Genomic DNA, 240,382 nt, shown 5'->3' on the forward strand with positions numbered 1-240,382 from the left:
AGCAACTGGAGGATCACTGAGTGTTCACAGGACACTGCTCAGAGGACACTTTGGCTGGCTCTTCCCCGAGTAAACCACACAGGTTCAAGTCCCTTACTTGCTGAAATACAGCGTTTCTTTCTACAGAGAGGAAAAACAGAGTCTGTTGGGGAAAGTAGCAAGAAGTAAGTAGGGAAAAATGGGATTTCAGGGATTATTTTTTAGGAGTTTTAGAAATGGGATTTTTAGGATTTTTTTCAAGGGAAAAAGAGGATTTTGGTTTGTTTCATTTCATTTTGTATTTTACCATTGAACTTTATTTCATTCTGAACTAAAACATGGACCTTTTTTCTGGTAAGTAAGCATGATGGAGAGTCTTAGTGCAGGCCTCAGTGTTACAAAACCTACACATATACGTGCACAAATATATATTCCTACACTTTGAACCCAGTAAGTACATCTGACAATGCCTCTCAACATTAACGGACTGTCTCTGGAGCAGAGGAACAATATTGTGTTTGTGGGGTTAGTTTCTGCAGTGTGCAACACAGCAGCAGTTGAGCTTTTAACGTGAGAAAAATTACACCACTGTCCAGTTATATTCTCCCCATTAAATTTAATCTCATATATTTTTATGGTTGTCACAAATAGATAGGATTATTACTGGGATCCTTCCACAAGTGGGAATCAGATGTGTTATTATGTCTTAAATATGAATTGGTCTGCCATTAATGTCCTAAACCATTCTGCAGAATGCAATGCCCAACTACTTCCCTACCATCTCGCAGCTGCTGCGCTCCCATGGCAGAAAACTGTAATACTAATGATCATTTTTAGATTCACAAGCACGAGAGCATACTAAATAATCTCCAGTCAGATGCTGTAGCACAGTCAGGCTGAACTGGTCTTAGGGAGCCCAGGCAAGGACCAAGCACAAGGGTGATCCACTCCCTGGCCCAGCTTTGCAGTCCGTGCTGTTGTCTGGGTCTCACAGGATGTTACCACAAAAGCAGATGCAGGACGAAGGAAGGCAACTAGCACAAGCAGAGGTGGCTAGGGTACTGCAGACCCAGCTTCCCCCTCTGGTGAACCCTAAATATAACCTGTACCCTGCATGCAGGCTCGTTCCTGAGAGTTGAAGCACTGCCCATGGGTCATCAAGTAATGCCCAATTATTAGCTTGCTCCCTGGCTCTGTTTCGGACTGCTCCAGCTGTAGCAGTCTCTCAGGAGCAGATTTGTAACAGCTCGTGTCAAGGAGCTGGCACTTACACCGCATGCATTTTACAAGGGGTTTATTTCAAACGAGCTCCTTGAGCCAGTCCATGCCACTGGGCCTCTGGGCCAGAGATCACTCTCTGGCTCTCTTTTACTTAGATACATACACAGAGCTCCTGTGCTCCCTCTGCACTGAATTTTGGGCCTATAAGCAAAGCACAATATAAATATAGCCACAAAGTCAGCTTATAGATTTAGCATCACGTGTCCACCGCTTCATACCGTAGAGTCCTGCTCCTTGCAGCATCCCACAGCTGGGTTTGCTTCCTCCAGGGCTAGGAGAAGGGAGTTGGAGGAACTCCAACATCTCCAACTCCTCTCTCCAACATCTAATATAGTGTCAGGCCACACCTAGAGCCCTTTGATTTGATAAAGCCAGAACGGTCCCTCCCAGGAGAGTCCTCTTCACAGTGCTCCAAGCCATTGACCTGCTTGCTCACACGTGGGAGATGGTAGAGACATGCTTACAGTCTTCATAAGGCAATGCTGGCTGCCATTATATGCTGGAAAAAGAAGCAACTAGTATATAGTATTCAACCCTCCGGCACAGCAGCTCATTTCAAGTATTTTTCCCTATAAATTTACAGGTCGAAGCTCTGCCAACACCTATCACTTAAATAAAGCAGGTTATTTGCTTTGAATTTTATGGGGACACTAACATAAGAAAATCTTCACTTCTCACCCGCTTGTGCGCTCATTGCACCACAAAGTGCTCACAGTTCTGACAGGCCTGAGAAGGGTCCTCATTCGAGCGTTTCCTGACCTTACTTTTGGAATTAAATTAGCTAAGTGTTTGCTGCCAGTTGATAAATGACAACTGAAAACAGTGGTTGGTTCCTGAACTTATTGCTCTCGGACAGCAGCTTCAGGTGTTAGGTCTCCAGATCAGTTCCCTGAAGATATGAAGATGATGCAGTGTTTTTAATGCATTTTATATCTATGTCACCTATGGTTGCATTGAATTGTCAGAGCTATTGTCTGCAGGTGTAGGGATGAATCTAGTCTTTGCATAGTAAGGGATGGTTGAGCTACAAATACTGACTTCTTCAAGCGAGTTGGATGCTAATTTAGCATGTATCCAATCTGTCTGCCCACTGCTGATAGTCATAAGACTCACGGGAGATTTGTACCCTTCCAGAGAGGCAGCTGGAGACCAGACCCTAGTACCCTAGTATTCAAAGTGATTAAATTATTGTGCTTAATCAGCTGAATCCACGTAACCTCTTGTCATGCTGGCCCACGGTTCCCCATGCCCTGGAAACCCCTGGGTGACACAAAGCCCTGCCGCAGCCTCACCAGCAACCACAAAACTCCCTGGAGCCAGCAGAGGATGCTGCCTGTGAAGAGCCACGCCAGCATCAGCGAATCCCTAGAAATCAGGGTAAATTGGTCCCAGAGTATTTTATTTACAAGGCGCAGAGCAGCACCAGACTTAGAAGAGCGCAAAGACTGCTGCTAAGAATTGTTCACGTGGTAACAGATAAGCTAAAGGAGTAGCCCCAGTTACGTAGGGAAATGCCTCTGTGTTTTAAAAATATGAATAGCTTTTAACAGAAAAGGTGTGCTTAATAAGCAGGCTACTTACAATGAAAGATTAATTAAACCTTCTAATTATGACATACGTGAAAGGGAAAAAATGAATGGCTTCTTTGGCGAAAAAATGAGTTCTATCTTCAAATTTTCAACCAGTTCAAATTTTCAGTTCAAAAGAACAAAGCATTTACACAAATGTTTGACTCAGTCATATCCTGAAGTTTCCAAAATAGTTGGAATCAAAAATCAATGGGGTTTCAGAGTGGTTTTTGAAATCAGTCACATTCTTAATTTCCCTGTCAGATCCTAGCCAAAAAAACATTTCCTGTTTCATTTATCTTTCACCATAAAATGTGGAGGTCATGGGTGGAGTTTTTAACTGCATTTGAAATTTCTGAAATCAGACATTTTGAAAAAAATAGATTTGCAGGATTCCTTAACCTGAGAGCTCAGTAAAAGTCACAAGCCCTCCGGCATAAAATCACAATTCAGCCAGGTGGCAAATTCCAGGTGCAGCTTTTGGAGTAGAACAGTATTACTTGTTTGTCTTAAGGCTTTTTCTAATGGTTTATCTGAGCTAAGAGATGGTCTTTTTCTTTACTTAATTTAGCAAATCTGCATAGCTAACTGTAGCAGAAGGGCACAAAAGACAAAATCTATCTTCTGTAAACCTGGAGCTGAACAGATACATGTAAATTGCAAACAGATTATATCACTATCTTAATTTTCCAGAATTTAAGGTTGCTGAACATGCCAGTACTTGCCTTGTAGTGAGTGAATAGCTAGTATTACAGTAGAATGAATAATAATTCATTTTGAGTAAACCATTTTTAGTTAAATGTCATGTCATTAAAGTATAACTCAGAAGTATTTAGAGTCATTTTACATGTGAAAATGCCATGCCTGAAGAAACAATCCTGTTACATACGTCATCCATTTGTTAAATGTTCAGAACCAGGAGATGTGGGCAGGAACTCAAATCACAGAGCTCCACTATCACATTATAAAAATGATTGATATTCCACAAGTTGCACTGTGAACAGCGTGTGCAAAGATAGCCTCAGAAATTCAAAGGTTAGACAAGAGTCATCTTGTGTTGATTGATGGCCCTTTGTCACTCCGGTTTATGGGTTATGACCACTGGAGACTTCAAAATGAACTAAGCCAAACATAACAGCATCCTTTGCTCACTGAAGCAAGGATGCAGGACTGAGAAAACAAACTATTGTGTCAAAAAATAAAATACTTAGCTTGAAAAAATCTGTCAGACTTTCAACACTTTTGACAGCTTCCATATTCAGAGCATACCAAAGTGAGTCTGATGAATGCAGACAAAGCATCCAGAATGTTTCTTTGACATTAAAAAAAAATAGTCTGGTACGTCACCCTTAAATAATTCACGTGTCTCTTTTACGTAGGTCTCTGTCTTCTGGATGTTCTATAGAAGAAACAGCTATCCTTCCATTACAGCAACTAAAAATAAATTACTCTTCAAATATTGGGCAGTATTGGAAATTGTCCTCACACAAAATGCAAAAGGATGCTAATATTTTAATGACACTGATGAACAGCATATATTAAATGAAAAATAGCTTTTTTAAGTACTACAAATATCAAATACGCTCCTCCTATATGAGGACTAGCATTTATTGTGAGTGGAAGAATTTTCTCAGCATGTTAAATGCTGAGAAATGCTGAGAAAGTATTATATGAACAGTTGCAATTGCCCAACCCTTAAAATCCAGCCAGAATTGTTATATGCTTTTTTAATTCACTTTTAATTTGCTATCTCATTTTCTTTAATTTCATTACGCATTCTTAATTTGTCATGTGATTCCTGTTTAAAAAGAAAAATTATAAAAATTTGGATGAATAATATTTTGCTGAGCTTTTCCCAATTTGGAAAGCTTCAGTCAGCTTCTAGTTTATGAACTCAAATCAAATTCAGAGGAAGACTTAGATCAGACATGAGCAATCTAAGAAAAGGTACATATCCAAAATGCTAAAAGAATGAGTGGCCTCAATTTTCTTACTTTTGTCCTGCAGGTGCAAAAATGAAAGATTTTAAATGCAATTTAATGATCACTAGTGACTTTCCAAGAGACTTCTGTCTGAAGATTAGAAGAATAAAGAAGGAACTTTCTCAAAGGATAAGAAACTTCTAACAACTCAGAAAATATGCTCTCAAACTTTTGTCATTCATATAATTTAGGCTAAAGCGCAAGCATTCTGTTAGTCCTTTGTTTTGTTCCTATGGATTTCTCATTTCATATCTGTTCTCTACTTCTCTTGTTAGGGAAAATTGATTGACAGCAAGATCTTGTCCTTCTGTCTTGCAGGTGACACATACAATCACGTACTTCAGCATCCCAGGGAGCAAGGAGGGAGCTACAGGAAGAGAAAATATGACACAAAGTACACAAAGAACAAGAACAACCTCCTTTATAATCTCTGGACAAAAGATTCTCCCCTACCATATAAGATGTTCAATATATTGTAACAGTATCTGTATAGTGCAGAATTTTCAAATGCTTATAAGATTTTTAAATGACTGACACATCACAATATTCTTGAATACTCCACCATCACAGCCTAGTACTTCTATTAAATTAATAGATATGTTGCCCTAGCTTTCCAAGGCAGCAGGATTAGCCACGTACTTTATGAATGAGGCTATTTTTGGTGTTTTTCTTTCAAACCTTCTACTCAACGTTGGGTTAGCCAACAAAAATTAGATTAAAAAATTTTCTTGGTTTCTGCATACATATATTACATATATCCATATATCCATATATCCATATATCCATATATCCATATATCCATATCCATATATATATATATATATATATATATATATATATATATATATATATATATATATATATATATATATATGTTTCTTTACATTCAGATCACTATTTCTTATATATGGACTAATGAGGGGCATTACTTAAAATGTACAGTTCTGAACCTGTTGTATTGACAAGCACGTTAGATCTACCTTGCCTAACTTCAGGAACTTGTAAAGGTGCCTACATTAGGAGTTTAATTGCTTCAGTCACCTCAGTTGTCAATGAAGAGAGGCAGAAATCTACCAACGCAACCCAGCTGCATCTAAAAATGCCGATATCACGCATATGTAGTTTTAACGATGTAAAGGGAGACTGACATCTGGTAAAGCAACTAGTTGCTACTAAAACACAGAGAAAGTGCTATGGAACATACCTTGACCGTTTAATTCAAGCTTTGACTGAATAATAATGGATTATATTAGACCCTAATAGGTGTCTCATTGAAGTGTTTAAAAAGACATGGGCTGAATCTTACTTTCCTAACCTTGTCAGTACTTCTAATGTAACCATTCATATGAATAAGAATCTGAAGAAGACAACTAATTTTAATCACTTTACTCGAATTATTACACTTTGCAGCTGGTATGGAGATGAATGACTGCATATATAGTATCCAGCTGCGGTACGCTGCTGTGAGGAAACAACTTGTCGGACTTGACCCATAAAAATGAACCGTTCAGAAAAGGTTTTTCTAATACACTTTCCACTCTACAAGAGATACACAAGAACGGAAGAACTGTACCAACAGGTTGGGCGATGTGAACGCTCTGGAGGCCCTTCTGGCTTATATAAATACAGCCTTTGACACGTCAGAATTAATTTTTGTTGCTGTTGTATCTAAAGGGAAAAGGTAATAGACATTTTAAGCCTAAAAGCGATGTCTTAAAGCGTGAGAGCTTCTTCCTATTGAAAGTTCCCACAACAAACAGCATAGTCCTAAGTCTGCCACATAACACTGCAATACAGATCGTTCATTTCAGAATGGTGCTAATTCTTCAGAAACGGGAACGCTGCTATCTGGTTTTATTTCAGCTGCCTGAAGGAAACAAATTGACTCATTCATTACCCTGTGAGAAGAAATATCTATGGCACCATCAACCCTATGAACCCTACGCCAGTGTCTCTCCTCCTAGTTATATACGGGTGCAGTTCTGTTGATGAGAATGGAATAGTCTCTGAAAGAGTGCCCGTAAGAGGGGAGAAGCAGATATACAACACTGAGTAGATTTTATCAAAAAGATGAGAAAATCTAAAAGAATATTTTAGAAAAAATAAGAGTGCAAATTTTTCACTTCAATATTTCAGCCTATATGAGTTCCATCTATGTCACAACAGGCAAGCTCTGACAGACAGTAAGGCACCTAGACTAGTCAAAATTTTTTGTGATTGAAAATGTTAACAGACTTTTCAAAATAAATAAATAAAATGCTTTCAAACTGTGTACCATTAAGACACCGCTGTTGTAAGCTAAAGCTTCCTTCCTGTATCAGAATATGCAGGTAAGAGAAAACACCGCTTGTTTACTTACAGAGAGTATAAGATTTTAATCTGCTAATGAATGTTCCTGATAAAATGTTGTTGGTAATAGTTTAATTTTTATACTCACAAGAAAATCCACTAAAAAATTTTCCAGCCTTGCTTTCCCTCACTGCATTGTGTTTAACTGAATAAGGTCTTTTTACAACCATATATAAAGATAGTCATTGCCAAGAGGGAACTTTTTATAACCCTTATTAGTAAGGGTTTCTTACTGCTCAGATATTTCACATATAATGTTCTTTCTGTTACCTAACAAGTATTGTGATACATGGACCTATTGTTATGAAAAAATGACAGCGTATATGCTTGAATTTTTGCTTGTTTGTAGTATCTGGATTCCTCTAATTAAGTTATGAAATACTCATATAAGGATTTCTCAGAACCAAGCAGCACTAGAATGAAGAAATACTGTCATTGGGCTTGCAGAATTTCAGAGAGGAATTTGGCTAATGATGACAAGTTTGACACTCCCTGAAAGTTTCTGAAGCTGCTTTCCGATGTTTCACTTCCAGAGAGATTTCATCGCCTCCAAGCAGATGTTTGTAAAAAGGAAACTAGAGTTACAGTTTGGTTGGATAAGCAAATGTCTTTTGATCTGGGAACGGCAGTCTTCATGCAACAAAGTCCCAGCTTGAACAGCAGATGTGCCACTTAAGCAGAACTCCATTTAATTGTTCCAGATGAAAGGTCAAGATGTTTTAGTGCCTCAAGTAGCACAGGATAGCACTTGAGCATTCTCGTACACTGCCAGAGCAGCCAAGAATTAAATTCTCAATCTCCACTCTTCAGCAGTAATGAAGAGGTGTGTATTTCTTCTCAGGAAATAATTGTAAAAATGATCACCTTTGCACACATCTTATTCAGTTTTGCTCTGATCCAGTTTCCCAGTTTCACATGGCCTCTGAGGAGGTCTAACTCACTGGGAGTGCCAGCAGTCCCAAGGGACCCTTATGATAGTAGTGAATCCAAAGTAGTGAAGCTATTTTTCCTCATTCACATGCTGTGTAAAGGGGTATGGGAGATATATAGGTATCTATGTATAGAAGACATATAGATATATAGGAGTTTAAGAGCAAATACTTTTTCCCTGGCTTTCACGCTGTTTTGTTCTGACTCTGTGATACAAATACTCAATACATTATCAAATTGGAGCTTCAGAAAGAAATGCTGGTTGAAAGAGGACAGATACGTCAGTTCACAAAATCCCTCCAAAGAGGGTTTGCTTACATCTGTAAAGAAGGCTTAATAAACTGAATCATGCAACTGGCCTGTTGAATATCTTCACCTAATACCAGCATAGACAGTCACAGGTAGCTAAACCACAGAGCAGATGTTTGGCTCCGACAGAAATATTTCCACATCAGTTCATCAAGAGAGCTGATAAAAGAAACCCCACTACTACTGTGGCATGAAGCATATATTTGGATCTGTAAATACAGCATTTAACACCTTATTCTGTTTAGAAACAGAATTAAAATCCTGGAATTAACTTTAAGACTGAGATTCATACGTTGGTACAAATGAATCAACAGAGTCCTATGGACAACTTGCATTTTTAGAGTGCATATTTAAGAAAGCGTTTCTTTCCTAATATAGTTTGGCAGTTGCAGGATAGGCTGACAGGCAGGGCTGGAGGAAATAAATGACTTTTCCATTTAGCACTGCTCTGAGGAGAAGGAACCTATCTGCTCAGTTAGCATTTGCTCATCGAGCCATGTGTGCCGGCTACCTGGAAGCTTGGCCACATACACCTAGCCTGTGCTCCTTAGGCTCTTAGGTCGCATTTGCTCTTAGGCTGCGTCTGTCTTTACCTCTGGATGGTCACAGCACGAGCTGGGGTCTTGGCACACCAGTCCTCCATAGCGTTAGGCATGTGATATAGTCTTGAGGGTTCCTTCAAGTGGGAACAAGGACACAGCTGTATCATGCACCTAAATCCAAGCTATGCTCCCAAGTCCTCTGATGCAGATTTTTGCTTGAAGAAACATCTAACTTTAAGCTTAGGTCTGATCCCGGATTCATCACAATCAACCTGAGACAAATGAACTGCTTTTATCCTATCTATATCAAGCAATGCCGGCTGTGTTACCGTTGTCCAAACTGAGCTTGCTAGCAAAGTGAAGTCTGTATACAACTGGGAATCATGTATTAATGTGCTAAGTAATGCTTGTAAGTAAGTAAATTCCATCATTTCACATATAAAGGGCACCAAACTCTGTAACTGTTTATTATAAGCTTCTGTTTTTCCCTCGTGGCTCTAAACCAAATCTCATTTACAAGTGGGAATGTGTTATCCTGCCTAGTGAATACCTGACCTTTTGTTTCTACAAAGCAATTTCCAGAAACAATGCCAAAAGCATGTATTGCTGCTGACAGGGTGACACTGCAGCATTTCATACGCATATTTTTTGAGAAAAATATATGGAAAAAGCTGTAGGAGTCCAATTAAACTCTATCACCTGACTATTCATGCTCACAATAACAAGGTTGTAAAAAATGTGACTGTGATCCCAGCACATGCAGAGCTTGGTCAGAATTATACAAACTGTGGACTCCATCAGCTCCTTTAACAGGAAACTCTGTGGGAGAAAAGATACTTAAAGCAAAGAAATTTCTACAGTGTGATGGTAATGGAACATAAGTGCCTTGCTGATAGGAGATGTATTTAAGTATTGTGCTTATATTTTTTGCTGAATCAAAGCCTTACGACTTATCATTCCATGTTTAACACTCACTGTTTCCAGTAGTATTTATTTTGCTATTACATAAACATATCTAGGATGATTATCTCTGCAGCATACAGCTGCGACCTAGACTTTCATTAATTAACCATCAGGATATAGCTTGTGAAGACTGGTAATAATGTTCTCCTTTTACAGATATCAGCAGGAATGCCCTTGGTAAAATATGGGTTGTGACAGCCAGAGTCCATTACAGGACATATTTGTGATTAACTCTAGCTATGTCCCGCAATACCTAAAGCTCTCATTGCCTCAGGTTGCCCCCTCTGACTGATATGCCTTTTTATTTAGTTACGGACAAGTGAATGGGGCACCCAGCTTTAAAACTCAGAAAGTCTGAAAGTGAAACCTTGGCCTATTCTGCATGTTCATCTATTTCTTCAGAGTATGCATATTTGTGGATGGCAAATACAGGTAAGTATCTAAGAATTTCAAGATTTTTCAAGTACACTGTTAAGTTAAAATGATTTTGTTAACATCTTTTGGATTAACGGTTGCATTTTGTCCAGCAGAGGGAGACTGGAGTTTTATATAAATGTAATATAAACACCAAGCATAATAAGGAAAAAATATTTTTAAAGCTCAAATACCTCAGCTTTTAATTTTTAATACATAATTCCCTAGAGAATATAGACAGCTAAATATAGACCAAATCTGATGAAAATCAGACTTAAAACCTGGTGCTGGATATTGTTGCAAGATTCACAGCCTTCATCTGACTACAAGTCTGATCTGGTATGAATAACAACAGAAAACACCCTTTTTCTAACGTGTTTTGAAAGTCCTACTGTCATTCTTGATTAAATCTAACATGCAAAAAGGTTTAAATCAAACATAAAAGTTAAAACAAAAGCAGCCTTTTCCTGTCTTTAAATTTTCTGAGTATTACTCATGTCCCCCAACCTGAGATAGATTTCTTGCCCAAGATACATTTCTACCAGATGCTTTTGAAATCTGGTGCAATACATGCACTGAGTTTTTGAGCTACCTGAATCCTTTCAAGTGTTCTTTCTTTGTATGCATATGCTCCCTGAAACATTCATTCTAAGGAAAGTAGAGTAAAAAGAACTAACATAGAAATATTTATTTCATTCATATTTTATTAATAAAATAGAATCTTTTACCAGAGGTCTAGTCACAGAATTATCTACAGTTAAAATGTTCTATTTATTTCTAAAGAAATAAAAGCTTCAGATAGTAATTAGAAACATAGTCTATTTCTTAAATAATCTCTTTTTCAGTTTTTTTCAAGCTAAAAAAACCTAAAAAAGGGATGCATTTAGTAGGAATAAAAGAAGAGTTTCTAAAGATCTCACCTGAAGAACGGCAAAACATGGCATAGACCTGGCCCCAAAGCCTTGAGGGTTAACGATATAAAACTGTCTTTACTCATCTGCTTTCTTCTAGTTTTGACTCAACTCTGGCAGTATTTATCTTTGCTTATATTCCCTCAGATGTTCTAGTCAGTAACACCCGAACATCTCTGCTCATATTGGTAGTGCTATTAATGTCAAGATCAGCATGGTGTGGGCATGGAAAGTAACGAAGCCCAGCAGCAGCATGTATTAATGGGGTCTTGAATCAAACAACTATTTAAGGGCCCCCAGGCTGTACACTTCTGTTTTTCAGTTCACATCGAGGCAAAGCTAGAAGAAACAGCAATAAAGCTGTGACACTGTATAGAAGCACGGAAGTAAATAGTGCAAACGTGCCATTATCCCTGAAGCAGTTCTGGTGACACTGTGCCAAAGGGAGGCTGCACCGTCAGAGCGAGCAGAGGGGGAGGCAGCTCAGCCGTGCAGTAAGCGCTCTGAGGCAGCACAAGACAAATCTGGTTATCTTGTAAGGCACTGTTCCTGAAGCTCTTTGTGGCTATTAAAAACTGGAGAGACAATTTGACATGGAACTAGATGAGAGCGTCATCACAAGGTGATAAATGAGAACTTGCTGGCTTACCATGTGCAGACTTAAGCAACAGAGATGAGGACAAACGTACGATAAACATACCTCTATTCTTCGTCATTCCTTTGCTGATTAAATACAGATTTCATGAAGTCCAGGGACTACGAAACCTAACGCTAGCCACCCCAACTTCACTTGCAATGCTGTACAGCACGGATGCTTCAAAGGGCAAGTAAACCCTATCCCTGATTCACAGTCACTTGACTCCATGCTGTGAGTCACCCAACAGTCTTTTCCCATGACTGTTTCCATTGAATGGCCTGTAGCTCTCCATTTCCAGGTAAAGATCTAAGTATGACCAGCCAGGTTAAAATAAAATAAAATAAAACTAGTGCATTTTACCTGGGGAAGCATGAGCAAAGTCTTTGCAGGCAATGCCTGGTGTCTTTTCAGAGTTGCCCAGTAACTCACAGTCCTGACCCAGACTGCGGGCCAACCAGTTCACCTCCCACATCCCCATTTCACAACAGGAGAAATCCGTCACCTAGTGCCTACTTTGGAAGTAGTTTTAAAGTTGCAGGTGGAGTTTTCTGACCTTGCTCCAGGATATCCGGCACAGCATGCTGTTCACAAGCTACTCAAATTCACACCTGCAATAGAGGAGAACCAAGTGATCAGCAGCTCTTCAGTTTTTCTTTGTTCAGACAGGCTAGCTGATTTATTTTGGCCACTACTGCATTACAAAGATGGTTGTGTAACTAAAAGGGGTATGAAAACCCTTCCAAACTAGAAAATGAACTGTTAGGTGCAGGTGTGAGAAGGACAAACAAAATCAGCATGGGTTTCCACAGTGTGGAGAATGACAGATCCTCTGACTACAGAACCTGAGAATAATGGTCACATAAAAGTATTGTGGAAAACAGAAGGAGAAATGTGATACCTTAACCTTATATTCTCTGCTTGTTTTGTGTTACTTGATAGCTGTAGTATTTCAACCTGAAGATTAAAAATCTTGTCTCGGAGCCAGAAAAAGATCAAGTGGTTGCCTTAAAGTCAATCAAAAGGTCACTTCAGTTTCTTCGTTTCCTGATTTTTTTGAAACTTCTTGAAATTGTACAGTCAATGCTACCAATTCACTGCCTCCCACAGTTCCTTAAAGGGGACCCCCTAACTCTATGCTATTACTTGCATGAGGAAAGTTGTCACTCTTTCCCTTCTCTCCCTCCTCCTCTCTCATAATTCTGCATTTTCCTACTTGTCTTGTTCTCTGTGTATGGAGTATCCTGCATTCACCTTCCCTCTTCCTCTCCTCATTCATTTATCTCCAGCTCAGTACCTTGTTATGTACTCCCTACTTCCCACCTGTGCCCTAAAATAGAGATGACCCTCACCCTTTTACAGAGGTGATGTCTGTAAACTAGATACCTAAGGTCCTACTGCTGTCAGTGGGAAGCTCAGCCATACAGCTAATGGACTCTGCAGAGCCAGTCAGCTCGCATTTGGTCAGCTGAATCGCTCTCTGGACTCCACTAGCTGTGCCGATTAGCCCTCCATATTGGGGTAGGATTAGTACAAGGATGGCCACATCCTCAGTTGGTGATGATGTATGAAATGTCTTTAAAAAAGGGAGGTGACTGAAAGCCATTTTAAATACAAATGCTGCCAAGCCACCAAAGGATGACCAAACAGGACGTTGAGGACTCGCAGCACTTGTGTGCCTTCAATAGAAGACAGCAGCAATGCCTGTTAGCTAGTTTTTGAAAACAATTGTCCTTTAGGAACACAATCAATTCAAGCTTGCTTGAGTTCAGCTGCAGTGAGCTACGTTTTGCCCAAGAAGAGCATTTCCAATGCGTTCAGACGTTTCAGGATGACTGCAAGGACTGGGAAGTAGACGCTAAAGTGTCACTGGCATACTGTTGGTTGCCTATCCTAGCGTGCTGTTTGTGGCTAGTTTGGGGCACATCAGTATCTCTCACTATCTCATATAGATTTAAAGATAGGCAGAGATTTAAACTTTATGAAGAAACACTACTTCACATTCAGTGAACCCAAACCCTGCAATGTCAGGCTAGTTAACCTGCCTAGATAGTGCTATAAAACTGAAATTGCTGACCCCAGTGATGAAATAGACCTTTAGACATCTATTAAATCAGCTGTGTACAGTACATGGTGAAAACGGAATCAGATTTCTTTCAATTCATGCAGATCCATTGATGCTTGGTGTTAATAATAAACTACTCTAGCAACTCATTAAATATTAGGAAGAAAATCAATTATTCTAAGACAATTGACAATGATATAGACAAGTTTAAAATAATCTTGCTGGAGCTACTGGTAGATGTTTGATGGTGTTGCAAGTAAAGAATCATAGTTTAGATGAGAATTCAAAGTAGTTTTCTTCAAAGGATTAAAAAGGAGTTCATAAACCTAGGTAGAAAATTTGTTCAGCCATTGGCTGCTGCTGTACCTCCTCCTTTACTCTGCTCGCGTTCATAGGAGGAATAGACACTCCACCCAAACTTTCTTCCTACTTCTGCCTGAAGATCAAATACACAGATCGAATACACAGTTATTAACACATCTAAGGACTGAAGACATTCAAGCCTGAAAAATTCTCTGGCAAGTTTCTTTTTCCAATTTTTTTTTTTAAATTTCATGGGTCAGTACACAGCCACCAACCTGACTTCTTGACCTGCTCAACAGAATCTATACAAAAACAGGTGTGAGTAGACATGAAAACGAACTGAAATACTTGTGGCAATGCTTGCTGTTGAGATTGAAGTGTTTCTTTTTCTTTTCTGACTGATATTTATAATTGAGATGATTTCTGTAGCCTCCCCTTAAGCAGAACTTTCCTCTAATTGAATTCCGGCGCTCTGAAGGTTATGGCTAACAACTTGTGACTTCCTTGGGAGAAATTCAGGAATGAATAACTAGTTATCGTAAAACTATATGATAGGTAGTAGACTTAACTAGATCAACTTAAATTATTAAAGTCTAACAACCCTTGTTTAATGATCTGTCTGGTTCAGGTTATTTATCAGCATCAAACTTCAATGTACAGCAAAGAACTCTGAAAGTAAAAAGTTCTAGGAAGGAAATACAGAAGAGCTCTGCAAATATTTTTGTGAGTATCAGTTTGTAGCAGACATGCTATTTCTAATTATTCTGTTGCTAGTGATGGTTAAAATAAGTACGCCTAAGGAGTGTCAGCAAGACTTTCTGTTTATTTTCTTTAAGAAAGAAGGGTTGGATCCTATACGCTGTCTTCAGTGGGAACTATCATACTCTCTCCTCTTTCTCATCACACTCTAAACTACTTTTTCCCGCCTTTCAAAGGCAGCCAACTTCTAGTCAGTATTTTACATAAATATGTTTGCTAAAATGTTCAAACATGGAAATAAGGTTTTTTTCTCTTTTTACATCTGAGAAAATGGAGTGACTTTTAGAGCTGCTGAGAACCAACAGCAAAAATATGCCAAGCATTTCTGAAAATTAGATCGCGCTGTAAGGAGTCTATATATATATATATCCAGATAGGTCTAATCATAGGCAAATAAATCAGAAGATACAGACTTCAGTCAATAAAAGAGACCCTGAAAAGACAACAGTAAATCTAAATTTTTTTCAGAGCAAACACATTCATTCCCAACCCTTTCCTCCTTCAAGCAGTATGCAATGGCCTTGGATAAAATGGAAGATCTGAGTCTGCAAGAGACAGTGACCAGAGCTGAGACAGATGAAGTGGAAGGTGTTACCCTCACAAAAGCAATATGCAGCACGTGGGATCAAGTTTGGAACTTCAGAGCCAGACCTGACGATCTGCTCATTGCAACCTATGCAAAAGCAGGTTTGTGTGGATAGGAGACAGAATAGAAATGTCTGGGATACTTCTTACTGCTGGAATTGAAAATTAAGGTTTTCCATTGTGACTGAGATTTGTTCAATCCCAAAGCAGACTTACTTCCATTTTAAAAAGTGAAGCTCTGACAGCTGTGGCTGTAACTTCTGATTACTTTAAGGGAAATGAAAAAATAACAAACCATTACCGTCAAAGTTCAAATAGTCAAAATCTTATTAAATATACTTGGTATTTTCTTGGTTTTATATTAGGTACAGATATATCAATGACAACATTAGAACTTTTCAACTAATAAGTAATAATATAACAACACCTACATACAATCGTTGTTTACTAAGTAATAATAGAAACTGGATGAACTATTAATTTTACTGTGAGTTTAGTTAACGACTTGGTGCGAATCAGTACTGATTCTGGAAATGCCTTACTTGTAAATAAGAAAATATCAAATTAGCTCACTTAATAATGTCAGTCAATAAACTTCTCACCATCAATCTCGCTAACTCCGGTCTATTTAACCGGAGACAGGCCACGTAACTCGTATATTACCATTTCTCCTCTTGACCAGATCGGTTGTACTTGTTACAAAGAAAAACAATGAATAACAAGTATTCAGTATTAATCTTGGATGAATAAAAACATGTACAATTTAGGGGATACAGGAACAAATTCAGGAACATTTGATGATCATAAGAAATTAATGACTGGAGTTGACAAGAATTTTTTAATGTTTTTCAGTAGAAAAAAATGATTGTTACAGAAATTGATTATTTTCACGGGCTATTGAAAATCTTTTATTTATTTCAGGTACAATGAAAGCAAACAATGTTATTTTGATCAGCATGGATTAAAATACCTCAGCCTTTGAACTGAAAAGAAGTAAATAGCTAGGAATCAATTTGACATTACGTTACCTCTGCCAAAGCTGCATGGTTAGAGCATCTTGTTAAGGGCACAACCTCCTGCTCACATTGTTTCCCATACTAACCCCTAGTCTGTTGTCGAGCTGACCTGCCACAGCACCTCAGGGGAAGCGTGGCTAAGCCAGTGATCATGGCCATAAGGGAAAAGAGGTAGATGAGAGACACAATTCTGTAACTCTTACAAGATGCTGCAATAGCTCAGGCAGGTGAAGTTTAATGACATTTACTGGCCTTCATTAAAGCATTTCAAATGAAAATATTGGAAAAACTGCAATCTTTTTTTATTTCCAAACTATTTGAAACTTTTGATTCACTCAAAGTTCAAATATTTCAATTTTTCGTTCAGGATAAAAACCAACTTTGAAATAAGTGAATTTTTGTGAGGTATGAAAATAGGGAGGAAGGAATTTCACTCTTCCTTGAAAGCAATATAACCTCCAAATAGTAGTGAGTTTATCCCAGAACTTTTTTCAACACTGAAGTGTGGGTAAGGGTTTCTATCAACATAAAGAAAACTATCCTAAATGGAAAGCCCAAAATTTTGCTTTGAGAATTACCTCTACTTCTAATAAAGCATTTTTTTCCCCCACTGTCCTCTCAACTTGTCCATCATCTTCTGTGCTGTCCCTTCCTCCTTTAGTATGGAGCCCATCTTTTTGGCTTCCAGTTCCCTGAAAAAAGTGACTCTCAGGTATTCCTGGGGGAAAAATATAAACCCTAACATTTTCAGGTACCACGTGGACACAAGAGATAGTGGATATGATCCAACACAACGCAGATATTCAGAAGTGCAGACGCACTAGTACTTACAAACGGCATCCTTTCATTGAGTGGTTTCTCCCGAAGTCTGCACCTCAGAGTTACTCAGGTAAATATCATACAAATAGGTTTGTGTTTTAGACAAAATGAAACAACACTCTCCACCAGATAGCATCCAGTGCTCACGACACAGGTTTCTTAGGAAAGGTCTGATTTGCTTTATCACTGTACTATATGCCCTGTCAGGCATTAGGGCCCAGTTCGGTTTCCTTAACATAAACATCTAGCACTATTCAAGCCTAGGCAAGGCTGGCAGATATGACACAGGCCCTATTGAATAGCATGTTATTCTGGGACGGCATCTGAAAGCCATGTGTGACACTCCATGGTACTTAACACAGCAGTAGATTTGTGTAAAGTAGCAATATGTGGGCAACTGAATCTCAGTCTGAGATTATGCATCATATGGAACAGAAGGATGTTTTCCCAGAATGTGGATGCTGTTTTCAGTGGTTTTAATACTATTTTTAGTAACTTCTGTTAAATTCTAGAGTCTAGAGTCTTAAACATGCTGTCAGGCACTCAGGCAGCCCTGACTGTTCCGCAAACAGACCTTCCTACAAGACTCTTCCCTCCAGCAAAGATTCCCAACACGCACTAATCTTTAAGCCAGACTCTCTTTATATTTCACGTGAAACAGGTTCTCCGACTCTACAGTAGAAGTGCTACTTTTTCTCTTTTAAGTTAGACTGTGTTGACGCATACTGAGACAAAAGAATGCTTCTCTCTGACAGAGATTAAAAAAAAAAAGGATGGGGAAAAGAAAGAAATAACATATATCTACATATCCCCACATATTCCTATGTATTTGCCTATATCCAAAATTACTCAAAATCCAATGTGCAAAGATTTTGAACTTCATCCATTCCTCTCGTGGTCTGTCTTCCTTCATAGGCCATCCAGAAAGTCTGGTCACACAGGCTATTCTTTTTGTATCCTAGGAAGAAATAACAGTCTCTTACCTGCAAAAAAAAAAAAAAAAAAAAAAAAAAAAAGAGAACACCAGAAGTTGTGAAGGAAAAAGATTGATCGGTTATATATAATTTGTTATGTATAATTATCCCTTGGGATGCAGATGAGGGAATTAGGCATAGGCCGAGGGAAGCAAAAATAATATATAAATCAGTGTTTCCCCTTTCCTCCTAGAAAACATAGGTAAAAATTCCTCTAGAAGCACTGAAGTTGCTTCTGGGTTCTTATGCAATGTTGTATATGTGTTACACTGCCATATAATTTATAGCAGGTGAAGGCGAATTGCAAGGTGAACTGCTACAAAGTCACAGTTAAAAACCCATATATGAGAACAGTAAGAAAAAAGTACTAGTAGAGGTTAGGTAACAGGTCATTCATTACAATGAAACATTCCACAGGCCTGGAGTTAGCTGAAGCTATGCCTTCTCCACGAACACTAAAAACTCATCTCCCTGTGCAGCTGGTGCCCCCCTCCTTCTGGGAACAAAACTGTAAGGTAAGGTTGAGAGGTAGGACTCAATTCTGCTTTGCTTAGAAAAAAGGGACTGAAGATGGTTTCCAAAGTCTTTGTGAAACCTAGAGTTCTCCCCCACAATATTCCCTTTAATGAGCAACATGTACATGAAACTAAAGAAGTCATGACTAAGTTACCCTCATTGGATTTTAGAAAATGGCAGCTTCTAAGCAAAATCTCTTAAGCCTTTGTCACTCAGGCCCCAAGAGAAAACTCCTGGAGATGTTTAACATCTATACAGAAATGTGGAATTTCATATTTCTGTCTCTCTTGTTTCCATATCCAATAAAGATAATCTACATGGCAAGAAATGCCAAAGACAGCCTGGTGTCATACTACCATTTCCACAGAATGAATAACATAATGCCTGATCCAGGAACCTGGGAGGAGTTTGTGGAGAAATTCATGGCCGGAAAAGGTGATGAACAATAATTTGTGTAAGAGATTTTGTTTATTTCAAAAATGCTTGATGTTGATCTATTCATTCCAGCTACGGTTTGAAATCCAGTGCTGACAGAGTGATGGAAGTATATCTACTGAAAGTGTTTCAAGAATAATTTATCTTCATTTGGGGTTTTTTATTAGGACCTAAAAGATGGATGCTATCTTTACATCCCCATTATGAAAAATGTGCTACTCTTTATTCTATCATCACATCCGATTTTCAGGTTTAATCTCGTCTTTGTCTGAGCTTAAAAGCAACCTGCTTGGAAGCCTGTGGGGAAGGAGCAGTGGTTTGATAGCTATATTCTAGCCTGATATACAAGAAACCAGGATTTAACTCCATGAAGTGTAAATTTGAGTTAAGGGAGTCTTTTTACGTAAATTTAACTGATTAAAAGTCAGGTATCAAGACAAAGCCAGTTATCTTGCTAGAGAAAGGCACCCCCAGAAGCTGATTCTTCCTTTCCCAAAAGAATTGCTCATATTCAAGAAAGAAAAACCTACTCAGGTGGAGGAGAGTCTGCAATTTCTGTCAGTAAAGCTTCCGTAGATGCTTAATGTTTTGCTATTACGTAGGCCTAGAGACACCACTAGGCCTACGTACCAGTCTCATGTGTAAGGGAGACTTTGGGTCTTGTGTTTGACCAGCTAGGATTGGGATACTTCTTGGAAAGAAACAGGCACTTGGGATAACATACCAAATATTTAAACTAGGTAGAATCATAGAATAATGCAGGCTGGAAGGGAACTTCAGTGGTTTTCTGGTGCATCTCCTGCCCAAAGCAGGGCCAACTAAGAGTGGTCTTGTCCAGTTAATCAGATAAATTACCCTCTAGAAATGTCTATTTCTCTCCACGGATGGAGAGAATGCAACACAGATGTTTCACTCGATGTAAGTATCTGCATTTGTTGCCATCTGAAGTGAGACATGAATGCTGCTCTGAACACCCATACGCCTGAGAGATCATTAATGTGAATGCCGGGGTGTACAGCACAGAGCACAGTAGTCGTGGCCACAGTGATTCAGAAGCAGCTGGGAAGTGCTCAGACACTGGTCATGGGGGGAACAGTTTCCAAGGATCTCTAAGACAAACTGAGCATTTACAGTTGCTGACGATATTCTTCCTTTTTCAGTGCTCTGGGGATCCTGGTATGACCACGTAAAAGGATGGTGGAAAGCAAAAGATAAGAACCGTATTCTCTACCTCTTCTATGAAGATATGAAGGAGGTAAAAGGCTGAATGTATGTTTATAGAGCTCTGTTTGAAATCTAGAGAGCCAGTAGCTATTACATATATTCAGCACTTTCCTATTACAATGCCAGCCGTAATCAGTAAGTCTTTCAATAGTCCGATCTTTTCATTCTGACAACAATCACAACTTGAACATTATGTTTGATTTCTTTGCTTTTCCTGGTTCTTTTTTTTTCCCTGGTTCTTCCCCTGGTACTTCATTGTCTCCACAGAATCCAAAGCATGAAATTCAAAAGATTATGAAGTTTCTGGAAAAGGATGTGGAAAAGGAGGTTCTAAGCCAGATACTCCATCACACCACGTTTGAGAAAATGAAGGAAAATCCCATGGCAAACTACACTAAAGATTTTGAGGGAATAATGGATCACTCCGTTTCCCCATTCATGAGGAAAGGTGCTGAGGTTTATTATTTGGCATCAGCTCTGCCTTCCCGGTTTTCAGTTTGTTCTGAAATGATCCTTCATTTGAAGTACAAGTATGTAGTGAGTTATGGTTAATGGGCTTCAAGAAATGCCAACAAATTAATCTCTTCGTTTTGCTTTGCTGTTCTGCAGGGGTCGTTGGAGACTGGAAGAATTATTTCACTGTGGCACAGAATGAGAAATTTGATGAAGATTATAAGAAGAAAATGTCTGACACCTCTCTTGTTTTTCGCACAGAACTCTGAGCATGAGCAACGGGAATTACTCTTTGTGATCCATCAGCCTTTCCTTTTTATACATTTTGCTTTTGCTTCTCAAAATATCCGTGTTCACAAGATTCCAATAGCTTTCTTTCACATGCCACTGATTTGTCATTATCATACGATTGCTGAATTAAACATTAACCTCCAAATTATGTGGAGGTTTAGATTGGTCTCCCCGAAGAAAATAATCCCCTCTTTGGATACCTCTCAATCATCTCTCCTATGGTAACTTTCAGCATTAACAAAAATATTTCAGAAGTGCCTTGAGTTTTTGTCATTGTAAAACTGCAATTTGCATTGTTGGCATTTTCAAATCGACCTCTAACAGAAACTAAGGATCAATAGGAAAAAAAAAAGTTGTTTAAGGAATGAAAAACATGTTGTCAACATTTTATGTTATTTCCATGCTGTATAAGCATTAATCAATAAACACTAAACAATTTTTAAAGATGGTAAACTATAAACAAAGCAACAGAAGAGCACCAAATAGAATCATTTTCTTTTATTGTCTTGTTTTAGCTGGACATCATAAATGCCATTGAGACGAAAGCAGGATTTCCAAAAATATCAAGTACCCATTATGTCCATTGATAAAACATTAGTAACGGGCTACCTAGAGGCATTTAGCTACAGTCTAGCTGTGGAGGTCATAGCTCCTACTGCACTAAGACTAGAAGCTTTCTTCACTTTTGCCCTTTGAAATGGATAGCATACTACCCCGCTAAGGTTTGGAAAATTCTGAAGGCTGGTATGGAGGAGGACAGGAGTCAGCGCTGCATATAGTCGCTCCCTTTCCTTCACCTTTTTACAAGTGTTCTTCAGATGCCTCATGCTATTACCTTCCCTTTTTCTTCACTCTTCCCCTATTGACCTAACATACAAAGCTCCCAGTGAGGACTTTCTGTTACAATAGCACCTGGCCAGGTCTGCTCTAGCATTAGCATTAGTCACAGCCATTCTTCAAACTGTAGAAAATGAATTGAAACAATGCATAGCCCATTTAATTACAGACAACTGTTTACCAATCCAGTTTTGTTTTTAAAGTGCTGTCATTCAGCTTGGCCCAAAAAAGCTCCCCAAGAGCTTCTCTCTCTCTGAGTTTACTCGCTGAATGTCAGAGGGAAAATAACAGAAACTGCAGCATCTGCTGGAAAACGCTATCTTAGTCTTGACAGTCAGCTTAACACAAAAAAATGTTTGCTGGCGGTGTTTTTTCTTTGGCCATTAGAGGGTTTCAGAGATCTGGATGCACAACCCATTTCAGGCTAGAGATTTAATCCAAATACCAAAACTGAATGCAGTTCTCTAAAGGGCACCAATGTCTCGCATTAAGTTTGGAAACAATCGAAAGGGAAGGCTTGCTATTAAAAGTAGAAGTTATGCTGTCAGTTCCTGGCCCATTAAGTGTTCCCCAAAAGCCCAGGAAACACTGGAACTGGAACCAGGCATTTGCCACACTGGTGTAAACATGGGCATTTGAATGGCTTTGAATCAATGGTGGTTCTTGCCCGTGTATAAAGTATGTCTCAGTAAACAGAATCAGCTCAGTTTGTCATTCGAATTCCGCAGTGTCATAAGAACAGGGAAAACATGCTTAATTCAGTATCTAGGTGACGTTTTATAAGCTGTGCTGTACCAAAGGTTACGTAGATGACCTGTTTGTTCCTCCTTAGAAGTCTCTGAATCTATCAAAAGTGCAAAAGTGCTGTGGGCGGCTGCAGTCCCATCTGAGCGGGAGCCGCACAGCCACACCAAGCATAGAGGTATTATATAAGAGGCTCATGTCACATTGGCTAAGCCACCTTTGCTCTCCCCTCCTTAGGCAAATCTTCACCTTTACCCACCCGGAGTTCAGCTGCTCTGAGCAATAGATAAAGAGTAACACAGGTCAGGGAGGGCAGTCTGGGAAAAAAGGGGAGTAAAAAACCACTAGATGTGTGGTTATATAAAAATAGGATTTCCTTGTCTTAGTGATCTTATCCTTATACATATTCAAACATAGAAATGTTAACCTTTATGACAAAACACAGCTGGCAGGGGGTGGGAAAGGAGCGGGGGATGTGTTTCTATCTTTATGCTTTCTGGAGCCAGCATGACTAAGAGAGATGAAGCTGTGGATTCAGTCATAATTTGTAATATGACAGTAATTGCAGCACTGTAAACCTTCAGGGAACAATTAATTGTTCCAGGGCATCTAGTTGTTGTCTGTGAGAATGACTGGATCTGGAGTTACTGGGAGTTACTGGGAAAGTTTGGGAAAAGGGGTTAATAGGCTTAAGCATCCCCCAGTGGGGCCTAGAGACTAGTATGCTTTGGTGCCTAGTTATGACAGTATGCCAATGAACAGAGATGTGTCTATGCTTCTGGGTGACTGAAAGGCGCCCACATCTAGAGTGCCTTTAACTTACCTATCTTTTATGTTTGTCAGTTGTCATGTACAGAGGAGCTTTAAATGACGTGTGATAACAGAGATTATTTACTAATATTAACATAAATCTGTGAGAGGTGTAATTTACTTTGACATAAGATACTTTAAATCAATGAGCGTCTGCAGAAGGAGACTGTACTTGTTTAACTAAAGTATTTCTAATCAATTTAAACTATTGTCAAGTTTCCTGTGCATACAAGAGACTGTGTTTACTATGATGATAAAACTCTGCACAGAGCTCTAGCTAGAGATATGCGCTGAATACACTCTGATGCATTATTTTCATCCACTTACCTAGAGGCACGATTTTATTAATTTGCTTACACAGGTGCAACTTTTTTATGTCAGTTTAAAATGGCCTTGTATCAGCTCAGCTGATATAACCCCACAGCAGCTATTTTAATGCTGTTTGTCTCTCTCTCTTCCTTTGTAAAAAAAAGTAGTTTTGATAGCTGAAACACCTTTTCAATCATCTCCAGCAAATGTCTGAGAATCAATGTCGATTAATACCTATTAACTATTCACATGGGCCTGCTTTATAGCTATGCAATAACAATTACCAAAACAAATCCTCTCAATGGAGTGGAAGAAGATTCTTGCTTTGATACAGGGTTTTTAACAGGAACTGCTGATAAGTAACACTTAATTCTAGGGTAGTCACAAGCTTTCTTTAGCTCTGCTCTCTATAGGGACTAGATGAGTCATTCTACCACTACATGGAGTGCAACCTTTCATGAAGCTGACTGGAACGAGCATCAAGCTTTAAAAAAATTAACAAAAGTGGCAGAGAAGGGGGTTATTCCATCTTTTTACTTAGTATTCCAAGACAGAAAAAACACTGGTTTAAATTCCACTAATTTTACTGTAGATGATCCACCTCATGCATGGATTGAAAGTTATTATTTACCCAGTCAGCAAATAGACCACGGACAGAAGGTAGGGTTTTTTCCCACTCGTCCTATCCATGTATATGATAAACAAAACATATGATTTATATAATGATTTGACTTATGTCAACATGTTCAGAAAGAGCCTTATCTTTACAACAAGGTTAATTATTAATCTGGGAATATTCCAGAGGTGGAACTATATTTTAAGCCTGGACTGAAGCTCCCATTTCCTTTGTGACCTTGCTGAGTGATGCAAGCCCTGTTCTAATGCGGGCTGTAGGTGAGGCTAGAGGCACACCAAGAAAGAAACTTTAAGCGCTCCATACTCATAGGATGCAACCAAACTGTACTGCCAGACCTAAATCCCTGGGCTTTGGCTGCATAACAAGGCAGCCTGTTCAAGGTCTGCCTGGCTCCAAACCAAGTGCAGGCTTAGGCACTGTGTGGGTGGACCAGGAATGCTGGCATGCGGCAGTGTCCCATGGTTAATGTTGAAGAGGCAAATTAGTCATGGTTCATTTTCTGGAAGGGCTTCAGCATCACCTGCTGCAAGAGCAGTTGGTATCTAAGAGCAGTGTGAGCTCAGCCTGCTGTTAGGTGACGTGTGAGGGCTCACAGCTGAATTATGGGCATCTACCAGATGGTCATGAAGACAGAGAGCTTATGTCAACGTCAAGTGACTGGCTCCTGCCCTGGAAGAGGCAGTATAGATACAGGCAGAATCTCAGGCTAGACCCTTAAAAAGGAAGGCAGTTGAATTTAGAAAACTTATTAAAGTTGGGCCTCTTCATTCCTAGTAACCTGTTTGTTGTACCGATAACCCACACTGGTCTATATTTGCTACCTTTTCTGCAAACCGGATTTAAAAGTGCTTTTGTGTTCAGTCAACAATGGAATAGTCTTTAACAGCCAGACCCAACCCTAAGTGCTCAAACAAAATGCTAGTTTCCTTTTCCCAGCTAAAGTTAATCTTTGAATACACTTGGTAGGCTCTGCAGATTAGTAGTAGAAGTAGCAGTAAACTTCTTAACCCTCAGTGTCCTGTTGCAATTTAAGACCAGAATTAGAGACTGTATAAACAATTTCTTCTTTAATATATAACCATATCCTTCACACAGAAAGCACTATACAGATAAATACAGTGGGCAGTATTACCCCTGCATCTCACTTACTCATACAAACATTCATGCTAGCACCCTCTGCTCCCTTTTGCACTCCTTAAATTTTTCACTATACCTACAGCCTGTTCAGGTCCACTACAGGAAATACCCTAGTGAACCCAAGTCTACAAAATGATAATAGTCAGCCAAAGAATTTAAGGTTCATTTTCATGGGGAAGAGAGAATATTTTAAGTTTCCAAACAGGGAGTCAATAAGAACAGTCACAATGATGTAAATTCATACTTTGCCTTCCTTTACACTAATTTTGCATACAGAAAAGCCATAAAAGCTGCTTGAAGCAAGGATGCTAACTGACCCAGCATGGTTCACAGACAAAAGAGTTTGTTATCTTCAGAAGCTGGCAGAAAGTCAGATTCTACAGTTGCAATTGTTTAACGTATTAGCTCTGTAAGCTGAAAATGCATTTGCTGCTCGCAAAATTATAGTAATTTTCTCATTCTGTGCCATTCAGAACACTCCTGCAGGTCTAATAATTGCCATGATAGTGAACACGCACTTGTATACCACATCAGTGGGATGACTAATCCCAGACTTGTGGAACTTGGTCTTTCAGTGAAAGCAGAATTTAAAGTTTGCTATGCTCTGCCACAATGCATCTTGGCAACCTTGCTTTACATACGCAATGCTATTTAAAAAGATGAGTAATTACCTTTTACAAAGATAATAAAATTAGAGAATACATGGAACATATATTCTTCTTTTTCTGATTTATCTTGTCCCAAATTAGCTGCATGCAATATATATCATCTTCCTAGCTCCTTCTGGACTGATAAGACATACTATTCATAATCTGCTTAAGAAAATGATGTAAAACAATTGCAAGTATGAATCAACATTTTTTCCCATGAAATCTGGATCAACTTGTACTTTATTGTAATAAATCGAAATAATCAACAGTCAAAATCTTCTATCTTTTTTCTTCTGGCTATTCTAGAAACAACCTTTTATTTCCCCTAATCAGGATGCTTTGCAATTGCTGTTGTAATTTTAGACTAAAATGAACGACTGTGAGAAGCATTTCATCCGTAAAATATAACCAAATCCTTCTTGCACAAAATGGAGGGAGGAGGAGAGGCAGAGATTGGCCTGTCTTCTGTCAAATACGTATCTCCCAGGAGCAGGGAGCTCTGTTGGGGGCTGGGTGCCTTCTAGCCAGAATCAGTTAGTTTCAGAAAGCCTGTGCTGAGTGAGCTGGTTGTTCTTGTCTGCAGTACAAACACATCTGAAAAACCTCTGTGTACCTGCCTTGGAGCATCTCCAGAAATCAGTTTCTTCATAGGCTAAATGATGTGATGACTTAAGAGTCGGATTGTAATAAATATCTTTGAGGAAAGAAGGCCAAAACAAATTTACATGAAACATTACTTTCTCTGGGTTTTTCCAAAAAGAAAGTAAGCTATCCTATAATGTTCTCTCCAGACACCCAGCTTCAATCAGAGGCTGAGCTCGAAGGACAAAGCAGTGCAGTACAGCATAGTTTAGGGCCAAAGCTATTGTCACAAGAAGGTTTTGGAAGGCCTTTTATGTAGAAAGGTTCTTCCTGAAGCCATTTGAAAGTCCCATGTTAGACCATGGCAGCACAGTCCTAGGTGCCCAGTTCAGAGTGTCCCAAAGAGGATGGGGAAAGAAAGTTTCTAGTTCATCTAGTGCTCTAGAATATAAGAAAAGAAATCCGGAAAATGCAGCTTCTCGGGGTTTGATTATCAAGAACTATCTCTCGCCAACAAACTCTGTGAGGGCATGGGGTCATATGCTGCTGCAATTGTTTACATGCATAACGTACAACAAATATATACAATATATGGTGAATGTGTTGGGGAAAAAAGATAAGGAATTCAATTTCTAAGGTTATGTGAACAACCTTTCTGCTTTTTGTCACTATCTGTCATTCGAATTTTAAAACAAGAATGACAGTAAGGAGACTTGAAAAAATGCAAATTATTCCTTCCTTATCAGGGCAGCATTTTGACTAACATGGCCCTTTTTTCATTAAAACAATAGATAATCTCTCATGACACTATAATTAATTCGGCGATATTCAATACTGATGTGGTGAATTGTAAATATGCCTGAATAATATGCCTGAATTGTTTCTCCCAAGCAAGTTCTCATTAAAAATCAATTACTTATCATAAAATGCCAGAAATCCTTCAAGCACTGTTGAAGTGCATGCATGATTACAATAAAAAGTAAAATAAAAAGGACGTGTATTTTAAAAATACCAGTAGGTATCGCTCCCCTCATTCACCTCCGTGATGTGTCATGGCCAAAAAAAAACCCACCCTAACGACGAAACAGAATTGCAAGCCGTAATGCCCGGCAGAAGCCGTTCGCTCTGGCAACGAGTCTTTCATATACGACTCTTGATAAATCACCTGATCGCTTTGGGCTTTCATCAGGATATGAAAAACCGGGCCCTGAAATCCTGAAGTAGCTCTCTGAGCACATCGTCGCTAACCACCTGTTCTCCTTAGGGGACCAGCAAGGGTCCCCCCCCCCCCCCCCGCGTGCCCTGGCGGCAGCCCGTCTCCCAAAGGAGCCCTTCAGCGGTGGGCAACGACGAAGCGCAAGGGCGCAGCGGCCGTACCCCTTTCCTCCGGCCGTTTTTCTTAACGCGGCAACCGACGCGGCGCGCGCCTCCCCCAGGTTTTCCTGTAAACGGGGGCCGCTCTCAAGGGACAGTGTAAGCCAGCTTTCAGGTTGCTTTTGCTGCTGATAGCGGCCTTGCCGTATCAGAAGATCTGTCATAAAACGTTTGCTTCAGAGGGCTGTGTTATACCTGACGTCTGCGCGCAGCCTGCGTTTGAACAAATTAGGAGCTGTAGTTTCAGCGTCGCGTGCTGCTGTGCAGCTGCCGCTTCACGACCAGGCCCGGTCTAGTGAGCTTGCTTTTAATGACAGTATTAAACCTTTCCGTCATAAAAATACCACTGAGGGAGGGCAAGGGGGAAAACAGGGGAAAACACGGTAGGCACTATTTGGCAGCGAGTGGGCTGACACAGATGGTGTATCCAGTGCTTTTTTATTTATTTGCTTTTTTGCTGGTGGTGGTCCGTCCTCAAGTTTCTTTCCACCTCCTCCGTGGGAAAAGCGAAGCTCTCGGCACACACCCTTTCCCGCAGCGGCTCCTTCTTAGGTCTCCAGACCACCACCCGCACCACAGCGCTGCCAAACCCGCCGCCTCCCACTGCACCCGCTCCACCCGCAACCGCCCCCCCGGCAGGCGGCCTCAGGCGCCCCCCCCACCTGCCCGGCGGCGGCGGCCGGGGGGGCGGGGGGCGGGTGGCACAGGCCAAGGCGCGGAGCTCCGCGCCACCCCCCCACCCGGCAGTGCCGGCCGCCCCCTCTGCGGCAGCCCCCGGGGTGCCCGCGCCGCGTGGGGCAGGGGCACGGCGGGGCGGGGCCGCGGCCCGCTCGCGGACGGTACGGGGGAGTGGGGTTAGCGCTACGTCAGAGGTGTGGGGCGGTGACGAAGGCGGAAGCGGAGACGGCAAGGGGCGGGGGAGAGGCAGCGGCGCTGACAACGGCTGCAGCGAGCCGGCTCCGCCATGGAGGTAACGGGGCGGGGGGAGGGGGGGAGGCAAGGAGAGCCGTTGGGAGGAACCGTTGGGGGTCGCGTGACCTTGGGCCACGGAGCGGGGGGAGGGGGCAGGCGCGCGCGAGCCCCGCTCCCCCTCCCACCCCCCGCCCTGCGGCGGTTTCCCCCCCCCCCCACCCTTCCCCGCGCGCGCCCCCGCCGCCAGGCGCGGCCCCGTGCGCAGCCCCCTCCCCCGGCGCGGCGCCGGCGGCCGTTGGCGCGCAGCCCCCCCTCCCCCTTCCCCAGCGCCCGGGCCGGGGGGACGGGCCGCGCCGCGCCGCTCGCCTCGGTGGCGGCCGCCTGACGCTCTCCAAGGGCGGCGTGGCCGGCAGGGCGGCCCGGGGGGTCTCCGCAGGCGCCGAGGTTTCAGGGCCCCGGGGGTTGTGGCTGTGGGGCAGCCCCCGCGGCGGCGAGGGGGAGGGGTAGGCAGCGGGCCGCGCCGCGGTGCTGGGGCTCCTACCTTGCGGGAGTGGGTGGGCCTCCGCCTGGGAGCCCTCCGGGTTGGGCTGCCGGAGCTGCTTAGTGCTTCCTGCTGGAAGGTGGAGGTGTCCTCCTGGTTGCACAGACTGGGGGAGAGCAAGCAGTGTTGAGCCGAGGGGGGAAGGAGCATTCAGATGCGATGCGATGAATGCCTTGCGTGGTGACACCTCTTTCTTTAAAAACAGCGTGAATGAATAGGCTTTCTTTCCTTGTGAGGATGGCCTAGTGCTTTCGCTGTGGTTTAACTGTGAAACCCTTGCCGACGTAGGCAAATGAAATCGCTGAAGTGCATGTATCTACTGTGTATCTTTCAAAACCACCAAGGTGAATCCAAAGGCAGTCTTGAAGAACTGAAATTTCACATATGGCATTAACTCCCTGTAGGTGCTCAGCTCGGCACTTTCTAATTACGCTCCTGTTTTCCGAAGCGATCGGAATTCAAAATGTTCTGATGTGATTCAACGTGTTTAGATTTGGTAACATCTAAAAACTCTCGCGCTGCTCAAAAAAGTCACTCCTCAGGATGATCAGTGCTGTCAGAGGTTATGTCAAAGTTAATATATAGCATTCCTACGCTGCTTAGGCTTTCCAATAGCGTGTTTACTTCTTGCAGAAGTAAGGAATAGAGAGCAAAAATTAAAACATTATTATTAAAAAAATACAGTACCCTATTTTCAGAGTGATAGAGTAGAAACTTGGGAATCCTTACAAGATTATTTTCAGCGTTGTACTTAAAAGTATTATGTCTGTGGGCTTACAGCTCGGATGCACCTAATTCATCAAGTTTAAGGTTTTTGATTACCATCTTTCTCAGCATTCTTTTAATTAAAACAAGTAAAGCCCTCTACATGAGCTGCTTGTGGTACCTTCTACCAGAACAGCAAAACTGGGTGCACCTCCTTGCATGATATGAAGTTCAGCCTTTGTGCATGTCAGCCTAAAGAAGAGTAAAAGCAACATGTAGGTCTGTCGTTCTTTATTGTAACATGAACAGATGTGTGCTATTATTATTTTTAAACAGTACAGACAATTTGTACCTATGTAAGCATACTGTTTGTAGTGGCGGTGTTTTACTAATAACGTGCTCAAATATTAAGAATTTATATGTTGAAAAAGTTCTGCATCCCAATAAAGTCTGAATTTTGAACTCCTTTATAGTGCTATTTCTTAAGTTCTGTATTTATTTAACAGGCAAACTGTCTTCCAATAAGCTTGCCTTTGCTATCTCAAAAACTCTAGCCCATGTAGTACAGAGAGATACCTTTGTCCTTGGTCTGTGCTTGAACTGATATTTCTAATTATGGCCTTTCTTAATATCTCTATCAGCTCTTCTCTCTGAATTGTCCATCAGTGATTATCCCTACCAGTAATATTTAGATCCAGTTTGTTTTTTCCATAGTTTCTATTACAATGTTTTATTTATCTGAATAAAAAGAGTAACAAAATAAAAGTCAAGGTATAGTATCTAGTCTGATAGTGTAAAAGAATGTCAAAGCTTGGAAATGCTATGCATAATATATTGGAAGTGTCTGTCCTATTTTCCTTTACTGCATCTTAATTATGTTTATTTCTTTATGTTTCCAAGTATGTGTGAGCATATCCTGTGTAAACCCACTCTGAAATTGATCTCCCAGAATAGATCTGAGGAGGCTTACAGTAAAAAGTATTACACACTTATGTTGGGAGTAGAAAGTCCAGGCTTTGCAGAGCCTTTTAAAATGCTTTTGCCAGGCCACCACTACCATGCGCTTTTAGTGCTAACCAGTGCATTTAAAAGAAAATTGTGTTTCAAGGTTATATTTTCTTCAAAAGTTTCCTAAATCTGATTTAGCTGTCCATCCCGTACAAGCTTTTTCACTCCTGCTTTATCTTAAACAAGTCTTTTAATAACAAGATATTGAGTTACACTTTCATAACCCATAGTAAATAAAGTGATTTTTGCAGAATATATTAACGGTGAATAGAAATTAAGTAGTGGAGTGGTAGGATTATACTGGTTTAGAAATTAAGAGTTTCCCGTTCTGCTGTTGTAATGGACTAATTGCAATAGATCTCTAAGGAAAATTCCTCCGTTGTCCTTCTGACTAGTCCTACAAATGTTTTAGGTTTCTTGAACTCCCACTATGTTTACTTATTCTCAGTACATGCAGACTTTCAGTTACTTCCTTCAGTAGTCTGCACAAAAAAATTCGGTTCTCACATACTACGCTTTCTTTCATTGTAGGTACAAGATGCTGGGCAAGAGATGGTAGCTTCTCCTGTCACACCAGGAGCAGGCAAATCAAAGGTAATCTGACTTCACAGATTTAATTTGTTTGGATAGCAGCAGTTTAGAGAGTTATAGCTTCCTAGTAGGAAGATATAGAGGTATTTTTAAACAGTTCTGTGTCTTCTGTACTTCTTGAAAATTTGATTTACAAATGCTAGGCTCAGGAAAGCCTGTTTTGGAAATTGTGGAACAAAAATTATTTTTAGTGCACTCACTTCCTGTGGTAATGTTTTATAAGATATTTATAATACCTAGTTCTGGAAATAGTCTGTTTCCTTATGTACCCAGACTTCCTTGCCCATACTGGCAGTAAATCAAAAAACAGTAGTGTTAGATTAGCAGACTATATGCAAAACATTGTCCAAATTATATTACTCCAAAGACCCAGCTACTTTAGCTACTTTTTTTTTTTTGTTGCTTATAGGCTTCAGATTTTTTCTGGTATCTCGCAATCTATCTATTGTATTGCAATCCTGCCCAACAGAATTTTCATTTCTGACTGATGCTTCCTAATTAAATATTCTGAAAGACTTTTGGAAAAGCACAGAATTAGCAGTAGTTTCTGTTATTGGACTGTTAGATCCTTGCAGATGCAGGGTAGGACAGTTTCTTGCCCTAAATTTTAGTCATTTTAGCATCTGATTTCCAAGAAATTATTTGCTGTTTACCTCTGGGATAGAGGAGGCTGGTTTTTGAAATATGTACTTTCTTACAGCTGGACACGTTGTCCAAAGAAGATCTCATCAAGTTTGCCAAAAAGCAAGTGATGCTCATACAGAAAGTGAAGTCAAAGTGTACAGGTACCTTACTGAAGAGGGAATAATTTCTACTTTAATGCTTGGTACTGCTTGACTGTGCTTAATATCACAGCGAACTTTTGCTAGGTAGACTTAATTTATAGGCAAATATCCTAGACTTTTCTTTTTTCCCTGAGATTTCACTATTTTTGTGGTAGGATAAAGACTGAAGCTCTTAGGTGGGGGGGGGGGAAGAAAAAAAAGAAACATTGCTTTTGTCAAGTATTAAATTAACTTTGACTTATCAGGCAGCGTGATGTGATAAAGAGCCTGTGCAAGTTGAAGTTGGACCTGTCATTATCTATTCCTCATAACTGTTGCAATGATAACATTTTCAGGAAGCAGATAGGAGGGGCAAAATCTCTAATACATTTTGTGTAATTAACTGTGCATAATTAATTCTGTTGCAGAGCATAATAGCATCTTTAAAATGGCTAGCTGCTTTATATTTGTTTGATTTACTTCTTTAATGAGAAATTGTAAAATGCAACAAATGGAATTGTGCGGTAACCACCTAAAAGGCTCACCTCGTTGAAGTAATGTATTCTGTGATCAGTGGAACTAACAAAATGTAGTTTCCTAAGGTTTTATATTCAGCATCCAGTGTATATCTGTGCTGTCATGCTCTGTTCCCCTCTTCTCTGTTGCTCCTCTTCCTCTGGTGTCCTCCTGTCCACACTTTTGCCGCTTCCATTTGTTTAGGGTTACATTTATGCTGACTGGTGATAACTGCCCAGCCAAAAAATAAGGATAGGAATGGAATACGCTAGGCTGTTTTTCAGTGAGGTCGTTCATAAGATCTTCCTCCTGTACGTGCTGCCTTTTTTTAGAGTACCTGTGGAAGCTGAATATCAGTTTCTAGTTTAAAGTGATCATGTCAGGACGAGGGAAGGAGTATTGAATGTTTGTTCTCTCTCTGTCTTAACAGTTTGTAGTATTACCCAGTAGCAAATGAAAATCGGTAATGTAAAAGACATCTCAGATTTGGACAGGAGTGGCGTTGTGTTTTGGATGTATTAATAATTTGATACTGTTATGGACCATCGATTCATGTTTGCTGTGAAATTTCTATCCAACTTCTTTTTAAGAACTAGAGAAAGAAATTGAAGAACTCAGATCAAAAGCAGCTACGGGAGGGGCTGATGATATTATTCAGGTAGGAATGTGAAATGTGTTTCTGATATGTTATATGTGTTGTTACTGAAAAAGGTTTACAGAAATAACTTCTGATATATAGCGAATAGCTGTAAAACACTTATTCAAATTGACTGGCATCAGTTTCAGAAATTCAGGATACTTTCTAAAACCTCTTCTTCCCCTCCTACTTTCATCCCCCCACCTTCCTGCTTTACTTTTCAGAAAAGTGTTAGTTTTGTGAGAAAATAACTGTGTAGAAGAGCTCCTTGGCAAGAGTTTGTCCCTGTGTAGTAGGTTAGGAAAGCTTTTGTTAATCTCAGAATAACCACTGAGGTGAGGAAAGACTTCAGCCATCAAGGAGGCTTCTGACAGAGTCATTTGACAAGTTCGGGCGCTCACAAAATTAAAGGGCTTATCACAAGAAACATCATTTGCAATGTAACTGGATTTTTTAAAATTTTGTTTTAGTGGGAAAAACATCTGGCTTCCAAAAATTGAAGGGTATATAAAGCACATCAGCGTGAAAATTGTGTGTGCGATGGGGGTCTTGTCAACTGGAAACTGCTTTCAATAGTTTAAATGGAGATTTTACTCCCCTTCTAAAGAAGGGGAGCTTTTTTCCCCCTCTTCCCACCTGATTGTAAACAAGTAAGCTAATTGGAAGAGAGATTTTGAACAGAATTTATTACTCAACATCATTGTATTAGTGTACCTATTCCCCATCTGTGGTATTTAGGCTGAAAGTAACTTTTAAGATCGGACTGTTTTATTTAATCAACCAAAAAATCCCCACGACCAATACATGAGTTCTTACTGCTTTGTAAAAGTTACTCAGGCTTCTGTTTTAAGTAACCCTTCTTCCAGTGTTCTTTCTCCCTTAAAATTAGGCTCTCACAGAAAGACTGGATGTTGTACTTCTGGAAAAAGCTGAAAGTCAGCAGCAGTGTGTAGCTCTGAAAAAAGAAAATATTCAAAGAAAACAAGAAGTAGAGGTACTAACATGAGTAATAAAACATTGCTAAAATACTTTAGACTGATGTTTAATTTCATTTCCTAGTCTTGTTTGTCATATATTTCGCTTTTGTTTTAGCCTTTTTGTTCATTCAGCTATGTTCTGTTGTGCCTTTAAAAAAATACAAAAGGTTCCATATGTTCAAACATATTTCATCTGTAAGCTCTAATTTATAGTATTTATAGTAGCATTTATAGGGCTGACAATAAGCATATAGTTCCTAGGCTCATTGGTTAGATCCATAGAAATTCAAAAAGAATTCAGTCTGAACATTAGCAGCCTACATATGTGATGCCTCGCCAAATCAATCAGCTGCATCTCTCCATGGAAAACGTAAGGGTTTACATTCAGATATCCTTAGGAAGGAGTCTGTCAGCCAAGACACCTAAATCCTGTCAGTAATCTCAATTAATAATAAAGTGTAGAGTATAGAGTCAATTGTGTGAAATTGAGGAACGCTATTATAAATGCTGTATTCCAGATGTTTGTATTTAATGCAATAAAAGTAAATTGGTCTTCAATACATAATCAGAGTAGCTGCTAACTTTTTTTACTAGAGCTGAAATTTACTGTGACCATTTCATGGAAGTATGCTAGTAGACATGATTTAAGACTTAATAGTTCTCCAGTCTCGCTCTGCAAACAGTATTGTTGTGCTTGCTGCAGAGTCTCCTCTGAGCTGAGTTGTCCAAACACAGCTGGATGTTTAAAAACTGTAGATATTTCTAAAAGTAAACTCCTAAAACTCATCATCTTAAACAGTTTATTTGGAAATTATACTTTCTAAGTTACCTGTACTTAAAAACTTGCTTGTTTCTTTAGGCTGCAGTGGCAAAGACAGAAGAATTGCGGAAGCAACTGGAGCAGTCAAGTATTGACTCTGTGAAAGAGATTAAAGCTCTGAAGAGTGAATTAGTAAATGCACAGTCCATATACAGTGAGGATTTAACAAAGCTGAAGAAAGAATTAGAGGAACAAGTGAAGAAAAAAATGGAGCTTGTGGAACAAATTGCATGTCACAGTAATAATCAAGAAGAAGTTAAAAAACTACAGGACGATGTTCAGAGAATTAAATCTACTTATGAAGAGCAAATTTTGTGTCTGAACAAGCAGCTGGAAACTGTGAATGATGACAAAAACAAAGAATTGGCAAATCTGCAAGAAACTATTAAAAGCAATTCTCAGTCTTACCATAATGAAATCAATAACTTGCATGAAGAGCTTAAAAAATTAAGGAGTGCCCATCAGGAAGAGGTTTCAGAGTTAATGCATCAGATTGAAACGTCTTCTAAAGAAAACGAAGAAAAGCAGAACCAGATAAATCAATTGCAGAGGAATTTGGCAGAGCAGGGTATAATGAAAGAGAAAAACATGAAGGATGGAGTATATGCTGGTGCTGACCAGCGTGAATTTAACTCAGAGCAGCTAAAAGAAGTCCTAAATAAAAATACAGAAAATCAGATAGATGTTGTAGATGCCCAAGAAGAAACTTCTGTAGAAGCAAAAATGGAAGAAAAGGTTAGATACCTAGAGCATAGTTTAGAAGAGCTCCAGTCTCAACAGAGTATATTAAAAGATGAGCTAACCTATATGAGTAACGTTAAACTAAAACTGGAAGAAGAACTTCATCGCATAAAGGATGAATACTTTCATGAGCGGGAAGACCTGGATTTTAAGATAAATGAATTGCAGCTTACTAAAGAAGATTACTGTTGCGTAATTGAAAAACTAAAGTCAGAGCTTCAAGCAGCAAGACACCACTGTGAAATCTCTATAGAGGAGCATAAATTAGAAGTGCAAGCTCTGAAAGAGCAACATGAGAGAGAAATTTCTAAACTAAATGCAACTTTATTATCTAATGCTGAAAAAGAAAACATGGCGTTAGTCTTTGAAATGCAGGAACTTAAAGAACAACTTGAAAAGCTAACTCAGGAGAAGGAAGAAGCAGTATCCAATTATGACAGCCTGAGGGAAACACTGGAAACTCTGCAAACTGAGCTAGGGGAATCTGCTGGAAAGATCAGCCAGGAGTTTGAATCAATGAGGCAACAGCAAGCTTCTGATGTTAGTGAACTACAACAGAAACTCAGGGCTGCTTTCAATGAAAAGGACGTTCTTCTTGAAACTGTAAATCGCCTCCAGAAAGAAACAGAAAAATTGTCATCTAATCAGCTTGAGGTAGAAGAACTTGAACATAGAATTGTTAGTCTTCAGGAGGAGAAGGAAGCAATAACAAGCTGTGTCCACCAAAAAGAGGCTGCCATAAAAGAGCTAGAAGAAAAGATTGTCGTTCTTGCCAGTCAAAACCAGGACATTTTAAATGAAATAAAATGCTCAGGTAAAGAGAGAGAAACCCTTCAGGAAAGATGCAAGCAAGAACAAGAAAAAGTTCAGGAACTTCAGCAAGAAGTAGATCATGTTAACCAGTACAATAATGACCTGAAAAAAAAGATGAATGAATTAACAGAGAGACTGAATGAAGCTTTAAACAGTAAGAGTGAAAATGCACAAATGCTTGAGCGCCTGGAAAACCAGATTGCATCTCTGGTGCGTGATAGAGAGAACCTTTCATCTGAAGCAGATGTTCTTTGTGAGGAGAATAAGAAAATAATTCAGGAAAAAGGTAGATTAAGTGAAGAGCTGGAAAGGATTGCATCTGAAAAAGAAGGCTGGTCAGTGCTGAAAGAGCAATCTGAAAATTTAGAAAAGAAGCTACAAATGGTGACTGCAGAAAAAGACCATTTATCAATGTTACTTGAAAGTGAGCAAGCGCACCGATCCCTTGTCAGAACTCAGCTGTACAGCTTTCTTGAGCAGATGGGATCTAGAGTTTCAGATTCTGAGGAGGAACATGATTCTCTTAACTTACTACAAACCGCAAATGAATGCTTGGCAAAAATGAAAGAAGAACAATGCGTTACTCTACAGAATGAGGAGAAAGTTCTTCATCTGCAGCAAGAAGTTGAGAGACTAGAACAAGAAATTGTAGCTCAATATACAGAACGTAGATCTCTGCTCGAGGACTTTGAAAAAGAAAAGGGTCTTTTAAGAGAAGAGTTGGAAGGAGCTGTGGCTGAAAAAGAAGCACTTCAACTTGATATCCAGGAGCTGAAGAACGCCAGTGAAAAAACAAGGATTGAAAATCAAGATCTTTTAGTTCATATTGAAGAGATCTCTCAAAAACTTGCTTTTTATGAAAGTCAACTACAAGAGCGGCAAAAAGGATCTGCTACAGAAAAACAAGGAGACCTAAATTTCATTCTGGAACAAAAGGAAACTGAACTTAGAAATGTGAAAGACGAACTGAGTTCTCTAAAGGTTATATTTTGTTATTGAAGTATACAGACTAAACCTCTAAAGTCTTCAGAATTAAGGTTCAAAAAATACTTTCATTCTTTCTCTTTTCTCTCTCAGACATTTCTCAGTTTCCTAGCACCTCAGGTTCCCCTCTCCTCTACTGACCAAAAAAAAAAAAAAAACCCACAAATGTAATACTATTTTACCAAAAGTTGCTTGTACTCAGTCTTTTCTCTTTCTCTCAGTACCCTCCTCTCCCCCCCCCCCCGCCCCGCAAAGTGATCATTTAACTAGATGGACTAACTGACCTAGCAGTCTTTCACTCTAACGTTCTATGGCTATATCTCAAACAAAACTCCTACTTGATCTGCAGTAGCTATTGTGAACTTCAGTTCCATGGACTTGATGCTTACATAAAACTGATAGCTAGTCAGAATTAAGTCTCCCATTTTTTGTTCTTGGACAGGATGAAAAGCAGCTGTTAAAATGTTGGAGTGTTTTCCTTCTAACATAAGTATGCTTTTCAGTTACCGAGCTAACATGAAATTGTACATACAGGCTTTCTTGGTAATCAGAAGGTAAACGTAGTCCAGCCGTAGCTGGAACTTTTGTTGCTTTTGTTGAGGAAAAGCAGTCAGCACAAAGAAATGTTTGTAATACTTCTTGTATGTTTACTCATAATACAGGATTTAATGGGGACATTGACTGAGAAAAATGATCAACAATCTTCAGTAGCAGAGCTTCAAGAGAAAATTGGTATCTTTCTCCCTGTTGTGTTTATGTAATCAGTTTTTCTTTTTTGGATTCTTAAACACACTGAATTTTTTTTTTTCTGTATAGTTGCCTTATATTTCCTATAAGCCGAGTGAGTTTGGAAAGTAGATATCAAAACAATGTCTTACAATATTCTTTCTGTTAGGAATTCAAAATAATGTTAGCAATTTAAATCTCTTATGATTTGGTATTTCTTAAGGTTTTTAGTTTCCTGTCTTCATTGACTATAAATAGTGTAGAAGATTTCTTTTTTTTTTTTGTTATATGAAAATGATTGTATCATTGGGAGTCTTTAAGGCTGCTAAGAGGAGAGGAAAATAATGCTTTCCCCAAAAGCACTGCTGCTTCATTGCAGTTATTCCAACACATTAGAAAGAAAGTGATTCTAAGTTGTTTTAACTATGTGTACAAGTAGATGAGAATATGGCTTTTACCGTAAACTGTAATGAAAGTGTCTGAAGCAGGGAAAGCTTGTCCCCGAACTATCTGTGTGGCTGGATGTTTTACCTTTGAACTGAGTTGAAGTGCTTAACTGAATGAAAGATAAGGATATCTCCCACTTGCATTGGATGTTTTATTGTTTTAGTTTGTTTCAAATTCATGCTGGTATTAGTATCGTAATTGAATTTCTTTTCTTTTCTTGGGGTCCCGGATTGATATTTATTCATTTTCTTTTATTAACTTTAGGAAGGCTGGAAAAAGAATCTGCAGAAAAAACAGAAAAGCTTAATAAAATTAAGGTGGTTGCTGTAAAAGCAAAGAAAGAACTAGATGCCAGCAGAAAAGAGGTACCCTGACTGCTTCTTAATGTGAAGAACGCTCTGCATGTGGGGTTCTGTTTTAATGACACACACTTCTTTGTAATAAGGTGCAGACTCTGAGGGAAGAATTGGAGTTGGTTCGATCAGAAAAAGATCAGTTGTCTGCTTCAATGAAAGATGTCATTCAAGGAGCTGAAAGCTATAAGGTAAGATTAACATAGTATCTACAAAAGACAGTTAACTGACAGAAAAAACTTTGTTTAAGTACGTTTGGCAAAAGAACTCAGCGCAGTTGAATAGCCAAATCAAGAAATGTGATGTTTCAGTGATATAACTCTGTGTCTGCTGTCAAAAGAAAATAAGACACTTCCTTTCTATGGGGTGTTATCTTTAGACCTCCTTTTAGATAGAGTATCATACGTATCAAGCAACACGTTGCCAAGGCAAATCTGTTCTTACAAATTTTTTCGAATTACATAAAAAGAGAATCAGTTAGTTAGAAGTTCCTGAAGTGGTAAAGACAGAAGCTGACAATTGGAGCGTGTTTCTGGGCACGTGAAGGAGAAGCAGGTGATTTGGAACAGTCAGCATGGATTTACCAGGGATAAATCTTATCTGACCAAACTGATTACCTGCTGTGATAAAATGACTGGATTTGTACATAGGAGGAGAGCGATGGATGTCATTTACCTTGACTTTAGCAAGGCTTTCAACGCTCTCTAATAATATTCTCCTGTCCCAGTTAGGATGTTATGGTCTAGATGAGTGGGCCTCTAAATGGGTTTAAAAGAAAGAAAGGAAAAAAAGAAGTTGGATAGTTTTGCCCAGAGCAGTGGTTAGGGGGTTGTATGCTACCTGGAGGCCAGTAACAAGTGGGGTATTGCAGAAGTCTATACAGGGCACCTGTCCTGTGTAACTTCTTTATGAGTGACCTGGAGGAGTGCATACTCATCAGTGATGCCAGACTTGGGGGAAGAGTCAGTACACTTTGAGGGCGGGGCTGCCATTCAGAGGGACCCAGACAGGCAGGAGGAATGGGCCAACAGAAACCTTTGGAAGTTCAGCAAAGACAAATGCAACGTCCTGCATGTGGGAAGGAAGAAGCCTTTGCTGTGATACAGGTTGGGGACCAGCTGGCTGGGGAGCAACTTTTCTGAAAAAGATTTGGGGGTCTTGATAGGCAGCAAGCTGAGCATGAGCCAGTGGTGTGCTCTGATATGAAAGGTGGCTAGCAGCATCCTGGGCTGTATGAATGGGAGCGTAGCCAGTAGATAGGGAGACGTCATTCTCTCCCTTTGGTCAGCACTTGTGAGATAGCATCTAGAGTATTACATCCTCTAGTCTTGGGCACCCTAATACGCAAAATACATTGATAACCTGGAGTGAGTTTAGTGGAGTGTGGCCAAGATGGTCAGGGGGCTGGAATACATGATGTATGAGGCTGGGGGAACTGGGTTTGCTCAGCCTGGAAAGAGTTAGAGGGGTCCTAGTAGCAGCCTCCCAGCACATACAAAGAAGTTGCCAAGAAAATGGAGCCAAGTTCTGTGTGGCAGTGCAGGATGAAAGACAACAGTCAGAAATTGAAACAAGAGGTTCCGACTGGATATAAGGACAAAATTTTTCACCATGAGGATGATAAAGCACTGGAACAGACTGACCAGTGAGGTTTTTGACGTCTCCTTCCTTGGAGGTTTTCAAGACCTGATGGGACAAAGCTCTGAGCTGCTTCACAGCTGACCCTGCTTTGAGCAGGAGGCTGGACTAGAGACCTCCTGAGGTCCCTTTCAACCTAAATTACTCCATGATTCACTGAACCCAAAAGAATTTTTTCCGGAGCCTATAATGCAATTATAGCTGTAGTTTCACTGTGGTATTTCAGATAGTGCAGTAAGTTATCTCATATGCTGAACTATTAGAAAGTTAGGTAAGTGCCTGAGGTTTAAAACGTACTCAAGACAAACCATATATATAGTAAAAGTTAAAGCTTTTTTTTTTGTGTGTGTGTGTATAAGAACCTTTTGATGGAATATGATAAGCAAGGAGAACAGCTGGATTCTGAAAAAGGCAGAGCACATAATCTTGAACGTCAGATAGATGACCTCACAAGACAGCTACAGGTGTCGTCCCAGCAGGTCAGTTCTGTATGTATGTCTGAGCTATTCATGATAACAGTAAAAGTTATTCTGTCTATTAAAGTGAAGTTTCCTTCCTGTGATTGTTACTATATGTAGTTATATAACCTAATAACTGGTTATTCATTTTGAGTGGTTACTTGAAATTCAGGTTTTTTTCCCAAAATCTGGTGCCCATCTGGGCTGTGACCAAAAAAAGTTATAGATACTCTGAATGACTTCCCTTTTTTTAAAAAAAGGGGTTTACGTAGAGGCAACTCACAGAAAAGAGCAGCTGATCAACAATAGCTTCGGTTGGACATAATTCAATTTTTTTATATCTGGTACCTCCAATATTATCAAATGTGCACACTGTTTGATACTACTGTATCAGCATATCAAAATTCTGTTGGTATTTCTCTGATTTTTCTCCCTCACACACACACATGCATGCTTCATTAAGTACAGTAACCTTAACATGTTAAGATTTCTTTTTTCTTGGTCAAAATGTGTTTTTGTTATTTAATGAAAAGAGGGCTCAAACATACTAAGTTAACTATGGGTTTTTACATCTTTCACAAGAACCGAGACTTTGGGGCACATTGTGGAGTACTGTAGCAGCAGTCAGAGGAGTCTAAGATGCTAATTAAGGAGCTGTGAGACACGTTTTGTAAAACCAGCTGAAATAGTTTTGGGATTTAGTATTCAAACTCCCAGGGGTAGAGAGCTACACTGCTGAATTACATTCAAGATCCACCTAGGCCACTGTTTTCTTGTAATGGAAGCTAGCAGTAAATAGCATGGGAAGAAATGAAAAAGAGTAGCTTATGATGGAGTTGAATTTTTCAAGTTGTTACAGTGTGTTTTGTAAACAAGATCACTGTTAAGGTGTTTGGCGGCTTCCTCCACTTATACCTCCTTCTTAACCTGCACGATAGATGCTGAGATAAAATATGGAAGATGTCAAAATAAATCATTGCAGTTGTAGCCCAAATATGGACTACTCGGAATACTCAAATACCCAAATACTCTGAACAAAATAATCTAATTATGCTAGTGACTTAATTTAGCCCTTTTCTCAATCTATTTCAGAACAATTAAGGTGGACCAGATTTTATAACCTCGCAGTTAAATATCTGTTGGAATGCTGTTTGTAAGGAAAGCGGATGGAAATCAGTGTTTGTTTTTTAAATATGAGGAGTATCTTAGCTGTAGAAGTTGCACACAAATTCAGCTTTTTAAAAAATCTTTCCACTGTGATCATTTCAGCATGACCAGTTACAGTCTGCTAATGAAGACCTCCTAGCTCGTGTTGAAACACTGCAATCTAATGCTAAGCTGCTGGAAGCTCAGATACTGGAGATACAAAGAGCCAAAGCAAAAGTTGACAAAGAACTGGAAGCTGAAAAGCTTCTGAAAGAGCAGAAAACAAAGGTAATCCTTTGTAGAGATGTGTAAATGGGATGAAGCATTACTTTCACTTAATGTGACTTTCAGTAGAGTTTTGTAAACTCTATGGGGTTTACTTTTTTTGTAGAGCAAATCCCACACTTTTTCTTGTTACCTATCTCAGCCTTTTTTGAAGGCTCGATCTGTTTATTGAAACAACTTTGCAAAGCCATGACTTAGAGTAGATTGGGGCTTGTGACAGAATGTGAAACGCTCCCTGATCTTCTGGGGTTTTCTTTGGTGTGCAGTCATTTCTTGACGACTCTACTCTGTGTGTGTTTCTGTGTACACGCACAAATTTGTGTACTATGCTGACATATACTTTGAAATCAGATTGCGTAACAGAAAAATGTTTAAACTTCAGGAGCATAGTGGTGCTGTCAGAGAACTGGAGGAGCTTCAGATGCAACTTCAGAAGGAAAAGAAGCATCTCCAGAAAACCATGCAAGAACTAGAGCTGGCCAGAAAGGTAGAGTAACTGTTGTTGTTTGTGTTAGTGCTTAACTGACTACCAAAGGTTTTGGCCCGATATGGTATGTTGAATGCCCTTGAAAGATCCTCTGTGTTCTGAGGACGTTAAAGGCCAAGGTATGCAAAAGCAAAGAGGCAAGTTTGATCACTGGTTTTGTGCTGAGAGACCTGATGTGTCCTTTTTTTTTTTTTTTTAATAGTTTGGATTATGCAGACTACTGTGAATAGAAATGGGAATAGAACTGATCTCTGAAATACTCTCCAGAATTCTGGTGCACTATCCAGAAGCTGTTCTTGTTTTAGTGAATGAAGGTGGTAGAAACGAGTACCTGCAAAATGTGCACTGTTTTCCATGTTCTTGATTCTTGCTTGAAAACAGATTACTTACTGAATATGTGAAAACTTGGTGGGCAGGTGCTTCATGTGGATATGGATAAGTTATAAACTCTTTTTGTTGGCTAGGAAAAATAGGTTTGTATATGTGTGTGTGTGTGTGTGTGTGTGCGCGCGTGTGTGTGTCTAGGTATAGAGATATATTTTAAACTCTTTCACAGCAGCCAAGGCAGATTTTAAGCTGTAGCTTCACTGTGTGTAACTTGCAGGATGCTCAGAAGAGTACACTGATGGATATGGAAATAGCTGATTATGAAAGGCTAGTAAAAGAACTTAATCAGAAGATTACTGATAAAGACAGTAGAATAGAAGATCTTGAGCAAGAAGAGAGGATTCAGAAACAGAAACAAGAAACCCTACAGGAAGAGATAAGTGAGTAAACAATAAACAGCAGGAGTCACTATGGTATAGTCAGTAATGGTGTAACATGCAATTCAGAAACATTTTGTCAGGTCAATGCCTAAGAGAAGGGTTTGCAGGGAATGCTAAACAGTTACAAAGTCAAAATTCCTTTTCCATAAAATAAACTTTACTGGGTCATAAGTCTTTGATCTGGTACTCAGAAATAAAAGCCAAAGGGCCTACTTGATAAACTGTGTTTCTTACCTAAGTAACTTAATCATAATTTTAGAAAGTGAGTAATTGACAGAGGGTTTCAATTTAGCATACCACTCTGATAAAATTTTGCTAGTTAACACGTGTTTAAAATTTAATTTCTTCCTACCCTTAAGTATAAATCTCAAAGCAATTTTATTTATTTGGAAACCTATGTGATACTTGGGAATCTTATACTGAACTTATTGCAAGCTACTTGTTTGCAGCTCTCTTAGGAAATCTGTCAGAACTTGTTTAAATATTTTTCCAATATCTTTAAGGAAATACAAGAGGGAAATTTCCCTTGCACATAATTGCTGTTTTCTGCATTAGAGTCACTTCAGTCCTCTATGCAACAGGATGAGGAGAGAAATGCCAAGATAAAACAACTGCTCGTGAAAACCAAAAAAGAACTGGCTGATTCAAAGCAAGCTGTAAGTCCAAGATGTTAATGACTATATGTTCTGTTTTTAAACCAACTTTCTAAAATCTGGACTGTAGTTGAATTATTAAGTTGCTGACGTTTGGGTTTTGTTTTTAATTAACTGGGTAATTTTATCATGCAGGAAAATGACCACCTAATGCTGCAGGCATCATTAAAAGGGGAGCTAGAAGCCAGTCAACAACAAGTGGACACCTATAAGGCAAGATACTTCACTTCTTTGTTAGTAAGAGGTTTCTTATTTAAGTAATAAGAGTGTGATTTGTACTGGGCAGATGGAATATTGGCTGAAGAATGCGAACGTGCTTTTTTTAGTACCTGGTCACTGGTTCTACTTCTTGAATTAATTTTGTCTTTTTGCTGCTTCCCCCAAGTATTTCCCCTGTGATGTCCTTTAAATTGCCCGTGTATGTTTCAGTGCTTTTAGATGATGTGCAACAAAGAAAATAGTGGAAATAGATAAGATAGCATAAAGAGTGACAAAGATGATAAGCTAATTCCATATGAGGAGATAAGTGGACTAGAATTTTGTCCGTTTATCTTGCTCCCAACTTATTTCCAACCTTCACCGGCTAGGAAGAAAGACTTGCAAAATCAGATGCTTTCTCATGTCACTTGACAGTGCTGGAGAGAGTTTCAAAAGCATAAGAAGCTAGGGGAAAGTCCAGCCTGGCAGTAGCTCCTAGCTGTGACAATAAGCATTTGAAGGCCTTCCTAAGCCATACGTAGCATCCATCTGTCCTGTTTTAATAGCCAATGATGAATCTTTCTTCGATAATGAAAACAATTTTCTTTTTAAGCTCATCTTATGCTTCTGGGATCTCTAACACCTGTGGCAGTGGGCTTTTTCATTATTACCTGTTGCATGGCAAAATACTTCAAGTTATTTGGTTTATTTTAAAATGCGCACAAGTTAGACGATGAAAGGCGTATCTTCTGTGGTATTGAAATTTGTGCTTTCCCCTCCAATACCTTATCCAACTCACTTTATTTCTGCTATAGAATTGTTTGTGCACTGATTTTTTTTTTTTTTAATTATGAATGTTTGAATTTCTACCAGATCTGGAAATAACAAGTGAGATTGTGCAAGCTGACACGTTTCTCTTTCTGTTGGAGCAATACTGATAGCTTCTAAAACACACAGCTCATGGGCTATTGTATTTCTGTATGGAATCCTTGCCTCATTTTTTTCCATAGAACAATCGTGACTTGAGGGGGAAAAAAGAGCATACGTATATGTGTGCTCGCATCTGCATAGATGCGTGCATGTGACATGATGTTCTTTGTATTCTCGCTCAGAGTGTGGCCTTGGAATTTTTATTAACCGCATATAAAAAAAATCTGTAAGAAGAGAATTAGGTTTTAAGTTGTTAATTTATTGTGTTTTGAAACTCCGTGTATAGGGTGTTCAGTGATTTGAGAGGACAGCTAGCTTACTGCTTACTCTTTCTTGTTCCTTTCCTTTCTCTTTCCCCTAAAAGACAGGACTGATCAATGCAAAGCTGGTAACCAGGATAAATTTTAAATATTTTCTTTAAATGTGGAAGCTTCTCAATTAAAAAAAAAATATATTATCAACAAAGTTTTAGTGACAGTGTTCCTCATCTGTGTAAATTTTGTTGGATGGACAGAATAGGAATTGAATGTAATGAAAGGTAACAGGGAGAGGAAGGAAGAGGGCATGATTTTGCTAACAAACGCTGCTTCCCACCACGGTATTTTCCTCTTCGGTTGTCTCTTTAAACAACACCTTTTATTTTTAATTAAGCACATTGCAAACCATGCCTATTCTTTAAAATCCAATAAAAAATAGCATAATTTCACACTCAGCAAGCTCGTGCAGAAATGACTGCAATAGAATCCTATGTGCTCTTTGACATACCCTCTTGAAGGGAGAAGACAAATCTCTGTCATACTAAAGACTTAAGTTTCAAACTGACTTTTTCAGATTCAAGTGGCTATGCTAGCATCAGAGAAGCATAAAGTGCAGGAACATCTGCGAACTTCTTTGGAGCAACACCAGCGTACACTGACTGCTTACCAGTTAAAAATTGCAGCCTTGCAAGAAGAATGCAGAACGGCTCAGGTACTCTGGCAGAAGAAATAACATTAGACCCTTTAGAAGGGAGACGTACTTTGCTTGGTGTCTGCTTCTCTAAAAATGTTTGCAGGTCTTTTACTCTTGCTTTCTTGTCTGTCAAAAAGTGGGAGTTATCCCAGTGTTTAAAGTGTATGAGTAGTGGTATAGGAGACAAACAGACTCTGTCCTGACTGTCATGCACCACTTGTGGTGGAATGTCTAGACTGCAGTCTTATATTCCAGTAGGTCTTTTTGACTGCATTAGAACTGAAAATCTTGTGGTGCGATGGAGGAGAGGGAGTTCATTTAAGATGATCAGCAGACATACACTGTGGAGAAGTATCGATTAAGTCTATAAAGAAAAGGAGGGGAAACCCAGAAGATAAACAAAGTACCCTGTAATGGAATATTGTTTGTGTCATGTAAGAACAGTTAACATAGCTATCACTTAAAAAAATACTGTATGGGAAATAAATGTGCAAGAACCTTTTAATATGCTGGTGTATGAGCAGCTTCCTAATTGGAAGCTGAGCTATACCTGAAATTGACACTATTGCTGAGTTACTGTTTTAAATTATTTTTGGCCTGTATGACGCTACGTCAGATGTTCCTGGAAGTTAGCCTTTAAAAGTTTAGCCATTAAAAACCCACAGGTTCAGAATATAATAGGACTGTTGTTCTGTTTAAACTGCCTTTATGGAGTTTACTGCACACTATTGCATGAGAGGTATAAATAAATAATAATAAGATTTGAATGCAGCCTCCAAAAAAATGTCTAAATTGTAAGAAGGTGAAGTGAAATGGGCAAATTCTGTGGCTGCTGCAGGAAGCTTGCCTGAATCATGCTGGTAGATGTGGATCGCTATTTTACAAATGTCACCTTTATCACTGAGGACTTAAGGTATGCTTAACTGTGGTCACTTGCTCTTTGATATCGTGAAACTAGTCAGGGTGTAGATCTGCCATGATGACGTGTCTTAAAGCTGTTGGGAGACAAGCCTTCCTCTTTAGGTGCCTCATATTAAAAATACGGGTTATTGACACAGCAGACAGAAAATCTTGTCCAAAGGGAAGATGGACATCAAAGCAGATAGTAGGTTAGGAGGCGAAAGTCGTGCTGGCGTTTAAGACTGCGTGCCTCAGGACTTTGAAGTATTGTACAAACATGGTTTGACTAGAGGTAAAGAGAAAGAATAGTTTAAAGAAAACACGTGCAAATCTTACAGACTCCAGAAGAGCTGGAGCAGTGGCTAGTTAGGCTCGGCACTGTGGAAATACACTCACCAGTTCAGCTGAAGAGAAACAGACTGAAACGCTCTAATATCCAAGAGGAAGATTTTGGTAATCTCAAGGATGAGTAATTAATTCTCTTGAAACTATGTGATTCCCATGAGCTTCTCCTAAGAGCCAAGAATGAAAACCTGTGTCTGTGGCTTCTTAGAAGAATGCACAACATGAGTAGTTGAAGGTTGGTATTTTTCAGAGGGGAATAATTTTTGCTGTATACTGTATGCTCAAGGGTGAAGCCACCTTTTTGCGAGGTAACTTTCTGTATGTCTGCAAAAAACAAACTCATCTTTCAGGTGAGTTTAGAAGAAAAGACGGACCAAATACCCCCCACAAGGGTCAACTAGAATATTTATTATGTCTTCCATTGTGTTACTAATACAAGAATGGCTCAAACACTTCAAAAGAGTGAATAACTTTCATAGATCTTAGAATTCTGACACCGGCATAGTTTAAAAGGAAAACAGGATTATCCATTTATTTATTTTTCCATCTTTGTCTTCCTTTAAAGCTGTTTGATAGAAGAGTCTTTTGGTTGTGAATATCTGTTGAATGTAACTTTTGAATTCGCAAGATAATTTTTTGATAACTGGTATGTTGAATATTAGTGTTCTCTTACATTTACTTTTCAAGATTTATTGTACTCGTTGATTAAAAACTAAAGCAACATGTCCTGTTATGATAGTTATCATTTTAATTACATATTCAAAAGAAGGAAATGCAACTGGTGCTTCATATATTGGATATTTTATGCAAGATGCGTTTTACTTTAGAGAAAATAAGTGGGCAGTAGTCAGCAGCATAATTTATTACAGGTTTATTGTTTACGTGATAGGTAGAACAAGCAACTGTTACTTCCGAATTTGAGAGCTACAAAGTCCGTGTTCATAACGTTCTAAAACAACAAAAGAATAAATCTGCTTCTCAGACAGAAACTGAGGGAGCCAAGCAAGAAAGGTAAAATCAAAATTATTGTACATACATACAGAAAATACTGATACCTGGGTATTGTTGATCAGAGACTAATGTTGGCAAGCACAAGCAAGTTCCACTGTTTAACTTTTTGTTTGAATACGTAAAACGACAGAAGGGAAGCAGTTTATTCAAACCAAAGGAACTGTGGAAGCAAAATTGAGTTGATAGGAAAAAAGAGCTATCTCGTCTCTAAAGTGAGTTTCTAATTGTGGCTCTAGCTGTCCAAAGAGAAGGTCATCAATTTGTACCGTATCTTAATATGTAACTGGTACTATGTTAGTTTCTGATTCTCTGATTTATTTATCGATTTTTCAAACAGGTTTATTTCTGTGCACATTACCTGTTATTGTCACAGTACAAAGGAGAAGTAAGGTGCTAGGAGAATTCTCACAGTTTTTAATGAGCGGAGTTAATCCTTGCTTTCTGTGTAAACTTGATGTCATTTTTTTTCTGACATAAAGTCATTTCCATTTAAGAGGCTGCTACTCTTCGGCTGAGCTCCTTTTGAACTTTTACAGGAAATAAGAATGGTTTAGCTTAGATAAGGCTCTCGCTGCCACTTCAGTCCTCAATTTAGACTTTTCCATCAGATTCATGAAATAATAGGATCTTACCAGTTGTGATGTGAGGGAAAACTTGAAAGTTCACGTTGCCAAAAAGTCCCTGAAAATCATTTGCATATAGGTGTAAGCCATGTAAATTGAGAGCCACTTCAGAAAATCTGTCCAAATAGTATATCAAATAGATCTATTTCTGTAAGTTCCTATAAGTTGGTTTTGTAAGTTGTTGATAGCTGTCCTTGGTGACAAACTGGGCCTTTATGCATAAGATGTCACATGTCATTTCTGACATGGATCTGAAAATAGTATGTACAATTGCTGCTGAAAATCCACAAGAGGGAGACTTGTGTTTTGTTAGAGGACTTAGGTGGGTTTTTTGTTTTTTCCATCTACCTCCTCGTTTCTCTGAAGCAAGCATACTGCGAAAGCTGCATTTCTTTGTCTCTCCTCTTTGCAGAATTTTAATAAGTTTTGATGCTGTTAAGCTGTTGTGAGAGAGGGTCACTTTGGTAACTAAGTAGACAGATAATCAAGCAATAAACAAATGGCAAACAATTTTCAGAGAAATGATTTCCAAGTATCAACTCTAAAGGTTAACTAGATACATAGTTTAGGAAACGATGGAGATGACTGCATATGAAAACACAGAAAGCGAAGAGTAAGAATGTATTTGACTTGGAATAGGAGGAAAAAGTCTGATTTTAATTTGTCACCAGCAATGTTTACCCATTTTTATGGATTAATGTTGCCTTCTATTCCTTTACTGAAAATCTCCTCCAACCACCTCCTGTCTTCTGTGTTCAGTCTCATCAAACGGATGTATTTATTAAACAAACAAAAAACCTCCGTCCCTTTCAAGCAGAAATTGATTTTTCCCACATCCCGTGTATTACTCTTTTTGTTTTATTCCTGTGAACTTCTTCAAATTAAAAGTTACGGTAGCCGCACTTTCTGCCCCATTGGCTGTGTTTCCAGCCATTCAGATGGAATATAATCAATCTATTTGCAACTGTGCTGAAGTTCAGTCAGAAATTTCATAATCAGTTACGTTCTTGGATTATCATGGTTATACTGCTGCATGGCTTGGGGAGGTGGGAAGGAACACAGATTAATTCAGATCATCTCCCCAAATGTTCTGGATGTAATGTAGGTTCTGAAACAGTACAGCTCTCTCTAAGCGTCTGTTCTTTTCATTTGTCCCCTTGTAGAGAACACTTGGAAATGATGATAGATCAACTTAAAGTTAAGCTACAAGACACTCAGCATAATTTACAGACCAATACAGCTGAGCTCCAAGCATTGCAGTCTGAACATGACACCCTGCTGGAAAGACACAATAAGATGCTGCAAGAGACTGTTGCAAAAGAGGCAGAACTCCGGGAAAAGTATGGCTGTTGGATAAATAGATATGAAAATTTTGTTTTGTGGGAACTTTCTAAGGCCTAGGCCTGCAGCTGGCCTTGGACTATGCTTCCCAAGGAAAGGGCATAATTGTTGAGAAAGTTAAAGGAATTTCCAAAAGGATTGTTTGCTACTTTTCATCAGCCTTCAGAAGTTTCAGCAATGAAAACGGTGTTGCAGCAAAACAGAGAGTTTGAGGTTTCTGCAAGCTTTCTACTTTCCTATTTATCAGGTTTAAAAATTAAAAACAGTTATTAAATTCAACATATTTAAAAAATTAAATGTGATGCTTATCACTGCATTTGTGTTAAGAGTGCTTAACTAAATTTTATGTACCATTTCCTGTTAGAAAAATAACCTAGTTATATGCAGAGCAAACAATATACTATGCAGTCCTGTGTGCACCAAATGTCTGTCTTACAGAAGATAATGAAGTCTCTGCTTTTCACAATCCTGATTTGTTGTTTCTCTCAAAATGAAAGAAATCTGTATCATTTGTATCCCGTCTTGAAAATCCCATGGGTGCCTAATACTAGAGCTCTGAAAAGAGCCTTTCCTTGCCTTCGCTTTTCTTTTTAGGTTACAAGGAAACTCGCATGAGACAGTTGTTGGAAATTACAGTTTAGTCTTGGGAATTTTTGACTTAATTGTCTCTGTCTTTGCACTGTTCTATCTGCTGCTTGTATCCACATGCTGATACACTGTAACCAACTAAATGATGTCCTTCTGCAGTTGTCTAGAAACTGCCTGTGACACTGTAGGTTACCTGCATACCCACAGAGACCAGCTTTCAGTTGCTAAGGTTGAATTTCAGTTTGCAGGCTTTTAAGGGTAACTCCCACCATTAGTCTTTCCGTACATACACTTGGATAATTGCTCTTGACAGTACTATCTTGCTTCTGAAGCACCCCCAAACCAGGTTCAGTTGCTGTGGAATGGGGTGGTTTTTTGCATGCTCTTCTGCCCTCTTTTGCATTGGATTTTGAAGCTAAAAAAATCCAGCTTGGCTTCTTAGAACATTACATTTTCAAAAGTCCTGCATAAATGTTTGATAGATAAATGTTAAAGGAATTAAAATGCAGGATAAGTGACCTGGCCTGTACAACGCTGGTAAACAGTCATGCTGCGGTTTCAGATTTTAAGAATGTGTAAACCACAGTGTTTCCAATACTTAAATTTTTTTCTAAAGATCTTTGCATTTTGTGTTCTGAAACGGAAACCAAGTATTTATTTAGCCCACTGCATTCATATGATAGGAATAAATATAACTTTTTCAGCCTTAGAATTGCCTTTTGAAAAGAGAAATTTAAATGAGAAAAAGTTACACTGTTGTAGACATGAAGGCTACTTTAATGTTGTGTATGCACTGTTTTCAGGCTCTGTACAATACAGTCTGAGAACATGGTCATGAAAACAGAGCATGCCCAGACTTTGAGTCAGCTGACAGCCCAAAATGAAGCTCTCCGGAACAATTTCAGAGATCAAGTCAGAAACCTGCAAGAGGAGCACAGGAAGACAGTAGAGACACTTCAGCAACAGCTGTCCAGGGTAGAAGCCCAGTTCTTCCAACTCAAGAGTGAACCAAACAGTAAAGGTAACTTTCAGTAATAAAACCAGGTCGTCTTGGGATGGATACAAATTTGTGTACTTGAGACAGAATGCGAAAGTTCACTGCTGTGCGTGGGTCTCTAGTTTAATATGAAACTTTTTCTGGAGAATTTGCAGCATACCATATCAATCCACCCATTTCAAGTAAAGAAAGGGTCTTTATTATTACTGTCACTTTAGAATCAGCATCACTTCTTTTTTTCTGCAGTATCTGCATTGAGAGGCAGGTGGAAGAAAATCACCTTGTAATGCTGCAGTGCTCTTATCAGTTTGTCTCAGATTTTAGAGAGTGCACTGGACCCCAGCTGAGTTCTCAATAGAGTTTGATTGCCTTGTAGTTGTTTTAACAATATGTTTATTATTGGTACATTTGCTCTTTGACTTTTTTAATTTTTTTATTTAACAGTGTCAAGCTGAAGTGCTTTTTAAAAATATTTTCCTATTTTATATTTTATATATAGGTTTATATTTTTATATATTTTTATATTTATATGATAATATATACAGCATATATAATTTTATACTTTTTTTTTCTATTTGTTTTTATATTTATACTATTATTTTTAAAGTAACTAATTAGCATGTGGTCAGGCATTTGTTTGCAAAGCAGCAGTAGCAGTTCAAGAAGTTACTCTTTCCATGTATTACTGTCCTCTAACTGTTGTGCAGTAACTGATTGCACTGAAGCAGCAGGAGAACATGCGACATAATAAAACAGGCTTATTTACACCACCTGCAGGACTGGTTCAAAGCAGCTAATTCTATTTTGCATTAAAAACACTCGGTGCTCTGTCGTAGCTGCAACGCATCTGTGGGCGGAGTTGCGTGAAGTTAACATGGCTGATCTGGTGTAGATTTAGAAAATGGCTTTGATTTAAGTGGTTATTTGGAGGGGAAAGGCTGTGTTTTTTATTGTAAATGGTGGGTGTGTGTCTTGTTTACTCCCTCTTCTTCACCTTTCTTCCCCCGCCTTTTAAAAGACTGTGTTTTATATACCCCTTTATAATTTAAGACAGTGACACCTATGAAGTAGTCCAGTCAATTTCATTCTGATAACAAACATCAGTGGATCTCTTCCAGGTCCAGCTGTTTCAAATCCAGCAACGAAGAACTTAAGAGAACGGCGAAACACTGACCTTCCTGTTCTTGATATGCATGCTGTAGCTAGGGAAGAGGGAGAAGGTATGGAAACGACTGACACGGAGTCTGTCTCTTCTGCCAGCACCTATGTACCATCTTTGGAACAACTTCTAAATTCCCCGGAAGCAAAGCATGGTAAATAGAACATGTGGCTTTCTAAAGCACTTGCCTATGTAGGTTGCGGAAATTTGTACCCGTGAAATATCTGAAAAAATTACGTGTTCATGCTTTTAGGTGCAAGATGCCAGCCTATTTAGTGCCACTGAGCATACAGTATCCTGAATTTCAATATGATTTTTGTCCTTGAGGGAGGGCTAACAATAAAATGTTGCTACAGATTTTTATGATTTGAAGATTCCAAGTATGTTGACTTCCTAAAGGGAAAAGAATGGATGAGTCAGTAAGTCAGTGAATAGTTAAAGGACTTGCAGTATTCTGGGCTAGTCTGTACTTGAGACAATTACATGTTGATCTGATTCATTTAATGATGGGATATAATGTGTGTTTGTCTTAATGTGGCCGAGTAGAACAGAAATTCATTGATAGGCCTTCTAGGAAGATGAAAGCAAGCATGAAGAATGATGTCTTAAGAGTCCCAAAAAGTAGTAAAATATATGTTAGCATCTAATCAGGTTTAGAAAGTCTACTGAACACTTGTGGAGAAGTGTTCCAACCCCTATACCCCTATCTATGGGTTGGAAATGAGTGTTAAAACAAAACCATATATCCTGACTTACTTTGAACTGATTTGCTGATCTGCTTCTAAAACATTTACGTATACAAAAGTAGATAACAAGGTGAGCATGCAGCAGCAGAAATGATGGCTGTTAATTTCGAAGTCTGACTTTGCATGGATTTCATTTCCTGTATAAATCTAAAACTACATTAATAAAGTCCTACTGTTAATTTAGTGTCATAAAGTAAATGTAAGTGGTTTATCCTTTCTCAGTTTTCTTTTCCAATTAATTGCAGAGCCGTCTCAGTGGCAAACGGAGCTCACCAAGGATGACCTGATTCAGAAGCTAAACACAACAGCAAAAAGTGCTGATCACTTGAATGAATTACTTCGTGAATCAGAAGCAACCAATGCAATCTTAATGGAACAAATCAAGGTTAGCAGACACACAGGAAATGTGAGAACAGCTCTAACTTCTACAATCTGAGTCACAGACCAAATGTTTAATACCAAATATCTTTCAGAAAATTCCAGTATTTAAAAATTCAGTGATTTAAAAAAAAAAAACTCCATTTGGTATATGTTTATGTGTCTCTGCTTTATTCTGCAGGACTAATAAGCGCTTCCAAAATCTGCCTCCTTTTGTTTCCAGTTTCTAAGGCTTTTTGGGGGGTCAGGGGACTGTTTAATAACTACTGCTAAAACCCCCAGAGACTAGAGGTTTTAACATTTAATAAAGTGCCTTTCACTGTTTTCGCTCAGACAAAAACAGCACATTCCAAGAGAAACATTGTATCTGGTTTCTCTTTCTGTAACCCGTTTTAACTGTCTTAAGTTAAAAGAAGTTTGAAAACACAGGTTGTACCTCCCTGAGCTTTCTGAGACTGTTTTTGAAGCAACCTATTAGCTAAACATGCTAACCTTTTAATACAACTAGCTTCTTAATTAATGATAATTTTGTTAAATAAGCAACTTGGATCAAAGGTTTCACTGTTGAACTTTTAATCTTGATCTCTGAAATTGAGTAGTCAGTACTCTGTCTCTTCAGTAGAATAACTTATTTTAAATCAATAAGAAATTATTTCTGGACAATGTTATCACCTCTTTGGGTTTCATTGGATTTCTATCCCAAGTACGTTGCTGTGCACGTTAGTCTTTCAGAAGCAAGCTGCCTAACCGGCTCTGTTCTTCAAAAGGTCTTTGTTCAATTGTCCGTTATATGAAGCAAAGAATACTACATGTTTTTTTCTGCATTTGCAGCTTCTCAAGAGTGAAATAAGAAGACTGGAAAGAAATCAAGAGAGAGAAAAGTCTGTGGCTAACCTAGAATACTTGAAGAATGTTCTATTGCAATTTATATTTCTAAAATCTGGAAGTGAGAGAGAGAGGCTTCTTCCAGTAATAGATACCATGTTGCAGCTCAGCCCTGAAGAGAAAGGAAAGCTAGTTGCCATTGCCCAAGGTATGCTGGTTCAAAACTTTGTCATAAAAAAAAAAAAAAAGAGAAGTGAACATAGAAAAGACAGCTGAAGTTTTGTGCTTTATTCTGTGTAGATTTGTGTTATTCAACTTTGTTTTTTCTCAGTGCTAATGAGCTAGCAATAAACCAGGAAGTTAGTGTCCATACTTTCATAAAATGGAACAAATACCTGAAGGTAAAAAATAAAATTAAGGTAAAGTATAACTTTTTCTGAAACAACTATACATTTTTACTTGATTTTTTTAAATAAAATATTTTTTTTGGAAAAATGGCAGCAAATTTTTAAAATTTAATGGATTCATGTTTTGAGTAGAATTAGCGATTTCTGTCAAAGTGACATGAATATAGAAGTTCCTATAAATGGATGATTTTTTTGGCCGATATTTTGAAAAAACGCTAAATGTGCTCCTCACAAGGCTGAATTGCAGATCTAATATCGATCTCATATCAGTATGTTAGCTTTGAAAATCACTCCAATGGAACATGCTTTTAGTTTAATAAATATAGGGACTCAGGAGAGGAGAAGAGTTAAGCCTTTGCAAGAAATTAACTGAAAGAGCTGACTTGAATAATAGAGTTCTGGCCCCTCTTGAGATACCCTCTTTTCTGATTTGTCCCCTTAAAACACTTAAGTGATTGTCTGTCTCTTCTCAATAACATGTAACTTCTTGTACTTCATTAGCAGCTGCTGTACTTTATTTAAAAATTAACTACAGTGCCACTATCCTTATTCATGTGGGATATTTTTCCACTAGTTATTAGTGCTTAAAAGCAAAGTAATGCATTGCATGAAAGGGTTTGCATTTGGAAAGGTAAGATGTATATTAAGTCCATAGAATTGGGGTGTTTGTTTTGGTTCTGTTAATGAAAAAATTCAGTCAGTGTTCAGGGAAAAACTGATAAGGAAATTTGAAGAAGCCCTTTTAAGTACCCAGAGTAAGGTGTACATGATGGTAAAATGCATGTACGTGACTTTCACAACCTGACTGTGAGTGGTGTTACCCCTTCAGCAAGTTTAGAAGGGCAGCATTTGAAAACTGACAGTGGGGGAAAAAAAATCAAGGTCACTTAACCAAATGATTCAACGTGTACTCTAATAAACTTACTTTAAAAGTATGTTTTTCTTCTCCTTCAGGTGAGGAAGAAAGTACCTCACGGCCCTCTGGGTGGGCTTCGTACCTCCACAGCTGGTCAGGACTTCGATGAGACAATGGAAACACTCAGTCTTTAAATATATTCCACAGTTGTGCAAAGGAATCTTAATATGGAGGAGTAACTCACATATATTGTAACACTGACCAATGTATTTTTTTCCATGTATTATTTCGAGCTTTGTAGGCTAATCTAAGAAAGAAGCCCTCGGTAGTTCTGAAAGAATTTTATGTTCTGACAGCAGTGAACTAGTTAATTCTCTTGTAAATGTTAAAAAAGCTGATGATCAGAAGTATAATGAGAAGTGACAAATTGATTGTAAATTACTTGGAAACAGTTTGACAAACCTGTGACAGGTCTTGTGATATTCGTTAAAAAACACAATTTAATGTAGTAACTGGAATAACTAGACTTTAGGCTTAAACTATTTTGAAGTGTTTACAGTTTCTTTCACAAATTTTCCTTTAGCTGACTACTCTGTATGTTTCATGCTATTCTCTGCATGTTGAAGAAGCTAAAAATCAAGGTAATTCCTCTCTGTAGTGACAATTCCAAAATGTAAGATCATTTCAAAACAGAAACGATATTTTCTATTTTGACTTGACTAAAAACTTAGTGTTGGTTATATTTTTGTGCTAAAGGTAGATTGAAAATAAGAAGGCAAGGGTCTATAAAATATTGCAGCTGCATAAAATTTTTTAACGCTTGATACATCTGGGGTGTGGTAATGTAGTAGAGATCAATGGCATCTGTGGAAGTCTTGAGATAGTACTCCAAGAGTCAAAGGTCCTAAGTGAGCTGAAACTTCAGGAGAAAGGGCTTAAGTTATGATTTTTAAGCCTGTGGTTGGAAGTTTGTGTTTAAGACCAGCAAGAACTATAGCATCACGCTTCAGTGATGCCTGTGCTTAAGTGAAAAGGCTACTCATACTGACTTAGTCATGTAGAGACACTAAAGGAAGAGTCTCAATTTATAGGCCAGCTTCCTAAGAATAACCTCTGAGAGAAAAGGAAAGAGTGTTTGCCAGTAGATATGTCATTTACATGTTCTAATGAATAAAGAAGTTACATCCTTCTCTCTCACTTCTCTATGTTTGCACACATCGCATTTGCACAACTCTTTTGCACAGATGATTTAGGCTCTGTTCCAGGTTCTTCAACAGAATAGTGTTTTCAAGAAATAATACATTTCTGCCATAGAATTACTTATTTTATTATGAACGCAGCACCTTTTTTTTTTTTGCCTTTCTTCTTCTTCTTAGCTTTTTAGTCCATGCTGCCTTTCACTATCTTAATTTATTTGTATATTAGTAAAATATATACACCTGCTTGTACAGCCAGCTCACCTTCCAACTGGAGTCTTTTAATTTTTTCATCACTCCTTTATTTTCATCTCCTCTGTACTGTTTTATGGTGTTAAATCATTCTCTGGAATACATACTTATAATGATGTTCTTTCTTTCCTATCTATCCTAATTGAAGCCCTGAGGAAATCATGCTCATTTCTTTAATATTAACCTTATTCAGGACTGAGATTAACCTGGAGGTAAGAAGAGCAGAAAAAGTTAGCTCACTCTGAGAGTAAACTGTTCAGTAACTGTGCTTTTGGCTTCTTCATTTTTTGCTTCTTATATATATTTCCGTATTGTGTTGACAAAGCCAAAGGACTTTATTTAGTTATTTTAATTATTTTCCACATGGTTTTAAGTACCTTCCCTCCCCACCGCCATGTGCTCTAACTGGAAACACCCTATGTGGACTTTCAGATCACAGAACTGACATCTGGGAGAGCAGGGAGGAATCTTTTAGGCACCTGCCACTTGGAAATGTAGGTAGCAAACATGAGGCTACCTTCAGGTCTTCCTTTACTTGCTTTTGAAACCATAACCATATCTTCAATATTCATGACTTGCTCCAGATCTCAGATGTTTAATTCCAACTCTTCTAATTAACATCTGAATTCAATTAATGTCATTTAAAAGAATGCCAGAAGAGAGCTAGGGGAGAGGGGTTTCAAATATGCATAAAAAATATGTGCAAGTCATTCTCCTGCTGTGATTTTTAACAATGGGAAGCACATGGGTGAAATGGTACTTTTTTTTTTTTTTAATTCAAATTGAGTTTGCTGCTGACCTGATTTAGTCTCTTCTGTACAATGTCTGCTCAACTATCTTTAAACATCTGTGACTTCTTTTATAATACACATATTTCAGCCCTGTAGGTTATTTAGCATTGTAAACTGTGAATAAATGTATGTAAGTAGCGTATACCCCGGCTGTATTAAATACCAGTTGCTTATTGACTTTTTTCAGGTCGGAGTTGCATGCTCGCTGATTTCAGTAAAACTCAAGTATTGTACTTCTGAATGTAATGGACACCTCATGCATTACTATATATTTTTTTTCAGATGGAAGTTTGTCTTGAAAGATTAATGTAAAAATATTTTAATAACTTCTGCTAAACTGTGTTCTATAGCTAAGATTGCCAGAACTTGCCTTTATGGCCATAAACTGTCTGAGGAAAGCATATATATCAAGGTTTAAAAGGCACTTGCAGTAAATGGCATAGAAGAATGTTGACTGGAAGCAGGATTATTTTGCATAGTAAACATTTTATATTTCATATATTTGCATTTGTAATGTACAGCACTCTAGCTGTGATTTGCTGTCAAAAAATAATCTGAAATTATAACTAGTACTGCTGCTCCTTGTCATATTGTGGTGCTCTTTCAAGAAAGAGCAGTGCGACTTTGCTTTCTGGTTCTGTGATTCTGTTTTTACTTGCCATAGTTGTTAGGATGTTTCCCAGAAAATGTAACCCCTGCCCAAAAAGTTTACAAGCTTAGGACCAAATTTTAGTCTTCTGTCAGCCGGCCTTCAGCCCAAGCCTAAGGAGACCACAGAGACTTTAAAAAGTGACTCTAGCTATTGTCACTGTGTAGAGTGTATATGCAGAAAACAAGTAAATAACCAAAAATGGGAGAGCTTCTGAGTTCCCAGGCCTAGGTGTGCACTCTGGCTGCATTTTAACTACCTGTTCTAGACTGGCAACAGTGTGTGCCTTCTGTGTTCTTCCTCTCCACAGAAGGGAGACCCATCTGTGCAAGCTAAACATGCTCCGAAAGAAAAACAGCATCAGTGTAGATGTGGCTAGTTGGATTTGGGGTTCAGGGAATGGCCGAAGAGAACCAGCGTTAGTACATGGCGGGGAACAGAGGTGCTTCCCCCCCACCCTGCTTCTTTTCTCAAAGCATAATTGGGAGACTATATGGCTAGATTATGTTCCAAACTTCTAATCTTCCTTTCGCTATCCCCCTCCATCCTTTTGCTTTGATAACGAAAAATATATCCTGAAGGGGATCTTTAGGAACTCTCGTGTTTGTAAGCCACTCTCGTCTGAGTGGCTTTGAAGGCAGCTTTACTACCTACGCTTTGGCTTATGCCTTGGGTTCACCTGGTGCACCAATACTTCCTTACCTTCACCTAATAGTTCTGTTATTGCTGGTACTGTGAAAATGTCTCCCTTCAGAAGCTTGCCAACAGCAGTTACCGCCCACCATCTGACACACCAAATCTATAAAGTGGTAAAAATAAATATTTGTTGCAGTAATTTCAGAATTACTAACCTGACTATATAAAAGTGTTTTGGTTGGAAACATGACCTCGAAAGCAGTGGTGTTCTTTCCATGTGGCCATTGCTTCAATAAAATTCACCTTTAACTCAACTGAGTGCCTTTTTGGGGTTTTGTTTTGTTTTCTGTCCAATGCTGCTGCTTAGCTAAGAAAATGCTAATCGCGCAATTGGCCTCAGGGTAGAAAACAAGGGGATGTTTACTGTGGTATGAGAGAAAAGAGTGTATGGATCTACTGTAGAAGGACTGCTGTAGTAGCAGTGCAGTCTTTACTTTCAAACACAATAACCGTATTGGATACTTTTTTGTAATGGATGCAAGAGAAAAAAATAATTGTGTTTTAGAGAAAATGTAATTAAATTTTCAGAAAAAGATTGCTGATTTAAGTTACTTTAAATATGTGACTAGTATTAATGTGCTTTTTAAAAGGTTTGTATTTAGATTTTTCATCTTATTTGATACGCTAGCTACCTTATAAATCAGCGCTTTTGCAACATTGAACTCTCCTTGCTAACAGCACTCAATTTTGAAGCAATTCTTGGACATAACTACCTCTTTCCTTATTCTCTGTGATGCTTTTTGGGTATCTACACAGCCATCCTAGGGCAAAAACAAGGATGTATATATTTACAAATAAATAGGTTGGTTGTGTTTTTTCTCAAGTGAGAGCTCGGTGTGTTTATCTCCTTAGCATTTTTTTTTCTTTTTTGTTAGGGTATGATTATTCTTCAAACATACAGTCAGGGAGAAGATCATAAGGTGAGAAAAGACGTTGACGTAAGAACAAATAGGTATAAAACAAGTCAGTTAAAAAAGAAAGCCTGAAGTTTAAAGTGAACTTCCAAGCTGAACAGCTTTCACATAAATACATATGTGTTTAGAGGAAAGGAGAGAATAATCTGGCTACTCTTGGAACTGAACTTGATGGATAATATATTGGCTTGCAAGAGTGAGAAGGCTGGTTTTAGCAGCAGTTCAAGAGATTCCTTTCAGTCCTGTGTTCCTCTGGCTCATCCTGCTGATGAAGGATGGACTAAATAATGAAGACAGAGGATAATAAAATAATTGGAAACATACACACCAGTTACTGCTTCAGCAATTAAATACTTGCTGGTATTAACAAATAATTTATTATTTTTGCTATCAGTTGAATGCCTGTAGTCTTCTTACAAAGAAAAAAGCAAAAAATAATCTGACAGTTTAAGCACCAATGTGTATTTTGGGCATAGTCCCAGTCCTCTTATAATGGCCTTTGAAAGTGTTCTAAATTGATAGGTAGTGGATAGCAGCTGTATATGCATATAGGACTCTTTAAGGGTGTTTGATTTTTTTTTTTTTTGTTTTTCTAGTTTTTTTACTGCTTCTCCTGGAAGCTTAATGGCTTGAAAATTGTAGTTGCTTCTGAGAACGCTCAAGCCTTTTCCTAAGTGGATGGACATATTACTTCTTGGCTCTCTTGTCCTTTGTAGCATGCAAAACATCTGAAAGTGAAAACCACGGAAAACATTACATAATACCATAAAAGACTTTTACCTAACTATTGTTTTACTGTCATTATTCCCCTTTGAGGAGTTAAGTTGCTGATGCTCAGCATTCGTTTTGGAAATGCAGAAGGCCCGCCATATCATTTTGACTTTTAGCATCTAAATATTTATGCAGAATAGGTAATATCTCCCGTTGTGAGTAGTCACATGATTTACTTAAACTTGCGACCACCGCAATTTGCATTACCCTGCCAACCTTCGCATGAGGACAGACAGACGGGTGTTCAGTTATCGCCACAGGCAAGGTGCTGCAGCCTCTGGCAGGGAGGAGAGAGAAGCAGCTGAAGGCAATAAACCCTTAAAACAGCTCCTGCTGTTTAAATGGTAATGCTGTGTCAGTGCTCTAACATCCCTACCTGCCTTTCTTTGTGGAAACTAGTCAAACTAGTTGTTTGCAAAGAGTTAAGTAAGGGATGGTGGATATATCATACTTTTCCTGCAGGAGGATAGATTTTTGTAACGTTCTGTGGAGGATGGAAATTGCACTGACAACGGACTTTAAATAGAAAAATTGCATACTTACATTACATTGAGTTATGAGTTGTTTTTTCCCCTCTACTTATCCCAATGGCAGGAGTTAGCCAGCTATTTGACTGCCTCCTCTGCTTCCCGTCTCTTGAGACATATTTTCTCTATTTGCAGGACTTTAGAATCCTGGTGTTAGTAAAAGCCTCCAAATAATCAAACGAAATAATAGACATTGTGAATGGTCTAACAGAAGGACTTGCAATCCTGGACTTGCAGGTACTGGCCTTTTATCTTTCAGTGGAGCACGAACTCTTGGTATTTGCATGTGCAGTTTTCATCGATTCCATCAGATTAGCACCACTGAGCAATGACTTTTTTTCAGTGGTGGTACCATGGATCTTGCAATAGATAGAAACGCCTGTGCTAAAACACGGTCTTTATGTGATAGAAAAGGAAGGGAGTTGTTCACAGGATTTGCCATCAGATATGTTCCCCAGCTTTCCTAGATGAACAGTGATGGCTTTGAATGACTTTCTGAGGGGTGGGTTAGGAATTTGGGATGGTTCAGAGGGTAATTTATTTTTTAGAATGGGTGGAACATAATGAGAATAGCATGATGAATAGAAAGGATAACTGTGTACCAAATTAACTCTTTTTATAGCTTTATGTATTGATGTAGAACAAGCTTTCAGTTTGGAATTGACACCTTGAACTTTTTTTTTAATGCCAAGTCCTCCCCATTCCTCTATTAAATGCAATTGATGTACAAGTTTAGATAAAAACATAAGCATAACATCGTGATGACTAAAAGTCCTTGTTACTTTTGAAAATGCCATTTTATGGTGTTCCTGTAGGAAATTTGGCTTTTTCTGTAGCAATTAGTGTTTCTATCCAATTACTCACCTTGTCTTGGAGCAGAAATTTATACCGGTAAATACAGAACTTTACTGACCAATTTTGCAGATTTTTGAAACTGATCCACAAAACTGATATCCTCCTTCTTGTACTATCCCTTTCCATCCTCCAAGAAAAGGTGAAGCCAAATATACGAGACATATCTAACATGCATGAAGCGGAATTTTATGGAGCTGCTGAGGTTGGAAGGGAGTTTTGGAGATTGTCTGGTCCAACCCTTCTGCTCAAGCAGGCTCACCTGGAGGAGGTTGCCCAGGACCACGTCTAGCCAGGTTTTGAATATCTCTGAGGATGGAGACTCTACAACCTCTCTGCACAATCTGTTCCCATGTTTCACCCAGTACTCCAGCTGAGCACAGCACTCTAGATGTGGCCTCACGTGGGCTGAGTAGAGGGGAAGGATCACCTCCCTCAGCCTCCTAATTCAGCCCTGGATGGTCTCTCACAGCCTTCTTTGCTGTGAGGGCACGTTGCTGGCTCATGTTCAACCTGTTGTCCACCAGGACACTCGGGGCCTTTTCTGCAAAGCTACTTTTCCAGCTGGTCAGCCCCTAGCCTGTGCTGGAGCATGAGATTATTCCTCCCCAGATGTAGGACTTGGCATTTCCCCTTGCTGAACTTCATGAGGCTCCTGTTGGCCCATCTCTCCAGCCCGGCGAGGTCCCTCTGAATGGCAGCACAACTATCTGCTGTATCAACCACTCCTCCCAGTTTTATTTTCCCAAATTTGATTTTGCCTTAATAAGGAAGTCAAAATGATCACTAAGAAGTCTGTTCATGTTCTGAGTAAGCTATATGCTTTTTAAAAAAAAAAGCAAAAATATTTTATAGCGATCAAATAGTGGTCAAAGTTTGTTTCTACAAATGAGTTGTGAAATAAGTATTAATGCTAAGCAGGAATATGAAACCTAAATAATTTGTTAATTGTGAATTCATTACAAGTTTTGCTGGGAACGTTCAGCTGAATGCCCCGTGTTCAAAAATTATTCATACTTAAACGGTCAGAAGACATTGAAAGACGCCTTTGCTATTGCTTTAACTTCATTGCTTTGAAGGTATGAGAAGAAGAGCACTGACACTGTTTACAGTTGAAAACCACTGATTATTTTAAGATAAACAAACATTCAGCTGCTATGTTAACAGGCACTCAAAGTCAATAACAGCATGAAAAAGAATAGCATCTGCAGTTTCATGAAGTTCTGAGAGAAAGCAAAAGCTACAACAAATACAGCAATCTGAAGTTGAGAGCTTCAGGCTTAAGCCTTGATAGGACCCCAGGTAGTAAATCCTAAATTAGGACTTTTTTGCTTGGCAGCCTCTGTCTTTCTAGATAGAAGTCTTTACATAAGGAAGATCTACCAAAAATCTTCCTGCAGCTATAGAGATAGAGACGGTTATGTAGTGATATTTAATTTTTCAGTGCCTGGGCTCCTATTTACTCTAAGTTTCTACATATCATTATGACAAAACCGTAAAATGCTTTTTCAGGTAATGAGAAAGAACTTAGTGTAAAGATAGTGACGCGTGTGATCCCAGCTCTCACCCTACTGCTGAGACAGGCGTCAAATTCTTTCACTAAGCAGCATCTTTCTTGTCTGCCTCTCCAGTAACCTTTCCTTCCTCACTTTTTCTCCAGGCCTACAGTAACGGTCTTGTTTCTTCAGTGTCAGAAACACTGATAATTTCTGTAGCTCTGAGCATGTGGAGATTCAACATGGTCATTTCTACCACTGTTTTTAGACCACCTGTACAGTACTGCATGTTGGCATTTTAAGAGTAATAGAAAAAGAGCGCCGAAAGCGCTCTAGAAACAGAACATCAAAAGCATATATCTAGTTAAAACCACTTTTTACTCCAGTCTCACGTGGAGGGATGAAAGTTTAAAAAAAAAAAAAAGGCTAATCTTGTGATCAAGACGCTGGTCTGGAGACATGGAGATTGAAGTTCTTGCTCTGCCACACACTTCCTTTATGAACTTAATTTCCATTTCTCTGTCTCTGTTCCCTCACTAGTCTACTGGCACTAATGGTACTTATCTTCCTGACACCAAATACATTAGTAGAATGTCTGACTTAATGATGATTTTGTAAGCAGAAATAAGTAGGCAGATTACCATATTTTTTACAAATTGCATTAGAAGAAAATGGTCACAGCCTCCCACTACATAGGACGGCAACGGGTGACATCTTCCCCTTGGAGTCTGTGGTGTGTGTTTGTGAATTCTATTACACCATTTGCCAGAGTACTCCAGACTAAATTTTACCAGTTAATTAGAAGGCCAGAACGCTCTAATACCCTGTTATGGAGATGATTAGGAACTGGGATTATCAGTGCAGGGGAAGACAAAAGGAAAACTGAAATCAGACCCCAAAACCAAGAGGCAAATTCTCTGTACAGTGCAGAGGCTTGTGAGGCAATCATCGAAACCAAAATCCTACATTCCCTTGGTACAGCACTTTCCAAAGCTGGCAGTACGTTGTGTTTTCCAGACATACCTGTTTGGAGGGGGCTCTCACACTCTCTGTGAATGCCTTTGTCACTTTGAGATTACATTGCCAGTGCACTGTGCTTTAGGGCTGTCATCTTCAGAGTCACCGGAAAACACAGGGCAAAATTCACTTGCTGTCACACCTATTAATGTGCTTTCTAAAGGAAGCACCATAAGCGCTGTGCGCATTGACGTGCTCTGGCTGTTAATTGATTTCTTGGCGCTTGCTGCCCTTTCAGTCCCACGTGTACTACCCTGTGGGGCGAGTAAAGCTCTGGGGAATGGCCCCCAGCAGCTCCCTCCGAGGAGCTGTGATGTGGGAGGCCCCCAAGTCACTTCAGTCAAGGTGAGGTTAATTAAAGACAAGCTGCCTACACGTAAAGTGGCAGACTGCCCAAAATTGATTAGAAAAAGCCCTAAGGGCAGTAATACTTTTAGCTGGCACAGAATGAGTACTTATCTATATAGATGATATAAGGAAGCCCTGCTGACGGACTCATTAAAACGAGTGTTTTTTTTTTTTTTCCTGGCATACCATCCCTTTGCTTTTCCGAACCGTAAAGCTTATTTTGCTCTTTGTACAGAAATGCAGTCCCTGTGATGCTAGTGTTTTGCTATGTTTGGCTTTCTAAATGTGGCAAGCAAAACTGAACCATGCCAAGGAGCAAACAAACAAACAAAAAGCCAGCGGTCTAACGTTTCTGTATTCCTTTAAAATTGCAGTACTGTCCAGACCCAAACTCGCTTATCGCGCAGCGATCTAACATCATCATATTCCAAAACATTTAGATTCTTTTCCTGCTTAAGAACGGATACTGAAATAGATGTACTTCACGTACACGTAGTTCAGATTATTCTTTCCGATGTGTTCTCATTTGTATCTGCCCACATTGACTTTCACCTGCCTGACATGTTCGCCAGCTGCCTTGTCCTCTTAGAGATCTCTTCAATCTTGACAATCAAATATTACCGGCTTTCAGTTTTATCAGTCAGGCCACTTCCTTGTTCTGATATTACGGATGGTAATGGGTGGTGATACAAAGAGCTTAGCTATCCTGCATGTTTTCTAATGGACTGTTTTAAATTTGCTCATAATTTTCTGAAACGTGAATGGCTTAGAATGAGGTTATTTCTGTCCAGGCAAAGCAGGGCCCGTGCCTTTAGGTTCTTCCTGGTATCTGAAGGATACTTACTGGTAGGCAGCTCAGCTTGAGTGAGGTGCTGGCCTTTCCCCACATCATTGCTCATTGGTACTGTTCATTATAAAAAATGAACAGTATGGTAAAAATGGAATTTTGCTCTAGTGAACACTCACTGAAACATATTTGGTGTCTTTGGGTAAGACAATAGCTGTATTGAGGGAAGTAAGGCTGTACTATGAAACTACATATAAGAAACAGTGAAAATATTTGGAATAGTTTTGATAGTTTTTGATTTAGCTCTGGAAAAACAGCGTGGAAAGCTATCTAACATCTTATTCACATTTAACTCTGCATGGCTTTCTTGCCGAGACCACTCCCCCTAGTCCTGCACCTTTCCTGAAGGACCCATAAAACACGCAAATAATCTCATGCCACGGCCTGCGTTGATTAAATTTTCCTTCGGCAAGTTGAGAGGGATAACTCAGGTTGGCGTTCCGGGTGCAGCTCCTGACAGTTTTTAGAGGGAATTTTCGTTTATTTTATTTTTATTTTTAACGGGGGGAGAGAGGAGAGCAGACGACAAGGACGGAGCCAAGCCGGCGGAAAGCAGAGGAGGGCCAAGCTTAACTTTTCGGGTGAACCACCAGCAGCAGGCACAGCCTCTGCACCGACTCCTTTGTACAGCACAAAAAGATAAGTTTAAAGGAAAAAAAAAAGAAGAAGACGAAGGGGCGGAGGCAGCCGGGGAAGGAGAGGCGGGAAGCCCGCCCGCATCCCCGACCGCCCAGCCCCAGCCCCAGCCCCACGCGCCCCCGGGCGGCGGCGGCGGCGGCGGCGGCGGCGGGGCGGTCCCGGCGGCGGCGGCGGGGCGGTGCCAGCGGCGGCGGCGGCCGCCCAGCGCCATTACGGCCCGGCGTGGCTCCTCCTCGGACGCCGGTGGGGGCAGCGGCCGCCGGCGGGATGCTGGGGGTGGCGGCGGCGGCGGGGATGACCAACAGGTAGGAAGGCCGGGGAGGCGTCCCTTTCCCCCCCCCCCCCCCGCCCGCGGAGGGCGGCCGCCGCCGCCGCCGTGTCCCGCGCTGCCGCCGAGGGCGGCGCTTTGTCTGGGCGCAGCGCGGCGCCGGCCCGGCCGAGCGCTGTCACCAAGTGCTGCCCGCTTGCTCGAACCCTCCCCCCCCCCTCCCCACCGCGGGCCCCAGCGAGGGGAACTTCCGCGGGGGGCAGCGGGGAGGGGGGAAGGGGCCGTGTCCCGCCGCGCCGTGGCGAGGTGGAGGCGGCGCGCACGGAGGTCCCCGCGGCCCACGCGCGAGCAGCGGCCCACGCGCGAGCAGCCCCCCGCGGCCCACGCGCGAGCAGCGGGGGGGGGTTGGCTGGAGGAGGGCGAGGGGTAAAACGTGGTGCCAAACGCGGCGTTTTGGTCGCCGGGGCAGCGCAGTGCTCGGTGAGGCGCGGGCTGGGGGCTCCGGGTTGGGGGGGGGGGAGCTGGGGTCGGGGCGGAAGAGGTGCGCCGTGGCGCAGCTGGGATGCAGCTGCACCGAATTTCCACTTTGAGTGGGAACTTTCCTCTTTTGTCAAGCAGCCGGTTTTGTACTGGGCCACCACGAAGTGACAGCGACCCGCTGAGTTGATGCAGTGGGCGTTCCTCATCTCTCATGTCACGTCTTTAAGGCTAGGGTTGCATTCACCGAGGGAACAGTGGGCCCCGCTTGTGTCCTTGGGGCAGCAAACTGGGAATAAAACAGAAGCTGCTGCTTCTTCACTGAGGCTGGGGGTGGGTTTAGAGCTCTTTGCGTTCAAAGGCATCCTTTCCTACGGGAGCGTGCTGTTTTAAAACTGTGATACTACCTAACCTTGGGTATGTATGTGGTGAGCTTGATGCAAGTCGTTTTATGGACATCCTATAATTATTCAGTAGTTGTATCTTACGGAAAGGTCGGTGGTGATAAGTTATGGAAAGCGAGGCTGTTATGCTCGTTGCCCAGTATTTCAATCGTTTCTTGGGATGAAATATCCCAAATTAAAGCGCTCTGCAAATGTTGTGCCAGTATATTGAAATCCGTTTGTGTTTGGGGGGCGAGGGAAGGGAGACGAGTGATTTAGTATCCGACCCCCAGCTCGGTGGTGGCCTGGGCCCGCAGCTTGGGAGCAACTGCTGGCATGCAGACTTTAGACTAAAGATTGCCTTATCTTTCCCGCGGCTGATTTCTGTTGCGTTTTCCTCCAACACTGGGCCACACCTTTAGAGAAAACATATTACAGCAACAGTCTTTAAGTCACACTAAATCGGGGCTGCTGTGGTACCATCTTCTGCTGACGGTGGGCACGGCGGTGTGTTGAGCTGGCTCCGTTCTCAGTATCGGCGCGCTGATACTTGCGCAACAAGTGGTGCAGTGCTGGGGCAAGGAAGGAGGGGGAAGGCCTGGCCAGGGAAGGGGCAGGAACTTGCCAGGCCTAACCTAGCTTAGTTTTGGCTACTGTGGAGCCACGCTCTGAGAAGAAGGATAATTTGCTTCCACTGTCCGGGTTTACTAAGGCAACTTCTTTTCCTTCGGTTGTTCTGACACTCACTTGCTTTCTTAGTGGGTTATAGGAGTTTGCCAGCCAGGTTTCTTCCTGTATTTTGGAGAGCTGCTAAACCGACAGTGCGCAGAGGATGCGCACGCTGCTCAGCGCCGCGCAGGTGCTTCAGCGCCAGTACGGAGCCTGCCTCGCCGGCTAAATAGAGCAATCACAGATTTGGCACCTACCCTGCTGAAGCTGTCAGTAAGCAGGCCAGCCGGGCTGCTGCTACACGCTCACCAGGATATGAACTAGGTTACACCCCGGCACGGTTAGAAATTTTGGGACAAAGTGAGCGTAGAGCTTACGCTTGCCACAACTTGCCGAAAGGGAGCTCGGCCGAGCTTTCTGCTGGGAGCCCGCGTCGTTTGCGGCTGCGCGGAGGCCGCCGGGAGGAGGTTTCTCGGGCGCGAGGCGAACGCGGCGTGTCCTCGCAGCGGGCGAGCTGGTGGCTGGCAGGTCCGCAGGCAGCGCGCTGCACCTCGGCCCGCGTGTCCTTAGGGGATGTGGGGGGACGTGTGGCCGTGCTCGGGGCCGCCCCGAGTGAGCAAACCTTGCCGTGCCTCCGAGGGCGAGCCTGGCATCCTGCTGCTTCTGTCGTGCTTCGAATACGAACTACGGACGTAGAAAGGACCGGACGTAGGGCCTGTTGCCTAAAGTGGCCAGTGCTCTCTGTGCCTCTCTTCTCCCCTGTAGTGAGCAAATCGCCATAGAGGGGACTGGGGATCTGCAACCGTAGCGCTCTGGCCAGTGAGGGGAAGTTGCAGCGTGATAGTGGGTTGCGTGAGGATTTTTTGTGCCAGTGTGACACGCTAACTCGGCAGGGGCGGTGGGGACACGCGTGGGGAAGGAGCACGGGGGCTTCCCGGGTAGCACTTCTGGGCACGCACCTGAAAGGGACTGGGTCACGCAGTATTAGCTGCAAAGGTCCTGTTGCAACTGTGTTTTGCCAGAGCTTTGAGTCGTCGGATCAAAGCAGAGGTTTTTGTTTGTTTGTTTTTTAAGTATTGATTCTTGTAAAAGTGTGGCTAGAGGGAGTGGTGGAGAGCTGCTGACAGTGGCAGGGAGCGCTGCTCGCCGGGCTGGGAGGGGCGCAGCGGGCCAGAGCTCGGGGAGGTAGTTCCCGCAGGGCGAGCTGCTTGGGAGGATTTCTGGCAAAGGGATTTTTCTTTAGGTAATCCCAATTCGTTGCGATCAAAACAAAACTAAGGGGCAAGGTTTGTGCAAAATGAATTTTTGATTTGGTAGAATGTGGGGGGAGGAGATTCAGAATTGGTGCACTTTCTTGCTTTGACTTTCTGGGAAAAAAAACCCCACTAAACATGCAAATGTTTCATTCAGAACAACTTTTTAAACAAATGTAAGCTGATCTCAAAAGCTTCCATGCGCTGAAACTCCCAAGGGATTTCAGGTCCTGCCTTTTTGTTCCGATTTAGGGAGTTAACATAATCTGAGTTTTGGGGAGCAGAAAAAGAAAAGCACGATTTGAGGTCTCTATCCGGATTCTGTACGTGGACTGGGATCAGACGTGTGGCGAGCAGGTATGCCTGTAGGATTGTTTATTGTTCCAAGGAACGTTCGCTCTGAAATATTGTTCTTTTTTTAACGCTTTCACTTTATGGAGGATTCCTGAACTGCAGTTGTCGCCACTGTTTCTGTTTTGCAACTGAAGGGACTTGCAGTCTGCTCCTGTGACCTGGAGGCCTGTTGCCCAAGGACGCTGGGGTCTGGGGCTCAGTGTCGGGGGGGGGGGAGAGCGGACGGTAGCCGAAGGTCCCTCACCCCGGAGAGGGTTTTGGCCGGGGGAGATGTGCGGTTTGCCCGTTAACCGCGACGATGTTGGGGAGCAGTCTGTCGTTCAGGATTGTTGACTGTGCTTCTTGGTGCCGATAACTAGTCGGGGTAACGTTTGCTCCTTATATGAATATCCCCATATTGAATCAAAAGAACCCAGAATTCAACATCTGAATGGAAGACGCGGTTGTGTGATGTCTGGGCTGAGAGTGTGTGACTGGCTGGGGGCAGGGGGAGAGCAAGAAGGAACCACAGGTTGAGGTTTTTTGACCAGTTTTTCCAGCTGGTTGTGCTGAATTCATCTTGATGTATTATTGTTGCAGCAAGTTTCTCATGGGATTCAGAGAAAAATATTAGTTTACAATTCAGAGCAATTATTACATTAAGCATTTGTAGTTTTCTAATGCAAAATAAGTTTTTCTTATAGTAGTAGATATATGCCAGCGTGCAATAAAATACTAAACAAAGAGAGCTCCTCTGTATTCGAAGAATAACTGTATTTGAAAAACCAGTGTAGACTCATTTGGTTTACAGATCTTGCTGCACTGTAAAGTAGACTGTGAAGCTGAAAACTGTTAAGTACTTTAGAGTGTTTGCTTTTGAATGCATTGGCAAGGGACTCCATAAATAAGAAGCTGTATGCGATACTGCAGTAAAACTGCGGCCGTAACCCCACCGGTCTGTCTCTTAGAACTGGCTCCATATGGTTACTGCCAGGGAATCAATAATGGCCCATGATATACTGAGGGCAGCTTGCGTAGTTAACACACTCTTTTTGAAGTTGCAATAAAATATTTATTATCAAAGCACTTAAGGCAAGCTTTTCAGCTCTTGCCGCTGCGGTTTCACACTGAGTGTGTCCCGTTAGACATCCTGATTCGTCTCTGGTTTGTCCCGTTTGAAAGTTTATCGCTCCGTAGTTAATGCAGTCTCTTATTATTTTTCAATGCAGGGACACTTTAAATATTTTCCGTGCTAAAAGCAGCTTGATTGTTGGAAGGAAAGTTACTTATGTAAGGTCTTTCCATTGTGGCAAGTGCTGTTGACAAGGACAATCGAAGTGACAGTTATGTTTTGACAGCTGAAGTCTTATATTGTATAAGCTGTCCATAGTATGAATAACCAAACAACCATGTATACGGTCTTCTGTTCTTGTCATTTTAGTGATCTGTTACAGTGTGCCTCAAAGTTACAACTGGAAGGAGAGAAACTCTGGTGCTGAGGCAGAAATGTACATTAAAGGAATGAAAGGATGGGAACATCTTGATACAACTTGACAATGAGAAAAAACATAACATGGGGCTGTGGCCTGAAGTAAACACTTTTTTTCAAATTAGGACACGCCTTTGCAAGTACTCCAGCCTTTCGCCTTTCTGAAGTGTCGACATTTTCATAAAAATGCTTACTTACTTTTTTTAAGCAGAGAGAAAAGACTTGTCCATGGAATCAGTCAAGGTACTGTAATTTGTCTGGCTGGTTTTGCGTACCTCTGCAATTCTTTATCATAAAGAGTTAAATTAATTTGTCTCATCAACTGGAGATGCTGGTGGGTTCCACTAAGCAGAAACTGGTGGTCTGTTTAGTGATAAAGTATTTGTAGGCCAAGAGAGCCTCTTGTCTGCAGTCTGAAAACTTGTTCCTCTTGCACTGAGAAGTACATAAATGGCATTGTTTTGGCGTATCATAAAGGTGCCTGATAGTAAGTCCTTATTACTCGCCACCCCACGCGTGAAAGTAGTGTTACAACAGGGCCATCACCCAGGATGAGGTTTCATGCTCTGTATTTTTCATGTTAATTGTTTTTCCTTACCTTTCAAATAAGAAGTCCTTGAATTCAGGCACTGATCATCCTTTCTTTGTCACTTTTTACCGCATTAAGAAAACTCCAGCCACCTCTACAGAATTTGATAAGGAGATGAATGCTAAGCCAGCTGGGTGCATTGGTTGGATTTAGGGTTGTGTTAATCATTGCTCGCATTAAACAGCTCAAGAACTGAGAACGCGTATGTAGATGGACTTTTGATTGATGAAACCTGAACTGATGAGAACAGTGAAGGTAAAATCTTCAGCTTTATCGTTGATGTCATGGATGGTAAGTTGGTGTGGATAACCCGAGCAACTGAGACAGCCTAATGGCTTTTATGAACGTTTCCTGGGTAGCGTGAGCAGTAAGCAAAACTTGTTATACTTACATTAATAAGAATTTTCTGTATTAATATATTGTCTTAGTGTAGCAGGGTGCTCTGAGGAAAGACCACAGCAAAGCAATACAGTAAAACCGGCATTTGGGACATTTGGGAGGCTGTAACACGGTAGAGTGGCTCCCATCCAGACCCCGTGCTGGCACGGCACAGCTGTGGGATCGATGTGGGGAGGGAAGATCACGTGGACAAATAGCTGAAAAATCTGATCTTGGGAGGAAAGAGGGCCTTGACGCTTTACAGGGACTCTGCAGAACAGGCAGACCAAGAGAAATCTTCCCCAAATCCAGGTAATGTGGGCTGTGTGGAGAGGCTGGCACGTGTTTAGATGGATTTGGTGTTTTTTATGGACTGCCTTTGGTCTTTGGAAGCCTCCTTGATGACTGATGACCACTGTACAGCCCTGGGATGAGACGGGAGTTGAGGTGTTGAACCTGAGCGAAGCCAGGAGAGGTTACAGCGCTTGGTGCCAGGGCAGCACAGCCCCAAACCTGCTCTGGTAGTGGAAAAATGTGGTGAGTGACCCACAGCAGGAGAGGAAGCACTGACTGATTGCAGTTGTGCTGCAGCCCGGCTGCCCTCCCGGTGAACTGCGCGGGGACGTCGTGTGGACATGGCGGGGACAGGCCCCATGTTACGCCAGAGGGCCATTTGCAAGCTGGGAGAGCGATGGGGGCCTGCCAGGCTGAGGTCAGCAGCGTGACCAGGAGCGTGGCAGGTTTCGGGTGGCGCTGGGCTGTCCCAGAGCCCAGGAGCCCTGATGGGATGGGAGCTTCCTGCGAAGGCGGTGGCAAGGGGAGCTGCTGCCGCACAGGGACAAGGCACCGGCTGCTTCTCGGAAGGGCAGCAGCTCTGAGTGCTCACTGCTTTTGTCCTGGCACGCTCGACCTCTAATTTGGGAATGAAAAATATAGTTTGGCACGCCACGCTGGAAAGCCTGCCAGCCAGTGCTCTAAGGAGAAACGTGGTCCTTGCAGACTCGGAGCTGAATCAGCAAAGCAGCCTCCGCTTGCAAAATCCTCTCGTTTTGGTAAATGCTCTGTTGTAAGGGACCACATTATATATAGGTGCATATTTAGGTGTGTAGCTTTGCAGATGAAAGCCATGTACTTGTAAACTGTGTTGACAGTAGAATAAACCTGTATTTTGTGGCAGAGAGAGAAACCTTCCTTGTGAAATGTGGAAAAAAAACTGGAGTCAATTTATGACCAACATTTGTACTAGATTAATTTCTTGTTACCCAGGCTTGCTGGTAAATGGGCTGTGATTCACTCAGCAGGACCTCATTTTGCAGATCCATGTCTGCCTGGTTTCAGGAAGCAGGACAGGCCATCCCCGTGGCCAGGAGCTGTGCCAGGGCTGCTCTCCTTCCCCACGGCCACGATTGCAGAGACGTTTCAACCAAGCACGGATCTTCCCTTCTCTCATCTGCAAGCTTTCCCCTCCATTTCTTGTGCCAGCATTGACGCTTATGTGGCTGCACAGTTTGCTGGATCGGGGAACTGATCTGGCTGAAAACCGATGGCTAGGTAGGTAGGCAGAGATATAGATTTAAAACTGGGGGTCTGTCTTGCTTGGGATCAGTTCCCCGATCTTATGAGAGGGAGAGGCACAGGAAGAAGGTGGAAATACCCATTTCAGTGGAAACATGGATTTATGCTGGTTTTGCCGGACCAGGTAACAGTGGCTTTGGAGAATGATGTTAAATATGGGATTCCTATGAGGAGGTTTGGGATCTAAGAGGACCAAGCAAATTTTATTTGTTGTCTGGACCCAGAATGGGTGGGAACCCCAGAATGGGGTTCCTAGTGGGAATGTGGTGCTTCCACACTCTAGTAGACTGGGAAAGGAGCCTGCTACTGGCAGACCGTTCAAGGAGCCCTGTCTGAAGGCACAAGCCCCCTGTAGTCGTCTCATCGTTGTTGCCACAGAACTAGCTTGCACAGATTCAGCCTCAGAGGAAGGAGACCCGGTTTCCTGTCCCCGTGAGGAGAAGACGATAGTCAGAGGGGGCATGAAGAACAGCAGCACCTCCGTGCTTGCTTAAATGTGTGTTGTATCTGTTGGCATGTCATGCCTTCATAGAAAATGTTCTGAATGTGCTGAATCCGCTGCTTTCAGGTTTCAGAGGAACTGAAGGCTGTTACCATTAGAGTGTTGTTTTCTGCAGCGCTCTGGCATTATTGGAAAAGATGGAGTAAGAGCTCTCTCCCTGAGATCTTACAGGCTAAGTCCAACTATATATAGAGGCAGAACTATGGGACAGCCAGCTACTAACTAACATGGCTGTTTCTTGTTTTTCTCAAGTGCTGTGCTAGGGAGACAATGGAAGCTATTATATGAAAGGGTGTTTTGATGGGAGTTTTCAGTAAAGTCACTGGGGCTGAAAGGAGAAGTGTAATAATCTGTCAAGAGAGATGTTTCTGTCAATTGCTGTCATGTTTTTAACATCCTAGAAAAAAATTTTTTTGTTTTGTTTTTTCCCTTCTGTGGTTTCTTTTGTATATGCGGTTGCAAGATGCAGGGAATATGCTGGTTATATTAGAAAGGAATTGAAGTGGATAATTTTAAAGTGGCTGTTGTTAAGAAAAAGCTGACTTCCGAAATCTTTGTTACTTCATTCACATTTTTTCCTTTTTGCTGGCCAGCTTCAGGAAATGAGAACATTCTTTTGGCTTTTCATGCTTTAGTTGCATTCTGTATATATATACACTTATATATAAAAATATGTTAAAACATCTGGAGATGTTTGTTTCAGGGAGGTACTTGTTTTGTATTAAAATATCTGAGCTTTAAGTGCTTGCACACAGTTGGATGTTTCCAGAGTTTCCCATACTTCTTTTGTTACAAGGATATGTGTATTGCTGTCTGGAAACTCTAGGGAAATATGGACATATGAACATATGAAAAGTACAAACAAATAAAATAAAAGTAAAGCCTTTAAAAGAACATGAAAATTTACCATTTTTTCAAAAATTTATCTAAGCTATTGTTTAATGTCAGTTGCGTCCAAATCTGTAGTTGTTTAGCATTGGCCAAGTATGTTTGGGGGAAAAAAAAAAAGTGTGAGCAGGAAAATTCTAGTAGCTCTTTTCTTGTTTTTTTTTTCCTTTTTTAAAAAAAGGAAGTAATTTAAAGACCGTGTACTCATCTCTGCTGTTCAGAGACTGACACACAATTGGCTTTTGTAGTGCTCTGAGTGAGTGGCGGGGTGTACTGCCGCCTCAGCTCTGTCCTCCCACCAGGGTCACACGGGGATCGTGAGACCTACTTTTAACAGAAAAAAAAAATCTATTTGGTTTAACTGAAGGCCAAATGTTTTGCTTTTGTGAGGGGGGGGGGATTAGGAGGAAAAAGAAAATTTCCACCCTTAGCTGTTTAGTAGAGCTGCACTGAAAACGCTGGGAGATCAGCAAATGAGGAAGCCGCTCCTGACCCCGGCAGGAAGCAATAGCGGGAATGGTTGATGAGTAAAACAGGAAAAATCTCCAAAGGGGCTTCCTCGAGTCAGTACAGCACAGCTGTGGGGGAGAAGAGGGTCTCAGAGGGAGCGTGTGCGGCGTTCGAGCATATGTCCACCCGTGATGCCCCAGCGGTCTCCTGTGAAGGAGGCAGGACCATCCCTCACCAAGGAGCTCCTCTGCTCTGCCCGGTGCCAGGTTTAACCCTCGGCACAAAAAGCAACGGCAGCGAACTCGCCTTCGTCTTTCTCAGGCAGCCGGGCAGAGGCTGCGCCACAGTGATGAGCTCATTTTTACCATCAGCTCCCCACTGTTTTGGGTAAAAAGGTAGAGCAGGACACAGTAGCGAGGGAGGCGCAGAAACATGTGACCACACACCACCAGCGTGGGTCCATCAGAGTTTCCTTGCTGTGGCTGAGCTTGCGGACTTGGCCTTCAGCCTCTGAGGAGCCCTGTCACAAATAGGCATTTTTTCCCTCTCCAGAAGGGAGGTTTTCTCAATTATTACTGATGCGTGGGCAGCAGATACATGCCCTGGCCAGGGATGGCCTCTTGCTGTCCCAGCAGATGGGAAACTCCAAGGTCGCTCCCCATACCGTCAGCTGTGTTGTTCAGGTGTCCAGCGATGTGTACTGAGCTGCCTAGTCCTCAGCAGGGGTGGCCCCGCCTTGCAGAGATCCAAGCAGCTCAACCTCGTCTGCAAGTAGATAATCTGAGTAATGTCTCAAAGCAAAGCCTGCCGGGGAGGAGGAGCACTAGATCCGGGTTGTCTTGGTCTTGGTATTAATAGCAATTTTCATGTCACTTCCTGGTCAAAACCCTGCCCCTGGGCCATCCTTTCTGCCCTCAAAGTGAGAGTGTGAGTTGCTAGTGCAAAGGTCAGCCTAATTGTATGTGTTGCGTGAGGGTGGGAGTGAAAACCCTTGTGAGTATTCAGAGTTGCTTTTCCTCTTGCAGTTCCCACTAAAACACAGTTCGGTTTATGGTTCCGATAAGGAACCTCTTGGTGATTAAATGTTTTGATTATATCCTGGCTTGCTTACAAGTTTCTTTGATCTTTTATTGTCAGCGTATTATAGTGGACTTACAAAGAAGGCTTGCTTGTTGAAATGATTGTATAAATATGATTCTTGGAGTAGGTGTTATTGAGAAAAGTGCTCATCTTGCTGAAGAAATCTACCTCTTCTGGCCTCTTCAGTGTGCTCGTTTGCCATGCCGTTTGTATGAAGCAGTGTGATTTATACAATTATACCACAAAATAGTGGCATATTGTTTATTGTTTAAAATAACCTAAAGACCTGTTGAGCTTATTGTTTTGGCTCATTTCCGGTTCATTGAAAGTCTGAAGAAATGTTTCAGGTTCATTAAAAGGCAGGGAGAGAGGGGGAAAGGAACCTGTTGAGCCAGGACTGTCCCTAGGGTAAACTTATGGATTTACTGCAGTGGGATGAATCTCCTTCTGTCATAATCTGTAGCAGTTACAATTGCTCTTTTTCGAAGAGAAGAGGCTCCCCTCTTCCCCAGGCATCAAGCTCATGTGACATCTCTTACTAAATTACGCGTTAAATCCCATGCGATGCCAGGCTTGGAACCCGATGTCGTAAGGTTGCGGCACGAAGTTGTCAGTTTGTCCTGTTTAGTTTTGGAGTAGAGGGCTGTAGGGGTACGTTTTGTGTGATAGCTTTGCCGTCAGATGAAAGAGCAAAGGCACGATAAAATACTTCCTGTGGCTATGTACGATGAGGAGACAAAGGTCAAAGTTTCCAATCTTTGTGAAAGACGTAATGGGAATGCCGTACTTTCAGCATTGTCGTGCGGAGGAACTATAGCTCTGGCTACTTTAGTTGGACCTGAAGAGGGTCGAAGAGTTTCTGTATTATACTCACAGCGGTGAGGAATATTTGATGAGTTCAGTTCACCTCTCCAGTGCTGTTCTCGGGGGAAGGCAGTATACCTAACTGGGCTGGCTGACATCTGAGTCAAATCAAAACAGATGCTTTTGTTCGTGCCTATCCCTTTCCCAGCATGAAGTTTTTTCACGGGATTTTTGAGGAGGGATTGTATTGAATTGATTGCTGGACCGGGACTTCATTTCGAAAAGCACAGAAAAAAATAAAAGGCTATTTTAAGTGTTATGTATTAGCAATGTTGCTTCATTTTGATGTGGGTAAAGCTTTTCATGCTTGTGATTGTTTAGCTAATGTAATACAAAGGGAAATAATTTCAATTTCTTATGTTTAATGGAATCTGAGTCGCAGATACAGAAATCAATATTTTTATCATTACCATGCGGAGATGGGTAAACAGTACAGTTAAGATCCTTAACGTTACCCTTGGGAAAACTTATTGAACTTGATACAGCAAGACAGGATCCAGGAACAGTGATATTCCATTATTGATCAGATTTCATGAGAAAGCTTTCTGCTCAGCTGTTTCTTTTTCTTTTTTTTTTTTTAATAGTTTTGTGGGCCTTTAGGAGGGATATTCAAGGAGTATAATGCTGTTATACGATCCTGTTGTCCTGTTAGAGAAGCTTCAGGATGAACGGAGTCTCAGGGTAGGAAGAATTGTAAAATTACCTTTTTGTGACATCGGAGGTAAAACTGATTTGATCATTTTATCTGATGGATTTTGATGTTCTTGAGTAGCTGTGTAGTGGTTTGATCAACATAGCGGATTTGCTGTAAGTCCTTAAACGTACAGCTAAAAACACGTTGCAGTATTACTTGCCTGTATATACAAAAGTACTGACCAGACTCGGCAAAGGGAAAATTGTGGGGAGGATGGCTGGGTTGAAAGTCGCTGTGTGCCCAGCAGAGCCACTGCTAGTCTAGCAGCGATCGCACCGATGGTTTGTGTGGTGGGCGCTGTCGGGAGTTCTGGTGTTGGGATCGTCGTTCCTCCCTTCCAAAGGAAAGAACAAAGACAGTGGAAATTCTCTTCTGCCATTATACCTGTGTAGCAATATGAGTTAGCACTGAAGGAGTTTGATGGTACTGAAGTCAAGCAGGGGATTTATTTCTCACTTGGTGGGTATGTTCCATGTTCAGTTGGTTTTACAGCTGTGTATCGGTACTCGCCACCATGGTGGGGAGAGAATTTAATGTAAAAACAGAATCTAGATCTTCGTTTATCCCTTTCAATGAAAGTGTTTGCAAAATGATCAGGGCCATAGTTCCAGCTTCAGAGATTTTCCAGTAAACTTTGAAAAACTAAGTTATCTGCTCTATGTTCACGGTTTAAATAATGTTCCTGTAGCTGGTCTTGAGGATACAAGTGAGACAAGGTCTACCTAAATTAATGATAAGAAAATTCATAGTGTGTCGCATGTTCTTCTGCATACCATGGAAATATGATCTAAGTTTCAAGACACCAAAAGCGTTCATGCCAATATCTGATATTTCAAATTGTAGTGCTGAAAGGCCCATTAGTGCTTGAATAGAAACCCTACATAGTTTTTTAGCATCACTGCATTTATTGAAAACTTTTGTTTCGTTTGCTTTTTTCCATGTGAGTGTAACAGAAATCAGGGAAGACGAGTAGCTCCTAGTATTTGTCTCGCATATTCTTCTCTTAAAATAAACGTTAAAAATTCACTGAAAGGACTTTTTTTTTTTTAACTAAAATTCAGAAATAGTGCAATGTATCTATAGGAAAATAATTGGATTAACTTCTTTAGGCTGAACACTTTACGGTCCTGATCATGCAGAACACTTGAATTTAAATCCTGGACTCACTGAGGTCAAATTATAAGTTTAATTTTTCGTTTCCTTGGAGCCAAGAGTCCAAGTGCTTACAGTTGGCATGCCACATTTCCTGAGTAACAGGGCTTACATTGACTTCTGTTACCTGTGACTAACATCTATACTACTATATTACTCTTTTTTAAGCTTTCTTGCAAGATATAGGCATTTCTTTATTTGAGGTAGATTATTCAAGCCAATCAAGCAAGTAAGAAGAATGGCAGGAAAAAAATGCAGCATTTTCTTAAGTGATTGTAGCATAAAGTATTCCGTAACTCAATCTCAGTTCAATGTGTTCAAGCAAGTTTTGGCAGTCGGATGTTGTCTCCAAAATGTTACTAGGAGTTTTCTGGTCAGGTATATAAATAAATACAGGATGCCTTTACTTAAATCTGTGTTCTGAAGTAAGAAACGTATCAAAAAGAATTACTAACATTTTAAACCTCAGTAGACGATGGTGCTGCATCAAAAATATTGTGGTGAGTTGTGCTTTACTTCTGTCTGTTGCCTTCACAAATTGCTGTTGCTGGTATTTTTTTTTTAATGTTGGGAAATTACAGCTGCCTCTTGGCAGGATGACTCTGCCGCTATTGTAACAGAAGCCTGTGGCATTATAAATCTGGGCTAGAGGAGGAGTGGAAAATGATTTCTTGGTAGAAATTACAGCCATGATTTCCAGAATCGTCCTGCCAGGTGTTTCAGGATGGGCGCAGCAAACTCGTGCATGCTTTGCTCTGTGTAAGTAGCACAGGAGTTGTGCAAAACAGTGACAACGCCTGTGGATTTCCAAAAGTGAGCCAGCGGTCAGTACGCCGACAAGGTAGTGTGCTTGTAGGTGCCCCTCTTTGAAACTTTGCTGGGTGGGGATACCGCAATTTCTGTCTTTTCTCAATCCCCAAAGAACTTTTGCTGATAAAAATCTAAACACGGCATGCTTTGAAGTGAATTTTCTAATAGCTCAGGTGCATCCTGTTGCTTTGCCTCTGTAAGCAGCGTTATCTGGGCTAACAAACGTGTGCTTTTACAGAGCTTTAATGCTTCATCAGGCTAAACAACAGCAGTGCCTTTATTTTCCTCTTGAGCATACAGGCATGAGGCCACACGATTAACTAATTAACTAATTGCACTAATAACACATGTGGGCTGGGGGGGAGGGTGGAGAAGAGAGGAAACTGCAACTAAAATCAAGAATTTTTTGCTTATTCATCAGTTATAAGGAGCCAAACTGAGGTCATTTCTGGCAAACTAGCCAACGTGCTACTGCTCACTTCCCTCTGGAGATCACGCTACCAAGTCACTTTCTGAGTCACTCCTCTGGCTGTATCTTTTGGAACGTGAGACTGGGAACCCAGTGAGATTAAGGACTAAATTGCCCCGCGTTTTCCTAGTAATACAGGAGCATCTTCTGGGTAGACGGAAGCGTTTTCTGTAGGGGAAGAAACGTGTCCACCCCTTGAAATTAAAATTGAATGAGAGTGATCCAAAAGGGTTTGTTGGAAGCGAGAAGGACCACCAGCAGCGTTTGATATTTTTTAAAGGAGTGACCTTTGCAAAGGAATTTTAAAATTTGGGCAGTTTACCTCCTCTTTTGGAGCTTCACAGTCATATGGAAATACCTGGAGAACATGTTTTTGTGTTCTAAGAATATTCCTCCCCTCTTTTTTTTCTAAACTCTAGGAGTGTTAAGAATGTCGTTTTGTCTTCCTTGCCTCTTGTAACTGGAAGGTATGAGGCTCACTTGTTGGGAATAGATATAAATTTGTCCTGGTACAAAACCGTATGTGCACACGCCCGTGAGCTGTCTTTACTATATCATCCCTTTGGCTGCTGTCGTTTCAGTAGCTTTTCAGTCAGATAAGAACTCTATAGCCCAGACAGGATCTGGATTTCTAATGGAGAATATTTAAAAAAAAAAAAAAAAAGGGAAAAAGAAAAAAAATTTGCTTAAAAAATGATTGTTCAGACTTATCTTGTTGCCAGCTTCTATAATAGAGGTTGAAATTATTACTCTTATACAGGAGATTTTTCCATTATTCAGAATCAACTTCCTTTAAAATCTGTAGGTGATTCATTGTTAACTTCAGCGAAAATAGATTAGTGGAGCTTTGTGAGAGTTCCTCCAGACTGTATGTATATTCGCTACACAATTCTCTATAAACAGAGGATACTGTATCAACATAATGTAATCTTTGGTTATCTTGGGCACATTTTTAAGAACACAGAAATACCTCAAGCTGTGTTTGGTCACTTGTTGCTTAATGCTTCTGATAACATTTGCAAACACTAGTAGTTAGATTAACTGATTCCGTGCTGATGAATTGCAGTAAGGCCCTTCCAAAATCTCACTGAAGCCAATCAGAATGTTGTAGTGGCCAAATTAACCAAAACGCGTGCTAATACTTGGAAAACAATTCTGTAGTGTTTGAAACCTTGCTTCTGCCTGTCAGGCAAAGAGATGAAACTGTACCTGTTGAGTTGGCGTTGTCAGTATGGTACAGTACATAAGGTTGTTTTTGTAGCAGATGGAAGTTATGGCTTGGGAGGTTATTTTCTTAATCTATTATTTCTCATATTTAACGAAGAGCAGCTGCTCGTTAGATAAATGGGTACAGTGTACTTGCCCAGTGTTACATGCCTCTGCCCATAGATAGCTGTCTTGAATTGAAGATATTTTAGTTTGGATTTTGTGCTTGGTAAAGTATATCTAGTATAATTTTTGTCTTGCTTATAACCAGTAGGGCTGTTTTGGCTTCCTTCATACATAAGATCTGAATTAAATTAGAAAGTATGTGTGTTATAATATGATCCTATGGTTTTACTTATACGGTTTTCTAGACGGATCTTGACAACACAATTTTGTTAGCATAACTGAATGTTCATTGTCTGGCAAACTGTCATGCTAATTTAAATATGAGAGAGAGAGCGAAAGTTCAGATCCATACACTGCTAGAAGCTCGTTAGTGGGGGTCTGCTTGTTCAGAAGATTGGCACCTCAGTAACACTTCTGTTTCATTCTTACATAGTGGAGTATTAAAATATCAATAGGGGAAAAATTTACCTAGTGTGATGCTGAGTGGTAAGTTACAAGGTGGCAGGTATCATTTCATTTGCATGCTTAGTGCTGTGGGTTGGACCCGAAGCTGGCGCTCACTTCAACTCGGCAGATGACCTGCAGGTAGTTCTTTCAGCTTCGGTGTGACTGAAAGGTTTGCATGCACATAACCAAGAAAAGGGTGCCCTTTAATGAGAATCGTAATGGATCCTCATGTAAGCTCTGTAAAGTGAATTCAGCATCAAGTTTGTTGTATTCTTTAAAGGGAGCCCAGGTTTCAGTTTGCAGTGGGGTTACTACAGTTAGGTGGAGTGCAGGTGCGCTTGGACCTGCTGCAACTGAAATCTGTCAGGTTCCTCATGGTTGGCTTGTGGACTGAAAGGGCCCTCTTCTGCCCTTCACTGCAGGGTCCATCAAAGTCCAGGTGATCTCCTGGGCATGGGTGGGTCAGTTCGGAGTAGCTGCCAACGTGCTGCAAGCTGGTGGTATTTTGCAGTAGGTAAGTATTAACAAAGCCAGAACACCAGCTTAAGACAGGGAAAGCAGAAGAGAAGTGTTAGTTACGCTTTGTAGCGCTGATGAGCAACTGATGTGTGTGAGTAAGACTGCATCCAGGAGGACCGCATTTATGTATCAGCTTTAACAAGGTGACTTTAATCACTTACTTTGAATCCCACAAGCAGAAGGGCATGGAAATGTCTGCGGCAAGGCACCTCTGTACAGAAGAGAGTAGAGAAGGAAGGAAGAGAAGAAACACTAATAGTTGTAACATCTGTCACAGTGGTTTCTGAAATGTCTGGTTTGTTTGAACTGCTTGTTGAACACTTCTTGTGTTACTTTGCATTATACCAGTGCTTTTCAGTGACATTAGAAGCAGCATGTTGGGATTTAATGACAAAAATAGTATTTCTGTTCATTTGGTATCATCCCCCACTCCCTCATTAACCAAATTTCATTCTAGACCACCATAATGATTTACCCATTAAGTTGGTGAAACCACGATTTGCATGTGTGTTGTGTTTCCAGTGAATTTAAAGAAGGCTGGTGATTTCTGCTGAATGATGTGCACCAGTTCTGGCTACTCAGCAGTACCTATTATCATCTCCTTTATAAATATATGTGTGCGTATAAGGGGATAGTTGCAAGGCAGCGTTAGGACAGAAGACTCCGGGACAGAACAATGGCAACTGAATGTGGTATTAAACAGCTGCTTGCAGTACTTTGATGTTGCTGGCTATGCACTAAAGCCTCAATTTCCACACAGCGGGCCCAGAGAAAGTATATGTTACAGGGATTTCCTGTCTGCAGTACACCAATAATAGCATTCCTAAAGGCGAGGGGTGGGAGAGGGAGCTGTTTGATTATCGTGACTGTTAAAAGCGGAGAAAAAGAGCTGCAAGCCCAGCAGAACGTCTCCACTGCAGGGGTTCTCTAGAAAGGTCGCCTTCTCTCAGGCTTGTTTTTTGGCCCTGCAGCCCTCAACGGGAGCAGGACTGGGGTGGTGAAGCGGCTCAGTTCATCCTGGTCTCTGCTCTCGGGTCAGTCATGGGTCCATTCACCGGACATAGCTGCTCCCTTAGCTCTTGCAGTGGAGCCTCACGGTTGTTTGCAGAAATACTTACATATGGGAGGAAAGGATTTTCCAAAAAGTGACTTGACCAGCTTCAAGTCCCCATATTGTTCGTTGTTTTACCAGTATTGTCAGTCAGAGGGTTTGATGCAAATCCAGGAGATTCCCCCACCCTGCACTGCTTTTCTGGAAGGATGCCAGGTCTCACATGGCCTCTTCTCAGGTACTCTGGAAGTGTGAGAGACAGCTGACCACAAAAAAGTGGTGTCCGCTTGGGAGGTTTAAAAGTTGGTTTTTGCCCAGTAGTTGGAAAAAATGTCTATGAAATGCCTAGCTTCATGCTTAAAATAAGTCAGTTGTTTTCTAAATTGTTTTTTGAGGGAAAGTTTTGATGGTGATGTACTCAGAAGGGTCATTCAGGTGAGAATCCAGACTTTTAAATCTCTAGAGTGTATCGTACGTGACCTTGAGGTTTAAAATGTTGTCAGAGGAGTATAGGCTAGCATTTTTAGCTATGTTGTGTTCTAATTATTCTAAGTATTGGCAAATTTCATTTACACAACTGTAATTCCTATACCAGTTTCTGAAATAAAACATTTAAACCTTGTTGGTGGTGTTCAGGGACACACATTATGTGCAAGGTAAAATGTAGCTTAGGCCTGGTTTTACACCTATTAATGCTGAATATTTGTTGTACCATCCCACTCAGCAGGACAAACAGGACTGGGCACAGGCACTATTGATTTCTCAGTAGAATTGGGCAGAGCATGCAGTGCAGAGTTTCTTGATATTGTCAGCTGTGGGAAAACTGATGATTATACTAGTAGGTTTTATCCCAGAGCAGGTCAATATTTTCAACAAATCTGACCTTGGAAGTGAAGTTTATACAGTACTCCGCATCATGTTGCTGCAGCATTTCAGATCCAGTCTGAGAAGCTGTGAAATCAGCTGTGCATCCACTATGTCGTTGAACTGTGATCTCAAAGAGAGTGTAGCTTGCTGAAGGTCAGAGAGCAGAGCCAGGAATGGTATACAGATTTTTATTTTTGTTTGAGAAAGAGAAAATTTAAAAGCATACAGACACAAGCAGCAAACACACACAAGCAGTAAACAGAGGAAGCCTTTGCTTTACCAACTGTCTTTCTTGAAAGAACATCAGCAATGAGATGCTCTTGAAATGGCATCCTTAGGGGAAAAAAAAAGTTTCTGTTGTTCCTACCTGATGTCTCTTTCCCAAACCCTTTATTTTTATACCCTCAGTTATAGGTTGATTGGGCTGATTTTTCTGTATTTCAGAAAGTACCTTTGAGCAATCCAAACTTATATGAATGTTGGCCTAATTATAGAGAAACCTCCTTGCCCCTTAAGTAAGGGATGCTGCCCTGAATCAAAATGTGTAGCTTTCTGTTCAGATGGTGAGGATAGCATAGCAGAGTCGTGGCCGTGTTATTAATGCCTCCCTTTGGGTAGATATGTGCTCTTTGGCATGGTTGGTGTATATACATTCCTGAAGATTTTATTTTAAAAATATATTTCTGCTGTACTTTATGCAAGTATAAATAATGTATTAATGAAGGTCTTCATAGCCGAAAAGAAATCAGCTGGAAATCCTGTGGGTGATCTGACCACAAGGAAGGTTTTATTTTCATTTAGATCCCTTCCCTTTTTCCTCTTACTTCCAGTATCTAATTGCTGTTCCATTGTTGCTGGCGCTGGTGGTTAGAGGTGAGGGCCGATTTCATTTTTCTAAAAACTTTTTGCATCTCTCATCTTTTTGCATCTTGTTGAAAAGTCAGGAAATAGTCTAGAATTGAAAGGAACTTTGGACCGAGCCTTCTTGAGTATGTTCTTCATGGAAATCAGATTTAATTTTCAGTTTTAGGTACAGGATGCATCAGAGAACAGCTAGTTTAAGATTTTAATTTTATTTTTCTCTGATGAATGTAAAAGTTTAGTGACTATTTAAACCTGAATGTAAATGCTGCTTTTTGTAATGATTCTAGGAATAGGAAAAAAAAATGGCTTACCAATCCCATTTCTGCAGTCGCTGTGCCTCTAAAGCTGTTCTCAGTGATTGCTCCAACCATCTTTTTGAAGGTGCTCACAGTGGTCTCACTTTTGCTTTATGCAAAGCGTATCACGTGCTTTTTAGCATCCCTCTGCCTGTATCTCTGGCTGTATCGCTGTCTCAAGTCCGTTTACTGGAATTTCTTACACTTCTTTTCCAGCACTTACTGCTAACCACCACCTTGGTCTCTGTTCGCTGCCATCTTTGTCCCCTTTCCCGCGGCTGCTGTTTCCCAGGGCCTCCTGCTGAAGGATGCGCCTGGAGCTGCTCCTGCATGGGGGGGCTGAAGGCTCCCGCCAGTCTCGCGCAAATCCCCCCTGAACTGTTTCGTCTGCAGCAACAGCAAGGAGTTTAACTTGAAATGCCTCAAAAGAAGAGCACTTGGGGACCCAGCACCAAAGATATGATTTGGGATAAATTAAAGCACGTGCCCAACATCACATCTTTTACTTAATCCTCTTTCTCGCCCTTGTCTGTTTTCATTTTAAGCATTTAGGGCGGGCAGGGTCTTTTCACATTTCTGTAATTGCCTAGTGTATTTTTGAAGGCTTTTATATAAACAAAAAATAATCAAAAAAGGTGGGTCTTAAATCTGTGGTTGTAGTAAAAGGCGCTATTGTGGTGTTAAATAGCGTGTTTTGTCAGCCCCAGCTTGGCCTTTCCACGGTACCTCAAGCTGCTGGTGGGATGTTTTCCCTTCCTCATTTTTCTGTTCTTGGTCGTGTGAGGAAGAAGGATGACAAAAAAGCTCTGCTTAGGCCTTGCTCATAAGTCAGACTTTCCCCCAGCAGCACCCGGGTCTGCACCCGGTCCCGGTCTAAAACAGAGGCAGCTTTGCTCTTCCCCGGCTGTGTGTTCCCGCTGCTTTCCATGTAGAAACCTAGCATTCGTCCGTTTGCAGAGTGGAAAGGAATAGTTTGTTGATTCAGCAGAAGTCAAACCCCCAGGATGATTTAAAAAAAAAAAAAAAGAAAAAGTTGGGTTTTCTGTTGCATCAATACGCCGATCTGACCTGCCGTGCAGCCACGTAATCGCTGTGGGCGTCGCAACGCCGGGAGCTGAGAGGAGGAACGAACAGCACGCAGTTACACGGGGCTAGGTACATGCTGAAAGTGGGTCCCGCTTCTTCCCCCAGCAGAGAGAGGCCGCTGTACATCACCGGAGCAGCGAGCGTGCCGCTGGCCAGGGGCTGCTGCCACCCGCGTCGGTGGTGCCTGCGAGGGAGCTGGGCTGGGAACTGGTTTCACTGGAGCCTCTGCAAGGAGGTTTACTTCCACAGCCGAGCTCTCCTCTGTGAAGCGTGGTTTTGTTTTGTGGGTTTTTTTCTCTTTTTCTTTCTTCCTTTCTTTTTTTTTTAAAAAAAAGCTTCCTCTGTTTTGTTTTTTTTTTCACCTAAAGCTGAGGGAGCCTGAATTGTTTTTCCAAGTGTGATTTCAGATGAAAAAGCTTTTCTTCCTCTTTTTCTTTTTGTCAAAAAAAAAAACTAGTGGAAAAATTGTTGACTATTATTCAGAGATTTTTTTTTTCTGGGCTTACTGTTTACTTTGGACTGATGCCTCGTTTTTCAGTAGATCAGAGCCAATTTGAAAAAGGTGTTTGCTAGACAAGCAAAATAACTTTTTAAAAATTACTTTCATTCTCTTTTTAGATATAAACCAAAAGGGAAACACCTTATTCATTAACACAGGATTGATGGTTGCATATTATTGACACTGTCATGATCTAAAAATGGTAGTAAAATAGAGGTGCTGGCACTTTTTTTTGCAATCCTGAATGAATTCAGTTATATGCTGTATTCAAAATAACTTGGCATCCTTGCAGCTGTGTATTGCTTAGAAAGCAAAAGAATAAGTTTTGGAAGTAACTTTTTTCTTCCATTTGAACCCTAGTGCACAAATTTAGTATTTACTTATGTACAGTAGCTGGAGATCTTGGTGTCTTAAGTTCAGAATAACCATCACCATACTAATTGGAAAGAAGTCGATTATTTTTTTTTTTTCCTCCTTTGGAACTGGATGGCTGCAGTATTTTCAAATGAGTCTGGGTAAATTAGAGTATTTTTGTAAGTCCCAGGTTAGAGCACATTTCCTTCTGGGGCTTTTTCCTCATTTATTCCTGTCGTTGCTATAAACATGTAACCTAGTGAAAGGGAATGGATTAAGGAAAAAGTAAGCACTGAATTCTAAGATGAGAAGTTCTGGTACTGCCCTAATTCTTCCACATTTGCCTTATTTTCCACACAAAATTGATTGTACCTTACCTCACACATGAACTGGCAGGAAAAAGTAGTTAATAATATGCTTTTCTGAGTACATGACATTCCACTGAACTTCATGGCTTGCTATTTTTATAGCAGTTTGAAGTAAGTGGAAGTAGACATTGAAATGTCTGTTGTCAGAGAAAGCAGAAATGATGCACCAAAAAACCACTGCAGGTTAGTACTGAGTTTAGACCTTAGTGTTTTAACTGTTAAGGTTTTTTAAGGATACAGCATGACAGTAACTGCATTCTTGATCCGAACCTGGTTGTTCGTACGCATAACACACTGCCTACGTGTAATCTGTGTAATGCACACTGAGATTGTTTTTAGAGTCCCTGTGAGGGCAGTCTCTCCTTTTTCACATTCTTTCATGGAGGGTGTGTGTCTGGAGAGGCTTTTACAATTATTTTTAAGGGGAAAAATTTCTGAGAAATACCACACCCTATTACTCCAAAGAAGTCTTGTACTGCTTTTAATTTTGGTTGTATCTCTTTTTATTCCCCCCCCCTCCCCACACCCGAGATGCGCTCTACCTGAAGGTGCCCGGGTGTATTTTATGATGGCAATGACTTGCACGATGGGGGTGATACCAGAGAGTAGATGACAGTCTATGTATCCATATCCCTCTTTAACCAGTGGTGAGTTGTGCATGTGATCGTCTCTAAAATTAAACATAAAATCTCATTTAAATCCAAAGAAGTGTGGTTCTTCCAGTTTATCTAAGTCAGTTTAAAGCAGGTCTTAAAGCACCGCAGTCGTCTTGTGTGAACAAATGCATTTCCTCTCCTGGCTGTTCGCGTGCCCTCAGGCTTTTTCCGGTAACGTTCCCCTAACAGAGCTGACAAGCAGTGTTTTTTTGCTTGTGGTGGCCTTCTCAGGAGCCATAACTGCAGAAGGGTAAAACTTGGCGTGGTCCCTATCCTAGTCCCAAGGGAAGCGTGCCGTAGGGGAGAAGCTGCCTGGCCACACCTTTCCTTGGAAGAAGGTGTTGCAGAAGACTAGAAGCATGCAGAAGTATGAAAAGGAGTAGGGGACATATAAAGATGCGACTTCCTGTTACCTGGCTCTAGTTTTCGTTTCCTGTCTGCTTTGTGATTTGCCTGTGGGTCTCTTCAGCTGGTATCAAAATGAATCGCTTGGGGGTCAGCGATTGTGTGCTAAGTGTTGGTATGGATCTCGCATCCGTCACCATCAGCTGGTGTCATCTCATTACCTAGCTGATGGAAGATGAGTTCCTCCTTTTTTTCCCTTGTTGCTTGCCACCTGATTAGGGCTCTGCTGAGTTCAGCCCTCTGCAAAGAGAGCCTTGCCCCAGCTTGCAGGTGCTGCGTGATGAAACGAATCCCGCAGGTAACTGAGCTGAGCACCACCCCTTCTCCAGCAGACGCCGCTGCCCGAGTGGGTCTCGCTAAAATAGAAGAAAGTTTGCAGCCTGCCTCTTCATTGTAGTTGATATAAACACATTCACTTGGTCTCTTTCTTTTGATTTGAATGGAAATTGGTAGTTTCCCAGTGCAGACAAAAGAGCTTATCAGCTGTTTTCTTTCATAACGTAAAACTTGTGGTATCTGGTGCCATGTTTCATTTATAAAGGCTGATTAAAAGTAGGAAGTGCTCATGGCTAAAGTATTACAGGCTAGGAAGTGCCGTGACTAAGGCAGGACCGGCTCCCTGGGAGGCAGACTATCATGCTGAAATTTGTAAGGGAGGAGGGTGGGGTTGGCAGGGAGCAGCAACCACGAGCCTTGAGGTTACTGACTCAGGCGGGCGCTGCGCCCAGCTGGCGTCTGTGCTCCTCGGGGCCAAGGATTCCTCCAGCCACTCCTCCCCTCTTTGAACAGTAATTCCCTGGTTTCAGCAAAAAAAAAAAAAAAAAAAAAGGCGCTTACCCAGGTGTTTGGGAGGAACGTTGCCTCCTGTTGGCGCATGGCCTTGTCCCCAGGGAAAGCGCGCGCTGTTGTGCCTCGGCTTTTCGTAGCATCGGCCTTGTGCTGTCACCTCCCAGCACCGCTTTGCGTGGTAGCTGCAGCACGAGTCTTCCCTGGGCTGTAGGGCACGTTGCAAAGAAAGGATGAAAGATCGGTTGGGGAGGAAGGAGGTGTCAGTGACGCTTCGTGGTGCTTGGGGCTGTGCGGATGTGTGCTGTGGCACGGTGGTTGCACAGAGGAGGTAAAGCTGCAGGAGCTGGGTCCTGCTTCCTTCAGCAGCAGGCTGAATTTTGAGCGAACCCTCAACTTTACGCGTTTGGATTTATTGCTGCAGTCGTGCTAACTTGGGCGTGCACCTCTGGAGCAGCAGCCCAAACAGGCCGCAGACACAGAAGTAATTTGCTTCTTCTCTCGCAGCCTGATATAAACAGTTAGACAACAGAAAAGAGGAAAGAAGCCTGATGGACCTCTCGTGTTAGTCAGATGGACAGACACAGCCAGACAGATAGGTTGCAAACTCAGCTGAGGTCGGACTTGAGCGCTTTGCTCCAGAGCTTTGTACTTCTTCCCTTTCACTTGAGTTAAACTGTTGTTTGTTTGTTTGTTTGTTTGTTTGTTTTTAACTAAATGGCCTTCCTGCCTGAGCGGTCTTCCAGGCGTGAGAGGAGCAAGCCTGGAGCGGGATTCGGCTCCCTGCGCTGCACCCTGTCCCCGACCTCTGTGAAGTTGCTTTGCCGCCCCGTCTGCGTTCCCAGGCTGTATGTACACTGAGCACAGAAGCATGTCCCTGGTTTACAGGAGAGCTTGAGGGTAAATACTTTGAGTACCATGAGATGCTCAAACGCTAGAGACACGGCTGTAGACAGCAGAGGGAAGCAAGCAGTGGAGGACTATGAAGGCATGAGGAGGTTAGTCAGCTGGGGAGTGTGTCCCCTACTTTGGCATGCCCTTCTTCCTACCTTAAAAATAAGCAAAATTGGGTAAAACTGAGAGAGGAATACGATTCTAGGGTTACAGTATATCTAAAATATGGTGGAATTGCAAAAAAAAGTGTTGATACTGAATTCGTAAATTTTAATATATTATTCAGTAATAAGCATCAGGGTGATGGAACTTGATTTATAACGAAAATATTTTTCTTTCCTTGCAATGATGTTTTCTGTTACCGCCAGCAGAATGCAGTAGTACCTTAAGTATTTTGTAGATACGACCGCCCTGCTTTGCTGTATAGAGTCCCCTTGCTGTTATTCAGGGGTAAAAAGAATCAAATTATTGCATCAGTTTGGAAAGTTATTTCATAGCTACTGGCACTGGTGGCCTTTTCTGCTAGCAACTACACTCACTACTCAGCTTTGTGCTTGTAAGGTCCAACAGAAGACTTCAACAGTGACTAAAGACAGGATTTTCTTTGGTTTTCTGAAGAATAACCTTTTGCTTCAGTACACTGCTGTTATGCGTACAGCCCTGCACCTTCCAAGTGCACTACTTTAAACCCTTTGATAGGGAAAATAAGTCCTTGGATAACCCACTCAGGGAGAGGAGAAGGGTACTGAGGAAAGAGGGGAGGGTGGGCAGAGACCAGAAGTCTGCTTGGGTGATGGAAATGGAGCTGGATAAAATGTTAATATGATTGATGCGGATGTGTGACCCCGGTGCTGTTGAACGGAAGGGATGGGGAAGCTTGTTAGGGTTAACGCACTGAAACACAAGACAGACATGCAGATTAGAAAGGGCTGTCCTGTGAGGAGGAATACTGAGGCTGTTTTGACCTTCAAAAAGCGTGTTGCATGCATTTCTGATTCGTGAGAATGTGTCTCTGCTTGGAGAAGATGAATTCTTATATACCAGTCTTTGTGTTCTCCATTTTCTGTATCTCCCAGTGTAGGGTGGGAAAGAGGTGGGGAAGGGGCAGGAGAGAGGAAAGCAGCATGGTGGGTGAGGTGGATAAGTGAGTGGTAAGCACAGAAGTCTTCCATCTTATATGTGCTAACAATTTCCGCTGCTTGCGCAGTGTACAAACATGCAAAACGGTATGTAACAAAAACCTTCAAGACTATTTCATATTGAAACACCCATTTATTCAAATAATGAAACCTTGCTAATAACGTGAATGGGGTCCTATAATCAAAATAGTAGGTTATTTAAAATAGTAGGTTATTTGAATCTGAGAGCCCACAGAGTTTCTTACTGAATCCTTAAAGTACTTTAGAGTCTTTGAGTAAGTGTCTTGAGAGCGTTTGTATTGAGAACACTTCAAGTTTTAAAGGGTGACTCACTATATTTTCCCCTCCAAACAATTAAGCTGTGTCACTGAGCTCATCTTCACTGATCTGATATGTAATAACTTGGTTTTTTCCTCCATCAGTACCGCTGCTCCATGTATTTTATTTCTTCAGTGGTGGTGGTAAATGCCTTTTTAATGAAAAAAGTTTTTTGCACGTTACAGTCAGACAGTAATCCAGAAGTTTGAAGCAGCATGGAGACGGCCACAAATAGCATAGTTCTGAGGAGCTTCTTAATCTAGGCATTTAATACAGCGCTCTTGAAACAGTCCAGTCTTTGTAATGAGTAGATTTTTCTGAGAGTTTTCACTGCTTTACCAGGCACGTGTCTGTGCCCCAACTCGCTCTTCTGTTGTGTCGTCCAGCCCTGACCATGTGGGCCTTTCTCAGGTAGGCAAGTCCAGACAGATGGTACCTGGGCTGATCCCTTGGGCAAAAAAACTGTGAGGAGATGCAAGACTCAAAGAAAAAGTAAATGTTAGCCACCCCTGTAGGTGCACTGGCCTTCTCCACAAGCCAGTGCAGGCATATTGCAACGGCTGGGCAGTGGGGCAAGTTCTTGAAGAGCCCTGGCGAGGAACTTTAAAGTGATCCAAAGCTACCGCTGGGAGGGGTGGGGAGAGAAGTAATTTATATTATTGACTTCTGCTAGGTGAGCTAGAGAAGGGGATCCTGTTTTAACCTGGAGCATTTGCTAATTGCAGGAGAGATCTCCACTTGCAAAGAGTCATTAGAAGAAGGCAGGGTGATGAAAGGAGGCCAGCTGGTGCTTCATTTGCTTCAGAGGGTTTGGGAATGAGATTCCTGATCTAGTGCCAGAGAATTTGGGAGGAAAGTGACTACTGGTTGCATTAGTCAAAATATGATTGCTGTGCGTTGTTCAAAGGGGTTTTCTTTGGCACGCTGGAAGAATCATAGATTCAGCATTATCTCATTTCCCCTTTCAAAAAACGCAATGGAAACGGGAGTTCATTAATGAAACTGCCTGTCATATGCTTTAGTTTCACGGTATGTGCCTCATTCTGCATGCTATTTCTAGCTTCAGGTAACTAGCAATAAATGTAGCCAGACTTGGGCTGAAATGTGTAAACAAGTTCTTAAAGCAGGTTTATCTTTTGCTCTTACTGTACCATTACATCAACATAAATTTAATATTCCATTTTGCTTTTCAATATTAGTTTGTTTGTTTATTTTCTCCTGGCTGTCACTGTTACTGTTAATCCTTAAAGACAGCAATACGTAATAATAATGCTGAGGAAGAACGCTTTTCTTCATATTAGACACAGTGTGATGTAATTTCTGTCATATTTTGGCTTAATAGTATGGATATGGTGCCAGCAGTAGTACTGAACGGTTCAGCGACTGCTGTAATGCTCATTGGTGATGCTTTCTGCATACATGGAAGAGGCCTCAGAAGGAGTGCAGAAGGACAAATGTAGTATTTATAATTAAAGAAGGTGGCAAAAATAGGCAGCTGAAGAATTATAAGTCCAGTCAGGCCTAACTTTGACCCCTAGGGAGGTATGGATACAGTTAATAGCCAATTTATAAGCATTTAAGAGATTAGTGCAGCATTTAAAAAAAAAAAAATACACAGATTTCTAAGAGCAGATTGTTTCGAAGCAGTCAGTTTTCCAACTTTGGCAGGTGAGTAACCATAGTAAATTCAGGGGAAGGAGTAAATGGTATTTATCTGTTGATGCTGCGTAGCACAAATTCTCATAAGCAAACAAGAGAAATGCATCTTAGAGCCATAATGTTTAACTTTGTTGGAGCACAAGCCTTGCTGCTTCTCTTCCTCTTCCTATCCACCCATCTTCTCTTGTCACTGTTTTGTCACTGCCCTTACACAACGCACTGAAGTACTGCTGCTACCGCCTTCCTTTTCTTCATCTTCTCCGTGCTTGGTCTTTTGCTTGCTGTCACTGCTGTTGGTCTGGTTTAGTAGTGAAGCACATGGGAGTTTGGAAATTATAGTCTAGGTGAAATTGCCAGAAGGCAGGTATGCAGCTGATTTGAAAAAAAGCATTTGGACAGGAATTCTTGTTTTGACACAAAGCTACCACCACCCTCCCAACAGCACCTTGCAGGAGTGCCTCCTTTCCCACCTCCATTTAATAACTTAACTAGTGACCTGGTGGTGAGAATTGAAAGTTGGCTACAAAACTTGCAGGTGGTCTTGAGCTTGAAGGGGTTGCAGGAACCTCGGTGGGGACAGGAGCTGAATTCAAAATGATCTTGGCAGACTGGAGAGAGGACCCACAATGCGGAAGTTGAAATCTCATAAAGAGAAGTGCTAAGTGTTGTACTCGTGAAGGAGAATTCAAATGGCTGTGGGCTCAGCAGCCATATGTCAAGAAAAGGATCTGGAGGACGTATTGAAATGAGTCAGCCATATGACATTCTTGCACAGAGAAGCAAATCTTATATTGGGAATGTTATATGTAAAATATGAAGGAGGGTCCATTGGCCATACTTGATGTTGGTGAGGTCTTGGTAGCTGTACCATCTCGTTTTGATTATGGCACTTTGAGAAGGATGTTTAAAAAAAAAAATGGAGAGAGGCCAACAGAGAGGGGGGAAAGAAGTGCTGTAAACAGTTTTCAGAGGAAGTAGCCTCGTACTCTGTGTGTCTGCTGAAGTGGGATAAGGAGCAATCAGCTTTATTTTTAACAACAACCAAAGATTAATAGGGAAAATTGTTAATTATTAGAACAGTGAAATAGTTCTCACCTCAAAGGAACGCTGACGTTCCTGTCAGGAATGCTGGTCTCATATCCAATATCCTTCAAAAATCCAAAGTTAGCATGAAATGGTCAGTAATTTCTGTTTTCTCCTGCTTTGCCTGAGCATTTGTCTTTTGGCAGTCAGTACAACACTGTAGTCTGCTCTCCTCTTCAAGTAGCAAAATTAAAAAAAAAAAAAAAAAAAGGTTTTTTGGAAGGGGCTGTGTATTCATTACTGAAAAAGCCTGAGAGCAATTGTTCTGCCAGATGGGGATAATGGGCCTTGTTAAAGTCAGAAGGAAAGCACTCAAAAGAGATAGCAATGCCTGCAGCACCCACTAGCTGTTACATGATGTTTTACTGCAGTCTAGGAACAAGGTTGCTTCCACGGAGGACAAATCTATTTCGGTTGCGAGTTAATGTGTCTGCAGTCGCTCTAAGTGAATTAGGAAGGCTATGATAGTCTTACCCTGGAATTATTTACTTCTCTCTCAAAAACAACATTTCCTCTTTCTGTATGCTCTCCTGCCAGAAGGGAGATGGGACTGATGGGTTGAAGCCAGAAGAAGCAAAGTAGGACCTCTGCCCTGACATATCCTTGATCGTTGTCTGTTAGTTTGGGATGATAAGTGCCCACTACAGTGCTGTCTCCATGCAGCAAGGTGTGTCTCCCCTCATGCCAGGATCCAGACTGTGAGGCATGATCCAGCCATACTGGGCAGTAAGTGGCTCAGCTGTTTGTCTTAACCCATCACATGAACTGTACAGAAGAAGGCAGGAAAGAACGACAGTGATGGTTTCTTGTCTTTCTGGCCACGAGGATCCTGACTTGAGGATCTGCTTGATGCAGTGCTGGGCCCTGCAAATGGAAATATTGCAGTAACCATAACCAAGGACAGATTCAAAGTAGGAAGCTAGATGAACAGTACTATCTTTAGGGACTCAACAAGTAATCAGCGAGTATTTATTGTACTGGCTGGCAAATTCCATTGTTTAACTGCCATGTTAAACAAGACAAGCACAGTTTTTACTTCTTCCAGAAGCGCACAGGCGGAAAGGTCAAGTTTTTGTACAGTTATTCCTAGGCATGTTCAAGGAAGCTTTTGACAGCTCCCAACAGCAAATGCTTCCTCCATCAGCTGCTGTGATTGCAGTCCCACAGCGCGACAGAGGCACCATCTGCTTGCGTCTGGCACCTGAGCCCGTGGGGTCTGCTGTGTTATTTAGCGGCAGGAGGCACGCAGATGCCGGCAGCATGGGAGAGGGGAGTGGTCCCCAGGGGACTCGGGAACTACAAGCCTGGCAGCGAAGGTGGTGTTTCCCTCGCTTCTTGGTGAGGGACTCTCAGCCAAACACGGCAGCTCATTGTAGTGTATTCTGGGCCTGTCTCAGCTGCAGTGATAGTATTTTATCAAGAGCAGTGTTAAATATTACAGTGAGTTCATCAGGAGACAAATGAGTGTGTGTCCTGCCATCAGAACAGGGGATGTTTAACGGTGCCATTTGAACGGCTGCAATTTCAGGTTCTTGCTGGTTTTGGGATACAACTTTGATGTAAATGAATTTGCTGTTAGCCTTTGATTGCCTCCTGTCTGTGAGCTCACCTCACTGTCTTTGGTGGCAGTTTTGATTCACACTGAAAGAAAGGACTTCAAGTGAAACTCTGAAGGCTTTTTTCCTTTCTGTTTTTTTTTTTTTTTTAAGGTTAAGTCTTTATAACTTTTCAATATTTGACAGGAAAACAGTGGCTTGGCAACACAGTATATTGGGTGGGAAGGCGACCACCTTGGGCAATAGGAGCAGTCCTTTACCACTGGTGACCATAACGTGGGATCAGGTTTTTGTAGAAGGAATAAATGCTGCAGCTAAGATGGCAGAGTTGTCCAGACTTTGGGAGAGATGAACAGCAAAAGGGCACAATGAGAAATGAAACTTCAGCATGTTGTACCCAGAGCAAGCTTGTGTTTTATAATCAACAATTTCCCTCTAAATTTCTTCTCTCTCTGAGAAGCTCAAAACCAAAAAGAGAAATATTTAAATGCTACATTTGAATGATCTATCCAGATAACGTATTACGGGAACATGGTGACAGCAAATTTTGTGAAGAAAGAAGAAACTTGTGAAAAAGTGTTGATTTTTCAGGGTGTGTGGATCTCTGGCTCCATCTGCTGATGACATTCCTGCGGGATCCCGCAGCTCTGGGGCCAGGCCAGCCTGCCAGGGGGAAGCCTCTGACAATAAGGGGCGTTGGAGCTTCGGCTGTGGTTGAAGACCTGGCCGATTCCACAGGCCATAGAAGGGGATTTTTGGTAAAGGGAAATGCTTTAAAACTGTCAAAAAGAGATTGATTTGAATAAAACAGTTGCAAAATCTGTGGCTGCACATCTTGCATAACCAGTGGTAGCAGTAATCTCAGGTAATTGCTAGTATATTGATATTTGATGCAACGAAAGAAAATGAGGGAGATGATAAATTATGGTTCAGATGTGTCTCAGACCTCAGCACCACAGGAAAGTGCAGAGACAACTCTATGATTTATTACGAGTCAAAGATTTTAATGACCTTGATTTTTGCAGGGGGGAAACATGCAGTTTACATTCAAATGACTTCTGAAATGTGTTGAAGCCATTTTTTAATTACAAGGGGAAGTGCTTTACTGATTCTCATTAATTAGGAAAGGTAATTGCAAACCTTGAGAGCTGGGATCAAGAGGTCCTAACAAGATGATAAATATTGTTTTTGCAAAGACCCCTCAGTTCCTGTGTACAGGTGGCTGTGGCTTACTGCCCTTGCACTCCTCCCCTCCCTCCTCTATAGCCTGCCAAAGGTGACATCCTCATTGCTGATGTGGTGGGTGGGCAGCATATGTCACCCATTCCAGCCCAGGGGAGCTATGTGAGACATTTATGCTGCTTGAATTTTGGCTGAAATGGAGAGAGAGCATTCGCTGGACTCTGGCTTTGCACAGCTGACTTGACTAACCCACCTTCCCAAAAGTGAGTGGCCTTCTGCTGGTTTGGTGGACTGCATCAGCTGGCAGAGGGCTCTGATGGGAGCCAGAGATGGAGGGTGCTGGTCCTTGCAGCTGGGATTGGAGGTGAGGGGAGGAAAGAGGATGGTGGTAAGGGGAGGAAAGGAACTAGGCTTTGCCTTTTTGGTGGTGAGCTCCTAGATCAGCGCAGTCATCTCGTGTATGCTACACCCTCAGCGAGCTGGAACAGCTGAGGCATGAGTACAAGTTTCCTTCTGCTTATTTTGCTCAGGGAGAGATGATCTCACGGGGTGGCAAGGCAGACAGCTGGAGGGTGTGACTGTCTAGCTTGTCTGCCAGCCCCTGGCCATGCGGCCATCTCAAAGATCTCCTTGTCCTTGAGGAGGGCTACCCAAAATGCCTGAAGCAGGGAGTAGGATACAAACTTGTCTGGGAGATGCAGCTGTAGGAATCTGTCTCCACCCACGTGTGGCTGTTCTGGTTCATGCTGGTCTTCTAGAGAAGCAAAGAAAAATACTTTGGAGGTTGTGAGTCTGAAGCAATGCTTCCCTCCTGTAGTCAACCTTGGCTTGACAAAGCCACTCTGATGCCATGACTACCTCGGGTCTGGCCACTCTTCTTTACTGTGCATGCTTCATCATTGCCACAGTGCTACAACTGCCTCTTAGTCTTCTGCTGGTGCTGAAAGCTGTGGTGCCACAACCAAGCTAATCAGCTTAGTGGGACCTTGTGACTTCTGACCAGAGTTTGTTCTGCACCGTGCTGCCCAGTACGCCCAGTTTGGGTGAGTGGAGCCAGCAGTGCTTATGGCAGTGCTGTTAGCATGGACTCTGTTACATTCATGTAATATGGGCCTGGCTTTCTCTTGCGCTCCTCCGCCGTAATTTTGTTCCCAAGTTTTCTTTTAGCACAGATCTCTTGGAAAATATGTTGATGATACAATAGGACCAACTGTTGCAAAGTGAACAAAACTTGCAAAATAGTTTACCTAGGCTAAATTCCTTAATAAATGAAAGTGTCAATTTAAAAGTTAATGCTTATTTTCTTAGTTCCCTTCTAACAGAAGCTTATTGGCGTTTTCCTTAAAGTCATGCAGCTTTTACAGTCATCATGAATCAACAAGCTGTCATTGGCTTCATATAAAAGTGGAACTGCTGGCATGTGAGCAGTATCTGAAATGATATGTATTGCAATACAGAACGCAGCCTCTACCTTTCATTCTGTACTGCAACCAGCCTACTGTGGTCTTACTTATCATAAAGAACAAACTGCTCTTAACTTGACATTTGCCATGGTACCCTTGAGAGACAAAGCTGTGATGCCTTCTTTCTCCTAAGCTAGTAACTGTTTAATGTTAAACGTAATACAGCTTTGCTGCTGTTTGTGTACTGGAAGGGCCTTCACAGGAAGAGACAGGAAGTTCAAATGAGGAAGCAGTATGCAGTAGTATAGGAAACAGCAGCTTGGAAAGATAACTTGAATTGTAAATTTGTCCACAGAAAATGGTTAGTGATAAATTTAAGTGGCTTAAGGACAGAAATAGGAGAAGCAAGAAGTAGGATGTGGAGAGAGATGGGGGAAAAGGGAAAGGAAAATTAGTATCTGCTGGTATGGGATAGCAGTATTTGGCACATATGTTCCAAGCAGGTAAGAAGGCTACATGGATGAATGTGCGTTTTCTGACAAACATCTTGTAAGAATGCCCTCGAAGGCAACGTATTGTGCGACAGACTTGAATGCATCTCCGAGATGCGTTAAATGTTGCAGATAAGTACACTACTGCATGCTTAGTTTTAAATATCTGCATAGGCGTGACGTGTGTATTACCGTAGGATCACTGTCTCAGCTCTGTAAAAATGGCACAAATGCCATGTCTCCGTAGGATCACTGTCTCAGCTCTGTAAAAATGGCACAAATGCCATGTCTCAGGGCAATACATAAGCTCCTCTGTTAAAATCTGCCATAAATTCTGCGCTGGCCATGCTCGCTTTCACTCTTTTGGAGCATCAAGGGCAAGTAGCCATGTTTTCACATGATATATTGGCTTTAAAGTTCTATATTTGCCAAAACAAGTATGAGGCTAAAGAGGACAAGCATGTTAGAGGTCTTTTTCATAAACAGATGAATCAATGAGTTCCTTTCTGACTGCAGAGTGATTCAGGAAAAAATAGCAATTTTCTTTAATTCCTTAATAAGCTCTGGAAGCATACTTTACAACCCCTATTGCCAAAGAGTGGTTAAATAGTGTTAGGAGGGTCAGATATGTACGACTAGAAAATATTAAACTTTTAAAAGTTGCTGAGCACAGTCTGTACAAGACACTATTTAAATGGAAGAAAGCTACTTTTAAACAGATTGTACAATATAGGAGAACTGCATAATTCATATTTTTTTCCCTCTAACCAGTGGCAGGTCAAAAGCCACATTTAATATTAAGAGTGTCCAGTGGAATATGCTAGTGGGTAGATTTGCTCTTGAACTCTCACCTGTTGTATGAACTGAGCTGGGAGCCTAATTCTGCCTGGACACGTCCTGCGTGCCCCCTGTAGAAATTAAGTTGTGGCCTTGTGAACCTTCTGCTTTGGCAGTTTTTGCCATCGTGGCTTTCTGTCTTCATCACTGACAGTGAGTAAGGTTTTGCTGACCACTTAACGCAGCTCTGATTATGTAGTACGTGGCAGGAGAGCATTGCAGGTCTCAAGGGTATTACTGCTTTAACTTGTAGAAGGATTGTCTGGTGCCTTTGAAGTGATGTGCAAAAGATTCAGACTCCTTTGGGAAAACTGACTTTAGGCCTCTGTCCACTCGACAGAGATGCCGCTTCATTCTTGTTCAGTCTTGCAGATTGATCACGCTACGCTGCTCTAGGAGGTTGTGGGTAGTTTCTATTCCCCAGAGGTTGTGGGTAGTTTCTATTCCCCATTAGTCCTTCGCTGGTGCCAAGGTTGCCAAAGAAGGCAGTGGTCTTCCAAGAGGTGGAGAGGAAGAGTGAAACTGGCTGTCTTCATCTCAGAAAAGAAGCAGATCAAGGGTACTCCTCCTTTCTCAGCAGGTGGGAGAGTGGGGGAAAGAGGGTCTTCCACTACCACTTGGCATCGGTGCCAATGGGAGGGACAGTGGTTGCGGTTGGATCAGGTGCCTCTGCCTTGCTGTGTACTGCTCACCCGTAACTCCAGATTTTGTTCTTCCCTGTAAGACACCTGGGACCCTATCGCGTTCATTGACGTGTCTGGGTGATGCACTCAGTGTTGCCTGTTTCTGTTCTTTTTGTCCCCTGAAAGAGGATGCTCGTGGAGACAACAATGCAACAGGCACACGTGGGGCTCCTTCTGAAACTGTACACTGAATTTAGCCACAATTCACTTCTCTAAGCACCGTCTGATCAACCTGAGGACCGCTGGTAACTCTGTGAAAAGCCACAAATTAAAGTTTACCTCAGAGGGGACTGAAGTTGTCACAAGTATCTTCAGTCCTTGGAGTATCAGGAAATTTGTAAGACGAAAACACCTGAGTGATCCTGAGAAGTGAATCTACAGCCCTTTGCTATAGGTTCCCTTTCCAGGTCTTTGTACTTTTGTCATTTTAAAAATACAGCATAATTTAGGCTAGACCGTTTTCTGCAGGGGAGGGGATTTTCTTCCTTCCCTCCTTGGTGGTTTCAGGATGGAGAATTTCTGTGACAGGGGCTGAACTCTCAACTTTGAAAATTTTTTTTCCTCCCTCTTTACTGCATAAAGTTTTTACAGGGTAAAAGAAGGAAGTGGTTTGCTAAGTCACTTTTTTTTTTTTTTATCACAACTTCCACATATAGCCACAGGGAAAAGACAAAAACAGTGAGTATTGAATGTAAAGCTATATATGGGGAAAAAATTGCTTTTTGCAAAGCTGCTGTCAGCGAGTCTACACTCTGTCAGTAAGTGTCCACATGTTTATACTCATGGGCTGTCTTTGACTTCTGTATGTATGCAAGTTAGGCAGTTTTCAAAGCCAAAAGTTTGGCGACATATCAAATTATACTGTCTTTTAGTCATTTGCGGGGAAATTCTTACAAACAGAAGCTGTATAGGGGAACAGTGATAAATGGGGTTAGGGAGAGGATAAATAATAGTTTGGCTGCTGGGTTTTATTACCACTAAAATCTAGTGGCACCAGTGATAGAGCTTTGAACGCAGTTGTTTATTTTTCTTGAAATTTTTGAAAGCGTTCCAGTATTCCTGATAATCCTTTAGCTGTTGCTTGTCTGGAGTGTTTTCAAGAAAACTATTTCATCCTCATTCAGCCTTAGGGAACAGAGGATTCACGGTCAGTTTGGCAAATGTCCTGTTGCTGATGGTTTGTTTTGAGTAATCAGATAATTGATTTGGTTGAGGAAGGGGGATGCTTTTTAGAAACATTACAATAAGGGTAATTAAACCTGGAAGCGTAATTTCAGTGGAATAGCTTTATTTCTATCTGTTCCAGAAGTGTTCTCTCTTCTGACGTGACTTGAGTTCTTTATGTTCAAAAGTAGATCATTTCTTCAGTGAGACAAAGCTTTTACAAAAATGGCATTTGTGCTTTTTGGCATTTGTGCATTTTGCTTTTTTGGTTTAAGACATTCACTGTAGCTTAAGAATCTTATGTTTTTTACATGCTTTAAAATGTTATGAAAAATCCGTACAAGATATTTGTATTTTTTGCACTGAATCCAAAAATAATTTCTGTGGCGTTGTTAATGGGGGAGTGTTTGTTTGCATTTTACATTAATCCTGAAAACGCTGAATAATCAGTTTTGTTTATTTTGCACTGTGAACTTCTTTTTCTATATGAATGTTTGCATGAATATAAACTACAGGTTTTAACAGCTTTGAAGCCAAAATGTTATGTACTTAAAAATCAAGGGATTTTTTTGGTGGCTGAAAATTGTAGCTTGCCTGTCTACCTCTCTGAAGTCTTTACATTTATTCATCTTTATTTTTTCTAGACTCATAAGCTACTTCACATCTGCATTAGAGAGTACTTTTTTTTTTTTTTTTGAACTGTAGAGATCATTCATTATATTCTTGTTTTCTGACCTTGGTCTGTTGCTGAAGTGATAATCTGTCATTATAAGAAACCACTGCGTTCTGTCTTTCTTGGAAATGCCAGTCAGAGTATAGGGCTACCCGCCACTACGTTTGGTCTCCTGTACTCTCTGGTGTTTTCTTTTCTTTTTTTTTTTCCCTCCTGTTGTGTTTTTTCTGGCAGCAGGGACTCTCTGTGAGACAGCTGTGTGATACACGCACAGCCAAAGACCCTGGCTGCTTCTGGGCCGCAAAGTTGACAAGCCCTATTTTGTACAGCAGCACCCTTTGCAATGCTGAGCAATTTTGTCTCCTTGCTGTTTGGCTCGTTGTTCTTCTTGTGCTCCGAGAAGTTAAAGGCTCCGAGATGTTCTCTGGAGCCCAGAGGCACGTGGTCCTTCTGCAGGCACAGCACTTGCAGCCATAAAGTAGCGTCACCTCTGTTTGCCACTTTGGCAATCATATTCGGCTAGGTGCCATGAGGTGGTGGTGGCTGTAAGCATATATATTGTCCTGTAGGCTCTTCTACCTGTATTAAGCGGAGTGTGTAATCTTCTGCCTTTTTTTTCCTACTTGTCATGTAGCATTAGTCATTTTTAAATTATTTGTTAGATGAAAATCAAAGAGGCTCGGAGAATAATCAAAGAGGCAATCAAAAGAGGAAGCAGTTTTTAATCAGACTGCTGTGTTTTTGTTCACATTTGTTTAACCTTGGCATTGAGCGTTTTGGAGAAGAAATAATCAGACTTCCTGATGCTCTCATTCTTTCAGTGAAAGGGCAGAGTCAGCCTGGTGCCTATTTAGAGACCTCCCATTACATCTCCAGCCAAAGCAGATCCCGGCAGATGCCTTCTGAAATGAAAGCACCTGGCCGCTTTGCAGCCCCAGAAAGACTCGTCGTTTTTTGGGGCACCAAACAGGCCATAGGCAAAGCATCAAAGTCGTTCCTCTGGCGACCTCTCCACGCTCTTTCCTTCGTTTGTCACCTGTTGTAAGGTTCTGCCTATTTTTTTTTTTTTTCCTGAGCTTTCCATCATCCAGTAAGCCATCTGGCTTTTTATCCTATTTTGAAGGGCTTTTTATCCCATTACAACAGATTGAAGTAAACATGCCTGACATATCTACAGTATTGTGCAAGCAGAAGATGACTTGTTTAAAAATAAGACTTTCTGGGTCATCCTCATGTCTCATAAAGAAATAAAACGGTTAAACGTAAAGAGTGTATTTATGATTGGATTTGAAAAGCTCTTTTTGAAGAGTCTTTAATCCCAATTCCTTTAATCTTCCTTCTTCTGAAAGGAAGATTTCATTTCTGGAATCTGAAACTGCTTGTGCGCCTTGTTTTTTCCACACATTCTAGGTTATTAAAATTAATTCACACTGAATTTTCTGACTTTAACAATCCTCTCTTCCTCCACTCGTGATCTTTTTTTTTGTTAAAGGTTTTTCCCCTTCGGAGTTCAAGGTCCATATGAATAATTATATCTATTTTAAAGCTTTGTTAGCTTGCCGACTTATTTGTTTTACCGTTCTCTTTTAAGAGGCCTATTTACTAATGGCAAGATAAAACTAATTGATTCTGTGTTTTCTTCTTTGCACACCTACTTGTGCATTGATCATTGATGGGTTAACAATGTAACCTTGTAGTTATAATACTAGCCTGCATCTTCAGCCCCTGATCTGCCATTCCCTTCTGCTCTGAGCTTGAGCACAATTTGAATTATTAGAGTATACTTGCATTAATATGTACCTCCGTCGGACGGCAGAACTACTGAAAATGAGAAATAAGGCAGTAGTTGTCCAGTAGAGGGAGGTATTGTAAAGCTGAGTCTAAAGCCATGTTCCGCTAGTTGGAGAAAAATGTGTGCCTTTGCAGCTTTGGGGGCTGTATTTTATGAATTCATTGGGTAGTTTTCTCATCAGAGCAGGTATGTGAGCGGAGAAAGCTCAAAGGAGGAAGCCTAAAGAACGTATATTCAGGTAGACAGAAGACTTTCCTATGCTTGTTTTTATATATCTTTATTATTACCAAAATAAAATAATCTGAACGAGAGCGATGACCTCTGCCTCCACCTTGTCCTGAAACAATGCTGGGTGTGGGGGGGGGGTGTTTTGGAGGTGAAGGTGCACAGACTGGAAGAAGGGCATGAGAAATGCTGTCTGTGTTGGCTGCAGCGGGAAAAGCAGCCACTTGGCGGCACTGCCTTCGCTCTCTCCCCTCCATTCCTTAATGACTCAGACTGTTTTATTCAGTAGCTGTTTTGCTCTTAGTGCAGGTAGGTGTTGAACACAGACTTAAGTTATGGCAGCAAATGACCTGCATTTGTAGAAGAGGTTAAAAACCTCAACCACTAGGGTGCAAATGTAGCAATAACGCTTGGTCGGCTGGAGTAACTCTTAGCCATAAATCCATAGCAATGCTTTGCAGTGTACGTGTAAATAGTTAGAGTGCCTCCGTGCTTAGCGCTATCCACAGATTAAATATGCATACCCCATTTCTTCAGATGCATTGATTGCTAAGTGGAACAGGGCAAGAAACATCAAAACAGATGTTGAAGTTGCATTAGACCAGGAAGGAAGCACGCAATTAGTTAATTATTCAACTCCTTGAATCAACCATTTAGGCTCCTGTGAAGCTTTGAAATTTCTGTCAAAGTTCATGTCCTTAGATTTGTGACTTATCTCTGCCCGTTTCCTTTCGTCATTATCTGCATTAGCAGCAGTCCAAGATGTATGGTGTTCCTTGGCACCTAAACCCACGTGTAGGACTCACCACCCCAGCGTGGAGGGGCATGAAGTTTCATTTGTGATGGGCGCATCAGTTGCGTGCTGCTGGAGTTCTTGTAAAACTGCTTAAAGGTTATTTACATCTTCCTTCGCTCACTGTGTGTGGGCACTTGCTGCTGACTCACAAAACTGGGACCGTTTCAGGTGGTGCCCAGGTGACGTTGGCCAGGTGCTGCATGTTCGCCTGCAGGCCTTGGCATATGCCCCAGCAGCACTTCCCTGCTTCGCCGCACCCTTGGAGACACGGCAGGGAGAAGGCTCTCTAAGTAAAAACATGGGGGAGAGTGGTTGTTTTTAATCTCATCTCTCTTTCTCTCTCTCTCTCTTTCTCTCTCTCTCTCTCTCTCTCTTTTTTTTTTTTTTTGTTAGCTTGAGGGAGCTTTTTCCAGACCTTGTGAGAAATAGTAGAAAGGGAACAGTCTGGAAGCACTTCTCTCGAGGGACTCACTGTGGTGATAATCTGGGCTGGTGATAGGGGATGGAGAAAGCTTCTCCTCATCCCGCCCCCACCTTAGCCACCTCTATCCAGGTGTCTTCTAGGGGTGTTTGCATGCTGTTCTTGTAATGCTCTTCTGATTTGGGGGGTGAGGGGGAGGGGCCTTTTTGCTGCCCTGGAAGCAACTTTTTCGATCACTTTCAAAATCTTCAAACTGAACTTAATCAAAATTTTATGGTTTGTTTTTAAACTCCAGTTGGAGTGAGAAGAAAGACCAACAACATTGATAAAGGCTCCTCTGTGTAGAATGAGAATTCTGCCAAAGGTTTTATCTTTTCTAGTTCTGTAGTTAACAGGCATTCTCTGTAAATAAGAATTCATTAAAAAATGTGTTAATTAGACTTACTTGGAGTTTTTTATTTTTATTCTGTAGTCCAACATATACGGGTTTTAGCATCTTTGATTAGCTCATTTCTCTTTGAACATGGTGAAAAATAACTGGTCATAACCTATCAGTCTTCAAAAGTGTATATACTTACAGTCACCTGAATAATAATACGTTCACAAGGCTTTGAGAGGGCCCTTCAGTCTTGCAAAATACTTTTTCAAGTATGAGATATTAATAAAATTCAGGCATGAAATATCGAGAAGTGCTTTGTAGAACTGAAGTGAAAATTGAAGCATGAGACTTGTACCACATAATAAAAATATGTATAGTTTGGGGTGGACTAGATAGAAGGACTGCGTAGTTTGTATTTAGGTTCCACCTTTTGCTACTTAGATGCAGGTGAATGTTTTCCTCTAACAAAATATTGACAGTACCACGATTATCAGCCCCAGTCCAGTACCAATGCTAACAGAGGGGGAGGGAGGAAGGCTGATTGCATGAGTAAGGAGGAATGCACTGAAAAATGAACACTCAATCTTCAAAGTACGGAACATAAAAGGGGACTATATATTGCTGGTAACAAGAAAAGCAATGGTAACTTGGCTGGCCCTCAAAAATTCTTATGGAATGTGAAAGATCCAAGTAGCCCAGTCCCATGCAAAAAGAATGTAATCCATTTCAAAAACGGGATTATAAACAACAGATAGAGACTGGAAGGTAAAAGAAGGTGGGGGAGTAGGAGGCACTAACTCAGGAAATTCTTTTTTCCTGCAGAGCTAGAGCCATCTGAGCTGCTTTCTGGAAACGCTTAAGCAACTTAGTGGAGAAGTATCATTTGCATTCCCCACCGTCTCTCCAAAAAACACACCCGTATAACATATATTGGAGAGTCAGAATTTAAGGTTCAGCTGTCTGAGTAAGTTCAGATTTGGAACCTCATTTCTCATGAGAATCGGTGTAGGATCTCATGAGGCAGAAAAGTCCAGTTTGGATTTTTTTTTTTTTTTTTAGAAAGCTTTTAGCTTGCACTCAAGTTCACTGAGTGGAGAGTTTTTCTCAATCTCTTTAGATCCCTCCTGAAGTTTTCTGAAGAAGACAGTAAAAAATCATGCTGTAGAGCTGGCTCCCGGGTCTATGTTGAAAAATAACCAACCATCTCGTCCTCCTTTATATGGAGGTGGATCTGATGATGAGCAGCTCTTTATCAAACAGTGCATTTTCAGTATCTGGACTTCTTATATTCTTTAAATGTATGTGCTCCGTCTGCCGGCATTAACTTTAATTTTGAATAATACCAGTCTGATGCAATTGCGATTCTTAAATACATTTTAGTAAGAGCGGTTGTCTTATAGGCTATCCAAGTACAGAGGCTGTTCATGCAGATCAGCATGAATGTTACACTTGTATACTTCAGACTAAGTCAGTTTGCAGCAAAGCAAGTGAAGATTTTTTCCTTAACTTTTGATGAACTCATATAATTATTAATACAAAAGTAAACTGAAGAGATTGCCACTGTAGTTAATAAAATTCCACAAACAATTTGTAGGTAACAGTTCAATTTTATTTGTTTGCAAAAAGCTTTTCCACAGCAAAAGATCTACTCTATATCCTCACTTTTTAGGTTATTATCTAAAACTGGACAAAGATATATCATGGGTACACTGATATTAAAAGCACAGGAAGAAACTGTTGATAGTATATAAAGGCTGCTGTGCCATGTGCATCTGTCATCTGCCATACTTAACGGCAGCTTGTAACAGCAGTAACTTTTCATTAAATCACTGATTGACTGACTGCAGGGAAATGTCGTTTAATTATGTTTCAGCTTATCCTGCTGCATATTGAGAAATAATTTTAAATACTTTGTTTGAAACTGGAATGCAGCGTGTTTAGACAAATATTGTGACTGTTCTCTGTTTTATCTTTTGAGGGTAGGAGTGCAGATATTTAAACACTGACAAGAGCTGTATATGTGCAGCCTTCTAACATCATATATGTAATTCTGAATCTCTTAAACGATTACCCATTTGCCCTAATTTCTTATTTGATATGTTACGCGATGCTTTTTCCAGAATAATTTCTATATTTTTCCATTATATGTTTTATATTATATATTGATGACATTCCAGACTGAGGCACATTGATAGCATTATATAAAACTGTTGTCTTTGCGTGTCTAGTAATCCTGACAAAATTGGTATCAAGTGACATACCCATTATTACATATTTTGCCCTTTTCTCTATTACAAGAATTCAAAAATACTCTCATATGCATTCCACTACAAAATAAACACTCCAGTGACGAACTGTGAAATTCACACCGCGCAGATCTTGTTTCCTATCCCAGTCAAAAGGTCCTTGCAAATTGTTAGGTTTCTTTGCCTTTGTTATTATATAAGTTCATTTAAAAATCAAAAACCCAGCCCCCCTGAAATCTCAACATAGAAGTAAAAACTCTGAATTAAGGGTTTGTTCACTTGTGCTAAGAATAAAGTCAAAAAAGTTTCAAACTTTTTTGAAAGAAGTTTTTTGAAACTTCCTTTTAAGTTCAAATGAAGGGTCTTTATTACTCATTAAGATGAGACACAGCTTACAAATCCTTGCTAGTCACCATCCTGTCTTACAGGAAGCCTTAAACATTTTCATTCCTTTTTTATAATCTAAATGGGACACTTCATCACTGCGATATAGGACAAATAGCTATGCTGGCTATGTTTTGATAGTTTAGAGTAGAAAAAAATAAAAAGACCGTACTTTTCCTTTTTTTTAATTCTTAAGGACCTGTGGAAAAGAGCATTATCTGATAAACACACAATATTACTGTGTTTCCAGAAGTTAATTTCCCGGATTAATCTCCATCTTAGGACTTGCTTTCGTGCTTGAGTAACTCCAAATTTTTATAGCAGTAATGAGCTATTAACTCTTTCCCACTATAATTTATGGCAGAAAAAAAAAAACTCATTTCGAGCGGGGAGATTTTTTAGCTAATTGCGGCAGGCGCTGGGACAACGCTTCTGTCCCGGTAGCTAAGCTTTGCGTTCGAGCAAAGCTGCGGGGCGGCCGGTGAGCTTGTCACAGGCATCCCAGAGGTGTGATAAAGTGATAAAGGAAACGTAGTGCCCTCCAGGAGGGTGTGTACCTATGAGAAACAGGAAGCCGAGCAGCGACTGCCTGCGCGCAGAGGTTTGCCGGGCCGGCGGGTGCAGGTGTGCAGGCACGCCGCTGAGCGCCCTCTCTCCAGGCATCTTGGCAGGCGTGCTCCTCAGCAGCAACATCTGGGGGGAAAACCCCAGCCCGAAGCAACCCCCTCGCCAAAAAAAAAAAAAAAAAAAAAAAAAAAGCCCTCTGGGTAGGGAGATATGACTGCCTTGCAGCTGAAAGAGTTGTCACATTCAGGTCTGTACAGGAGGAGACGGGATCGTCCTGATAGTTTGGGACTCCAGGGGTCACAGGAAGAGAAGCTGAGGTGAGTGTGGATCGGCGGTAACTGCAGGCACCCGGGCCGTTCTTGGGGGAGCGCTCAGACAAAACGCAAACCAGGCTCTGGAAAGCCATTGCAAAACACGTGCATTGAAAAAGTAGTCCCAAGGCACTACGAAGAGAAGGGGGGATAATAGAGAGCCTATGGTGACCTTGTCTTTTTTGGCAGTGGCATGAATCTGTTCCCTAGGTCTGGGAAGAGCTGGCGGTTGCTCCTGGGTCTCTTTTGCCAGCCGGCATTTACGCGTAAAATGACTTTCCACAGCCTCACAGCTTTGTTCGTTCTAGTTTAACATCAGTTTTGGTCACCTGAGCGTTGTGGCCGAAACCAAGGAGAGCTCGCAGTGCTTCCCTGGGCTGTCAGTCGCGGGGCTGGCAGGGTGGCAGAGGGTCCGCCCGGGCTCCTGGCTGGCCCTGGCTTTCTTCCTAGGGGTTTCTTTGTTATTGAAATGGCTTTAGACAAAAGAATGCAGTAGAACCACTTAGCTGACCTTATGAAGGAAGGGCAACCAAAAATCGGAAAGCCCATTTAGTGTCTGGGGGTTATCTTCCTGATGCCGCATTCCTTTTAACGCGTGGACGGTGAAGTTTCGAAAGGCTGCGCCTGGAACGATAACGCTGAAGAACACTTTGTAACATCAGTAAATGCAGCCACAAAAAAAGGAAAAATGCTAACTTTTTTTTTTCTCCCCCGCTAAGTATTCTTGGTGTGAAAGCAATCTGTTTCCACTTCAGGCTCCTTAGAAAAGGATTCTTGTGTAAATGCTAACAAAAGCATCGGCTGAGAGGAAGTACTTCCTATCTCCTAATGCCTTCTCTTTGGTTTTATTTTTAGAGGGATTTTTTGGTGTTGGTGTTTGTGCATCAGATAGGACAGTGTCTTAATTTACATGTTTTTGTTACTGCAGTTTCAGGACATGAGTTAGCAGTTTCAGAAGGATAGGTATTCAGATTTGGAGGATTTACCCCTTTGTTATCACTAAGCACTTAATTAAAACATATTTGTGGCAAAGTATTATGGCAACCTATTGAGATTATTTGCTATGAGAAAAATCACTTCTATGACTGTGTTTACCTGTGGGTTCTAATATGTATACTTGATATCTACTTAGAATGTTCATTCTGAGTTGTTTTCTTAGATGGGCTTTTAATAGCATTAATGGTATATATTACATTCATATAGTTAACTGTAGATGGAAAAAACGCCAGACTTTAAACTTAGAGTAAGAGATGTGAAGAGATTCTTGACTTTGTTTAGCTTCTTTTATATAAAACTAGCAATGAGGGAGAATAGACCTTGTTAGGAAAGAGAAAGCTGCTTTTCAAAGCAGGTACGTAAAAATGAGTCACTAATGTGCTAGCTTTCTCACAGTCATGTGGTTGTTTCTCTTATTTATAGTGGCCCATGATATACATGTCTCAGACTGGAAGGAGGCCCTTCGTGTGGGGTGGGGCAAGGCGGGTCTGTATCAATATAAACATAGGGGCGTTGATCTCTTCTTGAGCCTCTTCCAGTTTAGGACGAGTGGGAAACGGCAATGTCTTTAAAAAATAAAATGAAAGCAGAGGAAAGTGAAGGGGATACAAGGAGGGGAAGAGAGGATGGTCAGATAATACTCCTAGAACAGGGGGACGTCCTGGTAAAGAGATCTGGTGAACGGTGTCTGTGGAGGTGAAGAGTCAGCAGGAATCAAAAACATTTACCTAAGAAGGACAGAGCTTTTCTTATGTTTGCTCTCAACTTAAACCAGTTCTTATTCAAACTAGACCTTGCTCCTTCCTAAACCATTTTGTTATATTTCGTTGTGTGTTGCCTGGCAGCCTTACTCGTGATTTTTGCTGCACTCTCTATGGCAGAAAGCTGCAGCATTATAAGTACAAAATAAATGGCATAACAACAGGGCAAAGAGCAATCAGGAATGAAGAGAAAATGGCCTTTAATCTTCTAGGACAGCAAAGCTGAAAACCTTTAGGTTTTTTCCTGTGCTCTCCCCAGTGACACCTCAATGTCTGTCCATAGCAAATACTTTCAGAATATCAAAAGTCCACAAGAAAGACGAGAGGTTTCTTTCATGCCTGCTAAATAAAGCTTGCCATGTTGCATAGCTTTGCGATATTCTCCTGTAGTTTTCATTTCTTTGTTCTAGCTCCTTTGTATTTCATTTTACATACGTATTAATCTAAATGTGTTAAATAATATTAGCCCTCGAGGAGCAGTCCACTTATAAGCTTCTTTTTCTGTTAAACTGTTGGGTTTTCTAATCCTAGGCCAAAATATACCTGAGATGCTCATTTCCGTAGGGTATTCTGTGAGAATTTCTATTTAAAACAAAAACAAAAAAACCCCACTTTTAAAAAGCCGTACAGCGTGATATCTGCTGTTCTTCTTTGCACAGCCTTTCAGATCTCTTCCCATTACGGCACTTCTGTTCCCTACCCTTTTTGAATTCTTAGTCTTTGGTAGTTATTTTTTGGGATCTGAGCCTGAGTGTTCCTCTAATGAGGCAAAAAACAGCACTAAGTAACCCAACTGACAGCTCTTGAGGCTCCTTTGCTTTCTGCGCAGGGTGCCTCAGACAGCATTCAGGCTGCAGCTGGGTGCCCGACTGCGATTGCAGCTGCAGGCTCACCGGCCGAGGTCCTGCAGTCAGAGGTGAGCCTGCGGCTCCTGGAGATGGATGCTTTGGGGTGTCTGCAGACTGCCCCGGAGATCCAGCCAGAGTCCAATCAAGTACTGACGCTATCAGCGCTGCAAAGCAATTAATGGGTGCCAAAATTCTGCCTTTGCTTATACCTTGGAATGTCTTTTTTATCTCAGATCATTAATAGTTAGGGCACTATCCTCCTGCACTGCACTGTGCAATATACTGGAATGCCTAAATGTGTACGGAATATGTATTTATATTATATATTTCATTGTCCAGGCAACGAAGTTCCTTAGAACAATTTTCTTTAATGTACAAAAGTAATTTCCTATGTTGATATAACTTCATGACAGGTCGTGTGCTGTGGGATTCTGAGCTCCATAACAGGAAGCTGATCTTTAACTTGTGCATCTGTGTCGGTTAATGACAGTTTAGTCAGAGGTTTGACCCCCATCATTGTCTTTCAGATCTGCTATTCAGTTTATAATGAGTCAGTCTCTACACACATTTCCCCCAGAATCTTCTGTAGGAAGGACTGCGGGGATGTGTTTTGGCTCTTGACATTAAGGTTTGTAGCTTATCAGCTTTGTGTTTACAGCAGAACCCCCTAAACAAACTTCACATTTAACAGTGCCTCTCCAAACACTCCTTGCTCTAGCAAGGAGGTGCCAGATCATCTCGAGTGGAGCTCACTTCACCCAATTTTGGCCAGATTCACAAGCACGTTACTTTAGTGCATGGTTTTAGTCATTCCCACCCCAGCTATCCACACCGTGATTCCTCCTGTTGCTTCAGAAAGGTTCAACTGCTGGCATAGGAGCCAGTGAAGTGCTGCAGGTCGCAGGCTGGTTTATGGCACTAGCTCAGTATGTGCTCCCGTTACCTCAGTGTTGGAAAATGGTACGGGGACTGAGGATCTGAAGAGGTAATGAAGTGCTAGAGTCCATTCAGTTGACGGCAGTGAGGCCATTTCAAGGGAAGCCACCCGCAACCGTAAGTGGCAGCCCTGAGCTCAACTGAGAAAGCTGGGACCAGGGTGGGGGGAAAGGGGCAGGACTCATCCCACCTCTTCTAGGAACCTGTCCCAGTAAGGACTGAACTGCCTCTGACAGAGCCTTTCTCTCCCCCCTCCACCCTCCTCCTCTTGGTGTTTCACATGCCCAGGTGATACCAGGCAGCTGGAGTTAGGTAAAACAAGTCCCAGCCCTTGTGCTGGCAGCATGTTCACAGTGGGTGGAAAATACAGCTTCCGTTTCTCCCTCTCCCACTCTGTGTATCACCTAGCACACCCTGAAACCTCTCTGAGTGCCTTTCAGTCTCCTGCTACAGCTGTTGCAGGTGCTTTACTGACTTTATAGGGAGCTGGAGCCTGACAGCCCCATATAAGAGGTGGTCTGCGTGGCTCATACCTTTCTTGAACTTGCACAGTGCAAGTATGCGCCTGATTTAGACATCCATTAGGGCAGGGATCCTGAATGCAGTCCTTTCTTCCTCTGCTTGATCTAGGCTTACTGGTGTGTGGATCTTAACTGATCTCGGATGCTTTCCACTGGTAACGTTTCTTAACAGCATCACAAATGTTAATATTTCCACTTCCTTTTTCTTCATGTAGATAATTAGCTTCCTCATGGTGCCAGCATCAGCAGGTAAAGCAGTAATTATTCAACACATCGGTAAAGAAATAAACTAATTTATTAAACCAGGAAGAGTCTGAAAATAAAAGTTCAGCCACAGCAAAATTACAGTTCATCACCGTGGTTAGAAACACTGCTGGAGCGACAGAGATTTGGGACCTATGACTGTTTATTTGAATCAGATGCTTTAGAACGCTTGATTTAAAAAAAAAAAAAAAAAAACATTTTGGCTCATCTGCTGGGTGCTTTAATTGAGAGAGAGGACTTGTCCATATAAATGCACCATTGAATTATTTTTAATTACAGTAACTTCCAGCAAGCAAAAATATGCTTCATGGTTATACTTTAATATTTTGATATTTAGAATGTGTGTTAAGCCATAGTTTTGAGGTATCCAAATGACTACAGGCTTTTTTCTGTATTTTTCATTGCTTTAGGGGTTAAAATAACTGATGATGAACACTCCTTTTTTTTTTCTTCCTTGCCTTCTCACTCACCCCTTGTCTTTGTATTGCATAATAACTATTAAGCAATTTTGTTTGACTTACTTACCCTGACTGTTACCTCCCTGGACTCCAAATGACCGGAGGTGGCTGCTTGCATAACAGAAAGCCAAGCAATTACTACTGTTCCTCTTATGTTTGCCTAATTGTAATAATTTATGATTTCAGTAAATTTGTTAAGCCTCAATGATTTTAGCAGTTAAGATTTCCATTGCTCTTTCTTACAGTATTAGTTGTATAAATATAAGTTGTAGATTTTTCTTTTATTTTGATTTCATATGCTCTGATAACACCTAATCAAAGGCATTCTTTACAAAACATGTAATGTGGTTGCTCGTTATTCCTCATTATTCTTCTGTATAATTAAGTTCTCCTTTGATTGTGAACTTATACACAGAAATATTCTGCAGAGGAGAGAAAACTAAATCTTATGTGAATGTCACTACTTAAATAAAAGTTGCCAATCTGTAGGCATGACAGAGAGCAAGCTTAAAGGGTATAATTTTGGGTTCCCCTTCTTTTCGTTTTCCTTTCCTGTGGTTTCTGAGCTGTTCTAGCCAATTCAAAGCTAACCGGCACGATGAGCTCTAGAGAGCTGTGAGCCTTTTCCATGGTGCTCTCCAGACACGGGAATGACCAGACCGTGTCCGATTCCAGTCCATCTTGCAAAGTATGTTGCCTCTGACAGTGGCCAAAAGCTGATCCCTATGCAGGGAGGACATAAGAGAAGAGCAAGCCTTTTGTGGGATGTCCCCTGAGAAGTAATCCAGCTTCCAGCCACCTGTGGCTCAGGGACTTCCTACATAGTTTGTGACCATCAGTGTTTTTCTCTTCTGTTAACTCATCTGGTCTCACCTTGTTTCCAGCACTCTTAGGGCGTTTCCCAAACATGCGCGATGCTCTGAACGTTTGTGTTATTATCTGATGCCATGTGCACATGGTTGTGAGTTTTCCTTTCTTCGCTTGTTTTGTCACAGGAATTTCAGATCAGTTGTTCAGTTTTCCTCTCTGTATCTGCCAACTTTGTAGAAATTTCTGACTCTAAGTAGTTCTTGGTAACTTTCTAAAACGATGGTTTCATATGTAACGCTCCATGAGCAGTGTTTTTGGGTGCACTGCTTAGGTTTTCTAGACAATTGTAAGTCTTCCTATGAGCCTTCCTGTGATACATGTCTTAATATGTCAACAAGACAAAGCTTGCTGTTTTTTGACTGAAGCAGAGCCTTTTTTTCCAACAAGGGTGCACCGTTGAGAGATTTGTTGCATGGCTTCTGTGACGTAACACACTACGCAGAAGCTATTTGTTCTGCTTTTTCTCTCTGCCTAATGGCTGTGATAGAGCTAAAAGAAAATGAGCTAAAAATGGATTCGTCTCATAAAAGTCAAATGCAAGTAATCTATTGGCAAACACAGCTAGAAGAGCTGGCAGCGTTTATCAACCGTGCATTTATAAATAGAAGATTGAAAAGATTCAAACTGTTTCGGCAAGGAATGAATGGATGAAGGTGAAGTAGATGTGAAACTTTCTGTCTTTTCCAGCAGGTTAAGCCAATGCATGTCACGCTCTTCACAGACTGTAATATTTTTGATCCCAAGTTCAGTATACCTTTTGAACTCTTGTGTTGCTATGCAGGTATTGAAAAAATGTGATCCACTCACAGTTATGACTCAAAACTGCCCTGCTAGTCTGTTTCTTGTTCCGGTCCAGAAAATTTACATTTTTAGCTGTTTGTCTCCCTTGATGTTAGGCTTTTCATTTGTTGTTTTGTATGATTCTCCTTACTGACTTCAAAGACCAAAGAATACACTATATTTGGGGTACAAAGAAACCTGCTCCTTTTTTTTTTTCTTCTTTTTAAATGGTACATGCTAGCTCTGCAACTTTGGGATAGCTCCATGAGCACCATGTTGTGGATAATGAATTTTGCCTGAAGTGTACAAGCAATTGCTTAGTTTTAAATGCATTCCTTTCTTAAGCTAATGCTCAAATTATACCCACTTACTCAGTGTGACATAAGAAGGGGGAAGGAGGTTTGGCAGGGCTGGAAGCCCTTTGATCCAAGGCAAAAAATCCCATCTTCTCTCCCTTTTCCCTTCACTTTCCTTCCACCAAACAAATAACCCAGGCTCTATTCCCTACTCTGCTCCTTCAGGTAATCCTGCCAAGATTTTATTGCAAGTGGTAAATTTTACATCCTTCCTCCCAAGTCTGCCTGTAGTATCACAAGTATTTTTTTACGTTCATTCACTCCTGCTGTACTCAGCATTGGCCAACTGTTTGCGTGAAAACTGTGACTTTAGAAATTCCTGCAATACTTACCAAGCCTTCAAGACTTGCCAAGCATTTTCCAAACTGCTTTTCAGTAGCCGTTACTGAAATTCATTTGTGCATACCTGAAATGTCTACTACTACTATTGAGTAACTAATGAGTATAAAGTGTAAGGTGATGGTCTTCGGGTTGTGTTAACCTGAAAAAGGTCAAGATCGTTGTAATGGAGTATGCAAGTAATGCTATTTTGTATTAGCTTCATTTCTCGGTATATTACTCATGCTTGACTCTTAGCAACGTAAATCACTTCAGGTTATTTTCTTCCAACTGTTGAATATTAGTATTATTATTTAGTTCCATTATGTTAATTACAGAAAGCTTAACTGTCTTCCATTCTGTGCTATTTTTAAAGCTTGATAATATTACAGTGAATGTTTGAAGAAAAAAGGTGAAACCAGAAACCAAAATGACTTAACGGTTGCAATTTAAGTTGTGTATGAGAGAGAAGAGCACTAAAAAAGAAACGGCTCGAAAGATGTTTGCTTTATACTGCGTTCTGCCTTCCCAAAACCAATTGTTTAATTCAGATGATGAAAAACTTTAGCAGCACTCCACAATCAGAAGCATGAGAACAGAAAAATGAACCTAATGAACGTGAAAAATGTTTAGAGAGATGATGATGTGGAAAGTATAGTATTAATGGTCATATCTGCATGGAACTGACATGCTACTTAGAGAAGAAAGAAACCCTGTCCCGCAGCACCTTAGCGGAAGGTCAGTCCTTAGCCTGGTATCTCCAGTGGAGTCGTTACTATAATGGGAATGTCATTTAGAGCCAGAAAGTCTGGTGTTCACGGTTATCTCAGCCCTATAAGGAACTTCATGGACATACTAGAAGTCTTTCATGGTAGACTGGATGTTATGTTTAGTCAAGGCATTAATTATAGCTCCTGGATGAACTGTTCAGGTCACAGTGTTGAGCTTATAAAAACATCAGTCATAGCTAGTGTAGGCAGATGGTAAAGGCAGAAGTAAAGGTTAACATTTGCCTTTGCACTAAGGATTCAGTAAAGTATTTCTGGTGAATTTTAATGACAGATGATGATATATATTTAATACTGGTGCTATGAAACTGTTATTCTGAAGAGAAATATGGAAGCACAGCGTTTTCCTAGGATTTGAAATGTCAGAAAATACAAAGATCAGCCTCATACTTTCTTTAATGTATTTGAACTTTAAATTTGTTCCTTCAGTGGTGGATGAGGAGTTCACATGTAGTTAGGTGTAATACTGCATTGACTGAGATGTGGTTTCTCCTGAACCTGAGAAAAAACTTCTTCACTTTGAGGGTGACTGAGCATTGGAACAGGTTGCCCAGAGAGGTAGTGGAGTCTCCTTCCCTGGAGATATTCAAAACCCTCTGGATGTGATCCTGGGCAATATGCTCTAGGTGACCCTGCTTGAGCAGGGAGGTTGGACTAGATGATCTCCAGAGGTCCCTTCCAACCTAAACGATTCTGTGATTCTGTGATTCTTTACCCCCTCTAACACAGTTGCTTGAGATTGCCTGATCACGCTCTGTTGTCCTTCACTTGACTTTCCAGTGTTTTACTTCCACCAATAGCAATATTATTCTTCCGAAACACTTTCAGATTTTTGAACTGGTTGGACTTGGTGTTGTGAAGTTCTTTGTGTATATGTCCAAACAGAAAGATGCTTTTGAGTTTGGTGCACCTGATATGGTCTCACCTGTTCTTGAAAGGATTTTTTTTTTTTTAGGGCGAGTTTCTTAGATATATTAAACGTGTAGTCCTTAGTGTATAGTATCTGACCTTCTTACTATTCTTAAACTAGGAGTGGTGATATAAATGCTCCTATATGAAATGCGTTTGTGTATATGCATTTTTAAAGTCTTTAAAGTTTGTTGAGTTGGAATAATTTGGATGCAGCGTATTTGCCATAATGAAGTATACATACAGTCAGCCACACAGGATGCAGTTTTAAGAATAACTGAAAGCATGCTGTGTCTCATGCAACCCAGATTTATTAGCGCACTTGTGCGCTGTTGATATCTGATGCTGTATCTTTTCTCTTTTTCTTTATTTCTATCTGTATAGGATTCAAGAAAAGAATAGTGTGTGGAGTGGGATGGGGGGAAGAGATGGCGATTAAGAAGGATCAAATAGCTGTACACAGAAAAAAGAAAATCATTTCTCATTTTACACACAATATGGCTTTGCTAATGTTTGTAACCAGCAGGAAGAAAATGAAACGCTTTTTTTGAAATATTTCTTACAACAGAAAAAGTACTGTAGTTCAAATGTTATTCTCCCTTTCTACAAATTCTGTTAGAGACTGACTTTCACTGTGCTTCTATGACAGATAGAGTTGTGTGGGAAGGTGCTGCTTACCTGTTTATTCCAGTTATATTCGTTTCCTTATGAAGAGATGGAATGTGAACCTTCTCTGTTTGCGGAGACCAAAGCATTTTTTGGACATGTTTATACTAGAATAAGTTTATACTGAAGTATATGAAACAGCTAGAGTTGTCTTTTGTTAGCCCTGTTTAAACTCCCACTACATGAGCTTAATCATGCTTTTTGTGGCCAAGAGTAAAGGATGAAAGTTTCATGGGCGCTCAGAATTCACATAGTTTTTATCATGTTTTCGAGATGATTTTGCATCCTTTTGAATAGGATGCATCCCTTCTAATAGTTAGAGCAGGACTGTGCACATGTGCCAATCCTAGCATTAATGTGCATTTTTATTCGTGGAAAAGATTTATACCTTGCTTTCAATTACCTTAAGAGATCAATTTAACATAGGAAATACGTTGTTGCTTGCAGGACCAACAGTTGCAGCAATGAAAACCCAAGAGTGTTTTTAATTTTAGTAAAAAGACACAAAAGATCAGTTAGCACTTTAAAAGGTTCATGCAGAAATCATTGCAGGCACTGCAAAGCCATGTATACTTTACGGGCAAACTTTTATTCTAGTTCTTCTCTATTCTGCACGTGAAAGACATTGCACAGCATCGACTGTGAAATCATCCCTTACATATGTGGGATGAGGAGGGATGCCTTGTGATTTTTTTTTTTTTTCATTCCCCTCTGCCTAACGTGATGGTGCATGTGGCCTCCTGAAACCTCTAGTGACGCAGCAAGCTTGTACTCCAGCAGGCAATGTTATTTCGCAGTCATACGAGTAGGTTGCCAAGCAGCAGCTGTGATTGCCAAGCACCTTGTTTGGAGCCGTGGCTGCTCCGCACGTCTATTTGTGGAAGGAGGCGCAATGTGCGGCGGGGCGTGCTGGCCACCCAGCCTTCTCTGTAAGAGTCCCCTTCAGTGCCTCGCGACGACCAAAACGGGATTGAAAAGCTCTCCAGGGAAAGCAGTGCGTGAGCTGGAGGGCGGTTGTACATCAGAGATGATAGAGCTGCGTAGTGGTTTTTTACAGCCCTTCTCCATTGCAGCAGTTGTGTGCTTCCCCTTGGCTCCTCTTCTGTATCTTTTATCGCCTTCCCAGCTCTCTGCCTTGACTCCTGATAACATCCGCAGTGTGCCAGTAGTGTCTCTGCCTTCTTCCTTCCTCCTTACCTTTTTCAGTTATTATTTAACTTCTCCCTTTTCTTTTCTCCTTATCACCGACTATTTCCTTAACAGCTGGCTTGCAGATTTTGTCCCAGATCCCAGGGAATACCCTTGGGAAGCCGCTGCTGCAAATCAGTGAACGCCTGCATACTTCTCGCTCCTTGTGGACTTCACCTCACAGTAATCTAGAATTCCCTAATGAAAATATATTTTTGACAGCCAATTTTAGATCTCAGCAGCAAGTCTCCAGCAAAGTGACAAAAAAGAGAAAGATGACCATTTGCTCTGGATTCTTGGATTACCAAACCTTCACACTGGAAACTGTTTTGCTTTCGTAGCAGAAAAGCCCCTTTTAAACTCCGCGCAAGCTCCTTTCTTGCTTAACCTAATGTGAATTGGGAATAATTCCACGGAGAGCAGCGGCAGTAGGCGTTCAGAACAAGGCCTACTTATTACTTCATACGGTTGCTTCTTAATAAAAGCTAGGAAGATTAAAATAGGCTTTGTGGATGGACTTCTTGCTGCAATGACTGACTCCTTGTACTGCTTGCTTTGCTGCAGCTGCACAGGAGATTGCACAGCAGCCAGCTGAAGAAGCAAGCACCGGGGTGGATTTTTTTCCTATTGACCAGCAGAAGATGCAAGGAAGCAGAAGTGGCTTCTAGCCACCTTTGTAGCCTATAGGTTTCAGGTTACCGCAAGGGCTGCAGTAGTCCACAGAGAGTCAGAAATGCCTAAGGGCTCTGGTTTGTAGCAGCAGCTTCTCAGGAGAATTTCCTGCAATTTGGGACAAAATATACAAGAAAACAACTGAGGAGATGGTCAGTGATAAGGGGAATGGAGACAGACTGGCTTGCTGTTTCTTACCTTAGTGGCTTAGTGCACCTGTGCTAATTCTGGATGAATCGACATTGTTCGTCCATTGCAGCGAGTCTCCCTGGAGTTTTTCATACTCACAAGGGCTCAGTATTTACCTGTGCAGGAAATGTTGGGATCCAGCATGGAGAAAGAGAGTGGAGTCACTTTGTCGACATGTCCACTAGCAAACAGTGCTTGTTTTCATCACGAGTGAGGCAGGAGATGCAGAAACCTTTTCTTCCACCACTGTTTCCTGCAGCTGTGCCCAGGCAATATCACCATGGCCTAGAGCTATAGCCTGAGCTTTGCTTGATCTGAAACTTGCTCCAAGACAGATAAAAATAGGGCTTGGGCTCCAGCCAAGCTGTGTAACGGGTGAGGGTGCCGCCTCCTTAGCCTGTTGCAACGTGTGACTCTCAGTAGCTGTACCATGCCTTGGGTCACCAGACCTACAGAGAGATATAAAAGCGAGGGCACGCTGCCTAAGTCCCAGCTGCCATGATGTGGACAACATGCGGGGGGTGGGGACGGCTTGCCCAGAGGAGACTTCCTGCCGAGGGCAGTTTAAGGAAAGACGCCTGAGCAAAGCCCTCGCAGCCGTTTAGCCCGTTTGTTTGTGCTGTGCAGCAGCAGAGTTGTAGGGCTGTGCTGAGCAGCTTGCAGGAAGCTGCTAGAGCTAGGTGTGAGCTCAGGGCCTGTGCTGAGAGCGGCATGTGCTCCCCCTTAATCTTCTGGGCCAACTGTGCCAGTTAATGAGGTGAGATTTGGTGGAAAATGGTCGCAAAAGAGACCCTCTGCAATAGGCACTAGGATGATCATTTTCCAGATGCTGAAGGCATATTAAAAAATAGTAGCCTTGAGTGGAATTTCTACCATGTCCTCTGTTGAGTCCCATTTCTGATTTCTCTGCTTGTTCCCGCTAGTCTTTTTCTTCCTGTCCTCCTCCGCTTTCTCATGCTCCCTCGCAGACTAGCAAATTCTTCGGATACCAGGAAGCCTTGTGTCATGAACACAAAGCCCATGTGGTTTTGCTATTTAATCGATTGCTGACAAGGTTGAGTGAGTTCAGCGCAAGAGCCCCGTTGCTCAGCGCTGCCTCCCAAAGTCCTTTCGCGTTTGAAGTTTTAAGTTCTCAGGAGCCGGCTATCCCACGCCTGTCACAAGCGTTTCGCTTTAAGCAGGTAGAGCTTAGAAGAGCGAAATGAATGGCCGCAGCTCTGAAGGCTGTCGTGCCTGCCTTAGTAAGCAGCACGCGACAGATGTTTAGGTGGAGCGTAACCCGCAAGTAATTGCAGCGTGAAGATCGTTGTGAGGGCGTTCAGCGGCGCAGGCCGTGGTTAAACTTCCTTTCTTTCTTCTTCCTTTCTGGCCTTGCTCTCTCGCTTCCCTCATGTCCATGAAAAATTACTTCAGCTTTCAGCTCATGTCGGGGGCGAGCGTTCTCGACGTGATGCGCTCACTCAAAATCAAGTTGCAGTTTCCCTGCTTCACGTGTCGCCCCGTTAGAGGTTGGTTACCTGGCTCTTCTGTTAAGGGGCCCTGTTAAGCCAAACGGAAACAAACTATGTATCTGTATGCACGTCCTTCTTTCCCCAGCGCTGACAGGAAGAAAGATGCCTGGAGAGAGATAAACCCCCCACGTTTGACCTAAGACGATATAGGTGGAACAGAAAAGGTTGTTTTTACAATGTAATTGATATACCGGAGTATTAAAACAATGTTGACCTCATGACAGAAGTATTTTCTTCATGCTTTACGTTGCCGGCTTGCCCACAAGAAAACATGGTTGGAGTCCACCTCCATCCCCCCCCCCTCGCCCCCGGCTCAGCAGAAAATACCTGCGGACAAGTTTGCCGGTGACCGCGTTCGCTCCCGTAGGTTACTCGTCACACGGCAACCCTGCGCCGGCATGGGCCGCTCCTGGCAGCAGCGGACAGCGGAGCCGCTTCGCAGCGGCCGAGTTGCTGTCACAGCCCGCAACTGGAGCGCCTTCCCCAGCCTGCCCCCAAATCGCAGCCCGACCGTCCCGCCGCCGCGTCGGCTCGGCTCTTAACTTGAAGCTCTAGGCGAGCGCCGGAGGGGTCTGGCTGACTGACACGAAGCTGCGACAGTAAATCACCGCGCGGCGAACGAGGCGGGGGGGGGGGGGGGGGGGGAGGTCCAGCGCGTCGTTTTGCCGACTTCTGCCTATACCGCGAATATCTCACTCTTGGAAAGCGATTAAAGCGGCATGGATTTCCAAAGCAGAGCTCGGCCTTATGTGATCCCGGAGGATGGAGAGGTCCCGCGCGAGGCGGCTCCCGCTGCCCCCAACGCCACGGGAAACGAAGGCGAGAAAGCAGTGTCAAAATTGCAGCGTAGGCACAGTGACATAAAAGTTTACAAAGAGTTTTGTGACTTTTATGCAAGATTGTAAGTTAATTTTGTTCAGCTTCGGCGTTCGACTTCAGTAAAATTATTTGTGTATTGTACGTGTGTGTGTGTGTGTGGTTTTTGTTTTTTGTTTGTTATTATTACTTGAGCTCTGGGTAGACAGTGTAAGTCACTCTCTAAGGCAACCTTTGCCACTGTTCCCTGTTTGAGACGTTGCCGGTTGTAATCATCAACTAAAATTTGAGCCGTTGCTGTAGACTTAATCATTACTTGCGTCAGAAATTTTTATTAGTAGCTGGTACCGCTTTGGCATTTGTAGAGTAGTCTCTCTGACTTCTGATTTGAGATCGTTTGCTGCTTATTATGGGGAAATGTGTAAACTGGACCACTAATAACAGAAGTGTTGCGTAGATTGGTGTTTTTACACATGTGTTTCGAATTAAAGTGAACCAGTATTTTTGCATTTTTAGAAGGAAAGCTTTGTGCTCTCATGTAATTATTTTCCAAGTGTCTACGTTTCATAGTTTTGCTTGGATCACACGTTGTGTCTGACAGCACTTAACATTAAATAATTTTTTAAGTTGAACATCCTTAGTATTCCAGAGCTGTCGAGGTGATAATGAAAGATCCCAAGTTACGTTGCGATCGCTGTTCGTTCAGATTGAAGGATAAGGATGGGTGAAGTGACTGAGCTTTTGCCCCCCTCGTGAACCGCACACTGTCCTTGGAGGGCATTGGCTAGCTGCAAGGTGAACCACTGCTTAAACACAGAATTGCTGCAGCTTTTCAGCATGTTTGTGGGTTGTCACGTATGGCGTAGAGCGTTCTCCAGTCTGCTCTCCTCTGTGAGATTCGCCCACTCGCTTCACTAAGAGGGTGGTAAATATTTTGGTATCGGTTACTGCTGCCACCTTCTGCAAAGGGCTCTAGAGAGGAAAAAGAAAGCAGTGAATAATAACGGGTCAAATGTGACCTTGCGTGCAGCCCTTCTGTTATACAATGTAAGAAACAGATAAAGCACGTTTGTTTTGAACCATGTGATCGGTGCGCGTTTGCTAACTCTGGTGCTGTATAAGGAATTGATTCAATTGCTTTTGGATCCAGTGCGAGCCAGCAGGTTTTAGCCCCTTGGAGGGAAGGGCTTGACATCCTGCAGAGGACCGAGTCCTCTGCGTTTACGGGTGCACCGTGATTTTTTCCTCTCTGTACCAAAATGTGCCCACAATAGACGTATGCACATGCATACCTTTTGGTAACGAATGTGTGCGTGTGCGTATCTGCGTTTAAAATAACCCTAATTCTTTGATAAGCTTCCAGATAGATGTTTGAATTGTTGGTTTTGTCAGTTGTGGTTGGATTGTATGAACCTAGACCATTGCCCTGTATTTGCTCTCTGCTGTCAAATGTTATTGGCGCAGAGAGGTGATCCTGAAAGGCATAGCTTGGAAAGGCTAGATGGAAGCGAGAAAATACTGGCAGAGTTAAAATCAAATAAACGTTTTCCTGGTACTAGATTCTTAATTAACTGTAACCCAGTTACTCCTGACAAAGTAGCTAATCCCTCCGGTATTTTACAGATACCCCCTTGGCATTTTATAGCCACACGCCTTTGAGAAGCAGCTAGGGTGGCTATTGAGTATTTTTTGCATCTCCAGCGTGGGGTCCCGTGGCAGTTTGCGCTGGCCTAAGTCTGGGTTGCAGTGGCCCAGCCTGCTACTGCAGCCCGAGAGTCCCACCCTCTCTCCCTTGGCCCCGCGCTGAGGCCGGCACAGAGCGAGCTGATGTAGGGAGCTGATCTCGTTAAGATTAACCTTAACAAACAAACCAAGACCCCCGTGACTTTAAACTACGTTTGTAAAATGACTTTAAGCTGTGTGAAACCAATGTAAGGAATAATGGTTTGCTTTCTCTGGTTTTCAGTAATTTCTGCTAGACTAAATACCTTATATGCTTTCACATTGCTATTTTAAAGCTTTTGAACCAATGGTGTTACGTATGTTTTAGGACTGTCTTATCATTCATGTTTTCCAATGTGAACATTATTCTAATGTGTTAATTACTGCTAACGTTGGCCCTTGTTTTCCATGATTCTCATGTATTTAGTTTTTCATTTTTATAGTACTTGGTTGAATCACCTGCTTTTTCCCCTCATTAAACGCCTATGAATGTATCTGTAATGATGTTTCTGTTTGTTTTTTAAATTAGCAGTTGTTAGACTGTGTTGTGGGTTTTTTATTTCTAAAGAGTTATGGGCAGGGGGGAAACGACCGTTTTATTTCTGAGGGAATGCCACAAGCCATTAAGTGCATGAACAAGCTTTCGTTGAGCAGCTTAGCATTAGGCTGAAACAGTTGGCTTTGGAAAAAAGAGATGAACTAAAATCAGTGGGGTTGCGTGTTTTGGCTCATTTTCTTCTTGTTTCTTTTTTATGACAGCAACATGGCAAATGCTCTTGCAAATGCCATCTGTGAGCGCTGCAGAGGCGGCTTTGCACCTGCAGAGAAAATTGTCAACAGCAACGGTGAACTGTACCACGAGCAGTGCTTTGTGTGTGCCCAGTGCTTTCAGCAGTTTCCCGAAGGGCTCTTCTACGAGGTAAGCCAGGCAGAAGGTTGTTCTTGCCCCAATTCTCTGGCTTGTTTTTTCATTCTTGTACAAGAAGTAAATACAGACGGATCAATAGTTTGGAAAGTGCTGTGGCAGAAATTGTGCTCTGAAAGAATGTGCCCAGTAGACGGTGAAAAAAGTAGAAATACTTTTGTGCAAACTTGGAGGTTGTCACTGTGTATATCTTACTTCAGTGTGCAGCGTAATGTTGTCAGAGTTGCGAAAAAGCTGCTGGAGATTTCTCTCTCAGTCCTGAATTTTTTCCTTGGAATCTGTAAAGAAAATCTATATATTTTATGAGACGTAGGTAGAGAACGTTCTTTTTATAGCAGAACTGAGACAGAGTGAAATCCCAACCTCCCGTAGTCCGTAGGAGGCTTATTGCTCAGCTCTGTGGGGCCAGCGCTGCAGTTGAAATGTTGGTCCGTAAGTCAGCATGCTGAGGGAAAGGTGTGCAGTCACCCAAACCCAAATGAGGCATAAGTCAGGTCAATTCTAGACAGAGCAGAGCAAACTGGGACGTTCTGAATTAGCAGTTCTCAAATGCTTTCAAAAGCAAAAACCACTCCCACTCGCTTTCTCTGCCCCAGATGGATTGCCCTCAGCTCAGAGGTGAATTTTAATATTAATGTAGTTTTCTTTTCCCTTCGCCTGTGATGAGTATTTAGCTATTTCAAGTACAAAGCGGCTTTAGTAAAAGCTTGAGACTAGCTCATAAAGTATGAAGCAATTGCTATAAGGGAGGGTAGAGCTGGTGAGATAGAGAATTGTTAGCTGAAGTTTTCAGATGGGGAGCAAAGGCTCAGAAAGATTAAAGTATAATATAATAAGTATCAAATTTCTTTAGGCATTTCTGAAAACCCTGTTCTAATCCACTGTCTGTGATCACACCGGAAGCCTGGAGCAGCTCTAAGAGTAGTTCCAATCCAATAATTTTGCAAAAAGGTGTTCTTAGCTTACTTTGACGTGTAATGCAGAGTCGGGATAGACTCTTATGCCAGATTCTTAGTTCATGCCTAGTTTATATGTAATCCATTTATTCAGTGCTTCAAATGTACGTAGCACTTCACAAAGCAGGTAGAAATAAGGTCCTGCTCAGATAGTTTGTAGTACAACATACAATAGCGGTTGCAGGATTTATGTCATATTATGATCTGCAAAGGAAGGTTGGCCGTTTGTTAAAAGCATAAAACTGTGCTCTCACATACAAGGTGTTATTGCTGTGTCAAGAGCACAGCAGATTATTTTCACAGTAATATTTTAAATCAATTGTACAGAGCCATGCCATGTGGTGATGAGGAGGCAGCCGAGGGAGGAGTGGCTGGTTGGGAAAGAGACTGGCACGGGGGATTCCAGGGGTTTGCTTCCTCTCACCTTGTTTGAAGATCAAAAGATTTGTCAGTGCTTTAGGGGTAGTGTTGCACAATTTGTGGTAAATGAGCCACTAGTGGTCCCTAAGACATCAAAAGGTGAGCTGCAAAGCAGTAGCAATTAAAAAACAAAACACAACACCTCCAAGATGCTTGCACATTATCTTGCAATTGTTAATATGAGTTGCTGCCTACACGCAGGCATGATAAAGAGTCAGTCCTGACATGTTAAGACCTGAGGCAGGTATAGAGGGACACACATGCTTTAAAACTAAAACATTTTTGTGCTAGTAACGTTTCTTTAAAACAACAGAATGTTTCTCTAAATGATGAGTAATTTATTTTTCCTTTTCCTGAGTGTGAAAAAACAATGGCACAATCAGGCCATCCATGGACCTCTTTCAGAAAGTTGGATGGTCCTTGGAGATGGAAGTTTGAGAAATACTGTTCTAGAAAGCCTGTACCTCCTAGAGGATGGAGAAGGGCTATAGTGGAAAGAAAGTGTGTTTGCACCTAGTCCAGGAATATTCAGCCTGTCCGTTGCTCATGTGTGGCCCTAGGTGAATCTCCCTCAGCAGGGGCAAACATCCCGGTGGTGTTTGGGTGCACTGCACAGAGGCGTTTTGCTTCCTACTGCTACAGTGCTAACATCCTTATTCGTTGTGGTTGGGTTTTAAGCATTCTTTTACTGCAAAGTGATGCTTCCTGTTAAAGACAATAAGTCAGAAGTGAGTGCTGATAGATTGTCCTGGGAATAAAAACAGCCCCAGGTACTTAAACACGTTTTGGTAAAGTTCTGCATTTTTTTCAGACTGTGCAGAGGCTTGCAATGGCTTTGTTCTTCAGAAATGTTACACGATAACTGGAAAATTTAAGTTAGGAATAGACGCTTTTTGCCACAGCTATTACAGAAATAAAATAATTATGATTAGGATTAAGGAAACATCCAAAGAGTTATATGTGAACTGCGGGCAATCCTTCTGCCTCTAGCCCTTACTTATAATGTCCACCATGAGAATTTGCAGTTCCTCTCCACACCAGCAAGTCTGTCTGTTGCTGGAGAGAGACTTTTCAAAAGCATGTCGAAACGTCTGACAGCCTTCAGATTAAGGTGAATAAATCTTACTTAGACTTCCTCTCCTGTCTGTACTTGCCAGTTCTGGGCATCTTCTAGACAGAGGAGAGGTGAGTATCTGTGTTGTCCCAGCCCTCATGCCTTTTTGGCTGTTTCAGCTTGGAAATCTTTGGCGGGTTCTTCTACTCTGTCTGCAGCCAGGCCCTTTAGGGTGAGCTAGTCCAAGTGCATCCACGTGTGTCCTGTGCCGCCAGAACAGCGCTCACTTGGCAGTGAAGCGGTCAGTGAAATGATGGTGGTGGAGACTCCTGGAACGCTTCCTGGTTGTGCTGCTCAGGAAGAAGCAGGGGCAAGGGCACAGCCTGCTCTTCCTTCATGTGAGTGGGTGGTTTAGCACTGACTTGGCACCTCAGCACGAGGGTTGGGAACGTCCTGAGTAAAAGTATTTGGGGGAGAGGGAGGAACAACTCTAAGCAGGCAGAGGATGAGCTCAGGTTGGCTGATGCTCAGGAGATGGCTGACAGTGCTTGGAGGACTGAAGGTGATCTGTATCACTGTGAGGAAGACAGGCAAAAAGGGTATCTTCCTTAAACTGGTTTAATATACCCCTTAAGAAGATGCATTTGGAGGTGTGGCCAGTTAATGTGTTTTTCTGAGCAGGTTCCCCTTGGGTAAATGGAAGCGTTGCTGATAGCCCTGCATTAATTTGTTTATTCTGTGTCTGGTTGAGCTAAGCCAGTATTCCCTGGAAAGGATCTTCAGCTATTAGCAGCTGGGAAGTCAGGTATTCTTCCCCCACCTATCTCAAGCGTTGCAGCCTTCCCCAGTTAGTCATTAAGCTGCTTATCACGTTCACACTCAAATGCTGCAGTGGTAAGCTTTCGGGCTCTGCTCCCCTGGCAAGGGGGTGTACTGGTAGGGTTATCCATGTCGCTGGATGTGTCACCGGGTTGTGTGTGGGCCCAGATCAGCGTAGCTTGCTGCGGTCCGGTGTCAGAGCTGAGCCCTTCGCAGGTACCAGGGCAGCCCTCCTCTGTGGCTGGGAGATAGCACTGACCTCAATAGCAACGATTCTGGAAAGGGAAGGACTTTCAGTGTATTTTTTTGAAGTTTTTTCCTTTTGAAGGTGGCTACAACTCCTGGAAAACTTGCATCATATCCAGGCTCCCTAGGATTTTTGCTGATGTCCTCCTCAGCATAAATTAGAAATGATAGTGTAGCTAGTTTTCCAGCCAGTGTTGGCCTTGTGGTTTAAGGGAGTGAGTGAGAGCTTTGCACCTCACGTTGCACAGGAGCCGCAGGGGTGGGACCTGCTAGGTTGCACCTGTATTCTGTTCTGTTCAGTATCATCAGCTTAGCATGTCTTCTTCTGCACTTAACCTAAACAGCAATTAGCTCAAACTCATACCAGCAAAGTGTAACAATGTGCAGTCCTGTACTAATAACGCCAGAACAGCCTGCTTCCGTGGGGAGCTTCGGGGCCACCATGTCCAGGGGGCCAATGAAATATAACCCTGAATGCTGATGTAAATTAGCTTGATGGAAGTCAGTACAGTTAAGAAAATAGCAGTGCACAATTAGCGATGCCTCTTGCATCAAGTCATCACTCTCACGTTTGTCTTGCTATTGCGTACAGCCGGAAACATAAGAGAGAATTGTTTAGGAAGAGACCTCTGGGGGATCCTGCAGTACTGAAATCTCTTTCAGCCCGAGCTGAACCCTGAGCTGTCAGGTAGAGGGGGAGTCTAAGACTGGCCCAAGGTGTAATTAGTCAGTGGGCAATTCCTCCGACCCATCGCACCGTAGGTTCGGAAACAGCTATTCTCTTCCACGGGGGCACCCAGGAGACTGGCCTAGCTTTACGCATCCAATTTTTAGCCAGCAGAAGTTAGGAGAGATGACTCCTACCCCTTAAGAGGGGCTTTTTCTGCAGGGGCCCAGCCTGCTCTGCACTGTGCTGCTGTGGTGGGTGAGATGAAAGGACTTAGAGAGGTGCTTCCCACAGTGGAAGAAACACAAGAAAATCCTTATAAAATACTTTATGAGCTCTATAATGGGAAACTTGTATTTGTGAGCGTTTAGGGAAGTTGCAGCTTTTTTTTTTTTTCTGAGTGACTTGCTGCTTTTGTTTGTAGGTGAGGGGAGAGTGTTCCTTTCAGATTTTTTTTTTTTCCTTAAAAGACCTCTGTAATAACCCATACAAAGCGTAAAGGAAGAGGCTGCAATGAATTTGTCAGTTTTGCTTCTACTCCAGTTGCACCTGCAGTGCTTTCTAAAAATGGACTTTGCCAGAAAGTACCTTAGAGGAAGGGCCTTTAAAGAAGTTTTTGTGCCTGTCTTTCCAGTAAGTTAGTAAAGACCTGGATATCAGCTGGAGATTGTACCATGGTGAAATGTCGTGTGCAGAAACATTGGATTCGTGGACCTCCAGTCTACCACAGTCAGATGACCTTGATCCTAAAATAAATGCTGTGGGATTTGCCACTGGGGTTCATGGTTTTCTCTGACTGATGAACTGCTGGGTCATCCCCAAGGTTGCAGCACAAATGAACCAAAAAAAAAAAAGCTGAAAATATAAACAAGACTTAATGGTAACCTAATATACCTGCCTGGCGCAAACCAGAGGGAAAGAAAACCTGTTTGGTCTGCCCAGATCAACGTGTGGCGGCTCTGAAATCCAAGCAAACCTGTGCAACTTCCATTGCCTGCTCACACAAAATAGGACACTTTCTGGTTTCTCAGTTTTAAGAAGATTGTTTGGCAGGAAGCAAGTTCAATTCTCACGGAACCAAAGGTTTCAGTTTTTCTTTGAGACAGCAGTAGCCCGCTGTCTTTCAACCAGAAGAAAGCTCCAGTTAAAAAAAGTCGTCTGTTTGAGTTTACTGCGCTTGAAAAGCACTTCATAAATTATTGACATCTATTTCTGGAAGCTTCTGTCTAGAGCACGTGTTTTTCTGTTCATAGTAGGCATGATTCAGGTTGAGCACAGGAGCTAAGTTGCTGGTCCCAAGTTTCCAGTGACTTGTAGGCTGCTTCATTAAATGACCACCTTGCCAATAGCTCTTGTATGTGGTACCAGTAATTACTAAACCTATATTGCATTTGATCTGTGGAATTTCATGGTATGAAACAGCTAACCTTGAGGCATATCACCGTATTTTCTATCCATATACCAAAACTTCATTTGCAGGTAGTATTTTATGCAGTTTGCTTTGTTTTGTATTAAACCCAGTAAAAAGAAAGGCATGGGGGCTTCCTGCTATCCCCCTTTTCCCAGTGTTTCAATTTGAGACATCCGCATGCAAACATTTTATAGCGTACCTAATATAGTGTTTCTGGTTTTAACATGGCTAGTTGGCATTTCTGTCTGGTAATAAGGTGCCTGAAGGTATCTAAACATTTCCCTTCATTTCAGGACATACTTGTCTACGTGTTTTTACATATTATTCAGCTAAGCTGCTAATGCAGTGCTGCAGAGCTGCCTTGAAACTGTTTTTCCCACATGCTTTTTTCTGTGTGAGCTTGAACTACAACTGAACTTCTCTAAGCTTTGAGAAAAGTCATATCCGAATCTAAATCCCTTAAGATCAGCTTCCCTATTTCATCTCATTGATTTAGTGAATTTTGTTCCTTCACATTTCCTCAGATAAACATCATGAAGGGAAAGCATTATTTCCCTTTATGCTTGGGCTGTGCTGCTGTATAAATTGCAAAGATATCTGTCTCTGGGTGTTCCTCCTCCCCCCATACTTATTTCCTCCAGTGTGCTGGGCTATTCTTACAGGAAATGTAGAGTGGGGAAAAGATCAAATGGGTTCAGGGAAAATGCTTCCCGCTAGGAAAGGTTTCTGTAAGCTAATTTCCTGCCCAGAATTCTGTTAGTTACAGCAGGTTTTCAGCAGTCTGTCAAAATTTAAACGTCTGTTGTGATGTAAATGGGTGACACAGAAAAATGCCCTACTCTCTCAGCAGTATTAAAGCAATAGAGTTTTATTAACACTACATGCTAACTAGTAGCTGAATTAAGGTGGGTGAATTTAGTATCTGTTTTTCTAGCACGTAGTCTATTTTCTGTGCAGCCCCTTATCTTTTACTACCCGGTGGCATCTGGAAACAACCTGGTATGTTGCAGTATTTATGTAAAGGGCATGTTCCTTATCTCTAAATCTTGGCTTATTTTCCATTTGCAGTTTGAAGGGAGGAAGTATTGCGAGCATGATTTTCAAATGCTTTTTGCTCCTTGCTGCCATCAATGCGGTAAGTGTTACCTCAAGGTGAAATACTTCACACTGATCATGAACGGGAGGTCAATATACATGGTTGGGGGCAAGTTTTGCCACCCGTGTACATGTTCCCCGGGAGGTGGCCCTGTGCAGCTGAGCATCAGAAGTTCCAGAAAGAACTGGACTTCAGAGAAATTTGGGAGCGGCTTTTACTAAAGGTTATCAAACAATAGGATTAAAAAAAATGTTTGCGTTACTTGAGTGAGTAGTTTGGCTGTTGATTCAATAATCCAAGGAACAGACCATTCATGACCTCCTGATTATTAGTAGGATAAAGCATACCCACATATATGCATGCACTCTCCTATGGCCTTTCTCCTGCAGCTGAAAGCCTCTAACCAGTCTTTGTCACCTGTTTTGGCTATTGTAACTCATCCACATTGTCCTATTCCAAGCGAGGCTGGTCTTTATTATCTAGCATTATAATCATCTGATGAATCAGCTGCTCCCCTTTTGTCTTTTTGAAACAAATTCCTGTGAGGCTTGAACTTCTAACGCTTCCCCTACACGACGCTGAGAGCTGCATTTTATTTGCCACTTTTGATGTAAATGCTCCTGCACTGTAATCATTTCCAAGCTTTTTTCAGTGTTCTCTGTGTATGACATCTTTCTTAGACAGGGCTGAGAAGTCATTACTTCACTATTGCACCCTATTTTTCTGTGACACCTTGGCACATCTGCTATGACTTTCAGTAATCTTAGTAAGGCCTTTCTGTTGTGCAAAGGGAGGGGTTGAATATTGAGAAAGAGGGAAGCAGATGCTCTGGACTTTGAATTTAAAGCTGTAGATTTGAAGAAGCAGGGAGAGGAAGAAAGGGGTTGGCAGTAATTTGTGAGCAAACCTAAAGGATGTGACAGACCAGGTTTTTCATTTTGTTCTTTTAGCAGACCAGCTGCTGTCCATGTGTGAGGGATCCGTGTGTTCTTCCATTCACTCCACAGGGTCCTCTTCCTCTGTCCCATCCTGTTCCCTTATGCTAGGGCTTCCTCTTCTGCATTCAGCTCCTCGCCTCTCAGGAGTTCTGTGAAACCTCATATTTAACCCCTCAAAAACCAAAACACTGCTCTTCCTCCACACCAGCGTCTTCCACGTGCAGCCAGGTTCTGCTCATCTCTTTGTGACTCAGGCAGAGGGATCCCTTTGGTGAGTCAGGCAGAGGGACCTTTTTCTCTTCAGCACCCAGCAGTTTCTTTGCAGAAGGCCTAAACCAGTTTTGGCTGGGCATGGTAAGTGCCCCAGCCAGGGGTAGTAAGGAGGAGTGATACTGCGTATCTCAAGTTTTCCCCGCTCAGCTGGCACAGCTCCTCATCTGGAGCAGCTTCTGCTGCTCTTGCCCTAGTTCCTTATAGCACCAACTCTGTTAAAACCTCATCAGTTTTATTTACTGACTTGTTCCAACAAATGGGTTAAGAGTAAGTGAATTAGCTGGAGGGTGTGACTGGCTGGCAGAGCTGCCTTCCAGGTCCCTTTGCTCTTTTGGCTGTGGGGGACCGGGCTTTTCCAGTGTTTGGATTTAGTAACGGTGGCCAAAATCAACACGGCTGTTGTAAGCAATGATGCCGTGAGCACGCCTGGCATTTTGGGAGTTGATCAGGTTTTATTCTTGAAAAGCTATGACTTCATGGGAGTGACATGGAGTTGAATGTTAGTTTTCATTTCTTTTGCATGTTACCTGCCTGATCACTCCACTTGGATGCCTGTTTGAGTTGTATGTTCTTTGGGGCCAGGACTGAGCCTCCCTCAACACTAGGAAGCTGAGTTCCCAACAAGTTCCAGGCAGAGCTTTTACAGTGCTCTGGAGTCTTGGCCCCAATGTCCATGTAGAGAATGACTAAATCATGCGTGTGGTGGCCATGGCTCCGTTCCAGGTGCAGAATACTCACACTGTGCTTGCACAAATTTAATTTTTACACTATTTCTTAATGCCTCACAGGACAGGACTCCTAGGTAGGTCAGAAGTTGTTTGTGTTGGATTTACTGATCAGTAAACCCATTCTCCAGACTTCACTGTATCTTTGCGTTTTGACTCTATGGTTCATTTGCAGTGGATCCAAAGCCACCCAAGCTCACATCTATTGTGTAGTGAGTACAGAGCCCCTTCAGATCTTGGTTCCAGACCCTAGTGCAGTAGAAATATGTAAAAGATGTCATTTAAAATGGTCTTCCCCTGAAAAAGAATAAGAAAAAATTACAAGGAGAAGAGGAAGCCGTATTATCTAAGGAAGTGCATGTATTTCGTAAGAGTTGGAGATCAGGTAAGTAAAACCAGGGGAGGGACTGAAAAGGATGATTGCAGAGAGAAAGGGAAATGTGCATGGAGAAGGGATTGTATGTAAAGAAGAGAAGGTTGTGTGTCAGTAAGGACATTTGCTTTTGTCCCATAGCAGAGAAACAACCAAAACCATACCCCAGAGTTTAGAAGCAAAACTGTAATACTGAGAGCAATATATCCTACCAGATGAGGAGGAGGGCTTTAGGTGAGGAGAGGATGGTAATGTCATTGTAGCGGTTCGGTTGTGGTTTTCTTTTAACTTTGTTTGGCATGGTATTTTACATCCTGGTATTGTGTTTCTTACAGGTGAGTTCATTATTGGTCGTGTTATTAAAGCTATGAACAATAGTTGGCATCCAGAATGCTTCTGCTGTGATATCTGTCAACAAGTATTGGCAGATATTGGATTTGTGAAGAATGCTGGCAGGTAGATCTTCACCCTTCCTTCTGTTACTGATCATGAATGACATGAACTGAGAGATGGGAGTCAGAGGTTAAAGTTCCTAAAGCTTTTTAGCTTTAGGAAAGGCCAAAAAGTCTTAAGAGGGCATTCCAAAACTGAAATGTAAATATTAGGAATAACTTATTTTCCAGTATACGTTTACAATATTACCAGTTTATCTACTTCATTACCAGATTTCTCGTCAAAGGCGCGTTGTCTAGCTGGTGTCATTTTGGAGCCAGTAGGGTATACTGTGATATGTAATAAGAGGGAAAACTTTTTGCAAGTGTTGAGAGGGCAGCAGGCAAGTCCAGCCCATTGATTTTTTCACATGGAGTGTCGGATTTTTCTGCTATGATTCCAGTAACTGATGCTTTCAAGTCACAGGCGCTGTGGTAGTTAGAAACTTAAATAAACGCTTCAGTAGTTTGTATGCATGGTTATCTCCTACAGCCTTGGAATTCTGGTAGCGTTTCTGCAGAGTCAAGTGCATGATCGCAGTCAGTGCTTTTAAAACTTTTCTTGTTTAAAGCTTTCTTATGCATATCTTATAAATAAGATGGCTTTAGGTTAGCAAGCCTAGGGAAAGCAGTCGTGCTTCAGGTGCAGAAGCACTGTCTTTTTTTATCCGTTTTTTTTACTTTGTTGGTTCAACTTGGGCTTCCAATTTTAGTCTGGTTTAGCACCTCGTTTATTACTAATTGCCTAAAGTGCAGCGGCATCCTTCACAGGGTAGGATATTTTTACCAACTGTGATTACAGGAATGTTTTGCAAATGGATTACATGGCCACTGACTTCTTATGTTGAATGTTATGAGTGTAGTTATTTACAGAAATAGGACCTATGGGGTCATCCGTGCTTCCGACCTAAATTTTTGAGATTTTCAGAGTAAAACATTCAGCAATGAGAATCTCTAGCAAACTTTGCCTTCTGTGTTTCAGCTCAGCTTAAATCCAAATGAGCTGAAGAAATGATACTCCTGGGGTGATGGAAAATAAAATCATAGCTTTCCCTCTTTTGAGTGTGGCTTGCCTAACAGGCACATTGTTTTTAAGATTTTTTTTTTCCTACAAAAAGGGCTGATTGAAATGAGGTTCTAATAGATGTTCAGTTTGTATTTTGCACGGCAGTACCTGGTTAGCAGTACTTATCTTTCCTTTTTATGCTGTTTCAGACATCTCTGCCGTCCTTGCCATAACCGGGAAAAAGCCAGAGGCCTAGGAAAGTACATCTGCCAGAAGTGCCATGCCATTATTGATGAACAGCCTCTCATATTCAAAAATGATCCATATCACCCTGATCATTTCAACTGTGCCAACTGCGGGTAACTGAATCCTGCAAAGGAGAACAGGAAAATGCTGGTTTCCTTTGCTTTATCCACCTACATTTTAAAACATTAACCTGTCCCATATAACTGGCAGAGGGGTGGGATTTGCATCCCTTGCAGCCAGACTCTATAGGGTTGTTTGACTGGTTATTGCTTCTGGGATGGTGGAGTTGGTCCTTTAGCTCACACAGCTTCTGCTGCAAGGTTCCAGAGGCTGCTGCGTCCTGACAGCAGCCGACCTGTCAGGGAGTCGTGAGAGATTAGCAGCAGAAAGTGGTATCTTAGAAAATATGAAGTCTGGCCAAAGGCAATGGTTTCTGGAGCAGCAAAATGACAGCTTATTTTTCTGTTATGAAAGGAGAAAAAAAAAAAAAAGCAATCCTCTTTGGCTGCTTGAGTTACTATTTTGTCTCTGTTATTTCTTTTTAGTCAAGTTGTATGCAAACTTTGTTGTTTCCTTTTGAAGCCTACTTTTTTGTTAGAAACTTTCTCCTCTCTCACTTTACCACTGTTTGCAAATGCAGAATATGTAGCTGCACGTGTCTACATCCTGCACTGATGCACAGATCAAGGTGCATCATAGCATACAGCACAGATGTATTAGTTGTTTATTTCTGAGGCAAAGGAAACTTTTGTTTCAGTGCCATAGCAAAGGCTGGTTTGAGAAACATGTTGTGTCAAGGGCAACCAATTGAGAGCATCAGTGATTACAGTCACTTTTAAAGTTTAGCCATTTTAAGTATTCTAATCATGCAAATTATTAAAAAGAAGAGTATATGCGATTCTGTACCTGGGAAAAATAAACATAGCTATCTGCTATGATTGTGTATTTTTCTTTCCTGGAAGCTTGATGCAACAGGGAAAATGTACCTAGGTGTAGAAGACTACATTTAACTTTCAGTTATATTTATGTAAATCTAAAATAACCTGGTGATAATAAGGCTAGAATACAAGCCAAGCATATCTGCCGCTTTCAAACACATTTGCATCACATAACCAGAATACAGAATGATAGTAGCTCACTATCTATTTTCAGAGAGAATTAGTGCATCTTACTTAGCAGGTCTTTCTGAGTTTAGTGTGGAATCAGTCTTATTAATAAAAGCTGTTGAATTTGTTGCTGCTACTTAAACCAATTATTGTAGTATAAATACAGTTTCTAAAGTAAATGCTTAAAACTTGAATGTTCCTTTCAGAAACGCTCATGAGTTGAAATTGTTTGGTTCCTTTATTCATCCTCTCAATTCATTAACTTTTGAACAGGAAGGAACTTACTGCTGATGCTCGGGAGTTGAAGGGAGAATTATATTGTTTACCCTGCCATGACAAAATGGGTGTCCCCATCTGTGGAGCATGTAGAAGGCCAATTGAAGGACGTGTGGTGAACGCTATGGGCAAACAATGGCATGTAGAGGTAGACATCAGATGGTTTGTTGTTTTTTACGAATGTAAACATTAACATAGTTATCTGGGGTTTTGCTGATCGATTTCAATGAAAAGATGAGAAAATTCTGCAGAAATGCTTAATAAATGCATTCTTCTAATCCTGTCTTCTACCTTCTTGTGTTTGATCTTCCACTGTGAAACAAGTGTGCTTTCCTACCTCACATAAAGCTTTCACTGTGAAGCTAAAATCAGTAATCAAAGCAAGCAATAATATGAGATCCTTGCAGAAGAAAATGCTACAGTACAAAGCAGCATACAGAAAGGCTATAATGATCTGTGGGAACCCCCTTATTGCTAGGCATCATAATACTATTACGTCTTCCATAGTCACCTGCCGCGTAAATATATTTAAAGCTCTTCATGTGAGAGTTCATGCTTCACGGCCATGCACGAGATTTAGTTTCACATCTTCCACTTAAATTAGGAAGATTTGCAGCCATATTCCTTTGGTTGTTTTGAAAATCTCCTCCAGCAAATGCTTTCTTCATGAGCGTGTGATGATGATGCAAGTTTTTAAAAGTCTCTTCATTCTGTTTATTGCTAACATATCAGAATCCGTTTCCTTGATTTTTTTAAACTTTTGGATTGAAACACTGAAGACATTAAAATGCGCATTCTATTAGTGGTCTAAGTTTAGAAACGAAGCAAAGTATTATTCTTTCCAAGATGATGCAACTAGCTGCGTAGTTTTTAATGATATTCAGTACTGAGATTGGTTAGTTCAATGTGCAGAAAAACCACCGTTGCTTCCAACTAACACAAAAAATATTTGCCCAATTTTCTTTGTAGCATTTTGTTTGTGCAAAATGTGAAAAACCGTTCCTGGGTCATCGTCACTATGAGAGAAAAGGCTTGGCCTATTGTGAAACCCACTACAATCAGGTAAGGTTGCCTAATTTAAAAAAATGCATTATTGGTGAACTTGTGAATTGGTTTTATTAGTGTGAGATGAAAAATCACGGATACCGTCCTGTTTTCGTATAATCATCTTCGGGGGTACTGAAAATCGGTAGATGTTCTGTTGCAGTTAATTTATAAAGGTTTCTCTATTCACAAATCTGTGTGAAAAAAAATCTGCAGGGATGTCACAAAGACTGCCTAGGATAATGAGTATCTAGTTGTTCTTCAGAGTTATCAGTACTTACGTAGGTAGAGCTGTTCTGAGCTTCTACGTGTCTGCAAGATCAGAGCAGCTAATAAGACCCAATCTTTCCCAAGAATCTAAAGCCAATTTGTCACTCAGTAGCTGTGGTTTAACTGGGCCTTAGTGAGTAGCGCGGTTTTCCTTACAGCTGTTACTCGAAGATGACTGCATGTTAAAATATACTGGATCACGCAGCTCATTCATGTGTTCCCTGAAGACTGCAAACACTGACTTGTCAGACGACACCACCTAGTGACCACTTTCATTTAAATAAGAGTCATAAGCAGTGTTACCATCTCCATCCAGACTCCCTCAAATTGTCTAGTCCGGTAGCACAGTATATATATATATATACCTTTTTTAATTTGGAAGTTAACCGCAAGGTGTCACGTACACCGCTTTGCTTGCAAATACAAGAGTAGGGATTACATCTGGGAGTTGTAAGGCATCTGCTAATTACAGATGGATTCTTACTTCGTCAGTGACAAAGGGCAGATGATTGAAATGTTGCCGGCATACTTGCAGATAATAAATGCCATAGTGACATTAATAGTAATAGGGTTGCAGCCATGATGGAGCAAGAACTCACGCTAGACAAGAGTTGTATGTAGAACAGATGTCGATTAGTAGGTCAACTGTTACAGTTAGAAAAAGTACATGAAAATTTGGAAATAGAAGCCCTTCTTGGACTGTAACACTGTGCTCATATATTAAGCGTAGAAACAAAATGAATGTTTTTTGGCCTAAATTTTCTTTTTTTGGAAAAATAAAAATTAACATGTCACCAGAAACAGCAATATGTTGTTCTAGTCATGCGTGTAAATACAAATGTTAAATCGGCTGAGCACTAATGATTTATATGCGATTCCAACTGATGTATTTCAAACGTTAAGGATTAGAGAAACGTTGAAACAAAATCACGTTTATAGACGGTCAAACAGATGTAAGCAAATATTTCCATCTTTATAACTATTTTTCAATCGGATGATGTAAAAGATGATTTGAAAACCAAACAAGTCGTACCAGCATTCTCTTTATTTTACTGAAATAAATAGGAAAGCTATTCTGACCCATCAGCTGAAATGCAGTTATTTTGTTAGTTTGAGAATCTACCCGGGCTAACACCATACAATTAAAAATTCCTAACTTCTCCTTCCTCTTCAGCTGTTCGGTGATGTTTGTTTCCACTGCAATCGTGTGATCGAAGGAGATGGTAAGCACTTGTCTGTTTTCTTAATGTTCATTTTAATGGCAGGTTCTCTTTAAAAGTGGAAAAGTCCCTATTTAATACCTGGTTGTTGTCATTAAAACAAAAATTTCCAACTTCTTTATCAGAAATCAGGTCAGAATCTGATTACTCTGGGACCAAATGGTAAGAAAACCTTACAGTGTTCCAAGATGGTGGAAGATCGCTCAGTGGCTGAAGAGAACCGCGATCACCCGGAAACCCCTTAGCAAAACGCAAAGGCCAGGGATGCTGGGAGATGCACAGAGGTGGCTTCCTGCCCCACTGACCTTAACAAAGAACATGTGCAAGTTTGAGAGTGAGCATCTCCTTAAACAGGTTTAGGTATGACGATCCAAATTGAAAAAAGTGTTTAGCTATCAAAAGATGTAGATGAACAAAAGGGATTTTTTTTTAAGTGTCTAGTTCCCATGATTTCCGTTTGGTTTCTGGAGATCTTTACCTGTCTATAACAGACAGCCGATTTTTGAAAGTCTAGACTGGTGAGACTGCCACAAACCAGTCATATTTTGAAAAAAGTGTCCTGTAAAGGCAGTACCTCATTAACTGGAAGCAAATATTTTAAGATTTTGGGGGGTTTGTTTGGGTTGTTTTTTTTTTTTTGGACAATCACCTGTGATATAATACCAGAAAGGCAGATCATTCTACCTGAAATAATGCAAAGTTATTATGTGACTAGTTACACCTGCCTGAAGTAAATCCTATATACCAATGTTGGCCTCACTTAAGCCAAAGCCATTAGCAAAGTGGGAGGAAGCCTCTAGCACATAAAAGGAGACATAAACTCGTTTATAGTCATCAAAGTATAGGGCGGGACCTACATTCCGGAGATGTGCTTTCCCCGTGTTTTCTGGACCAGACTATCCCTACAGTACTACAACCCAGAACACTTTTGGGAGGAAATAGCATCTTCCTTGTCATTAAAATCCTGCTAAAATCAACAGATCTGGAAATTGAGGTGAATGAATAAATTCAGCCTTGTTTGATAAGTAGATAGCTGTATGTTCCTAATGTTACACCATATAATCTGGCTCCCACGTTGTATGTTCCAGTCACCAACCTGAACAGAACGTAGTGAGTCATTTCTTTTTGCCAGCGTACATCTTTGATTATTTTACATTTCCGAACACAAATTTGAACAAAATCCTGCTGTCATAAATGATGAATATCCAGTGTTGTTTTTTGCCTCTCTCTCCAGTAAAACAAACATCTGCAGCAGCAGGTTTTCAGGAAGATGTCTGTGACTATTAGAGAGATCTCTAGGGAGAGAAGACTTCCATCTGACTAGAATTCCTTTGGCAAGCAGTGAAATAACTATTTGAAATGGCAATTAGAGACAAGCCCTGCTTCTGTGGAAGTGCTTGCCCCATAGTGCAGCTGCTGGTACTAAAAGTAGAAAAAGCTCTGCATGACAAGGTTCTGCTTTTGTTTGGTGTTGAAAACATGTTGCATTTTAAGAGGAAAGCATAGTCCTGCATCCTGCAATTTAGATTAAGAAGGAACAGGCAAATTTTGGCAGGGAAAAGTTGGAAGGCATACTGAGAGATAGAGGACAAACAAAGAAGTGGAACAGAGATACAGAACAACGAGAAAACATTTACTTTGTCTCCGAAGTAGAGACTAAAATAATGTCCAAGTTTGTCTTGATCATATTCTGAAGTAATTTATCCCATTACGTCCGCATTTTTTTTCACATAGTGCTGGTTTACCAGCACTGGCCTGACTGCTGGTTCCACATCACCTTCTTCAGTTGGGTGCAGAGCACAACTCTTTATGGTGCTGCAGTCTGAACAGGATCTGAGAAATGAAACAGGATGGAAACATAGAAGACCTTTTTGCTGTATTGGTTTTCAGCTGAAGTTTCCCGATCTAGTTTACCACCTGGCCTCACAAAGCAGTTGCCTGAGGTCATGCTATGATACGAGGTGGAAGCAAGCAACAGGAGTCAGAAATATCTTAAAACTGGTATTGTTGGTGAACACAGTTGCATGTACCCGGAGGCTTCTTCATCAATTAATTTTACACAGTCCCCCTACATTACATTCACGTGTGCCTTCCTGTTCTTGCCTCATTATTGTTATGGTCCTTGATATTTGGTAAGAGAATCAAACGCCGACAGTTCTTCATGTTTCATGAACATGTGGGCTTAATTTTGAATATTTCTGTGTTCTGAAATGCTAATGATTTCTTTTTCCCCCCTTGTCCTAGTTGTGTCTGCTCTGAATAAGGCATGGTGTGTGAACTGTTTCGCTTGTTCAACTTGCAACACTAAGTTAACACTCAAGTAAGTTTATCAGATAGGTGCGATGCCTGCAAAACATATCAGTGGTCATCTTTAAAGTGTAGATGTTGCTATAGTTTAACTGGTTTGTACGTTTTTCATACCATCAAGCATTGAGGAAAGATGTGCATGTTTCTTTCTCTAGCTCCATTTACTAATTTACATCTTTTCAGCTGTCTGTGCAGTTCTTCCTTCAGTTAGTCTTAACTCTTTTCTCTTCTGTCCTTTTATTTTTTCTGTGTTTAACTCTAAAGGGATAAATTTGTTGAAATTGATCTAAAACCTGTCTGCAAACACTGTTATGAGAAAATGCCAGATGAATTTAAGCGACGACTTGCCAAACGGGAACGCGAAGCAAAGGATAAAGATAAGCAAAAAAAGAAAAAGCCAATCTGTTTGTAAACTTTCCTTTCCTTCCCACCACCACCTCTGCTCCTTTCTTCTTTGGTCAGTGATAAGATGCTCTTACTTTACATTTTTGCATGTGTTTATGGCAATCAAAACCAAAATACCTATTTTCACCCAATCTGAAATCTTAATTTGTTATTTCGGTATCTTATGTTTAGACTGTTGTGCTCTAAAATTCAGTTTGAAAGGCTTTTTAAATGACACACTTCATAAATGTGGACATTTGGTGAACCAAAAAAAAAAAAAAAGCATCTCCCACCACAGAGTAATTTAGTTACTGTCCACAATGTGTAACTTTGTGAAAGTAACTTCATTATGTATAAATTGCAGTTGTAATTTTTTGCCTGTGAGCGTTAATGTCGCTTTTTTTTCCCCCCACAGTCCCTGCCACTAAGACTTTTATTTTGTCTGTTTGGTTTTTATTTTGTCACTTTAGGAATAAATTTGTTGAGTTTGACATGAAGCCTGTCTGCAAGAAGTGCTATGAGAAGTTTCCTCTAGAACTGAAGAAAAGACTGAAGAAACTAGCTGAAACTGTAGGAAGAAAGTGAAGACTGCTCTCCCCTTCCTTTATAAACATGTTATCTATGTTACTTGAGGGATTCTTTCTGCTCTGAGGCTACAATCAGACAACAAATGATGATGCATGCCTTCTAACTATCAAATCTAAGTATCTTCAAATTCTTTATTTGAGATTTGTTGATACATAGATCATGCGTACAGACTACATTAAGTATAAACTCACCTGAAGGGATTTTCACCCTGATAATACAGTTGAATACAGTGGCAAGTTGGCCACTGTGCACAACAGCCTCTACAGAATTCTACATAGAGGTAAAATTTGCTTGTGAATACCTGCAGAAAACACGCTTCGCAAATGTGTCCAACTTTATGTACTTCTAGTGTCATTTATATTAATGAAAGTATTAATGTGCAAATTAAGCATGCACATAAGACTTTGAGTGACTTAGGCAAGAAATTAACTTACCTCCCTTCGTGGAGAAATCCACCGTTAGATTCTAGTCCAAGTTGTCCTGTTGTTTCAAACAGCTTGAAAAGTGACAGATTTCTAAATACAGTCACTGCAGAAATGACCTCCTTTTAATGGATTATGCTTACATGATGAATCATTGTACATCAGGCTTAGCATGAAATAGGTGTATAAAATATATATTCCTACTGCAAGAAATAAGCATACAGAACGACTTGAATTTTGCTATATTCCATTTAGAATAACATGTTAACTTTTATATATACTTTTGCATTTTATTTACTTTTTGTGCCTTATTCTGCTGGACCATAGATAATAATGTTCCATTAAATATATATATACATATATATATATATATATATATATATACAGTTTTATTTCATATTTTTATGCAGAAATTATATACAAGGTATTTTCAAAAGATAACATGCTTTGCCTTAATTATACAGGATGCAAGAAGTACTGTATTTCAAATGTGAACACCTGAGGTTAAAAGTGACCTTCTAGGCTTCATTAATTTTTAGAACAGTATTGAAAATGCATATTTCAATTAGCTGGCAATATTACTTTTACACTAGTGAGTGTAAATATACATGATTTGATCCTGCTGGGACCTACTTCTTTAGCCATCTTCAAGGACTGAGCTCACAAATTAACAGACTTCTCTGTAACATACGTTTAACTGTTTTATACTATTGACTTCTGTCCATGCAAATCTGTTTTATTTTTCCCCTTCCTTATAAAAAATACAGTTACTTAGGAACTGTGATGCTACGATCTAGTATGCAAACACTTTTTTTCACATTAGTGACTTAAACAGATTTTATGTAGCTACATCATAGCAACTAAAATTTCCTTTCCTGTTTATGAAAAATTAGTTGATTTAAAACATCTGCTTTCCAGTGTCATCAATAAAGGCTATGTTATTGTTACTTGTATCATCTCTCTGAAATGAGTGCTTGAGATGGGTGGGAAAGCAACTGGGCTCCCTGGGCTCCCCCTATGCTTTAGCTGTGACTGTGTCTTAAAATATTTATTATCCTGATTTAAAGGAGGCACGTGCCATTTCCAGCGTATCCCACTTTAGTTCAGTTTTTAGGTTAATGAAAGAAACTGCAGTTTTTTTCATAAAGAATAGATAGATTCTTTTGTCTGTTTTCTGAATAGACACAGTGGCTGAGTTTTTTTGGAGAAAACAGCTTGTCCAGCTTTAAAGCGTGTACCTTCCTGTCAAGTTTTTCACCCTTCTCTTTTCACTGTAAGGTAACTATCACGCCAGATTTCCAGTTTATTGGCCAATAGGGTACTTCTGACTATTTTTTTCTGTACAGTTATTCAAGACAGTAGCAGTTCAGTAACTGAATGCAGTGCTTACTGTGTTCAAGACTAGAAAAGTGTACAAGTCCTCAAAAACGTTTAAACAGCTAGCATAGTAACAGTGCTGGGCTTTTGGACTACGCCATGGCTTTGGTAGACCATACTCAGCAATGCCTCACTTAAATTGTAATTCAGTTCGTGTTCTAGTTTTTTACATGTTAAGCTGAATTTTCAGCACTTTAACTCTTTTTCTTCAGCCTATGTCTGCAGCCTTACTGGTCAGACTTTGGGAACTGCCCCGAACCCTGATGCCAAATGGCACGAACAGGCTCGCATCCACATTGCTCAGCCTTCTCTCCCTCCAGAACACAGTGGCCATGTTTGCACCATGTAGCCATGGATGTCCTCTGGACTCTGCCCTGTGGCCTGAAGACGCAGTGGTTTTGGCTGTTTCAAACTTCCTGATACGGGAGAGCTGTGCTACAGTCCGCTAGGGCAGTGGTATCTGTTTCAGGTAAATTAAGTGTTTCAGACCCCAGGATATGGCATTGAGAGCATCTGAGTTGGTCAAAACCTGCTGATAAAAATAATGGGAAAATTTAAGTTGGAAGGGATCTCTGGAGGTCAGGTAGTCCTCACCCGAAACTCCTGCTCAAAAAGCAGGGCTAACTTCAAAGTTGGATCAACGCTCAAGGCCTTGTCCAGACAAGTTTTGAACATCTCCAGGAAAGAAGATTCCACAAGCCTCTGTGGGCAATGCATGCCAATGCTTCATCATCCCCATGGTGAAATATTTTTCTTTATGATTACTGTTGGAGTCCTGTCTCGAGCGCAGGGTTCTCCAACCCCACGCTGCTTTTTGGCAACGCTCTTTTGAGTGACCTATCACAGAAATCATACCCCTGGATATTGTCATGAAGAGGGTTAATTAAAAGCAGTGCAAAAAACCTAGGGAGTGAGCTAGCAATTAAGCAGCCTGGACAATTAGAGGTCTGGTGTTGCAGCTTACTTCCTGGCCTGTCAGTATTATAAATATTTCACACAGTTAGAAATTCTTTCCTGAAAGATGCTGAGTTTGTTATTGTTTTCCTAACCACAAGCTCTACTAGGTCTCTCAGAGAAGGTCATGAGCTGGGATTTGGGAATGGATGCCTCAGAAACTTTTTCCCCGCTTCTGCCGTGTGGGATCAATCATGCATGGGCAAGAGGGATTCCTGTTGAAGCCCACACTTAGAATAACGGTAGGGAACACTTCAGAAAGCCAAATGGATGTAGCTGTAGGGGGAAAGAAGCTGAGCCTAAAGCCTTTCTGCTTCTGGCAGTGGCAAGCCCAGGGCTTGGTTCCAACTCTGAGGCACGTTAGGTGGTGACTGGGCTGAGCAAAGTCTGGTGTATGGCTGCAGGGTCAGCATATAGAGTCAAATGCTGTTTGCTGTCTGGTGAGCTACCGTTCTGGTGTTGCAGCCACACTGGGGACAACGGGAAGTGCCACTTCCATGCCGGGGGGAGAGGACGTGAGAGAAGGGGAGCAGTGCCCCAGTGCCAAGGTGTTGTGCTTTCTCTGTGTGAAGGCAATTTCACATACCTTCTCACCAGCTGCAGAGCAGTTATTTCCTTCTATATATATAGTCCAATGACTCCTGAGCCAATTCTAGCATACTCCTCAGCACTAGGACTGAGGAGCAGTCCTAGTGTAGCCTGGTAGCAGCTGCTGGTGCTGGTAAACTGTGTTTGGTAACCTCAGTTGTAGACGCACCATTAAAACAAGTACAGAGCGAAAAAAATCCTTCATAGGATTTAATTCATAGGGAATTAAAGCCAGTGTCTAAATCACCATTAATGGAGCAAATAGTAAAGAAGAGGGCCAGCTCTTTCAGTCAGGGCATTATACTGCTGCTGGTGGTCTCCATGGCTGAACAAGTTGGTTATCTTCTGTTATTTTTCCTGCAAAGATGCTACAGCAGCAGAGATTTCAGTATTTTTTAGGAGTAGCAGGAATATTGTCGATGGGCTGCTTGAGAGATCAAGAATGGGACAAAATTTTAATAATGATTCTTCCCAGAGTATGACTGGGAGACAGAGCCCAGTCTCATTCAGCTTCCTTTTGACCAAAGTGTTTGAACTGGCAGAAAAAAGGAAAGGGATTGGTAATTCCTAAGCAGGCTACCTGCTGGGAACTAAACTATGGGGCAACTATTAACACTTAGCATCATGAAACCCCTATCTATAGCTTGCAAACTCCTCCTGTCTTGGGGTTTGCTGATCGTGCCGTTTTATGATCCTTGTTCCCAACTACAGTTTCTGATGGTAACCAGGAACGTAACTATTCTGTTCAGAGTCCCTGGAAAATAAACTGTAGCTGCTGGAGCATTTGGAAACTCCTTTTCCCGAGCACCAGATCTCCGCAGTAACGCTCATGCTCATGGGTTAAATGTGTAGCTATGGATGACTCACAAAATACAGTCTGAGGTGAAAAAGTACTTGAATGCGATTCCTGCCCATGTTAAAATTTCTTATGCCAGCCTAAGGGCCGTACAGGAACTGACGCTGGTCTAACAACAGCGATAAATAATAGCAAGTGATACATAAATAAATAAACGGTAAGATTCCCTTACAAGCGTAGTGGGGTTCGTAGCCCCAATGTAACGCCTTCCCCCGCAGCCCTGCGCCACCTCCTCTCCTGCGGCGGCAACTGCGCAACGACCCTGCCCCCCCCCCCCCCCCCAGTCAGCCGCACGGCTGGGCGGGGCGCCTAGGCGCAACGGCCGCGCGCGGGGCAGCGCATGCGCGGGCAGCGGCGCGGCCAGGGCACCTCCCACGGCGGCGCGCGGGCGCGAGGGGCGTGCGCGCGGCTGGTGCTTGCGCACTGGTCGGAAGAGGCGGTGGGGGAGGAAGGTGTCGTGACGGTTGCGCGGGAACTTGCGTAACGCGCGGCGGCGACGTCCTTCTTCCCTCCCTCCCTCCTCCCCTCCCTTCCGCCATTCGTACGGCGCCGCTGGGCTGCGAGCGAGGCCGAGCGCGGCGCGGGCTGTCGCCGCGGCGCCATCATGAGGCGCACGAAGGCCGAGGTGGAGCGGTACGTCGCCTCCTTGCAGGCCGCCGCGCCTTCGCCCAGAGAGGTGAGTGCCGCCAGCGGGCCCTTGCGCCGCCTTGCCGCTTCCCGCTTCGGGGGGCGCTGCCACCGGGAGCCCTCGGGGCCGCTGCCCGGCCCGGCCCGGCCTGTGGTGGGGTGCCGGGCCTGAGGGGCGGGTTGCGGCGGCGGCGTGTGTCGCCGTCGCTGCCCTCCTCGCTCGCAGAGGGGGGAGGCCGCCTGCTGCGGAGCCGCCGAGGCCTGGCCGCTTGCCCTGCCCGCGCGGGAGAGGGCTGGGCCTCCCCGGGCACTGCTCCGTGTGCCGCAGCTGTGTTTCCCGGTCGGGTGCCACCGTGCTATGGCTTGATCCGCTCTGCCCGAGCCCTCCCCTGCCGGTAGTAGGAAGATGAGGCTACAGTGTTCTCGGTGTTTCTGGGAGTGTTTCTGGGTCAGTATTTACTCAGGCTTCCCTTAAGCCAAATGAGGTAAAGGAAGCTGTCGTTGAGGAAGAGCATGGAGTTTCGCTTACTGGAGGTGCTTTCTCTGTACCAGGAACAGTGGTTTACTAGAGCTGTGTGCCAGCTTTCTACAGCTAGTAAGCCCTAGTGTAAGTTTAAAAACATCTCAGTGAGTGTTATTGCATATAAAATTCTTCATTTCTGTAGGAGTGTAGATGCTACATTAAAGATGAAAAATAATAGGGAACACACAGTCTTCTGTCGGTTTTCTTTTCTGTATTTTGTGGCTGATGTTCTTTTTTGTGATTGTTTTTTAAAATAACAGTGCTTAGAGAAGAAGAACTGAAACTTCTCTGGGGATATTCAAAACCTGCCTGGACGCAATCCTGTGTAGGGTGCTCCAGAGGACCCTGCTTGAGCAGAGGGGTTGGACTAGATGGTCTCCAGAGGTCCCTTCCAACCTTAGCTGTTTTGTGATTCTGTGAAAAAAATGCTTTCCTATTTTATTCTAGTAACTGGAAAGAAGGCTGAAGAGCTCTGCATGAGCAGAGCTTTCATCAAATCCAGAAAACAGTATATGGACCACAGTAAGCCATCTGATGCGATTCATGAGAGCTGTTTAATCTGAAAGAGCCTGTTCTGCTCTTCTAAATATTCTACTTTTGTAATAAACCAATTCAGTAGCGTCCTATATTTCATGAGTGCAGCCATGCTCGCTATTGGCCACAAACTCAGATTCAGGAAATTCCATTTAAACGTAAGAAAAAACTCACTGTGTGGTGAGGCTTGTCAGGTACTGGAACAGGTTACCAGAACTTGTGGCCTCTCCATCTTTGGAGATATTCATAATCTGACTCGGAAAGGCCCAGAACAACCTGCTCTAGTTGATCCTTGATCCTGTTTTGGGCAGCGGGGTAGGACTAGATGATCTGCAGAGGTCCCTTCCAATCTCAGAGATCAGGTAATTATTTATAGTGGGATGTCTATGTAGTGCCTATGTACATCGTCATTTGTACCTTTCCCAGCATCAGCAAAGTTGTGATGTGACTGTATTCAGTTGAATTGGATGCTCTTTAGACCAGATAAACTTTAACTTGAAGTTATCAGGGCTAAAATCAGAGATGGTCTTCAGAGGAGTTGATGTTCCCATTACGCATCCTAAAGTGCTCTGGTCTTGTCTGCTTTTTGTTGTGGTTAAGCTTTAGTATTTTTGTTTAGCATCTGCTTTTTAACTGATACTGGGAGAACTTCCTGGCTTTTAATTTCTAGCATCTAGTTTTTGCTAAGGTACGGTTCTTTGAAAACTTTCTTTTACCATGAGATTTTTACTTGTGATTAAGTCAGTAGTTCTACTAGTCCTTAAATCATGGCTAGGGAATACTAATTGTGGGATGTTGATAACTGTTTTTCCAGTTTGTACTAAAACAGCAAATAGTTCCTTGCACAAGCAGTTGTGTTAGTCTGTTTTAAATTACTGAGAGTACGAAGTTGAGCTGTAATATAGAGTCTGCTTAAATATGTCAAAGCATCCAAATAATCTTAATCAGTTGTGTCAAAGCATCTTAATTAATCTCTGCTGTGCCTGCTTCTGCCTGCTTCCCCTCTTGCTTGGTATATATCCATGTATCTTTAATTTGTGTATGCCTTTTTTTTTCTAATTCCCTTCCCCCCCCCCCTTGCTTCCTTGTTCCATGCCCCCCCAAAATACCTTTAGAGACTCTTGTTTCACCTTTTACTGTAGATATATATGTTCAAGTTATTTAGACTTGTAATGTCACAAGTGAACAACTGCAGGAATACATTCCTTACCCTTAAGGAGAACTGGTATGAAAGCTGTGAGCGGATTGGTTGAAGAAAAACAGTTTCTGTCCATAGTTAAACAGTAGTTTCTGGTGAGAGTATACTACAGCAGGACTAAAAGGCAAGTCTTCTCCCTTGGTATGTAGGTTTTTTCTTCACTAGTAATAAGACTACATCATAACAAAAAAAGATTGAATGTAGCTTATCTCTTTCTTCCGCTCTTTTCATCAGAAGTGTTTATAAAATGCTGCAAGCAGAAGGGTTTGCTGCTTGCTTTTAGTTGTTCACTCATAATCTCATTTTTTCCTGTTAATTGGCAAAAGCTACTACGCAAAGAATTTTACTCTTTTTACTCTTGATTCTACATCTAGCAGAAAAATCCATTTGTGAGGGATGGACTTGAGCTGATAACTAGTGATTATACTAGTCATTTAACAGTATTGTGCGTCACTGAAAGGGAGGTCTTCATATTGATAATTTTTAAAGTACTATTTTTAAATAAAACATGCCTATCCTTTTTTTTTCTCCTCTTCAGAAATCGATGAAAGGATTCTTTTTTGCTAAGCTGTATTATGAAGTAAAAGAATATGAACTTGCCAAAAGGTAACATATATTGATGTATGTTGTTCTGTTTTCTAAAGGTGTGTAGCCTTTTTTGCAAGAGAAAAGCTGAATGAATATGAGGTAGACTGGAGAAATCAAGAACAGTATCATGTGTTTTTTAAGACAGCAGTAAATGTGGGTGTTAGGTGCCATTTGAATCTTTGTAAAATAACGGTTTGAAAGAAATAGTTATGTGGCACTGAAACTCATCTGACTGAAATGACTTTTATTCCACTGTATTATGTAGTTCTTGCAGTTTCTGTGGACTACTGCTTTTTGTGATAAGCACAATACTTGCTGGAAATAAGTAGCAACTGTACATGTACAAATGTAATAATTTGGTTTCTTCCTTAAAGATCCAGACCAGGAACTGAGAACTAAATATGGCTATACTTTCTCTGCAATGGATTAGACTAAGACTATACCTATATGACATGTGTGATTTTTATTTTTTTGGTATAATTGATTTAAGGTAGCTGGTTTTTCTCCATAGGTACATATCTACATACCTCAATGTACAAGAGAGAGATCCCAAAGCACACCGGTTTCTTGGACAGCTTTATGAAGCCGAGGATAATATAGAAAAAGCAGTTGGATGTTATAAGGTAAGTACTACACTGACCCCCTAGTGTTCTGCTTTATTCCTTCATAAATATACCTTTTTATCCTGTACTGAATGTTCTCAAACCCACAGAAGAATACACTTTCTCCAGGAACAGGTTTTGATTATGAAATGTGTATGTGAAGTACTTTGGAAGAAGCAGGGGAAGTGCTTCGCTTGATATAATCTGTTTCAATAGTATATTTTAAAGTTATTTCTTTGTCTTGTGTCCTATACTTGATCTTTTGGTAACCTGCTGTTAAATTCTTCCCAAATCGTGTGTTGCTCTTTTCCCTAAAGATCTGTGACACTTATGGAATTTCCTATTGTGGATTGTGATGACAGTAGGAATCCCCTTACTACAAAGACTGTAGTCTAGGATGTTCTCTTCTTAAATCTAATAATTTTGATTAGGCAAGCATATAAACATAAAATTACTAATAAAAATGTTCTAGTTTGTGAGAGGGGGAGGATACGTTCGAAAGTCTTGCTGCCAACACGTCTTGCTGAAATACTAAGGCACTTTGTGTGACTTACATTTTCTTTATTTAAAAAGTGCCCGCATAGAGTCGACTACAGATCTTCATAGTCCAGCAGCCCAACGAGGATAGCAGTAGTTAGTGGTTGACAGAGTGGAGCAGGCTTTTGTGTTATGTTTCTGTTAGGTTCTTCTGAATTCTGGCAGTTGTACCTAAGTGTGCTCTAAGCTAGTGGTGGCGTTCAGAAAAGTAGGCCTTTTCTTCATTAGTGTGTTTTGCAAGTATATACTGATAGGTATAACTACTTTGAATAGCTGGGTGTGTGTCCTTTTTTAAATATTCGAGTAGTTTTCATTCCTGCTTTATATTACAATTTTTATTACAAGATCAAGGATTTTTTTTTTTTTCCTCTCTGTGGGGGGGGAAAAACTAGCGTTCTGTGGAGTTGAACCCAACGCAGAAAGATCTTGTACTGAAGATTGCAGAGTTACTATGCAGTAATGACGTTACTGATGGAAGAGCAAAATATTGGGTGGAGAGAGCTGCTAAACTCTTCCCTGGGAGTCCTGCTGTTTACAGGTTGAAGGTAAATGACAAAATTTTAACCTCTGCTCTATGGCTTAACAAAACTTTCAGAATCTGATTCAAATGCTTTGTGTCATCTCATGTTAGACTCTTTCTTGTTGGCTAGATTATTGTAGGATTCTTGAATATTAAATTTATTAGCTTTTACTTTCTTTGCGCGGTCTGGTGTTTTTGTCTAGCTTTCCAGAAAACTTCAGCTATAGAATTTCATACCATTTTTAAGACTTGGAGGTTAATCCTCCTCAAAAATACAGGAAAACTGTATTAGTGATAAAATCTAAGAAGTGAAGACGAAATGGGCAATACTTAATCTTTCTTTTATGTGACTAGTAGGAAGATAGCAGGCCTGTGAACTCTTTCTTGCTTACCGCTGCCCTTTTTAAAGTCTGACTTATGATCAACTCTGCAGAATGTGAGAAATGCTATAATTCTCCAACCTTGCGTAAATGCTTTGGGTTATACAGTCTCACCTGGGCACAGGTGTATTAGTTTTCTTGTATAGCTAGGCACTAATGTTATTATGGTCTTGGTTGGGAGGGCTGTTTTAAACAAGCTGGTCTGGCAGGGTATGCTGCCTTCAAACCAAATGTTTTCACAAGCATTGCTCGCCATTTGTAAGAGGGGAAACTCCCCTGGAGATTTTATTTCTATTACAGTTGTCTCTATTTAAAAATATTTCTGAGTTTTTATTCATCAAACTTTTATGTAAAACCTGAAAGCTTTTCAGACTGGTTTGAGTCCCCATTTCACATAGGGGAGGAAAGAGAAAATTGGTAGTGCTGCTGAAAAGACTTGCTTGAGCAATGAAACATTTAACATGTTGCCTTCCTGTTTAATAGGAGCAGTTACTGGATTGTAAAGGTGAAGATGGATGGAATCAGCTTTTTGACTTGATTCAGGCAGAACTCTATGCAAGACCAGATGATGTCTACATAAACATCAGACTAGTTGAGCTCTACCGTTCAAATAACAGATTCAGAGATGCTGTGCTCCATTGTCAGGAGGCAGAGAAGAAAATACCTTTGCAGTCAAGCTTGGAATGGTGTACCTGTGTTGTAAAGACACTTGAGGTGTTTAACTGTTTACGATGCTATGATAATTTTCCATATCCTTTTAGTTGGGTTATATCTCTTTAGTATTACTGCAGTGATGACTATGGCCAAATGATTTAACTTTGCTCGTTTCAGTAAACTTGCATTTGGAGAATTTACAAAATACTACATTTTTTTTCTTTTATACTGGAACTTTCTTCTTAAGGTTAAATCTTAGAGTTAATGAATTTCTAACAGCTGAGTTAAATGAGCAGTTCCATGAGGGGGAGAGTTGCTCAGGCAAATGGTTCTGTTGGGGCTTTGTTGCTCAAGAATACGCTTAAGGTTTCACCTGGGAGACTGGATTGTGCAGTAAATGGTAACTGTGTGTTTTGGAGAGGTATTGTCCTTGCCTTCATGGAAGGATGACGGTTCAATATCCTCTGAACTTTCTTCTCCAGGAATATCTGGAAACTATCCGAGACTCGGAGTCTGATAAAATTAATTGGAGGTCCACCAAGAAAGAGCTGCTGCTTGCCTATTCCAGCTTTGTCAAAATGACACTTTCTTCTAGAGATGTTCAAGAATGTAAAGAATCGCTTGAAAGGTATTGTTTTGAGGGAGGGGTAAATGGAATTTTTTTTGTTAGAATTGCACTGTCTTGCTGGGTCACACAGCATAGCAGGCTTGCATTTCACTGCCTATAACTCCTTTACGGAAGGAAGAGGAGATGCTCTGTGCTAGTTAGTATGAATGGTTCTTAGTGGGATTGAAAGCATAGTTACCTTTTGACTGAGAAGCAAGCTTTATTTGAATAGTCATACGCAACCATGGAGATGACTTACTGATATCTTGGCTCAATTTTAATTTGCGTATGAATGTACCTTTTCCTTCAGTAAGAGTAAGAGAATATTGTTCTACACTTGAGCAATAAACTAATTCATATTGCCCAGACAATAAAAAAGCTCTCAAAGTTTGGGTACTAGCTTTGTCCTGGTTATACTGTTACAAGTTAGACATATTAAAATAAGAATTTTGCGGTGTATGTGGTATAATGGGGTGGGGGAGAAGAGCCACTTACAATAAGAAGGCTTTCTGTCAGGAAGAACTGATGATGTGACAGGGTCATATAAGCCAGCTGACTTTAAAGCATGCCGTCTTTGGCACGTAATGCAAATCTGGGGTAGTGCAAATCTGTATTTATCAGCCAATACATTGTTTAAGAGCTATGCTCTTTTCCTTTTTCATTGACTTTCTCACTTACGTGATGCTTGCTAGGTTGCCTTTTGTCAAACAATGTTCTTCAGTTTATTAATCTTTGCTAAGATTAAGATTGTGTATTTGAAGTGGTACATAGAGTGGATGAGGAATTCTTAATACCATAGCTGTTTTTTGCCCTCTATAGTGTTGACCAAAAAACTTCTTTTTCCTCCCCCCCCACCCCCCACCAGTTTTTAAGAGCCCTTCAAGGTGATCGCATATGAAGCATTTCTAAATGATGACAATACTACTAGCCATCGTAGATTTTCCAAAGTCTATCTTTTTATAGTTGTTCTTTGGAAAACATCTCCCAAAGGGAGCTTGTGTACTAGTCTGCAGGTACTTGGGTTTCTACAGTACCTTCTACGTTGAAGAGCCTGTCTAGCTGTGTTTTGGGTCTGTCTTTTTTGACAGGCAAAGGAGAGGGAACACAGGATGACTATCACCTGCATATCTCTAATTATGTGGTAGTAAGTAAGACTATCCGTGTGATCTGAGAATTGCTTTGAAAGCAGCTGTGCAAAGATGTGCTGAGAAAGAGTAGACTGAAAATATCTAGGTAGCTATATAATGTTTTACTTCACTAAACTAAGTTGAGAGCTTTGGGAGTTTGAGAGCCAGTTATCCAACTTCTTAGCCTGAGAGTAGGAAGCAACTCATGCTTTAAGCAGCTGAGCCAGTAACCATTGACTCATGGAGTTGCTTGATTCACAGTCAAATAAGCATCATTGACAAAAACATCTGTGACAGCTTTTACTCGGACTCTTTTTAGAATGAGTCTTCTTTACGTTTTAGTTTTGATCGTGTGCTTCAGTCAGTGAAACCATATGTGAATGGGACTGATGAGTTGTCTCTCGCCTTCCTGGAAATGAAAGGACACTTCTACATGCATGCAGGAACTTTGCTACTGAAAATGGCCCAATACAATGAGGCGCAGTGGAGAGTTGTATCTGAACTGGCAGCACTGTGTTATCTGATAGCTTTCCAGGTAAGTCATTTTTCAGTTTTTGCCTCTAGTTGATACAGTTATTGCAAAGCAAGAGTGTCTTGTTGAACTTTTGTATTCCTAAGATGAAGTAGTGTTTGTGTCTCTTTAAGGAAAAACACCCTTGTTGCCCACCAAATCTTACTCTTCCAAAACTTTCTTAAAAATTCAAAGAGATTTGGATAGAGTAAGAGTACATCTTTAACTGTTAGGAGTCAGGTTACTTCTGACAAGAGTAACAGGTAATTAATTCATTCCTTAGAGTCTGTCCCCTTTTCTGTCATACAGCTGAAAACTATGTTGGCTTAATTTGATCATTTCTATAGGGGGAGAAGGGGACAAATTGAATGGTTTCCATATACTTACTGCATAGACAGTAAGCAGAACTAAAAAGTGAAGCTTAATTCATTGCCTTATGAAATAAAAATGGTTGTGCTTTTATGCCACTGCATGCGTTCTAGGTATTACTTTTTCTTCTGCAAGCTTGGAATAGTTGTAACTGCCTGGCTCATATTTTTCAGAATGTATTGGTATATTTTTTTTTCTGAAGCTTTGTTATGTTGGAAAGAACCTTCTGTATTTTAAGACTAATGTGAATGATCTACTTTTGTTGTGATGAAGCTATAGCAATTTCTTTCCAAAACAATGTTGTTTTCTCCTGATTTCACTAGGTTCCTAAACCGAAATCAAAACTAATAAAAGGGGATCAAACTGGACAAGATATGCTGGAAATGTTGGCCTGTGATCGAAAAAGCCAGTCTGGTAAAATAAATAAATAAATAAATAAAAAGAATTATTAACTGTTAATAAGGCTAAATGCAAATTTTTGAGTGGCTTGTTAAAGAATAAATTCGTTATTTTGAAGTGTACTGTTAGCGCTTCAGTAAAACTTTCTAGATTCTGACTGTATCTGTACTGGAAAACAGTAATATGATCCTGATACCTGATGTCTTTTCTCCTGTTCAGGTTGTATTCTTTTTCTCCAAGGAGACTTTTTTTAACCTCTCTAGGACATTATTCAAGTTTAAATGAAGACAGAATTTAACTTGCATTACATTTTTATTTACTGGAAACAGCTTCTGCCTGCTGACACTAATTTGTCAGTATTTCTAGTGGTGAGAGTAAAAGAACCTTATATTACTATTTGTCTGTGCTTTCCACTTCCTTACTCTTCGTTCATTATTTTTGTTGCCAAGTATAGACAGTTCTTCTTAGCCTACGTGCTTCTGTGGGGCCTACATAAAATTAACATACTGGCACAAATTTGAATTCTTTCAGGCGGACAACTAGTAAGACAGACTTCAACCTAAGTAGATGTATTACAAGTAGAAGACAGTTGTAGTGCCCCTAGAAGACTAATAATTAAAAAAGACTTAATTTTCCTGAAGAATTGGATTTACAGATGCCTTAGGATTGGTGTCATGAAAGACTTGGGAAGCCTGCCTGCTGAAATGCTGAACTAATTACAGGGACAATGTAATTTACCAGTTTGTTGGTTTGAGAAGGGGAAGTCTTGATCCCCTTCTTGAGAAGCAAGAACAGTCCAGTATATCAAATAGTAATCTTTTTAAGATCACTCCTTTATTCATGTGAAGTGATACTCTCGCTTTCTAGGTCACATGCTGCTGAACTTAAGCCACGGCAAGCAAGACTTCTTTAAAGAGATTGTGGAATCTTTTGCAAACAAAAGTGGTCAATCTACGTTGTTTGATGCCCTCTTTGAGAGTGGAATTTCCAAGGAGAGGTCTTTTCTTGGCACAGATGATATCGGAAATGTCAGTACACAAGCACCAGAACAGGTGGAACTTGCTAGATGTGATATTGGTAAGAAGTGTTCCTTTCTGAAACTTGACATGATGCAATTTTCTGTAGCAGTAGTTCTTCTACAAATATCCCATACTGCAGCAACAGATGAATGTTTTCCAAAATTGCTCTAAATTTCCAAGGCAAGACTTGGAACTTATTGCAAAGTAAAGAAGTGCTTCTTGAATATTTTCTAAACATTTCAAGGAATTACCCTCACGTTTTCACTAAGAGTATTCGCTTATTGGACTGAGTACAATGAGGATGGAAGGGGAAGGAAATCTGAGGGTCAGCCCCTCAGAAGCTAGGGGTTGGAAGTCTTGGGCGCTCAGGTGAACACTGTTTGGTGTTTGGCAAACTTGAGTTTTTAATCTTTAGAAGTGAAAGTAGGAATCCTAATGCTCACTAGTCTGGAATATTTCTGGGTGCTCAAACTGAGAGTGAAGTGTTTGCCTGTCTTACTGTAGTGCGGGCTGTTTCGTTAGTTCATGCAAGCTAGTCAAAATTTCATACTTTGTTACAACCCAATTTCCTAATCTCTGTGCTTAACAGTACCATTTGACAGTAGCTCTTGCTCTTTAGATCAGAACAACAGGGGTTGATTAAAAACTGTAGCTACAAAGAATTTAAAATCTTTGTAACAAAATGCCATATAATCCTTGGGTTCTCTGCCAGCTTGCCTTCCTTCTACCCTCTCACCAAAGATGTACTAAAACAAACCCTAAGCACTTAACACAGGCTATACCATGTTGTTAGTAATACTAGAGGAAGTTCTGAAGGTGGTTGTTGGCCACAGTCTGCGGTGAAGAGGGGGGTTGCTCTTCCCATTGTGACTGTGGATTCAGAAGAGGGTGACGTGGAAAAAGTTTCACTTTTTCCCCTGCGGTTTCTGTGAGAAGCAATATTGTTATGCCTGATTTTTAGGAATTGGTCTAATAGTCCTTTCTGTGTTTCCCCACTAGCTTCTAGTCTGTTCTGATCACCTTTCAGTTGCTGCTGCCTGCTTAGTTTTTCATGTTTGTACGCCAGTAAGTGTTAGTTGGAAGGCAGGTATATCTTTATGTGTAATCTGTGGGTCTCGTACATAAAAATAAGGCAACTCTGTGAAGAGCAATCGCACTTTTGTACTCCTTGTAAGCATGACTGAGGATGAGATCTGGTTTAGATTTTCTGTATAGTAAGGTCCGAATGCTAGTAGTCTTCCTCTTAGCTGTCAGTTTTCAGAAGCATTTAGACTATTAGATCTGCCTGAAACTAGCTACCAGGCCCAAAAGCTAGAAGGGAGGAATAGACGTACAAGCAATAAGGCTTATTGTCCTTTCTTAAAAGAGAAACTAAAATGTTTAGTGACTCTCAATAGTGTTTATACTGCTATAACCTCTCCTAAGCAGTTTGTATTTTGTGTGTAATATGCACAAGTCTGTTTTTTCTTTACACAGAGGACGAAGATAATATCTGTTAGTCTGGAGAATGAGCGCAGAAGTATTTTTTTTTGTTTTTTAGCAGAATAGCAAAAAAGAGACAGACTTCAAAGTATAACTCAGGTGGTCAAATTACTTTAACTTTGCTTAAGATGTAGATCTTTAGAGCATTGCCAACTGAAAAAAAACGGAAGTGTTCCTGCATATAACATTGCCTTGAAATGAAGAGGTTAAAATTTCAAATTCCTGGAGACTTAGCAGAGATTTTTTTTTATGCTGTGTCCATTCTTTGTGTGGACAAATAAGCTCTTGTGTGTGCTCCTGTGAACTGGATGCTGCTACTACAAGGGATATTTGTGTAATACTGACAGGTGCAAAAATGTCATATCTGATTTGAAGAATGATAACTCTTTTTAAAAAAAAAAAAAAAAAAGTGCTTATTTCCACCTTGTAATTAGATGAAGACAAAAAGGTAGGGAGAAAGACCTAAGATGCTCCTTTGGTGGGATGGACGGCCAAAATTTCATCATTTCCACGTAACGAAACCCAGCTTTGATAGATCACTGTCTTCCTGACTTGGATGCCGAAGTTCACTTCCTCCAACTTTGTTTTTACATAGGTGCTGTTCGAATGCACAATGGTAGTCTTCAGCACCTTGTGTGGCTTGGCTTGCAGTGGAAGTCTTTGTCAGTTTTGCCTGCAGTGCGCAAATGGTTAAAACAGCTCTTTCACTTGCCCCAAGAAACATCAAGACTTGAGACAAATGCTCCTGAATCTATTTGCCTGTTGGACCTTGAAGTAAGGAAACTTTCCAAGTCCTGAAATGTACTAACTATACAATTCAAAATTGTCCTGATTTAATACTATTAATTTGTTTGTACCAAACCAGGTATTTCTACTTGGAGTGATATTCACTAGTCACTTGCAACTACAAGAGAAGTTTAATACTCACTACGGTGCACATCAGCCTCAATTCTTACCACTGCCAGTGTGCAAACAGCTCTATACTGAAAGGCAAAGGTCCTGGTGGGAAGCAGTTCGTACTCTTATTCACAAAAAAACAATGTAAGGCTCTTTCATTTTGGAAAGACTTAATTAAGTCCTTAGTCAGCTTCTGTCATAGCAGCTTGAGTTAGTTCCTAGAAATTCTTGTAAAATGGTGGCAATGTGTTTTTGGGGGGGGGGGGGGGGGGAATATTGAAGCTTTGCAGGAGGGGCTTGACACACCTGATTACATTTCATAATGTGTTTCTAAACTAGAGGTGGTTAGGACAAAAATTACTGTGTATATCTGTCAGTCAAATGACATGCGAATTGAAAACAGAGGATGCTAATCAAGGAACATTTCTTCCGATATTCAGACCAGGAACAGCAGCAAAACTGAGGCTTCTAGTACAGCATGAAATAAGTACTCTGCGAGCATTGGGGAAGCATGGCCTTCAACCTGCCTTAATTATACACTGGGCAAAATGCCTGCAAAAAACAGTAAGTTGATGCTATTTTTAAATGTGTTAAACTTTATTTTGTCTTTCATGTTCTAACCTGAATAGACTGTGAGTAAATAAAAGCAAATGAGAATGTTGTTTGAGAATTACTGTGTACTCGGTCAGGTGAATTTGTTGCTCTAGTCAGCCTATCAAGTACTCTCCCTCTTAAAAGTGAGAATGTTTTCTATCTGTGTGTTGCTGTATATAGCTCTATAAAGAGGTCTCCTGAGGTTTATCTCTAGTGTCAGAGAAACACCTTTGGAGCTTTTCTTAAAAACAACTGCACTGGAGAAGGAAGCTGTACGAATGTGTTTGACTTAAATTGCTTGGAATACATGTGCTTCTGTCCCCCTTTCTTTAACAGGGCACTAGCCTTAACTCTTTCTATGACCAAAAGGAATACATTGGACGAAGCGTTTACTACTGGAAGAAAGTTTTGCCTGTGCTGGAAACTATAAAAAAGAAGAGGAGTATTCCTGAACCTACTGATCCTCTTTTCAAACACTTCCATAGTGTAGACATTCAGGTACAAATTGATTAAGCTACGACTGAAGTAACAGGGGTCTGTGTCACTAGCTTACATAGATATTCTGATTTCTCAGTTGTAAACTCTATGCTGTCGTTGCTGCCATAAGGTTGTTAAGGATGAGATTTAGTAGTGTAAGATTTCCTGATTAGTGTAAGACTTTCTTGTAGCGCTGCTCTTTTAGAATACTCTTCTATAGATGCTCCCGATATGATTTTTATATAAACTCTCTAGTGAATGCACTTCAGTTTTGGCTGCCAAAGTCATGCAGTTCTTTGTCTTATCCACGTGAAAAAAAGAACTTTTCGTGTGCACAAGTCATACAGTTCTCTCTTCATGTTCATCAAAAGGGTGTTGTTTCTCCTTAGTAGGAATAAAGACTTTCAATTCCTGTTGAGTGCACATCTAAAACTGTAGGGTTTTTCAACATATCAGGATACTTTATTAGAAAGTGGAATTGAAAAAGAAGCAGTATGGGCTCTTTAGACATTAATTTTAGAAAAAGTGAAACAACTGGGTTTGCTCTGGATTTTTTACTTGTTTATTTTCTGACCAGTTAGTATATAAAGATAAGAAAATGTGTTGTACTATTGGCATATTATTTGTGACCAGCTGCATTTTTTTGAAGAGGTAGTGCCTGACAGTTGAGCAAATGCCAGCTGCTACTTCCAGAGTAATTAAGTACTCTCAGTCTAGACAAGCAAGGAGGAGTTATCATACTATTGCAGCCTGAATGAAGTTAAATTTAAACTTGAATCCTGTTTTCAGAATTTCAGAGGGAATTAGGGGATAAATAATGGGCATCCATCAAAGTTTTATGGTTTACTCTTCAGTGTAACTTGTGCATATTCATTAAAAACAAGTGTTGCACGTAAAATATCCATGAGTTAGGAAGTGATGAGGGAGAGGGAGGAAGGAGGAATTCCTAATACATCTTGAGCCTATCTGTTAAAGAATAACGTACCAAGAAATGGTCAGCCTCCGTTTCTGCCCCCCTAAAAGGGAAAAAAAGACCATGTTTATTTGATATACAGAATTTTCAGTGAACTGCGGGCTCTAGGAGGTTCTCCTGGGTTTTCTTCCTCCTCTGGAGGAATCTCCTTTCTTGTGTGAACTTCATGTTTCTTGCCATCAAGTGGTTTTTGAATCATTAGTTCTCCTCCCGTTGCCTCTAGCCTACCAGAGGTGGTCTAGGTTCCTAGAAAAAAAACTTGATAATTGCATTTTTTTTTTCCCCAATTTCCTGTTTAACCCTCATTTCCCTAATATAACACCCAGTAGTAAATAAAGCGGTTGCTTGGACATGCAAACTTCAAAAAATGTCCTTAAAAATTGCAAAGCAAGTCACTGGTCCTATGCCACATCACGTATGAGTCTCGGTTAGTTTCTGCTCACATCAAGTGTGAGGCTTCATCCAGGTTTTACTGAGCACAGCGCAGATATTTTTTTTTTCTTTTTTCCCCCCCTTAGTGGCGTATAACTTGGCAAGATTGACGTTTCCCAGAGGCAGAGAATTTGTCCTGCAAGGGATCCTATCATATAGAAAGGCAATCCCCTGAACTTAAGTATATAGGCACTGTTGTGAATACTCCATACAGGAAGTCCTGGCTTAAGGCCTGGGAGTTAAATGTTCTGAATTATTTTAGAAAGTCAGTTTGAGGACACACCCTGGTATTAAACAGTTCAGATTCCATCTGAAGTGTGACAAGTGTCATGAAATATGAGTAAATGAGATTGGAGTCTTGTAAATGCTGAATGTTGAATAAATGTAGGCAAATAGCAAAATAGACTAATAGCTTTCTATATTGGTTTTAACTGCGCTTGTCTGAAAATAAGGACATGAAGTACTGTGTGCTTGCAGAATTAGAGGTTATTTTAGCATTTTTATTACTAATACTCGAAGATCACATAAAAGTAAACGCACCAACAGTTCGCGTAATCTAGTCTTGCCAAATGCGAGAAAACAAGTGATGTGAGAAACTGCTGTGGGATGTGGTTCTTCATAACAAGCATCTTACAATTGTGGCTTTTTTCTAATATAGCAGTAAAGTATCTACAAGATAGCTTTATTAATCTGCAGCCATTTTTTAGCTGTGCGTTATATTTACATAAATCAGATTTATTATTATTATTTTTTAATCTGTTAAAATACCTATTTGGATGTTATTTGCAAGGTTAACTTACCTTGAAAAACTAAAGCATGTGTGTAGCAGGACACTGCTGTCGGTGTTACGTGGTTCACAAACAGTTTGTCTAGCACTAGTGTGCAGTCGTACTGGAGGCGCAACAAGAACTGTTAATCTTCTAAAAGTTCACAAGCATGAATCAAGTCTTACATTTTTTTTAGTCATACCACACGTTCCTGTGTATGTATTGCAGCAGACAGCGAACTTTTAGCTGTGCCTCTTGGGCTTTAGCCCAAGATAAAAGCACAAGTCTCTATTTTTATGCATCTGTGAAATTGTAGCGGTTGTGGTCCATATGAAAATGGATTTCCTAACTCATTTGCCAGATGTGTTCGTATAACTGTACATCAAGTTTGCCCAGAATCTGATGATCTTAAACTGTCAGCTTGATTATCTTGCACAAAATATCTCCACTTTTTCAGTTATTGCAGTCTAAAGTTGCAGCATGCTAACTTCATTATTTTAGGTTTGTATTTAGTTAGTCTGATAAAGGGGGGGAAAACTCTTTTTTTATTTTTATTTTTTTTCTTCCCCCTTGACTTTAAAACTGTACATCTGATTGGAAGACTCCGAAGTCCCTTAGTAAGAATTTCCTGTGTGTTAAAGAAGAAAAACAACGTGTTGTCAGAATAACATAACAGAACCCTTCCTTTGAATACCTAGTGGATGTCAACATGTACCTGAAACAATGCATGTGAAGTTCAAGTTGTCTTTCACTTTCTTTGTAGGTCTCCCACGTTGCAGAGTATGAAGAGGAGGCACGTATAGCGTTTGCAATGTTGGATGCAGTTGATGGCAAAACAGATGATGCTTTGTTAGCATTTGAAGCTATTAAGAATGTGATTTCCTACTGGAATCTTGCCTTGGTAACTTTATAAATTGCATTAATTTTTAAAATGCTTTATTTTCTTCAGCTGTGTTTTGACTCATCCTAATTAATCATAACTGCATCCTGTTGCTAGATCTTCCAAAGAAAGGCAGAAGAGATTGAGAATGATGCCATGACAGCAGAAGAACAAGAAGAACACAAAAGCTGTCTTCTTAGAAGCAGGAACTATCTAATAAAGATCATTGATGAAAGCTTCTTAGATACTTCAGTAACAGAGAAGGTAAATAGTTTCTGCTTAACGGTTGTTTCAGGAGATGCGTTGTCTAGGGTTGCTATTTCAAAGGTAAATTGTTTGCGTTCATGTCAATGTCCTTGAACTACAGGAGGAAAACCACTAATTTTTAGATCAGGCCTTGCTTTAGGTCAAGTTAAACTAAATTTATTCTCTTCAGGCAAATAACCTGCTTCCAAACATAAGTGGGCTGATAAAACTCGGAGAAATAAACTTTAATTGGTAGCATACTAGATCAGGTGGTATTCTGACTTTACTCTCTGGATGACAGCAGCCATACAAGCAAATAGCTTTTTCCACTGTCTTTTTACAGCTTGATAATTTCCAAAAAGAATTAATAAAACATTCAGAGTTATTTTTACATTAATCTTAGCAGATTTAAGTTTTTCCTGGGGGGGGGGGGAACCTATTTACGTAATGAAAGCCTTATGAATTGTTCAGAATGTAGTCTTTTCTGCACTAAGGAAGAATTGCAACCATGACTTGTGGTTCACATAATTTTCTAGCTGCCAGTATCTATAGAAACTGTTAAGGAAATGCTGGATACAGTGATCCAGGAACTTGGAGAGAACGATGAGGAGGGAAGTCCGGCCTTCAGAAATGAACGAGCTGTAGATTCAGAGATCAAGCATTCCACTCCATCACCAACCAAGTTCTCTGTCTCACCAACTAAAAGCTATAAGGTATATTAGCCAACTAATATTCCAAGAAAGCTTTACGTTAGATTAAAAAGTCACAAGGTTCAGCTAACCTTTCCTTTTATTCTTTTCCAGTTTTCTCCTAAAACTCCCCCTCGGTGGGCAGAAGATCAAAAATCTATACTTCAAATGATCTGTCAGCAAGTAGAAGCTTTAAAGGTAAATAATTCAGTTTGTCACAAAATTTGTTGAAGAACGATTAGTCGTCTTGTTACAATAAGAACTTTGTGATACTAGCATCAGTTACCTTTCAGTTGTTAAGACTACTGCTTACATCAATGGAATTATGTTCTGTAAGCAATGTATAAATTGTGTTGCCTGAAAACTCTGATTTGGGTTCTCATCCTTCTGGTTCTGGGTTTTGACTTCTGACTTTAGAACAGTCTTAGCATTTCATATTGCATGAGCAGATCTTGGATTATTCCAGCAGCTACCTCTTGATTTGCAGAGCTTGAATGTCTTTTTCAGTAGACAAAGGGATGGGGATTGCTCCTTATGCTTTCTTGTACAAATATGTATGGAATACCCCATTACCCTGTTTTAATTGGAGCCGTTGTCTTGACAGAATGAGATGCAAGAAATGAAACTTAACAGTTCCAACTCAAATGTACCATCTCATCGGTGGCCTTCTGAAAGCTTTGGAACAGATACAGTGTTATCAGAGGGTTATCAGAGAGCACAAAATCTTCATGAAGCCCCATTAACGGGTAAGTTGTTGCTGAAATTTTATTTAAAACTAAATTTTAAATGTGTTAATCAGTTTAGATATTGCGGAAACGCTTTAATGATTTGCAGTTAAAAAATTGTGGTTTGTTAGGAGGAGTCCACTCAAAAACAAAAAAAGCTGAACGTGAACTTTTTTTTTGTTCTTCCTTTTAGTTGCTACCACTGGCCCATCTGTTTACTATAGCCAGTCACCTGCTTATAACTCTCAATATCTTCTCAGAACTGCTGCAACCAATGTAACACCAACAAAGGTGAGGACGAGTCTCTCTCCTGAAAGTACTTTCAGTGACCTGGTAAAATCTGCTTTCAACTCTAAGTAGTTAGATGTAGTTGCAATTCCTTAAATAATATTTATTGAATTTGGAGACGGCTGGGGATAAATTACAGTTGATTTTTCAGCCTGAACTTTGGGATGTAAGGTTTGGGAGGAACAACCAACAAAATATCTGTAGTGTATTAATAGATGTCCCCTGTATGGTACACGTGATAGCACTTAATACTTTTTCTTAAAGTAGCGTTGAAGAAGAGAATAAGGTTTTTGAGGTTGTTTTTATAAGTAGATCTATGTATCTTTTGCATCCCTCCTGTTTCAGTGCTTGTTCATATGCCCTTCAAAGTTTAAACTAAAAATGAAAGCACGTGCTGCTTTTAAGAGTGCATATTTATATTGTAGAGGATCTAGCACACTAAGACCTTGCCCTCTGTATGTTACCATAATAAAGAAAGTAATGGTGGACTCTTTGTTTTGTTTTGGTTTTAAGGCACCTGTCTACAGCATGAACCGACTCGCACCTCAGCAACACATATATGCTTATCAACAACCAATGCATACACCACCTCTGCAAAACACCTCTGCTTGCATGTTTTCCCAAGAAATATATGGCACACCCTTGCGTTTTGATTCTCCTGCTACTGGACTCATTTCTCCTCGTGGGGGTGATGATTACTACAATTACAGTGTTCCACAGGCAAACACAAATCCACCGTTGCCTGAACCAGGCTATTTTACAAAGCCCTCAGTCGCACCGCAGACTTTAAAGCCTGCAGAATCAAAAGTGATAGAATTTGGGAAATCTAAATTTGGACAGCCAGTAACAGCAGAAGGAGCAAAACCCTCTCTGCCAACGCCAGTACAGTCAAGTCAGTCAGCAACTTTTAAATTCAACACCAACTTCAAGTCTAACGATGGAGACTTCACCTTTTCTTCTCCTCAAGTTGCAACACAGCCTGCTAATGCAGCTTTTAACAGCAGTGAAAGCCTCTTGGGTCTTCTGACATCTGATAAGCCCTTACAGGATGATAGGTACGTGGAACAAAAGACAGTTCATGATCATGCAACTGGTCAAAGAAATGTCTTCAATTTTGGCAATAAACATATTCCAGGCATCTCTTTCACAGAAAGCATGGGACAAAATGCACACAAACCCTCAGTGTTTGAGAAGAGTGATATGTTTAGTTTCCAGGAACCAGGCAAGGCAGCGTTTGGCACTCCAAATTCAGATTTGGCCAATAGGAGTCATGAAGCAGAGGGAGGAAGCACTCATGGTGGAGATGAGGATGATGATGGTCCTCATTTTGATCCGGTGGTGCCACTCCCTGACAAGATTGAAGTAAAGACAGGTGAAGAAGATGAGGAAGAATTCTTCTGCAACAGAGCCAAGCTCTTCCGTTTTGATGCAGAATCTAAAGAGTGGAAGGAAAGGGGTATAGGGAACGTGAAAATACTGAGGCATAAAGTCTCTGGCAAATTTCGTCTCTTAATGAGACGGGACCAAGTATTGAAAATCTGTGCAAATCACTACATAAATGCTGATATGAAATTAGCCCCAAATGCTGGGTCAGACAAGTCATTTGTATGGCATGCTTTGGATTATGCAGATGAGATGCCAAAACCTGAACAGCTTGCAATTCGATTTAAAACACCCGAGGAAGCGATGGTTTTCAAAAATAAATTTGAAGAGACACAGAATATTTTAAGGAGCTCAGGATCAAATGTTGACACGTCTGTGACTCAGAGTAGTGGGACTGCAAGAGAAACACCAAATCAGGACATAAAGGAGTCCAGCAGATCGGTTTCTGGGACCGTGAACTTTGGATTTCAGTTGCCAAAAGACGGAGCGAATAGTGAACCTGACAGCAAAGGTAGCTTTACAGCTACATCAACAGGGTCTGCCCCCATCACTTTTTCTTTTGGAAAGGATGCCCCGCAAACCTATTCTTCTGGTGGATTTGAACAGTCTGTGCTGAAGAAGGATCCATGGGAGTGTAAAATATGCTTAGTTCCAAACGAAGCAACTGCAAAGAATTGTGTGTCGTGCCAAACTCCAAATCCAGATATCAAGGAAATGCATGGCGCCCCGTTAGCTGAACCTGCCGCAAGTTTCAAAGCCAGCGGTGACACCGTGCAGGACAAATTTGCATCTGCTTTTGCTAAAAAGGAAGGCCAGTGGGACTGCAACATCTGTTTGGTAAGGAACGAGCCCACTACCTCTAAATGTGTTGCCTGCCAGAATCCAAACAAAAATAATGTAGCAGTGTTGGCTCAAGAAAAACCCTTTAAACTTGGTCAAGGAGATGCTCCAAAGGCCATTCAAAATGACTTGGGAGCTGCCTTTTCTAAAAAGGAAGGTCAGTGGGACTGCACTGTGTGCCTAGTCCGAAATGAAGCCAATGATGTAAACTGTCGTGCTTGTCAGAATCCCAACTCTCAAAGTCAGCCAAATGTGCCTACACCTGCTGTTCAGGCATCCCCTGCTCCCAGCTTTGGTTCCATTGCTGGTGCAAGTAAGCCACAGAAAAATGGATTTGAAGGGCTTTTTACTAAAAAGGAAGGGCAGTGGGATTGTAATGTTTGTTTGGTTAGAAATGAAGGCTCTTCTCCAGCCTGTGTAGCTTGCCAAGCGCCAAATCCATCTGGTAAGCCTGCTGGTGATGTTCCATCAACTTCTACTTTTGATTCTAAAAGCAAATTATCTGAACCTCCTGGAGGACAGTTGGGAACGGGTTTTAAGTGCGATTTCTTAGAAAAAGGCTTTAAGTTTGGTCATACAGAGCAAGGCAAGACACCATCGTTTACATTGCAGATTCCTTCTGATGCTGAAGCCAAGACTGCAAAGGAAGGATTTAGCTTTTCAATGCCAGTGCCTGTAGGTGGATTTAAATTTGGCATACAGGAGTCCAGTAAAAATACCACTAAGAAAGATGATCCATCCAAGGCGTGTACAACTGGTTTCTTAAAAAGCTTTGACGAAAAAGACAAGAAGGAGCTGCCCGCAGATAGCGGAACTAACATCCAACCTCAAGAAACAGCAAACAAGGAGAGGGGTGACTTTGTTTTTGGGCAAAATAGCAGCACTTTCACTTTTGCTGAGCTTGCAAAAAATACTCCTGGAGAAGGGTTTCAATTTGGCAAAAAAGACCCGAACTTCAAAGGCTTTTCAGGTGCAGGTGAAAAGCTGTTTTCTTCACAGACTGCTAAAATGGATCACAAAGCAAGCAGCTCTGCTGACCTTGGTGAGAAGGATGATGATGTGTATAAGACAGAGGACAGTGATGATATCCATTTTGAACCTATAGTTCAGATGCCGGAAAAAGTAGAGCCGTTTACAGGAGAGGAGGATGAGAAGGTGCTGTACTCACAAAGAGTAAAGCTGTTTAGGTTTGATTCAGAAACAAGCCAGTGGAAAGAACGAGGGGTGGGCAACTTGAAGATTCTTAAAAATGAAGTTAATGGCAAAGTAAGGATATTAATGCGACGTGAGCAGGTACTGAAGGTGTGTGCAAATCACTGGATAACAACTACGATGAACTTGAAACCTCTGTCTGGCTCAGACAAAGCATGGATGTGGATGGCCAGTGACTTCTCTGATGGTGATGCAAAGCTGGAGCAGCTGGCAGCAAAATTCAAGACACCAGAGCAGGCTGAGGAGTTCAAAGAGAAGTTTGAAGAATGTCAGAGGCTGCTACTAGATATACCACTGCAGACACCGCATAAACTTGTTGATACAGGTAGGACAGCCCAACTTATACAGAAAGCAGAAGAAATGAAGAGTGGGTTGAAAGATCTCAAAACGTTTCTGACAGATGATAAAACTAAACTGACAGAAGAAGAAAATGCAAACTCCGTTTCTGCCAGCAGTACTTCCGATCTGGTTATAAAGCCGCATGCTGAAAGTACTGGGCCTACTCTGGAATGGGATAACTATGATTTGCGTGAAGAAGCGTTGGATGATAGCGTAAGTAGCTCTGTATATGCATCACCTCTTGCAAGTAGCCCTGTAAGGAAAAATCTGTTTAGATTTGGAGACTCTACCACAGGTTTTAACTTCAGTTTCAAATCTGCCTTAAGCCCCTCCAAATCTCCTGCCAAACAGAACCAGAGCAGAACATCTGTAGGCACAGATGAAGATTCTGATGTTACTCAAGAAGAGGAAAGAGATGGGCAGTACTTTGAACCGGTGGTACCTCTGCCAGACCTGGTGGAAGTGACCAGTGGCGAGGAAAATGAGCAAGTTGTCTTCAGTCACAGAGCTAAACTCTACAGATATGACAAAGATGCTAATCAGTGGAAAGAGAGAGGTATTGGGGATATCAAGATATTACAGAATTACGACAACAAACAAGTGCGTATAGTAATGAGAAGGGACCAGGTACTAAAACTCTGTGCCAATCATAGAATAACGCCCGATATGAATATGCAACAAATGAAAGGAACTGATAGAGCATGGGTATGGACTGCCTGTGACTTTGCAGATGGAGAAAGGAAGGTAGAGCTTCTAGCTGTGCGATTCAAACTGCAAGATGTCGCAGACTCATTTAAGCAAATTTTTGATGAAGCAAAGCATGCCCAAGAGAGAGACACGCTGATAACACCTCTTTCTTCCCGTGCCAATACACCAAAAGAATCTCCGTGTGGTAAAATTGCTGTAGCTGTGCTAGAAGAAACTACTAGAGAAAGGACTGACCTCAGCCATGATGATGATACTTCTGATGTAACTGTAGAGGCCTCGGAGGTGTCAAGCACTTCTGAAACACCAACAAAAACAGTGGTTTCTCCTCCAAAGTTTGTGTTTGGCTCTGAGTCTGTGAAGAGTATTTTCAGTAATGAAAAGTCAAAGACATTCACGTTTGGAAATACTTCGGCTACTGGTTCCCTCTTTGGCTTCAGCTTTAATCCTCCAAAAAAAAGCGAAGACAGTATTCCAGTATCTCAGAACACAGTGCAGAAAGAACTGGAGGTAGCTGAACCACTGAAAAGCTCTAGTGCTCATCAAAAGCCGCTAGACAGCAAGGTAGACAACTTGGCTACTTCAGCACAGGATGGACCCGCTAACTTCTCATTTAGAATTCTGGAAAAAGGTGAGTGTTAATTTATCTAGTAAATGATAACAACTGTGCAGCTTATTAAGCAGTTTTCTTTCACTGCAACTCCTTTGCATTTTTGCTGTCTCAGTACTCTCGCTATTTTAATGCAAGCACTCGCTACCTTTGCAGTTTCTCAAGAGTTTCAACTCAAGTGAATTTTAAGTAATAGTTATTGCATGTAAGCACGCAAACCCCCACAATAGTGTGCTGCAGGATGCAGTGTGATTTATTAGTGAGAAATAGAAGACTTCAGGTAGGAGCTATAAGTCAAGTGCTCTATGTGGATTTCAGCCTTAAGTGCTTAAAGAAGCAGCTGTGATTTCATTTTCTTAGATTTAAATAAGTAGTCGAGTTGAAATTGTGTAAGGGAAGTAGTCGAGTTGAAATTGTGTAAGTGGACCTTGCTTTAAATGGTATGATATGTAAACAGCATGTCCGTGCTTCATCTAAAATTTCAGTGAGCCCCCTCACTGAATGGGCGAGTATTCAGGCTGATATTGCGCCCGATGTATTCTTTTGAAGTCTCGGGTCATTGGCCCCTGCAATTTCAGAGGTGTAGCTTAACTCACACCAGGTGTTGGTCTCTCTTCTTAGCCTGAAAGGGGATGAAAAGTGATCATGTGATTACATGCTCAGTTGCACCGTCTCTGACGCTGTCCAGAAGATGTGCTCGCAGAAGCTGTGGCTGCTACGTAACCACAGTAGTATGCTGAAGCATTACTGTCTGTGTGAAGAATGAGATTTGCGAGCGTTTTAATGGTAGAGTGCTACTTACTGAAGTCTTCATGCTGTGTTTCCTACCAGTGCAGGACTGTTTAACAAGATGCTCGTTTTAAGTTTAAATTTTAGACTCAGAGTTATGAAGACAAATTATCTGTGTATTAACCGTAGCCAAATTAAATTAAGGTGTCAGAAAGCGATAACTGCAGTTTATTCAAATGGGTTAGATAAGCTTACATATAACTAACAGATTAAATTTTCTCCTGTGATCTGTAACTATAGAATGCTTCCAGAACATAGGTAAGTCTGTTCTACCCCTTTCATATTCCAGGTAAACACTTACATCCACACAATTTATTTTCTAGGATTTAACTTTAGCCTTTTTAAATCTAATCCAATGGCCTTTTGGACAACCACACCTTCCTTGCAACCTGATAGTAAAGGTATTTACAGACTGCACTGAATGTGTGATAAAATGACTCTTTAGCAGGCATGGACAGTAACTCAACTGTGGTAAAGCAGTTGGCTCAATAATCCTTGCAATTAACATGCATGCTGGAGAAGAGTACTTGAAATTGTGTGTCTGACTCCTGCACTTGTCCTATTAAGAGAATGTCTCTAGCCTTTAATATGTGAGTTAGCACAATGGATGACCCTGTTCAAGCTTCCAGCTTGTTTGCCTTATTTTCTGTGGTTATTTAAAGATCTGCCTTGCACTTGTCCTTCAAGGTTTTAGTGAACATGCGCACTGGATCTCTAAATCTCCCCTTTTCTGTGGGAACTAAATTCTACTCCTGTTATCTTAAAGAATACATCTCCAAACATCTAAGGTCTTCCATTTTAATGAAGTATACTTGAAGATTTCAAGACACAGGTTATCCAGGAAATACCTCAATGCGCTTAACCTCTGTTGGACATGTTTAATTCCATTTCTTGACTGTCAGTTTGCTAGCCTTTGTTCCTCCTGGAAACAAGGAGCACGTACAGATGAGAAAGCCAGCCCTTTAGCTGCTGCTTTACTGTGAGACTATGTGACACGAAGCACCACCTTAGTCAGTCAGGTTTTTGCTGAGTAGCCAACTTGTTTACATTTGGAACCTATGAATAAAGCTATTACTGCTTATAGTTTGATTATATGACATTATGAGACATTACAAACAGTGCTTCCTGTAAGTGTACTTGCTGTCAGCGTACTCGACTTAAACTAACGTAGTATAACCTATGCAGCAATTTCATTTTAAAAACCAAGTTTCTCTTATAATCTGTACAAGTCAGATGACTCTTCTATCAGTGATGTGTTACATCACTAAAAATGTCATTCCAAATACTATTTCCCAGCTTAGTATTTCTAGATAATCTACTTTTCGTAGACACTGAATTCCTATTCATCTTCGGTATGCTTGATCTAAATTCAAATGTTCTGTGTTTTAGGCATCCCTGACGTCTGGTAATTTAATTTGGTCATCTTGCATGGAGTTTTAACAGTTTGGTTTTATTTCAGCCATTGTGGATGCCCCTACTGTGAACTGAAACATTAATTCTGTTTTGGGGGAAAGGGGTTAATACATAAGTACAAGAAAAATCTTGCTCCTTCAAATACATCAAGTCTTTTTAATGCAGAAGAAATATAAAAAAAAAAAAAAAAAAAGTCATATTCCGTCCTGGTACTTGACTGTTCTTTATTCTGCTTCTCTGATAATTAGGATACAGGTAAACTTTCTATGTAGCTTGAAGTTGGTAATTATCTTCTAATATAGCAGCTGTCTTCAGGGTAGCTTTTGATGGCTTTATTTTGAGCTATAAGTGACCTGCAAGCAAAGCACTTTGAGAAGTCCTTTCTAAATCAGCTTTTCAAGTCCATTCCATGCGAATAACAGAAGCTTTTTGATAGGAATGTCTTTTGGGGAGCAATTTCTGAATTTTTCTAGGGCAACGTTCAAGAGAAATTCTAACCTCAAACAGTAGTTCTGCACCTCCATGCAAAATGACTTAGTGTTTTTTTAGGTTGAGTAATTAGCTTCTTAGAGGAGTTTTGCAAGTCTGATTCTAAGTCATGTCAATCGCATGTTACTGCATCAGTTAATGCATTAAGACTCATTGAATTTTAATGCTTTTCTCTTTATATCCAGAAAATATCCACTGGTTTGGATGAGTTAGCTAATCTCAGTGCTGATTTTTAACTGTTTAGACCTAGCTGGTCTTAGTGTCAAAGCTGAAACAAAAAAATATACACTACTGAAAAGAACAGTTGTGCATGGTACTCTCTTAATTTTATTCCTTCCATATATATTTATTTTTTTCTGAGTGGAAATTTCTGTTATCGTAAAACCAACAGTCTTTAAGAATGGATTGTACGTACGTGTGGCTCTTTGTTTTCATGGCTACCTCTGAAGATAGAACTAAGCTGCTTGCAGCACTTTTGAATAAGAAAAGATAACTTTCTTGTGAGGAGGATGAGCAGAAACTGGCTTAACTGAACCAGTGTTTGGGCTTTAACCCAGATTTCTTATTTAGTATTAATATTCTGTGGGCAAATACATATTGTAATCTTCTTGTTGCTGAGGTCTTTTCAGACTTTGCGTGTGGGTGTTTGGAACAATAGCATATTAGTTGAGTGTTTAGATCAACTTATTGGAGAACTTCCCCTACCTGTGGATTAATCTGAATTTACGTTTTAATGCATTTCTTTTATTCAACTACTTGCGTGAAGTCTGCTTAAACAGATTGCGTAAGGGTGTCTTAAGAGTGCTGTCGGTCAAACGTGCTGCGATGTTGCCAGGGTCTTCTAGCTGGCCTTAAACAGCTCGGATTCTATCTCACTTATTTTGGAAGAATTTCTTTTTGTTGAGGCTATATGTTGCAAATTCTCTAATACTCAAAAGTTAATTTTGACAAAACCTTAAATGTCTGTAAAACTAAATACTCCGTGCTTAAACCTCAGTGGTGAACTTGATGCAAACTTATTCAGCCCAAGGGGGAGACTTGCTTAACTAATGTGAATGAATAAAGCGTTTGCTAGCATATAGGATACCTTATCTCAATCTCTGAAGTATGCTTTTTCGTAACATAGCACTAGATGTACCACAAGTTCTTAAATCAGCTGTGCCGGATAAGGTTTTTGCCTGAGGTCCTGAGAAAAATACATGGAAACATCTGTAGCCTGTTGTGACAATGTGAATTTGGAAATGAGCTATTCAAGAGTTTTTCCTGCGTTTACTTTATACAGGCTCGGAGAAAGTGAGCAAAAAGGCTGTGGAAGACTGTGCTAGTGATGGGTTTGAGCTACTCCAATTTCTAATATCTAAAAGCCTAAAAAGATTAATTTCGAACCAAAGGGGGAATCGGTCAACTGGGACAAAAGTGGGGGAGGGAGCACTTTAAAAACCCTATGAAAACTGAGAACTAGTGCTTGACTTTTAACGTGGCTTTCATCTCACTCTACCAAAAAGTATTGATGGAAAATTACTTCAAAAAAGTATTTATTTTAGTAGGCTAGTTGGCAGAGAACCAAGGAGTTTGTCTGTAAACATTAAACTTATTTTCTGTCCTTGCTTCCTTTTGCAATAGTTAACCTCAAGCTACATGAACAAGAAAATCAGAAACGTTCCTCAGAAACGGAGTAGCCGCCTGGTTCCTAGCTGAAACATAAGGTTCCTCCGGCTACCGTGTGCCACAACTTACTGTTCCTTTCATTAGAAAATATTTACTGAGCTCTTGAGAGCCCTTTTTAAATTCTGCTGACTAATTTGACTCAAACCCGTACTGGAGCCTGTAGACAAATGGTTTTACTTACTAAAGCAATCATACTGTTTTTAACAACAGCTGGTGCATGGGTATTGCTGTGTTTATGGGGTAATTCTTATAAATAGCTACCCAATTTTTTGTCTTAAACCTTTATGCCCTCCCCCACAATTGCTTCTCTTCAAACAAAACCCAATACCGTACGTGATCCTTAAATTGATACATCCTCCCCTTTGGCTTTCATTCTCCTGTAATAATGACAAATTTTTGTATTTCCAAATCTGTCTTGAGCATATAGTCGGCTCATTTTTATAGCCCATATGCTGTTCTGCAATTTGATCTAGGCTATGCTTTTTACCTTTAACTCTTTCTGAAACTACATTTGATAATGTACTCTTTTTTTAGTACAAGTGGAACGTTCGGACAACTTAATGTTGAAGGACAAAATGCTATATAGCAGAATTGGTAGTGGTGTTTGTCTTGCTGGAAAAGCTAGGTAGATAGGCTGAAAATATTTGTTGCGTCAACAAGACGGAATTAAAAAACTGCTTTAACTTGTATAACCAGTAAAAACTTCAGCAACAGCTATTACAGCAGTAAGTTGAGAGTAGCTAGTGAAAAGCTGAGATTTCCCACCGACGATCCGAAATAAGTCCTATTCGGCTGCTGTTGATATCTTCTGAAACTTAAAGTAATTGGAATCCAATACTACGTGTTGCTGTAGACAACTTCAGGTTTTCTTTTATCAGACTCAGGCCTGAATTTTGCCTGTTCATCTCTGTAGATGACACCTGAATGCCTCTTCACATAGTCCTATTTTATTTGGATGTAAGGGCTTAAGTAATCTCCTTAGCAGTATAAGGATGTGGCATTCCTTCCAATCTGAGAGACTTTAAAGGGAATAACACAGGATGTAGTCTGATATGCAGGTGAGAGTTTAAGTTCTACCATGCTCTGTCTTAGCGTTCTGTGACTTTGATTTTGTTTTTTGTAGAGGACTATAAAATATGTAAGCTCCAAAGGTATTTTTATAAGTACTTTAGAATAAATTCAGCTATGCAATAATGGCAGCGTAGGGTTAATGTTATTGCCTGTTCTGAAATTATTTGATTTTAATGGTGGTTCAATTTTATTTAGAAGCTGAGAAGAAGAAAGTCTCAGAAGATGATCTTCCATCTGATGAGGTTATACTTGTTTATGAGTTAACACCTACCGCTGAGCAGAGAGCTCTGGCTGACTTTCTTAAGCTACCTTCAACGTTTTTTTGTTATAAGAATAAGCCTGGATATGTGAGCGAGGAGGAGGATGGTAAGGAATGACAAAATTGTTCTTTGTTATCATAGTGTGTGTGGGGAGGGGGGGAGGGGTATAATGCTATTATAACAAATAGAGACTCATTTAATATTTTTTGAACTGATGAGGAATAATATTACTGCCATCTCTCTCAAGGCCAAAGATGTACACTCAGGTCTTCAACACAGTCTATTATAGCCGAGGCTTGGGAATGACTAAAGGGAATTTGTTACCTGTTGGCTCCTTTGGAGTGTTGACATGCATATTTTCAGTGTAGCTGGTTAGGCAAGGCTGATAAATCAGATGTTTGAGACAATTCTTATTTGAACAAAATGCTCCTGTAAGTCTCTTTTAGAGTCAAATATGAGGCGTTTTTCCAGTACTTTTCTTTCTGATTTAATATATAAAGTTATAAAAAAAAAAAAAAAAGGAGCATGCCCATCTTCCCTAAATGCTAGATTCCTTTTTTTTTTTTTCTTTAAAGCAACTCTCTGAATTCCTAACATTAAAACTGGAAATAGTTTTGCATCGAATCTTACTCTGTACAACTAAATTACTCTTAACATCCTCAGCAAAAAATGTTAAATGGAAGTATTTCCAAAGCACTGTATCCAGCAGGAAATGGGAGAGGACTGTCCCCCCCCCCCCCCCACGGAAATATGCAACAACTTTGCCAGTTCTTGTATGGGAGAATGCTCTCTCTGCCCTCCTCGTTTTGTCTCATAGTTCTCTTGATAAAGTGACTTGATACTCAACAAAGAATGTTTTCTGTGCCACATTATAAAACCTAGAGTGAGAAGCGTTCAGTGGTATGTTAAAGCAGGTGTATGCAGAATAGGAAACGAAAGCATACTTACTGAACTACAGCACTCTTAAAATATAAAAAAGAATCGTGTGTGCTTGTTAGGCTTGCAAGAGTCATGGGCTTAACAGACTTGATGGTACCTAGGGGGTGCCTGTCAACTTACTCGTTCCCTCTGTTTAAGATGAAGATTATGAAACTGCTGTTAAGAAACTTAATGGAAGACTGTATCCCAGTGATCCAGAAGAGAAAGGGAAATTACGAGATCCTGCAACAGGTATTTCTGAAAACATAATAGTCAGAATTCTTTATACTGAAATTTCAGCTATAAGTCTTAGGCTCAAAGGTTAACTTGATATTTCTCTGGATAGTTTTTAGACACACTAATATTGGAAGCAGAAAAGTTTCTACTAAAAATATAACATAACTTTGAGCTCAGTATGTTGCGCTGTTACTCTAGCGATAACTGATACCTGAGTGAGAAAGCTCTGTTTTAGAGGGCCTCTAAACAAGAACATCGAACTGTCTTGCTGTCTTGAGACTTCTGGCTGGCTTCTGACTCTATAAAGCCGAGCAGACTTTCAAACACGTAAAACAAGACCTCTAAAGTTGTTGATATCTACAGCTGTGAATATCTGCTATTTTCTGCTACTGATAGTCAGTAGGCTTATATTAAGCATATTAGTACTATTAAAAACATATGTAATAAGAACTGTATCCAGTGTTTTTATAGTAAAAACTACAGGAGATTGGATTTGCTTCTCTCATGCTTGGGTTTACTTTAGCTACTTCTCAAACTTCAGTGTTGCATAACTGAAAGTCTGGATAGATATTTTTATAGATGAGGTTTCTTCTTGAGGATAAGTGCTTTTACATACTAGAGAGAGATTACTCATATTTCTGCTTCCCTCCATATATGAACCTTGATGAGCTCTTTGAGCAGACTGAACTCTTCATCCCTGCAGGAAAGTATCCTGATGGCAACAGAAAACAACTGCTACTAAGGTTTTTCAATTCTAGTCACCCTGAGTGAAGTTAAATAAGCTGGTTTTCGTTTCTGCTATTTAAATAGCAGTTCTGTTTGAAAAGCTTTTGAAGTCTAAGATGTTCTAGGCGTCATTAGGTTATGTATTAATGTAGGTGCCAAAAATTTCAGTATTTAACTGCTTTACCACCTATTTTCCACTAATTCTTTGCAGTAGGCATCACAGGAGAAAGTGAATTGGAGAGTGGAAGAGAATGTGTTATTGTTTGGGAAAAGAAACCAACTCCGGAGGAGAAGGCTAAAGCAGAAACTCTGCAGCTTCCTTCAACCTTTTTCTGTGGTGTTAGCAGTGATACTGAGGATGACAGTCCAGAAGACTTTCAGACAGAAGTTAAAATCCAAGAAACGAAAGTATGAACTCAGTCTTTATTAAAATTTTTTAGTGTTAAAATCGTACCTTTACTTGTCGTACCTGTGCAACTTGGCATACTTTTCACCTTGTGGGGAGTGAAACAGCAGCCAGCAGGGAAGAACTGTGTGACTCATGGCTGTACGGCAAGTCTTTGGCAAAGCTGGGACTGAAGCTCAGATCTTAAGTTTCTCAGGGAGAGAAAGCAGGTACAGCTTACTTCATCGAGTGTAGGCTGCTTGGCTCATAAAATCCCTCCCAACAAGTTTATGTGAAAGTTGCTTGGTTTCAGAAAGAGTAACAATATATTACTCTTTCTAAGTAAGTAATGATGGTTTTTTTTGAAAGTGTGCTACTGCAAGGACCCTGTCAAGTTAATGTCCAATGTGTGCCAAATTTAACGAAAGCAACTTCAGTAACAGAGCTTCTAACAACGATTATTCTCGGTTTTCTTCAGTTGTCCTCTTATCCTGACTTTATTTTCTTAAACAGAAGAGACTGTTTTAATTGTATGTAGTATATATAGATCCAAAATCTCTGGTTGCTTCTGGACTGAATCTGCCTGAATTTCAACAGCTCTCTAGTTGTCACCTATGTTATTGGTCGGTAGGCAGCATAGTTGCATGGACACAGCTTTTTCTTCTCAAAGGTTTCCCACAGTATTGGATGAAAGAGGTAGCTAGCAGTTCTGAAAACTCGGTAACACTACAGGAAAATGGGAGTCTTTGGAGAACTATCATGGTTTTTCAGATTCTCATCTTTCTTCGGTATTCCTGTTGTAGTCGGATGAATAAACTGGCAGCAATAGAGAATAACATATATCAAGTTATTTGGGGTTTTTTTGTTGTTGTTCATTTGTTTTTAAAGACTGTTTTTAGTCTCCCTGAGAAGGTGGTTTGAATACTAAGCTCTTCTAGCTTAATGTTGATTACTTTACTTTTTATGAATCTCAGGAGAATGAGGTTACAAGCTCAACTGACTTAGGCTGTATCTGTAAGGAGGAAGTACCTACTGCATCCACGAGTGAGGCAGCAGTACTTGTCCAGTCAGCTGTTAAACATGAAGAACCAGATTCCACCACAGAAACTGCGCAAATATCACAGACTTTATCGGGAACCGATGACAAACCTGTAGATCTGTCAACTAAAAAAGAAAGTGATTCAGACTGTGCAGACTCAACACAAGGTAAAGTTGGGGGTGGTTCTATTTTTCTGAGGGGGGAGGGGGTAGGATCTTAAGCATGCCTTTTTTGTGCATTAGTTTATTTAGTATAGCCATTCTATTGAACAGAAGTAGTACCAATACTGAATTAGAAGCATGAGTACCTATGTAGTGCAAAAAATGAAACTATGAATGGGAAAATGCATGTATATCAAACTCTAGGTGCATTCTCAAATAACCCTACCACCGAGGAATGCTACTCCCTGATGTACCGTTCATATACTGTGTACTTTCTTTCACTTATTTAAGGTTAAATACCACGTGAATACATATTAGAGCTTTGTAGATCTGTACAGAATAGTATGCAGAGGCTAGCTCACAGATTCTCTTGAGTCCTTTTTATAAACTATGCTAAATGACGTTATGATGACAGTGGTACACAAATCTTAACTTGACATTTGTTGGAAGGGAAAAATACTGTAGAGGCTTTCCAGTTTATTCTTGTGACTACCTGCCGTGAGAAATCTTTTAATTGAGAAAGGAAGAAAAACCTTGACTTTCCCTTCTTTCCTAGAAAACAGAATCATCTCATTTGGTTTTGGCAATACGTCAGGCTTGTCATTTGCAGATCTAGCTTCTAAAAACTCTGGAGATTTTGCTTTTGGTTCAAAAGGTGAGTTAAACTATTTCCAGATAGATACAGCTTGACTTCTGCTTCGTGCCTATACCTTTGTGCACTGAATTTTTGCTGACTGTTAAGTTAATAGTTTTGTAAGTTTGTGCTGGGTTTTTTTTCTGGACAGAAAGTTTAAAATGTGACTCTCTTGATCATAGATAAAAACTTCAAATGGGCGAATACAGGAGCAGCTGTATTTGGAGTACAGGCAGCCACCAAAGCAGATGAAGATGAGGGCGGTAGTGATGATGAGGTTGTACACAGTGATGATATCCACTTTGAGCCGATTGTGTCCTTACCAGAGGTAAGGGGACTTCCAGAGCATAACAGGACATTAAGATAAGCATGTTTGCAAATAAAGCAAATTTGAAAAAAGTATTTGCTTAACTAACTTTGCTTTCTCTTCTTCATGCTTGTTCTATGTTTTTTGCTCTGCCTTTGTAGAAACACTTGCTATTTTAAATCCTTAGTGCAGCTTACCACTGGGCAAGTGTCTGGGGCACCAGTTAGTGATAAAAACTTTCAAGGTTTTGTACCTTGACTTTGGGTTAACGAGCAAACAAATATCTGTTGTAAAAGTTAAACTGATTCCTCCTAGCCTACTTGGAAAAAGGGGCAGCAAACTGAGTCATTGGCGTGAGTACAACTCACCTATGGATTTGTATCACTGGTCTTTTGTCATGGATTCTGTGACAGCCGTTCCAATTTGAAGTTTTTAATATAGGTGAGACAGTTCCAGAATCACTAAGCAAGAAAGATGTAGTAGCACAATTAGCCTTGCCAGAAGGATAAGAAAACTTTGTCAGTTGATGAAAGAGAGAGCTCTTCAAGAAGTAGGAGAACCTTGAAAACTTAAGCTGCAGTGGTAGCATTGTATAACTGTTACTGGGTTTTAACACAGTAGCTCATGTTTTGGTGTTAACCTTAGGGTGCCTAACAGCATTAAAAATGTTAGTGATACGGTTGTATGAATATAGTCTGGCTTCCTATAAAGAATGTGATTATAGATTAGTGTAATTATTAAACAAGACCAATAGAGCGCAAATACAAAACGGTGTAATGCCCTTTCATTTGAACAGCTAATCTGAGATAGTTTGTAAGATGCTCTGAAGGCATGCTTTTCTTCAGAAGTTCATACGCTCCTCTGTCATATTATGACTCCTCCTGCCCCTGTGCCTTTCCTGCTGTTCTCTTGTCCTTTCTTCTCTTCTCTCCCTCCACAAATGTCTGCTTGTTACTTATTTCTCCAGTTCTCAAGTCTTTCATGTCTTTGGAAGATAGATTCACTAAAGGATGTTAAGAGATCAGTAGTATGCATACGCAAAGTTAGGAAGAGGTGCAGCTCTCCAGCCTTGGTTTGTTATACTCCATTGATGTTTACCCTCCTCAAATGCAAATATCAGCTTCTTTAACAAATGTTCAGATGGCAACGCCTGGAATGCCAAGTATTATATCTTCCTTTGTTAGTGTGCATGTCACTCAGCAACCTGGAACATCCTAGGAAATCTGCCAAAGCACTTGATAGTTTTAAAAAAATCATCCCCCCTCCCCCCCCCCCCCCCCAAGCCCAAACCAAAACCATGTGCAGCATGGAGAAGAGATATTTCAGTACTAGAATTAATCTCGAACACTGGAATTTGTGGGACTCTTAAATTTTCCAGGTGGTGTCTCTAATCTAGCCTTTTCGTTCATTCCAATGTGTGATGAATATGACTCTAGAGCTATATGTACGAAACTGCTGGAGGAAGGAAAACATTGGGTAATTTTCCATTCTAATACGTTAGAATCCTAATCAATGTGTAATGCTGGTGACAGCAACTCTGGAAAATCCCAAGTACTCTCTCCTGCTGTTTTCTAGGTGGAGGTAAAATCTGGAGAAGAAGATGAAGAAATTCTCTTCAAAGAGAGGGCAAAACTTTACAGATGGGACAGAGAAGTTGCTCAGTGGAAGGAGCGTGGTGTTGGAGAGATAAAGATCCTCTTCCATACACAGAAGAAATATTATAGAGTCCTAATGAGAAGGGACCAAGTTCTTAAAGTCTGTGCAAACCATGTTATCACCAAAGCAATGAATTTAGTGTCTTCAGATACGTCAAACAATGCTTTAATTTGGACAGCCACGGATTATGCTGGTGAGTTGTTCTATAAAGGCTTTTATAGCTCTTTCTAGGTCATCTGTAGTCTATGGGGTTTTGTTTTCCCCTAGGGATTATATAAGATGAAAGCTGTTCCTGTTTGACCACACTGAATGAGTAGAGCAAAAGTAACCTGTTTTGGGATTTCTTTTCAGACGGTGAAGTAAAAGTAGAACAATTTGCAGTCAGATTTAAAAGCCAAGAAATGGCTAATTCTTTCAAGAAAAGATTTGAAGAATGCCAGCTAAACTTATCAGAACTACAGAAAGGACACGTGTCTCTGGCAGCAGGATTGTCAAAGGACACCAACCCTGTTGTGTATTTTGAGGTTTCTGCTGATGATGAACCCCTAGGACACATAACTATGGAGCTGTTTTCAGATATTGTCCCTCGAACTGCTGAAAATTTTAGGGCCCTATGCACAGGAGAGAAAGGATTTGGATTCAAGAACTCCAGGTTTCACAGGATAGTTACTGACTTTGTTTGTCAGGTAAGCAAAAAATGAATGGTTTTCTTTGAGAGAATGAAACTCATCTTGACTGACAGTGGTACTCTATCAAAAATCATTTATCACCTGCCCCTCCCCCCCACTTGTCACCAGCATAAACAAAATACCTGCTTTTTCATTAGTTACAACCGCAATCTGAAGCGTGCTGTTTACTACTAATGTTTTGTTTAAACCTGTGTGTTTCTGATAAGGAAGAAAGCTTTGCTTGCTCATTTAGCCTAAACTGGTTTTAGATTGTTCCATATCCTGTAAGGAGTAGGTTTTCTTAAAACAGCTGAACTCCTGCACCTTGTACCCCCTGACCATACGTGCCCTTTTAAGGTTACATGAAGTTAATATTAGTTTGCTTTTGCTCAAACTTTCCCCAGGTACAAACGGAGGCTTTTCATAAAGGCTTCCCTTCACTATACAGTATCCTGTATTGTCACTTTTATGCATGTCGTCAAATAAGCAGGAGCCAGAAGCATGCTGCCTTGCAGAAGGGCAAGATAGTGGCTTGTTAGCAGCAGCTGCTGTCCTGAACAGACAGCACTTCCAGAATATCTGCCTGGGAATGTGATAAAAGCTACTGCCTGGACAGGAACAAGAAATTGTTCATCAGTGGTAACTTGCCCTTTCTCAGGCGATGAGTTTTGTACCTGCAGGGACTAAATAAGAACATAAAAATAAAAATAAATAAATAAAATAATAAATTGATAAAATAATACGGGTCCCTGCTATCAGGGCTAAGTGATGCAAGCAGGTAGTAGGAAAGGCAGGCCTAGAGAAACGGCCACCCTGTGGAGCGGGAGGAGGAAGTGCTGTGTTCAGAATGAACAAGAGAACGCATCCTGCTGTGTTCAGATTAAACCTCCTACTAGTGCTTGAACACCATAAGCAAAGTTGTTGCAGCTGGGATACCACATATCCAAGTAAATACAGTACTTGTGAAAATTAAGAATGAATTTTACTTCTGTTTTTTCAAAGGAAAGTCTTTACTGTCAGAAGAGAATATAATCGTGCTGTTGGTTGATTGTTTTGGGGCTTGAGTTAATGTTGTGGGTTTTTTTGTTTTGTTTTGCTTTTCATTTAGGGAGGTGATATAACTAACCATGATGGATCAGGTGGACGATCGATTTATGGAGGAGATTTTGAAGATGAGAATTTTGAAGTGAAACACACTGGTCCTGGATTGTTGTCAATGGCAAATAGGGGCCGGGATAAAAACAATTCTCAATTCTTTATAACACTTAAAAAAGCAGAACACTTGGACTTCAAACACGTGGTATTTGGGTTTGTGAAAGATGGAATGGATGTTGTGAAAAAAATTGAATCCTTTGGTTCTCCCAAAGGGTTAGTAAGCAGAAGAATTGTCATTACAGACTGTGGGCAAATATAGGATTATTGCTTTGAGTATACCGATGTTCTAGTGGTATAAATCTGTATTTAGATGTTATAAACTAATTATTTCAACTTCTGAAAATGGACACTTCTGATGTATAAATGTAAAATTACAGCTTACAGTTGGTTTTTTTATGTGATGTAATTGATTTTGTTTTGCATGTTAAATAAAAGTTCAGACACTGGCATATTTCAGGTGTACTTGTGTTATCCTGACATATTTGTATTAAATGTTAAATTTTAAAAATTAAATCCTAGTCTTGTTAAAGTAACTGTTGTGTCTTCACTTTAGTTTGTAGAAAACTTGCCTTAATTTGGCTTCCTGCTCATAGTTTTCTCTTTTTGAATATGGGAATTCTGGGTACTAACTGCTGGTTAGCAAACTGTAGGCCTTTGTCAGCGTTCCTTTTTATTCTGATATGCAGAAAGAAAGCTGAGGCAGCTGGCACAGAAATGCTGTTTTGTGCTGTTTAAAGTCTCTGTGAATAGCATTTCAGTATCTGAAGTCTAGTGAACAGTTCTTACGTGCAGTCTTTAACAGCGGATTTCATTGTTGAGATTTGCTAGAGAAATATAACTTTCAGACCCTCAACTCTCTCTGTTTCTTTGTGCGTGGAAGTAATTTAAGGTGACGTGATGAATTGTAAAGTTGAGTGAAAACCATCAAGTGCAGTTAGAATGTTATCTGAGTAACGGCAGCGAAACGCGTTGCTACAGCTGCGGCAGAGGGATCTCCTCCTGGCTGTCCGCTCCATGCGTACATAGATGCATGCTCTACGCATGCAACGCTCTATGAACGTCGCCTGTGGCAGGCTCTTCTGACCTGATCGCACTACTGGATAAGCATCGTCTACATACGACCTGTGCTGTCTTACCCTTTTAAAATTCGATGTCTCTGAATAGTGAAACTTCAGGATAAAATTGCTGTTTATGTCAGGGTTCTAATGCTTTTTGCTTTGCAGCTCCGTGCTGGGAATATCAGGGTTTTTTCAGATTAAACAGTTTGGCAGTATGATCTTAAATTGGAAATGTGAAATTTCTATACTCTGCTCTAAGGTATTTTGATCTTTTATTTGTTTGTTTTAAGAATAGTAAGAGTACTACTTCCTTCATGCACTTGTCACAAACATGTGGGCATTAGATTGAAACACAGAAAAGCAAAAACTCGGCTCATGCTTCCACGATCATATCAGAAGGCTTGATTTATGTATGCAATTTTAATGGGGGAGTGAACTGCTGACATGGTATTTGAATTTTGCTTGAATAAAATGTGATTAGATGTCTGCATTTTTTTATTAATACTGCTCCCTTACATACCCCAGCTTTGTATCAATTAAAACTTAAAGCTGGCTCTATGAATGCAGCTTTAGCCCTGTACGTTTTAAAATATGCGGTTACCAGTATTATCTCTTCGTAACCATAAAAAGGGGGGAAAAAACCCTGTTTTTGCTTGGACAAACCAAGTTGGAACTGTGTATTCGGTAAATTTCTCTTAAGCCTCATAGCTTATGATGCAGATCAGTCCTGAAGTGTAGATGTATACTAATATATTTAAAAAAAAAAAAACAACACTAGCCTTTGTACAAGGAGGTTACTGTTTTATTTTACATCCCTTGCACTGGCGGTCTGTCTTATACGCCACTGAAGCCCCCGAGAGGGCTGCGGGGGGGGGGGGGGGGGAAGGGGCAGCCGGAGTGCGGCCTCGCCTCAAGCGCCCCTGCGCGGGGGGGCAGCAGCGCGCGTGCGCGCCGCTCGGCACCGCCCCTCTCCTAACGGCCGCCGGCGGGCGGTGGGGGGCGCGCGCAGGCGCGCGGCGCTGGCACAGCGGCGGTTGGGCGGGCGGGAGCCGAGGCGGCGGAGGCGGCTGCAGCATGGAGGGCGCGGGGCTGAGCCGCTCCGTGCAGCGTCTGCGGCGGCGCTACCTGCGGGCGCCGGCGGCGGTGAGGCGGGGCCGAGGGGTGCGCGGCGGTGTTGGAGGCAGCGTCCTCGGTCGCGACGGAGCTTCCAGGCTTTACAGGGGCTCTGGCTGATGCCGAGGGAAGCGATCGCGCGGTGCCGGGGTCCTCCTGAGGAGATGGTCTTGGGTCGCGGTCCTCCTCGGGGTCCTCCTGAGGAGATGGTCTTGGGTCGCGGTCCTCCTCGGGGTCGTCCCCGCACCGTCCGGCCCGGCTCTGAGTGCAGGCGCCGCGCCGGGCCTGCGGGCTCTTTCCTTCGGCGCGCACGGCGGGGTGAGGACGGGCTTGCGGGGGTGCGTCCCCTCGCTCTCCTTCCAGCGCTGTGAGAAGGCGAGAGCGGGCCTGCTGCTGGGCTCCTTGCAAACACCGTGGTGGTACGTGCACGTTGAGGGTGAGGGCCGAAAACGGGATTCACGCAGAGCTTTGGGTGCAGGTTCGTTCTTCTCCTACCCCACGTCTTCTGCTCGCTTACTGTGCTGCAGCAGAAGTGCTGGTTAGCCATTCCTGTTGAGACCAAAAATTCCCTGGAAGTTTGCAGTTCTTAAAGTTGTACGTTAGGCACGTATAAAACACACACAATGCAAAAAGAGGTAACACGTTTCTTTCGTGTCTTCTTTTGCTACAGCAATTGCTGATCTTACTTAAGATTTGTTAGAAACTTTTGTGTTTTAGATAAAGCCTAGTGGTTAGGGCCCTTGTCAGGGAGCAGGAAACCACAGCCAGTGAAGAATCAAATCCGTGGTTCATAAAGAATTCCAGGATGATCTGGTAGTAGTAAATCATGATGGGTGCCTACCTTGCCTATTCGTACCTACTACGAATACAGTAGTAAAGCTGTATTCGTTCTGTGCCACAGAATGCAAGATTCACTGCACCAACGTGAGGTGCAAGGGCTAAAGGATTGTGGCTCTTGTTTCCATCACTTGAGCTGACATACATGTTCGTTCAGCTCGTGTGATGTTCCCGAGGATTAGGGAACTGATTCAGCTAAAAATCCAGTAGCAAAGACCCCACCTGTTGATGTTCTAAAAGTCACTTGGCAGAATGAATGCTCACTGCTAGGCACTTATTTTTGTCTATGGAATGTGTCTTTCACTGAGATATACTGTTTACAGATGCTCTCTCACATTTATGTTTTATGAGATAAATGCTTTCAGTGTGCCCAAATAATAACAGACAGTAAGCATTCAGACTTGGAAAGCAGTCTGTTGTAAAAATACCCATGAGCTGCTGGAAACTAGGAGATGCATAAAGTTGGACTTGGGCTGGACTTATAATTCAACTGAGGTTTTAAACTGGCCCTGGGAAACATCAAATAAATGCAGAAACCAGCTCAGAGGTCCTATTTTTCTTAAAAAGTTTGACCTCCTATCTCACCATTTTGTAAGCATTGTATAGGATAAGGAACTCTCCCAGACATGAGGTGAGCATTTGAGTTCTTCAGGGACTAAAATCTGGATGCATCTGTTCTTTTTTCGTCCCGAATGATTTGTCTGTTGCCTTTTAGTGTAACTCAGGCAGCGTTTGTGCTGCTCTTAGTGCTGTGTTGTACGTGGGGAACTTTGTCCTTTAAATTACGGAATTGTCTTTTAAAAAATAAATAATTTTCAAAAGTGATCTCTAAAATACTGTTATTAAGACTGTAAATTCTAATGTTTGGAGGAAAGGAAATGCTAGATTTGTTTTGTGCTTTTCGTAAATTTATTATGAAGCTATATTTAAAAACACAGATAAAGTAGGTGATTATTTAGAGCGTAGCAGAGATGTAGTGGAGCACAATGGAGATCACAAAAGCTGCTTTAATTCTCATCTTTTCCAGTGTGTGTTTAATTGGTTTTGCACGCAGCCTAGTGCTTCTCTCATTCTTTTTTTTTTTTTGTATGTAATTATAAGTTAATAGGAAAAAGTAGAGCAGGGAGCTTTGACGTAAAAAGCTGGGACATAAGGGTAGACGGCACTGTTCTGTGACAACCAAGTCCTACTATTATGCCCTTACTGCTTCATAATAATTTCTTATGGTCTCTCAAATATTTTAACATGTAAATAACACTGTCAATATATCATTGTTAGACTTGGGGGGATATTGATTAATTTGTTGAGTTTGTTTTCATGTGCTTGCTTTTTTGTGTTAATATGAGGGCCGTTTCCATGTATATATTAAAAAAAACCACTTCCCTTTTCAAGGTAAATAGTTTTTTAAGAGAGTTCTGTAACAAGGCATTATAACTACTAAACCAGCAAGTTGTAACGTAATGTAGTTAGGAATTTCAGGAACAGTGTTTCTGTGCTTTCTTTTAGGATTGTCTTTCAGGTGTATTGCATACCAAGTATAAAAGTGGAAGCTCCATAGCATACAAAGGTAACATGAAAAAAGAGTGTTTGGATGTCTTTTTCAGGGAAAATATTTAGTTCAACTTTATCATTCCTACATTTATTTTAAGTAATTTTGTATTTTCTCACAGTGTACTTTAAATGAGTAGAAATTCTTGAGCTAGGGTTTGTGAAAGCTGGGAAACAGCCTGGGAAAGTTAACATTGGTTCTCAACCTGTTTGTGTTTGAGATAATGAAAAACAGCAAACCTGTTGTTTGAAATAATTGGTAGCAGCCCACATCATCACACCGTATACGTTTGCCTTTAATGTCAAGATGCATATTTAATATCTAGAATGCCTTTGGGCTTCCTGAGAAATGAGTCTTGCTAGTGCACTTGGATAGCAAGGTAAAACAATGTGTTATCAGCCTTTGCTTACAGATAAATTCGCATATGAATGCAGGCTTTAAAACTTCAGAAAGACGAACCTAATCTGAAAGCTAATGATGTTTCCAGCTCTACCTTTTTTAATTTTCTGAAGAAATCAGGCTTATGCAATTAATCGTGCTGATCTGTCTGACCAGGTTTCCCTCGTCATTTCCCTGGTAATTTTTTAACCCTATTTCAATCAAATATAAAAGGGATAAAGAAATCAGACTTCGTGTGGTCCCAGGAAGTTGTGTGAAAATTGAGAGTTGAATTGAGACGTAGAAAATCAAGTATTGTTATTTCTGTTCTTAACAGTGTGTTTTTGGTAATAGACTTAAATGTATAAGAAGAACTAGGAGTGCACAATGTTGAATATGAAAATCAGCTTATTTTTTTAAAAACTGTCAGGACAGTTTTCAACTATAAATAATTCTTCTTAAAGAAGAATCTCATTTGTTAAACTTCTTCAGTACTTTTTTGTGTTCTTAAACCTACATGTTTACACGGCAAGCATTCCTAATAAGCCGTTGTAGGATTTTCAAAGTCAGCTTCTCAAATGCAAAATGAAATTATTCCTGTTTTATGTATTTCATAGGTGACATGGACAGCTCACTGGAAAATACGACTCTTTCATCATCCAGTTGTTCTTTACAGTCAGAATTTACCCAAAGTGGAAGAAAGAACAGCATCAGTTCTTTTGATGATTTTCTACAAGGTTTTAAAAACTTGGATTGGTAAGAGCTCTTTCCTCTTCACCACTGCTATATTATTTATTGCCTTTCCAAAATCCAAATAAACCATGACTAAACTCTTAATACGTCAGGATTTTAAGGCTGATCCCCGTGCAAGGCGCAGATTCAGAAGTTGTTTTAAGAGTTCTGCTTTGTTGCTAAGTAAAAATCTGTTTGTGACACATACATGAAATAATGTGAATGCTGATTTTGATGAGAAATATTCTCATACCCTTTTCAGTACAAGGGTTATAACTTTGTGATATAAACTAATATGGGAGGAAAGCAAGCAACTCAGGCTGCTGAATGGCTTTAAGTTTATATTTAGAGTGATTCCAAAAGCCAAAAAAATCCCTCTCAAGAGCTACTTTACAGCAAGCATTAAAATAATAATGAAAAAAAGGTTTTTGTGTTTTTTAGCTGTTCTAGGTTTTGGTGGGTGGTGACGAGAGAAGAGTATTGATTAGACGCGCATTGGGTATACATGCGTTTACAGCATGAAAATTCTGTTTATTGTTACTGCTGTCAAGCTATCAGTGTCACCAATTGTTGTGGTTACACTCTTGAGAATAACAATGCCTTTCATCCAAATCATTTAATTCTGCTGCTTGATTTTGGTCAGATATTAAACTTTTAGATGGAGCAACGCTTAAATTTTTGTACAAATCCTTTCTCAATGCACATATGTAGTATGCAAGAAAGGGGCTCAGTAATTTCATATTTTTATTCTTTGTATTTTTTTTAGCTTCGATGAGCGAGATTCTTTTCATGATTTAAGTGAGCTAGAAAGAGAGGAAAAGATCCTTAACGGCTCTGGAGCTGATACAGTTCAACATACAGTTGTGTATATGGAAAAAGGTAATAAATATTAATTAGCAGTTTTAAATTTTTTTGTAACTGTGCAGTGTATAACACTTGACTTAAATTTTTTAGTAAATGCATTCCTATTCAGTTCATAAATGTAGCAGTCAGCTAAAACATATTCTAATTTGGAGATTTAACTTTTCATATAAGCACGAGTCACTCCTCTGGAATTAGTTTAGGAGGTCCAGACATGTTGTGCAATACGAAGACACTTTTTAATCAGAAAAATCAACTTGTTGAAGTCACATGACCATCAGTTCTGCATAAGGTGAGTTAAGAAGCAAATTCTTTTGAAAAGTAGCTAGCTGTATTAACAAATATTGCAACTCTGTAGAATTGTCATTTTAAGGATCATAAACTGTCACTGAGTGGTGAGAGAAGGTTATCTGTTATCACTGAGTTAGCTCAGGAAATTCTGTCTGGAAGACTATAGTAGTGACTAACACTCCTCGGGGGAGAGGCTGACACACCAGAGGGCTGTGCTGCCCTTCAGAGGGACCTGGACAGGCTGGAGAGTCGGGCGGAGAGGAACCTCCTGAAGTTCCACATAGGCAAGTTTAGGGTCCTGCACCTAGGGAGGAATAACCCCATGCACCCATGCACAGGCTGGGGGCTGACCTGCTGGCAAGCAGCTCTGCAGAGAAGGACCTGGGAGTGCTGGTGGACAAGTTAAGCATGAGGCAGCAGTGTGCCCTTGTGGCCAAGAAGGGCCAATGGGATCCAGGGTTGCATGAGGCAGAGTGTTGCCAGCAGGTGGAAGGAGGTGATCCTGCCCCTCTCCTCAGCCCTGGTGAAGCCACGTCTGGAGTCCTGGGTCCAATTCTGGGCTCCCCGGTACAAGAGGGACATGGCACTACTGGAGAAAGTCTAGCGGAGGGCTGTGAAGATGATGAGGGGACTGGAGCATGTCTCCTATAAAGAAAGGCTGCGAGAGCTGGGCCTGTTCAGCCTGGAGAAGATTGAGAGGTGATCTCATCAATATATACAAATATCTGAATGGAGGGTGTTGAGAGGATGAGGCCAGTCTCTTCTGCGTGGTGCCCAGCGACAGGACAAGAGGCAACGGGCAGAAACTGAAGCACAGGAGGTTCTGTCCGAACCTGAGGAAGAACTTCTTTCCTGTGAGGGTGACAGAGCACTGGCACAGGTTGCCCAGAGAAGTTGTAGAATCTCCTTTGCTGGAGATATTCAAAAGCCACCTGGACGTGATCTTGTGCAATGTGCTCTCGGTGACCCTGCTTGAGCAGGGAGGCTGGACTAGATGATCTCCAGAGGTGCCTTCCAACCTCGGCCATTCTGTGGTTCTGTGACATGAATTCACTGCAAATATTTGAAATTGTTGCTGCTCTTGGAGGAGCCTGTGACTTTGTGAATCAGTGCAGATCTATCTTGTGGAGAGTTTTAGGTTTAGAAGAACATTTCTGAATTATTTTGGAAGAAGATGTGGAAATGCAGACACAGCCAGCAAACCAACCCCAAAGAGGCTAAAAAGAAGCTCAGAAGCTAGAGAGAACAGCTCAATGTGAACTATAATGGACTCTCACCAAAGATGTATTAAATGGATGGAGAGAGCTTAATCACCGCTTTGGTTACATCTTCTATAAAATTTAGAACTTTGACTTAAAAACAATTGAATTGCACTAAGGAAAATGCAGTTTACAGTAATTGAGATCAAAGGCGAAATAGAAACAGGATTCTGATAAATTCCGTACACCTTTTTTTCAGATATGACTATTTGTTTTGGTTTCTTCTCCCTTTTTCGTGTTTCTGTTATGATTTACATGGCATTATATTGGTTAAACTCATAACGCATCATAATTGGAAGATACGAATTGTTCTTCATACCAGCATCTCTCAAAAGTGCCCTTCTTGCATTTCTTCACTTTTTTCCCATTGTTGTCTTCCACAAGAATTAGTTAAAATACTGAAAAAAAATTAGGTGAAAGTGCTGCCAGGCCTGGAGTGAGCACAGACAGGATACCAGAAAGCCCCATCCTGCATATTCTCTTGCCAGCAAGAGAAGGCAACCCACTGGTGGTCCTGCCGCCATAGCAGGTTCAGTGTGTGGCAGAATATGTTTGGTTTATTGTCTTGCTCCAGTGCATACCACTGCTACCACGTGCTTACCACCAGTCAGCCCTGATTACATCACTTACTTATCTTATTTGTCTTACCTTTTCCTGTTCTTGATGCACTTTCTCGCTGCCCTTTTCCTTCCTTCTCTCTTTTCCAGTCACCTGCCAAATAAACAATCCATCTCTAATTACTTTTTCACCGTTGGTCTGAGTTTTGCTACATCCACGCCCAAATTTTTATTTCTAATACTGTTACCTAGGTAGTCTTGGCCTTAGATGGTATTATTGGTAAGGTTACCTAGGTACTGTTGGCCTTTCAAGATTCAGGTAGCTGTGAATTTTGACCATTTAACTATTTGTGAAATCCAGCCATTCCTACTGTACTTTCTTCAGCTTTTTAGATTGTTATGTGTCACGTTCAGCAGTTTCCTATTTTGTATCCAGTGCTTTCTCCCATCCTGCCCAGTTAGTTTAATGTCAGGCCAGGGTCTAATCAGCAGCTAGTCGCTTGCCTGAAGCTGTAACAAAAACGTTAGGAAATTTTGGTTAAATTGTGATTCATTCTGTGCTCAGATTTCATGCTGATATCTGTGAGACTTCTATTTTGAAATGGAGGCCATCATTTTATGTATAAAACTTCATTGATGGCTCATTGCTTTGAACAAGCCAAGGAAAGCAGCTTTGAGCAATTCTCCGTATCTCTCAGGAGATTCTTAGATTAATTCTTCATTTTGATACTTCTCGGTCTGTACTGGTCATTCTAAATGCTAAAAATATTTTCACTGTTATGGAAAAACAATCATTTGACTATTTATTTAAGACTCTCTTTTTAATGTAAAATGTCTTTTCCTTCCATAGATGACACCTTACCGCCCCATTTGGCTGCAAATACACAAACGTGTAGTGACCAGAATACTACCAATGGTTTCATAAGGAAGACTGTAAATGGACCTGCAACTCAAACAAGCAATAGTCAAGGCTTAATACCACCTCACATCGGTCAGATATATGATGAATTATTTGTCATACATCAGAAGCTCCAGGTGGGAACTAGAACAGCCTTAAAATTGTTATCTGTTATCGTGTAATGTTACAGAGTTTCTCAATTTTGACAGAGAATTCAGAAATTATTAATATGCTAAATCACTGTCATTTGACTCTTCTCCTAATTTTCATCCCATATTTACTATTCGTATTGTAGAATATGTTGGGGTTTTTGCTAACAATTAAATTATTACAGAGGCTCAGAAATACTGTGATGCTATAATGACATGGTTAACGATACGTTCTCCTGTGGTTAGAGAAGGAGAGCTATGGAATTTGGGGACTATCTGCTCAAGGGCTTTGGACTTTAAGAGTCTGAGAATGCTTCGGGCTTCCCACTTGTAAGCATTACTTACAAGCCCTGAAAGGATATCCTGATCTGAAGTGCTGTGTTTTGAATCACAGCAGTCTTTTCATCTCTATGGTCAGGATTTGTATGTTGTGTACGTGCTCCGCAGCCTGGAGAACGTGGGAGCCAGGCCCTGGAGTTCTTGTATAGTTCGCGGTAGGTGAGGAGACATGAACTCCACCAAAAACTTTAGAGCAGATAAGTTTTAAGTTCTTACCCGTATCATTTGGAGAGTACGAGTTCACTGCTGTGGCAATAGTGCTTTGCCCTGCGTAGTGGTTAGATCAGGAGCTAAGATACTTACTTGCTCAGCTTGAGGGAATTAGAACACAGCACTGTTGCGTCAGAGTGTCTTGTGACACAGTGGGGGTGTGCAGGGGAACAGCTGCAACTGTTGCTTCTCTAGAGAGTGTCTGAAACTATTCTGATTCTGGATGTTCAAGAGTGCTTGCCTTACTGGCTTCCTGCAAAGCCCCCCCTTCTGCCTTGTCTTTCCTTCTCTACTAGTGGGGAGTCTCAGCCCTCTGGCAGTCCTAGGCCACTAACTGAAGAACCTTCTGTATGTTACGTTGGCTTTATTCTGTAATAGCTCTCACACTTCTGTTAAGTTGCCTGCCAGGACTGCTTGCACCCTATAAAGTAAAATTAACTCTTCCCCACCACTCTGTCTTCCCCACCGCTTTTCCTGAGATGCTTCCCACGAATTGAAGAACAAGTACACTAATCTAGTGTTCAGGGCAGACAGCCCCTTCAGACTCTGATCTCTCTTAAAGTTAGCAGCATTATCCAAAAGTTTCAGAAGCAAGAGCCTAAACTTAACTGTCTAGATAGATACTTGAACAACCGCGTGGAGTATTTTGGTAGGCCAGGCAACTCCATCTGCCTATCAAGGTTGTTAATGTGCGGGGAAGCTGAAAGGATCCTAATGTCCATCTGCTTTTAGTTAGTGAGGCATTTTGTAACATTCTGTATAATTTTACCAAAAGCTAAGGACATCTGTGGGGAAACATTCAAATTCAGTGTAAATTGGGATAACTTCATGGTTTTTAACGCCATTTCAATGTTATCTTCTTGATACAGCAAGAAAATTCAGCACAGCAGGAATATGCTCTGCAACTCCAGAAAAGAGAACGTTTTCTAACTGAGCGCGAAGCACTGCTTTTTAGACACGAAGCAGCTTTAGCCAAAATAAGAGGCGTTGAAGAAGAAGTTCACACAAAATTTCAAATAATAAAAGAGGTATATATTTTATAGTATGTTTGCTGTACTTGCTCTTTAATTTGTTTGTAGTCATCTTAAGTCATCATGTGTTGAATGGATATAACGCGTATTTCTTCCACGTGAGAAATCCTCAAATGAAAGATAGATATATAAAAAGATAAAAAAAGACAGAACAAAATAATATTGTTATGGTTTTTGGTACAGTTTCTGTTTCAGAAAGGTGCGTTTAAGTCTGATATATAGGTGTATTCTACCATTACAATTTTGAAAAGAAGATAACCCATCTTTTAAAAAAAAATACACGACTTCATTATATATATTGGAGAAAAAAGTTATGATACTGAATCTATAACTGTGCAGTTTACGTGAATATCTTTGCATGAGCTGTAATTGAAATAGCTTGACTTGAGAAGTTTCAAGACAGTGAGGTTATAGGACACAATAGCTTTTGCAAAGAGTATTTGCAAAAAAAACTCACAAAAACCTTGAAGGAAGAAAAGATCAACCTAACACTGGGGGTATGGGAAGAAATGAAATAATAGGATTTTGCTGTGAGATGAGATAGTATCTAACCCTGGTTATTATAGGGATTTGCTACTGAAATTAAGTCTTGTAAAAAGCTTTGGTTACTATCCAGACTGCCAAGAGAAGTCTATAAAGTGCGTGTACTTTGTGTCAAAACCACAAGCTATGAAATTAAATTTCTTTGAAGTGTGCAGATAAACCTTTCCCATAAATTGTGGAGGGAGGATGGAATATACTTTAAAAAGGCAAAAAGTATCGTGGTGTCAGAGGAGTAGGACCTCAGATATTTCAGATCATCTGGGCTTTAGGAATGTCGCACTGGTTAGAGAGCTGGCTGATGAAACGATCAGTGGCTATCTATGAAAATTTGTGGAGGTTAAGTGACTTATTAAGAGACTGGAAAATGTGGTGCCTTTCTTTTCAGAAGGGAAAGAGTTGTAGACCCATCAACTTAGTGTCCGTTCTCAGAGGAAAAAAAAAGTCCTGGAACAAATTATCAAACAAACTATGGGAAGCACAGAGAAGAAGAAAATGTGCTAAATAACTAGCATGTATTAATCATAAATAAGTTGTTGAATTGATCAGATTTCCACTATAGCAAGGTAACAGGCATTGCTAATAGAGGTCTAGTAGTTCTGCATATGTCCTGATTTCATTAAAGCTTTTTAAACTTGACGTTTTCAGAAGCATATTGGGAAAATATAAAGTAGAGAAAAATATTATAGTTGGTGGAAAACTGACTGGGAAACAGTTCGGAGGTAGTAGTTGCCAGTACTTCGCAGTAAAGCTGCAAGAATGTACACAGCGGATTCTGGAAGAATCTCTTTTAGGTCCAGTACCATTCAGTAATGAATGGTGAAAGAGAACACACTTACCAAATTTGTAGAAAATAGCAAGTTGGGGGAATATGAGGTATGCTGGAAGAGATGGTTAGGATTAAAATTGATCTTCACAAATCCAAGATACGGCCTGTAAACAAGTAGACTGCTATTCCAAAGGCGTGAGTATAATGTAGAACATTCGAATAGAAGTACCATGTGCGCAAAAGCAGGATGATAAACAAATGCACAGGTATTAATATATAGGATGAATCAAGGGGGAAGATACTAATCTTCAGCTATGTAAAAGCTACCACAAAGAGGAAGAAACTAATCTTTTTTTCCTGTCTGTGCTAGATGGGAGAAGTACTAACAGGTTTAAGTTGACAGCAAGGGAAATGCAGGTTAAATATTAGGAAAAACTAGAACAAAATCAAGTTAAGCATTGGAAAAAGTAGTTTGGTAAAACTGTGGTGTTTCCGGTATCGGAGGACTTTAAAAACAGGTTAGACAAACAGCTGATGGGGTGAAATGACACGGTTAATTATATATATATAAAGTGGGATGGCCTGATTTTATTATGGCAATGGATGGCTTAGATAGCCTGACATCACCTACAGCCTATGGCTGGGTGACTGAATCAGTTCTACTTAACTTTTGGACTAGTTATTCTGTTCTAGTTCTTCCTAAAGTAGTTATTGAACCTCAAATAAAGGTCTTACATGTATAGAAAACAGAAGTGAAATACTGCGTTGGATATAGGGGTGCACGTAATTATATGTTTATATAGGCTGCGCATGCATTGGTATGGAAAGGGGATCTGTCATTTCGCGTCTTCTGAGGCAAAGGTGGGTTGGTGCTTTAGACAAGACTGCCCTGCCCACAGCCATTCTGAATCTGTTAGCTGAAGAAGGAGAGAGGTGTTTGAGAAAAAAGGAGATGTAGTTGGTTTTTGTGTATGATTAGGATGGAAGTTACTAGGCTTCCAAGCAGAAATATAGAAAAGGATCTTCAAGGCTTTCTTCCTTTAGCCTTTTACTGTGCTTTATTTTTGTTTGTCGTTTGCACATGTCAGAAAGAGGCTGTGATTGAAGATGGGACAGTAGAGAATTGAGTGGGTGAATGAATGAGGAATAGTGAATTCATGGCAGGGAAGAAATTAAGGGTAATAAATATAAATAGTTGGATTATTTTCAGTAAAATAAAACTTTGTTGTTTTATCAAATCTGAGATTCTTCAAGTGATACACTGATATCCGAAAAGATTAGATCTGAAATCAGATTCAGGAGAGTGAGGAAACTGGTAGTGGATATGTAGGTTGTAGTTAGCAATTCATATGCGTCTGTAAACCAGAGCACTAGTCACAGGATTAGTTTCTTGCTCTGCATGATTGAGAGTGAGTCTGCCTAGAAACACTACTTTAAACCTCAAAAGTTGCTGCGAAACAGAATTACCATTTTCTGTAATTATGATAAAGAATAAGAACTTGGTCCGAAGCTCATTGAAGTTGATATCATCTTTGTTTTAATGTGTTTTTTTTTTTCTATTGGACTTCAAGTCATGCTTTTCAGTGAGGAAAGAACTGCATTGATAAACATATTGAATGCAGTCAGGTAGCATGTGCTGTTGTGCACTAAAAAAGAGGGAGCCAAAGCTTCAGAAAGCATAGTTCAGGCTTTTAGAACGTATATTAATGGATCATAAAATACCATCATAGATTATTTTTCTGTTTTCTAGTAAGAGCTTTGAAATTAAAACCTATTTTTATTATCTAATGAGTAGATTTTGTTACAGCTACATACAGTATTTAGAGGAGGTAATATAAAAATGACTTATGGCAAAGGGATGAGAGAAAGTAGTAAGCCCATAGGTATTACTTGCTTTTAAAAATATATGTACTTTTTTTCTTCTTTAAGTTTCCTGGAATCCTTGAAATCTTTTCCTTCCTACCCATGTAACTAGTTATTTTTTAGCGGCCATTCTGAACCTGTCTTTTTTTGAAATAACTTTCAGAAACGATGCAATTTAGATTTTTTTACAGCCTTTTTGACTACCTCTTTACTCTGCTTGAGCAGAGGGGGGTTGGACTGGATCATCTCCAGAGGTCCCTTCCGACTTCAACCATTCTGTGACTCTTTGGAAGAACTGTGGACTCGAATAGGAAATATTTTCATCTATGTAATAATTGCCTTCAGAATTCTGATTCCCTGAGATGCTGAGCAGGCTTGCTGTTAAGCTATTAAAAACTCCTTAAGTAATCTTCTTGGTCTAATTTCTGTGGCTCAGCCACTATGAAGCATTGTGTAATTATTGTCAAAGGCCTGAATGCTCAGGCCTAATAAAGCAGTATGTAATGTAATCTGGAAAAATTGAATGTTTTCATTCACAGCATTTTTCTCAATGCCTTTTGTTCTTACAATTCTGCTCTTCTTGAGTGTGTTGAATGTTTTTGGTCAATTTAACCCTCCCCTGCTGGCCCCTGAGATTAAGCCAATTTTATCTGCAGTTGTGCTTAACTTGTAATTGTTTTGACTCTCCTCAGGTTTGACTCTTTCAAGGGAAGTATTTGAGCATTCGTTTGAGTGAAGACCATCTGCAACATTTTTCATTGTTAAGATCAATTCCTACATTAGCCTCTAAAATCTGTTCAAAGCTAGATTTTTTTTCCAACATGATTTTTTAAAAATCTGAAAACAAGGCTAGAGAAAGAGTAATGGGCAGTTGAATTTTATGGTACAAAAGACAGTTCTGAAGATATTCTCTCCAGTTGAAAATTCTCACAACTGTTGAGACAAGGAATGTTATTTACTGAAAGATTTATCTTATTGCTCTGCTTAGCCTCAATATTTTTTAAATTTAGCTGGTGTGTAAATATAGCTAGAGGTTTTTGATCAAGCTAAAACTTTTCCAGTAGCCAGACTACTTGAGTGGGGGAGAGCGGAAGATGATTGATTAAAATTTCTGGTTAAGATGGATACAGGAAAAAAAGATACTATAAACAAAAGCTTTGTCATTCTTTGTCTTTCATAAACCTTTCCCACATCTTACTTATTTAAGGAATGTAGATGTTCATGTGATCTGTGTTAGGTAGAACGTAGAAAGGATAAGACCAATAGGCCATGCACTGGGAATGGTTTTTGTTTTTTTTTTTTGGCTCTCTACTGATCACGTGCAGGCTTGGCCATGTAGAATTACAGGCTTGATCTTTGAAAGTTAGTCCTAGAAGTTTAACACTAAAAAGGTACTTATTTTAAAATTGTTTATAAAATACTGTATTGTTATTCCTCGTGTTCATAAAATCTCTTATTTCTGTAGCAACATGAGGCAGAGGTGAAACAGCTGACAGAAGCCTTAAGAGAAATAACTAAAGAAAATAGGAGGCTCAAGTCATCGTTTGACACCTTGAAGGAAATGAATGACTCCTTAAGAAAACAGGCAAGCTGGTTATTTCCTGTATTCGATAATTCTGATTGTTACAGTCAACAATTTTGAATGTTTCAAACAGCTTAAATTTGCAAAATTATAGATTGTGTTTCTGTAAGACAAGAATCTTGTGATTAATTCAAAGTAGTTTCTGTTCCTTTTTGTAGTACTTACAATTTAGCCTATCTGATCTTTCAGTATTTACAAAGTTGGACTTGTTCCTCTGCCCAGCTAGCAACAGCTGACTCTGAGGAAGGACAAACCTACGTGCTCTGAACGAATTGAGACTGAATGGAGAGAAAGTGTTCTATAATATAGTAGAATAATATAACAGGACGTACTCTGTGCTGAATTGTTCTGTTGACTCTGTTGAACCAAAACATAATGCGTATTTCTAACATTCATGATTGCTCGATGTTTTCGGTTGTTTTTACAAATGTTGACCGATGCAGTGTTTTCTTGGTTCTTAAAGACAAGCTGAGGCAGTAATTCACAGTAATACAGAGTTAGAATTTTTATCTCACTTGAATATTAAATCTGACCTAAAATGCTGATACACAGAGTGCTATCTAAACTATTTGACTGTTGATCTTTCAGTGAATCAGTTACAGCTGTGATACTCTGAGCGTGATAAAAATCTGTACTGCTTCCTAATCTCTATAAGATCTGTAGGTTTTTTCTCCTGGCAGTTTTTGCAATGGTAGTATGTTCTTCATGTTAACAAGATCTGTAACGTAGCAAATGTACTGACACTATGAATGAAGTAATTAGGGGGCTTCCATGATAATCATACTGTTCCTTTTAGTGTATTTAGATCATATTTCTTATATCTAAATGGAGGTAATAGGTTCCTGTATTTCTTTTCTCACAGAGCAAGCAATTTTTGTGGTATAGTCAGTCTAATTGTTTTATCCTGTAGAGAAGGAAAGCTTCAACCTTCCTCTTTCCAAGGTGAATTATAGACCGTTTCTGAAATTCTTGTTCCATCTTTGTCTCTTCCTGAAAAAGTAATTATACGTCAATAAACGTGTAGTGCCTGTATATTTAAACAGGCATTTATAGTGCTTTTTCTTCCATTAAAAACTGGAAGGATAAGGCTGCAGATCAACAAAGAGCTTATTTTTTAAGGAAGTGGATAATGATTTTGTTTTTATAGCTGTACATACTCAGAAGAAGAAACTTGAACTTTAAATCATTCAGCTGCTCCGCAACAAGCATTAAATGATTTTAGGGTGATGATTAAGTAAAGAAATGAATTTTGAATCTATAGATATTTGACGTTATTTTCTGGTTCTTTCAGTTAAGTGATGTAAGTGAGCTGAACAAAAAGTTGGAAGGTCAAGCAAGAAAAGTACAAGCTCGTTTAGAGAATCTGCAGGTAAGGTCTGTTCTTACAGGTACCTGCTTCCTTTATAGGAAACAAGTGAAATATAATTCATTGTTATGTTTTGTTGTAGAGGAAGCATGAATTTTTAACGGTACAGAAGTCTAAAGATATATGTCAAGTGGTGCAACAAAGCAAGCCTGTCAAGCAGGAAAAAGGGACAGTAACATCAAAAATTGCTAAGGTAAGAATTGAGCAAGGTAGAATATGCATTCTGAAGACTTTATACCATGGAACGTTCTTTATACCTTCTAGAAATTAGAAAATGTAACTTGCAAATTTATTCTAAGAGTGAATTAGTTACGATAATGGCAGATAGATTATACTGGCAGAAAAGACAGTTAACTGGAAGAATTAAGTTTAATCAGTTGTTAACGTTCATTGGATTTTATATTGTATATTTGTATATTGTTTATTTATATTGTGTATTTTCCTCTTCTCACCTTATCTTTCATTATCCTTCTTGAAATTATATCCTACTTAAGCAAAACTGGTTTATTTTGCTGTGTCAGAGCAAATCTTAATGCATTCTGGTTATTATTACAGTGTGAGCACTGTTCTTACCAATATCTCAGCTGAAAAAGTTAAGTAGTCAGATGTCAGGTAAAGAATTTTAATTTTGTAAGCCAGAGTCCATTTTATTGCTGTTTTTTTTTTTTTGGAGAAATAGTCTTTAAGGAGGGAAAGAGAATAAACACGGTGTTTGTACATAGTTGCAAAACAGTTACCTCTTCTTTGAAACATCACGTTATATCCCTTAATGAAGTACTTTCTGTCTCTCTGTTGTTCCGTTTAGTAGCAACTACTCTGGCAGTACTCTGCCAACACTTCCACACTGGTAATGATTTTTTTTCAGCCAGAGACTAAACAGTGAAATGACAAAGAAAGAGAGGCATTTACGCCATCCTACTTAATGAATAGATATCAGATGCCTTAAGAAGATGGTATCTTTACATAGCCAACAATGCAAATATCGTATAAACAGCAGGCTTACATATGTGTTAATGTACTTTGATTAAATGAAATAAAGCAGTATCATGAGTTATAATTCTGGGTGAAAAGGAAAACTGCTCTATGAAGCTAGGTACAAGAAAACTTTAAAAGTCTTCACACTGTTCGTGCAGCCACACTTTAGGTACCTTTGTATATTTTTCATAGCGTATTTCAGTGCAGCCACTTTAAAGGGACAGAGTGACAATTTCATGAGGTCTGTCTTATATTTTTTTTTAAATGCTAGTTACCCACTTAAATTGTAATAACAGTGGGTTGTATGAAATTAAGCAATGGAGGTCATACATCTGGAAATAAAGTATGCGTGCATTTTTCTGTACTCAGAAACCACTGCAAATAATAACTGAACTCCCAGATTTTATCAGGCATATGCTCATCCTCCCTCAACTTGTGCATAATGTTTCAGAACTAGTGTACTCTGATATAGTTCAATCTGTTACCATGGAAAATAGTCTGGTTTTGCAAATGAAAAATTTGGAAGCTGAAACATCTAACATTGTGGGTTTATTACAGGTACCACTGGATTCACAAGTTTATGAGCTTTTAACTGTTCTTATGGATTGGATCTCAGACCAGCACCTTAGCAAAATAAAAATACAAGAAGAAAGAGAGGACAGTCATAAACTTCTGTTTACCCAGAACTCCAAAAAAACTTACACCCAGGAAAAGTGTATGAAGGTAAAGGGATTTGCTTGGGTTTCTGTGTTTTGTTTTTTAAAAAAAGCCTTGCGTATAGCATATCTGCCTATTTTATACATGCTTTGGATGAAATGATTTTAGAAAAGCGTAGTTAATCAGTATTATTGGTCATTTATATTAAATATATTGTAATATATATGCGAATACATGTATATGGATCACTTTTAGGAAAAGTAAGTGCAGTGTTCAGTCTCAGCTTCAAAGTTCCAGTCTGTCTTCTACCTCAATTCACTTTTGCCAGCTGATAATATCTTGTATTGGGAATGCGTGCCGTGTGTGCAGGTCTAGTTTAAAATACTTTATTACCTATATTGAAAGATTCAATTAGTGACCTATAACAAGTAGTATTAATGCTATCTTTAACACTCATCTTCTTCTTTCTGGAGATAGCAACATTTGGAAATTGATGAGGTATTCAGAAAATATGCTTTTACAATTAATTTTCTTCATTATATTAAAGGCAGCCATTGGGATTGCACATGCTGAGGCGGAGCTCACAGAAAATATCCTGACTTTTACATGTAAACCCCTATATAGTCTAAAATCTGTGTATGTGTATAATTCTTGTTCCTGTACAAGCTCTGCCCAGTGAGTGTTTGCGTATACAATCTGTTATTCTCCAAGATGTTTTTCTTTGGGGGGAGGGGGAGGTTGGGGTTTTTTCTTCTTCAATTCTTTTTTAATAATTATTGCTAGTTTGCACAATAACTTCATACACTGCGTGTAATTTTACCTTTATATGTTTTTCAGCTTTTGCCTGTGGTTGCTGAGCAACTGCAATGGATGCCATTTGTGAATCCTAAACTACACATGCCTGTGATTAAATTTATTTACTGGTCTATAAGACAGCTAGACAGTGGTATGCAGGTAAAACAAATAGTAGTCTTAAAAATATCTTATTTTAATACTAAATTCCCAGAAGATACTCCTGTATTTTGTATTTTAAATATATATGAAAAATTGATGTTTTCAGATGGTGCATACCTTTCTGTCTTTGCAAAGTATAAATTCAGGTTCTTTACCACAGATACATGGCAGGTTTTTACATACGTAGGTTATCTCTGTTGTATCTAAGCATCTCAGAAATGATATTTTTACATATGTCTTTACAATAAACTTGTGAACTAGAAGAGGAAGTATTTTAGGACCATTTTATGAGTGAGACTTGCTCAAATTAATGGAGAATGTATGGCAAAGGGGAAATGGAATTCTGACTTCTTTGTTCTCTGCTCAGTGGCTTAACCACAGGACATTCATTTTTTCCTTTGATTGGACTCCTGCAATGTAAGGAAATAATTAGTAGTACAATAAAGAAAAAAGAGAGTAGCCACAGTATAAGGACATAGTCAGTTATTGCATCGCACTGTCAATAGGTCCAGCAAAAGTTGGAAGAATTTTTAAGTATCTTGAGCTAAAGCGCTGTAGAATAGTAAGCTCTTTGTTTCAGTGCCTGTAAGAAACTACATTTTAAACATGCATATTTTTAAGTTTCGTTCTGAAGTAGCGTTTCTGTATAATTTATAATGAAAATCTGATAGGATCTTGCGTGTGCGGTATTCTTGGGGTTTATATTTCAGCCCTGATTCTGTCAATGCTTTTACAGTACATAACTTTAAGCATCCCCAGAAAACGGAGTGTAATGTAGTAGGCGAGGCTGACTGAAACTCAGCTTGTTCTAGAACCAAAGGAAACTTAAGTACTGTCGGCACATCAGATGCCCTTACTGACTGGTCTTGCTGTGTGGTGTGTGTTGCTAATGCTCTTGGACTGCTTTTGGAACGCAAAGTAGTATCTCCTGCACAGAATTATATTGCGATAAAGGGTCAAAGCATTTGCTATTTAATCTTTAATCCCTAGTAGAACATATTCTGAACATAGTGGACCTAATTTTCATGTGTTTTAATGTTTACGCTAAATGAATGCATTGTTCTTAACAGCATGCAGCAATGACAGCAACGATGAGGAGACTTGGTGAAGAAGTTTTCAAAGGCGTAGCAAGTAAGGGAAACCTGCATAGTTCTTCTGAACAGTCTACTGAGAGTAAATCAAAATCAGCATCTTTCTTTAAGAGTTCCTTTATGCCTCTGAGGTTTCTGTCAACGTTAGTTGTGCTCAAGACAGTGACACAAGGTAAGTTCTGACTTATTTATTTATTTATTTATTTATTCCTCTCTTCCACTTTCAGTCCTGTGCCTGGACAGAAACCAAATATTCAGGGTCCACCAGTTCAATTGCACTGTAGTGTCTGATATGCTTTATTTGTAAAGGGTATTTTATTCAAGTTTAACCACCTTGTGAAGCAAAATATGCTAGAACAAATATGAGCCTTGCTATTATTAATTACATGTTATAATGTGTATGATCGCTTTAATATGAATTTTTGTTGTCAGAGGGATCAACATTTCTGAAGAAAGGGAAAAGATCCGTTGATAATCCTGTCAAACGGACACTATAGGAGTGATTGGATTTCCAAGAACTTTACTGCACAGAGTGGTCCAGCTAGTTGCTCTTTTGTAAGCTGAAATAAATAAGTGCCAAATTTCACACAGTTCTAGGGCTTCTTTGTCTTTTTTAAGCTAGTAGGTTATTTACCTATCCCCTGAAAAGTTGATCAGCTGCAGAGTCTTTGATGTTGCTTTTCTGATATAGCTAGGTATAAATGATGTATCTGTCTTAATTGATAAATTTGATGTCTGTCTACCCGTAGAGACACATCAGAAGCGTGTATAGAGATAGAAAGCAGCTTCTGTAATGGATTACAGTTCTTAGTTGGACTGAGTTGTTGTCCTGAAATTGCTTGGATGTTGGATGTAAGTTTAGCATGCAGCTCGTACCCTGGCACTTACCTATTTGCTGTCTCCCCTATTCTCCTATTCATTCCATCACTGTGAATGGCTCCCCGTCCAACATTACCAACACTGAAAAATGCTACTCTGTGAAATAGTCATTTCTTGGAGTGATTGTTCGTTTGGTTTTCACTTTGTTAAATAAAAATACTTTAAAGTTCCAAACTACCTATCTACCAAGCAAACTGTCATTTTCTCCCAAAATCTTTTAAAATACGTATGCTGATGTAGTATTAGCAATATATGATATTAATAAGAAGACAAATAAGGTCATACCTCCTCTTGTCGAGAGATAATACAGCACTGAAAATACTAACTTCTACTTAAGATCATTACAGTTGTTCCACTTGTGCAGAGTTTCTAGGATGCCATGGCAGATCTTCTCAGCAGGGCCTTCTTTGAAAAGAGAAATGATCTGAAAAGACTAAAAGCCCTTTCTTCAAAGGCATGACAAAAGTAGGCTATTTCTAATGAACTGTGAGTGTTGAATACTCTGAGAAGAGGCACAAACTCGTATTTTTACCACTTCCTTTCATACACTCTCCTGTGTAGGAAGAAAACTGTCAATTAATCTGATTCGTAGTGGTATTTTTTGAATTAAGTTGCAGATTAACTTTGGTCATTTGAACAAGTTCTTATCTATTTGTAATTTAAATATGACTTCTTTGAATATTGCACAGTAATGCTTGTTGCTTCCAGTTTATGCTTAAAGTTTCTTCACTGAGAAATCTGCTGATTTGATGAGTGGTCTAAAAGAATGTCTTATTTGGACTTCTGCAGTTAGCTTTCTTGTTTGACAGTACTGTTGTAATTCAGTAATGGACTGACTGATTGCTGTAAAGCAATCTTGTTTGCCAAAGCATCCCCTCTGAACCCTAAACGTCTTTCTCCGTTTTCTGTTATGTTAGTTAGAAAGGAAGTAGAGCTTCCAGTACAGTTTTCACAAAGGCAGGAAAACCTAAAAGTCTTGCGATAAGTTTCCGTCCTAGATCATCTTCAAATCATTGTACTCATCTATAGGTATTCTATCTAAGCTTCATACTACTGCAGCCGAACTGGAGTTGCACATGCGACAAGCTTATAGAAAATTATTATTGTTTAGGAACATGCATTATTTAATCGATTCGCTTGTTGGGGATGGAATGCGCTGTAATGCTCTCTGGTTATCCAGCTGAGCTTATGACTGTATAAAGACTTGATTTTTTTGTGTATTTATTTCTTAAAAGAAAATAAAAGTCAAATAGCCTCTTAAACAGAGTAGTCCAGACAGCCTCCACTGCCTGCTAGGGATCAAGGTAGTTGGAACAGGTGCATCATTTTTTTTTTCCCCTCCCTCCATATTGTTCCCAGGATCTTCCCGCCTTCCTCACTAGAAAAGAAGTATAATAGTAGCGTAAAACAGAATTCTCTACTTGCAACCAACATAGTTCTGTGTTGGCAAAGAAATAGGGGAAATTGGGTCTTCCCTGCCACTTGAGTTTGAGAGAGAAGGCAAAAGTTTCAAAATACACACTAAGAGTTAACAAGAATTCGCGTTGTATCTGGACAGGGTGAAGAAAAGTGTGGAAAAAAGCATCTCAAAGAAGAGAATAACTTCTTTCAGCTGATTTATTAGCTGCTGCCTTCAGGGTTGGCTTGTTCACCCTTCAAGGAAAATAGGGAACAATAGATGTTTGTATCCTTTATACGGAAGGCAGGAGGAAGACAGTAATTATATGCTGTTCAGAACAGGTATAAGAGATGGTTGCTGCCTACCTGCAGCTGTTTAAACAGTACCATGATGCTGTGTAACAGGGATTTTATGTAGGAATGAGGTCTACAAGGCTTAAAGTGAGCATCTCTATAACCCATTTCCAGCTCTTTGTGTTACAAGGCCCTTATTTTTCCTTTTTTGAAGACATTTTTAAAATAAAAATCATTTTGATAACATCAAAACACAATCATTTTTGCTTGTGCAGTATGATTATGACTGTGAGCAAGCTGATAAAGATGGCCCTGCATTGGGCAGGAAGTTGGACCAGGTGACCTCTGACTTGAGTTACTGGATGATTCTGTTTTTGTTCTCAGTATTTTAAAATGACTTTGAAAACTGGAGGTTCTGCATCCTCTTGGCAAGTGACATGAAGAGATGGAGAGGGGTTACAGAGGTGTTCGTTTGCAGGCTAACCTTGCAAAACCATGCCAAAATGTCAGTTTCTGCTTTGGCATCTGATTTTTTTTCTTTTTGTTAATCAGTCTTTTACATGATTTTTTTCTTCATCAGTCTTTGTACATGTTTTGGGCCAGTTCTTAGGAAGCAGAGATCCACATCACAATACTGCTGTCATCTTTGGCAGCCTGATTGACCTTAACAGGGATGCCAAAGATTTAAATTCCCTTGATATTGAACAAAATTCCCATTCCTGGAAGTGATCCCTCAGGATTAAGTGGATAAGCACATTAGTGTGTCTTTATGCCTAATTGACCTGTGCTGTATTTATATTGTGAGTACTTACAGTAAACAGAGGATTTAAACATTCTTGAAGACCATCCTGACACCATTAATGGGCAAGTATAGTGTTTGAGCTACCAGAGGGAATAATTTCAGTCAGTATATTTTGAGGAAGTATGATGATGACTTTTAAATTGAGATTCATACCTTTAGAAGTGTTTGTTAAAATTGGTGCAAAAACAATTGCAACACAAAAGATGTCGCTGCAGAGATGTCGCTACCCTAAGCAGATGAAAGGTGGTGATTGGAGTGAATCAGTTCCGCTTCTCATGATTGCTTTTTACTGCTAGCTTGTATAAAAGGGAAAATATGATCTGATGTTAAACATAGTAAAAAATTACTACGTATGATTTTTGATCACTCTGACAACATGGCACTAATGACCTACTCAAAGTAGCACATGTGGCGTAAACGTTTATCTTCTGTTTTCTTTCAACATTTCAGTATCCAGCAGGTGGCGCTGTAATTAAACTTTTGCTGCTGGCTAAATTGTTTCCATATATTTAACTTTTTGCATTTCATCGGATCAGTGTTATACCTAGGTACTGAGAAAGATTTGAAATCAGGATATTAAGAAAATGAGACAGGTTCATTTAATCTAAATTGTTGGTATAATTTAGTGCACTGTGAAATGGATGAGATATAAAATGTATGCACTGCAACTGGAACTTCTACAGATTTTTATGAAAAGGAATGTTGGTAGTTGCTCTTACTCAGATGATCCAGACCTTTACTGCTCCGGTAGAGGTTTTCCAGATGGTGAAATCAACACAGTCTCAAATGGCATCAATTTGTAATTTCTTTTCTCTCTTATGTAAAATACTAGAAAGACTCTGTTTTTGTAAGTACGTTTTATTTCGACATACGGGTTGTAGTCAGCTTTTTTGTCCACTTTTTTGAGTTAAAACACAACAAATTTGTTAAGGAACAAATACAGGCAGAGGGTATTTTTAAATAAAAGTCAACTTAATATCTTCAGCCATTTAACTTTTTGTTGTTTTTCTAGTATACATCTGCAACACTAAGTCTCAGGATAGCTATTCATGTGCTGTTTAGTAGAACTGTGATTATAAATTTTTTTTTTGCCTGCATTCTGATATCTTTCAGCAGATTACCTGGCTCAGGCATTTGATTCCCTTTGCGTAGACTTGAAGACAGATGAAGGAAAGTCTTTATTTTTGGAGTATGAATGTGTGCCTGTCATATTAAGTCACTTAAAAATATCCCGTAGAGGTCTGCTTTCCAGTGCTCTTGATGGATTACTTCAGATGACCATGGAATCTGGTAAATTTGGGTAATTTTAAAAAATAAAGTTATAGTATTATGATGAAAACAGGTGAGGTAAGCCTAAGTGCCAAATGAAAACAGTCACGTTATTACATGATTCTTCTGTATAGATAATCAAGTCTAATATTAGCATTCATTTCTGTCATGTAAATAAACTAGAAGTGTAAAATGTATTTCTGAATTGTCTGTCAGTTACTTGTCTTTTCTTTTCCCTCTCAGCATCCGTGTTATATATTTTGTCCTGCTTGCTTTCTGATTTACTGGTGTGATTGTTGTTGTTGTTGTTTATTTTGACTACATTTTATTCTCCTGTGTTACCATGATGTTTTTTTGCCAGTGGTATTTTTCTTTGAAGTCAGGCTTTGCTGAAGCAGCCATTTTATGTAAAACTTGCCAGCAGGATGGAAACAGCTTTTCTAGAGGAGGTAGTTATGTTTCACTGGATTTTACTCTGCTCTGGCCCTTTAAAAGGTCACGGTGCTTTCCCAAGTGATTGGAGGCTAAGAATTTGGTGATAACCAACTGGATGAACAGTGAGGCAGTAGGTACATTCCAGTGACATGTTGAATAAACCTTATGACTTTTTAATAAAAATCACTCACTGTCTTAAATCAGAGAAGAGGCGGGGCTGTTTTTCTGTTGCCTTGTATGGTAGTGGTAAAAACAGAAGTGTGTTTGTCCTGGGGTAAGAGCAGCATTGAATTACAAGCCATTTTGTAGTGAGATAAGCAGCAGAAAAGTTTAACAAAAGTTTTATTCTACGTCTTTGCCTGACCATGCAGTTAGTGTACCCTTAAACTAGATTATTTATATTCAGAGAGCTATCTCTGTTAGCTTAAAGCAGGAATTTATGCTCTGTTTTAAACTGATACTGGTATGCTGCCTTAAACATGAAGGAGCAAGCTATATACTAAAATAACGAATTTGCCAAAAAAGCCAACTTCTGATCAATAGAAGCCTATACCTCAATTTTTTTCCTCTAAGGTAAGCAATTCTAGGCACTCTTTCAACTTGATGGAGTATTTTTTCTGAGTCTGTATATGACTATTCCAGCATTTTGTTCAGAGGTGAAGTGATTAGAAATTATGTTAGGAAAAAAAAGTCGATTTTTGTTCTCTCTCTATGTTCTTTTCTCATGGCTTATTTTTAATACATTTTCGTAGAGCATTTTTACAGATGCAAAATTTTGATCATCCAGACTGAAAGATGTACATCAGATGTGAATGAAGTATGCAGAATTTTGCATTACCCCTCCTTACTGCTGTACATATCTTTTGTTACAGCAAGCGGTGAATGTTCATAGTTCTCTGTAGTTCAGGCCTGTCTAAGGCCCTCTTGTAGATTTCTCTTCTCTGTAAGAAGTTCTTTATCTTATCTTCCAGTGAGACCTAACTCTCCCTCCTTTATCAAGGAGTATTACTTAAGCTGCATAGCAAGAAAGCACCTACTGGTCTAAGACGGATATTTCTGTGCTTTGATAGAATTCATAAAAAGCGTGTCTGCAGTAGCACTTAAGCCCATTGACTGACTTTTTTGATGCTTATGTTTTCAGATTTTATAGGAATTTTTTATCATTCCTTTTACAGTCCACAGTGTATCTGGTACAGAGGATCCAGTATCCAAACTTGCCTTGCTAATTCATACATCACCAAAAGTCCTAAGAAGGCAATCAGTTGCTGCAAATATGACGTTGAAAGCAAAAATTGAGACATTGATATCATGTGTTTTCTCTCTGGATGCAAGATCTCAGTAGAAAATTAAAATTAATATTCTTATTTTTGTGCTTCTTTATTGGGATACAGACTTGTCATGGACTCTGTCTCCATTTTTGTTCAATTTCAAATAGTTCTGGATGGAGTCCTGACACCACTGTTTCAATAGGAAATGGTAGAGGTCTAACAGGTAACATCCTTCAGTAATTTTTTACTCTTTCTGCCGATTCATTATTCTGTGTTTATCACTCCTGACCAGCTCAGGATATACGTTCATGTGCAACATCATCTGCTGTCCTGATAGGTGCCTTTTTCTGTTAGATCTTTTTTTCTGCAAGAATGAAAAGAATCAAGAAGCAAAGATGGAAGAATAATTAACTCTAGAGTAATTTGTTGTCCTTCCTTGAGAAAGCAGCTGATCTTGCTAGATTAGAAGATGATCAATCCAGAAGTTGGCTTTAGGGCACTTCAAAACCTGAAAAAATGCATGAAGCTGAGATTCCTCAATTCTTCCTGGAAATTGTGTCTAGAAAGCCAAATAGTGTGTTACATATTCTGTGCTATTCTGTGCCTGATAGACTTGGCATAACATTTAACAAGCGGTTGTGTGGTAATAGATCTGTAGCATCAGGTTTTGGCACTTTAGAGATGCCATATTTCTTTCCAAGGCTTTCTTTGCACCCAAGACTAGGTTGGCATCTCATGACTGATGTTTGGGAAGGAATAAAGCAAAAAGGAATGCTTAAAATAAGTCTTAACCAAAAAGGAGAGTAAATCAGGGTTCATTTGGCAAAGAAATCTTCTCTGTCATTCGCTAAATGTGTGTTGACAGTTACCATATCTTCTGTCAAGGTAAGGCTAACTTTAATAAAACAAGCTGTCCGTTTATGAAAAGGCTCCCACAGAGTGGTGGGAAGAAATAAAATCTATATGATGAGAGGCAGATGATAGCCAAAATGTCTGTATATCATGCTTCCTTGTGTGCAGTGTGCCCATACATGCTTTTGGATGTACGGGCACCTCCATGCCCTTAAGACTGTTGCTGATGAAGATAACTCTCATTTAAAGATTACTACTCCTTCAGTTCAAAGACTAGTGAAACTCTCTGCTCATTAAGAATTTGGAGCTCCTCTTTGTTTTCAGTGAACTTATGCATTCCATTGTGAAGGAAAAAGCAGATGACACCATTTTGCACTGCTTGACTCAGCTGTGTGAGCTGCAAAGGAAAAGAAGCATAGGCTGCCACACAAAATGACCCTCTCCGGCTTCTAGTAATGGACTTTCTCTCAGGAAACCTGACTTGGAATCACCAGGTTCAGTGATTGCAAGAGAGTATGAGCAATGAGCATTACAGGTAGTTTCAGTGAATTTCTGCTTTGGAGTTACTGTTCTCGTCCACACCTTTGTGGCAAGATTCTGTTGAAGCAACATGTCAGTGTTCATTTAGGTGACAGAATAGCAGAAAAGGTATCCTCAGTGTACAGAGATCAGACGTTTTATTCCTATTCAAGAGGTAAAAGGGAAATGCCAGCTTTCTTTGTCCCTCTATGTGTCAGCAGGTCTGTCCATTTACATTCTTACTGGTAGCACCACTTGGCATATAATTTCCTCATTAGGTCCACAAGATGGGCTCTCAAACTTCAAGGTGTTTTTTTTGTTCATCTCTTTGTATTACTTCATATTCCAGATTGGAACGTTTTCAGTCACTACTGGGATCAGGTTTTGCACTCTAACCTCTGATTCCATACTAGTGAGAGCTTACCACATTCCACAAGAATGATGCCAGACTAGTAGATCTCGTAAACGAGCTCCAAGCTCATTTAAAACTGTAGATAAAAACATGCCTGAGGTCCACAGCTTCACGAACAGTTTATGTGAGTTAACTTGTATTTGGTACAAGAGTGGATAAAACCAATGTATTTGTCCAGCTAGGCCGTAGAAACACAGTGATCTTAACACCACAAAAATTCTGTAAAGAAATGAGGGAAGATTCTCTTTAAGACCTTTGGCACCTTAGGGAAGCTTATTTGTACGTTTCCTGAAACTTAGATCCATCATTATAGCGTACAGAGCACCAGAGCCCGTGTTCTAGTATAGAGCACAGTCAAAATCACATATTATTTCTTTAAAAGGTTCAGGTCATATGTATTCTGTTTATCAGTTTGGGATCTCAAATTTGTATACGTGTCCTAGACTATATTAAGTTGTATTTTAGACATTCAGAACTTGTTAGTAATCCACCTGCACAGATAGTTCCCAGTGAATTTTCATGTCATTGTGTAATTCTGAAGTATTGTGCCAGCCAAAAATAATCGCACTGTTTTGTTCCAATCCTTAACATTCTTAGAACTATAATGCTATGTCAGGCATTCAGAATATATATTTGCCAATCTTGTTTGTCTCGCTTCTTTTGCCAAAAATGCTAAAGCCTAAGGAGGAAGCCTAAATGTTACACTGATTACCATTCCTGCCATATACAAAAACATTCATAGTGGGAACAAAGCCTGACTTTTGAGGTATCTGATGACATGATGCTGAAAACAAAATTTAAATTAATTTCAGCCAGCTCCTCCGGAGGTAAAAAGAGTTGCTAGATGTCAGTCATTTAGAAATTTCAGAGTTTGCTTTTTATCAAGAGAACTTCCGTTTCAGCTTACTTCTATCCTGTAATAATTATAAATTTGCTTTTGCTTTCCTCCAGTACTTCTGTGGATTCTCTTCACTTCTTTATTGTTATTACATTTGAAGGCAAAATGCAACTGAATGAGACCTTAGCTGATGACTTGCTCTATGTTAGCAAATACCTTCTTCATTTAGCCTATACTAGAGACTTGATAGGTAGCCGAAATTCAGCTGTAAGTAGTTGTTAGGGTAAATAATATAATTTCAAGTTATTCATGTTTTTATTTCATATTTGTGTGGTGGAGCTTTCATTTGTTTGGAGGAGCTTTCTGAGTGGTCTAACTTGAAGGATGGATGTAGTCTTCTGTGTTCAGTGGAAGCAATAGGTTGCGTCCAAATTTCACGATTTGGAGAAGTAACGGCTTGTTGAGAACCTGACAGTAGAAAGTCAACGCAATTAGAATATTTTATCCTTTTTCTCTTAAAACATTCTGCTCATATTTTTGTCTAAAAATGTCAATAGACATAACTAAGTGGCTTTTTAGCTATGTTTTTACTGTAGCTATCTTGTCAGTGCTGTCTTTGTTTCATGGTCACATGGGATGAGTACTAGTTCAGGTTTTTCCTTTTCGATCTCTTACTTGGCTTTCACCACCCAACACCAGGATTTCAGACCTTCTTCGTTTTCTGAAGGGTGCCCATCCTTCCATGCTGCAAAGATGGCCCAATAAAAGAAGATTCAAGGGAGCAAGTCCTTCAGTCTCTTAGAATGATGTTACTTTGGAAGAGTCATCTAATGATTGCCATAACATTCAACCTAGTTCTTTGGTCTTTGAAACTAATCAACATGATCACATGCTCTTGGTCTACAAAGACATCTTTCTTGTTTTCCAGCGAATAAAAAGAGACCGGATATACTCCTCTTCATTCGACAGGCAAGAAAGCTTTTTATAAGGTACCTGAGGTTTTTGAAGGTTTCCTTGCCTAATCTAGGCACTCACATAGCAGACTGCCAAGCTGTGGTACTTAGGTCTTAGTTACATGTCCTAGGTATGAAGCTGTCTAAGGATAGAAGGAAGCTAGCAAAACGATTTATTGTTAGGCAGATTTGAAGAGCTCTTGTTGAGGCGTGTTAAGTTAATAAGAGCGTTTGCACAAGGCATCATCGCAAGAAAGCCTTCAGTTTTCAGTCCTCCACTACTAGCTCTGAGGAAAGTGTGCAGGTTTTGCAAGTATAAAGACAAATGCACTATTGAATAAACTGAAATAAACAAAACCTTTTCTGAGAATGTTGTCCAAAAAGAAGTAGGTTTAGTATCTTGATAAACTCTAGCTGAATGTGCTCAGAGATAGATTTCCAAAATTCAGTGCTCTGGCCTCCTTTGAAAGTTTGGAAGTGAAATGTATTGACTGCTGAATATTGATTTGTTTCAGTTTAGTTGAATGACTTATAATATATTTATTCTTTAACATAGTTCTTAGCATTTTCCATTTAAACTACTATTAAAACTAATGTGTAATAATTAAAATAATCTGGATGATTAAAAGTAATAGTATTGTGGCATTACACCAGTGCCTCTCAGAGCTGCTTCGTACCCTGAAGTTCTATCTGTGTGAGTACAAATATCTTTTCTCAGCAGATCTTGTTTCTAGGCCTGTCGTTGCAGCATACTGTTCAAGAGAAATTCCTGTGTGCTAGACATGGAACATATTTTGGAAACAATCTAGTAATAAGTAACATGACCTCAGCAAGAAAATTTGTTCTGGGGGTGATGAAGAACATGACATCCATGAGTATTAGATCAGTTTATAGTTGAGTACTCATCATATGCTGTCTTGTTAAATGCTCTTGTTCCTGTTTTTTCATGCGGCTTATTGTATATTTTTTCACCTGTGAATCAGTTAAAAGGGTTATAAAGGGTGTAGTGAGTTTATAGTCGCCTATCAAAAGTAGCAGGTGTTGAACCGTAGTCTGATTCTAGCTTGATTTGAGAACGGCTTTTAGCAGAGAACTGCCTATCTCAGCTTCACCCCTTACAGTTCTACACAAAGACAGCGTATACCTTAAATTTCTGCTACAGTAGTAGCTGACTTCTGACATGTAGATTGGTAGGTCCTCCTTCCTCTACCTTATGTTCATTCATGGAAATCAAAACTTACTTGCACATTAGACATTCCCAAAGCGCAGGCCTTTGTTTACTGTGTCTTCAGCATAGTAGAGAAGTTACAGTTGCTTCTTTTATTTCTGGTTTACCAAGAGACTAGTTTGTTTTAGTGTATACTTGCTCACAAATTGAGATGAGACTGCATATTGAAAAAAAAATCTGTAAATGAGTCTCTGCTGTGCTTACTGTAAGTTAAGGCAAGTTCCGGTAGAGCTTAAGTACAATTTCTTAACCATATTAGTGACAAGATTTTTTTAGGGCTGCAACAGCGAGTTGTGTTTACACATTCACTAAACCTTACTTTTGATTTTTTTGCAAGAGAATATTCCAGTGTGTATAGACATACATACTCTATACATGCTCTATATTCTATATGTGTTTGTATATGTATATGTGTATTTATATATATAGTGTGAATATATATATGTGTGTGTGTATATATACATATATATATATATATAAAAGCAAGTCTGTATCCAGATTTACTCATTTCATAGGGAAGCTAATCAAGCCAGTGGAGACATAAAGATTGTCTCTGTAATAAGCTATTGTTACTATTTACCTGTAAACAGATATTTATGTGGACTGCCTACGTGCACACTCCCAGTATGTATTCTGCTTGTCCTTTGAATTGGTATGCATCCATAACTAGTGCTAGAGCAGCTACCTCTAAAAAGTGAATGTGCAAAATCTATCAAATAAATTGTCGATGCTGGTGAAATTTTCCTCTTTTTGTGTAAATAATTGCTCGTTTTGTTTTTTGTTTTTGTCTGAGCACGTTGAGATTTTTAAAGACTACAGACAGTGAAGGTATGAAGTAAAAACGCCTGTCGTCTGGAAGAGATTCAGTTTTAACTGTGTTTTTGAGCGTATTATCTTTACAGGTGGTAACCGTTCGTAGGATTGAACCTTTTCAAATGAGTTTATTCTGCAGTACTGAAAGGGTAAAAATCTTAGGTCTGTAAATACCGTGCTAAAGGAGGGTTCCCCCTGCCACAGCCTATGTGAAAGGCAGATGTGATGATATCCTAAAGAACAGTGTTTGAAGCTAAAGCAGAAGGAATGATTTACAACCTATTTGGGATACACTTTGACATACAAACTCTTTAAGAGGGAATCCTTCCCCTATTACCCTGTCTTACCTTTGTAATCTTTTATTCATTCTTCTGAAAACAATAAATAATTATATTGGGTTAATAGCTGTTTTATTTTAATCTTTTAACCACAGGTAAGTATCTTTAGCTCTGTTAAATGCAGCCTGTGATAACGTTAGGCCTGTGTATTACAGGCAGTTTTCAAAAATTGAAAACAAATAGTTGCACCACGCGTTTGCAGATACTTTTGTCAATTCATTCCAGGCTTAGTTTGAATGCTTTTGATGAAGTAAACGGTCATAGTTTTTAAATATGAATGCAGTAAAAGGAATACTCTCATTAAGTTCTACCGAAGTCATAGTAGCTTTCTCTCCCAAAAGAAAGAAAAAAATCTGGTAATTATTTTCTTCTCGTTCTAGTAACAAGGGTGCAATGCCTTAACCATTTTGAATTTTAGACCCTCCCGTCTCATCCACTCCAAAATCAGAAATAAAGCAGACCCTTAAAATTTGTGCCGTCTTGAGTAACGTCTGTGTATTGTCAGAGTTCAGACTTATATACGCTTGCTTGCAACGTGATGTGACAAAATTGCAGGTCATCCTAGGCGAGACTTGATTATGTAAAGATGTTTGTTGGCAGTTGTTGTCATATTTGAAAAATTGTGCTCAGTTCTGAGTTGCCTGTTATAGGAAAGGAGGCGTTGGATTAAGGGAAACACGACAGTTGAGGTTTGACTGAAAAAAGCGTTGGAACAAGGCTCCTTTATGTAGTCTTCTCCAAGAGAGTTGTGATTCCTGTAGTGGTCATGGTAGTTCATTAGGCTTGTTCTGATTTCTTGAACACAAGTAATCCAGAGTGGTGCATAACTCAATTGAGAATGCTATCTAGGTTATTTGTAAAATAGTGTTAATTTCTCTCAATCTGCTGCCTCCCTAGGATCACACTGTATGACTAGACTGTGTTCGTTGCTCAAAGACATAACTGAGTTCAGTTAAAACACTGAAGCTTTCATCCTGACGCTTCTAATAGGTGGTCTTTCAGGGTAACGTTTATTGTTTTTTTTAATGTATTTCCTTTCCACATCTCTTATTCTAGCGAGTAACATCGTTCTGTTTTTCACGTGTGTTATACCAGTCATCTTCTAAACGGACAATTCTGACGCCAAATTTAGTTAGTATACTCCTGGGACTTTTGCCACAGTCATTAATGAACATACTAAATAAGCACAGTTGCAAAAAAGTGTTTAAAAAACTAGAAGTTCACTTTTCAAGACAAAATGTTTTGCTTCATTTTCAGTTAATTCCTTGTACACTTTCCACTTCCCTACTAACCCCCTTCTTCTCCAGTGTGATGATAGTCTATGTGATGCTCTATCAAATAGTAATGAAGTCTAGACAATTTAGCACTGCTTTAGCATTTATTTAGATAGTATTTACCATAGAAAAAGTATCTGGCTACTCTGGCACAACCTTTGATAAACCTACAGTACACTTTATTTCATTTTTGATTTTCTTCTCTTTACTGAGAATGCCATTGAAGTCTTACTAGAGGGTATATATTTGTTTAGATTGCAGTTTTTGTGGTCTGTGTCCTAAATCCTAAATTTATTGGTACTGAATTGGCTGTTCTCTTTTCACAAAGTGTTACTTCCTGACTTGTTAGGGGCAATTTCTTAACTTTTGTCATAAAATTCAGATGACGTTTCTTTCAAAAGCATGAGTTCTCCTCTGGTGTCCCTGACTAAAGGGCTTTTGGAATTATGATTTTTGGGGACTTTGTCGTCCCTTTTATCAAGATCGATCTCCTGAAAACTAGCAAATTAGCATAGGTGTACACCCAGAAGATGAGAATATTATTAGCTTTTATGCCATCTTGCATGTACTGAAGACAAATGACCTCACTGCTTTTTATTCTATTTTTACTTATGTGACTGGAAAAACTTTTGCTTTTTGTTTTATTTCTTTTCTGATCTGTCCTTTTTCTGTCCCTTCTAGGCTCCTGTTCATTCCAAGGGCCTTTTGTGGCATAAATAGTCCTGCAAGGTTTTTAGCCTTTTTAATACAATTCTTTTCTTGTTTTGAATGCGATTTAAAAATTACTTTTCCAAATATTTTGTGAAAACATAACCACCTTCCCTGTCTTTTAAAATGTGTTGGCTTTAATGAGGTGAGTATAATTTTCTTTTACATGAAAAAGTCAATCTTTCATCCTCATATGTTGTGATTGATTGGATGTAAAATTGATGTGTGGACCGTAAGCATGTCGGAATTAAACAAGTAAGGAACAAATAATAGGGATGAACTGACTGCGTTTTGTTAAATATTTAAACTATTCAGATATCCGTTCATTATCCCAGTGGCCATTTTCGTCTTGGTCGACTTACCTGTCTGGATATTTTAGTAATTTACTCTTAGATTACTTCCCAAATGTTTGGAAACTAATGTGATCATAATTTGGGTAAGCAAGAATTAAGATGTAGTTAAACAGCACTACAGGTGGGATTCAGCTTCATGCTTGGTCGACTAAATTTGAATGTCTGCAAGTAACTTTCTTGGATTATATGCTGTGTTTTGAACTACCCATTTTAATGAGTAGAGGTCTAAAGCTCAGTTAAGGTGCCCAGAAGTCGGTGTCTGATGCTGTTTGGCATTCCCTAGGGTTTTGTGGCTGACGGCCGGTTGTCATTTGAGAGTGACGTTGGTCTCCTGTTCATCCTGTGTCATGTTTGCGTGAACGTCTTGCACATCCTAGGAAAATGTCTGAAGGACAGTTGAAATCATCGTGCGGTCAGCACGTACTGGGTGATCAGCTGAATTGCTCCTTAGTCTCGCTTGACTGAGTCACCCGTGTAGATACCTACGCTTCAAGTGCCTTAAAGTTAAGTGGACTCCTTCCCTGCCTCCATTGTGCTTTAGTGGCTCTTAACAGCTGTGCCTGTAGATAAACAGGAGAGAAAAGATATTCAGCCGGTTGTTCAAATCTTACAGGTGGCTGGCTATATTGTAGGCTGTTGTTCATCAGCAACATGCATGTGATAGTACTATTTCTTTGCAAGTGCTTTTGCTGTGGTCCATAGCCTTAGTGAACTTCTCCACAGTAGTAGACAGTGCTGCATCGCTCGCTTGCATTGCTGTCATGTGTTCTCCATTCTACTGGCAGATTCTCCTAGAAGCTAGGCGAAACTGGAATTAATTGTTAATTTGTAATGCATGAATTTAGGATTGTCATTCCTGATGATCTTCGTTTTCGGAGGTGATGTAGTTCTAGATATCAACCCAAATTTTCTGGTTAGCTATAGCTGATGAGATTTTATGCCGTCAGAGACGGATTACTTTGACGGTAAATTTCAAATGAATTTTGTCAACAGTGCTAAATTGCACTTGTTCAGTGACAGTCTACCAGGTAGTCAAGCTAAGCTAATCCAGTACAACGTTCTGCAATTTTTTTAAGCACACTAGTGGAAGCATTTGCAGATTATTTTAAACTGTGCTGAAGTCCTGACGGGATAGATTACAGCTTAGTTTTTTTTTTTTTTAGAATATGTAATTAAAAAAAAAAAGTGCGGATATAAAACACTAAAATAAATATTTAAAAATGTGAAGCACTTGCATTTTTTTAGTTGGTCAGATTTAAGATACATTTAAGTAATGCTTGTTTTTTTTTTACGTTTTCTGGTAATTTAGAATATATCCTGCAATGCTGATTCAAAGTGAATTTGTAGACAGTGTACAAAAAAAAAAGTCCGATAAGTGTGTGTCTTTTATCAGTTTGCTTTTACATAATTGACCTTTGTGAAATGTAAGAAGTTATTTCCACTTTGGCTCTTCTGTTTTATGCATTATTTTTTAAAACAAAATTTTTACTGTATCTCATATGTTATTTTGTAAACCTAACAGTCAAAGCATTTTTATGGAATACGTATTTTTTTAAATAAATTATTTTTAAGGGATCGCTGAGAAAAAGGTGACAAAGAAATGTCCTGGTCAGCTGAATGTGTTATTTATCTCTGCAGAAAGGATTTGAAGGTTTTTTATGGCTATTTAAGGGATATTTGTAGGAATAAATTGTAAGGCCTCCCTCTTCATCACAGCAATCTTACGTTCAGATCTCTGTGGGGAGCTTTCTCTTCCCTTTCTTATTAATCGATGTTCAGCTGAGTCAGAAGTCATGTTATATCATAGAAGTTTCTGAAGCCATTTGTTGTTTTAACGGACGTTAGGAAAAAACCTTTTCTCTTGATTTACTTCTTGAATGTCAGTCATCTTCTCTATTTGCACTTTTTTGTTCTTACCTTTCTGATAAATGTATTTGGTAGACGAGATACTGTTGAGGTTTTTGTTGCTAAAATAGATTTTATTACTTCATCTGTGGAACGATGTATATTCACTGGACTGTTTCATTTTCTTGGCGGTATACAGGCATTTGCAGGGACTCTCGCAACCTGTGGAGGGATTCCAGAGAGCTGTAGTTACTGAACGATAACAGAATTTGTAGTAAGAGAAGAGGAGGTTATCTCTTGCTGCTGTCTCTGTAGACTTTTTGACTTGAACGCTCCTAAGTGATAGGAGTGTTTTGATACGAAGTACTCTTCAGACAGCCCCTTTTTCTGAAGGGGCTCGTTAAGCTTCTTTGTTTATTTGTAGCTTCTAGGAAATCTGCTACCTGCTTCTGTTCGTAGTTTTGTGGCCTCTCCTGGTGGATTTTATCAAGTTAGACTTGCTATAGGATGATACCACTATAAATAGAACTGAAATCTAGGTTAAAGATTTTTCCAGCTTTAATACACTTCTGTATGTTTTTAGTAACTTTGAAGTACTAACTGTCATGTAGAACAGTGGCTCAAAGAGCACTGGATCTGCAGTATGTATTAGTCACGTATCACTAAAAGTGGCCCACGCTGTGAGCTCATCTAAGGATTCTGCTTGCTATAAGTTTGACAGGTAGTTCTGACTTTTTGATTTCACAGTTTCTGCAAAATACTACTCTGCCCTGGGCAGCTCTATCCTGGGGACTGTGAGTACACACTGAGGGCAAAGTGCAGGGTATAGTGACATCTCTTGCTGGGCTCGTGACAAATGTGTTCAGTTCTTTTAGCTATTGAATTGTACATTAGAAAGATTCCCCCTTCCTAAGCTAAATTTTCCTTAAAGAATGCATTCTTGTACATTTTTTGTTATGAAACCAGCATTCTGCTGATCTTTTGTGATATTTGATAGACATTTTCATGCATGATAAGGTGTACTCAGTATTTCGAGGGTGTCAGGCCATTTGTTGGTGTAGCCAAATGACATGTCATTGTTTTGCAAAAAGTGCATATTTTGAAAGGTCATCTTCCTAACCGTAAGGTCTAGGAGTTACTATGTCTGTGTTGAATATTTAGTACAAATCCCTTGCTCTGAAAATACTGTTTAAGCTCTCAGGCTGACCTTGTAATTGCCAGGTTGATTTTTTTTTTTTTTTTTTTTGTTAAGCCCTATTCCAAACAGCGTTCTGTAGCATAAGCTGTTCTTCGTGATTTTTGTATCAGTAAGCTTCCTGAAATAAATTAAAGCCTTGAATTCACTCCAAGGCTACTTGTTACAGCTAATAAGTTGTATGTCCTTGGAGAAGGAAAGGGGGGAAATTTTAACCCAAAAATATATCCAGTCCTTTTTGAACTGGTAAAAGCATCTTGACATCCTTTTTATAAATTACTGTGCTCAGCATATGTGCATAGAATTTTCTTAATGTTAGTATTTATGTGGTAATCTGGTTATTCTAGTTTCTTACTAATTTTGACATATTTTATATGTTTAACATTAGGTAAGCATTAAAATATTTTCCTCACGCCAGTGTTCTTCTAATGTGAATGCCTTATGTTATAGGAAAGAATATACTGCATTTGTTAAAAAACATCCATTGTTGTTTTATTTTTTTCCCCCTATGGTTTTGCTATAACTCAATCTGTAATATAAGAACCAAGAATGAGATAATGAAAGGGAACAAACATTTGTGTTGTAAGGGTAAGGATTACACATTATGTGTGGCCATATTAAAAATCATCCTCTATTTAAAGGAGTTTTATTGATAACTGTGTTCTTACACAACTCTGACTTTTTATGTGTCAATTATTATTTTTGCCCGTCTCTTAACAGAGTACAGTGACAGCAGTTAGGTAATGAAAGTGTGTCTGGTATCACACTGTCTTCTACGTATGCTGTCCCTGTCCATGCTGTTTTGCACCAGCTTAAAATACTTGCTTGTGAATCTTTTTGCACAGCTTTATGATCAAGCAGAAAGAATTGTGATAAATGAGCTCTGAAAAAACCTGTTCAAGATAGAAAATAATTACTTGAGCCTAAATTGCTGTTTCCTGTTTTCTTTTGGTCTTAAGGGAGTAGGCCTTGTTTAATATACAAGCGTTGGTAATGTCAGAACTCTTAGGAACTTGAACTTTTTTAGTTTCTGGTTTTGCATCATGTGCCGAGTACAAACCCAATTACTATTTAGTTCTAATAGTGGCACAACAAAGGACATGAAAAATGCTCTAAAGCAAGCAATAGCTGTTTTTAAGTTTCCCTGCACCAAATTCTGTGGTAAAACTTTTGAATTCTTTTCTTTTTTCAGGTTCCTTGCAGCCTTTCCTGGAAGCCTGCAGTAACGAATCCTTTTTCCGTACTTGTTCTGTATTACTTCGAACTCCTAAGCTAGATCTTCAGATTTTGGAAAAGCTCTGTGTTATACTGCAAAAGCTCTCCAGAATAAAGTAATCTTTTATTATCATCATTATTCACAAATCACAGAATTCTATTGGCTATTGTTAGGTCAGCAAACTTGGGGAGCTTTCTCTTTCTCCTTTTTCAAAAACTCATACCTATTTGCTGTTAATTCACGACACAACGGACGATGCTGGACTTTCTCTGTTACCAGTTAAGTTAAAAATGTTTATCATAGATACGTAAGACAGTTCTCTCAATTTGGTCATATATCCATCTAGTGCAGCTTCCAGAAAACATACACTGAAAAATGCTAATCTACAGAGCAAGTGTTCCTTGTGTATACAGATGACAAGAACGCTTAGAAAAGAACCCTTCTTTCCTTTCCCCCCCGAGCGTCTAGTTTTATTCAGGTATTCTGTAGAAAGTCCTCTCAGGTGTTTGATCTCTTATATGACTTAAGCTTAAGTCTCATCAATTTTTATTTCCTTCAAAAATAAAATATGGAGTTTTAAACTACTTAAGGCCTTCTGGAAATGTTAGTCTTTATAAAATATGTTCCTGCTGCTTACTGCTTATAATTTCATTGTAGTAAAGATCTTGTGCATATCAGTAGTAATGTGCTGCTGAGCACCATTGCTGCATTACTTGATGGGATTGTTTCATTTATCGAATTGGGTATCTAAACTGAGCCTTTTTTTTATGTTAGAATTGAAAATGATGGCAAAACCGAGATTTTCTTTTGACTTCCTTAGAAATAAAATCTGAACTCTAAAAGACTTGTTCTTCAGTAAAATAATGTAATTTTCATTTGAAATAATTTAGAAGCAAAACTTGTTTAGAAATCCCAATTATTTAAAGTTTTGTATTTATTAAAAGAAAACTTCACCGTCCTGTCAGCTGGTGAATCTTCATAGTTAGGCTTCTTTGAAATACTCTTGAATATAAATTCTTTCTCTTCTAAAATTTTTTGTTGTGTTTTACTACTGTATTTGCCTTAATATCATTCTGTATTTCCTATATCTTTCCTTAATCCTTATTCTTATTGGACATCAGTGAAACTTAGCGATAGCTCTTCCATGAGCTTTTGTTATGCTAAATTTAAATGCCACTTTCTCAAGTGAAAGAACAGTTCTCTAGTGATTTTTGCCAAGGTTTTTCTCACCATGCATTGATAACCTTCAGCTTAAGAGATGTTACCTGCAATCTAGAAGGATGGTATCAAACTCCCACTATAATGCGTATCTTTTTCTTCATAAAAAGTTCTAGAGCCTTCAGTGTTTGGTTGAAACCTCTCAGCTATCAAATGACAATTATTTTATGTAAAATCTTTTGCAGAAGTAATAAGAAGATGTTTGAATTGTTTACTCTTCACCTAATGATCCAGGAACTGCAGAGGACAACACATCCAGATCATGCCTTTCTCTGTATAAACCTCAATTCAATTCTGTTTAATTTGGGATTGGCAAGGACTAACTCTGTTGCCTCCAGTCTAAGCGCAAGTCACTAGCGTTATCTTTCAATCTAACTGTTTTTCTGTATAATTTGTACCAGCTCTTTGTGTTACTTGAAGAAGTATTTGGAGTTTTTCGTACTGTTTTCTATAAATAAATGCATTAAAACCTCAGTTTTGTATGAGTTACTGCGTATCATGTGCAGTCTCATTGATATCAGTGGATTCATACAAGGGAAAAATGAAAAACTGTGATGACATTCTTTAATACTCTTTTTTTAAAGAGTGATACAATGCAGTTTTTCTGAACAACTCATGTAAGTCATGAAATTTGATCACTTCGACTAAAGTTGCTTATCCTGAGTGAGCAGACCAGTAATACCAACCTTTCCTTATGATTATAGGTATTAGTTACCTTTTACTCTTGAGAGAGTTTTATCAATTCATTGATTTATTTTTATGGTTGATAAGTAACAGGCAGATATCTTCTCAAATTCTCTTTGAGATATTTTTTTTTTAGTGATTAAAATGAAGTTTTTGCTTTAACTGAACTTATGATTGAGTTGATGTGTGGAATGAGATTTTTTTTTTTTTTTCATTTTGATGTCAGAATTTCCTAGAGTCTTTTTGCTATTTTTCTGTATTTGTCGCATTTAGTGTTTTATCCTGCCTTACTTGGATGAATTTCTCTTGTAACTTTTGATTGTAATGTCTACAGAAATGTAAATAAAGTCTTTTCTTAAGTCTGGCAATAACAACCCCTGTTGTTATTATATTTTAATATTGCAGCTATATTTTATATTAATTTTCAAGACAATTTTCAGTCTCCTCACATGCTTATTTTCTGAGCACGAGGTGAATACGTTCTGTCTTGTGTGCCAGTAGTTCAGTGTTTGGAAGTTGTCCTACATAGAAGATAAGATACTTTTAAAACATTGAACTTAATCTTCCATTTCTAATTTCTGATTCATCATTTGTACTCTAACTCCTGCAAGTCTTTAATTGCAACATTGAAACTGCAATTAAAATGTAAAGATCTGCCATATGTTAGTCTTTGATTAGCACTGGCAATCAGTACAAGGCTTCAGACAGATTTGCTTTTCATTTCCATATGTCTTTTTTCATGTTTTTCCTTTGTATTTTTTAACAGAAGTTGTTGAATTGAGTCTTTGAAATGAAATTCTAAACGGGAATATTTTGCAGCAATCTGACTTTCATTTTTGACAAGCTTTTCTAAGAATGAACTCTGCACCAAATTTAGCACCAAGTATGTCCTGAAGACGGAGTCAGCGGTGTGCACCCTTTGGGTGGGAAAAGAATTCTAGGTAACGGTTAAATAATTTTACTGACAGTAGATTATGTTTGGGAATAAATGTCTTCATCAGTAATTTCAGTTTTCTGTCAGATTTGCCAGCAGTGCAGAAGCTTGTATATTCCTTTGACTGAAGACAAAATCCTCTTATCTAGTAACTGTATTTCTAGTCCTCGTGTGCTTCTCTGTCTTTGCTTACTCATTAAAAATACTAGAAAATGAGTAACCCAAAAAACCTGTATAAAGTTATTAGTCTTCCTACATCTACAACAATGGTAATTTTGCTCTTGGTTTTAAGCGTACTGTCACTGTGTGTGTTAAACTAGTTCTCTTCCTGTGGTACCAATTTACCACACTTAAATGTTTACATCTAATAACGGTGAAGAAAGATAATGTGGTAAAGAGACACATGAAGTATGGGCTAAGCTTTTACTATTGGTTTTGTGTTTTGTTCACAGTAGTAAGTGTCTACAATTAGAGAAGATGAATCACTATTAACTTGCAGGTTTTATGATCGTGAATGTTTACGTTAAAATGTAAAAAGAAAATCTTTGAACCTGTTGAATATTAATGTAACTGGTGCACTAAGGATGAAACTGATGTTTTTGATTTTAAATGGAATTTAACTGAGCTGCGCAGAGAAATACTGGTTCTTGATTTCACATTCATATTGCGGTAAACATATCAGAAGAAATAAATATATGAATTCTACAGATGAATATGAAATGTCTTAGGAAAAATAGACACTTCTATAAATTTAAAGGCTGTAGTAAAGTTCCAAAACGTGCATGTGACTTTTGGCTGAGAATAGTAATTCTTGGGTACACAGGCAGGGATTTTTTTTTTTTTTTAAACATGAAAAATGAAAGTCACAAGTGTATTCTAGTAGAGTTATAGGGAGGCTAGATTTGTAATGTTAGATTTAAACTGTTTTTAAGGTAGATGTTGACAGACAGCTTATACTAGTTCCCAAGTATGTTATCATAAAACTTTTTGGTAAAGGTCTTTAAAGAATGTAAACCGTACTGTATTTTTCCCTAAATTTCTTTCTAATCAGTCCTGCTAATGCAGAGCTATTTGTGAAGCCTCCAAATATCATGGAAGGTAAAACAATGATTAATTTGGAATTGGTTTTATTTGCCTTCTGTTTTTTAGTCTGCGTTGGTTGGTATCTTTAGGCATGCTCTTGCTTATGGGACATGGACTATAAAAACAAATAAAAATTCTCTTAGACTAATATGATTCCAGGATGAAAGACTTAAGTAAAGTGTCAGCATACAAAAAAAAAGGAACTAAAATTATATTTTAAAATAATAAACTAAAATGGAAATACCAGATCTGTACTAGTTCCATTTTAATTGATAACCTACCAACTAATGGTGTCTAGGTTAGAAGCATAAATAACCTAGCTTGTCTTTGTTCTTAACAGGCAGGAGTAGGATAGACATTGTACCAATGGCACCATGGTATTTGTATTTGTGGTTCTTAATACTTGCTGTATCAAACTGTGTACTCACCTGCTTGTTGCCCTGTCTTGAATACCAGTCTTATGGCCAGCCCAGACTGGTTCGCCTCACCAGTCCCTGTTGTGGCCTTGGTCAAACGTCCCCTTCCTGTCATTGTCATTCCCCTGAGTTGAGAGTGGTGACTTGACTGGCTCTGCTCCAGCTGTGAGAAGAAAGGTATGGAGAAGGGGAATAGTGGGAGGTGGCTCTCACTCCCTGCTGTCTTTTGTTTCTCTCTTACTTGGAACCAGTGGCCGTTATCCCTCTCTCCAGTAAAGTGCCAGGGCAGAACAATTGCATGTATGGACTCCATGGATCTGGAAGAGAAAGTGAGCAAGAGAGGATGTTGGACTGAGATTGTATCCCAAGTCTCAGGGAGGGGAGAATGAAGAGGAAAGTCTCCAGTGTTGGGTGAAGTCTCTGACAGCACATCCTTAGTTCCCCTAGTAAGATCAGCTCTGCTCCAGAGCAGTGGCAGAAGGAAAGGTTGGGAGATAGCTCTCAGTGGCAGTACTGGGTATGATCACGTTGGTAACGTATTGCTGTACCTATTTACCTAACTGTAGTTATAGAACTGAAGCCAGAGTAAGATGCTGTTAAAATCTAAATTGTGGATTGAATGTGTGGTCGGTTTTCTGTTTCTGTGATTCAATTTTCTGATACGTCTATCAATGGATCTGTCATTCCTGTACTGTAACTTTCAAATTGAAAAAAATGCTTAACACATTTTAACTCACTTCAAACCTCTCATCTAGGTGTAGTTTAAAAAGTTCCCCTCTCCCCCCCCCCCCCCCCCATAGATGGAAAACTGAGGAGCTGATGTCAGATGAAGAATAGATTTCTGTCAGGTTGGTCACACTTTGAGAATCCTTTTTATATAGCTTTGCCTTTCCAGATGAAACCTAGGGCTTTCTGGGTTTTTTCTGCTTTTGTAGCTGTTGGATGCTGTAATATGGGGTTGGGTTTCTGCTATTTTATCCTATCTCAGGACATTGTCTACAACAAAAGACATTTGCAGAAGGTGACCATAGCTTTAGCTACATGTTGTGGTTCCTGATTTCCTAAGGTTTTCCTAAGGCAACATGTGATCCCTCTCCGGTTCCCTCTCCCTCAAAACGGATATGCTGTTTTGAATATGTCGGTAGCAGGCAAAAGAATATTCATTTTCAACCAGTTTGGAGATAAATCGTGTGAGAATGCCCTCGCCTTATGAATGCCCTCACTTAAAAGAGAGACGGGACCTCTTACCCGTTCTGGGAGCAGCCAGGGTAATCAGAACATGTAGCCTTAAACTAGGTACAGTCTATGCTATGTCTTGCTTGTATGTGAGTCCCCAAAGACAGTTACTGCGATCATCAGCATGCAACTTGGAAAATTTCTGGCAGTGCCGATTTGTTGTTTTAAGGAAAGATACAGAACTGACACAAAATTTTATGTTGCTGCTTTTGGAACAGCTATGGGAGTTGTCCTTGGAAAAGTTCCTAAGAGCGTTGCATCTACTCATGTAAGAGTAGTTTTCCTCCCAGAAAAGACAGACTTGAAGAAAAAAAAATATATATCTATAGATAGTAGAATAAATGACATAATCTCCCCTTGCTCTTTCTGGAAGGTTTCCTATGGATAAGTGGAAAAAGTTTTTCTAGCCTGATCTACCAACTTATAATTTGGCAAATAAGAAAGATAGCTCCCTGGATGGGGAACAGTAACGTTTGCAGAAGCGTAGTGGATCAAAGTAAACTAAGTAGGCTAACAGTATCCATCTTACAGAATTGTACTGTGTTTCTTCATATTTCTAATTTTACCCCCTGATAAAAGGTCTGTTTTTTAAAGTGGTGTTTAATTCATAGTTATCTGTCAGTTCTCCTGAACATGATTGACTTGCGTTTTTTTTAATTTTATGAAGCTGAATTTAATAAATTATGGGCAAAAAAAGTCTTCTAACAGATAAATTAACCTGAAGGCTGAAAGTATGCTGAAGGCAACATTTTTTTTGAAGAACTTTATTCACAGTGAACAGCAATGTCTTATAGATACAATTTACCAGATCAGATTTAAAAGCAGCTGTAAGCAGAGCACATAATTCAGCGGTATGACACTGGATCTTTTAATTATATACTGAATTTTTCACCTAAAACTTACCCAGCTTCAGGAACTGAGAGTCTGATAGAAAATATTTTTCTTAAGATAACATTTAAATTTAGTCTAGAAACTCTGAAAGTTTGATATAGGAAAAATTTTGGTAACGTTCCACTTCACAAATGGTCGGAGGATCTGCTGTGATAGAGCAGTGACCCATTGTGTTTCTAGTAATCATATAATGCTCACGTTTTCTTAGTACTTGCACAAGTTATTTTAAAATGAAGAGTTGCTAAAGAGTAGTGCTCTGTTCCTACCTTTGACATCCCTCTGAGCAGTGCTGTGAGTGCCTAAGACATCTGTGCGTTGTATGCTGACTCTTGTAACGTGCCTTGTCCACATCGCTACTGTCTGTTGTTGAAAACAGATATTAAGGCATATTGGGCCGATGCGAGTCTTTACCCAAGGTCTTCTGACCATGCTTAAGAGCATTTCTTATTGTTATACTTTTGTTTTTCACAGAGGGAATTTTGAAAGCAAGTGTCATACTTATGACTGCCTGTTCGCTAATAAAAGAGAACTTGTAACAGTAACTGGTTTTGTTCATTTACTTGCACTTTTTTCAGTGGATGATCCTGAATCAAAATTTAACTGTTAAGAGATGTTCTGATCCCCAGAGTCACACTAGGAATTGATGAACAGGGAACCAAGAAGCTATATATATATTCTTTTCAAAATAAAATTCCTTCACTGTCTTGCCCATCAGTCAAGGATACTTAATTTGGTCCCAAGCAATACTTCTCTGAATATGCCCCATCTTGAGTAACTGCTACTTAATGGTTAAATAGCAGCTGTGGTAGATGCACACAAGCTAGGACTGTAAACTTGGTGGCTGGAGTACTAGTAATGGTAGCTGTGAATAATACAATGTTCCTACTAATACTCTTAACTGTTTCAGGTTATCTTCAGCGTAGTGAAATGGCATCCGCAGTGCTCTTAGTTGTAGAGAGAAGAAATAAAAATATTTGATCCTCCTTAATGGACAAAAAGTATTGTGTGGTACCAGATTTTCAGAAAAGAGCTTAATATTCCAGCCATCAGCTTTTCAGAAAAGTAAAATGCCTTGAAGATCAGAGGTAATTGGCATGTTGCCAAACTGTTTTGGTCTTGTCCTTCAGAAGAAATTGTACGCTAGTATGTGGATTCAAGAGTTGCTTATATAAGAAATGTGAATAAAGGCATTTTTACGTTCCATGGTCTTTCCCAAAATGTAGCACTTTGCCTGCATTCTGTTCAAGGAGTGATTCCATCCTTTTTTCACAGCAGCCTTGCATGCCGAGGCCAAATTTCAGAAATAGAAGCCTAACTCTTGTTACTGATATCTTTTCCTATTTCAGTTGTCTTTCTACTAATCAGTCTTTAGTGTTACCTCTTCCTGATTTCTTACTCATTTTTGAGTGGTGAATTAAATTGGAAAATCATTGTGTGTAATACTAACTTGAATCCTAATGTAGGCTTGTGTTTAGAGCAGCCTCTCTTACCAACTATAAAAAATGTTTTTGTTTTTGTTTTTTTTTAAAGGTGATGATAAAATGAAATCCTTCCTGTGTATGACCTGTATAACAACTAATCACTGACATCATCTGCAGTAGAGCATGTAAAGGCTCCTTCCGCGGTAGAAGTAATTGGCAGGTCTAGTTTCACAGAACCCTGGTAAAAAAGAATTAACATTTTTATGTGCTTGAAGAGTGATTGATAATGATAAATTTTTAATACCTGAAGTAAAAAGTGCCATGCATCATAAATCATATCACAATAAATAATCAGGGTAACTTATTTGGATGTGGAGGAAAGAGAATATATCTGCAATACTATGTATCTAGAATGAGATGTAGACTGAGACAGTGTATTCTTATCTTGTTTGCATTATTAATTTCCTGGAATATTCTCTAGGAAGTCTGTCCAACACATCATAAGGGTGTGAGCTCTCTTTTCTTCTCATTATCATGGGAGTATACAGGTTGCTTGACTTCTGCTTGGAGCGGTGGCTTGTGTTGTACCTCTGGGGCATGATTTCCACTTGCCTTTGGATTTTACCCACCTCCGTATATACACCTTCCTGATAAAAAGGGGGAACTTCTAACCCATGCGAGGCTTTGAGTTCTCTGAGGAGAAATTAGTCTACCGCCTGTGGGCTTCTCCTACCTTAACTGGTATGCCTTCTCAGTTTATTTTGCAATCCATACAGCGGGGCATTTGTACTTGTCTTTTAGTTCATGGATAATGGATTAATGACCCCAAACTATGCGATGTGGAAGCAATCCACTGTGGTTGCTTACTCTCTAAAACAGACACTCATTTTTTTTTTCAGTGCACCTTACCTCTGCTATTTCTTTTTGTTACTATTATCACCATACCAGGGCTGTCAGCTATTAGACACTATGTAGAGGGCAGTTCCCGACTGCAATTTAAGATCAGAGTGAGCATGCCAAGCTAGGCAGTTTTCTCTAAGGAAAGAATGAGACAATTCTGGTCAGTATAAGAAGCTGGGATTAGCAGGGGGAAGGTCTTTCAAGGCAATAATTATTATCCAGGTCTTACAAGAAGGAGTGTTCCAGAGTCATCCAGAAGACTGATAATGGAGTTGGAAATAGAAGGTGTAGCTGTAGACACACAACTCGGTGCTCTCTCTAGTAGGCCCTGCTGATGTGAAGAGGGTTATTTTTATAGTGTCCGTTACACTGGCTCTGGAAGTACCTGTGGGAAGACTTTGACTTGACCAGAGTTTGGTATGACTCGCTTAAGTCTTATTTTGCGTAATCATTTCTGAGGATTTTAAACTTGAAAGCTGGGTTTTATCAGACTATAAATAAGAACAATTAACTTCAAGAAAAAAAAGAGAGAAAAGGCAAAATGCATCCAAAAGGAAATAAAAGGGCTTGTCAATAATTTTCTCCCCGCCCCCCCCCCCCGGGTCCTTGCCAGGGGTAGGATCAATTTTATCCCCACTCTGCCAGCTTTCTGACTGCAGCAAATTCTACAGTCTCCTCTAGCTCCCGGAAAAGTTTGTGAGTTCATCACAACTACTTGAGGCCTTACTGTGTGCCTGCCCCTTGCCCCTCTTGGCAGGGTCCCGTTCTCTGCTATGCCCCAGTCTCTGCTTCCTCACTCTTCCTCCTGGTCTCTCCCCCCTCGCATCCTTGAGGCCTCCCTTCCTACTGGCATGCTCAGTTGCTCTAAAGAAGTTGCAATTTATTTTCCTCTATCCAGAGGAAAAGCCTGAGGCAGTCAGTGGCAATCAGGACAACATGAAACAGCAGCCTTTCCACTGTGCTGTGAAACTGCAGCCTTTTAAAGGAGCATAATGCACTGTAACTGTCAAAACAAAAAATTCTCTGTTATCATAGAGTTGACTTAGACTGTTATTCAAGGCCTTCTTTGTAAAGTACTCCTTATAAGGGTAAGATTATGCTCGGGTTTCCTGTTCATCAGAATTTTAATACGAACTGGTTTACATCCGTGTTTTCCTTCTTGAGCCCGATGCAGAAAAGCCCATGGTGTCATGAGACAGTTCATTGTCTTATTTTTTTATATTGCTAGGACACACTTAAACTGTCGGCATTTGCTGTGATGAACAAGACAGCACACTGCCAGGGATGATCAAAGTGGATCTGCAGCTGTGCAAAGACGTTGTATGGGTTAGCCAAGTTAGAACCACGGTACTTATTGTAATGTAACATAATCATTTCTTCCCCATTCAGTCTGGTCTTTCAGCGTTAAGTCAAAACGCCGTAACCAAAATAATGAGCATCTCAAAGAAGTGCCCTTTGGAGCTGGAAAAATATCTTTTCCAAAACCAAAAATACAAACCGCTTTCTCCACACCAAGAGCACAGGATTGATATTTTGCACTGAAAAAGACAGTCTGTGGTTGCTGGAGTGGTAAAGAGCCCTTCTAAGCAGAGATGGTGATGTTTTCCTCAGAATTTGGATTGTTGAAATACGTTAAGATTCTAGGGTAAGTGGTGTACTTCTACTTCAGGCAAAGTCTACAATAATAGATTAAATATCTGCAATATTCATACATAAAAAAAAATCAGAAATTTCCTTTTAAATTCTCTTTACAACATTTTTATCCTAAATAGGATAGATAGGATGGCTTTACTCTAACCTTATATGTGCCAAATTTACAGTAAACATCAAGAAAATTGTCACACAATGACAGAGAAATCAACCCTAAGTATACCTTAAGCACTCATCTGATCAAATAGTTTGTGAAAACAGAACACTAATTGACCAAATTGGTCATAGGATCGGATTCACTTTTATTCTACACTTGCGGGTTCTGGGTGTTTCAGAGCTGTGTTTGAATGGAAATGCAGTGGTTACCTGGTAAGAATCAACTCACGTAACCTTTGATATCTATAGAATAGATGTCTACATCAAGGCTTGTCACTCTAGTTTCTCTTTGCAGTCAAGGAGGAGTAACTGGCACTTTGAAGATGCGGTTTATCTTGATTATTTTAGATATCTGCTTTAGGTGACACCTTCCTTATAGGTGAATCTCACTGTGGACACCTACGTTTGCACAGATACATCCCAGTGTGTTAGAAGCACTATACAGGAATAAAAAAGTTGAAAAAAAAAAAAAAAACCACACAGGAAAAATTGAAATAAAGACCGCATCCCATAGAAGCTATCCTGTGGTTTGGTTTGTACGTTTGCTTATTTTGTTTCATTATTTTGCATGGTGGAAAGACGTGGGTGTTTGAGTCAGATCTGAGTTTGCGTTCTGTCTAGTTAAGCCTATGAAGCCAAAGGTTCCACCTTGAAGGATTGGCCATGAGCACATTCAAGTATAAAATGCTGAAGCGATTCAGCTCCAGCTGCTTGCTTAGACGTAGCAATACCTGTTGAGTGTACCTTCATGCTGTGTGCGCTCCTGCATAAGTCGTGCAGGGAGTAAGAAAATGATAAAGTAAAACTCAGAACATCATTTCCTCTCAACTGTCTTGCAGACTCAAAGGGTTTTTTTGTAGCTTCTAGAGCCTTTCTCTTCTTTAACCTTTCACAGAGCAAGAATATATTCATAGTGATGAAACCAAAAAAAGTTGGGGTCTTGTTTATTCAGATTCATTTGTTCTTTTTTTCTTTTTTTCTTTTTCTAAACAAGGTGATAGTGCTCCTTCTGTTTAGAAAATGTTTGATCTGTGTGAAATGCTTGGAAAGTCTTTACTCAGTTGGCAGCGTCTGGGGGAAGCACAACTTCCAGCTCTGTTTTTGTGGATGCTAGCTGGCAGTCTATTAGCAGTCTCAACAGCAGAGCATAAGATTGAATGAATATAATTATTCTGTCATGCAGTGAAAGCTTCCAAATAAGGCCTCTGATAATGCGGTGAAGTGCTGCTAATTTAGGAACACAAAATTAAAATGACAACGTGTTAAAGAGTACTGCTATTGTTAGATTACTCATTAGTCTCACAATTTATACCAGCTCTCAATACATATAC

General features: G+C 40.2%; 5 protein-coding genes and 1 long non-coding RNA gene across 37 annotated transcripts; 5 read left to right on the top strand and 1 right to left on the bottom strand.

The window, feature by feature from the left end:
• The first annotated feature begins 14,329 nt into the window (after positions 1 to 14,329).
• On the top strand, positions 14,330 to 21,775 carry SULT1C4 (sulfotransferase family 1C member 4). Of its 3 annotated transcripts, none has more exons than XM_009665505.2 (9): positions 14,330 to 14,445; positions 14,859 to 14,953; positions 15,499 to 15,676; positions 17,342 to 17,479; positions 18,801 to 18,898; positions 19,208 to 19,334; positions 20,495 to 20,589; positions 20,826 to 21,006; positions 21,168 to 21,775. In XM_009665505.2, the coding sequence occupies exons 3-9, from the start codon at positions 15,505 to 15,507 to the stop codon at positions 21,278 to 21,280; spliced, it is 924 nt and encodes a 307-aa protein (XP_009663800.1). In that variant the 5' UTR covers positions 14,330 to 14,445; positions 14,859 to 14,953; positions 15,499 to 15,504; the 3' UTR covers positions 21,281 to 21,775. The 3 variants fall into 3 exon arrangements, with proteins under 3 accessions (XP_009663800.1, XP_068781760.1, XP_068781744.1); XM_068925659.1 differs by having other exon boundaries at positions 14,363 to 14,546; positions 15,496 to 15,676; XM_068925643.1 differs by having other exon boundaries at positions 14,365 to 14,548.
• Positions 21,776 to 29,181: 7,406 nt separating this feature from the next.
• GCC2 (GRIP and coiled-coil domain containing 2) lies at positions 29,182 to 61,444 on the top strand. Its single transcript, XM_068925670.1, has 23 exons — positions 29,182 to 29,352; positions 32,080 to 32,142; positions 32,840 to 32,924; positions 34,010 to 34,077; positions 34,946 to 35,050; positions 35,893 to 38,388; positions 39,054 to 39,123; positions 39,829 to 39,929; positions 40,010 to 40,108; positions 41,915 to 42,034; positions 43,283 to 43,447; positions 43,827 to 43,931; positions 44,536 to 44,698; positions 45,254 to 45,354; positions 45,487 to 45,564; positions 47,311 to 47,448; positions 49,565 to 49,686; positions 51,473 to 51,649; positions 53,042 to 53,259; positions 54,354 to 54,548; positions 55,386 to 55,525; positions 56,350 to 56,551; positions 57,705 to 61,444. Exons 1-23 carry the CDS (start codon positions 29,347 to 29,349, stop codon positions 57,773 to 57,775), a joined length of 5,088 nt encoding a protein of 1,695 aa, XP_068781771.1. The 5' UTR covers positions 29,182 to 29,346; the 3' UTR covers positions 57,776 to 61,444.
• A 7,337-nt stretch (positions 61,445 to 68,781) lies between these two features.
• On the top strand, positions 68,782 to 148,380 carry LIMS1 (LIM zinc finger domain containing 1). Of its 14 annotated transcripts, XM_009665494.2 has the most exons (13): positions 71,583 to 71,641; positions 71,904 to 72,008; positions 73,426 to 73,716; positions 128,986 to 129,145; positions 135,793 to 135,859; positions 138,465 to 138,585; positions 139,776 to 139,925; positions 141,192 to 141,342; positions 142,164 to 142,256; positions 143,683 to 143,731; positions 145,973 to 146,048; positions 146,300 to 146,492; positions 146,890 to 148,380. In XM_009665494.2, exons 4-12 carry the CDS (start codon positions 128,990 to 128,992, stop codon positions 146,445 to 146,447), a joined length of 1,011 nt encoding a protein of 336 aa, XP_009663789.1. In that variant the 5' UTR covers positions 71,583 to 71,641; positions 71,904 to 72,008; positions 73,426 to 73,716; positions 128,986 to 128,989; the 3' UTR covers positions 146,448 to 146,492; positions 146,890 to 148,380. The 14 variants fall into 14 exon arrangements, with proteins under 14 accessions (XP_068781822.1, XP_068781848.1, XP_009663789.1 ...); XM_009665498.2 differs by lacking the exon at positions 73,426 to 73,716; XM_068925721.1 differs by lacking the exons at positions 71,583 to 71,641; positions 71,904 to 72,008; positions 73,426 to 73,716 and adding an exon at positions 68,782 to 68,906.
• Positions 148,381 to 151,548: 3,168 nt separating this feature from the next.
• On the top strand, positions 151,549 to 189,047 carry RGPD4 (RANBP2 like and GRIP domain containing 4). Of its 5 annotated transcripts, XM_068925826.1 has the most exons (30): positions 151,549 to 151,880; positions 154,625 to 154,692; positions 155,186 to 155,297; positions 156,206 to 156,358; positions 157,197 to 157,427; positions 157,850 to 157,995; positions 159,444 to 159,636; positions 160,305 to 160,395; positions 161,248 to 161,457; positions 163,477 to 163,655; positions 163,747 to 163,922; positions 164,219 to 164,342; positions 164,709 to 164,870; positions 167,785 to 167,922; positions 168,019 to 168,165; positions 168,684 to 168,860; positions 168,951 to 169,034; positions 169,441 to 169,582; positions 169,755 to 169,852; positions 170,363 to 172,069; positions 172,685 to 174,959; positions 180,564 to 180,734; positions 181,706 to 181,798; positions 182,721 to 182,917; positions 183,869 to 184,100; positions 184,651 to 184,749; positions 184,911 to 185,056; positions 186,611 to 186,884; positions 187,043 to 187,377; positions 188,468 to 189,047. In XM_068925826.1, exons 1-30 carry the CDS (start codon positions 151,809 to 151,811, stop codon positions 188,771 to 188,773), a joined length of 8,538 nt encoding a protein of 2,845 aa, XP_068781927.1. In that variant the 5' UTR covers positions 151,549 to 151,808; the 3' UTR covers positions 188,774 to 189,047. The 5 variants fall into 5 exon arrangements, with proteins under 5 accessions (XP_068781927.1, XP_068781899.1, XP_068781919.1 ...); XM_068925798.1 differs by having other exon boundaries at positions 170,363 to 174,959; XM_068925818.1 differs by having other exon boundaries at positions 170,363 to 174,959; positions 183,914 to 184,100.
• A 1,530-nt stretch (positions 189,048 to 190,577) lies between these two features.
• CCDC138 (coiled-coil domain containing 138) lies at positions 190,578 to 230,738 on the top strand. Of its 13 annotated transcripts, none has more exons than XR_011137495.1 (15): positions 190,578 to 190,715; positions 193,029 to 193,089; positions 194,067 to 194,205; positions 194,948 to 195,060; positions 198,000 to 198,184; positions 199,615 to 199,773; positions 204,414 to 204,533; positions 205,822 to 205,899; positions 205,979 to 206,089; positions 207,430 to 207,594; positions 208,366 to 208,482; positions 209,553 to 209,745; positions 214,060 to 214,236; positions 228,439 to 228,740; positions 229,866 to 230,738. XR_011137495.1 is itself a non-coding variant. In XM_068925834.1 (15 exons), the coding sequence occupies exons 1-15, from the start codon at positions 190,647 to 190,649 to the stop codon at positions 230,035 to 230,037; spliced, it is 1,998 nt and encodes a 665-aa protein (XP_068781935.1). In that variant the 5' UTR covers positions 190,578 to 190,646; the 3' UTR covers positions 230,038 to 230,738. The 13 variants fall into 13 exon arrangements, 12 of the variants coding, with proteins under 12 accessions (XP_068781935.1, XP_068781938.1, XP_068781990.1 ...); XM_068925834.1 differs by having other exon boundaries at positions 228,439 to 228,577; XM_068925837.1 differs by having other exon boundaries at positions 214,063 to 214,236; positions 228,439 to 228,577.
• On the bottom strand, positions 191,112 to 198,796 carry LOC138064232 (uncharacterized). Its single transcript, XR_011137514.1, has 3 exons — positions 198,752 to 198,796; positions 197,241 to 197,303; positions 191,112 to 191,234 (listed from the first exon to the last, which is right to left on the bottom strand). It is a non-coding gene; the product is annotated as an uncharacterized lncRNA (long non-coding RNA).
• Positions 230,739 to 240,382: the final 9,644 nt, after the last annotated feature.

Source organism: Struthio camelus, chromosome 1, assembly GCF_040807025.1.
Source record: "Struthio camelus isolate bStrCam1 chromosome 1, bStrCam1.hap1, whole genome shotgun sequence".
NCBI classification, from domain to species: domain Eukaryota; kingdom Metazoa; phylum Chordata; class Aves; order Struthioniformes; family Struthionidae; genus Struthio; species Struthio camelus.

Excerpts from the sequence above, each read along its gene's own strand:
- CCDC138 (XM_068925834.1), top strand. The coding sequence starts at position 190,647 with ATGGAGGGCGCGGGGCTGAGCCGCTCCGTGCAGCGTCTGCGGCGGCGC. Across the intron at positions 190,716-193,028 it reads ACCTGCGGGCGCCGGCGGCG|GATTGTCTTTCAGGTGTATT; the intron begins GTGAGGCGGGGC and ends GCTTTCTTTTAG. Across the intron at positions 199,774-204,413 it reads AATTTCAAATAATAAAAGAG|CAACATGAGGCAGAGGTGAA; the intron begins GTATATATTTTA and ends TTATTTCTGTAG.
- RGPD4 (XM_068925798.1), top strand. The coding sequence starts at position 151,809 with ATGAGGCGCACGAAGGCCGAGGTGGAGCGGTACGTCGCCTCCTTGCAG. Across the intron at positions 155,298-156,205 it reads AAGCAGTTGGATGTTATAAG|CGTTCTGTGGAGTTGAACCC; the intron begins GTAAGTACTACA and ends GGGAAAAACTAG. Across the intron at positions 169,853-170,362 it reads CCAATGTAACACCAACAAAG|GCACCTGTCTACAGCATGAA; the intron begins GTGAGGACGAGT and ends TTTGGTTTTAAG.
- SULT1C4 (XM_009665505.2), top strand. The coding sequence starts at position 15,505 with ATGGCCTTGGATAAAATGGAAGATCTGAGTCTGCAAGAGACAGTGACC. Across the intron at positions 18,899-19,207 it reads TCTGGGAACAAAACTGTAAG|ATAATCTACATGGCAAGAAA; the intron begins GTAAGGTTGAGA and ends TATCCAATAAAG. Across the intron at positions 21,007-21,167 it reads TTCCCCATTCATGAGGAAAG|GGGTCGTTGGAGACTGGAAG; the intron begins GTGCTGAGGTTT and ends GCTGTTCTGCAG.
- LIMS1 (XM_009665490.2), top strand. The coding sequence starts at position 126,408 with ATGGATTTCCAAAGCAGAGCTCGGCCTTATGTGATCCCGGAGGATGGA. Across the intron at positions 143,732-145,972 it reads TCGTGTGATCGAAGGAGATG|TTGTGTCTGCTCTGAATAAG; the intron begins GTAAGCACTTGT and ends CCCTTGTCCTAG. Across the intron at positions 146,049-146,299 it reads AACACTAAGTTAACACTCAA|GGATAAATTTGTTGAAATTG; the intron begins GTAAGTTTATCA and ends TTAACTCTAAAG.
- GCC2 (XM_068925670.1), top strand. Across the intron at positions 39,930-40,009 it reads TAGATGCCAGCAGAAAAGAG|GTGCAGACTCTGAGGGAAGA; the intron begins GTACCCTGACTG and ends CTTTGTAATAAG. Across the intron at positions 53,260-54,353 it reads GAGTGAACCAAACAGTAAAG|GTCCAGCTGTTTCAAATCCA; the intron begins GTAACTTTCAGT and ends GATCTCTTCCAG.